The sequence below is a fragment of the Peromyscus maniculatus genome, chromosome X (assembly GCF_049852395.1).
Source record: "Peromyscus maniculatus bairdii isolate BWxNUB_F1_BW_parent chromosome X, HU_Pman_BW_mat_3.1, whole genome shotgun sequence".
Lineage (NCBI taxonomy): Eukaryota > Metazoa > Chordata > Mammalia > Rodentia > Cricetidae > Peromyscus > Peromyscus maniculatus.
This window is the reverse complement of record NC_134875.1, coordinates 135621454-135896587: the sequence shown is the minus strand read 5'-3', so window position 1 is coordinate 135896587 and position 275134 is coordinate 135621454. Positions and strand designations below refer to the sequence as shown.

General features: G+C 40.3%; 3 protein-coding genes across 5 annotated transcripts; 2 read left to right on the top strand and 1 right to left on the bottom strand.

Moving 5' to 3' along the window:
- The first annotated feature begins 28447 nt into the window (after nt 1-28447).
- On the top strand, nt 28448-28751 carry LOC102903683 (large ribosomal subunit protein eL37-like). The gene has a single exon (XM_042269218.2). It carries the CDS (start codon nt 28448-28450, stop codon nt 28739-28741), a length of 294 nt encoding a protein of 97 aa, XP_042125152.1. The 3' UTR covers nt 28742-28751.
- Nucleotides 28752-39039: 10288 nt separating this feature from the next.
- Nucleotides 39040-167186, top strand: Dgkk (diacylglycerol kinase kappa). The gene is made up of 28 exons (XM_006995409.4): nt 39040-39932; nt 88991-89101; nt 90753-90833; nt 92682-92786; nt 112152-112287; nt 112743-112849; nt 113142-113267; nt 114840-114942; nt 120598-120781; nt 121405-121513; nt 122184-122323; nt 123134-123215; nt 125333-125424; nt 141763-141862; nt 143347-143563; nt 144374-144481; nt 144907-145003; nt 146458-146565; nt 149895-149991; nt 150262-150369; nt 150979-151092; nt 151428-151562; nt 153115-153275; nt 154054-154195; nt 155775-155861; nt 159454-159564; nt 162148-162271; nt 163226-167186. The coding sequence occupies exons 1-28, from the start codon at nt 39222-39224 to the stop codon at nt 163315-163317; spliced, it is 3888 nt and encodes a 1295-aa protein (XP_006995471.1). The 5' UTR covers nt 39040-39221; the 3' UTR covers nt 163318-167186.
- A 32899-nt stretch (nt 167187-200085) lies between these two features.
- Ccnb3 (cyclin B3) lies at nt 200086-258197 on the bottom strand. 3 transcript variants are annotated; one of them, XM_015988837.3, is made up of 15 exons: nt 258117-258197; nt 255262-255302; nt 249284-249417; nt 238602-238685; nt 230696-230805; nt 223743-224061; nt 223461-223625; nt 221061-223376; nt 218658-218771; nt 214548-214640; nt 211013-211150; nt 207151-207306; nt 205918-206067; nt 200635-200765; nt 200086-200398 (listed from the first exon to the last, which is right to left on the bottom strand). In XM_015988837.3, exons 3-15 carry the CDS (start codon nt 249377-249379, stop codon nt 200317-200319), a joined length of 3954 nt encoding a protein of 1317 aa, XP_015844323.1. In that variant the 5' UTR covers nt 249380-249417; nt 255262-255302; nt 258117-258197; the 3' UTR covers nt 200086-200316. The 3 variants fall into 3 exon arrangements, with proteins under 3 accessions (XP_015844323.1, XP_015844322.1, XP_006995472.1); XM_015988836.3 differs by having other exon boundaries at nt 221061-223625; XM_006995410.4 differs by having other exon boundaries at nt 221061-223625; nt 255218-255302; nt 258117-258195.
- Between the last annotated feature and the right edge of the window lie 16937 nt (nt 258198-275134).

The window sequence follows — 275134 nt, the reverse complement described above, 5'->3', positions numbered from 1 at the left end:
GTCTACAATCTCCTGATCCTCAATACCACCAGCAAGAACATCTCGCCATACTCCCCTGATAAATCTTTTTAAAGCTCTTTCCTTTGGGCCCCTGTCCATGATAACTCTGAGCCAATCTGGCTTGTTCTTCTTAGCCACTAATCTTCATGCCAGGTCTGGACAGATGAACACGAGTCATTTACCCACTATAAACTCCATTCCATCTCCATGAGGCCATTCGAGAAAACTTTTTTTTTTTTGGTTTTTTCGAGACAGGGTTTCTCTGTGTACCTTTGTGCCTTTCCTGGGACTCACTTGGTAGTCCAGGCTGGTCTCGAACTCACAGAGATCCGCCTGGCTCTGCCTCCCGAGTGCTGGGATTAAAGGCGTGCGCCACCACCGCCCGGCGAGAAAACTTTTTAACAATCTATGCCTATTTATTTGTGCATTTTATTAAACTGTACTTTACAAATCCAACAAAGTTCTGGCCTGTAGTAAGGGTTTAGTGAATATCTCCTATTTGGCATTTCTGTCTGACTAAAACCTCCATCTAAGCTTTTCCTCCTCCATCCCTGCTGTATCAACTTCCGACTTACCTTGAGATTTAATTCAACTCTAATGGTCTTTGTTTAAACAGAGCCACCATCATTTCTTTGCACATTCCAATTTCATGGGTCTAGTTACTAAAATAATTCAGGTTATTTCTCTGCCTTAAAAGTAATATTACAGAGGAAAAATATACTTTCATATCTTCATATGACACACACTTATTGAGTCACTTATAAGCCACATACTCAGTGGGTATTCCAGACACAAAGGTGAGTACAATCTAAGACATTGCCTCTAGAAATTCATAAAGAAGTTCAGATGCATTAAAAATGTATTACTACACTATGGGATAAGGATTCTAATAGTTTACTCCTTTACAGTTCCCTTTGGCGACAGTGCTGCCCCTTAGAAGATGATATATGACAGGTCATAGCACTGTCTGGCACTGTCCTGGATTTCATAAAATAACTCATTCCCCCTATTATGAGCATGCTTACTTCATCTCCCCTATTCCCAGAGCCCCTAAGTCTACTTGTTCGTACTTTTTACCAGCATCATCACCCAGCTCATTTCTCTTCATTGAGAAGGTTTCCTTCCTGACTCTCTGGTTGTTTCATGCTTTGATTGTTGTTCTTCGTTCATCTCATCTGGCTTCTCATGACCGTATTGAATCTAGAAATCCCAAATTGTCCTTTTTTATCTATGACTTTCCTGGATTCTTTCATAGAATCTCATGCCTTCTGCTATCACATATTCATGAATGATACTGAAAATAAACATTTGGAGTAATAATCCTTACTTATAGGTGATTCTATTGTGAGAAGTAGAAAGAGATTGCTAAACATCTTACAATGTGCAGGTCTACTCCATATAACAAAAGAGTTCTATCTAAATGCCTACTTTACTACCAACCCTATTTATTTCCTACCGCAAATGGCAGTTTTACTGGAGCTGAGAAATCATGGTTTAAAGCAACTATAAGTACTCAACGTTCCCAAACAAATATTTTGCTTCATTCTCAAACAATTTTGAGCATAAGAAGTAGGATATGGTTGTACATGTCTGTAATCCTAGCACTAGGGAGGGTGAGGCAGGAGGAGCATTGAATTCAAAGTTAGCCTGGGATACATATTGAGACTAGTTTAAAAAGAAAAACAGAGTGAAAGAGGAAAAATAAACAAAGAAGAGGTGGGAAAGAAAGGGTCAGGAAGAAAAAAACCAACAAAAAAGAAAGCACAAACACACATACTTACATATGTGTACACATACATACAACCATACATGTCCCAAACTCATACTCTCAATGACTATTTGAAGAAATCAACAACAGTCAAAATATAATTTATTATCTATAGTATCTCATCTCTACTCTCTGTGGCCCCTATTCTGAAAACTGGAAATCAGTTTTTACTCTTTCTCATAGGCATTCTCCCCAGAGATCGCTACAAAGTCCTATATTTCTCTGTTTTTGACCAATATCCAAATTGTCCAGTTTTGTTCATTTTTGCTGCCCCAATCCAAGCTCAGCTTCCAATATCATCCTATGTCAGTTACTGAAAGAGCCCCCAACAGGTTTCATTGTAAATCCTCTAATCCATTCTTTATACTGAGTCCAAAGAAAACATTCTAAAGTATAAATCTGATCATAGCACTCCAACATTTCTCACCTTCCAGATCTTTTTCAATATTTTGAAATTAAAATATAATGTCATCTCCCCCTTCCCTTTTCTCTCTCCAGTTGCTCCTATACCTCCCCTGCCCCTTTGCCCCCTCTCAAATTTATGGCCTCCTTTTCTTTGTTATCATTACACATACATATGTGCATAAATGTGTTAAGTACAACTTGCTCAATCCATCTAGTGTTATTTGTTATGTATATGATTTCAGGGTTGATCAATTGATATTGGATAGCCAATTAAGGTTTTTTTTGGGGGGAGGGGAGGACTATTTCTCCAGCTCTGAGCAGTCATTAGTTGCCTGTTGTTTTTGTCTATGGATGAGGCCCATGAGATTTTGCCTTCCATGTTAGCATGTATAATAGCATTGCCATTGCTTGGGTCTTATTTAGGCAGGCATATTGCTAAAGTTTCATGGGTGGAGCTTCCCCGTCATTTCTAAGGGATACATTCTCACAGCAGACTTCTTGATCCTCTGGCTCTTCCACTCTTTTCGCCCCCTCTTCTGCAACATTCCCTGAGCCCTTAGGTATTAGAGTTGTGTTGTAGACATATCCTTTGGGCCTGGCACCTCACTGTTAGTTTTTCTCTGTATTTTGACCAATTGTGGCTTTTTGTAATGGTCTCTGTCTATTGAAAAGATAAGCTTTGTTGATTAGGAGTGAGAGTTACACTTTCCTGTGAGACTAAGGATAAAAATTTAGGATGTAGTTAAGAATTATTTTGGTTTAGTAAAGTGATGAGAGTAGGTTCCTTAAAATCTGGTATTTCACTAGCTCTAGGAAGTTTGGGTAAGTTTCTAGTACCAGACATGATTTCTATCCTGTTCAGTGGGTCTTATGTCCACATATACAGTAGTTGGCTACCACCAAGATATGAGTGCCATCATTGCACATTTGGGGATACCTTGTCTTGCTGGTCATTGTTGTGGATAATAGGCATTTTGTAGGACTGTTGAACTATTGAACTACGAAAGCTAATCTTCAGGGAAGAGGCCCCCACGTCCAGTGTCTGAAGTGTATGATATCTTCAGCAATAAGGATATACCTTCAACCTCTGAGAGGCAACCAACATGTCACTCAATGTTTGAAAGGACAGAAAGATCTTGACTCCTGATTTACCTTCGAAGGTTTCCCATACACACTTTTAACTCAGAATCATCAGGTTATTAAACAAACCTTGACATGATTCTGTGCAAGTTTTCTTTGCAGTGCTGAGAATGGAACCCAGGGCATTGGGAATGCTCGGCAAGCACTCTGCCACTGAGCTATGACCCCAATTTATGTAAATTTTCATGTCTACTCAAAAGCAGTGCCACTTAATTACAGTATAGATGTGGGCAAACACATGGAACAGGTATGGCCAATAAAATATACAAGATATTTTACCACATTTTTATCAAAGAAATGTATATTGGAATCATAGTAGTTTATCATTCCATAGTTTTCAGAATAGTTGTAATTAAAGAGACTGAGAATACAAATTGTTGATAAGTGTGTGGATCAACAAGAATGCTCATACACTAGTACTAGGAATGTTAATTGGTTCAACTCCTCTACAAAACTGATGTCATCTACTAAAGTTGAACATCTATTTACTTTTTAATTCAGTAGTATCATTTCCAGATATAGACCTAAAATAAAGGGTTCATACAAAATACAAATTATAAACATTAATGTAATCACATATATAATGATAAGTTTGGGGTTTTGAATTAGGTGGCAGAGCTATTGTGCAAATTGGTTATGAATATTTGTCTTTTAAAATCATTTATTTGAGAGTGATTGGTTAAAAAAATGATTGTTAAGGAGAAGTACACATCTTATAGTACACATCTCATGTTAGAGATTCAAGCTATGGTTTACCTGATAGAGTATCAGTAGATTACTATTTATCTTTACTCATCTTCTTCTAATTCTCCCTGTGCATTCCTCTAAACCTTGCTATATGTTACTTCCTCTTCCTAGACTGACCTTCATTCCTATCCCAGAACACAACCAAGTTGTATTCTTGTGTCTGAGCTGAGATGACACTCCTTTCAAGAAATATATCCTGTTAATCTTTTCAAAAAAACTAACACTTTGTTTCATTGATTCTTGGTATTGTTTGTTTGTTTCAATTTAATTAAATTCAGCTCTGATTTTGATTCTCTGTTCCTGTCTACTTTTTCCAGGGGGAGTGGTTTGTTTTCCAATGCTTTCAGCTGCATGATTAAGTTATTAATTTGTATCTCTCATGTTTCTGTTTTGATGTAGGCACTTAGTGCTGTAAACATTCCTCTCAGGATGCCTTCATTGTATCTTATGGTTTTAGGTATATTGTGTTTAGTCATTCAATTCTAGGATTTAAAAAATTTCCTTCTTGATTTTTTCCCCTTGATCCAATTATCATTCAGTAGTTTGTTGTGCATGAGTTTTTGTACGTTCTGTAGAAAGTTGCTGCTGATATCCAGTTTTATTCAGTTATGGTCAGAGAGAATGCAGGGTATGATTACAATTTTCCTATATTTGTTGAGACTTGTTTTGTTTCCTAATACGTGGTTTGTTTGGAGAAATTTCTACAGGCTGCTGGGAAGAATGTGAATTCTTTAGTGTTTAGATGCAATGCTCTGTAGACATCTGTGTGTGTAGCCAGCTTTCTTGTCAGATTATGTTTGGACCATCAGCCCCCAAATAATGACATGGAGACTTATTATTAATTATGAAAGCTTGGACTTTAGTTTAGGCTTGTTTCTAACTACCTCTTTAAAAAAATAAATAAGTAAACTTATTTAGTTTACATCCCAGCCTCAGTTTCCCTTCCCTCTTCTCCTCCCAGCACCTCGCGGCCCCCACCCCCCCCCCGTCCACCCTCAGTTCCCACCCCCAATCCACTCCTTCTCAGATTCCCTTTAGGAAAGGGCAGGTCTCCCATTAGTATCAACAAAACATGGCATATCAGGTTGCAGTAAGACTAAGCACCTCCCCATGTATTAAGACTGGGCAGGGCCACCCAGTACGAAGATTAGGGTCCCATAAGCCAGTAAAAGTGTCAGAGTCAGCCCCTGTTCCTGTTAGGAGTCCCCACAAGAAGACCAAGCTCCACAACTGTAACATATATGCAAAGTTCCCAGGTCAGTCCCATGCAGGCTTCCTGGTTGTCAGTTCAGTCTCTGTGAGCCCCTGTGAGCCCAGGTTAGTTGATAGAAAACCTGCAAAGTCATGGAAACTTAACAATGCTCATCTGAATCACCATGGGTAAGGACAAAATAGAAAGAAATTAAAGACTTCCTAGAATTCAATGAAAATGAAGGCACAACATACCCAAACTTATAGGGCACAATGAAAACAGTGCTAAGAGGAAAATTCATAGCACTAATGCCCACATAAAGAAGTTGGAGAAATCTCACACTAGTGACTTAACAGCACACTTGAAAGCTCTAGAACAAGAAGAAGCAAACTCACTTTGTACATGATAGGAAATAATCAAAGTGAGAGCTGAAATCAATAAAATAGAAACAAAGAGGACAATACAAAGAATTAATGAAACAAAGAGTTGGTTCTTTGAGAAAATTAACAAGATAGACAAGCCCTTATTCAAATTAACTGAAAGGCAGAGAGAGAATAGTCAAATCAACAAAATCAGAAACAAAAAGGGGGACATCCAGGGACTCAAGGAAATCCAGAGAATCATTAAGTCATACTTCAAAAATCTGTACTCCACAAAATTGAAAAATCTAAAATAAATGGACAAATTTCTTGATAGATATCACTTAACCAAAGTTAAGTCAAGATCAGATAAACAATTTAAATAGACCAATAACCCCTAAGGAAATAGAAGCAGTCATCAAAAGTCTCCCAACCAAAAAAAGTCCATGGCCAGACGGTTTTAATGCAGAATTCTGCCAGAATTTCAAAGCAAAGCTAATACCAACTTTTCAAATTTTTCCACAACATAGAAACAGAAGGAACATTGACAAATTCTTTCTGTGAATCCACAGTCACACTGATACCAAAACCATACAAAGATTTAACAAAGAAAGAGAATAACAGACCAATTTCACTCATGAACATTGATGCAAAATTACTCAATAAAATACTGGCAAACCAAATCCAAGAACACATTGAAAAATTATCCACCATGAGCAAATGGACTTCATCCTAGACATGCAGGGATCATTCAATATACAAAGAACTGTCAATGTAATCCATTCTATAAACAAACTGAAAGAAAAAAACACATGATCATCTCATTAGATGTTGAAAAAGCCTTTGACAAAATCCAACACCCCTTCAGAATAAAAGTCTTGGAGAGATCAAGGGTACAAGGACATAACCTAAACATAAAAAAAATACACAACAAGCTGATTGCCAATATCAAATTAAATGTAGAGAAACTCAAAGAAATTCTACTAAAATCAGGAACAAGACAAGTTTGTCCACTCTCTCCATACCTATTCAATGTAGTACTTGAAGTTCTAGCTAGAGCAGTAAGACACCTAAAGGAGCTCAAAGGGATTCAAACTGGAAAGAAAGAAGTCCAATTATCATTATTTGCAGATATGGTAGTATACATAAGCAACTCCAAAACCTCTACCAGGGAACTCCTACAGCTGATAAACACCTTTAGTCAAGTGGCTGGATACAAGATTAACTGAAAAAAATCTGTAGCCCTATTATATACAAATGATAAATAGGCTGAGAAAGAACTTAGAGAATCAACACCCATTACAGTAGCCTCAAATAATATAAAATGTCTTGGTGTAACTCTAATCAAGCAAGTGAAAATCCTGAATGACAACAACTTCAAGTCTTTAAAGAAAGAAATTGAAGAAGATACCAGAAAATGGAAAGATCTCCCATACTTATGGATTGGTAGGATTAACATAGTAAAAATGGCCATGTTACCAAAAGCAATCTGCAGATTCAATGCAATCCCCATTAAAATCCCAGCTAGCTCTAATAACTTAATTAATCCATATTTTTAATCTATGTTCTTTCATGTCACTCAGTTACCTCTCCTCAATATGGTGCATCTGACTTGCTCCAGTTGCTGGTGAAATCCACATGCCTAGATTTCTCCTCCTCTTTATCTCTCTCTCCCTAGAAATCTTGCCTATCCTATCCTGCCTAGCTATTGGCCATTCAACTCTTTATTAAACTAATCTGAAGGTGCTCTAGGCAGAGATATATCTTCACAGTGTACACAAATATTCTGTGACGTTCCCCCTTTTTGTCTAAATAAAAAGGAAAGGGTTTAACTCTAACATAGTAAAACTATATATAATAAGAATAATTATCAGGTGAGAATTACAATCTCAATGTCCAGTCCATTTGTATTTGGCAATTTCAGAGAAAATACTCTGTTATCTAGCCTATCTTGGTGTGTCCAAAGTTTTTTTTTTTTTTTTTTTTTGTTTTTTTGTTTTTTTTTTTTTGGTTTTTCGAGACAGGGTTTCTCTGTGTAGCTTTGCGCCTTTCCTAGAGCTCACTTGGTAGCCCAGGCTGGCCTCGAACTCACAGAGATCCACCTGCCTCTGCCTCCCGAGTGCTGGGATTAAAGGCGTGCGCCACCACGGCCCGGCTAAAGTTTTATATCTAAACCACTTTCTATCATAACTTGTATTACCATCCTAAAAATACCTTTTTAGATCTTAAAACTTTTTCTTAGATAAAGAACTGAGCTTTTGTGTCTCTCAAACTTTATAAACTTTACATGCTGTGAGATGGTCTGGATGTCAAATCTGTTGCTCTGATTGGTCAATAAATAAAACACTGATTGGCCAGTGGCCAGGCAGGAAGTATAGGCGGGACTAACAGAGAGGAGAATTGATAGAACAGGAAAGCGGAGGGAGTCACTGCCAGCCGCCGCCATGACAAGCAGCATGTGAAGATGCTGGTAGGCCACAAGCCACGTGGCAAGGTATAGATTTATGGAAATGGATTAATTTAAGCTATAAGAACAGTAAGCAAGAAGCCTGCCACGGCTTTTGTAAGCAATATAAGTCTCTGTGTTTACTTGGTTGGGTCTGAGCGGCTGTGGGACTGGCAGGTGACAGAGATTTGTCCTGACTGTGGGCAAGGCAGGAAAACTCTAGCTACAAATGGTGCCCAACATGTTGGCAAGAGTTCCCACCTAAAATCTGAGTAAAAAGATACTGAAACGGAGCTAAAAAACAGCTCCTAGTTGTCTCTTTCAAGTTAGTTGAGCTACTATGGCAGGTTCCTGGCGTGTGCACTCGACCTGCAGTATGGTGGGAATGAGGACTCTGCAAGTGGCACATTAAGCTGCATGGTGGATTTAGCCTTTGCTAGTACAAAACAAAAAGAGGTTTCTGGGCTACATGCTGCTTTGATAGAAGCATATACCCACTATTTTTGAGAGTTGATGGCTCCCAGAGCTGTTGAAAACATACCACCGCCATGTTGGGAAGCTGAAGTAGGCAGAGCCAGCAGCCACATTTCAGTCTTAGAATGCTGCAGTTTAAAGCAATGGGCTCAAGGTAATATAAAAAATAAGCCACGTAAAGATGGCTATCACACAGAGAACCTGGATTATGTTCTCTTTGATATTTGTAACTGAAGAAAAACATTTGATTGCAAAAGCTGTTGAGTTATACCAAAATGTATATTTTAAAGGTACCTTGACTTCAAAATTTGCATGTAAGGATACGTTGCTTTGGAAACGAGGCTCTGCTTTTGTTTCCACAGAAAGTCAGAGGCTATGGATTTGTTCCAGATTAAGATACATCAGGTTTGACCAGCCAAGACCCCCTGAAAGGTCTCCGATGACACCAAGGCCAATATGATCCAGCATCCAGAACCATTTCAAGGCAACTGGCTCAGACGATACACCCTCATAGCCTATTCCATAATCCTAAAATTTTCTTTGTGTCCCCATAAGATACAGCACCCCCCTCCAGCAGGAAGTAGTAAGAGAAGCAACGGCAAAATTCCCAAATATACCAAGCTGGCTTTGGAGATGTGTAAAAGTTAAAACCTTCCTTTTTGAAAAAAAAAATAGGGTAAGTGCTATGGGATGGTCTGTATGTCAAATCTGTTGCTCTGATTGGTCAATAAATAAAACACAAGCCACGTGGCAAGGTATAGATTTATGGAAAGGGATTAATTTAAGCTATAAGAACAGTTAGCAAGAAGCCTGCCACGGCCATACAGTTTGTAAGCAATATAAGTCTCTGTGTTTACTTGGTTGGGTCTGAGCCACTGTGGGACTGGCGGGTGAGAGAGATTTGCCCTGACAGTGAGCAAGGCAGGAAAACTCTAGCTACACTTTACATCTCTTCTTTAAGTTTCTTTTTTTAAATTTGGTGCTGGGATTAAAGGCATGCGCCACCACCGCCCAGCCAGAACTTTACATTTTTACATAAACTGCATAGGTACAAAACCTTAAACAAGAATAGAAACACATATACATATAACAAAAATAACTTTAAATTTGTATCAATATACAAAAGTATCTTAAACAACAGTAGAAACATATACAGTAAAACAAAAATAAACTTAGATTTGTATCCATATGCAAAAACCTATACTAATGCAAAATATTTGAGACTAGTATTTGCTTTTTTAGTTTAAAAGTAGAATCAGTAATCTACCCTTTTATCCTATCATTCCTATACCCCACCTTTTTCATTTTGGTATGAGATCCCTGAATCTAATCTCCTTTGCTTAGTTTCCTCCTTGACCATGGCCAATAACAAAGCACCATACAGGATCCAGACACCCTGTGTATTTCTTATCTTTATGTAGCTTATTCCTTTTATATTACTTAACTCTCTCTTTAAAGACTTCATTTTATTATTTTTAAACTATTTATTTTTCTATAACTGTCTATACCCATTTTCTTTTCCTTCTTCAGTATGTAAGCACATTATTTTATTTTATTTATTTATTTATTTATTTATTTATTTATTTATTTATTTATTTATTTATTTATTTATTTATGTTTTTTGAGACAGTTTCTCTTTGTAACAGTTTTGGCTGTTCTAGAACTCACTTTGTAGATCAGGCTGGCCTGGAACTCATTGAGATCGGCCTGCCTCTGTCTCCCAAGTGTTGGGGTTAAAGGTGTGTGCCACCACCTCCTGGTTCTAAGCACATTTGTAAGTATAGAATATATGAGTAGAGGCTGCTTTTTTTTTTTTTTGGTCTGGAACTGACTTTTTGAGCTTCTACAGCATTTTTCTGACTGCATGAGCCAAATGTTAACCTCCTATGCTCTCTGCCACACGGCAAGCTTAGCACATGGCCTGGTGGCTGGATCAGCCCCCTTTGGGTTAGTGAGAGAGGAACCTCATACCTGCAGACTCTGGCCTGGAGCTGTTCTATCTGCCACAGCTCTGGGAAGGTTTTGGGTCCATGCTGCAGTAGGCATTTCTACCTAGTCTCCTGCCACTTAGTAGCATGCTGCCCACTGCTCATAAACCCTATTCAAGTAGCAGGGTCTCTTAAAAGAGCCAGTATGCTCAAGCACCAAGCCTGCCCAAGAGACTACAGTCACCAGAAAGCCTCAGGGTTTTTTTTTCTGCTTTTCAGACCCTATGTGGATTTACATGTTGGACTTTGGGCACCAAATGTAGCAAGCTTTTTTGTCTATCTTTGGATTACTAGACCTCAAATAATGACACAGAGACTTACTATTAATTATAAAAGCTGACCTTAGTTTAGGCTTGTTTTCTACTAACTCTTATAATTTAATTAACCCATAGTTTTTAAATCTACCTTCTGTCACATGGCTTGGTTACCTCGCCTCAGTACTTGCTCCGAGTCTCTGGTGAAATCCACACACCTAGATTTCTCCTCCTCTTCCTCTCTTTCCCCAGAAATCCTGCCTACCCTCTCCTGCCTAGCTATTGGCCATTCAGCTCTTTATTAAAACCAATCAGAAGATGCCTTAGGTAGAGACACATCTTTACAGTGTACACAAATATTCCACAACACATCTGATAGGTTTATTTGATTTATGATATTATTTCAAGAAAGTCATATGGAAACCTACTTTAGGAGCACACACACACACACACACACACACACACACACACACAGGGGGGTGGGAGGGAGAACAAAGAGGGAAAGAGAGAGAGAAGAGTTAATTATAATGTAGTAGCTCTGTAATAGGACAACAATGTCCCTACTAGATCCCATAGAATAACAAATAGAAAGTGTCCCAGTGACAGAAAAGGCTTTCCCATTTTTGGAGTTGTTGGCTAGTGAAATCCCATAGATTCTCCAACATTTCGGGCTAATTCTAAACCTCCAGAACTTGATGGCAAGACTCTATTCCTGAAAACACCACATGCTTGAATCACTGAACATGGAGATACTACGCTGGTACTGACCTAGAAACTGCATTCCTATTGGCTAGCTTCCTTGGTGTTAGAAGGTGCTATGCATGCTATCAAAGGAGAAAAGTACTCATCAGTTTTATCCTGCTGTGAACTCTGTGGCCTAAAATAACGAGTGGCCTGGCAAGATATCCCCACTGGTACAATAGTGGCTTGAGCATCATGAGAGCAACCACACACTTTCCGATTGGCTTTAAGTACCACTCCACAAGCTGGAATCATTATCATGCCAAAAACCTGTGGGTAAGACAGGTCATGGGTCCCAGGAGAGAGGACCTACTGTTATTCTTTCTAAATGGACCTAGTTTTAAACTGACTCCTAATGACTTATTATTGTTATACCTATAGATTAGTGAATCTCTCAACCCTCATCAGAGAAGCTTCTATTTGCAGTATGTGATAAATTAACAATAAGACCCACAATTAGCCAAAGTGCAGAGAACAAGAGACTAAGGGATGTTCACCACTAAATAGAACATCTATACTGTACCACCTTCTCCCACAGCTCGGGAATCAATAAATGAAAGAGGGAGTAGAAAGACTAAAACTCAGAGGTGGTGAGTGAAGACAAGGATCAGTGTCATCTGCACACAATAGGACAGCTGCGCATAGGAACTCACGGTGTTTATGACAGCATGCACAAGCCCCATGCAACTTCAAGCCAGACCAAACCCTAGTTTGGAGAGAAGAGGTAGACATGAAGTCCTAACTCTAGCCCCTAGCTGAGGAGCTATTGGCAATTGATGGCTTCTGGAAGAGAGAGGGTCAGTTTAATTTAAGAGTGTTGCCACTGGCTGGGTGACCACACTCTAGTGAAAGACCACACATGCAGCAAAGATTAGATTTGATAGGGAGAGAGAGGGAGAGGGAGAGAAGACATGGATGTATAGGGAAGAGGAGTAGGATAGGGAGGCGGGGGGGGGGGGGGAGGTAAAAATGGTCAAAACTCGTGTGAATTTCTCCACAATCTAATTTTAAAAAAGAAACCTATTCACAGCTGATACTTAACATCATTCTTTTCTACCCACCAACATCCTGTACTATTCACCCTCACATAAACTCGGCACACTGGATAATAATTGCTTGTTTAGGGTATAATTTACCATGGTTGTCCTAGCATCTGTCACATGTTCTGGCACGTAATAGGCACTCAATGAAAGCTGCTAAATGAATAAATCAAAGAAAATTCATTTCTGTGAAGCCATTTCAGCCTTTCCCGGTAAGAACATATTGCTCTTTCCACATTCATAGCACCTTTCCAGAGTGCTCTTGTCTAGGCTGCCTGGTGTGATAACTAAACATATACTGGCTGCTTCCCTCACAATGTTCCAGGCTTTAGGGGCCAGGGTTGGTGGAGGCAAGGAATTAACCGAATTTATCTTTGTATTTTCTCTACGACTCACCTTCTTCCTTATTTGGATAAAGCAGACTTCAACAAATGTTTGCTTGGTTGAATTGAATTTCTCTGCTCTCTAGACCTATTGGCACAGAGTTCAAAGATTAGTAATGATTGGTTCACGATCTGGAAACAAAAAACAACTGCACTAGAAAAAATGGTATTATAAAAACAGGTTAGTGACTGGGAAAAGCAGAGAAAAATGAACATGTAATATGAATAATTATCTTCTAGTCTTCTAGTTCAAGATTTTGTAGATAGTTTAAGGAAGGTTATTCTGTAGATATAACCATACTTTTGTGATTATTTTAATTTATGTGATTCTTCTGCTTTTTTTCTTTGAGATGTGTATTAATTAGGTGAAACTAGAATTAATTTTAGAGAACTAAATGAGAGAATGCTGAGATACCATATGTATTCTCTCTCTGTCTCTCTCTGTCTCTCTTTCTCTCTCTCTCTCCTACATGGAAAAAGGTCATAAATTAGACTTCTTTAGTCTCATCTATAATCTGAAAGGTCCCAGCTAACCAAGATGAGAGGCAGCATAATGAATACAGCCTGACACTTTTGCAAGCCACTAATTTAAACTCAAGGCATGCATATTCAGTCTTTGTAATTTGTTGCTTACATTGCACTCTTGTCTAATCACAACTTTTAAATTAAATGGAGTGTTGCAAGCTACTCCGCTGCCCTCCCAGATTCTACTCTTTTCTTTGCACAGTACATCTTCTATACAGCTTCCAAAAGGGTTCTCGTAAAACATAAAGCACATAGTGCATGATCACTTCTTAGAATTCTCCAATGGCTTTGCATCATATGAGAACCAAATTTAAACTTTGTACTTCGGCTTGGCAGGACCTGGGTGACTCAGCCTCTACCTACTCCTTTGACTATTCAACTTTCTCAGGTCTTCTTTCCATCCCGTGAATAATTCACACTCTTGACATCTGTTGAGTTTCCCAGTCCTAAGTGAGTCATTTCCTTGACTTCATTTAGTCATTTTGGATGTGGCTATGCACACCTACAATCCTAGCGCGTGTGAGGTAGGTGCTGGAGGATCACAAGTTTGAGACTAGACTTGGCTACATAGTAAAATTCTGTTTCAAAATAAACCACAATAAAAGTAGCTCTGTATCCCAACATTAATCATTTTATAAATCATTACCTTCATAGCCCTTATCACTATATAATGCCATTATATACTTCCTTAAGGTGTCTTATTCTTTAAGAAAGCAAGTTCTAATCAAGAAAAGGCCTTATATAATACTATATCCCCAGCAGCCTGAATAGTGTGCTTCATTTATTGAAGATGCTTGATAAATGTTAGTGAAATAAGTTATCATGAAAAGCAGTTACGATTCTTTGCAGTATTGTTAGTTCAATAACTTGACCAGAGCTGATTAATTCAACCTGGTTTAAATTAATTGGCTGTGCATTTCTTTCTTTTATTTACCACCGATGATTCTCTAGAACCTAAACGTGTGGCACATAGTAGATGCTGAGCTAACAAAGGTTATATGGCTGAATACATTTCACTCCTTCTTTGTGCAACACTGAGATAGAAATAGGTGCTGGGAAAGGGGGTCACAGCAACAAGGAAAGCAGCCCAGGAGCCATTTGTTGACTGCCAACAGGCTAAGGCAAAGGCCAGGACTAGTCTCCATGGCAACCATTCAATAGAAAGCATAGGAAGGCATCTATATTAACCTCCTCCTTGGACCAATTAGAAGCTACAAAGATGATGAGAAAAGAGAGAGGCATGTTTTCCGAGGCGCATGTCACCTCTCCTTTTCACTAACAGGGTGTAGATCTCCATACTGCTTGCATGGTAGGTTTGGAGAAGGAAGCCTCTCCATCAATCTTGTTCCCACTAGAGTGTTTGATGGAGGAATGAGCAAAACACCAGTAACCACGGAAGGTGATCCCCTGGGGCCTGCCTGAATCACTGCGGGGGAGGAGTTTCCATGGAGAGGGCTGCTTCCTTTAACTCTGTTAGGCCTGGATAAAAGGTAGGCATGAGGAGGAGGAAGGGGCTGAGGCCAGATTAAAGCTGAAGCTTGTAAAGCAGGAGACAGGCTGTGTGGCACCAGCTGTTCTTTATCTAGGTAAGTATCTCCTGCTACCCTAGTCTGACATCCGCTGACATCTTTATGGGAAATCCTACAGTGCTATAAAATCTAGAGAAAGATTTTTGCTCCTAAAGCACCAACTCCAGATTGCTGTATTAGTTATTCTTCTCACTGTCGAAAATAACCGATGAAAGCAATTAAGAAATGAGGGTTTATTTCAGCTCCAATTTTAAGAAAATATACTATATGGCCCATCATGGTGGCGAAGACAAAAGAGCAGAAGCAAGGAGCCACACTGTATGTGCAGTCAGGAAGCAGAATACAAACAGGAAGTAGGGCCATGCTATAAAACTTCAATGCCCACCGGCAGTGACCCACTTCCTAAAGCAAAGCTGTACCTCCTAAACATCCTACAAACCCTCCAAATCAGCACCACTAGCTGGGGACCCAGGGTTTGAACATAATGGCCTGTGAAGAATGCTTCACTTTCAAACCACAACTGTCCACCGTCCACACTTAGGAATTCTGAACCACAGAACATTTCTATTGACCTCATTATCTTTAGACTAACTTCCACTAGGTGCTACTAATGCAACGTGTAAGGTTAACACTTAATAAAATGGGGCCATACCACTCCAAGGTATGGTTGAGGAGGTTTTTATTGTAGATATGAGGGAGAGTACAGCCAGAAGCATGTGGTAGAGTCCAGAACAGGGACAGAAAGTAGTGGACTCAATAGCATACTGAACCTGGCCATGGGAGGGTGGGGAGCTGGAGAGGAAGTGGGGGGTGGGCAAGGGGATCAAGAGAGCCAAGAGGGCAAAGAGAACCACGAGAGCACGTGGTCACGGAAATGGCAGGTTTACATAAGAATCAGAAGCTGGAGGAAGGGAAGCCCAGCCCAAGAAGGGAGACGTTTATGGTAGGGGGTGGGGTGAGAATTGTGGAGAGAAGCCACAGGTACTGAGTTAGCCCTGAGGTCAGCATGTGCTTTGGTATGTTAATAGACTCCACAGGTGGCCATTTGTCCTGGGTTTCCTTGGGACCTGACAAATACAAAGCACCCCTACTTTTTTTTTAAGCCCACCAACAACAGTTAAAGCTCAACACAGGCACCCACTTCCACCTTAGAGTGTCCACTATCGAGTCCCCTCTATACATACTCATAGGCTTAGCCGTATTTCAATTTCCCGGTAGGCAAACTTTCCCCAAATTTCTCCCATGAGTGGTGGCTAAAAATGCAGTCCTTTGGCATAAGTACCACAAAATGCAAATATCTCTGATAGAATAGCATATGAGACAAAGTAGGTCCTAATACCAAAATGCCAGTGTTTCTAGGAGTACCTGCAAAGTATCAGACAGCTGAGAAAAATAGGGTACAAAATCCAAACTTATTGAGGGCTGGGGCCATGACTGATTCTTTCGCTTCCGTAAGAAGACCCTACTTTACTGTGCCCTCATTCTTTTCATATTTTGTTATTTACTCAGAATGCCCATTTGCATTACATAGTAATGCTTCCAAATACATATGTACATTACCAATGTGGAAATTGTACATTACAGCCTCAGGTCCTCATTTTGAATTTTACAAACAATACATTGTCTCCTTTCCAAGGATAGGGAAGTGTGTACTTTCTCCCCCCCCCCCCCCCCCCCGGTCTTTGCCCTCCTTTTGACCATTGTCTTAAAGCAAAGGGGATAAGAAAGCAGAGTGGAATTCAAACCGCTCAAGGTCTTAGATGGGAATAAGAAACTGGCAATGTCTGAAATTTCTAGAACTCACTACTGGACAGAATCTGTACAGAAATGATTTGAGAGTCACACTGCAACCCTACTGGGAATTTTTATGATCCTTGTTCTCAGCGGCTGTCATCGCTGAGCTGCTATTAATCAGCAAGGCTCTATTCTTCACTCCTCCTTATAATGGCTTCAATTTTCCCTATCCACAGGAAGAGCCATGTGACAGTGTCCTGCTCATTGCACTTCACCCAATCATCTGTCTCTTTATATGTCAAACAGGCTTCCAGCCACCCATTTTGTATTAAAGCCACTTACGGAGAGGCAGAGACAATGATCCTGTGAACTGCTTCCCACAAGGTACTTTTCTCTTCTGATTTCTTGAGGGGAGGAGGCAGCTGGAAGCTTCCCACGCCCTTTCTGATAACTCATCAATGACATCCTTACCTAGAGAAGGGACTGCAGGCTGTCACAACTGTCTGTTTAAAATAAATCCCTGGCAGAAATCAAGCTATTGGAAGTTCAGGATCAAATAAAAGTAGTTTGAGGTTGGGAGCTCCGATTTATCCACTATCTTACCCTTTTGCCAATAGCACAAGCAACCCTTGCCTTCTACATTAGTGATTTCTGTCCTTTAAGCATATTTATTTTAGCGTCTGCATCACATTCCTCACAGCATATTATATATTTTCTCTTCTGATTCAATCCTGCTCTACCTAATCATGCCTCCACCTTATTGTAATTGAAATTATCCGGAGTAAGTTCCATTACACATACCTCTACTTTATACTTTACCATGATAGACACATCCTTCTTCCTATCTATTTTTCTCTGCAGCTGTTGGTTGTATCTGCCTATCCACACTTTCCTAAATCTCTAGCACTCTGTTGGCTATTCCTCACCACTCTTTTTTGTTTTGTTTTGTTTGAGACAGGGTTTCTCTGGGTAGCCCTGGCTGTCCTGGAACTCGCTCTGTAGACCAGGCTGGCCTCAAACTCACAGAGATCCACCTACCTCTGCCTCCTGAGTGCTGGGATTAAAGGCATGCACTGCCACCACCGCCGCCGCCGCCGCCGCCACCACCACCCTCCTTACCACCTTTATCCTTTTTAATTTAATCAACAAGCCCATGGAATGAAGTAATGCTTGTAGAGTACATGGTACAGTTCTGACATGGAATGATTGTTCAGTAATATTCAAGCTAGCATTCACACAAGCACTCACATGTGTAGACACACACACACACAGAGACAGAGACAGAGACAGACAGAGACAGGGACACAGAGACTGAGAACTCCATTGGCATTCGCTCAGAATTCTGAGTATTTACTTCTTCATGATAATTAACAGTCTAGCTCACTTTCCTTGCATCCCTGGAAGTTTTTGCTCCCTGTCTTTAGAGACGAGACATTAGTGCAGCATCTTCGAACTTCTTTTTCTTTTCATAACTACCCTACTCTCCCCCACAGCTGTGATCTTATCCCAGGGTCCACAACTGAAATCTCTTTTCTCTCTGTCTGCATCCTTTCACAGATCACTGATACTCAAATTATAGTCCATGTATCAGTGCCCATCAGTAAACTGTCAGTTATAATGGACCACAGAGCGATAAGCAGCATGTCTAGAATATAAATCACTCACATCACTAAGCACATAAGTTACTTCTCCTGGCATTTTGATAAAGATTTCTAATAAAAGAAGAAATGTGTTTAGTTGAAGCATTGTCTCTTCCATTACATGGTAATGTCACTTAAATTTCCTTTATATAGTTTAGGAAGCTTCTACGGTAGTAGATTTCCATATGGATCTTCGAAAAGGCTTTCATATTAGTCTTCTCTCCCCACATTCCCTCCTTTACCCTGCCCTCCCATTCCTTCCTCATGTAATCCTTGTATTCTAGTTTCCCTTTTATCCCTCCCAGTCCCTGATCCCTTATGAACTACCACACCTATGAGGGTATTCTAAATGAAGCAGACATGTATAAATCTTATAAGCTAATATCCACATATAAGAGAAAACATGCAATGTTTGTTTTTCTGGGTCTGGGTTACCTCTATCAGGATTTTTTTTAATAGTTCTATTCATTTTCTTGCAAATTTTATTCTTCTTAACAGCTGGATAATATTCCATTGTCTAAAAAATGGGCCATATTTTCGTTATTCAGTCATCAGTCAATGACCATCTAGGCTGTTTCCAATTTCGGCTATTATAAACACAGCAGCAATGAGCATGAATGAGCAAATATCTCTGTAGTAAGATACAGAGTCCTTTGGATACACATACAAGAATAGTATACCTGGATCTTTTGTTAGATTGATTTTCATCTTTTTCTGAGGAACTGCCACACAGATTTCCATAGTGGCTGTACCAGTTTGCACTCCCACTTGCAATGAATAAGTGTTCCCCTTTCCATGCACCCTCACAAGCATGTGCTGTTATTTGTTTTATTGATTTTGGCCATTCTGAATGGGGTAAGATGGACTCTCAAAGTAGTTTTCATTTCTAACTCCCCGCTGACAAAGGATAGTGAACATGTCTTTCTTTCATTGCCATTTGTGTTTCATCTTTTGAGAACGCTGTTTAGTTCTGTAAACTGTTTTTAGTTGGGTTATTTGTTTTCTTGGTATCCATTAAAATTTTTTTATATATTTTAGATATTAACCCTATATTGAATGTTTAGTTGGTAAAGATATTTTCTCATTCTGTAGCCCGATGCTTTGTCCTAATTACAGTGTCCTTTACCATACAGGAGCTTTTCGGTTTCATGAAGTCCCATTTATTAATTGTTTTTCTTAGTGCCTGTGCTGTAAGTGCCCAGTTCAGAAAGTCTTTTCTTGTACCAACGAGTTCGAGACTATCCCTCACCTTGTATTCTATCTGATTCAGGATATTTGGCATTATGTTGAGGTCCTTGATCCCTTTGACAGTTTGTTTTATGCAAGGCGATGGTTATGGATCTATTGACATTCTCTTACATGCCACTATTCAGTCTGACCAGCACCATTTGTTGAAGATGCTGTCTTCTTTTCCAGTGTGCAATTCTGGCTTCTTTGTCAAAATTAAGGTACCTATAGGTGTGTGGACTTATGTCCAGATCTTCAATTCAATTCCATTGATCCACATGTTAGTTTTCAAGGTCAATACCACGATGTTTTTGTTACTATAACTCTGTAGTATAGCTTGAAATTTGGGATGGTGATACCTACCAAGTAACTACCCGTCAATATCAGGAATGGTTTACACCTTGTTCAGTCATTTGCCAAAGGGGTTTCATAGACCTCCTCAAACATTATAAGTTATTTCCAATGCTATTAGTCACTTTCCACTGTCTCACAGTAAGTCCCCATTGCTGAAGAACCATTTATTTATTTTTATCAGCAAATATGAAGAAATCAAGCTGATACCCAATTAGAAGCTTCATCCCTACTGACTAGTATTCATAGTGTTGGACGGTACTTTGCACACTACCAGAGGAGAAAAGTGATCATAGATTTCACCCAACTACAAACCCTGCAACCTACGATAGAGACCTGTCTGCAAGGTATACTGGTGAAATAGTGGCACAAGTATTATGAGAGCAAATAACCATTTTTAAATTGGATTTAAGGCTCACACCATGAGAAGGAACACATCCATACCTAACACCGCTAAAGTTGCTAAGAACCTGAGGCTAGATAGGCCATGGGCCCTAGGGGAAATCCTATTACTATTATTATGTCAAATGAACATATCAACAAAATGACTCCTAATGACAATGTTGCTATGCCCATAGGTCAGAGCATCACTCAACCCTCATCAGAGAAGCTTCTTCTTGAAGTAGATGGTAATTCACACAGAGACTATTAACTTAACAATGTGAAGAGAATTTAGCTTTATTCTTCTAGACCTTTTCCAGTATGTGTTCATAAATACACAGATTATGTACTCATAGGAAACATAGGGCATAATTTTATTTTAAAAATATTTTACTGTAATTTTATATCATGTTATATGCATCATTATATTTAATGCACCATCCTCAAATTGTTTCTATCCAATGATTAAAATACTCTGTAGATATTTCTGTGCTAATCTCATAGAGGATTTTTAATCTTTTAAAAACACTGACAGTTTTTAAATCTTCATGGGAAAAACACATCTCTTACTTAGCCACTTCCTACTAAGAGATATTGGTGGAACAATATTGATATATATCCCACAAACTGCTTCATTGTCTTTTTGGATATGCAAGAAGTCACATGTGAATAAATGTGGAAGATGGTGATACCACAAAATAATAGAAACTGGATGTCTGAATGATTGCAAGGATCAGAGAATATTTTCCTCACTGACCACATTGACTGTCAGGTGAGCAGACAACATATCTTTATTCTGTCAAATCACTGAGATCCTAGGCTTGTTAATTATAGAAGCTATTATTGCTTCTCTTAGCTTGTATTGAGAAAATAGGTTGCATAGAAATTAAAGGCCAAGTGTTTGGGGGTTAAAAAGTGTCTACACTCTGTAGCCACAAATGTATAATTGTCTTAGCATTTTCTTCTTTATTGTATCCAGAGCAGTGCTGATACAACTAAATTAAATAATAAAGAACTGTGTGCTTCAAAGTGAGTATAATCATGATAAAGAACCTACGTATCAGTCTCTAAAGTCCTTGTAGGTGTCAAAAGCTCTATTCAGAATTTCCATAAAATGTTCATCTATTTTAATCACACTCCAATTTAAGCCACTTTCTCTTGAAGTATCAGCATTTAAAACCCATGTCTTACGAATGTCAACTTGATAGTTCATTTGGCTTAATTATTACAATAGCCTTATTTCATGCTTATTTTGTGACAAATATATATATCACTTCAGTTATGTAATGCATAAAATTGTGTTTATGGATCTAGCTATAAGGATACATATCTTTAGCAAGCTCCCCATATTAAATAAACTTCAGGTTCTAAGCTTTAGGACCCAGGCATTTATTAGTGCATTAAAAACTGCATTTATTCTTTGCTTTTCTGCATGTCTAGATAAATATTCCATAAGCACATAAAAATTAGGAACATGTCATTTTCATTTCCTATCCTGATGGCCCCCAACCTATGGCCAGACACATAGTGTATTTCCTTGGAGAGAAGACAGGCTTTAGGTAAGAATGAAATTGAAAAGAGCTGTATGTGTGCCTGTCGCTTTTACTTTCTCTCTTATTTTACCACCCCAATTCTTGAAAGAGTAGAAAGAATATCAAAGCAAGTGACTAAATGTGTTAGTCATCTTTCTGTCTCTGTAACAAATACCTGAGATAATTATCTTTAAAAAAGAGGATGTGAATTTGGAAGGAAGATGTGTTGCAGGGATCCAGGGGTATGGAGGAGAGGGAGTTGAGGTGGGTATAACTGAGACTGTATACATGTATGAAATTCTCCAAGAATAAAACAGAAAATAAATAAAATAGAGAAGATTTATTTTAACTCACCATTTGGAAGATTCAATCTGTGGTTGGTTGACCATAGTGCCTTGGAACTGTACTAAGGCAGTGCTATGATTTACTGGTTTTGTCAACAAGACACAAACACAGACATCCCCAGGAGAGGGAATCTCAACTAAGGAATTGCCTCTATCAGACTGGCCTGGAGCTGGGTCTGTGGGGGCATTTTCTGGATTGTTGTAGGCAGTGCCATCCTTGGTCAAGTAGTCTTGGGTTATATATGAAAGGTAGCAGAGGAAGCCATGGAGAGCAAGCCAGTAAGCAGCATTCCTCCAGGGTCTCTGCTTCAGTTCCTACCCTTAGCGCCTGCTCTAGATAATGGACTATAAAGTGTAAGTCAAAAACTTTCCACTCCAAGTTCTTTTGGCCAATGTTTTATCATGGAAATAGAAAGCAAATTAAGATAGGCAGTATTGTGGAAGGAGCATATGATAAAGCAAAACTGCTCTCCTCGTGGTCAAGGAACAAAGAGAAAAATGAATGGGCAGGATCGTATATTCCCCTTCAAGGGCATGCCTCCACCTACCCCAAAGACCCCTTCTAGGCCCTACCCCTGAAAGGATCTAGCACCTCCCAACCACAGTACCAAACTGGGAGACAAATACATATAGCAGAGGCCTTTTGGGGAACATCTGAAATCTGAAACATCCCTCTTACTCCTCTGACTCACTTTCTACCCCTGAATCCTGGAGGCAGAGTGATGAATCTGTTGAAGACAGTATCTGGCTATTTAATAAAAGTAGTCTTCATTATGATTTCCTGAGGTACTTGCAGTAAATTGGTTACTGACTGTACAAGTCAGACCTGTGTCCACAGGTCACAGTGGAAAAAACGTTGAGGACCACTGCCTGAGAGTTAGCCTGTGTAGATTTTGGATTTTAGTTTTCATACTTCCTTGAGGAATGAAGATGGGCTCAGGTGTGCTCCTTATCCTCATCCTTGACTTATAATCTCCTTACCAATGAAAGAACATGGGGTAAGTAATGTAGTGTGGGAAAATGCAAATGCTTCTATGAGAAATGAATGCCCTAAGTACTAGCATTCTTCTCAAACTGGGGAACAGGGCTACTTTGAGTCATGTATAAGCTTCTAGAACCAAAGATTTCAGTATGTATGCAAAACTTACTGTTCAGGAAGGATCTTCCAAACTGTAATCAACCATCACCCTCTCAAAAGTACATTTTCATATAGGTATGTTTACTCAGATATGCTATATAAACCAAACAATAATACATAGAGAGTTACTGTACATTAGGTACAAAAAAAATCAATCTAGGTATCTATATCAGTGTACATGAGGTACAAAGGTCAAAGTTCATTATTATTGGATTGTTTATGGATCTACACTTCAAAGTAAAAATAAGAGTAGTTTGAACTCACTGTTCCCACTTCTTTTCTCTAATTTGTTTCTCATCCAATTTGGAGTAGGATTCTCCTGCCATCATTCTACTGAATATTCTCTAGAGTCTCTAATACCCAGTATAAGAAATCTGGTGGACTCTGCTCATGTCATTTTTTGACAATGTGGTTCAGACCTTCCATCTCACTAAGGTTTCTTCCTAGCTTGCTGAATATTCATTCTTCTATTTTATTGATTTCTGTTGTTGTGCCTATCCCTTCAATGAACCTGTTTCCATAGGACATTTATAAGACTTTTTTCATGTCATTCTGCAAAATCTTATGAAAGTCTTCTTTACTACCATGGTTCCAGATACACAAACAAAATTTTATTCTGAAGTTGCCTAGAGAAATAATAGAAGGTTCTATAACTATAACCAGAACTACAACAACCAGAATCAAAGTTACTTAGCCACTTGTATATCCTCTTTTGTCCTTTATCATGTTCATTCTTGGCACTAAGAAGAAAAAATAGTAGCCCTTAAGATAACTTTAGAAGTAGGAGTCTAGGAGAGAGGAAAGAATAAGTTGATTTCTTCAGTTTCATTTACACGATTTTGTTTCCATGGACAAGAGTGAACACACATTCAATGTTGTCAAGACTATAAAATCTTCACTCATCATTCTTGTCTCTAGAGAAGGTGAATCACTTTTATTAACTCTGTTCTCTGATTTACCCTCACCCCCTTCACTAGTCAAACAAAAAAAGAATTTCTCAGGGGAGGAAAGTCAATGATGTTTTAGTATATAGTCAGTCAATCTTTTTTTTTTTAAATCATTGTATCAGAAGTATGTCTTAATGAAGCTTAATATAACACGAAAGAGATTTACAGAGGAGTGAAAATCTATTCAAGACTCATCAGAACAAAAGGGTTAGAAGCAAAGAATATCAGCTCTACAGGTGCTGCTATGGTTAATGGCACGGAGGAAACACAGCCCGTGGAAAGCTCTCCTCAATTTGCTGACTGATTTGGTTGTCAGTGTCCGCCTATGTTCTCAATTGAAGTATACTCAAGAGAATACTCAGTGAGGACCTGGAAACCCAGAGCTTAATTCACTCTCATAGGTATTGAATTGAATTTCACAAAATTCACATGCTGAAATTTAAACCCCATAACCCCAAACTAACATGATGCAACTTAGAGACTGGAGCCTCTGAGAGAGGTTATCAAGAAGGTGAAACTTTTACAATAGAGTTGATGGCCTTATCAAAAAAAAAAAAAAGACACTAGAGAGCTGGCTAATGCCACCCCCACCTACCTTGAAAGAACACAGGACGAAAAGAGAGAGAGCCATTTCTAGAACCTGAGCATCCTTCCATCCTTACTTCAAACTCCCATCCTTCAAGACTGTGAGGAATAACTGCCTGTTGTTTCAGCATCCTACTCTGTGGTGCTTTGTTATGACAGCCTCGGCTGACTAAGATATCCTTCTACACTTTCTCCTACACAATTTGTAATGAGTGAAGATAACACATACTATAATATCTACTCTCATTTCTGCTTCCTCTTCTGCTCTTCAAGGAAAAGTCTCAAATTGCATTGAGGTCTTTGCTTTTCTTGTTTGTCCTTTCTAGGCTGTATTCAAGTGAATAATCAAGCCATTTCTAGTCTCATACCCTCCATTCCTGAAATTCTACAGAAAGACTGCAGGTAGTGTCATATTTTTTGATTTCCACCTGGAACTTCCATTTCTCCTACAAGCAAGTTATAAGGCTGCAATGGGAAGAAAGATGAGCATTCTAGGAGATAATAAAGCACAGTAGAGGGCCTTTAGGATCTGGAGGCAAGAATAGGAAGAGATACTTTAAAGGATTGAGAGGTAGTGTGACCAAAGAGGTGATACATCTTTCCAAAAGTGTGGAAATAGCAACAAAAAATAGGAATAGGAGCAGCTGATGTACTGTACACACCTGGCTCTTCTAGAGCCCCATTTTGTACTGACATAATCTTCCTTACACCTTGATTGACTTGGAAAGAATCCACTTAAAGGATTCTATGGTAATGAATATATCTACTTCACAGGACTGTTAAGGAAATTAAACAAAAGAACATATAGATATCCCTTAATGTGAAACTAGTCTTGCAGTAAGGATTCCATAAATGAGACCTGTTGTAGCTGTTATTGTTGGGAGTGGCTATTGATTAAAGTTAGGGTGTCCCTATGGTAATAACATGATCCTAGCAGTATTATATTTGCTCTTTTGGTGACATCAATTGTAGCACAGAAAGTGTACAAGTGTGCTGAAAATGTTGATTGTTTGTGCTACAAACCCTATGGGTTGTGAGAGTTAGTCTCTAGAGCAGTGGTTCTTAACCTGTGGGTCATGACCCCTGGAGGTTAAACGACCCACAGGGGTCGCCTAAGATCATTGGAAGACACAGGTATTTACATTATGATTCATAACAGTAGCAAAATTAGAGTCATAACAGTAGCAAAATTACAGTTATGAAGTAACAACAAAAATAATTTTATGGTTGGAGGGGTTACCACAGCATGAGAAACTGGATTAAAGGGTTGCAACATAAGGAAGATTGAGAAGCACTGCTCCAGAGTGAGTAAAAGAAAAGGTCTGTGGACTGGGAAAAAACTGAGCACAATAAAGATATCTATCTCTACAACAGGAAAATTAAGTTTTCATATTTATTAATGAGGCTCTTAGTACTTTACTTGATTTGGATCTTAGAGAACTGCAAACTCTAAGCAGAGTGTTGGCAAATTCTTCTTTGGGAATGTGATAAACTCTAGACAAAACAAAGCATGTTGATTTCAGCAGGATGTGGTGACACACACCTGTAATCCCAACACTTGGGAAGCTGAAATACAGAGGACCATGAGTGTAAGGCCAGCCTGGGGTATATAACACAATTCTGTCTTAGAACTGAAAAAAAAATCAAATAAGTCCCTTTAATGCAGGTGGGATTATCTGCCTTGTTTCTAAGACAGCAGAAGAGACAGAATTGTTAACTTAACATTACAGAAGGATCTGCCTTAGCAGAATAAAGCCAGGATCTTAGTTTATGGATTTGGGAAAATTAGAGGACTGCCAAGAAGCCTTACGAAACATTGACTGGCCCAGTCAACAGGCAACACAATGTCAAGACCTCAGTCATAGGAAAATAAATTCTGGAGCAACCTGAATGACCTTGGAAGCAAATTCTTTCCCCATTCTAAACTCCAAATACGATTGCATCCTAGCACATACACTGAATTTTATGGAGCTGAGCAGAAGATTCAACTACATACACATGAATTCCTGACAGCAATTATGAATCTGTTGATGTGTATTGTTCAAGTCACTATGTCTGTGGTAACTTGCTACACAGCAATAGAAAGAGAACACACTCCCAGCCTCAAGTATTAAGTAGTTTGTCTTTCTAACTAGGTTTTTAGGAACCTATTCATAAACATAAAATATAAATGGTTGTAATTTATATGAAAGCAGTCCCTAAACTAACAAACCAACCAAACACTTAAAATGAAAAACACGGGAAAAAAGAATCAGATCAACATTAATGACCCCACCATTATCCTCAAAGAGATGAGTGAATATATTGCATCTATCAAACAAAAACAACGTGTTATTAAAAACCTCAGAAAACAAAATTGTTCTTAAAATTCCTGTTCCTGAAATCCCTACTATAATTTGTTGTATAATAAAAATAATTACGGTTTTGTCTCAGGTTCCTGGAACATTTTCTAAACCTTTGACATTTTTTATGACAGACAATTCTTTGTTCTTCATGTTAAGCCTCTAGAATGACCTTTGAACTTTTATCAAAGCGGTGACTTATGGTGAGCCCCTGGATTATTATTTCAGGATGAAACCTGGCCTCAAAATACCAAACAGCATGATTAAAGGGTTAAGGCTTCAAATTAGATGATATCAGTCCAAACTAACCCTTCTCAAGGTAAAAAGGGGGGTTGGAATTGGACACTGGGTTCAATCATATATTTTTATCAACCAGGCCGATGTAAACAAACCCCAATAAAAACTTTAGTTTGGGCAAGCCAACTAGTTGATGAACATTATTGTTTCAAAGGATGATGCATCCAGATTTTATGGGGAAAAAACACAAAAATTCCACAATAGACACTGTTCCAGACCTCATCCTATATAGGTCTTTTCATTTTGTTAGTTGTGATTGAATTGGTTTTATAGAACTCTTTTTTAATAAAATTGCTACTATATACCTACTACTCACATGAGTTATTCTAGAGAATTTTCAAGCCTGAGGGCATTGTTGAAAATCCCAAATGTGTAGCCAGTTGGTCCAAAGGTTGAATATCCTGCAGATGCTTAGGACCTTGTGACTGGCATCTGAAGTGAGGAAAACCTTGCTGGGTACCACGCCCTTAAACAATGGAGTCTGCACTTTGGATACTGTCAGAATTATACATCAGCATTGCAGAAAATTTGGAAGATAAAGCTGAGAAATATTGCCCGGCGGTGGTGGCGCACACCTTTAATCCCAGCACTCTGGAGGCAGAGGCAGGGAGATCTCTGTGAGTTTGAGGCCAGCCTGGGCTACAGAGTGAGTTCCAGGAAAGGCTCCAAAGCTACGCAAGGAAACCCCGTCTCAAAAAACAAACAAAAAAGCTGAGAAATATTTTCAGAAGTAGAGCAAACAGGCAGACTAATAAATGGGGGGGAAAGGACAAAAGTAGGCATGGCCTGGTGGCACACACCAGTCATCCTAGTGCTTGGAAAGGCTTAAAGCAGGAGGATTGTAATTTTGAGACCAGTCTGGACTATAAAATGAGACTCTGCCTCAAAAAAATATAGCCAGCGCTTCCGGTCTCTTTGGCCTCCGCGGCAGATGCAAGATGAGGAAAGGAAGGTCATCCTTTGGAAAGCGTCGCAATAAGATGCACACGCTCTGCTGCCGCTGTGGCTCTAAGGCCTACCACCTTAAGAAGTCAACCTGTGGCAAGTGTGGCTACGTGGCCAAGCGCAAGAGAAAGTATAACTGGAGGGCCAAGGCTAAGAGACGAAACACTACCAGGACTGGGCGGATGAGGCACCTGAAAATTGTCTATCGAAGATTCAGACGTGGATTCCGTGAAGGGACAACACCTAAACCCAAGAGGACAGCTGTTGCAGCATCCAGTTCATCTTGAGGAATTACAGTCAGTCATAAAATAAATCTTCTGGTTTCAAAAGCAAATAAATACATACATACATCTTACATACATACATACATACATACATACATACATACATACATACAAACAAAAAATATATAGCCAGCAAGTTACGGTATCAGTGAGAGAAGTTCCACATAAGAATTACATGAAGTCTAGAAAACAATAGAAAAATCAGAAAAAAAAACCTTAAGTAATTCAATAAAATTGCCAGAATTGACAGCAAGTTTTAAAATGCAAAGTGTCCACAGAGTTTTCAACATACCAAGAGGCACTAATTATGCACAAAGTAATATTAATGGGATGTTGTACACTAACAGCAAAACAAAGAAAATAATAGGTTCTAGAGAAAAACATTCTAAGAGCAATCGTGGCGTCAGGCATCTTAAAACTTTTCTAACTTCTCTAACAATATTTAGAAGATAATGGTGAAATACCTCTGTAATTAGTAGGGATATCTGAGAAGAAAGAAAGAGTTTTATGGATTTAGAGAATAATTGGAATAGATTGAAACAGTCTCAAAGGATGTTTCCAAGAAGATAAAATTGATAGGAGAGTCTAAGTATGCTTCTTCACATATTTGGTAAATGTTTAGTCAATTGAGGAATGGGTTGGAGATGAGCTACTACTATGTGCATAAAAGTAAACAAACAAACAAGACTGTTATCATCTCCATTAAAAACAAGCATGTAAGAAAACAAAAGCAATCATAATATGCTATGTAATTCAGCTATAGAATGTGCATATTCACAATAATATACACTCTAAGTAGTGATCTAATAAAATTTGAGATAATTGTGCTTGGACAGTGGTACAGTGGGAGGTTTCTCCCTTTGTGGAGGATGAAGGTAATATTGAACTAATCTCTTTTCATAAAGAAGCAATACTCTGAAAACTTCTGAATTAACTTAAAAAGTATATTATTTAGCTTAGCAAATCTGTTCTAATTAGTTTCTTCTGGAGAATAGATATGAGGAGGCGGGTTCTTACAGCCGTGACAAGTAACTTGCTTGTATCACAAAGAATTGAAAGTTTTATTAAAATTAAATGAAGTTTTGGAAAATAAAAATGAATTTTCCGTGAAAATTCATACCATAACATCAAATTGCTTGCACTCCTCAGTGGCTCAGCATTGTACCTTTCAAGCTGATGTGGTCCTTTCCACTCTGAATCGTGTCTAGTGAGCTTGCTGCATCTCATACCTACTGTTGCCCTTCACTTTGAGACTTTCCCACAAACAAGTTTGTTCCCATCTGAGGACCTTTATTATTTGCTGTTCCCTCTGCCTGGAATTATTTTCTCTAGCTCATTTTGTCACTGACTCCTTCTTTATTCAGGGCTCATCAGAAAGTACTTCTTCAGAAAAACACTCCATCAACATATCACCACAAACAACCTCAATCAAATACAAATTGAAGTTCAATCACTAAATCATTCGGTCTGTGCTTTTTCAACAATACCAATGCAATGAAGATAAAACAAAAGTTAGAATCTGTTCTAGATTAAAGGAGACTAAAGAGACAAAAACTAAGTGCAATCTATAATTTCATCCCATTTTTATAAAGAACTTTTATAGAGATCACTGTTTTGGCAAGTGGAGAAAACAGAATGTGTATTATATGTTAAACATTGTTTTTGTGAATTTGATTATTACCTGTCTCGAAAAACAAAAAAAAAAAAGAATTTGATTATTACATACTACATGAAATAGGGTGCCTTTTTCCCTTATGAGATACAAACTGAAATACTTCTAGAAGCAAAATTAAGATGTCTGCAACTTGGGGCTGGACAGATGGCTCAGCGGTTAAGAGCACTTGTTGCTCTTCCAGAGGACCCGGGTTCAATTCCCATCACCCACATGGCAGCTCATAACTGTCTGTAATTCAAGTTCCAGTGGATCCAACTCCCTCACAAAGATATGCAGGTCAAACATCAATGCATATAAAAATAAAATAATAATAATTAATATTTAAAAAAGACGTCTGCAACTAAATTTGAAACAAAGGGGTTGGGAGAAGGAGGGAGGGAGGGAGAGGGGGACAGAGTGGAGGGGGAGAAGGAGAGAGAGTGAGAAAGAGAGAAAGGGAGTACATATTAAGCAAATATGCCAATATGTTAATGCTTGGTGAGTAATAGTAAAAGTACATGAGTGTTCATTTTATTGTTATTAAACTTATCCAAAGGATTGAAAGCTTATCAAGTGAGTAGAAAACAATTTTGAACTTTACCTAGCAGCTTTGTTATTGATATTAGTATTGGTAAAGTTATTTTTAAACTATTTTATGTGCTATAAGAGTAAGTAAATGAATAGATAAATTGACCAGAGACGCCTTTTTGTGAACATCCTCTCCTATTGTCCTGTTTGGGTTTCTTTTGTTGTTGTTGTCTGCATTTCATTTATCCTTTTTCTGAAACAATTTCTGTATATGTACTTCCTTGACTGTCTAATGTGTGTATCACCCCAGCCCTATACTTAGATGTTATTTGAGCAAGAATGGTGGTGTGCCTTGTTTATTGGTGAATCCCCAGCATTCAAACAAGTATCTACCGTGTCGCTGATATTTAGTATTAACGGTGAAATGGATAAATGAGGAGATCCCAAGGAACTCTGGAGTCAGGCAGTGTTTTCTTGTTCCCAAGGCTAAGTTAATGTCTTGAGACCTAGCTGCGAAAGGGACTTTGTTATTGTAGAGTTCTGGAAAGCTGAAAGGGGACACTTGGTCTAGTTGTAACATGTGTAATGTGGCTGAAGGGAACAGGTACTACCAAAATTTTCAGTAATCCCAGGAGTTACAACCAGAGGAAGTAGACTTGAAACCAAAAGGTGACTAGTGATACAGTCCTGAAACTCTCTCTCTCCCCGTGTGTGTGTGTGCCCATGATATCTATATATCTATACCTATATCTATATATAATTTATATTACTTTATGTTATGATATTCATGTGTGTATATATATGTAAATATTTATATGTATGCATGCATGCCCTGGCACATGCATAGAAGTCAGAGAACAACTTTCAACTGTCAGTTCTCTCTTTCCACCTTGTTGAGGTAGAATCCCTCTTGTTTCTACCTTGTTTCTTACTGAAGGCTAGGTGGTCCACAAACTTCTGAGCAATCTCCTGTATCTTCCACCCATCTCACTTTAGGAGTTCTGGAATTACAAATGTATACCACATCTGGCTTCTTCAAGTGGGTTCTGGGGATTAACTTCGGGTTATCAGGCTTGAGTGACAAGCGTGTTTACACATGGAGTCATCTTTCTGGCCTGGAACTGGCTGTTTTAATGCGTCAATTTCAACTAAAACAGTTGAATTAAGTGGCATTTTGTACTTGTAAATCACATCAACTATGTAAATATTTTCACCATGATTCCTTTTAACACATAGCCAAGAAAGTGTGCACTTTGAGTTGTCTCAACAAAGAAGAACTACAGGGACAATTGTGTTACGTACAGAAGGAGAAGAAAACTATATTCCTCACAATTCCGCCTATAAGCACCTCTTTGTTTGTCTCAAGTTTCTTCCCCTATCTGTTTCCCTCTCCTTGGTTTGATGTCAAAAATGGGTGCTTATGAAGAATGGTAGGGTAACAGTGGTCTCTTGGGCCACTGTCCACTCTCACCCCTGGGGAGTATATTCTCCTCTACTCTGCAATAAAGTGTCTTCTATACCATGCTCTGAGGGGTTCATCTAAATTCTTTGAACAGAGAAAATGAGGACTAGGGTCCATGGGGATCCAAGAGCAAGATCCTAGTGATAACTTTCGGTATTTCTACTACGTTATTAGCATATTTTCCTCATCATCATTGTGCCATCAAAGTGCCAGGAATTGTCAGCTGGATTCTTCACTTCTGATTTAAAACTTGTAAAGGAGACCCTCTTAAGGAATAATTTCCTTTAGATATTTGGGAAAGTCATTAAATGGTATTGGTATTAAATCCTTGTTCAACTGAACAGTGATTAAAAGTTTTACTGTTTATTTCTTTCTGGTTAAAAAGCTAGTCATTTTTAAAATGTAAAAGTATTTATTAATGATACACTTATAACATATTATGCATTTCCATTTTCTTTACTTCATCTCTTCATGAAACCTTTCACAGCTTTACCTTGCTACAACAGAAATGATGATTTGACTTCTTAGAATTACACAATGACAAGCATCCATGTTGTATAGAAGTAAATCAAGATGTACAAGTTTCACCTGCTCTATAACTGAGAAGAATGACAAAATAACTTAAAATTTTCCTCTTATCTCCTCAGCTAGAAAGTAGCATTAGTATCCAAGATTTATAATGGCTTTGTATGGTTAATTTATGGTTATTCATCATTTAAAGGAGGATTGAAAGTTCTGCTTTAATCAACATTTAGTTTTATTGAAAAATGGAAATTTCTATCTTATTAAAACACTGTATAATAATTTGCACAAGATTTTGTTGACAGTAAGTTTACAGAAATAGTTCACGTTTGTTCTTAAACAATTTAGAAAAATACAAGGTATATATATATATATATATGTGTGTGTGTGTGTGTGTGTGTATATATAGTTAGTTAGTTAGTTAGTTAGTTAGTTTTATGTACATGGCTGTAATAATTCCTGGATCTAAAATATTTTGAGGGAAATGCATTTTTAATGAAGAGCTTAAGACTTTTTTCCTTGACAAAATTTCCTAAACAATACTGTACAACTGCAATGATCAGCCAGGCAAGACATCTCAAAAGGCACCAATGGCTGTCAAATTTGCCTTAAGGCTCTCTCAAAAGGAGGGAAGTCATGTCTGGTCCTGCAAAGAAAGTGACTTTGAGGTAGAGGAAGGAGAACAACATCTGGGGGTGGGGTGGGCTATGATAACCAGATTAGAGATGATTAAAATATATTACATACATGTATGAAATGTCATGATGAAACCCATTAGTTTGTACAAGTAATATATGCTAATAAAAAATTAAATCTATATATTAAATCAAACTTACATTTAAATCTAAATTACTTATCATACCAAATACAATCTAAACGTTAAGGAAAGTTATACCCTTTTAACAGGTGTCTTTGATTGTGGCCAGCATTCTTTTCTGTCCTCCTATAGCCAAAATGAAAATTCATTCCTTATATGGGTCCAAGACTACACCAAAGATATCAATTATGACAGCTACTGGGTCTTTGAGCTCTCATCCACTTCAAGTACTTCTGAATTTCCAGTTATCTCCTCTTTAAGAGGATGATTGTAATAATTTGAAACAGTACATTAACCATGTCAGAGCTAGTTCACTCATCTTAAAAAATGATTACCAGATGGGATGTTTTACAGTGGCCTTTTAATTCAACTCAAAGTGTATATTCCTTAAAATGTTACTAATGTCTCATCTGCTTTATATGATGTACAAAATCATATTTAAACCATGTTAAGCATCATCCTATTTGGAACTGAATCTCTAGATTTCCATGGTGCAACAGGTTTTGTCTGTTACAACCTTAGTAACAATACTATTAGTCTTCGTGTGCTTAGCAGCTGTTTTAATTTTTTTTATCTTCTACTCATTACAGTTGATCACCTTCAAATGGCCCAGCAACAATTCAACTCCAACTCTCTGGGTGCCTTGGCCATCTTCTGAGACCTGAAGAACTCTTTACATAGCCCAGGATAACTGTGAATTCACAACTCTTTTGCTTTAACCTCTAGTGTGCTATAATTATAGGCAAGATCCACACACACCCCCTCCCAACCTCCCTCCCAGCCTCCCTCCCTCCCTCCCTTCCTGCTTCCATCCTTCCCTCTAATCTCCTTCTTCCACTCTTGTCTTATGCTTATTGGAGTTACAACCCCGAACTTACCATTTTTTCCCTTTCTGCCATATCTAAGCCATAGTATGTCAAAGATGTTATAAAGACCTCCTTCAGACTGTCCTCAGATCCACAGCCATCTTACTACTGCCTGCCTACAAAGACCTTTTCACTCATCCTCTGATCATTCATCATTAGTTAGAATGTCATATTAGAAATTCCATTAGCGTGTTTTGTCCATGGATAAGCTACTGTGGAATGAATCCAAATGCATAGATAGGTGGTCACACTGATTGTCTGGAGCTGGAGCACAAGCTTTGGCAATACAGACCCATAACTACAGATTGCATCAAAAATGAAGAGTTGTGATTTTACAAATGAGTCCAAACGAACTGGATATGACTTCAAGGAACCAAAGCGGGTTAATAGATGCTTCCGGAATAAAATATACTGTCAAGAGTAATTTTTCTTGCCAGGCATGGTGGCTCATGTCTTTAATCCCAGCACCCAGTGAGTTCAAGGCCAGCCTGGTCTACAGAGAGAGTTCTAGGACAGCCAGGGCCGTTACACAAAGAAACCCGGTCTCAAAAAAAACAAGCAAGCAAACAAGCAAAGAATAATTTTTCTGAGTGGTTTTACCATATCACCCTTATACTGAAACAACTTCTACTGGACCTCAATTAGCTTTAAAACAAAAAAAGTGTAGTCTTCAAAGACTTTTAACACCCTCTACTTCTATTACTTACTTTGCCCTAACCTCTCTACTCAACCCCTGCCATGATCCCCTGTTCTCAGTCAGCCCGGCTCACTCTCACCATGGATTTCCATTGCTTCCTTTCTTTTCACCTAAAAATATTTCATACTTGCCCCGTGCTGATCTTTGTTAGCTGACTAATCAGGATCTACTTCAGGATAATATTTTTTTTCAGTAAGTCATCGCCACCTCACTCACAGCCTCACTTGATATTTTGTGACAGAATACACGGAGCTACAGAAAGAATTTGCACAGCCATTGTCTTACAGTTTCCAGATCACTGTGCTCTGGCTTTTCTCAGATGGGAGTTGAGAGACCTAAGTTCTAGATAGCTGTTCAACCAGCAATTATCTCTGTGACCTAAGACATGGTGTTTAATCTCACTGGGCTTGTGTTTTCTTGTCTATAAAAGTCAAAGGGTAAGAATGTGCAATGGAAGTCCAGACTTCCTTCCTCACACATTTGCTATGAGGCTCAAGAGAAATAGTGTCTTCAGATGCAGTTTAGAAGTCAAAATGCGTTGTATGAACACAACTTTTTAAATCTACAACCCTATATCTCTTAAACCCTAGGAAACCAAACTGAGTGAAGGATAACAGATTTGCATTCTAATCCCTTCTAAATTGTCATACTCGTCTACCTTCTCCATAAATGTTGTTCATCACCTATCTCTTTTGGCTTTGAATATTGCCAAGGTGGCAACATGGGGAAGGGTAGGCAGCTGCTATGACTCATTCAAAATTTCTGTGAAAACGAGGACTTAAAACTATTGATCCAAGGCCAAGGGGCCCCCCAGCACAGCATTATCACTCACATTCAATAATGAAAATGAAATGAGAAAAAGAAAGAAGAGCTTCAATGTTGTGATGGTTCTCTGGCCTCTTCTTAAATGATCCTTGGCTATCTGAAACACCAAATTCTGCGGAAAAGTACTGTAGAAAAAAGATACCTTACCCATTAACCTGTAATGCATGAGTTGATTAGCAATCAGCTTCCGAAATCTTACTCTGGCCTCGTTGCTGGAGTTTGAGGAAGATACACTAGCATCTATTCTAAGCAAAACTTTTTCTGGTTTTGTTTTTAGTAAAAACAGGTTATGGAGGAGAGGAAGTATACTTATATATATATATATATATATATTAATACTAGTATACTTGTTGTAGCCAAAGTGACTCCCTTATCAGGCACTAATCATCTGTTCTGATTCCCCGCTACCAAAAAAGACATATATAAAGCATTGTATTTAAAGCTAGTCAGCAGAAGAAAGACCAAAACAGACAAGTAAAATCAGCCTTTTCTCTTGAACTGTGACAGACATCTCTTGAAGCATTAAGAAATCATTTTAAAAGACTCAGAGCTAATCATGTTACCCTTCCCACAGTGTTAGGCCCAGCAACCTACCCTAGTTGAGCAAAAGCTGTATACGACACCCAGATCTTGGAGCAAGAGCTCACACCATAAATTTTAGACACGTCGTGACTGAGCACAGACAGAATTATAAACAAGAGTTCACTGACTATACTTAGCGATGACTCCACGTTGTCTCCTACTGCTATTGTGCTTGAGGACAAAATCATCTGTGTCAAAGCCTGAGAGGTCATGTCATTCTGTGACTGTACAGCCTTCAGCCTTTCTGACTCCATGTTGAAGCTTTGAAAAGGAAGCATTTAAATGTGGGACACAAGTTCCTTCAAAGGGTGTTTTTTGTTTGTTTCATTTTGTTCTGTTTTTATCAGGGTGTAAAACCCCGAAAAGTGACCCCAAACCTTGGTTAAAACTGGTTAGGTGTGACACCTGTGGGTTTCAGTGATGAACAGACAAGGTTAACCCAGCTTGTTGTTTTTGGTTTTTATTTTATTTTTGAGTGTGGGATCAGAGAGAGAAGAAAAATCCCAAAGAGGGGGAAGCAGGTGAGCACATAAGGTGGATTTATTAGAAAGAGGCCTGCTAAGTGAGAGAGTTGAGGGCTCTGCTCCCCTGGGTTTCTCCAAGCCTCGAGGTTGGAGATGGTCTCTGTGCTGGGCTTTGCAGCTGTCAAGCAGTGACATGTATTCAGAATGAGAGGTTTAAGTAAAGATGCTGCAGCAAGTGTCGGAGGAATGCTGGCTGCATCATACATTCTGGTCTTTGGAGGGGGATATACGAGACGGTCTTCAGTGGAATTCATTGCTAAGACTTGGTGTCGAGAACAGAACAGTACTGCAGAGTCTAGAAAATGACTGGTGACTATCAGCTAACAAAGGACTAGGGACCAGCCGATGTTGTACTCTGGAAAAAGATGGATGGAGGAGGGGCTGCAGATGGAGGGCTGCCATCCAAACTGCAGCATTCTCTGTGTGGGAGATAAATTCACTTGTCATATTTCAAATTAGGTTTATAGGTATCCCTCCCCCACCCGGCTGTGGCTTGATGGGAAGACTTCTCAAATTTGAATTCTATATGGCAGCATATTGGCGTCTAAGTTCTCGGTCTATGATGGTTTGTAGGTATATGTGCATGACTAACAAGGACAAAGCTTCTAAAGTCTCCTGATGTCGTTGGAGGGAAGAGTGCTGCAGCAGCAACCTGTCCTTTTTGCAACACATTTTTCCATCTCTAATGTCAGAGTGCTTCGAGAGGTTTAAAAAGAAGAGGTGTGGGTGTTGAAATTATTTTTTTCTCAGTCCAGGACACGATCGTTTTCAAACATACACACACACACACACACACACACACACACACACACACACGCACACGCACACGCACACGCACACGCGCGCACACACACGCACACAAGTTCGATTAGAAGTCCTGCAGATGCCTAGGAAGTCCAGCTAAAAGCAGAAGACAGTCTCTCCTATGGCAAAGCCCAGCTAGACAGATGCCAGATAGCTGCGGAGATCAGCATAGTCTCCGCTGCTGCCCGCAGCCTAGCCACCAACCACTGCCAGGGCACTCTCTCTAGCCTTGCTGTCTGGCGTGCTGGGCTGCATCTGCGGGCTGCGGAAAGCCAGGGCTCCAGTCCTCCCTCATCACACTCCTTTCCCAAAGCACCGCAAACCCGGTCGGGAATAGTAACCTCCTCAACTGTTCTGATTTAGAAGAGCGCAGACAAAATAAAATAATAAAATAAACCGGAGACTCGGGAGACTCTTGGTGGAGGGTCTCCCCACCCCCACTCCCGTCTCTCTTTTTCCAATCACTGCAGGTTAATTTCTTAATTTCTTTTCCTGGGTTAAATGAAAGGGATTACTTGTGCATCGTGACTTGGAGATTGGGAGGAAGTGGATAAGGAGGGCAAGAGGTTGGTCCCAGGCTAGATCCACCTGCTGCTGCAGTGAGAGGGCAACTACCTTATGGAAGCTGTTGAGACCAGTAGCGGCTCGGTAGAGTGTGGAAGGATTGCAAAGACCCTCAACTTCTCTCTCTCTCTCTCTCTCTCTCTCTCTCTCTCTCTCTCTCTCTCTCTCTCTCTCTCTCTCTCTCTCTCTCTCTCTCTCTCTCTCTCTCTCTCTCTCTGTCTGTCTGTCTCTCTCATCCGTGTCACTAAAGAGTTAACCCCGGCCCGGCTCCAAGTCCTCCCCACAAGCCACTCCACTCCCCCTCCTCTTTTTTGCCCCCCTCCCTTCCCGCGCACGTCGCTAAGAGGTCATCAAGCGCTCTGCCCAGTCGCGTTCTCAAGCTTTACTCTTTCCCGCCCATCAAACCCGTAGCTGCTTACGAAGAGGTGTGCGCTCACCAAGGGGCGTGTTCCAGCTCCGGGAGACGCTGCGCGCCCCTGGGTTAGACCTCAGAGCTGCGCTAGCCATGGAGCGAAGCGGGTGCAAAGTTTGGCACCCCGCAAAGGGATGTCAGATAAGAGTGGGCGGACCGCCCGAGGGCTTTTTAGCTTTCCAGTCTTAGGGGCGCCGGCTGCCGGGACCCCAGACGGTGCGCTGCAATGGACGGTGTAGATTCGGCGGCCCAGGGCACTGCCCAGCCTCAGGATGGAGAGCAGCCGGCCGAGTCCCCAGAGCCGCCGCCGCCGCCTCCCGCTCCGCCGCCGGCTCCACCGCCGCCGGCTCCTCCACCAGAACCAGAACCAGAACCACAACCAGAACCACAACCAGAACCAGAACCTGCTCTGGGACCCTGCCCAGAGGCGACTCCAGAACCAGACGCAAATCCAACTCCAGAGCCGGCCCCGGAGCCGGACCCAGGACCAGACTCAGAGCCGGACCCAGAGCCGGACCCAGAACTTGTCCCAGAGCCGGCCCAGGAGCCGGTCCCAGAATTTGCCCCAGAGCCGGCCCCAGAGCCGGTCCCAGAATTTGCCCCAGAGCCGGCCCCAGAGCCGGTCCCAGAATTTGCCCCAGAGCCGGCCCCAGAGCCAGCCCCAGAATCTACCCCAGGTCCAACCCTAGAGTTGGCCCCAGAACCGACTAGAGAACCTACCCCCGATCTTGACATAAGGCTGGTCCTAGAGTCAGCCCCAGAACCTGACGAGGAGAGGGCCCCAGAGTCGTGCCCTGAGCCGACTCCAGAGAGTCCAAAGATGAGTTCAGCACTACAACTGTTGCAGGTGGTCCTCGCAGAGAAAGATCAAAAGCTATCTCCATTGCCATCTCCATTACCATCGCCCAGAATTTCAGCAACGTGGTCCAGAATAAAGGTAAGAAAAGACCCCGGGGGGAGGGGGGTCGGCAAGGTGAGGTCGGATGGCTATGGAGTTTGCTGGACTCTGGGCATCCCTTGCATCCATTTGGCTGCCACTCACTGACCAGAAAGATGTGGGACTGGGAGAGCCTGGGGAAGCGGGAAGTGTCAAGGAAGCGGGAAGTGGTTGGGAGGCGGGAAGCAACATGTGGGAAAAAAAGAGTAGGCCATTTAGGGTTCGGAAAAGAGGCGACAGCAGAGGTGGGAGTCATAGCAGTTTCCCCCATGGGAGGAAGTGACAGTGCAGTGGGCATCTATATCTTGAAAAAGCAGTGAGAGGCACCCCCAGGGAACGCAAGATACCTGAAGTATTTGGGGATAGCTCAAGGTACTTAAGTGGAAGACACTGAGGGGGGGGAGGGCGATGGGACACACCTCTGGCACAGTCACTGCAGCAGAGGCCCAAGCCGCAGAGCCTCTGCCCGCTAGGCCCCCCCTGCCACTGAGGAGGAGGGGGCACATCAGCTGAGACGCAGCTGAAGACTCTCTAGGGAGGTTCCTGGTGCCTCTGTCCACTGCTAGGCACTGGTACTCCAGGCAGAGGTGAGGGGAAGGGCGGCGCCCACGCGCACTGCAGGGGAAGGGCAAGGTTCCCTGGGAGGAGTGGGGGAGCATGCGTGTGTTGAAGCCACCATTCTGTCTGCAGGATTTCCCAGCAGGTAGGTGCAAACACAGTGATACAGTGATGCGAGGCATCATACGCAGGCAACTGGCATCCCAAGCCAGGACCAGTTGGAATAGTACTGCAGTCCTTGTTTAGAGACGTGAAAACACGAGTTGGGTTTTGTGAGCAGAGCGTGTGAACCGCAACTTCATCTCTACGGCTCTACAGCAATTCCTTGTGAATGAAGGGTCCTCTGGCACCAGTCCACGCCAGAGGAGGGAGGAAGGTTTTTCAAAGTCTACCTCCCGTCTATCTGATTCTCTCTCTCTCTCTCTCTCTCTCTCTCTCTCTCTCTCTCTCTCTCTCTCTCTCTCTCTCTCGTCCCCATAGTCTAAAACTGTGAAAATTATGATAATGCATATGCCTCACTGTTCCCCCTAAGAAAAATACACAGGTGGGGGCACAAGCAAATAACACAACATGCCAACAACGCCAGCCTATCCTGCGCTTAGCAGAGCTAGGAACATGTCTTGGGAATCCTACTGCTGTGAACTGCACACTTGTAGAATGCAGAATGCAGGGGTTTGGGGGTAGAACTGGCATCATGAAATAGCTTGCCAAATATCTGCAGTGAAAGTTTCAAAGAAGACAAAAGGGTGGAAATTTAAATAAATAAAATGAGATGATAGTGACTTGGATAATTAAAAAATTGGGGATGGATCTTTCCCCTTTCCTGCAGATACCCTTCCTTGGGGAGATTTCAAGAAAGGGGGGTGGGCAGCTAAACAGGGAGGCCATCCTAACCCCGAGGCTAGCTGTTGTCTCTTTGGAAGGGTTTGCTCTAAGCTAGTGAGTGGGAGATGAGCAAGAATCACCTGACCTGTGGCCATCTTAAGTGAAATTTGAGGAACCAGGCTGAATAACTGGCCTAGCTCCTTGATTACCTGGATGGTCTTCGAGGGCATTTTCCCTTTGGCCTCAGGAAGGCATACTGGGGGCCAGGACCCCCTTTCCCAATCCCCAGTGAAAATCATTCCTTAGCTCTAAAAGCATATTTCTACCAGCTTGACTGGAAAATGTCGGTTGCCAGATATGAGGATCAAAGCAAGGGGAATCGGAGTATTTTCCTTTATATTGTACTGGTTCACATATAGTGGCTGGGTGGCTCACTGACCTGTGACAGCATTTATAGGAGGCAAAGACCCCAGGGGTTGACTTTGGCCTCAGAAGAGTCAGGCATTTGTTAACCCACCTATCTGTAGAACAGAGTTACGAACCCTAACTATCCATCCAGAAGGACCTGTAGATAAACTACTAGAGGGTCCTGGAGATTCCAAGGATGCAAAAGATGTAGGTAAATGCTCACAAAGTTAAGGAATTCAGTTCTCCAATATCTTCCATGCTGATATGCCATTGCCCTCTGGTGCAGTTGGCAACAGCTGATATTCAGTGATAGGGTCATTTTCTTCTTCATTATTTCAAGCAAGCAGCACTTAGAAACAGCTCACTTGTATCTTAACATTCAATACAAATAGATTGCCTTATTAGCTGGGGGTAAGTGTGTTCTCAGATACTGCCTCCTTGAGGAAAGCTTGGGAAAACAGACACACACACACATACACCGTCTCAAACAACACAAGTCTTGGTATTCAAAGAAATCCTTCATAGCAAGTATGAAATCTAGCTTGAAAATTTAAAAAAAGAAACAGGCAAAAGCAAGTGGCTGAGAATATGACTGCACGTTTTTTCCAGGTAATATTGTTGGCTGGTATTTTAATAAACAAACAAACAAACAAACAAACAAACAAATAAATAAATAATGAGCATCTTCCTGCCTGTACTTTGGAGCATTCAGTAAGTTTTCAGGACCTACTAGCTGCAGTCCTATGCAGACACTAGAGACTGCTAAAGGAGGCTCGTGTTTTCTTTCGCAATAGCTACCAGGGTCATTAGAGTTTGTGAACCAAACCTATCTGCTCCTTCCCTTCTACAATGCTTTGATTCCCAGGAAATGAGCTTTGGTCTCCCACCTGGTGGCAGTAAATGTAAGTAAGGATGTGTGAATTGGTTCTTTAACAACACTATGACTCTCTTGGGGGGCGTGGGACTTATATGAAGTGGATCATATTTGCTTCTCTCCCCTCAGTTGTGCCTGAAGAAAGACAGCTTGTATTTTTTATTTAATGGATTTTGAGCAGTTATAAAATTATAATCACACTGTATGAGTGACTGATGAAAATGTGGGGAGAAATACACATTTGTGACTGTGATTTGTGGGTGGAGGGGTTTGTGGATCCCTATTAATGACTATACAGTAATTACCATCACCCAAAATCTATAAAAGTACAGTGTTTGTCCACTGAGCTGATGTTTTGGGGCACATATTTTCTTATAAAACAGAATTTTTCCAAATATTATCATCATGTATGTTTATTACTATGAATTTTTTTTATTATTTCCTGAAAATAAAATAAAAATAAACTAAGGTTTGGTACATTACACAAATAGCAAACATTTATCATATATTATATTGGGTAAGTCTTACTTGATTATTTTATTAGCTTACCTGTTTCTGAGTTTCTCAAAAGTAGGGACTGTCTTTCTCAGTGATTGGTGCAATGCAGTACTCCTTGGGTTTGCTCAATAAGCTAAAGCTTGGAACCTATCAACTCCATTTCCAGCAACACAGAGATTGTTGCTCAGAATAAATGAAAATACATTCTCATCAGTTTCAACGTGAGAATTAAAAGCTTATTTAAATAGCCTGATATATATATATATATATATATATATATATATATATATATATATATATATGCGTGTGTGTGTGTTTGTATAATCCCTTAATGAAATGAAGTCAATTTAATAATATATATTAAATACCCCAATATATGTGATATGTATGTATACATGCATATGTATGTACACACATATATATCCCTCAAAGAAGTGAAGTCAATTTAATATGTATTAAATATCCCAATATATGTAATATGTATGTATACATGCATATACACACACAGAGAATTGGCATTGAAAATATAAATATAATTAAGAAAAATATTGCTAGCAATTTTCAATAGCTAAAAGTGTTCTTATCCCAGCAGCAGCAGCAGCAGCAGACTAATGATGTTGGTTTTTTCTTAAGTGTACAGAATATCTGCAGTAACCGTAAACAGCTTTAGGATTGCAGATTCAGATATTTAACCTGTTGAAGGTCAGGATGATACTGCTTTCTTGCCTCTTGGGTTATTTTTTAACCATTTATTTGGTATATTCTGAGAGCTCCTGAGTATTTGCTGCAGGATGTCCTCGAAAAAATAATGAGGTATTTGGTCAGTGCATCTTTTCTTTCTGAATGTACAATTCTTATGTATTTATAAAGATCTCCAGCTGGGGCTTCTGCAGGTCTGTAGTACAAAACGAAGGGCAGAACCTTTACCCATAATGCCTCCCAAGAAGAGGGGGAAAAATCTACAGAGGCCAAAGAGCATTGTAAGAAGGCTTACAAAATTTTTTCTGCTAGCATGGTTCTTTACAATTTATAGAACGCTTTCCTCTGTGTTTGTAACTTCTTCACTACTGTGAGGAAGGCAGTAGGGTAGCTAAGGACGAAGACAAAGCCAGATGGCTAATAGTATCTATTGATTAATTTCAATGCTGTGGTGCTTCTATGATATTAATATATTGCTTTGTGCAACACATAGGCTCCTCATTTATCTAAGGACAGCGCTGACGTAGTTCCAAAGCAATGATTCCTGTTCTACTTCTGGTGCTCCCAGAGGGGTCTGGCATAGAGCAAGACCCTGAAAAGAAAAGAGTAGCAGTGTAAGATCTTGAATCTATTATCACAGAGATATTTGGGGGTCGAGAGGGAAATAAATAGAAGTCATGCTAAGGATAGGGACAAAGTGATCAACTTTGCCAACACCTGCAAATTGTGACTGCCTCATTGAAAAAAAAGTGAGGATAAATGAAGAAGGCCATGTATTTCAGGGAGCTGTACTGTCCTCATCAAAGCAAATGAACTTTAGTCTCAAAATAGAAAAACTCAATGTATGAGTATATTTTTTTAAAAAAATATAGAGATACAAGCACCTTAGTTATTAAAATTTATCCCTAATCTAAAAATTATCAAAAGGAAGTCTAAGAAAGATTGTTTCTTAGCCGTCATCCAGGTCCTCAAAGCTACTATCTGTCAAAGAAAAGTTAGAAAGTAAAAAGGAGAAACCATCTTAAACAGTATTTGGACTCTTTAAAAGATCATGGAATTTATACATTTTGTGCATACTCTGTAGCCCATGCCTGTTCTCTGATGAAAATTATGGAGGCGAAAACCACTCCTCCAAAGGAAATCTCTGACAGTCTCTGGGTTGCTCCCCATCAAAGCTGCCAACACTGTTTCTTCCAGTTCCAGGAGATGTCCAAGACAAGCAAGAAAGGAGGTGAGTGGTTGTCAGGAGGAAGGATGGAGAGGAGCTTAAGGTATAGGACTTCATTTAGGAAGGACAAAGGTTTGAGACTTAGTTAATGCTGCTGCTTGGACACCCTTGTGAACAACACAATCTAGCCCACAAGATTGTGCACATTAAAACTATTAATCCCATGATCTGTGAACTACATCTGTTTTTAAATTGTTTTTTTTGGGGGGGGGGTGTTTTTGTTTTTCCAAGACAAGGTCTCTCTGTGCAGCTTTGGAGCCTCCCTGGAACTCACTCTGTAGATCAGGCTGGCCTCAAACTCACAGAGATCCGCCTGACTCTGCCTCCTGAGTGCCGGGATTAAAGGCCTGTGCCACCACTGCCCTGCACATCTGTAATTTTTAAAGACAAGGAAAAGTAAAATATCCTTCAGCCTCAAGATAATGAATTGCTATCCCCCACAAACACATAAAAGAAGCAAATTGCAAAATTATTTAAGAAGGGATTTTTTTTTTCAAAAGGAGATTCTCTTAACTTAAAAAAAAAGAAAGAAAGAAAGAAAAGAAAAACCCAAAGACAAACAAAAACCTCCTTATTCATTCCCATCCCCAACATTTAACTTTGTTTTAAATATGGAAGTATTTAAAGGGTAAATACTCTCAAAATCCCCCATCAATGGAATGTATTGTCTCTTCATATATACATTCTCTTCTCCCACTCCTGAGTCTCGCTATGTAGCCCTATATGGCCTGAACCTTGGTACCTATATCAAGCTAGCCTCAAATTCATGTCAGTCTCCTTGCCTTTGACTCCAGCATGTTAGAATTACATATGTGTACCTAGGCCCGTGCATTTTCACTTAAAAATAAATAAATATTAAAACAAAGATTCCCTGATCTTATAAACATTGAATTTCCAGGGAAAGGATAAGAAAAAGAAAAGAAATAGCAACTGCTTCCAGGTGACCAAAGCACAGGTGTGTGTGTGTGTGTGTGTGTGTGTGTGTGTGTGTGTGTGTGTGTGTACATGTGTGGGCGCACCCACTTGTGCAGCTGTATGTGCGTGTATGCACTTGCATGCATATAACTTCCCGTAAAGGCCAGAAGAGGACATCGGATTCCCTGGAGCTGGAGCTCCAGATGGTTGTGAGCCACTTGATATGAGTGCTGGAAATTAAACCCTGGTTCTCCGAAAGAACAGTGAGTGCTCTTAATATCTATGCCAGAGCTCGCCAGCCCCAAGAACCTATTCACAAAGTTTCTATTTCAAAATTTCTATGTGCTTATGGGGCTTCCATCTCTCACCGGACGATGAGGCTGGATAATTAGTCTCGGCTGTCTGGTCAGCGAACCCCAGAGATACACCCGAGAGCTAAGTCGCCCCAGCACTAAGATTATGAGCATATACTACCACTCGTGGCTTTCCATGCCTTCATTCTTGCGCTACAAGCACTTCACACCTTAAGTCACCTCCCCAAATGTAGCACGTGATGGTGGAGGGACTATTGTCCAAGCCTCACAAAGGGTCATGAACTTTTCTTCCAAAATACACTTTAAAAATACAATTTTAATTAATTTATGCATTTATTGAGTGCGTGTGTGCACACATTCACAAACCTGTCCCATGGCGTCTTTAGTGCTTGGGACAATTTCAGAGAGTCAGTTCTCCCCTCACATCATGTGAGTCCTGGGGATCGAACTCCGCTCATCATGCTTGTTGGTAAGCGCCTTTCCCCACTGAGCCATCTTACTGACCCAATTATTTTCAGAAGGAAAAATTAAAGAAACTATTTCTAGTGGGAACTGACCCACATTCACCCAAACCTAACAGCTTTATTATTAATATGTGATTTAAAAAAATGAGCGAAGAATAGAAAAAGTAGTAGGGAAGAAACAGAAACAAATACAAGAATGTCCATTTGAGGAAAAGCACCCCCAGCCTAACAAAGCCCCCCCCTCACTTTCTTTCTCAAAGTAAGTAAGTGTATTTAGACATGATCAGGTACACTGTGGGTGACATAGCCATTTGGGAAATGTATTAGAATTAGAGAAGGAAAAAAAGATAGAACATGAATAGGAATTTAAAAAAATCTTTCATTTTGGCCAACAACGATACCACCAATTCACCAAAGTTCCAGATAATTTTTTCCAGTGAGAGGGGGAAGAGATTAGGAAGAAGGAAGGGAAAGATGGGAAGGAAAAAATAAAATGAGAGTAAGGGCCCCTGGTCGACATAGTGAGCTCTAGGATAGCCAGGACTATGTAGAGAGACTGGAGAGAAAGGGAGAGGGAGAGACAGAGACAGAGAGAGACAGAGAGTTTGTTTCTGCTCTAGAGATGAACTCAGGACTTCATCTGCGCTAGGCAAGCGCCCTACCACTAAGCTACATCTATATTCCCATTAAATATATACTGCTTGAGACAATGTATATCGTTCCTGGTCAATTCACCCCAACCCACAATAAAGTGGAAAAAACACAAAATCATCTTATATGACCCTTTCAAGTGGTGGGGGTACACCCAAATCCCAGGGCTACTATTTATATTTTATCCTATTTGTTTTATTTTGTGCTTTGGATTATGATGAAGGGTCTCATGGAGTGTCAGCTTGTCTCCGGTACAGCTAAAGCTGTCTTTAAACTCCTTACCCTCCACTTTCACCTCCCAAATGCTGAAATTACAGGCACATGTGCCTTCCTCTTTTAAAATATTGTTTGTTTTGTTTTATTTTTTGTTTTTCCAAGACAGGGTCTCATTATGTAGCTCTGGTTGTCCTAGAACTCACTCTGTAGACCAGGCTGGCCTTGAACTTACAGAGATCCATCCGCCTCTGCTTCCTGAGGTCTGAGATTAAAGGCATGAACCTCTATACCCAGTGCTTAAATGTTCATTTTTTAAAAAGATTTATTGTATTTTATGTGTATGTGTCTTTTGCCTGAATGTACAACTGCATACCATGTGTGTACAGTGCCCTTGGAGGCCAGAAGAGGGCCTTAGATCCTCAGGAACTGTGGCTACAGATGGTTGAGAGCCATCATGTAGGTACAGGGAACCAAGTCTGTGTCCTTTGCAAAAGTATTTCACAGCCCATCTTTTTGTAAAAGGAAGGGAAGAAAGGAAAAGAATTTTTTTTAAAGAAAGGTGTTCCAAATCTAATTTTTTCAAACAAATTATTTCATTTAAAGAAAAGGAAAGGGCACAAGCATGATGACCTGAGTTTGATCCCTAGAACCTAAGGTGGAAGGTACATCTCTCTCACACACACCACCACCACCACCACCACCACCACCACCACCACCACCATCATGTAGGTTTTTTAAAAGAAAGGGAAAGAAAAGGGCTTTGCACTGAAGGCCTCCAGTGGTATTAAATTTTGTGTCCATGGTAGTGCTTCTCTATAAGTATATTTTGTTTTTGAGACAGTATCTTGCCCCGTTGTCCATGCTGATCTGGGCCTCACAGTACTCTTGCCTCAGAGTCTTGCAATTGTACATGTGTATCACCCTGTCTTTCTTCTATTTTTAAAATTTGTTTTTAATTTTTAGATTTATTTACCTTATGGATGTTTTGTCTGCACATATGTATGTATACCGTGTGATGGCTGCTTTCTACAGAGGTTGGAAGAGGGCATTGGATCCCCTGGAAATGGAGTTATGGATGGTTTTGAGACACAATGTGTGTGCTGGGAACTGAACCCAGGCCTTCTGCAAAAGTAGCAAGTGCTCTTAAACACTGAGCCATCTTTTATTTTATTTTTGTTTGTTTATTCAGAGCTGAGGACCGAACCCAGGGCCTTGCACTTGCTAGGCAAGCATTCTGCCACTGAGCTAAATCCCCAACTCCAACTCTTTTAATCCTCTATCCTCTAAAAATGTTTCTTCTTAAATTGCTATATGAGGTAATAGATTTCAATGTGGCATTTTTATCCATCCTTAATTTTGGCTAATCTTCCTTATCCACTTTTCTCCCTCATCCCCATGCCTGACTCCAGCAATCTTTTTTTTTACTTTCATGTCTCATGTTTTCTCTTAACCTCCTCAATACATTTCTTTAATAATTCTTTTTACCCACTAATGATTAGTCCTCTTTCTAGTTTCTTGACCTATACCCACACTCTCGCTCATAAATGCAAACACACACACACACACACACACACACACACACACACACACACACACACCTACCTAGGACCAGCATATGAGAGAGAATGTAAAGATCTAAGTCTGGGTTACACCACTTAATAACTTCCAAAGACATCCATTTTTCTCCAAATTTCATTTTTTCTTTAGTGCTAAACAGAATTCCATTGTGTATATGTACCATATTTTTGTTATTTCTTCATCAGATGATGGATATCTAGGCTGATTCCATGTCTTGCTACTGTGAATACAGCAGCAACAAACATAAATGTACAAGCACCTTTGTAATAGAATATAGCTAGCCTTTTTACTATACACCCAAGAGTGGTATAGCTAGGCTATCTGGCAATCCTGTTTTTAAGTTTTTGAAGGGTTCCCATAATTATTTCTATGTAGTTATAACAGTTTATTCTCCACCAACAGTCATCCCTTGTTATTTTCTTGATGATTGCTTTTCTGACTTGGGTGAGATGGGACCTCAAAGCATTTTTAATTTACATCTTCCTGATGACTGAGGACGTTGTGCATTTTAAAAAGTATTTACAATTTCCAGTTTTTCTTTTGAGAACTGAATGTTCAGTTCATTAGCCCATTTGTTGATTGCCAGGGATCTTTTTTGGTATTTAGGTTTTGAAGTTCTTTATATATTCTAGATATTAACCCCTTGGCTGTAACATAGCTGGAAAATATTTTCTCCTAGTTTATAGGGGTCTGTTTTTCAAAATGAAACAGGCTCTCCAGGTCTAAGTACTTCCTCAGCACCATGAAAGTAAGAAGAAATAAGAAGGAGGGAGAGACATACAGACAGAGCTAGAGCTAGCTAGCTAGATAGGTTAGATAGATTAGATAGAAACAGAGACAGAGAGAGAGGCAGAGACAGAGACAGAGAGACAGAGAGAGGCAGAGACAGAGTAGAAAAAAAACTTTTATCATAAGAGGAGATACTTAGAGCTTTGTAAAATCAATAGACCTTATTTCTCTCCACACTCAAGAAAGAAGACATTTTCAAAGAAAAAGATAAATTCTCCCAATCCAATACAAATTGGCCATAATCTCAATAACATCATTGATCTTTCTTGCCCCAAAGAGATTTTTCAAAACAAAGAGAAAAGTAAAACGTCTTTTTTTCAGGCCTGACATCTGAAAATAGAAAGTACCCTTTCCACCCAGTCCCTCCACAGACTCAGAAATATAAAGGAAAAGGTAATAAATATCCTTTTTGAACCATGACAGTGAACCTAAAATTTAGAATCAAAGGCTAAAGGGCAGTACATATTTAATCCCAACATGGCATTCTCCCTCCCCTAAATAATTTTGACTACATACCCCATCATCCAGGAAAGCTGAATGCTCAAGAAGGCAGATCCTATCTAAATGAACAACGATTAGTAAGGTAAACCTACTGAAAAAAAAAAAAAAACATAGACTTCCTTTCCAAATCAAACTAACATGACTTGGCTAATGGCTGCATCATTATTTCATGTAACACCACAGAGACTCTAGAGTTCAAAATAGAATTTAAGACAGTAACATTCTTCCTAGCAACTCCCAGTAAGACACATACCCAGCAGTCAGTGGCCCTTACCTAGTCTCATCATGGGACTGACATACCATCTTTGAGCAGTCCTCTCATTATGTTCTGGTTTAAATGTCTTTTCTTGTAGGCTTTGATTTTCATGGATTCATTAAATAGTATCTCCAAGATGAAAGAATTTTAAATTCACTTTTTTTTCTTTCTGTGCTATATGTGCTGAGCATTGTGCTAAAACCTGAAGGTTTCTTACGTGTTCAAGAGATCACATGGATGAGACTTACATTTATCAAAAGTGGCAAATGATAAATCCAGATACCGCATACTTTGACAAGGTATTCACTGTGAATAACCAGTTGTCTCAGCACACCTCACCTCAAGCAAGCAAACAAACAAAAAATCAGCACAATAAAAGTGTGCTAGTTTCTGAGAAAACAAGAAAGCTTCTAAAATTAAATGAAAGTTTTCTAGCACTCCATTGAGAAATAATTGTTAATTCCTTGCTACATTTTTCTGTTTATTTCACTGAATATATTCCTGCAGTCTACATAGTAAGACTTCAACGAATGTACAACTATGTCTCCCTTTTCGCCTTCTCAATCACCCCTTTCAAACACAGTTATTATATTGTGTTAATTGTTTTTAGGAAACACATAATAATTTTAACTTGAAGTTTATCTAGTTGAGCTCCTGTATGATTTGATTGATATGCATGTGTTTGAAATGCAGCTGAGGTAAGTATCTGCTCTTTAAAGTAATTTGAGTATCCATCCTGTAAAGAACAATTGTTATGGTTATTTCTGTATCAAATGGCAGTTTCATCTCATATTTACTTTTAACACTCTGGTAGATATTCAGATCTCATTTGTTCAGCTAGCTTTTGTAATTTTTCCTTGAAGAAAAGGAGCTGAACAAACCCCATTCTCTTCCTCATGTATGTTTGTAAAAGAAAAATTTAAATTTCTGCGACTCTATTAGACCACTTTTCACCATATGCGGAATAAAAACGAGACTTACTTTGAGTAAGCTGGCAAATGAGATACCTAGATGCCAAAACGAAACTGTGGATGGGGATTATTTGTTTTACCAAATGCTTTGCCAAAGTACTCACTGTGTTAATAGCTAATTCTCTCAGCATGCTTTTTCACAAACAAAAAGCAAACCAATGTAATGCAGGAAGGTATACTAATTTCAGAAAATATGACTGGTGGCTTTGTCTGTAATGCACAGTTATATGTCATTTTCAATTTGGTGCCACTGACTGGGAAAGAAAATATATATCCTACATGTGATGATATTATCAACAATTGTGAAGACATACCAGATCCATCCAGCTTTCCTTAACCAAATGTAGTAGGCAGTTCAGAATTAATAAACTCCATACAATCCAAACAAGGTCGAATTAGAAATGTAAAAGGCAACTGTAATGCATTATTAAGTAAGATGAGAATAGTCTTCAGCCTGTCTGACTTAGTAATTTTCATCTTCCAAAGCATTGTAACATTTACCATTTAAGCCTCTTGCTTTAACGAGCCTATAAGAGAGATTATTGGTCCCTGGGGATAAGGATTCCTACCTCATCTTCTTCAAGCACAGGACCAGGGACAGAGGCTCCCTATTAATACCTAACAGCTTTGCAGAATACCTCTGAATACAGAATACCTCTGAAATGAGGTGGTGGGCCTGGAGACTGATAGGCATTACCATTCATAGAGCACTGCTTAGCTGAATCAACTGACTACATTTCCAACCTTGAGCTGGGCATGGTGAGGTACGTTTGTCATCTCGGCTCTTGGGAGACAAAGGCAACAGGATTGCTGCAACTTCAAGGCCAGTCTGGGCTGCACAGGAAGTTTCAGGCCAGCCAGGACTACACAGTGAGATCATGATAATAACAATAACAACAAATTTGAGACTTTGCTCCTTATTTGCTTTCTCCTGCAGATAGTGGCTCTACCTATTCTCTTCTGGGATTTTGAAGTTTGAGGCAGGAAATAAAAACCACCTAGTGGCCGGGCTGTGGTGGCGCACGCCTTTAATCCCAGCACTCGGGAGGCAGAGGCAGGAGGATCTCTGTGAGTTCGAGGCCAGCCTGGGCTACAGAGTGAGTTCCAGGAAAGGTGCAAAGCTACACAGAGAAACCTTGTCTCGAAAAGCCAAAAAAAAAAAAACAAAACAAAAAAACAAAAAACAAAAAAAAACAAAATAAAAACCACCTGGTAAACAAAACTTGACTAGCAAAGCCTGAAAGTCAGAAAGGGTTTCCTTTAACCCTGTACTCTGTCAGTCTTCAGTCTCCTGAAGTTGGAGAAGTCTTCTCTCTCTAAACCGTGACTCTAACAGTAGTTTCTAAGTGCTAGTTTTTATAAGGAGCTTTCATGGTAATTTCCTCTGATAAGCATCATCTGCATTTATGATCAACATCTAATATACTGTTCCATTATTTACTTACCTCACTAAAAATATTCCTTGCAGAATGCTGGGATATAATTTTATTAAAACATCTAAACATAAACAGTAAAGAGATTCCTTTTTGCTGGTTTGGGTTTTTGAGACAGGTTCTCACTCTGTGCTTTGGATAGTTTTGAACTTAGGGTGATGGTGATCCTCCTGCTTTCCACTTCCCAAGTTCTGGAATGACAGGTATGAACCACGAATCCTAGCTAGAACAGACTTTTTGATTTTTGATTTCAAAATCTTATCAAGTTCTCCCCAACTTTCTATGACCGAAAATTTCTCTCCTATCAAGCTTGAGAAAAACACTAGCACATTTTTAGTTTCTGCCCTTCCTCTGCCTGACTGCTAGGACTAATGAAAATGACAATCTTGACAGGTATTTGGCCTCTTCTGTTTTAATATATTTATCCAGTGACGAGATCTCCAGGACCTTTGTGGGGGATGGGGTGGGAGGAGTGAGGTTCACTTCAGTCTCATGGAATAAAAGCCCACCAGTTAGTGGGTTCCTCATCAGCTCTCACCAGTGAGTCCTTTTTGTAGAACTTCCAAAAGAGCTTCACTTTCCCTTCCCAGCAGCACTAGACTTTTCCAGAAGTTCTTGACTTTTCTTCTAACAGGAGAAAATAAAGCTAGGAACACTGAAAAGTTGCTTGACAGAATGCCTTAGTCCTAATAGCACCACTCCCTTTGAGCCTATGGGGGCCATTTTCTTTGAAACCACCACATTCCACTACATTTCCAACCTCAAGATGAGCATGGTGAGGTACGTTTGTAATCCCAGCTCTTAGGAGACAAAGGCTTGTAGCCATCTCATAATGCAGAAATGCATTTAGTTCAACTTCAAAAGTCCCCAAAGTCTATTAGTCTCAAGCCTGTTTAAAAGTCAAAAGTCTCCTCTGAGACTGGCAATCTATTAACTATAATCACTTGTAAATCAAAATGGAAAAAAAGAAGATCTCATACTTACAACATACACCATTTCAACAGGGAGGAAAGGGAGCATAGTGAGGAAATACTGGACCAAAGCAAGACCAAAAACCAGCTGGGCAAACTTCAACCTCTGCATCTTCATATCTGATGTCAAAGAGCTCTGCAGATCTCCAGCTCCTTTCAGCTTTGTTGAGTGCAACACACTTCTCTCGGCAGGCATCTCATGGCTCTAGCATCTCTAACATCTTGGGGTTTCTAAGACAATCCAGGCCTCACCTTCACAGCTTACACAATGACCTCTCTAGGTCTCCATTCAGGGACACTGCTGACACATGCCTGGCCTCAGTGGCTTTCCTTAGTCATGAAGGGAAATTCTATAACCCCTTTCTTCTATCCTTGACTCTAAAGCCAGAACCATGTGGCTGAGGCTGCAAATTCTGCTGCTAGCTGGGGCTGGAACATGGCCCCCTAGTGCAAATACATTCATTTTCACCAGCTTTTTGTTTTTGATGGTTTCCTTCACTGCCTAAGCTTTGCTATCTTGGAACTCAATTTGTAGATCAGGCTGGCCTCAAACTCAGAGATCTGCTTGCCTCTGTCTCTTAAATTCTGTGATTAAAGGCATGGACCACCACACCTGGCTCTAAGCTTTTCTTTAATTCCTTTTCACAAATTGGAAGCTCAGCTGGGTGGGATCTTGCCCTGAGGTCACCAACCCTTTATTCCATTTAGCATCAGTTTTTTCTTTAAACTTTTTATTTCCTTGAGCATTGGACTTGACTCCATTCTACTGCCTGGTGCTCCTTTTTTCCTCAAACTGTACATCTTCGATTTTTCCTTGCTCAGTTTGCTCCTTTTCATTAGATCTGCATAAGCATGGCCACTAATAACCAAGTAACACAGTTAGTACTAGGCTGTCTGGAAATCTCATTTGCCAGAGCTGCTAATTCATAACTCTTCAATTTAGCATCAGGCAGATTTTTTCTGACAAGGGCAGGAAGCAGCCACATTCTTCACCAAAATATCATAAGAAGGGTCTCTAGGCCACATACTAATATTCTTCTCTGAAGCCTCTTGAACCAGGCCCCCACAGTTCAAATCACCCTCATCACTACTCTCTTCCATGCTTCTAGTTAACACTGCTTAAAGCGTTCCACTGCTTTCCTAATCCGAAGTCCTAAAGTCTACATTCTGTCAAGAAACAAGTTTAGGCATAACATAATACTTCAGTCCCTGTTACCAACTTCTGTCTTAGTCATTGTTCTGTTACTGTGAAAAGACACGGTATCCATTGCAATCTTATAAAAGAAAACATTTAATTGGGGCTGGCTTACAGTTCAGCTGTTTAGTATATTATTGTTATGGTGGGACATGGCATTTGTGCAAGCAGACATGGTGTTGGAGGAGTCGAGAGATCAATATCCTGATAGGCAGGCAGTAGGAAGATAGAGAGACTTCTGAAACCTCAAAGCTCATCCCCAGTGACATACTTCCTCTAACAAATCCACATCTACTCTAATAAGGCCACAACTTCTATTAGTGCCACTCTTTATGGGCCTATGGGGCCATTTTCATTCAAACTACCACAGCAGGGTCTTTTGTCCAATGTAGTACAACATCATTGGCTGATTGTGTATGACAATTAAACCACTTTAAGTACTGGATCATATTATATGACACATGGAGAATTATTCCATGGCTATTTAAGAGCACTTAATAATGCCTAAAAAATTTGACTGTGGTTTTTTTCCTGATGTACAGGTGTGCTATTACTCTTTCTTTGTAAATAAGAACAAAGACTTTTACTTTCCAAATTCACTATCTGCCTAGTTTTGAGGAATGAACTTCGTTCAGGTATAAAGGATTTCCTGATAACAAATTCACATTGATATAAAAGTTTTGGGAGGATAAAGTGATGAATTTTGTTTGCATTAAATAAGGACAATATAGCACTCGTGCATGCACGCGCGCGCGCACACACACACACACACACACACACAGACACACACACACCCCAATTAGGTGGTGACCATCAAAAGTATCTGTAGAAGTGACATTATATTTGATTTGAAGCAAGGTCATGGAGACAGAAGAGACTGAAATATTCTAAAAAGTAAAATTGGTGAGGCCAGGATTACTGAAATCAGGAAGGCAACTAACAAACATACATTTTATTGATATGTAGCCACCACAGGGCTATTGATTAATGTTACATGGTTGAAGTGTAAACTGAGTTCATGGAGCCACTGCCAATGTCTTTGCATGCCACTTGAACCTAGTAAAGCTAAAACAAAGAAGTTTTGTTTGTTTGTGTTTGTATGTTTACAGTTTCAGGCTATCTTTGACCCACATTCCAACATTCATAAGTCTGGTCTACTTTCTCTATGAAATCATTCACATTAAATTTCTTAATACTTATTTTACTTTTATTTGTGTGTGTGTGTGTGTGTGTGTGTGTGTGTGTGTGTGTGTGTGTGAAACATGTGAATGTGCACATGACTGCAGGTGTCCATGGAGACCAGAAGAGGGTATCATATCCCCTGGAGCTGGAGTTACAGGTGGTTGTAAGCTGCCTGACATGGGTGCTGAGAACAGAATGCTTGTCCTCTGGAAGAGCATCAAGTGCTCTGAACCTTTGGGCCATCTCTCCAGCCCCCGCATCACAATGTTTTATGTAGTGAAGATAAGAAACTGTGTTTAGAATCCAGTAAAACCTTCTATCATCTTCATTACTACAGACACATAGAATGTGTTAGAGAGTGACTGGGGATTATTTACAGCCATGTTTAAAAAAGCACTTCAGTAATAGAATCTTGTAGTTTTCTTAATGAAAACATAAAGGAAAGTCTGATATTAAGATAAAACAAATAATTATTCTTTACTTCTCAAATATTAAAATGAGTTTGTAACTGAATTGCCTTCCCAATTATTTATTTTAGGCTTATATGACTGTGAATTTCCACACATAATTTATTACTGGATCTTGAGCAAGGAACCTGGCAATACAACAACACATTAAATAGAAAAAAGGAGCAAGTTAGAGTTTAACATTTGGCTTACTACATTCTGAGATAGATAATACTCTCATGGCAATATGGCCATTTTTGAGAGACTCTCTCCATCTCCTCCACCCCAGAATATGTTACATGTATCTCATAGAGTGGGTTTTCATTGCACTGCTTTTGGTTATAGGAACATAATTACTGGAAGTTGTGTTCATGAGCAAGAGCACCACACCAGGTAAACTGTAGATATGACTACAAATACGTGGTAAATGACAATATAAAGCTGTAGGCCTCTGTAAATATTTAAGGCAGAATAGTTGTTCCAAGTCCTATAAAATGGGCCTAAGTGTAGAATACATATTGATTTTGTAAGAGGCCCCAGTGTACTATAAACTGTACACAAAGCATATAAAAGAGCCAATTGTACATAAATTGGATGTACTGTTTATTATTGATTCAGAATTTACACTCTGCCCACATCCAGAAAGAATATGAAATAGCTTACAAAATCAAATGCAATAAAAGAGGGCAATTCAGCACAAATAAAAACAGGGCAAAGCTAATTCAAAGCAGCTGTGTATGAGACCTAAACTCATACGTGCTAGGTATAACATGAACTACAAATTCAATTAGGAGTACTTTTATTCTGCTGCTTTTAGTGGTTGGGAGACTTTGGGGAATGATTTGAAAGATTTAGGTCTCTTTGAGTTGATATTTGAGGGAATTGAGCTGATGCCCCATTTTATGCTTTATATCTTCCTATAGCAAGCTGTAGCAACCACAAAATGAAGACACAAAGGCTGCTGCCAAGACTGTGGTATGGGTGTTAATTAGTTGTCCTGGATGGCTGTGGGCTTGGGTTACTTTGGTATGCCTGCATTTTTCTAATATTCTAGTGTATCCTACTGTGAAGCACATCGGTGACCTTTTCAAAGAAATCCTTGTTCCATGGTACCTTGTAGCCAGAGGTTCAAGAGTTTGAACTCTGTAAGAATAAGGCCTTTGGAGCCCAGCTACTGCTTGCCTTTCCACAATAACAGCTGGAGCAAAAAGTAGAGTTTAACCTTTTATCTTTAATTGGCATATGTTGATTATATATATTTATGGGATAGTTGGATTTCCAACAGCTATATAGAGTATGTAACAATCAGATGAGCAGAATTGGCATATCTGTCACCTCAAGCATTTTACTAGAGAATTAGACTTTAAGCACACACATAAAAATAGGAACATGCAAATGATCACTTATTACACTATCATTCATGTATGTGTTATGATATTCACCTATGACCACTTTTGATGCTTAGGTATGCAGGTAAGTTTTAATATATCTGACCCTGTAAAATAGACTTTGTAGTTCACATGCCTTGCCAATAGGTGATTGGATGGTGACTAGGTAGGACTGTCTTTTTAAAAACTTTATTCTTCTAAATTAGTATACAAAATAAGGAATTTCATTACAATATTTCATGAATATATCACTGAATCTTGCTCTTACTTGTCCCCTCTCCCTATCCCTCCTTCTTTCTTCTCACTAGTCCTGTTCCTTCCTCCAAAGACTCCTTATGCTTTCATATCATATGAATTCATATGTACATAGATTTCTAAATTCTGCATATAACAGAAAAATGTGATATGTTGTCTTCCCAGCATTATCTTCTCTTGCTACTACCTCTCCATCTGTATCTCTCCCCCTCTATGCTTCTTCCTTCCCATTCATAGATCACAAGGGTATTGTATCTCTCAAAAGGTTGTAGATTTTTCTAACTTCCTATAGAGGTACTTTATGTACTTGGAGTAGCCCCATATTGATCATGCCATCTTGAATTGCTAGCCCTTAGTTTTAAACATACTTATTTTTGAAAAACAAAAACAATAATCTATCCAAAAAGTCCCACTCCCCCCAAAAAAACAAAATAAACATTTATTAAAGTTTTCAAGCATAGCCAAACTAAAGAGTTTTTTCCTTTTTTCCTTTTTTTTTTTGGTTTTTCGAGACAGGGTTTCTCTGTGTAGCTTTGCGCCTTTCCTGGAGCTCACTTGGTAGCCCAGGCTGGCCTCGAACCCACAGAGATCCTCCTGGCTCTGCCTCCTGAGTGCTGGGATTAAAGGCGTGAGCCACCAATGCCCGGCTGAGTTTTTTTCCTTTTTTTACAGTATTGGGATGGACCCTAGGACATACAAGACAAGCAGTTTAGCACTGAGCTGTAGTCCCAGTCACAAACTAAAGTTTATTGTATTTATTTTTATATAAATGTTATTTTAATTATTTATATTTACAGTGTGAGTCACAAAGAGTAACATTAAGCAAATAGCGAGTGATGTATCATTTGGTAATTTGGTAATCTTGAGTAATCAAGTGTTAATCAGAATTTAAACTAGTTATTTTATTCTTTTTGTCTGAATTGAAAAGCTCTTGACTCAAAATTTTTTCTTGTAGGCCGTACTTGAATCTGGAGGTAGGTATCCAGGGTTATTTTTTCATGAGGATTGAAATATAGCAGCTAAGATGTGATGTTCCTTTGGTAGTCCAAGTTATATCCAAATAGCTTTCACTGATTACAGGAAAAGCCTTGATTTGTTATACCAATGCCTCTGATCAAATTAGCAGCCTCAGCTTGAAAGGGGCTTAGTCAGGGAAAACAATGTCAAGAACTCTAACTCTAACTCATATCCCATCAAAAGGAAGATCATTTCTCTTCAGTGAGATGGGTAATCTAGCTCAGTTGGTAGTGCATGAGACTCAATCTCAGGGTCGTGGGTTTGGGCCCCATATTGGGCACCAGATTAAGTGTGATCCTAATTAGTCTTAACAATAAAACCTAGAGGAAGATATTAGGGTAAAAGCTGAAAGATCAGAGAAACAGAGCAGCAGCCACTAGAAACTTCTTACCTCTATGAATCCTCAGACTGAATGGGGGCTGGAGATCCTGTCTCCACCTGCCTTATATTCCTATCTCCACCTCCCTAGTGCTGGGATTAAGGGCATGCACCTCCACTGCCCAGCTCTGTTTCTCTTTTAGACTGGTTCAATTTCATGTAGCCCAGAGTGGACTTGAACTCCTGATCTTCCTGCTTCCTCCTCCCAAGTGTTGGGATTAAAGTTGTGTTCCACCACTGCTTGGCCTCTATGGTTAACTAGTGGCTAGCTCATCCCTCTGATCCCCAAGACAAGCTTTATTTGTCAGAACACAAACAAAATACCATACAGCAGGGACTTCTACCATTTCTAGAATAGATGCAGGCATTATTACATTATAATTTTGTCTGTTGTATACTGTATCAAAGTGTCATGTCTAAGGTGATATCTTTCATGTTTTAGGTACCATAAGTATGTTTTTTATCTTAACAGTTGTCTGGTAAATGTCAGTCAAGTGCTCTAACACAATCAATATGACAGTTTCTGACAAGTGCAAATGAAGTATTTTTAGGAAAGGGTACATTTTCTCTAATGTTTATAATATTATTTTATGAGTTGACCTTATATATTTAAATAAAATGTATTCCTTAATAGCTTCCAAGAAGCCAGTCTTTTACCCTGCCTAAACATCAACTCCAAATGAATCAAAGACCCTAATATAAAACTTTGAAACTCCTAGAGGAAAAACACTTCAAGATACAGATATAGCCATGAATGTTCTGAAAAGGACTCCGATGGCATAGGAAATAATACCAATAATTGACAGATAAGATTGCTTGAAATTTAAAAGCTTTTTTTTTTTTTTTTTTTTTTTTGGGTTTTTCGAGACAGGGTTTCTCTGTGTAGCTTTGCGCCTTTCATGGGACTCACTTGGTAGCCCAGGCTGGCCTCGAACTCACAGAGATCCGCCTGGCTCTGCCTCCCGAGTGCTGGGATTAAAGGCGTGCGCCACCACCGCCCGGCCAAAATTTAAAAGCTTTTGCACAGCAAGAAAACTAACACTTGGGTAAAGAGACAACCTATTGAACAGGAGAAAATATTTACTACCTATACACCTAATAGAGGTTTAATACTCAGAATATATATAGCAAGAACAGAAAAAAACCTAAATATAAAAAGACAAATGATTAGTTTGTCTAATTAATTAAAGGACCTGTGAAATGGACAGACAGTTCTCCAAAAAGGAAGTACAGATGACCAATGCACATATGAAAACATGGTTAAATATTCTTAGCTACCAGTGAAATGCAGATTAAAACTACACTGAGGGCCCAGAGATGGCTCAGTGGGTAAAGACACTTGCTGCCAAGTCTGACAACCCAAGTTCAATTCCTGGAACCCACATAAAAGTAAAAGGAGATAACTGATTCAACAAAGTTATTCTCTGACAGATCTCCACATCCATACTGTAGCATGTGCACTAGAGATTCTTTTAGTCTGTTTTGTGTACTGTTATGTCTGCTTGGCATACCTTTGGAGGGCCTTGCCATGCATTTGTGGAATACTGCTACTGATCACCTTTCTATACACCTATGATATTGAAGTTGGAGTTCACGTCTTCAGAGCCACTTCCTAATCAGGCATATGATAGCCATGAAATGATATGGTAATCTTTTTATATTGCCATTTGACTTTTTATAGAGCCTTAATTCAAAGTCCTGTAGCCTTGCATTCTCACCTCAGTCCCATCAATATTACCTCCATTGTGCAGATGAGAAAACCTAAGCTAAAGGACTAAGGAAAAAGTCAAGGTTCAAGTTCAAGACACCCAATTTAGAATAAATCTCCAGTCCACCTACTTAGCCCAGGATAGCCCCTTTGATCACACAAATTATCCATAACTTTGTAAACAAACTAAGATAATGGAGGATACCTCCTCAGGCATTGCACACAGGTAGCACACAGATATGCAAGTAGGCAAACAACCATACACAGAAAATAAAAATAAATAAATTTTGTTTACAAACATACTAGTCTAGAGGTATTGTCCCAGAACTGAGATATAAGAAACTGATTCTATTCCACTATGCCTTTGTGATTTGAGGCAAACCTTTTAACCTTTCACTTCATATTTGTAAATAAGGATATTTCTAATCAAGATATCCAGAAAGCATTTTACAATTCTATGTTCAAAGATATTTTGAGTCTTACAAATTCTGTAGAGTACTTTGTGTACCTTCAAAATGAATATGACATCAATGCAAAGAGGAATTTTCATTAAAAACAAGTAGAGAGGACTGAGGTGCAGCTCATTGATAAAGCCCTAGGTTTGAACCCCAGCATGGCGATAAACAAATAAATGAATACATAAACAAGTATACAAAGACATGGTTAGAACAAAGACTATTGCTGTTTAATCAGCTCCGGACTATGTTTTACTTCCACCTCTGCCTGATGTGGTATTACCACAGCAGTCTGAATCATCTCATAGGGTATTGACTGTGCAGTGGAATAGCACTAAGATGGTTACCATCAATGAGAGGAAATTTTCTAAGGGAGTGAAGGAGACTTTCTTTATTGCATTCCCCCCTTCAATGTATGTACTACAGGAGGGGAAATGTCATAAGCTTTTTCTAATAGTATTTCTATGTCCAACATTTTAATGTCATTGTGAATAAAATGGACTTATTAAGATCTACTCTTACCAGAGTAATAATGCCTCTGCTTCATCAATAGGTATAAAGGTGTAGAATGTGGAGCTAAAGTAAAGGAGTTTCGGTATAGTTAGTGGACTTTAAAGTAAGACACATTGTGTTGAGATCCCAGCCTAGTATCTAGTATTTCTTATCTAGGTAACCCTAGGCAACCCCCCCCCATTTACCTGTGAGTCTTTTTTTCCCATTAACTTTATGAGATAAATAATTCCCACCTTGTAAGGTTCTAAGGATCAAATAAAATCAAGTAGTTAGGCTAGTGCTTTGTACCTAGTCAATTCCTAAAAACAAGGTAGCTTCTACAGTGTTTAAGACACTGATTTTGTTCAAAACAAATGCTCGACCTGCCCACTGCCACTGTTCTGCTTCCATTTCAGAGGTGTGACCCCGATGCAGAATAAAGAAAAAGCAGGAACAACAAGAGTGTCATTGCTTCTTGACAATGTAGAGTCACGTATCCTATACCATTTCCTTAGTTTTCTTCATTGTTGATGTTTTTCCATACTGGTGATTGAACGTAGAGGCTTGTATATTCTAGGCAAATATTATATCACTGAGTACATTTCAAGCCCCTTATTGTGGTTTTCTTCTGGTTAAAGAGAAGTGTCAGGAAAAAGATTTGTGTTTCAACTCGACAAGGACTTTTAAGAACTTAATATATGCCTTGTTATGAGTATGATGAACTTTTTAAATCATGGAATGAAGAGCTTTCAAAGTCTAGTATTAACTCGAAGGCATCTTTAGAAGAAACTTCTGCAGAAACTTAAATGATGTGCAGTTTTCAGGTAGTTAGTTGTAATGACTTTTTATGAAGTTATTTTCTCTTGGAGGCACACTTAGGGGTATTTGTCAAGTAAATAGAAGTACTAATTCAATATCTGTATAGTTTCCCTGTTAGAGGGGTGAAAGAATGGCATTGAATTCCAAAGTTACCTTTGTCACTTTCACTTTGACAAAAAAGGTTGTTCTGGGCTGTGTTTTTCCTTTTGGAGCAAGAGCTGTTCTGAATCTACTACCAAATCATACTGACACATGTGTTTTCCCAGGACTGCCTTGTAATTTGACATTATAACATAGCAAACATGCCAGACCCAATAGTTCCCATATGCTTTGATATCTAAGGGGAAAAGTGGGAAGGAGACAAGGGAGTCCTGTTTTTGCCGTGATAGTATTACATCTTTTACTCTTAATAGAGTAGATAGATTTTTGACATTATTTTTTTACAGCCTTAACAAGTTACCTATGATCCTGAGACTCTTCTCACTGGATGATACTTGTAGAATCAATTCTTCATTGGTAAGGGAAATAAACAAAAGTGTAGGTAGTTAGTCCATGGTATATTTGGGATGCCATAGAGGAAGCTCATGGCAGAGCATATCTCTGATCTTCTGGAAATTCTTAGACTCAGTAGCTTAACATTGGCATTTGTGTGGCTGAGGATGTATCGCAGTTGGTAAAGTGCTTGCCCAATACACACGAAATCCACAGTTTTAGCCACACCACCACATGAAACTAGGTGTGGTGGTGCACACCTGTAATTCCAGCATACCAGAAGTAGAGGCTGGAGGATCAGGAAGTTTAAAGCCAGATTTGACTGCATAGCATGTTCAAGGCTAGCCTGGGATACTTGAGACTCTGTCTTAAAAAAAATAAGGTGATGTTTAAATTCAAAGTATTTTTAAGTTAGGTTTATTTTTAAATTGTCATATATTTGTATTATATTTACATAACTTTCAGTACCCTCTTCTCCCTTTAACCCCTCAAATTCATGGCTTCTTTATCATTGTTTCACATACACACATTTATAAACAAATGAAGAAATATGTAAATACAACATTCTGTTTCCATTTGGTGTTGCGAACACACGTGTACGTGTGTGTGTGTGTGTGTGTGTGCGTGTGTGCGTGTGTGCATGTGTGTTTAAGGTTAAACACTTGGTATTGGATTATCTAATAAAGGGACTCATTCCTATGGAAGACTAATTCTCTCTGTCTCAATTTAATTGCCTATAGCTCTTCATGTAGGGGTGAGGCTCCATGAGATTTCCCTCACCCACAGTAGCATGCCAGTTAGTGTCATTGCTCAGGTCTTGTTTAAGAAACCATATTGTTGAGAGTTCATGGGTGTAGCTTCCCTGTTGTATATAGAAGACACAATCTTATAGCAGATGTCTTGGTCCTCTGGTTCTTAAAAATATTTTCCGTTCTCTTCTGTGAGGTTTCCTGAACCTTAGAAGTAGCACTTGCTCCTCATGTTGTACATGTGTTAGCTGTGGATGGGGGCACCCTGCAATCAGGTGTTCTGTATATGTTGACCAGTTCTGGATTTCTGTGATGGTCTCCATCTGGTGCAAAAGAAACTTCTTTGATGAGGAGTGAGAGCTACCCTTATCTGCGGATATAAGGATAAGTATTTAGAACACTCTTTCCTCGAGGCTCCATGACCTCACCAGCCATGGATATTGGGCTATATTTACCGTACAAGGCATGAATTCCCTCCTATTGAGGGGGCCTTAAGTCCAAGGAAACAGTCATTGGTTATTGCCCAGATGTAAGTGTCACTCTTGCACCTTTAGGGCTATCACACCAGTTGTATTGGTCATTATTGTGGTTGATAGGTGTTAGAGCTGTGTGGGGCTATTGACTGGTTTTCTCCCTTGGCAGCTTGCATATACCTTTTGGTACTTTGAAAGGTAGCCAGGTCAGACCCAGTTTGATTCCTCTGAGTAATGTGTCTGAAGTGTACGGTGTCTTCAGCAATAGACTTACCTTCCAATTTGGGGAAGCAACAAAGGACAAAAGCAATAGCCTATATTGTTTGGAGGGGTTTCTTGGACTCCCCCCAACCAGAAACTCAAAAGGTTTCTCATGCCTGGTACTGGGCTTTCTTTTAGATTGTCTATGGCTCTTGGGGTAGGAGGTATTGTCTCCCCAAATGGTATAACTTCACTATATATATATATATATATATATATATATATATATATATATATATATTCATATATAGTGTGTATGTATGTATATATATATATATAGTGTGTGTGTGTGTGTGTGTGTGTGTGTGTGTGTGAGAGAGAGAGAGAGAGAGAGAGAGAGAGAGAGAGAGAGAGAGAGAGAGAAACAGATAATATTTTAGGTAAACATAAAATAATCTAATTCTCTGTGGCTTTTCATACATCCTTAGTGTTATTTATCCCTCCTTCCTCTTTCTCTCTGTATTTTTATCCTCAACTCAGTGAAAGCCTCTGCCCTATTTTCCCTATTTCCTCCTTCATATCATCCAGGGTTATTATGGTAGACAATGCTGCTTTTCAATGCAGCATTATATTTTCTAAACACAGCTCGGAATTGAGGCAAGCGGTTATAAATAGCTGCATAGAGGCAGCAGAGTACTTGTGGAAAGTGTGAAGTAGACCCAGCTTATGTGTTACCCTACAGCAGGATCAGGTTCTCTCCCCAGATGACACACAATGGAAAGCTGCTCCTTCAAGCCCACGAGTGGAACAAGGTCAGCAAAACGGGCAGCAACATTCAAGTTCTCAGCAGCACTCTACCCACCAGAATTAGTGCCGTGTGGGTAAAAATGACTCCACACTGAACAGCTGCTCTGTGACGAGATGAGACGGATGAAAGCTTAGAGGATGAAGAAAGTATGTGTCATGAGCTTTCAGAAACAGGATGCTATCTTACACATTTAGTCAAGTCCAAATCTTTGTTGAAAAAAAAAGTAGGCGGCATGAATAATGGGCTAGAGAGGCTTCAAGGCTAAGATTTGTGTGTAGCATTGGTACTTATCTCATCTGGAGCACAGAAGGCTAGTGAGTACATTTTCCATGATCTGAGAGAAAAACAATAAAGCTCAACTCTAGGTCAAAGTCAATCCTACAAAGGGAACCTTGAGTTTCAGGGAGCTTTGTGGAGGAAGTTACAGCAGTGTAGTCTCAGAAGTCAGCCATGAAGACGTCAATTCAATTGTAGAGGTTATTGGATGACCCTTTGGATGTATGGCTGAGCAATAGCAGGGATCGTACCAGTTTTGTAAACTTCAGCATAGTATCAGAAGCATCCCAGTGTTTCTGCTCTCTGGCATATGGCCTTTTCTACTATCTCTGGACATGGAGAGGAAAAACAAATAAATGATCAAAGCATCTGGCCTTCTCTCTCATCAGTATCCTCTAGTTCCACAACGGAGCTCTTCCTTAGCAGTATTTGGTGGTTTCCATTACTGTTTGGTTATTGATGGAGCATTTGAGTATTTTGTCAACGTTGAGAGGGCCTTTCCAGTCTTCATTAGTGGAGGGGAACAGCAGAAGGTTTGACGAAGGACAGTAGCCTTCAAATGGGTAGTATCTCTGAGGCCTTCACTTCATCTATCTTCTCTCGGGGCCAAAGACTCACTAGATATGTATATATGCCACATAGTTCATTCTCATAATCTAACAATTAATTTGGCAGAATAAATACAGAGCCCATGTTCCAACCTTCGTCTCACAGGTCTCTGTAGTTCCTCTAGGGCAGCTAAGCCTATTATTCCTAGGGAATCCTGCAGGGGGAGTTCCAGGTCAGGGAGTAGGAACCTTTAGCTTTTGTGGAATCCAGCTTCACATAAAGCACCTGATCTACGTTACCACTAGAAAGGGGGGTTAGTCATCCAGTGCTCACTGTGGGCTCTTTATAGTTAAGATTTTTTACAGACCTTCAAAAGAGCAAAGTGAATCTGTTTGGAAGCAGCTTCTCTGTATATTTATGCACATCCAGATAGATTTACCTCGCTAGTGTGTTGCTCTTCTTTCCAGTATGAGTTAGTGCTTCTATGTAGGAGTTTAACATTGTATTTTTTAGTCAAATCCTGTGAGGCGCATTCTCAGGAGAATTAGTACAGCAATTTGTTTAGAAAGTACTTTCCACCTCCAGATGTCCCTAAGCATGCTGTGCTGATTACCCAAAAAAAAGGGGGCCAATTCAAATCAAAAACACTTTAGGGAGCTCCCAGAAGATTAAATAGCCTGATTTAAGATCAGCCATTTAGAATCTAGGAAAGAGTATTGGGGCCATAGATGGAGATCTTGGAGATGAGATGGAAAGAGACAAAGGAAATCTAGTAAAACCTTTCACAGATTGTCTTTCTGAAAAAGGATATCGTATTCCTTGCTACATACCTAATTAATCTCTCAGTGTTGAAAAACACACACATAGTTCTTGAATTTGAGCTATCCAGAGGCTAAAAACTATTTATTTTGCATTTAACAAAGGGCCAAAGCTCTCTCTTGATCCCAATAATAAGCTTCTTACAATATTTCCCTGGAAATAGACTTGATATACATAGTGTGTTGAGTATTTACCTTTAGGTCATTATGCCACTTCTTTGGAAAAAAAATATCATGTAAGCCCAGAAGTTTTTCAATAATGAATATAGAAAAGCTGGACCTCTGTCCCATCATTCCTGAGAGAATTTCCCACTGCAAATCCAAGCAAGTCACTTGGACTCTGTCCTGAATGCAAGTGATCATTGTGAAAATAACAGGAATTTGCAGTTGCGTTTTAGTAGAGAGCGAGGTATAGCATCAGAAAGCCAGTCTTGCTGGAGTTGAAGTTGAGCCTCAAGAGTTGACTCATACAGTAACTGGTCAATGCTTTGTAATACAACCTGGAATCTGATTTTCCCTGGAAAAACGCGTCAAACAAGTCTTCCCCTGTGAGATTCAGGTGGTGTTGACTCATGCTGGTGTCTTACCAGAGTAGGTGTGATAGGCATTTGTTAGGCTTTGATGCTCAACTGCTGTAAAGGGAAATACTGTTTCTTCTAGAAGAAAAGGGATTTTAGATTTTAGAAGATTTGCTGTTGTGTAGGCATATCCATTTCAAGGTGGAAATTCCAGATTTATATAACTTGTGCATATAGCAGTCATGCTTCCTTATTTAACCTACATAGAGGGCGCTATAATTTGAAGAGGATTCATAACTTTCTGAGTTATTCCTCTTCTGCTCACACCAGGTGTGATAAATAAACTAACTGGATTATGTATTTCCATCAATTGCATCACAGTGTATATGAATTAATAATTATGCACAAGTATAATCAGAGCAGCAAGCTCTAATTCTTCTAATTGGGCCAGGCAGTGAGTGCATGTACACATATATGTAAGCATGTGTGCGTACATACACAGAGAGAGAGAGAGAGAGAGAGAGAGAGAGAGAGAGAGACATTTGTACCCACAGAAATGCCTCAAAAGATATGAACAACTGGAAAAACTCCATAGGGACTGTTTCTTCAAAAGTATTATATAAATACTATACAACATTATGCTATGAAAAAGCATAATCCATGAAAATAAATTTGAGGGCTAGAGAGATGGCTCAGTGTTTAAGAGCACTGGATGCTCTTCCAGAGGACCTGATTTGAATTTCCAGCAACCACATGGTGGCTCACAACCATCTATAATGAGATCTAGTGCCCTCTTCTGGCCTGCAGGCATACATTCAGACAGAGGACTCAACCTAAAAAAATACATATACAAATAAAAATTTTTAAAAAATAAAATAAAAATTGAGAAAATAATCCTCATGAAAATATAAAGCCTCTTTCCCGTGAAAGGCTATTAAAATAATGAAAATATCAATTACAAACTAGGAGAAAATATCTTTAAATTACTTATCCAACACAGGACTTGTATCTAAAGTGGTTCTTTAACTCTAAAATTTCAACAATGAAAAAGCAAATTTTCAAATGAGAAAATGGACAAAAGATAGACACTTCTGTACAGACACTTCATCCAAAGGGATATATAGATAACAAACACAAAAGAGAATGTGGGACATCATTAACAATTAGGATAAGACTACAATAAGATACCACTACATACTTATTAGAATATCAAAACTAAAACATGGTGGCAGTATTACTTGCTGAGAAGTATATAGAGAATCTGTATTTCTCACATATAGCTGGAGGAAATCTAGACTAATACAGCTACTCTGAAAAATAGTTTTTCAAATTATTTTAAAAGTTAAAACTGAGCTTGGCGGTGGTGATGCACGCCTTTAATCCTAGCACTCAGGAGACAGAGGCAGGCAGATCTCTGTGAGTGAGTTCAAGGCCACCCTGGTCTACAGAGTGAGTTCCAGGACAGCCAGAGCTACACAGAGAAACCCTGTCTCCAAAACAAAAAGTTAAAACTTACTGTGTCATTCAGCAACTACATCATTGGACACATCCTCCAAAGATTTAAGAATTTATTTTCATGCATAAATGTGGATTGTTCACTGGAAATGGCCCACATGTCCACTGAAGTGGGTGAATAGTTAAATTGTGGTTCATCTGTACAATAGAGTACTCTGAACAGCATGGCGACTTTAATGAACCCAAGTGTTAAAAGCCAGTTTCCAGAGGATATGTACTGAATGACTCCATTTCTGTAATAATAAGAAACAAGTTCTAGAGGTGGTGGTAGCTGCTTAGGGATGGGGGGGGGGGCAGAAAGAGTGAGCATGGCTATAAGCAGACAGCTTAAGGGAGTCTTGTAGTGATATGGTTCAGTATCTTGATGGGGTAACAGTTACCCAAAACTACACACATGGTTAATTTTTTTTGGGGGGGGGTTCTGAGATAGGGTTTCTCTGTGTAACAGCCCTAGCTATCTTGGAACTTACTTTGTATACCAGGCTGGCCTTGAACTTACAGAGTTCTGCATGCCTCTGTCTCCCAACTGCTGGGATTAAAGGCAGGCATGCGCCACCACTGCCTGGCTCACATGGTTAAATTTTATAGAGCAACACACACACACACACACACACACACACACACACACACACACACACACACTAGTGTTCATGCAATGTGAAATCTGAATAAGTTGATGGACCCTATGGACTGTATCAATGTCAATCTCCTACTTTTGATATTGCATTGTAATTATACAAGATATTTGGGGGCACTGTGTGAAGGATGACTGGGATTTTCCTGCATATTTACTTTTTGTGAGTCTATAAATATTTCATTTTAAATTTTAAACCTAACAGTAACTTCTGAATGCTTTGTTTTGCTTTTTATGTAGGAAATAGTTTATTTGCTTTGTATTGAGAAATGAATTCCCATTTATTCACATCTGTGTAGTTTTGTGCCTAAAACTGTAAATATATAGTAGTGTATAAATAAAGATTAGTAGAGCCCGTGACATAAAGGTTTTTAACTTTCACATGCGGGGATATCAAATGCTCCAGGGTTTGGTTTGGAGTTTCTTGGGGGGTAGAATCATTGATAGAGTGCAGGAAATAGACCCTAAAGTGACCTCCAGTGATTTTTCCCTCCTAGTGTTTACTCCTTTTTATAATCCCTTCACCTCCAGAGTAATCTGAGTCTTATGACTCTGTTTTCTATTCAACAAAACATGGAATATCACTTCAATGATAATGTTGCTGACAAGTAAACTAGGCAGACTTTCTCCACTTAATTAGCTTTATAGATAAACTGCTATGAAATAAGTCATGTCCGGGGAAGCCATGTAGCAAGAAACTGTGGGTAACTTGTCCACTGTAAGCAGGCCTTCCAGCATGTAACTGAAGCCTGAATACTAAAACCACAAGAAACTGAATTCTCCCAACAACTTGAGAGAGCTTGCAAGTAAGTAGTCCTCTAGCCCCACCACGGATGGGACCTCAGTATTGCCAGGCATTTGGTTCACAGTCTGCTGAGACCCCGAAGCAGATGACTCATCCAAGCTGGACTTCTGACCTACAGAAACTGGGAGACAAGTGGAAGTTCCTGCTACATTTGCAGTAACATGATGCTCAGCAATGAAAACCTATACATCAGTCCTCTGTAGAGTCCTACCTAGAGCGGAGGCCATAATCCACACAGACCTACTGGGACCAGTCTCATCAGTTTGAGAAAGAAGAAAAGTCAAAAAGAGCAGCTCAACACTTTTTTAGTGATCATGTCCCAATATAATGTCCTTTCTTTTTCCATAGACATGACTGAGACCAGAGTTAAACAGTAATGGAGAAATAGGACTGTTTGTTCAGGATTTTGTGTTATCAGTTCTCAGTTGTGATACGACTAGTGATAATACATTTATACTTAACTTGTAAAATGTCTAATCCATTCACTGAAATATAGTTATGTCAGCTTGAATGACTTCATATTTAATTAAGAAAATAGGTAGCATTCAATCTTATATGGAAGTAAAATACCCCAACTTAAGCAGAAGGACTGTTGAAAATAACGTCCACTTAACACATATCTTAACCCTTAGCTGTTCTAAGTTGTTTATTTATGAAGGAATAGTCTTGTGGTTGTGAAAATAAATGAAGTATTTTCATTCAGAAGAGATTCAAAAAAGCCTCTTTGGGAGCTCTAGGAGGATTGGAATATAGAACTCAACTAATGATAGTGCTGCACCCATAGATGAGTGCATTGCTCAACTGGCATTAGAGAAGTTTCTTTCTGCAGTAGGTGGTAAATTAACACGGCGGCCCACAACTGGACAATATGCAGAGATAGCAGCTGTCTTTGCCTCATGCCATTCCTCGAGGCCCAGGGATCTGTGTAGAAGAGATGGCAGGAAGACTGTAAGAGCCAGAGGTGCTAGATGGCTTCAAGAAAACAGCCTTTTCCAGACACCACAAGGAAGATGCACATATGAACTCACAGAGACTATGGCAGCATGCACAAGACCTGCACCAGCTTGTCCAGACAAAAATCTCAGTACAGAAAAGAGGAAGTGAATACAGCCTGACCCCTAGACCAGGACCTATTGGCAAATGGATTGACAGGTTCTAGGAGAGGGAAACTGAGTTTCCTTCAATGGAGTGACATTGGCATATCAACCTCACTCCAGGGCAGGGCTGGAGCAGTCAGTCAATGCAAACTGGACTCCATAGTTTTAAGTTTTCATTTCTTTTAAGATAGAAAGAACATGAGTTTGGGTGACTAGGGAAGTCGGGAGGATCTGAGAGGAGTTGGGAGAGCGGAAAGAATGTGATCAAAATATATTGTATGAAATTCTCAAAGAATAAATAAAAACAACATTAAGAAAAACTAAAGAATGCTATCAATATATTTTTCTCAAGATCCTTGGTTGAATTGTATCCATGAGACTGTGGGAAAAAATCTGTGGAAAATGTCATGACTTTTTATATTTTTATTTCTTTCTATCAATTTGCTAAGATGCTTATGCCTATGTTGAATATATATCTACACACTTTCTGATGAAGGATACAGAAGATGCTACTACAAAATGAACATGGTCTACAGCCTACTTAGACATTCTTAGAGATAGATGCTATTGGAAAACAGGACATTTTTCTGCAGTTGAAAATTGGTAAAGGAAAGGCACTCTGAATGTATCCATCGAGTTAAGAAGATGACATTCTACTTGCTGTTGAAAGAACAAATCCAACAAAGTGTATTAAACATGTTGGCTTCAAGCAAATGTGTGCCTGATACTCTCTTTTTCTATTGGTAAAAGGCTTTGCACACTGACTTTGACCTTTACTGTCAGGCTTTCTTCAAAGGACAGCTTCTCTCTTTGAATATACCGTCTTCTCTCAACCAGCACAACGTTCTCCCATCCAAAATAGTTTTAGTTTCAAGACACCAACCAACATGCTCTCTCATCTCTGAATACACTATTTAGAAGAAATGTTTACGTGGCACTCAATTAGGAAATTGAAATAGATCAAAGGGACCCCAAGGTACCTCTGAGTCCTCGAATGAGAATATGGTATGTCTATGTACTGTACATGTTTTGAGGTCAGATGGACTGTCTCCATTCACACTTCCCTAAGGTTTATGAGATTTTCAGTTCCTCTTTCTCTTGGCATTTTTAAAAATTACATAAGTTGCCACTCTTCAGCAAAAAGCAGTTCAGTCCACCCGTGAGCCCGAACAAGAGTCTCACCATGTCACCAGATGAGAAACACCTGAAGAAAGAAGAAGGCCCATCAAGTTGTGGGTAACAAAGTAGTTCTGTCCTTCAAAGGGAGCCATGAAAGTTGTAGGCAGAGTTTCCTCGTAAGCATTCTTTCTGTAATAGCCAGAGAACATTCATTAGCATAGACTAGGCCTCTCCTCCCCGCACTAACTCTCTATATTAAAAATCATTTTGTTTCTGCACTGCCCTTGTGTTAATAAAGCAGAATTTTAGTTGTACCTGGCAGAGTTAAGAGCAAAGTAGAATGAACAGTTCCTTTATCTGCAGCAAATATAAAATGATGAAAATTTTAAGAAAAGAATAGGGTTGGAGATAGAGCTCAGCAGTAGAGCACTTGCTGCACATGCCTGAGATCCTGGGTTCGAATCCCAGTACTATAAAAAAGAGGAATTAGAAATTTAAAAGACAAAAAAAATTGTAAGGCATAGCTTCAGTGTGTTGTTATCCCACACTACTGTGAGCAAGGAGATGAATTTTTGAAGGCATAGTTCACTATAACTCTCTTAAGATTTCCAAATCCTCACAAATAAAATAAGAACATGCATTCGTCACTTCCTAGTGTAGAACTGTACATTTAGATTTCCCCAAAGCACGTGAGTGACAAAGAACGAGTACAAAAGAATTTAGGGCCTGGGCATAAGCTCAGGGCTAGAGCACCTGCCTATCAAGAACAAGGTCCTGGGTTCAATTCCTAGCACTGCAAATAGAACAGAGTAAAATTCCTGCCAAGAGTTCTATTTTGATTTAGTATAAATAGATGTCAGAAGTTGTTTTGTAGATGCAGGCTTCTGGGATCTGTCCAGCAACATCACAGATAAACCTTCCTCTTCAAACAGTTTTCTGTGCGATAAAATGGTCCTTGTGACATCTACCCTTACTGCATGGAACTAGTTTTAAGTTCTCAAGGTTAGGCTTTAAAAGGTACGGCTCTCTTCCTGTATAACTGGCCAGGAATCAGAATATACTTCGAGTATAATTCCTACTAGGTAAATGGTAGTGGTGCTTCACTCTGGTCAGATTTTATCAGTTCTTGAGTGTGTGTTTTCCCTAGCTATGGGTAAAGGAATACATTAGAGGAGGATGTTTCCAGATCAGTCAGCCTTTCAGGGCTTTGAAATTTATCTTCTTGTTTTAATACAAACACTAGGGAGCATTAGGTTTGAAATGTCTATGTTCTCAAGTTGAAGAGACACAAGCACTTGTGTTCAGGAACTGTTCTAACACAGCTTTCTCAAGACTAACATTCCTTTCAACTTACCTTAAATATTTGTACCTAAATAGATGGTCTCCTGATGTTTGAGGCTCTCCTTTTCCTCGAAACCTCACATCTCCTGGCAGATGAGGGTCTTTATGTAGACAGCAGCCACAAATTCCTTTATAGACTTCAATTTGGTTTTCTATTTGTAGTCTTGGTTTCCTTACCCAGTGATCCTTGTTCTTTGACTTGTGAAAAGTAAAAAGTCTTTGCTTCCATGGACTAAGTTCACACAACCCCAAAGTAGTACAGTCTCTGGTTTACTATAGACCCACTGATCCTCTGCTGTTCATATATAAATTACACTCCCAAATTTAGGACAAACTACTGATACCACATGGAACACAATACCCTGCTGAGGCCTCGTATACAGCTGTGCTTCTGTTCCAATCCTAGCTCCAGATGTGTTACCTTCACAATCACAGAGAGAAAGAAGCACATAGTGCATTTCTATTCTCACCGTCCACAATGTCATGTCTTATCTTCATCCTTATTAGCATTGAATGTTATTATCATTGTTTTTAGCAGGTAAAAATGCTGAGGCTTATAAGCTAGATGACTTTCTCAAGGACACACACCTAATACACCTAATACTGTAAGCGATGGATCAGAGTTTCAAATCCACACTTCTCTGAGTCCAAAATCTACATTCCTTTTTACTATACTAAATTTGTTTTGCCTAAATACGTGCTTGGCTATATAAAAATATTCAGGTGACTCCCGCAACAGTTATGGCTTTTAAGAGCCAGTTGATAAGAGCTGGATTCCTGGACACTTGAAAATACTTTTTTTTTTCATTGTCATTCCTGGATGAGATTTTTACCCACTCAATTTGACTTTACAAACATTCATCAAGTGTCTCCTCTGGGTAAGCTGTGATACTGAGGGCACTATTCCTGTCAGACATAACTCAGCCATACCCCATTGTGTGATTTGCCAAGAGAATTGCATGATGACTTTGCCTTCTGAACCTGCTCAGTTTTGACATAAATTGTGTCTTGGGATAAGGGGCCATGCATGAAGTCTTAAATTTGGTAGGAAGGCATTTTGTGTAGGGTTTTTCTGTTATATTTTGACTTCCCTTGATAAATCAAACGCCAAATTTCCATCACCTTATGCACAGTTCCTTTCAAGATGCTAGTCTGGCTACAACATTCCTCTTATTTACATGAATAAAGAGATAAATAGGACAATAAGGGCACAGCTGGATCTCTATGTTTCTCTGTGCTTCAGGTTTTTTCTGTGCACATTGCCATTAGTGAGTCTGTTTCAAACTGGACTCTCCCTTGCTTCCTCCCTTTCTCAAGCCCTGTTCCCAATTCAAGTCCCTCCCCCTCTGCCAGGTCAAAATTGCCAACTGTTTATTTTGTGTGTGCACAAGATTCAAGACTAATTGCTCTTCAGATTGCAGCTGATAACAATCCTCTTCCCATTTTCAGTGGCTGCTGCTTTGTCTCCAGCCACTCGGAACAGAGCTGCACACATTGATTAGGATATAATGTAAGAGCCAGCCAAACGGTGGTGTAGAGCTTGTTCCAGGACCAGTGGGAATCCTATGCATCATTGGTGGGGGAGTGAACATCCCTTATCTTCTACAAGTCTGTGAGTGTTTGCTGCCACCCCCAGCTAAGCGTCCCCTGTAATAGAAATGTCCTATTCGTGTTTCTTTGCTTTGCTTCTCCCTCCCTTTCCAGCTCTGTTAGTGATCTAGTTTCACTGGTTCCCCTCCCCTCTCCTCTTTCCTCTCTTACTACTTTTATTTTTGTTCTTTTCCAGTCACCGTTTCTTGGCTAGGCTATCACGAGTTGACTAGCACAAAATTCAGACAGTAGTCAGCCTTGCTTTAAGCCCTGACCAATAAGTATTTGACTACTGTAGGCAGTGGCCATTTAGGAATATTTTTAATCTCTTAAATATAGCCTGGCTAGAGAGGAGTCGGTTTTACAAGGTGTTGGCCCACAGGGAGACTTTTTTTATAAAGTTGCAGATCTGTGCAATGTTTCATAAACTGTGAAAAGGGTAGCAGCGAGCCTTAGAGTCAAGCATCAGAAGCAGCTGTGAGAAGTGGCTCCTGGAAGAGGAGGCAGGAGTAAGACAAGCACTCCAATATTTTTATTTATATCTATTTTTCAGTAAGATCCTTATGGGATGTTTTCATGCATCAGTTGCATGACCAAGTTACTTTTTAAAATGTTATGAGGAGTCATTGAAATCACAGAAGAGTTCCCCTTTGGGTCCAGCATGGCATTATGTTCATTAACCAAGAGGATATCTGCTGGTGGTCCATTTGAGTACCTCCCACTTCTGACCAGCAATGATAGCAGAGGATTATATTACAGAATGGTGAGAAAGTAGAAGTCAGCTTTTGATCTATAAATTGCTTGTTAAAATGATCAAACACAGAAAGTACACAAAAACCTGGAGATGGAGGAAAAAGGGGATTGTACCATTTTATTGAGTGACCCTGTGTACATCACTTCCATGAATCACATTCATCCCCAAATAAAAGCCAATAGGATTTATTGACTTGCTTATCCCTTAAAGTTGACTTCATAATTAAATAAGGGTCCTCAAGATCAGCCTACAAAATGTTACATAAATTAAATAATGATTACTTAATTACTTTAGCTTTTAATATTAAAAACAAAGGCAACACAAAGCCTACAAGCTTTGATTTATACCAACAACCCTTCTATCAATTGACTTCAAATATAGTATCATTTCCAATAAGAGTAGGTATTTAGATTTTTTCTTTCCCATTTATTAATCCTTTAGAAAATTACTTAATCTTTCCAAGACTCAGTGTTCCCATCTATAAAATAGGATTATCACGACATCTACCTTTTAGGATTGTTTTCAGGGTCACAAGAGATAACTCACAATATTATTAGCAAAAGCTTTCTTCATGGTAAGGGCTCAGCAAAAATGAGCAGTTCCTAGTATTGCCCTGTGGTTGTAGTTGGTACTCCAAGAGGCTTGAGACTGGCAGCTTCTTTTTCTAGAGATTTTTGCTTTTGTTACCTAGTCAGTAATTTATCTGGAACCAAGCCCATAACAGTGTTTTCTCTTATGCATTAATAATCATTGCTCTCCTCTCCCTTCCCTCCCCAGGTTTAGTGATCTGTAGAGTTGCTAAACTGTCTGTAAGGCAATTTTGTTCATGTAGGGACAGTCTTCTTAAAGACAACAAGACCATGCACAGCTTCAGGGGTCGAGTGGAGCATACTTTCATCTGTGTATCTTCATGTACCATGCCCCAAGACAGTCCCACCCTTGAGCTGCCCTTAAACTTGACTCTATTCTCACCCAAAGTGATAAGGTAGAACAAAGTATCCCCCTCATAATTCAGTCTCTCTCCCTCCCTCTCTCCTCCCCTCCTTCCTCCTCCACCTCCTACCATTTTAACCACTTACACGCAAACACTAGAGAATTCACCAATTTAACCTTTCCTAGACTACCAGTGCCACAAGAAGCAAGTAGACTCAAACTGGTTTAGCACCCGATTCTGCCTACCCTATTCATAATTATTCGTAGTTCCATACCTTAAGGCTAAGAAAATCTTCACAGATTTTTTTTTCATTTTTTTATTAAGAAATTTTTTTTTCATTTTACATGCCAATCAGAGATTCCCCCTCTTCCTTCCTCCTGGCCCCCAGCCTCCTTTCCCAACCAATCCTCCCTTCCCCCCACCCCCCAGGGGAGGCACATCCAGTAGAGGCAAGTCCAAGCACTTCCCCCTGCCTCAAGACTGCCCGAGGTGTCCCATCATAGGTAGTGGGCTCCAAAAAGCCCCCTCATGCACCAGGGATGGATCCTGATCCTACCGCCAGGGGGCCCCCCAAGCAGATCAAGCTACACAACTGTCTCCCTTATGCAGAGGACCTAGTCCAGTCCCATGTAGGCTCCACAGCCATTGATCCAGCTTTCATGAGTTCCCACTAGTTTGGTTTGGTCATCTCTGCAGGTTTCTCCATTATGATCCTGATGCACTTGCTCGTAGAATCCCTCTTCTCTCTCCAACTGGACTCCTGGAGCTCTGCCTTGAAATCCAAATATCCTCTCTTTATTATCTAACCACTCTATAAAGAACAGCTTTGTCAGTTGAGTAGCTGATGGGACCAGTTTAGCAATAACACAAACTTCCCAAATCAGAAGTAAGCATTTGCTTCCCAAGAACATGTGGCTAGGTGACACGGACTTAGCACCTCCACATTCTGAGAGACATTTAAAGCCACCATTGGATAAATCAAAGCACAGACAGAATAGAAGTTGAATCTTTGGTGTTCTGCTGTTTGACTTCGTTGTAACCAGATGAACCACATATTTGCAAGAGTTCCTTTTGGTCTTAGGTTGAGAGCGTATCTAAATACCTTTTGGATATTTATTCTACCTATTAGATAGAGGCAAAAGTCTCTAGATTTGGGAGTTCCTAATTGGTCTAGCATGTTATTACAAGGTGAAACTTGAAAACGTGAAAAATTGGGAATTATGGCACTTTAGTTACCCGACCAAAGGACTGTTTCTTTTTTTCATTCCCTGTTTGTGAAATCATTTGTACAACATGATCCTTTTCAGCTGGGCAGTGGTGGTGCACACCTTTAATCCCAGCATGTGGGAGGCAGAGGCAGATCGATCTCTGTGAGTTCGAGGCCAGCCTGGGCTACAAAGTGAGTTCCAGGAATGGAACCAAAACTACACAGAGAAACCCTGTCTCGAAAAACCAAAAATGAACAAACAAACAAAAATAAATAAATAAATAAATAAATAAATAAATAAATAAATAAATAAATAAATAAATAAAATAAAGGACACAATCCTTTTCAAGAAATTTAACTACACCCTTTGCAAGCATTGCTGGTCCATTCTTTTTCCTTTAGTTAGAAAAAGAAGTGAACTGAGGTGATCCTCAAGTTGGGCCTGACATCCAAATCCCATCATAGTGACTATAATACAGACGTTTGATGAGGGGCAGGCAAGTAGAGTCAAACAGGTCATGGTTCAAACTCCAGCTCTGATACCCAGTCTGACTTAGAACTAGTTGCTTAACTTAAGGCCCAGCTATCCATCCCCTTCATCAGATGCTTTCTCCTTTCACCTTAAGGAAATAATGCAAGCAAAGCAAGGGGGAAATGGGTGCTTGTCAGCTAGCAGTAACTCTTTTCCTGTGATGGGAGTGCTCGAACTGAAACCTAGAGAAGTTGTCATCTCTCCTGCTTCTGATGAGAGCCTCATGTGAGTCTCAATAGGATCCACTGGTCTCAGAAGACACAGTTGAGATAAAGAGGCCATATGGCTTGCTCGTGGCAGCCTACAGTTTGAAAAGTTGGGGCAGAGAATCCTGACGGAAGAAACATGCTAGAAACTTCGTCTGTGAGAGCTGATAATTAGGTGGAAGGGTGAAGGAAAAAGCAGTTAGGAGCAGATACTGCTTTGTCATCCTGTGTAAGTTCTTGGTACCAGACAAGTGAATTGGTATTCTGGCCTCTCTGATCCTGGACAAATTGAAGATCAAGGTCCAAAATATTCTGGTATTTTTTCCTTACAGACATTGTATGACCCCAGAACTCCCCTTTTAGCAAGCAAGCACTCTTGTAGCACCAGGGGCTCCTGCTAAACTCTCACATTATTGCTTTCCCGTCTTTCCTGATCATAAACTTTTAGCTTCCCCACAGCTTAAAAACAATCTTTCTCCTCCTACAGTGATCGTTCTTCTGTGCATTTGTAGAGCAACGGCAACCTTCTGCAGGAAGCTACCTTTCTACACAAACTTCCAGTTCTCGAACCCAGTTCCCCCTCCCAGGAACATTCTTGAAGTCAAGCCATTTTCCCGTTAATGCGGAGCGAATGCAATAACTATGATTACACGAAACCCTCATTCACCTTAGAGAAGTTGTTCAAGAGCCCCGATCCCACTGAACTAAGATGTCCTAAAGCCCAGCCCAGGTTCTCCCATCCATTTGCTATTTGATTTGGATTCATGCAGCCCTTCTTTGATCCCGATTTTCTCCAGCCCCAACAGAGTAGGCTGAGCTCTGAAACTTAAAAGGCAGTTCTGCGGTGAGAGCACAGACTTTGAACTCTGTAGACCAGCATTCCCATCCCAATCCTGTCAACAAAGCCACAGTAGAAAGATGGCTTAGTCAAGGGTGCAGGCTATTCTGCACAAAGCAATCATTAACACGGGTGTGCAGCTGGGGGCTTCTGCTGAGTTCTCCATTCTTCCCAGTTGATGTTAGATCCAAGCCAATTATCAAAAGCCAAGTTACCAATTTCTGGACTTTGTCAACCAGGGCCCACATTGTTTAGCTCCTCCCCACCCCTTAAGCAGTTAATTATTCTTACCCTTCTTAGAAAACTCCAGTAATTTAAAAAAAAAAAAAAAAGGAGAGAGGGATGTGCCGGAGATCTGAGAAGACATGGCCAAGCTCTCACTTAACACTGTTCCTGTTGCTGGACTTCCTGCTCCTGTTTTTAGTTATCCCCAAACTTCTAAGTTTTCAGCTTTAATATCCCAGTGGATTCATTTTATGTCACCAGTCCTTGATATTCATCTTACTGATGTTCCCATGTCAGGGAATGACACTTATATACAGAGAATTATTTCAAAGTTGTTTAATGGGAGAAGCTCTGAAACCACTATCCATCAATAGTAAACCATATAAATAAGTAACATTCTATCTATACAGTGAACTATTACACAGCTATAAAAAGAAATGAGGATGCAATGCATACACTGAGCTTGTAAGGGCTTCCTGATATATTAAATGCAGAAATCCAAGAAACGTTGTACTCAGAACACTATGAATTACATCAAGAATACGAATAGATGTTTATCATACATTTGTACATGTTTGTAAACTACCTTTTGAGTGGTGTGCAAAGGACTAGTTAAAGTTTTTACCTGCTTAGGAAAACTAAATAAATATAACATTGTCCTAGGCTTTTCTATAATTTACTGGCAAAGAAGAGAAACCTGGATGATTCTCAACATTTCTTCCTTAGCATAAAATGTAGTAGAAGTAGATTCACTATAGTCTGTACAGTCCCAGGTGGTAGAAAGGTCTGCCTTGTCAGTACTAGGGTGACCTATAGATCTTAGTTTGTCTGTAGCTATCCTGAATTTAGTGCTGCAACTCCTAGAAAAACCAGGCAGTACTTGTCCCTATTTCTCATTCCTCCACTATAGCAGTGAGCCAACCATGGACTAAAGATCTCAAAATTGGTATGAATAGAGCCTCAGCCTCACAATCCACAGGGCACAAGGGACCCTGAGTGGCAGATATATGCTCTGCAGGGGATCCTCATCTGACAAGAAAATTGAGGCTCAGAGAGGTTAAGTGATTTGCCCAAGGTCACACAGCGAGTAAGTGCTGGAGCCAGTCTGTCTGACTCCTGTCACGTCAACAAGACCCCGGGGAATGTAAAGCTTTCACAGAAACAGTGGGTCTGGCCTTTCTTAAAGCCTAAAGCACCCAGAGTTGCATTTTAACTAAATCAAACACTGTTGCTCTGAATCAACTCTGGCAGGCCCATGTTGAGAAACGGATTTCTTTCCATTGCCCCCACCCCCAAAGCAAAGAGAATAGATGTTCTGGGTTTGGAGACCGAAGGAGACAACAAGATAGCTCCAGAAGCTGTCCTCATAGCGGGAGTCCAGTTTTTACTTGGGGAGTGATCATTCCTCAATTCAACTCAGCCTGCTTCACAAGAGTAGTGCGAGCAAACAGAACAGAAGAGTAGCTACTAGCTACTAGCTACTAACAGGTACTGGTGCATGTCATGATGTCTGCCTGCTGTTTGATTGGGTGGGTGTGCAATTCAATTTGGCTATGTAATAGGGGCTCATTTTACGAAGAAAGTGTAAATAATTCCCCCCAGAGCCTCCCGAACCACAAAAAAAAAAAGAGCCACAGCAGTTAGCAGAAGCTTTGGGGACTTGGGAGGAAGATAAGAAAAGGTCATGGCCACAGCTGTGCTTGCACTTTCTCAATTAAGCAACAGGCAGAAGTTAATTGCCTGTAGGTAATCAGGATCCCATTGAGGTATTTTAGATGTTTTCTAAATATGGAGCAAAAGAAATGCTCTCCGTTGGTACTGACAATTAATTTATATGCGCTGAGTCTTTGAAGAATATGAGGAAGAAAAATTCCCTGTGCCTGGGTGTGGGAGTTTCTGGAAGTAATGGATTTAGGGGTTGGCTTATTAGACAGGATCCAAAATGAAATGAAGCTAAGTTTTCCAATACTCTAACCTTTTCCACGAGAGCGCTACAATTTTAACAGACAATTTGTATGAACATTGTACACGGGCCCTGCTTACCTGTGCTTCTGAATCCCGGACTCTTGGGATTTGAATGAAACCTAGTGCATATGTGGTGATTGAATTGTGTTACTATAGATGTATTAACAATCAAAATCATCCCCACTATGGGGCAGTCTTCCTTGAGTTATCTGAGTTTTAATGTTACAGCGGGCGGAAAGACTAGGAGGTCCGTCCATCTGCAGTGTGCTCAGGTTAAGAAGCATCACATGCTGAGTGGTGTGGCTTTTCAGTACGCGCAAGGACGTCTTTAACCCTAACTTCTGCCTACTTGCTACAACACAGCTGTCCCCAACAGTGTGACAGATTAGACAAGGAGAGTTATGACTGTGCTCCATTTTATGAAATCAATGTTGTTCCTGTAAATATGGCTACTTAGTACCCCTCCCCATTTCCTCAGTGCCTATTATAAGTACCTTACAAATGTGTTCTTCTGAGAAAAACTTCAGCCCCAGGATGCTGCAGCCTCCAAAGTTTTACAAAGTAGAGTATTATTTAAGAGGAAAATTGCCAAATTATTTGATGATGTCTTAAGATGAAAAATATCTGGGTAAATCACTTAAAGATACTGTTGAAGAATTATTTTCGATAAAAAAAATAAAAGTAACAAAGAAATTAAGTTCATGGATTTTTTCCCCCATAGGGCAAAATTAAGCTAAAAGATGCTACATAAATATAAATTCTAATTAGTCTTTCAGTCCCCCTGGGATTGTTACTTTTTTAAAAAAGCAGAACTTCCCTCATGCTCACCATGGAACATTATGTCTCTAGAATGATAAGCATGGCTAGGTGCCCCTTGCAGGGAAGCTCATTAGCTCAGTTCTGCTAATGACTGTTGAGGGCTGGTCACAGGACACAATCTAATTCTTAGCTATCTGTGGTCATGTCTTTTAGGACAAAGCTTAGTGGGGGCTGGGCGGGGTTCCTGTTCACTCTGTTGTCTACATACTAATTAACCAGGCATTCCTACTTTTCTTGTCAGAGGGAGAAAAAGCAGAGTCCACCAACATTCTATAATTGCAGGTTGAGAAAAGTAGTGGAGAATGTCCAAGCATTCAGACTTACTATCTGGAAATTATAGACAACACAGTACACGGCTGCCCAGAGAGGGCAGTGAGATGTGTGGTCTGCAAAAGGCCAGTGGCTGAGAAGCACCGGGAAGTTCTCCTGGGACGTAGGCAGAGCTCAGCCCTTGCCACATCTATCTGAAGAATAGCTTTGCCTCTCGGTGTGCTTCTTCTGATTTCCTCACCGACCTTCGTCCAGTTTGGTAGCTCCAAGCTAGTGCATGTATCTCATTGACTTGTAGCAGCCACTGAAATTTGCTTCTACCTGTTCAAACTATCATCCGGAGGCTGCCTTTAAAAAAAGAGCAACAATTTATTTTAAAACAGTGATTGGCCGGGCGGCAGTGGTGCATGCCTTTAATCCCAGCACTCAGGAGGCAGAGCCAAGGCAGATCTCTGTGAGTTCGAGGCCAGTCTGGTCTACAGAGCAAGATCCAGGACATGCACCAAAACTACACAGAGAAACCCTGTCTCGAAACAACCCCCCCCCCCAAAAAAAAAATGATTGGGTTAGTATGTTAAGGGACTGTGGCCACTTTTAGTTCTTAGATATCCAGGTTTGGGTATTCATATGTGTTCACTGGTTGATGATATAGAGCCTATAATTAGACAGTCACTAAGAAATCCTTATTGAGACACTATCTCTACTGTACATACATTACATCGACATTATCTGCCTCCAACTTCGTAATCTGTGTCTTACATAAATAGAATTCTTACAAATGAACTCTAAACTCACTGAAACCTCCTCTGAAGTGATAGCAGCTGTCATTCAGAAACTGCAAACTCTTTGCCTGGCAGCTAGCCATAGCTTGCCAACTGTTTTCTTTACATTAAAAAGTTGTTGGTTTTTTTCCCATTGGCTGTTAATATTGAAAAATCTCAAAACTTCATATAATAAACCAGGTTTGCAATTATGAATAAAGCTTCTATAAACATTTTATGTGAAAATTTTTGCAACAATTTCAGTTTTCAGCATACTAGGTATATTCTAAGGATTGCAATTGCTGGATCACACATTGATTTTACAAGAAACTGGCCAACTGTCTTCCAAATTGCCAATAGAATTTTACATTCCTAGCAAAAATGAAGGAAGAGTTCTTATTACCTGCACATCCTTAGTACTATTTGATGTTATTGGTATTTTGGATATGTACATATAAATTTTAAAGTTACTTTCTTCATGCTTGCTGAATAGGACTACACTATACATCTTAACTTATCAGAATCCATTTCTGATTTATAATTTATAGTGATATATATGATATTTAACTTATAGTGACATGCAGAAACTTTACTCCTACATAGACTTGCTAGCTCTAATGTCTCCTTATTACTGGAGTTTAGCTGGGGTCTCTAAAGTTGTGTTGCAAGTTGGGTTATTAAGAATGGGTCAAGCTGGAGAGATGGCCCACAGTTAAGAGTACTTTATGCTCTTCCAGAGGAGCCAAATCCAGTTTCCAGCACACATAGGCCCTGGAGTAACCACTGTATTTGGAATAGTGTGTAGAGGGAAAGGATGTGGTCCAGAGACAGATAAAATAGGAATTTGAGAAAGATAATTATTTTTCTTTTTGCTTATAGTAATATAATAAAACAGCTGACAAACGCCTGAACTAAAATATGAATCCTCTTGGGATATTATATGCCCAGGTTACAAAGTAAAAAAAAAAATCTTGGTTTACTAGCCCATTTTTTTAAGTGAAGGTACCTTTCAGAAGAGAAAGTAGATATTTAGATGTAGCATGAATTTCTAAAAGGTCTTATTAATAAAAACAAACCTGGGAGCCAGATATTGGGGTGAACGCTGAAAGATCAGAGAAACAGAACAAGCCACAGCTAACCTCGCCTCGCTAATTCCTCAGCTGATCCTGTTTCCTCAAATTGGAAGCCTCTGTGTCCTCATCTGAATGGATCTCAGCTGAATTGCTGCTAAAAGCCTAAAAACTTAAAAAGGCTCTAGTTCCTGGTCCTCACGTCTTATATACCTTTCTGCTTCCTGCCATTACTTTCTGGGATTAAAGGGGTGTGTCACCTGGCTGTTTCCAGTGTGGCCTTGAACTCACAAAGATCCAGATGGATCTCTGCCTCCAGAATGCTAAGATTAAAGGCGTGTGTGTCACCAATTTGTGGTCTCTATGTTTAATATAGTAGCTGTTCTGTTCTCTGACCCCAGATAAGTTTATTGGGGTGCACAATATATTGGGGGACACAATATCACCACATTTAGATACCCAGTAGTCTCAGTTACAGGTCTTTAAATTAAAAATAGGTGAAGGGAAAAATATCCAATAGATTTACAGTACCACGTGTGAATTCCCTCCTGTGGAACAGGCCTCAAGTCTAATCAGAAAATTATTGGATAGCTTTGTAATCTTAATGCCACTGCTATACTAGTGGACATATCTTGTCATGCATGTCAGTATTATAGTACGCAGAAGCTAGTGCTGGATTAGACTAGTGATGTCTTTTTTTCCCTCAGCAGCTTTCATAGTTCCTTCTACAACCATGGAAGCTTAACAGCAGTGAGAGAGAGAGCATATTTCCTGGCCACTTGAGGTTGATGTCTCTATCTCTTGCATCCAAAGTGAATGATGTCTTCAGCAATAGGGTCTTATCATCTAATCATGGTGGGCAACCAAGAATAAGGACAGTAGTTTATTCTGTTTAGAGTACCTTTGGGGTCTCCTTGACCAATGACATGGAGGGCAGTATTCAGTGCCTAACACTGAAGTTTTCATTTAATAACCCAGGCCTTCTGGGAGCACCGTTTTCCACCCATGCAGGTTACTGCTGCTTAACCTCCTTTTGTATATTATGTTTTCAATGAACTTACAAACTGGTGAATTTCTATAAAGTTTCCTCAGATATCCTTAGTTTGGATAACCCACCCTTTACCCTCTTCTATCACCAATGCCATTATCCACACTCAAACTTTTAACCTCACGAAATCTCCCCTTTCCTTTCATGTTGCCCATGTTCTACTAACTCCTAATTAAAACTTTCTCTTGGGTTTGAAGCTCTTGGATTTCCATAGAGCATTTCTATGCAGCCTTCATTTTAGTTTAGCCTTCTACAACCTCATCCTTTTCCTACCCTCCACCCACTTGGTGCGTGAACATCTTTTTCCCTCTATTTCCCCTCTCTACTTTTAATTTTTTTCTATATTTTGATATCCCCCCCACCCTTAATACATCTTCTCACAATGGCCTGTTTCCAGTTCCTGGATAATAATTGCTTTTTTATTAATATTTAAGTTAACATACAAAAGTACGGGTTTCATTATGATATTTTCACTCCTATGTCATTGTACTTTGTTCTTAGTCGTTCTCCCCCATTTTTGTTTTCTCTATTAATTAACTAATTAATTAATCATAATACTAGGGATTGAACATAGGGGCTTGCGCATGTGGCACAAGCACTCTACCACTGAGCAATATACCCTCCCAATACTTGTTGGAGTCTCAAATTCAAATGTTTGATGCTCCATCTGAAGGTGGCTGCTGCTCCCTGGTTCCAGCTAAGTGTTACCATGCAAGAACATAAGCCCACTTTGCCTAGATATTCTTCTTAAAAAACAAATAAATAAAAGAAATAGGTAACTTCATTTTTTTCTGGAAATGGCTTCTTTTTTTTTTTTTTTTTTTTTTTTTTTTTTTTTTTTGGTTTTTCGAGACAGGGTTTCTCTGCGTAGCTTTGCGCCTTTCCTGGAACTCACTTGGTAGCCCAGGCTGGCCTCGAACTCACAGAGATCCACCTGGCTCTGCCTCCCGAGTGCTGGGATTAAAGGCATGCGCCACCACCACCCGGCTGAAAATGTGTCTTTTAATCGTTACAAATTAATTAAAACATTTAAGATATACTAATAGGCTAAACAAAACACTTCTTTGGCCACTTATTAGTACATTCTGATTTAGATGATGGAGATTTCACAGGAAAAAAGAAAAAGAGCCTTGATTTGGCGAATTTCATTGTCTGACTCTGTCCAATAAGCATAGGTTTGGTTCCAGATTAGTGTGGGGGAGTACTTATTCAGTCTTTATGTTGGCTTGTTTTCTATAACATAACCAAGAATGTCTTCAGTGGTGAAAATGATAAGTAGTCCCTGTATCCGGTAGGATCAGTCAGTTGTGCAATAACTGGAAAAATCATTGGCCAGACCATGCGCTAAATAAAGAAAGTAATCAGAAGGTCATTGTCTTTTGGAGTCCTTTTTATGCTTGCTCCGTCATCAGTTCATGAATCCCCTGAAGGCCTTGATAAGGAATTTATATTTGGTTCTAAAAATATTAGGAAGCTATTGGACGCTTGTGAGCAGTGAAGAGACATAATCCAACTTAATATTCTAAGAATCCTCTAAAAGAGCTGATCGGAAGGTTATATCTAGGGCTACAAGCTTGCCAGTTTGGGAAAGCCTGCCTTCAGTGAACTCAGCCGTTTCCATTGCTCCTTGTACTGGCTCAGGATTGTCATTTTTATATTTATACATGCATGTTTCTCTCTCTACCCTTACCACAAATGGAGATGTTCTCCATTGCTTTTGAGCAATATGTCCTAAGAAACTTGAAGGATTTGTCACTGTGAGCATTTTATAGAAAGGAAACCAATGCCTTTTCTGGTGGAACTAATTTCCTTGTGTTCTTGCCTGGCCTACAGGCTATTATTCATCAGCCATGTAACAGAGATAGAGTTTTCCAGATAAGTAATTTTCCCATCTGAGAGCACAAATAAATGGTCTCAGAAGTTCATCTAACCTATCTACTGCTATGCTTGTGTCTTTCAGAGAATACTGAAGGAAGGACCCCTGCTAAAGAACTGTAACTCCTTCAAGAGATGGAAGCTTAGATATTGTCTGATTCAAGGACAGAAGCTCCACTTTGCACACCATCCTTCGGTAATTATAGAATCCTTTCATCTGAATTAATGGGTGGGTGCCAGGAAATGTGTGGATGTGGAGAAGGCCATCAGTAAAGTAGAAGTTGAAACCATCTATTCTTCCTTTGGGCCAAATGAATGGTAGTATTTTTCTTTCCCCTTTCCTATGTCTCTTCATTTTTGTGGATTCCCTAGTTAGTTTCTGTATCCAGAGCTGCCTACAGCATTTGTGGGGCCCAGTGCAAAATCAAAATGCAGTACTCTTTATTCAAAAACCAGGAAAAATACCACTTATGGTACTAACACAAAATGTTTCATATTTGTACTAAAATATAAAACATTGGCTTATGGTGTTTTAATTTGATATTTAATGTTATTCTAAAAAATTAAATGATTTGTATGAAGTTTGCTATTTAATTTTCTTTTGTACCATTCACTTTTAAATAGAAATATAAGATCATTTAACCTACATAAAGAATGACGATCATTATATAATTTGTGTTAGTAGCTCATACACGCGTGTATATTTTGTTTTCAGCAATATACAAAACTAGCTCTTGATTTTCCACTTCTTTCTATTTTCACATTCTGCCAACACTTCCTGAGTAAATGGAAAGGCACAGTATCTTGGCCTAGCTTTCCTTTTCTTTAAGTATCATCCTTTTCAGCATTGGTGGTTGCATAAGACGAGAACAGAACAGGAGTAAGAATGACTAGAATAGGGCTCTCTGGTTGCTTGTTTCTTTAAAAAAAACAAACAAACAAACCAAAAATCCACTGCCTTTACTTTGTGTTTGTAGTAATTCTGGCTCCACTAGAATGTGTGAACTGTCAGGATCCATGCCTCCTCGGTCTTAGACAACATACTGTGTACTTGCATTCCCATGATGATGGGATTCACTGGAATTCTAAGTCCAGGCATATGACAAATACTATTAGAATGACAAAGCATGGGTGGACATGCAGGTGATGTGTGTTTCCTGTATTCCTCTGCACAGCCCATGGTCTTACTGGGCTTTATTTACAAAACACAAGCCCAAAGATCAAATGATCAAGAATTTAAAGATGGCAGTAACAAAGAGTTAGGCCAAGTCCTAGGCCATTCTGAACATGGAGCCTTATATGACAACACAGGTTACGTAGTGATCAAATAACCTTGTCTATATTGATAGTACTGATTTCTTGCTGCTAGCTGGGTAGTATCGACCACATCAAATACACCAGGAGATACAGGCTCCAGTCTGGATGTGACAAGGAAGATAGTCAAAAGCTGCCACCCAATAAATTAGGACTTAATAATAATTTAAACTACAAGTTCCCCAGGTAGCCTCTATTTTGTCACCTTATCTAGCACTAAATTTATATTTGGATAAGTCTTCTGACCAGCCCAAGCCTTACTACAAATCTACAGAAAAGTTTTAGGAAAGTTGTGTTTCTATTTAGTTTGTTTTATACCACATGCTATATCTACAAATATCATGTTACTATATAAATCCCAGCCCTCAAGACAAATAAATGGTTGGATCATAACTGCCAAAAATGTTTGTCAGTGTGTGTGTGTGTGTGTGTGTGTGTGTGTGTGTGTGTGTGTGGTGTGTATGTGTAATTTAATGTTTATTTGTCTAATTAATCAGATGGCTTCTTATCATTCTTCTTCTATATCTTTCCAGTTTGCACACTTTGAAACAATTGATCTGTCTCAAGTCGCCTTGGCAGAAAGTAGCTGTAGGAATCTTTGCCACGGTTTCTGTGTAAGTAAGATTGAGAATAACTGAATGGGCATGGCTGGGGCTAGCTAAGAAGTAGGGTTGTTCTAACTGTTCCATTTTGGGAGGCATCGGGTTATCAAGTCTTCTTTGATTGCAAAGTGTTATTATTCATACACGTTTCCGCTAGCCTAATGACAGAGAGGACAGTGAGTACTAATCATGTTCTTTATTAACAAGCTGATATAAAGCCAAGCTGACTTCAAGGGACAAGGGGCCTTTGATTATTACAGCGTCCAGTTGGTCTTCCTGGTAAAGGTGGTTAGAAGTATCATTGGGAAGGGTTTCAAGAGACTGATAAGTCATAGGAAAAAATAGAATAACCAAGGTTCATGGCATTGTTTCCTTTGGCAAGGTAGGTAATCCTCAGTGCAATCTAGCCTATAGTGAGGCTGCAGATGAGAATACTTCTAAGAAAGCAGAGGGAGTGTTAAGAACCTAGTTTGCCTGGGATGTTGGACAGCTTTGGTCATTCATGTAAATCTAAAAACAGAATAATCACTGAAAAGTATCAAGTCTACTAGCCCTGAACACTCCTCCCTACCTTCTCCAAAAATTATTTTCCCCAGCCTCATCAGTTGGTTATATTAAGGCTCCTCTTGAGGCCCAGGCTTTCCCTTATCATAATGAAAGCACAAGGCCACTGCACATCAGATCAGCTAAGAATTGGATTTGAAACAAAGGAGTGAGTGACTGTAGCCATTATCCTAACCAGCTCCTATGCCTATCTACTGCAAAATCAAGGGCTACATGCAAAAGGAGACAGAAGCCTTGTGTTAGTATGGTTAGTACTAGCTTCAGTTTGAGAAAAGCAGAGCCATTGAAGCAACGGCTGACACTACAGCCAATCGTGCTCTCTCTTACTGTCTGGAGAAAGTTCAAATTCTGCCATGGTCTCCATCAGTAAAACCTTCAGTACTGAACCAATGAGATGGCCCATCAGGCAAAAGAGTTTGTCATGCAAATTCAGTGATCTGAACTCAATGCCTGGATCCCATCAAGGAAGGAGAGAACCAACTCCTAAAAACTGGCCTTCACTCATGGTCTTTGCCACAGATACACCTGCACTCACATACATACATGCATACACACACACACACACACACACACACACACACACACACACACACGACAAATAAAACAAACAAACAAATAGATAAATGAATAAATAAAAGAAGCCCTTCAGTGTGACTTTGATACTATTCCTAACTGGGTTTTTCCACTTATCCCTGCCCATAATAAAAAAGAAATTGATTTTTGACATCTTTTTTGCCCACAAACAGCAAGACAGGCACTCTGTTGAAGCAAATACACCTTCACCACTTCACACAGTGAAGCAAGTGAGTGAAGCAGTGAGCAAGTAAATATTTTAGGCAAGCTCATTATAGAAATGGATGGCACGTAGCTTAGCATTTGAGAGCATGCATTTAAGAGTCCAGGAATCTGCCTTCATTTTGTAACTTCCGGGTGACTCTAGCTAAGTCATTTAACTACCCTTGTCTTTGTTACCCTGGCAATGAAAGGGGAAGAACTATAGTGTCCATCTCATGGGACTGTAGTGAAGACTGATTGAAATAATATTCCTAAAAGTACATCACCATAGTTCTTGGCACACATGAATCAGCACTGAAGTCTTAGTTATTACTATTATAATTATTATTTCTTGAATAGCTATGAGAGAAGCTGAGGGTGGCTCTGGAAACTTATGTCTTACACTCAAGAAGTGGCTGGCAATATACTTGGTACTTATGTCTAATTCTGTAGAGAATTTGTGGACTCAGGGCAGGGGGCTTTGTTGGTGAAAATCAACTAACAATATGGTGTTTTGTTTAGGTTATCACACCACAGCGAAAAATCTCCCTGCTTGCACCCAGTCGGGAAGACATGGAAGAATGGATTAACATCATCAAAACTGTCCAACAGGGAGAAATCCGTGAGGTAAGATGAATGGTAGTGAATACACACAACTCTCGAGAAAATACTTAAGGGACTGCATTGGGGAAGTGGATTTTCAAACAAAGAACTAGTAAAATGCTCGCAGAGACTCTCCAGCCGGGAAGTGCATATAGATATCATCTGGAAACCTGTTTAGAATTACTCACACAAATAGGAAAGATTTACTTAGCCTCAGACCCTGGTAACCATGTAGCTTAGACTCCTCTGTACACAGTCTGGAAATGTGTCATGGTATATCTGGTAAATGAAATCCATGAGATATATTTATGCAGCTAACTTAGATGTCCATAATTGTTCAGAAAGTTGCAATTAGCAGTTTTAATTCCTGTCTTCAGAATAACAGTAATAACACTTCAGGAAACTGAGGCTGAGAAGGAGGAAGGAGTCAGATCAAGTTAAAATAAGCACTCTCTTGAGAAGGAAACCCAGGCTATGGAATCTTCTACCTCTGTTTTCTATCTGTCACAAAAGAAATGTAGAAGGAAAGACAAGAAGCATAGCTTATCGGGGTTCATTTTCTCTTTCACTGTCCCTGAAATAGTCAAGGCTACTATTCAGACAGTCCAATCTGGCGTCAGCTAGCTCTTCTGTAAATCTACCACAATTATAATCTATAGAAGTTGCAAGATGGGAAGGATCATGTCATTTATTTACTTAGAAAAATGTCTGTATCATAGTGAAGACAGATATATTTAAATATGTAAATCTAAGGGAAAATTGGAACTCAGAGTTTTGAGTGGGATTGATCCAAAGCCCATCTTAAAGCAAAATTCTTCTCTGAAAGTCTTGGCGATAAAGGAACAAAATGAATATAGCCTTTAAAGATCTTCAGTATAATAAAAAATTAATTCAGAAAAAAATTCTTAATGTCTTAAATAACTAACTAAGATAGAGGATTGTTTGGGGGGATTTAGGCTGGAGCAGTGTGTTCAGTGATAATGAGGCTCAGAAATTAAAAATAATGCCTTTAAAAAGAACCACCTTTCCTCAAACTCCTAAGATTTTGGGGATTTTGACCACTTGATGTTATAGTTATACATTCAGCTGTTCATGTCTGTGATGGGGGTAGCATGTCAACATGACTAAGCTGGAGCCTTCTACATATCATGAAGCCTTCTTATAGGCCTACCATGTATCATCCTTAATTGAGAGTCCTCCACATAGTATCTAATAACAGGCTTTCACGTGACTTAGTATTTAGTATTTAACTGCTTTGCTCTTTTCTTCTTCCTTTCCTGATGGGGTAGTACGTCCCCTCGGTGGCAATGAGGCACATTCGAGGCAGCAACAAAGAGTTGTTCATTCTTGACTACTCACTCTTCCTCATTCTCGGGGAACGATACCTTTCTCTTGGCTTACTTCTATTCAAACTGGAATGTTTCTGACATATGACATAGTGTTTTCAATTTCACAAAAAGTCATGTAAGATATTTTGAATTTTAATTATTAGTCTAGGAATGCAAAAGTCCTAGAGAAAACCATCAGAAAATAGATGTGTCATTATTGACTCCATTGAATTAAAACACCTGGCTATTGACAACCCAGCACACCCTGGAAAAGAAAAAAATAATATGCTTGTTCACTCTCTTGGAAGAATTGTATAAGGACATAATCCAAACCTCTGCGGAGTTGCCTCAGGGACTTCAATATAAGAAACAGTTTCGGCTGCTAGAACACTCTCACTACCAGGACCTTAGTATTTCACCTTGCTTGAAGCCTAAACAGGCAAATACTTCCCTTTCACATGCACCTTACCTTTAACAGTCTTTTCTATCTTCTGTCACCAACAGTGCCTGACATTTGTAGTGACAAAAGATTAATCATGGCTTTAGTGACCTATTAAAGTAGTGACAAAGTAATTGGATAATCTATTGGAAACTATTCAATATATTTATTACTAGATGTTCAGTTCTGGTGCTAAATGTGTTGAAAAAAGGGGGTAGAATTCTAGTTCCTGTCCCTAGTGAGCTTTTATGTAGTTAGGGAGACAAGATATACACAAACAGATGCTAGTGATGAAGTTAGTTCTCAGCTAAACTAGATACTAAAGCAGAAGAGGAAAGGATAAGAATCTAGTCTTCAGGGAAGAATTAGTAGAGAAGAAACTTGAGCCTGAGCCTGAAAGATATATGGGACTTGGTTAGTGGCAAGGGTTTGGGCCAGCAGGGAGTCCTGAACACAGAAACTGACAGAAGAAAAAGCTGAGTACCAGGAAAAGAGAGTCTTCTTGAAATACAATGAAACATGGCTGTAAAATGTTTAGGAATGTGGATACAAGAAGCAGAGCCAGAGAGGTGAACTAGGCATAATGGCCAATGGTTTTCAGTGCCAGGAGAAGGAGTGAAAACTTAGGTTTCAACTGAAAGATTAAAGAGAGAAGAGTGTGCACTTTAGAAATACAGAATAGAGCAGTGGGGGCGATGGCCTAGGGGTTAAAGCTTGCTAATGAGTGTGACAGCCTGAATTTGAATCCTAGCATCCACATAAAAAGCCTGGCATTGCAGTATGTTCCTGTAAATTTAGAGGTGCAGAGGCAACTGAGTCCCAGTGTACCTAAAATGGCAGTGTTTAGGCTGGGTGAGAGACTGTTTCACACAATACGTTAGGGAGCAATACATGTAGATACTTGATTGCCTCCTCCACACTTGCACACAGGTACACCTGCACATGTGTGTGTCTCATATGTACAAACTTGTGTACACCTGCCCCCTCCCCCCCAAAACACAGAAGGGATTAGACAAGGGGAAAACTAGAGGCTAGAACTTCAGGGAGGGAGTTATCTATCACCTCAAGAAAGACAAAACTGAGTCCCAGAAGGATGACAGAACATGGGACAAATAGTAAATGCTAATTAGTAGACAATGGAGTAAGAAGGGAAGCTAAATATAAGAAAAAGACAAAGTCAGATTGGGGATGGAAGTCACTGGTAGAACACATAGACTACCATGTGAGAGGCCTTTGCTTTCATCCAGCATGGAAGGAGTTTGTGACAGGAAAGTAAGGTTCTAACAACGGTCCTAAAGGCCTAATCTTAGAATGTTTCTTTTTTTCCCCTCCTTTGTGGTTTTGCATTTTTCCCTTTTATTGAAAATAGATTCATTTCTCATACAATATATCCTGGTCACAGTTTCCCCTCCCTCTACTCCTCCCAGTTTCTCCCTACCTACCCTCCCATCCAGATCCACTCCCTTTCTGTCTCTCATTAGATAAAAACAGAGAAAACAACAAACCGTAATAAAACAAACAAACAAAAATAACACCTAAGTTGGACAAGACAAACCAACAGAAGGAAAAGAGCCCAAGAGAAGGCGCAAGAATCAGAGACCCACAAGTTCACTCACTCAACAGTCCCATAAAAACACTAAACTGGAAAGCCACAATATATACACAGAGGGCATGGTACCGACCTATGCAGGCCTGTGCATGCTGCTTTGGTCTCTGTGAGTTCATGAGCTTTGCTCAGTTGATTTAGAGGGCCTTCTTATCCTTGTGTCCTCAATCTTCTCTGGCTCTTACACTCTTTCTACCTCCTCTTCCATGGTGGTCCTGAGCTCTGAGGGGAGGAATGTGATGGAGACATCCCATTTAGAGCTGAGTGATCCAATGTCTCTGTCTGCACAATGTCTGGCTGTGGATCTCTGTATTTATTCCCATCTGCTGCAGGAGGAAAGTTCTCTGATGATGGCTGAATAGTGCACTTATCTATGAGCATAGCAGAATATAATTAGGAGTCATTTTATCACTACTTTTGTTTTGTTTTTAAGACCAGTATTATTTAGGTCTCTGAGCTGTCTAGTCTGCTTCTTTGTCACCTAAGCAGTATTGTGTATGGGCCAAGTCAAATTAGACATTGATTGGTTACTCCCACAGCTTTGTGCCACCATTACCCCAGGATATTTTGCAGTCAGGACAGCATTGTAAATCAAAGGTTTGTGGCTGGGTTGGTGCTTATGTTTCTCTTTTGATAGTGTGTAGAGTACGTTCCTATACCAAAGATACTAGAATGTAGGGATGAAGGCTCTATGTAGGCACCTGCTTGATCTCTCTCTGTACAATGAGTTGTGTGGGTGTTGTCTTCAGCAGTGGGGCCTTGTCAGTTTGTGGAGAGAAACCTGTAGTCTTGGCAATAGCCTGGATTGTTTGAGATTTCCATGGGACTCCTTTAGCCAACAACTCAATTGTTTATAACCTGGTACTGGTACTGGAAGCTTCATTTGGTGACAAGAAATGGCCAGTTAGGTCTCCATCTCCCTTTATTTGAACACTTAACTAGGATTGCCTTCTTAAATTTAAGGAAGTTTCCATTGCACTGGGATTCCATGCTGTCTCTCAAATGTCCCACATTCCCTCCCTGTGCTGACCTTAGCCTCCCATTTCCAGTATCCCTACCCCCAGTCCACCCATAAAATCTATTCTATAGCCTCCTCCAAGAGAGATTCATGTGTCCCCCTAGTCCCTTTTCCTATTCCTACCCTCCCTGGGTCTCCAGATTGTAGATTGGTTATTAATTACTTAACAACTAATATCAACATATAAGTGAATATATATTGTATTTATCTTTCAGAGTCTGGGTTACCTCACTCAGGATGATTTTTTTCTAGTTTCATCTATTTGCCTGCAAAATTCATGGCATCATTTTTTAATTTTTATTTATTTTTTAAAACGTCTGAGTAATACTCCATTGTGTGAATGTACCTACCATATTTTCTTTATTCATTCTTCTGTTGAGGGACATCTAGGCTGTTCCAGTTCCTGGCTATTATGAATAAAGCTGCAATGAATGTGGCTGAGCCAAAGTCCTTGTGGTAGGGTGAAGTGTCCTTTAGGTATATGCTCAACAGTGGTATAGCTGGATATTGAGGTAAATTGATTCTCCACTTTCTGATGAACCACTGTATTGATTTCCATAGTGATTGTACAAGTTTGTATTACCATGAGCAAAGGATAAGTGTTCCCCTTATTCCACATCCTTGTCACATTTTAATTTTGACCTTAGTCATTCTGACAAGTATGAGATGGAATCTCAAAGTAGTTTTGATTTGCATTTCCCTGGTGGGTAAGGATGCTAAACATTTCTTTAAGTGATTCTCAGCCATTTGAGTTTCATCTATTAAGAATTCTGTTTAGATTGGTACTCGATTTTTTGTTGGATTATTTGGCTTTTTGATGTCTAGTTTCTTGAGTTTTTTATATATTTTGGAAATTAGTCCTATATTGGGCATGAAGATGGCAGAAACCTTTTCCCATTCTGTACGCTACCGCTTTGTCCATATGGTATTGAGCTTTGCCATGTAGAAGTTTTTTATTAGTTTCATGAGGTCCCATTTATTAATTGTCCATCTTAGAGCCTGCACTAATGCTGTTCTATTCAGAAAGTTGTCTCCTGTGCCAATGCATTCAAGGCTTTTCCCTACTTTCTCTTCTATCAGGTTTAGTGTATCTTGTTTTATGTTGAGGTCTTTGATCCATTTGAACTTGCGTTTTATGCAGGGTGATTAGTATGGATCTATTTGGATTCTTGTACATGCAGATATCCAGTTTGACCAGCACCATTTGTTGAAGATACTATCTTTTCTCCAATGTGGATTTCTGGCTTCTTCATCAAAAATCAGTTGTCCATGGGTGTTTGACTATATGTCTGGGTCTTCAGTTCCATTCCATGGATCAACGTGTCTGTTTTTGTGCCAATACCATGTTGTTTTTATTACTATAACTCTGTAGTACAACTTGAAATCAGAAATAGTGACACCACCAGAAGTTCTTTTATTGTTCAGGATTGTTTTAGCTATCCACGGGTTTTTTTGTGTTTCCATATAAAGTTGAGAATTGTCCTTTCAAGATCTGTGAAGAATTGTGTAGGAATTTTGATGGAGACTGCATTGAATCCGTAGATTGGTTATGATAGAAAAGCTATTTTTACTATGTTAATCCTGCCAATCAATGAGCATGAGAGACCTTTCCATCTCCTGATATTTTCTCCAAAGACTTGCAGTTTTTTATCATGCAAGTCTTTCACTTGCTTGGTTAGAGTTACTGCAATATATTTTATATTATTTGAAGCTATTGTTACAGGTGTTGCTTCCCTGATTTCTTTCTCAGCCCATTTGTCATTTGTATATAGGAGGGCTACTGATTTTGTGAATTAATTTTATATCCAGATACTTTGCTGAAAGTTATTAGCTGTAGAAATTCTCTGGTGGAATTTTTGAGTCACCTGTCTATACTATCATATCATTTATAAATAAATATACTTTGACTTCTTCCTTTCCAATTTGTGTCCACTTTATTTTCTTCAGTTCTCTTGTTACTCTAGCTAGGACTTCAAGTATTATATTGGCTAGGTATGGAGAGAGTGGACAACTTTGTCTTGTTTCTGATTTTAGTAGAATTGCTTTGAGTTTCTTTCCACTTAATTTGATGTTGGCTATGGGCTTACAATGAACTACTTTTATTATGTTGAGGTATGTCTCTAATCCCTTCAGAACTTTTATCATGATGGAATGTTAGATTTTTGTCAAAGACCTTTTCTGTATCTAATGAGATGATCATGTGTTTTTTGTCTTTCAATTTTTTTAATATGGTGGATTATATTTATTGATTTTGTTGTTGTTATTGTTGTTGTTTTTCTTATAGTTAGATCTCTGGCATGAAGCTTGTTCATGACTGATGATTGTTTTTATGTGTTCTTAGATTTTGTTTGATAGTATTTTATTGAGTATTTTTGCATCTATGCTCTTAAGGGATATTATTCTTTAATTCTCTTCCTTTGCTGAGTCTGTATATGGTTTATGTATCAGAGTAACTATGGCCTCAAAAATGAATTAGTCAATGTCCCTTATGTTTCTATTTTATTGAATACTTTGAGGAATATTGGCATTAACTCTTTTTTGAAAGCTTGGTAGAATTCAGTGTTAAAACTATCTGGTCCTGAGATTCTATTGGTTGAAAAAAATTTTAATGACTTTCTATTTAACTGATAATTACAGGTCTGTTTAAATTGCTTATCTGATCTTGATTTAACTTTGGTAAATGGTATCTATCAAAAAAATTATCCATTTCTTTTAGATTTTCCAATTTGGTAGAGCACAGGTTTTTAAAATATGTCCTTATAATTCTCTGGATTTCTTCAGTGTCTGTTGTAATGCCCTTCTTTTCATTTCTGATTTTGTTAATTTGGATATTCTCTCCCTGCCTTTTAGTTAGTTTGGATAAAGATTTGTCTATCTTATTGATTTTTCTCAAAGAAACAACTCTTTGTAACATTGATTCTTTATATTGTTCTCTTTGTTTCTATTTTATTTATTTCAGCCCTAAGTTTGATTATTTCCTTCATCTAGTCCTTCTGAGAGAGTGATTACTTCTTTTTGTTCTAGGGCTTTTGAGCAGGCTGTTAAGTTACTAGCATGAGAGTTCCTGTTGTTTGTTTTAACTCTTTTGGGGGCCTGCCACCCAGCTCCAAAATAAATCACATACAGAGGCTTATTCTTAATTATAAATGCTCAGTCTTAGCTTGGCTTGTTGCTAGCCAGCTTTTCTTAACTTAAATTATCCTGTCTTATCTTGGGTCTTGGGGCTTTTATCTTTCTCTGTTTCTGTATACCTTTTCTTTCCTTCCCACTCAGTGTCTGGCTGTGCAGCTGGGTGGATGGGTGGCTAGCCTCTGAAGTCCTCCTCTCATTCTCTCTTGTTCCTTCTACCTCTTCCCCAGATTTCTCCTTCTATTAATTCTCTCTGCCTGCCAGCCCCGTCTATCCTTTCTCCTGCCTTGCTATTGACTGTTCAGTTCTTTATTAGACCATCAGGTGTTTTAGACAGGTAGAGTAACACAGCTTCACAGAGTTGAAGAAATGCAATATAAACAAAAGTAACACACCTTAAAATAATATTCCCCAAACACGCTCCATTTTTTTTCTTTTTAATGTAGGCACTTAGTGCTGTGAACTTTCCTCTTAGTACTGCTTTCATTGTGTCCCATAAGTTTGGGTGTGTTGTTTGTTCATTTTCATTGAATTCTAGAAAGTCTCTAATTCCTTTTTTTGTCTTGACTCATTTTTTCATTAGTAGTGAATTGTTCAGTTTCCATGAGTGTGTAAGCTTTCTGTTGTTTCTATCCAACTTTCATCTGTGGTGGTATGATAAGACACAGGTTATTATTTCAGTTTTCTTTTATCTGATGAGACTTGCTTTGTGTCTGAGTATTTGATCAATTTGGAGAAAGTTTCATGAGGTGCTGAGAAAAAGGTATATTATTTTGTCTTTGAGTGAAATGTTTTATAAATATCTGTTAGGTCCATTTGGTTTATAATATCATTTATCTTCAGTTTAGTTTTTGGTTGGATAGCCTATCTGTTCAGAGTGAGATATTGAAGTCTCCCACTATTGGTATGGGAGGGTCAATATGTGATTTGAGCTGTAGTGGTGTTTTATTTACAAACTTGGATGCCCTTATGTTTTGGGCAGAGATGTTTAGAATTGCAGTGTCCTCTTAGGGGATTCTTCATTTGATGACTATGCAGTGTCCTTCTCTATCTCTTCTGATTAGTTTTCATTGGAAGTCGACTTTTTCATATTAAAATGGCTGCACCAGCTTTTTTCTTAGGTCCATTTGCCTGGAACCCCAAGTAGCCACACCTGCCAGGTCCACAAAAATTTCCTTAGAGGTAACATGGTGCCACCATACTCTTCTAAAAACCAGAGAGTAAACATAAACCAAGGAATAAAACACCCACTCAACAAAGACAAAACCAGAAATCAGCATCTAGAACTATAACCATCCCATCAAAAACACAGTAACAGCCAGGACAATATGTCTCCACTAGAGCCCAGCTATCCTACCACAGCAGGACTGAATATTCCAACGTAGCACAAGACAAAGACCTAAAAACAGTCCATATGGATATAATAGATGAACATAAAGAGAAAAATGAATAAATCCCTTAAAGAAATCCAGAAACACACACACACACACACACACACACACACACACACACACACACACACACGAAATAGAAAAAAAAAGAAGTGCACAGAAATGAATAACCCTGTTCAAGACCTAAAAATGGAAATAAAGTCAATAAGGAAAACCCAAACAGATGGAATTCTGGAAATGAAAAACTTAGGAATTCAAACAGGAACTATACAGATAAGCTTCACTAATAGAATACAAGAGATGGAAGAAAGAATCTCAGGTGTTGAAGATACGATAGAATTAATGGATACATCAGACAAAGAAAATGTTAAATCTAAAAGTACTCCTGACACAAAAGATCCAGGAAATCTGGGACACAATGAAAAGACAAAAATCTAAGAATAATAGAAATAGATGAATGAGAAGAAACACAGCTCAAAGGCACAGAAAATATTTTTGACAAAATCATAGAAGAAAATTTCCCTAACCTAAAGAAAGACATGCTTTAGGCACAAGAAGCATAGAGAACACCAAATAGATTGTACCAAAAAAGAAAGTCCCCTCAGCACATACTAATCCAAACACTAAACGTACAGAACAAAGAAATAATATTAAAAGCTGCAAAGAAAAAAGACCAAGCCAAATATAAATGCAGACCTATCAGAATTATACCTGACTCAATGGAGACTCTGAAAGACAGAAGGGCCTGGACAGTTGTGCTGCAGACTCTTAACAGGACCACAGATGCCAGCTCAGACTACTATACCCAGAAAAAAACTTTAATCACTATAGACGGAGAAAACAAGATACTCCATGATAAAAACCAAATTTAAGCAATATCTTGTCTACAAATCCAGCCCTACAGAAGGTGCTAGAAGGTAAACTCCAACCTACAGACATTACTACTTCCAAGAAAACACAGGGAATAAATAATTTCAGACCAAACCAGTAAATTCAAATGAGGAGAAACCACACACACAAACATACTCACATTCACACTCACACCACCACCACCAACAACAACAAAATAACAGGAGTCAACAATCATCGGTCATTGATCTCTCTCAATATCAATGGTCCCATTTCCCCAAAAACACAGACTAACAGAATGGATGCAAAAACAAAATCCATCCCTCTGCTGTATCCAGGAAACACACCTCAACATCAAGAATAGACATTACCTCAGGGTAAAGGGTTGGAAAAGATTTTCCATGCAAATGGACCTAAGAAGCAAGCTGGTATAACCATTTTAATATCTAACAAAATAGACTTCAAACCAAGAATATTTATTTCTTACACTTTTGCCTACAGAAGAAAGAACATTCATAAAGATACTGCATAGAAATTTTATTTTTCTTTTATTTTTACCTGACATGGATTGGGTCTAGGGCCTCAAACATGCTGTACAAATGCCTCAACATTGAGCTTTAGCCTTCCTCTGTTTTAAAAAGACTTTTGTCTGTGATCTTCCTTGGGGAAGACTATTTCTTCCTCTCTCTTAGCATTCTTTAGTTGCCTGTAGTTCTTTGTTTAGGGTTGAGGCCCCTTGGGCTTTCCGACTCTGTCCACATTACCATGTCTACCATTCAGCTCAGGGTTAGGCAGTCCTGGTGAGACTTTATGGGTATAGCTTCTTCCATTCCTTGGAAATATAATCTCACAGCTTTATTCCTATTCCTTTGGCCTTTACAATCTTTTCCCCACCTCTTCTGCAATGAAGATATGCATATATGTATGTAACAACAATTAATGAAAAGAGAAGCTATGTATTTGAAAAAGGAAGGAGGGGTATGTGGGAGGGTTTGGAAAGGGAACAGAGAAAGGGCAATTGATGTAATTATGTTATGATCTCAAAAAATAAAATGAATAATTATTTTAAGTTTTTTATTTTTAATCAGGAGCTTACCAAGTTGCCCAGGCTAGCTTTGAACTCATTCTGTAACCTAGACAGGTCTTGAACTTGTGATATTCCTGTCTCCATAGAAACTGATATTAGAGCCCCATACTACCAGTCTCAATAACTCTAACATCATGTGGTAGTTCTGCTTTTAATTTTTTGAGAAATCTCTATACTGTTTTTCATAATGGTTATGTTAATTTGCATTTTAATAAACAAGTTTTCAAAACTCCCTTTGTTCAATATCCTTTCCAACACTTTGCATCTCTTATTTCTTTTGATCATAGCATTCTAACAGGGATACGATGCTATCTTACCATGGTTTTGATTTGCATTTAGTGATTGGTGATACTGAGCATTTTCAATTGACCTTCACAAAAAAAAGTCTGTTCAGGCCTGTTGACCTTTTAAAGGACTGTGTTTTATTTTTTATTAGTTTCTTTTAAGAAACTACAATATAGTTACATCATTTTCTCCCCTTTTCTTTCCTCCCATCAATCCTCCCTTGTACCCCTACCTTGCTCCTCCTAGAAATAATAGTCTCTTTTTCTTTACACACACACACACACACACACACACACACACACACACACACACACACACACACACACACACACACGGTTGCTTGTATGTACATGATTTCAGAGCTGGGTAGTTGGTATTGGATAACCAATTAAGGGTTAATCCCTGGTAAGGATTATTTCTTCTGTTCTCAGCAGTTCTTAGTAGCCTGTGGGTCTTTATTTATGGGTGGGTCCCTGTGAGATTTCCCATTTCCATGTTAGCATTTCTCTTGGTGCTGTTATTGTTTAGGCAGCCATATTATTGAGGCATTATGGTTGAACTTCCCTGTCTTTTGTAGGAAATACAATCCCACAGTAGATTTCCAGGTCCTTTGGCTCTTAAAATCTGTCCACCTCCTCTTCCTGGATGTTCCCTGAGCCTTAGATGTAGAAGCTGTGCTGTAGATATATCAGTTAGAGTCAGGCCCCTTGTGGTCATTTGTTCTCTGCATTTTTGCCAGTTGTGGTTTTCTGTAATCACCTATGTCTGTTTGCAAAGAGAAGCTTCTTTGATGAGGGGTGATATGTACACTTCTCTGTGGGTATAAGGATAAGTATTTAGAATGCAGTTAGGAATTAGGCTGGTTTAGTAATGTGATGGTAGTAATTCTCCTCTAAGATCCATGACCTCCCTAGCCCCGTGTGGTTGGCATGGTTTCCCTCCTGTTGAGCAGGCCTTAAGTCCAGCTATAGGGTTTTTAGTTAGCACCAAATCGTGAGTGCCACTGTTACACTCTTAAGTTTTTCATGCCATGCTGGTCATTCTTCTGTTTCATAGGTTTTGCAGCTGGATAGGACTAGATAGGTTTCTTCCCTCCCTTGGAAGCTTACATAGCACTTTCCAGTACCATGAAAGCTGAGGAGCCTTTCATGTCCGATCCTACTTAGCAACTCCAGGTCCTGTGTCCAAAGTACATGGTGTCTTCTGCAATAGGGGCTTACCATCAATTTCTGGGAAGCAACCAAGGGCAACAGCAATGGCCTGTATTGTTTTAGGAATCTCTTGAATGCCCTTAAGCAACAACTCAAAAAAAAAAGAGTTTCTCATGCCCGGTAGTTGGAATTTTGTTAGTCTATAGCTCTTGCAGGGAATATTGTCTGCTTGAGCAGGATATCTTCATTTGAACTATGTATATACATAGGCTTACATGCATTGCGTGTCATTTAGGTTAAATTAGTAGTAATATGATTCCTTATGGCTTTTCGGACCTCCTTGATGTTATTTATCCTCCTTCCTCCCTCTCCTTTCGTATTGACCTCCTTCCCCCACTGCATTTAACACCCCCTTATTTTACCTACTTCCCCCTTCCAAATCACTTGTATCATTTTATATTCCTCTCTAGTGGCACACTTGCTTTCTTCATTTTTAATTGAATTTCTTACATATTTTAGGTATTATCTCCTCCTCAGACTTACAGATAGTTTCTCTCATTGTGTAGGCTCTCATTCACTTTGTTTTTTCTGCTATGATGAAGCTTTAGGTTAAAATCATCCCATTAGTCTATTTTTTCTTTGGTTACCTGAGCTTTCAAGGTCCTGTAAGGAAAAATGTTGTCCAAACTAACATTATGTCTTCTTGGTTTTAGTAATTTTACAGTTTGGAGGTTTTATTTCCATCTTCACTTGTTCTGACTTGATTGTTGTATATGATACAAATGTCATTTTTTTCCTTTGCATATTGATATATAGTTTTCCCTAGAGCATGTGTTGAAGAAAGATGTCCTTTCTCCATATTGTGGTCTAAAAACCTTTGCCAAGACTTAATTATAAGTGCATTGGTCTATTTTTGGGTTTCATTGGTTTATGTATTTTTTTTGATGCCAGTATCATGATGTTTTGGTTATAATCACTTTATGTTTTCAAATCAAGGAGTTTGATGCCTCTAGCTTTGTTCTTTGATTCAAGATTATTTTGGGTTCCATACAAGTTTAAAGTAGTTCATTCCATGTCTGTGGATATGACATTGGAATTTTCATAGGGACTGTGTTGAATCTATAGACAGCTTTGTATATTATGGACATTTTCATAGTATTAATTCCTCTAATCCAAAAACATCTATCTTTCAGTTTACTTGTGTCTCCTTGATTTATTTCACTATATAGATCTTTTGCATCCTTGATTCTATTTATACCTAAGAACTGACCATTAAAATCACTTTTATAAGTAGGATTATTTTCTTAATATTTTTTGGTAGATCATTATTTGCTTATATAAATACAAATGATTCTTGGATTCCGATTTTATACCCCACAACTTTATATAACTCACCATTTTTAATGTATTTTTCTAGTCCGTGGGCAATGGATATAGTAGGATCAGCAAATAGAGACAATTTTACATTTTCCTTTTCTATTAGAATGGTTCTTAGTTCTTTCTCTTTCCCAATTGCTCTGCTAGGACTTCCAGTACTATGCTGAAAAGGAGTGACATTTGGCATTCTATTTTGTCCTTGATCATAGAAGGAAAGCTTTCAGCTCTTCACTGTTGAGAACACTGTTATCTATGGATTAGTCATAAATGGCCTTTATTATGTTTAGGTACACTCCTCTTGTGTATAACCTATTGAGAGATATCTAGAAGGGATGTTGTATTTTGTCAAATGTTTTTCTGCATCTATTGAGATAGTCCTACTAATTTATACTTGACTTTGTTAATATGATATATATCACATTTATCAATTTTAATATGCTGAACTACTTTGAATCCCAGTGAGGAATCCCACTTGATTATCAAACTTGGTTTGCTGTATTTTGTTGAGGATCTTTGTATCTATAGTCATCAGAGACATTGGCCTATAAGTTTATTTATATTTTATAACAGTCTTTCTGTTACTTTAGCATCAAGAAAATGCAGGCCTTGTAAAATGAGTTTCTGAGTATCATTCATTCTTTGATTCTTTAGATGATTTTAAGAAAAAATTTTAGTATTTCTTCTTTACTATCTTGTGCTTCTGAGGCACAAACAGTGCCTCATGCACTCAAGGCAATAAATTTACCACTGAATTAAAACTCCATTCCTTCTTTCTTTTTTAAATGTTTGATAGAAATAAACAGTGAAGCTCTATGGGCCTGGAATTTTCTTTGGTGAAAGACTTTTTATTATTTATTCAATCTCATTACTTGTCATTGTTCCTCTCTGATTTTCTCTTATTCATGATTCAGTCCTAGTAGGTTGTGTGTGTCTTGGAATTTATTTATTAGGGATGAAGTTACTGACAAATTCAGTGTCTGACAAAGACCTACTTTCTATTTCATAGGCAGCTATCTTTGTGTTGTGTCTTCATATGACAGATTGAGAGAAAATCCTGAAGGTTCTTATATAGGAACTAATATCATTCATCATGGCTCCACCCTCAGAACATAATGGTTTCCCAAAGTTTCTCTGGTAATACAACCACATTAAGAGTGAGGATTTCAGTAGAGTGGGGGTGTTACACAAATATTCAATCCATTGCCAATAAGAGTCTGGTCAGATCAGAGCAATGGGGTGTGTATTTTTAAGATGATAAAAATCAAACACAAATACCCAACAAGGAGGCTCTGAAAAGTTCAAGCCAACTCACCTTTCTTAGCAATTTGTATGCCTGCTACAGTTTTGAATCTGTCTTCAAATTCGATTTTTAAAAATTTGTATCAGCAAATAGAAATGCCTGTAGAGACACACTATGCCAGTCCATGGCTGCTGTAACAAATTACCAAAATCTTTGGGACTTAAAACACACAAATTTACAAACTGGGTGTAATTTATAAATCCCTATATTCTTATCACGTAAGAGAAGTTTAAAGTCATCCTCAGCTAACTAGCAAATTTGGGGACAGCCTGGTCTACGTGAAACCCTGCTTTATAGAAAAACAAATCCCAATAAAAACAAAAAGCCCCAAATGTATTCTCTTACATGGGAGAAATGTAAAAAACAAAAGCAGCAATGTCTTCTCCGAGTTTGTAGGCCAGAAGTCTGACATCAGAGTCTGTCGTGTCTCTCCGAGAGCCTTAGGGATGAATCCTTTGCTATTCCTACGCTGTGGCAGTACTGGGCATCCTTAGTGTCCTTGGACTTGCAGCATACTGTTCTGGTCTCTGCCTCAGCCATCACCCCGTGCTTTCCCGTGTGTCTCTTTGTTTTGTATCTTCCCAAGTTCTTCTCTCTGTATGAGTCTGCATTCAAATTTCTCTCTTTTGATAAGAATACCAGTAAGGCACCAGCAAGACTCCTTGTATGTTCCTTTCTGTACTCTGTGTATGTTCGTTTTGGGGGCAGTATTTCTCCTCTACCTGTGGACATGTGACACCTCAAAAACAATGTATCTGCTTCTGAAATCCCATATGGGAAGTAGTGGAGGATAGACATTCCCACTCTGAAAGGGGAAACATAGAAGAACTAGAAGGGCTGCTGCTCTATAGGAAGCTGGCAACCCAGCAAAGCAAGTCCCACTAGGTTTAGAGGCCTGCAGCTAATTATCTGTGGCTCAGTGTTGTCTCCTGGCTTCACTCTCTCAGCCCACCTGTAGCTAAAAATGGGGCCCCACCTTCTGAACTCTAGGAGGCAACCCCACCCTCTGGAATGAAAGAGGCAATGACTTCCTCCAGAAGGCCCATACTCCTATATTGGCAAGAATAACAAATTTGAGCATTGCTAGCCTCCAAGTCATTATTGGAACCCATTTTTCTATTTTCCGGAAGGAATACCTCGAACTCCCAGCTGAACAGCTTTTTTCGTCACTTTGATGCTGTCGAGTCTCAGAAGTCTCACAACCTCCTTTTGTTGAGTCTTGTGTCTGAACCTTTCAGTTCATGGTGACAGTATTCTGCTGAGATACCCGATTTCAACCTCATGTCCCATGATGAATCTCTCCAGAAAACCTTTTTCTACCCATACCCTGCATGTTCACTCCAGAGTGCACTGTTTTGTGCTTGAGGTATGGATAGGTTGAGAAGTTGCCAAATCTTCAAGTTCTGGCAACTGTTTACTTAATAGATCTTTTGTGAGATGAACTGTAACCCTACCTCAAAGTCATATGTTGAAGCTTAAGCCCTAATTGTGACTGTGCTTAGAAATAAGACGTGAAGGGGATGATTGAGGTCAAATGGAACCATAAGGCCAAGGACTGATGGCCTCATGAGAAAAAAACAAAACAAAGATCTCTTTCTTTCTTCATATGCCTTTATTAAGTAAAAGCCATGTGAGCAGATAGTGAGAAGGTGACCACATCCATGCCATGAAGGAGGCCCTTGGGAACTACATTGGTTGACTGTTTGCTTTTGAACTTCCCCATCTCTTAACAGTGAGAAGACAGCTTTCTGCTCTTTAAGCCACCCAGTCTGTGGATTTTGCTATGGAAAGCCAAGTAGAAGAAAGGTTCCCGCCACAATGTATCTCTTTGCTGTTGCATTTTGCACAAGCAGTGGAGAGAAACCAGACTGTACTTTCATATTTTTCTTGGAAGTTTTGTCAGCTCAAGGTTCAAGCTCATCATTTGAACACTTTTTGTTTTTCATTCAACAGTATGATGAAATGGTTCTCTTCCATTCTAGACTGTATCACCTCCCTGCCACTCTCCGATAATGCTTCTTGTTTTCATCAGAGACTGTACCAGAAGCAGTTCATATTTTTAACAATATTCTCAAAGCAGTATGGTCTTTTCAATACCATCTGTCTCAAAAATCATAGTATTTATATACTAGACAAAACTGTAAAACCAGTTCCATATTTTTAATATCTGATGCAGAAACAGGTACATCTCAATTTGAAAATCTGTATTCATTTTCCAGGGCTGCTGTAACAAACAAAAACTGAGTGGACTGACACAGCAGTTATTCTCTCCTATTTCTAGTAGGTAGAGATCTGGATTTTAGTTAATGAAAGGGTCAGGGTCTCTTGAAGGCGCTAGGAAGAGGATCTTTCTTTGCCTCTTTCTACTGACTTGCAGGTACATTATTGAATCTCTGCCCCCACTGTCACATGATGCTTTCTCCTGTGTGTCTGTGTACTCTATATTACCTCAAGGTGTTCTCTCTTACATCTCTTTCCATATTTTTTTATTCTTATAACGACAGCAGTCCTTGAAGTAAGTCCCACTTGGTTACATATGCTAAGATAGTGTTTCCCAATAAAGTAACATTCACAGGTACCAAAGGTTAGAACTTGAACATATTTGGAAGGACATACAATTCAAACTACCACACATACTCATCCAGGTCTGGATGCATCAAACTTTACTTACAGAATAAGATGAACATGATGGATATAAAGTCCATTTCCTTAACAACTGAACCCAAGCAATACCCATTAAATATGTATTCCTTTATAGTTAATCCATAATCAAGATACCCAGGTAGAGTTCCTCATTTCTTCTACTTGGTCCCGTAGAGCCTTGTACAGTCTTTAAAAACTTATCTTCTCCATGCTCTGACTATCATTTTGAGAATTTGTTTCCTCCAGTAGACTGAGTTCCTTGATATGTGTGACTTAGTGATCTCTGTAGCTCTGGTGCTTATTATGTTACACAGTATATAGTCATAGGTTCTGAGTAATGTGGAGGGAAGAGAAGGAAAATGGAAGGAAGAAAGATGTTTGTTTAGTTATAGACAGCAGCCTTGGGAATAGAAAGGAACTGCGAGCTCAGAGTGCCAATGTCAAGACTCTCTGCCTTCTATTCCAGTGTTACTAGACCTAGGTGTCAGTATACAATAAAATTCCAATCACAAAGCAATTCCAAACTGTTAGCTTGTCAGAGTAGCTTTTTCTACCAAAGAAAAGTTCTGTTTCAGTTCAACAGTAGTTTGACACATAACCAGCATGCCCATGGGGAATAGAGATCAGAGAGTACTGTGTGCAAGCTATGTCTTGGATGGGTAATTCCAATAAATGGACTAAGTTTGAACTTAAGTTTGAGCCCTCAGCAGCAACCCCTAAATAGACTGTTGTCAACTTACATCTGGGAGAATGTATTATTCTTTCAAAATCTTACCATGCCTTTATATGCACAACCCATGATGCGTTGATAAGAATAAAGAACCTTTATGAGTCTTTGTCTAAACTCTTTTTTAAAAATGGCAGAGAAGAAAGTGAGACATTCATGAGAACTAGAGAGAAAATACAGGGAAAGTCCTATGAAAATATACACAGAACAAAGTCAGGGGGGATTCAGTGCCTGTACATCCATACAACTAAAGCATTCCTGATACATGACTATGCCTTTCCTGTAGAGGTGAAAATAAAGCTGTGATATGCAAATGCTGTGTTCACAGGCAGGATAACAAAAATGTCAAAGCAATTAGTATGAAAGAAGACACTAAACAGAATGCTACCATTAGGGGAGGGACTGTGTCTTATTACTGATTATATCTCAAATGCCTTGAAAAGGTATAAGCATAGAGTAGCGATTCAGTAAACATTTGTTTAATAACTTAGTTAATGAATTAAAATGATTAACCAAGAAACTGCTGTAGGCAGTCAAAGCGTGGTTTTCAAAAACAGGAAAAGCTTGTGAGAGAAGGGTTTAATGGTCTTTCAAGTGTTGCCCAAGTAAAGCAACGTTCTGCTCACTTGGCAGCTGTATTAGGAGGAAGAGCTAAAGCCTCGCAGGTATTCCTCCGTTCTGGGTGGGAGCCCTGCCACTGGCTTTTCTCTGTCACTCCTTTCTGTTGCTTTCTATTTAGAGAGCCAAGACCAATCTGAATACATTTTGCTTGGACTAAACTAATATAGTGGTTGAGCAAGGAATAGAAAGATCTTTGCTCTGTCTTCAGATCCTATTTGAGAGTATTCCCATCTATGTCTTTTTCCCTTATGAAGCCAGTAACAAAATGAAATGAAAACAAAAGGTGAGGCCTGTACCTGCCAGCCCTCTCCTTCACACGCTTTGACACCTACATTGCAGGCTCTTTTAGTCCTAACAGCCGCTTTTCTGGTCTTCCTGACTCCATGGCTGTGATTAACCCTCCATTCTTTCTTCTCTCTCTCTTTTTCTCTGCTTTAGATCCCTGCAGCCGAAAACAACCCTTTCCTTATTGGAATGCACTGCTGGTATTCCAGCAGTAGTCCTTGGACTCAATTCTGCAATGTTTGTCACGGGAACATCTCTGCCTTCTCTCGAGATGTCATCATCTGTGAAGGTACCTTTCTGACTACTTTAGAAAGCAGAGCTCACTGGATAGAGCTAGGCACCAAGGGGCTCCTATGGCGTTAGCATGACAGGTCCAGTCTAAGCCTTTGGTTCTTGGGTGAAGTTAATCCCAAGGGAGGGAAAGAGAAACTAGCATGAAGGGGTGTTTTCGTGAATAAAAATGGAGGGTTGGATATAGGAAGGTGGGACTATATGGTCAGAAAGATTGAAAAGTCAGAAGTTACTTCTTTCCTACTATTAATTTTAATGTAAAATGAATAATAGGAAACTTAGCTCACAAAGAATCAAAAGGAACTGGTTCATATTAGAAGTAGGCCTTTGGAAGTGGGTCAAAACTATTTAGAAAGTGCTTGAATTCTAACCTCCAGAGAAGCTTAGGGAAGGGAATTAGAAGTTTTATTGCCACTAGACTCACACCTATTTTTTTTCTTTCTCCTTTCACAGTCTGCAATGTGAAATCACACAAAATGTGTGCGTTGAGAGCAGGCAAAGACTGCAAGTGGAATACTTTGTCTTTAACTGATGACCTCCTTCTACCCGCTGATGAAATAGTAAGTACCAGCCATATCCTCCCACAGACACCTTCCCCGACTCTTTGAAAGTCATGACACACAGGGACAGGAAGAATTCTCCCTGAAATTAGACAAGCAAAGTAGTTTCTTGCACAGAATCCAATGACCTAAAGAATATCATGAGTTAAATCCCAACCCCCACCTTTCATTAGCCAGTGGCATTGAGGGCAGGTCCACGAGACTTATCTAATGTTTTCCATGGGTAGTATAATTATCCCAGCTGTTCCTTCTTTTATCTCTAATTTCTGTCTTTTGCTTTTTGCCACTTCAGCAAACAATGCCTCATCAATGGGTAGAAGGAAATATACCTGCCAGCTCTCAGTGTGCAGTATGTCATGGGAGCTGCAGGAGTCATCAAAGACTTCAAGCTTTCCGCTGCCTCTGGTGTGATTCTACGGTGGGTGTCTTTTCATATCTTTGATACTTAAAGACATTTATTTCTAGGGAAGAGGTAGATTGGAGATTGTAACTATACAAGGATAGATAGGTAAATAGATATGTATCTCAGAGGCCCTTACACCAAAATGCATTATATAGATTCCATTGTACAGAGCCCAGTAACTTCCCTGTCATATATGGCTTATGGAATCTATTAAAGTGTTTGTAATCTGATGCTCCTTAATTGATGAAGCCATCTTGGCAATGAGAAAAGCTGAATTCTCAAATGACAATATGAACAATTAGAAATAAATTCTGGAGTCTCTCCTTAAGGAAGGATTCCTCCATCATTCATTACTTGCTAGGAATTTATAACCTTAATTAATGGTTAGTAATAATGATAACAAATTATCATCGTCACTATGTACTGATTATCTTCTATTCATGATCTCAGTCTTTAGAACAACGTTGAACTAAGTCTCATTGCCCCCATTTTACAGATGAGTATTATGTGGCTCAGAAAGGTGAAATCAAGGTCATATAGCCAGCAAAAATATAGTCTTGATTAACATATAATTCTGATAAGACTATATTCCTAACTACAACAATACCATGTCTTTGAACTTCAACTGAGGATAATTTTAGCTCCAGGAGACCTTTTGCAAGATCCCGGAGACATTTTTGATGGCCAAAAACTAGACTGGACAGGAAGGATGAAACTGATATCTAGTGGATTCTTCAAAACTTACAGTGCATGAGATAGTATCCTATAACAAGGAACTATCTGGGCCAAAAACATCATTATCACAGAGATTGGAAGACTCTGATCTTGACTTTCTAAACTTAGATGCTTCTCTCAAACTGAGTTTTCCAAGACAAGAAGAAATTGAAGTAAGCTTCCTCACTGAAGAGTCTGTCCACTGGCTTTGAATATCCATGCCAGGCTCATGTCCCTAGAAAGTGTAGTTGTTTAGAATGTGGAACTGACGAGGTCTGAAATCTAGGAAGCACAGCAACTTGTGGGGAAGTCTGCTTTGACACTGCCCAGCTATGTGACCCTCGGTAAGACCGTGTACCTCTGTGGGCTTTCATATATGCTCATCTAAAATGAGCTCAGTGATGCTTCTCCTGCCACACACCGTTTTTCTAAAGATTGAAGTATAAACGTCTTATCAGGACTAGGACTTTTGAAATGCAACTAAATTTCCCATTGCCACATACCGTTGTTCTAAAGATTGAAGTATAAACGTCTTATCAAGACTAGGACTTTTGAAATGCAACTAAATTTCCCACTCTGCAGGCTACTAAGATTGTGTCCTAAGGCTGGTGACATCTCAGTACCTGTAGTTGGGAATCTTCAGAAAGACTCCCTTGAAAGGGCCAGAGTTCTGCACACTCAGGGATATTGCAGTTTCACAGTAGAATGGGGTGGGGCAGTGGTACGTAGATTAAGGTTTATGTAGATAGTACTAAATTTCAGAAAAGGAGACTTGAAATTTAAAAGGTCTAATTCTTGAGATGGAACCAAAGACTAACCAATGTTCTTCTTTTCTCTCCCCCTCCTTTTTCTCTTGTGCTCTTATCGTTTCAGGTGCACGGGGCCTGCCAGAAGCGGTTTTCCAAGGAATGTTCCTTTGGAAGTCGTCGCTCAGCCATCGTGCCGCCAACCGCGCTGAGCGACCCCAGAGGCGATGGTGAGTAGATTGACTTTTACTTCAGAAACACACTGGGGAGGGAGGAAGAGAGGGAGGGGGAGGGAGGGAGGGAGGGAGGGAGGGAGGGAGGGAGGTTGGTTGGTTGGTTGGGAGGGAGGTTGGTTGGGAGAGAGGGGGAGGGAGGTAGGGAGGTTGGGAGGGAGGGAGGTTGGGAGGCAGGGAGGGAGGGAGGCAGGGAGGGAGGGAGGCTGGGAGGGAGGGAGGTTGGGAGGGAGGGAGGCAGGGAGGGAGGGAGGGAGGGAGGGAGGGAGGGAGGGAGGGAGGGAGGGAGGGAGGGAGGGGTGGATAAGGGCTGGGAAGAAGGGCAGGAATTATTCTCCACAAGTAGTAAAATATGTGGGGGGAATAGGAATTTGTATGTGTGCATCAAAAAGCTAACAGTTAATCCTTGAAACTTTTAGTGGCAAATGTTGTGTTTTGGTGTATGTGTACTGTGTATTGGCATGTTATCTGTAGACTGTCAAAATTGTTTCTGACTGTTCAAAGTTAATTTCAGCTTTCTTAACTTTTTTTATATTTTCAAATACTACCTAATCTAGGCAATAAGATTCATAGATTTTTTGAACCTGTTTAAAAAACTATTGAAAGCTTAGGTTGTATTATTTTTAAAATGGAAACTAAAACCAAAATTGTTACCAGATATGAAACTAGCATGGTTATTGCCCAGCACTCTTCACTGATATTTCATCACTTCCTGGACAATAGTGATTTATTGAAAGTTCTTTTTTTACAAGGTTCTGGAATCCTACAAAGTGAGATCTAAAATAGACACTGTACAGCAAGTAATCATGATGAATTCAGGGTCTTGGTATAACACCACAATTAACAATTGAATGGAGCATATATTAAGTATCAAAGAAATAATAGAGACACTTGTATATCAACCAAGTGTTAGAAATATTGACAAAAATACAGGTGGGGACAAACCTCAGGCTACTGAATAAGCCATTTCCAGAGGTTTCTGAAGGCAAGTGTAAGCATGTGCCTCATAGTGCCATATAAAGACACAAAGCTAAAGACATCACTCAGAGATGCATGAACACACCATTCTCAGATTTATCAAATATTTATCTTCATAACATCACCCACTAGACAACTGACTAAAGAGGAAAAGCAATTGGTAACTTGATCAATGACAGATAGTTGGCTAGATAGAAGAAAGAAGAGGCTTGGGGAAGATAGAATGGACACATGGGGGAAAGTAAGAAGCTAATCATCTAAGCAACTTCAGGCCACGCATGAAGCCAACCTACTGTTTTTCTTGCATCATTACCATTCATCTATTTCCCCCCTCTTATCAAAAATAGACTCTTTCCTCATACAGTATATCCTGATTACAGTTTCTCCTCCCTCCTCTCCTCCAGTTCCTCCTCTCCTCCCTACTATCTGTAACCACTCCCTTTCTGTCTCTCATTAGAAAAAGAGCAGGCTTCTAAGAGATAACAATAAAACATAACAAAATAAAATATAATAAGATAAAAAAAATCACATAGAATTAGAACAAGACAAACTAACAAAGAAGGCACAAGAGTCAGAGACCCAATCATTCACACACTCAGGACTCCCATAAAACACTACACTGAAAGCTGTAATATATACAAAAAGGACCTGGTGCAGACCCATGCAGGCCCTGTGCATGCTGCTTCAGTCTCTGTGAGTTCATGTGAGCTTTGCTCAGTTGATTCAGAGGGTCTTGTTCTCCTGGGGTCCTCCATCACCTCTGGCTCTTGCACTCTTTTTTCTCTCCTCTTTTGTGTGGGTTCCCTGAGCTCTGAGGGGAGGAATTTGATGGAGACATCCCATTTAGACCTGTGTGTTCCAAGATATCTCTCTGCATAATGTCTGGCTCTGGCTTTCTGTATTTATTCCCATCTGCTGCAGGAGGAAGCATCTCTGAGGATAGAAGTCAACCTACAAGCTTAGTTTTGTGCTCCTGTTTCCTTCAGTGGTATCTGGAGATAGTTAGCATCCCACAAAATCATCCCAACTGTACATTAATGGAGATAGAAGTATTGTTTGTGCCCAAGTCAAATATGCTCTGTGGTTTCTGTCCTTTCAGACATTGGTTATATCCAATATAAGGTTATTTTGTCCGACACCACTTCTGATTCTTTTTATGGATCAACTAATGGCATTGTTTTCTTTTACATAGAATTGCTGGACTAGGCTGTTACTTTGTGTCATCTAGTGTGCTATGAAGCATCTTTTAATTTTGGCTTCTATGTAGCAGCAATCTTGGTCCACTTGGATATCACACCAACAATCTCTTTTTCTACCATGCATTATTTAGCCTAGACTTCCTCAAAAATGTCTTTAAAGAACTCCCTTTCTTCTGGACTATTCCTGGGCTTTTTAGCCTTCACAAATAAGCCTTTCAAGAGTAGGTTTCCTTTTGAGCTGTTCCATTCTAGGGGAATCTTCTGCATTTCTCAGTCACAGATTCTTAATGGTGGTATTGTTAATCTGCCCCAACCTCTCAGCCAAGCTGGAAAGCCTTTCTCCAGCAACCAGATGACGACCTTCTGAGGCAGCCTTTGACAATGCTGTTGTGGCATCCATTCCTGCGTTCATTGAGTCAGTCAATGGGCTCCAGTTGATTGGCAAGGCCTCTAATTACCCAATTACCCACTTTTCTCTACACAGCCTATTTAGTAAATTCCTTTAGGGTCCAGCTCAAATCAAGTATTATCTTCTGTTGCTTCTATAATGGTCTCCTCACTTCAGCAAGTTAATTACTTCCTATGCAATAAAGTAAGACTCACACAGTGGTTGTTACACATAAGCATGCATCAGATTCATCGAGAAGGATTTATTAAAACACAGGTTTGGGGCCCCACCCTCAGAGATTTTGATTCAGTACACCTAGGTGAGGCCCAATCATTTGCATTATTAAAGTTCTCCAATGCTTTCTATGCTACTAGTCCTATGAACATGCTCCATCATTTACTGTCTGATCTTAGACAAGTTACCTAACATGTTTCCTCCTCATGTCTCAATTTTTCATTATTACTAAAGTGTATTTAGCAAAACATTTAATACAGAAATATACGGAACTCAGTTTTGATGTCCTAGTAAAACAGGCCCTAACAAGGCTTCTGCCATGTTACTATTTCCTCATAAGATGATTCTAAAACAATCATTTCCACTCTACTCTCATGGTTATTTAACTTATAGGTACCATTAACATAATTTTCACTTTCTTGTTTGTTTTTTTTTCTATTTCTATTTTTTCTTTTTTTCTTTCTTTCTTTTTTTTTTTTTTTTTTTGAGCTGAGGACTGAACCCAGGGCCGTGCACTTGCTAGGCAAACACTCTACCACTGAGCTAAATCCCCACTTTCTTGTTTCTTAATTCTTGACTGGCAAATATATTCACATAGGCTAGTAGTTTTCTCTAAAAAAAAAAAATACAAATTCTTTATAAGAAAATCTTGCATCTATCTGTTCTCTGATCTCAATTTCTTATATCCCTCATCTCAGTTGGTGTATTAGTTACTTTTCTCATTGCTGTGAACATATACATCACAAGAGGCAACTTAAAGTCAGAATGATGTATTTTGGCTCACAGTTTGGAGGAATAAAGTCCAGTCCATCATGGTGGGAAAAGTATGGCAGTGGGTGATTCCATGTGAGCAGCAACTCACATCAGTGTAGGCCAAGAATCAGAGAGATGGGGGCTTGAACGACAGCTGGACTATAACCCTCAAAAGGCCTGCTAACCTAGTGGCCCACTTTCTCCATGTCTACCTTCTAAAGATTACACGATTTCCAAAACTAGCACCTCCAGCTAAGGACACGTGATTCTGTGGGAGATATTTCATATTCAAACCATATATCTTGGGGTCTGCATTATTTGTTGGGACACAGCAAGAACATCTTGTGACCTGACTTATAATGTTTTACTTTGTAGTCTCAATCTCACATTTCTATCTCATTGCTTCCTCTAAAGCATCTTGATATCATATTATCTGGCCCCTGTCATCTCTCTGACGTCATCCTCTTCAACTTTCCCCCTCATTCACTCTTTAACAATTACACTATTCCCAGACAACCTAGCATACCCTCTCAGGTTTTAGTGCTTTTTCTTGTCCTCTCAAACACACACACACACACACACACACACACACACACACACACACCCTCTTCCTCCAAATGTCTGCATTACACACTCCTTCCATTTATTTGAATATCATCTTAAATATAACCTTCCCAGAGAATTATCCTTGGCCACATTGTTTAAAAGAACAATCCCCACTCCCTTTCTATGTTTTTTCTTCATAACACATTACCTTTTATATTTACCTTGCCTTCATTAAAATAAGAATTGTATTTTGTCCACCAACATAAACAAGAATGGGCACAGATAACATCCTCAATACATATTTGTTGAATGAATGAATGCATGCATGAATGAATTAATTAATGTGACAGAACTACTATTTTGATAGCATTTTACCTTTCATTAAGAATTACTGATAAGGGTATATTGCATTTGTTCATGGAAAGTAATTACATCCAAGCTATGCTGCTAAGGAAAGATAGTAGATCCCTCTTGTAGTTGCAAGTTCTGCCAGGCCCTGATAATGTGGTGCATAACTGCTTAGGATGCCTTCCAAAACCAGCAGCCAGTTAGTGGGAGCCAGCCCACAGAGGAAGCTACCTTTGATTTTGCTAGGCACAACAGATTTTTTTTTTAATGCTCAGCATACCCATCCTACATAGGAGTGAGTAACATGAGTTTTGCCCTATATGTTTATTTTTTTTCGGGAGTACTCCCAACAAGCCATGAGCTCAGATGTTTGAGGACCTGGTATTTGTTGATAATCCCTCTCCCAGAAGATTATCACTGCCTAGCTCCTTGCCAATAGGCTTTAAGACTTACCACACGCTGGCTGGAGTTGACTATTTAGACTACTATTTGGCTAGCATAACCCCACTTCTTTGTGGGTAACTTCAATGTTGGAGATTATTAAATACCCCTCTCTCATTCATACAATTTATCTGTAGGCTCATTCTGCCATGGAATTGGTGCGATAATGTAGACCACTCTTTGTTACCCTTAGAGATGCGATTAAAGTTCCTGGCTTTACCTTCTATTGATCTATCATTCTGCTGGGAACTGTGTTGTTAGGTAGCTCCTGGTTTAATGGCTGTTTTTCTTTCCCTTCTCTCTTGGCCTGCTCCATTCTCACTGTGAGAACTGAGGTGGACCAGACAGAGAGGCCTAGCTTGAGGGCTGCTCCTCCTCTTGGGCTCTCAATATTTTCTTCATTTTTTCCCACAAAGTTTTAAAAATCTTTGGCTGGTGTAGCAATTTCTTCATTAATTGTCTTCCAGCATGCTCACTTGTATATGTGTCCATCTCCTTGGCTTCAGGTCAAGGGTTACATTCCTAGTAATATCTAATATGATATCTGGTATATAATAATTTCTCAGAAAATGATAGGGGAATGCCCAGAAATAGTAGAGCAAACATGTTTACTCCACTTTTAATGATGTTCTAGCTTTTCCTCTACTCCTTTATAGCAAAGGATTGGGGATGGTACTCAGAAAGTCTCTGTAAAATATGTGATGCTAGATCATATCTTATCTCGTCTCAATTGCCCTTTTTCTTTTTCTCTTGTGTGTTTATCAGGCCAATTAGTGGTATCGCCTGACTTCTGGAATCTTGATTGGCCATTGACGTGTTCCTGTCCCTTGCTCATCTTCATCAACTCCAAAAGTGGAGATCATCAAGGGATTGTCTTTCTCCGAAAATTCAAGCAGTATCTTAATCCGTCTCAAGTATTTGACCTGGCGAAGGGTGGACCTGAAGCAGGGTAAGCATGGGCTAAGGTGGTATGGTTGGGTATACAGAACAGTCTACTACCCCTTTACATTCTAGGCTAGAATTGTTTTCTGGGATTAGTGCTTGTACCCAGGCAGATACGCAAATATATGACTCTGGAATATTTTACCTTTTTGCCCCTCCCAGAAATCTCTTCAGTCCCTTTTCCTGCTCCCAAACTTGCTTCACTTTTTCCAACTGGCAAGACAGAAAACTATGCCCTTTGACATCAGAGGAAGACACAAAGGGGCTGTCACTACAGACTTGTTTTCTTATGGAATCATTAGACAATCCAGTGCTGGTCCCTGTGAGCCACTGACAGCTATGCAAAGTGTTCTTCCCGGGACTCAGCAGATGTCTAGATCCTTAGTGGCTTCCAGAGGAAGGCTAAGCACACAATCCTATGAGTTGAGGCAAGGTCTGATTGCTGAGGTTACCTTGTGAAGCTGGGGTCACAAATATACACAGAGTCAGAGGCTAATGCAAAGAGAAGGCAGAGTGGCCTTGTTAGAAGGGTGCTAAAGCAGGAGTCTTTAGGTCCTGACATGCTATAAGAAATACTTATAAATTCCAATTACTCATGAAATTGTTTCATTTTTTTCTTCTTCCTTGCAGCATCTGTATGTTCAAGAACTTTGCTCGTTTTCGTGTTCTGGTTTGTGGTGGAGATGGCAGCGTAAGCTGGGTCTTATCTACAATTGATGCCTTTGGATTGCATGATAGGGTAAGTTCCTGGCTGAGTCAGTTAACTATTGCTGGAAAGAGTGGGGGGTGTGGAGCTATCTATTCCAAGAAGTCCCAAGTCTGCACTTATCCTATCTACAAACATATCTTCTACAAGCTTAATAGTTAACCTGACCAATCTAAACATGCTCACTTAAGACAATTCTCTGTATCTGGGTGAAGGAGAAATAAAGGAATGGGTGTAAAGAATGAGCCTTCTCTAGGCTTCAAAGTAAAGAGGTGAAAAAGAAGAATGTTCCAATTTTCTTCTTGTGAGGGCAATGATTTTCTTCTCTGAGTCTCTAGAGGGGCATAAACTTTCCTCTAATTTTCCCCATCTCTAGGCAGCCCTTTGCTCTTCTGAATCCAGAATCCAGCATCTCTCTTGCTGGACTCCCAACTCAAACAGCTATAGCTATGACTTTTGCAATAACCCAGAAACTGAGTAGATTATCATTATCATTATTATTATTATTATTAGGAATGGGGTCCAATTCATTTGAGAAAATACCATTTAACTCCAAATCCCCTCCTGCTATACTTATTATAAAGAGATCCTTTAAAGTCCCTGGCTGTAAGGCCTATGCCTTTCTAATCCTTCTCAAAGTCGTTCAGTGAGGGAAACATGGCAGAAGGACTGTTTGAACGAGTGTCTCTCTTTGTTCTTGCAGTGTCAGCTGGCAATCATCCCACTTGGAACTGGTAATGACCTCTCTCGTGTCCTTGGCTGGGGAGCATTCTGGAATAAAAGCGACTCACCACTGGATATTTTCAGCAGAGTAGAGCAGGCTCACGTGAGGGTTTTAGACAGGTGAGTGACCAAAAGGCCGTATACTTATGCCTCTTCTATTTCTATCATCTTAGTCCACAACCCAGCCCCCTTTGAAGTGCCATTTCCCTTGGGAAAGTACAGGCTCATTTGGAAGGTCTTGTCTATTGAGAAACCAGAGAGCCATATATCCCTCAAATATTGTAGAAGCCCCTCTTCCCCCTCTTAAAGATCATAGAGTAGGAGCTTCATGGATACACTTCAAGAGTTTGCTGAGTGTCCTCCAAAATGCATAATCACTTGTCCAGTGGAAGTGTACTTACTCTTGAGAAAGACTCTAGTATTATCAGGCTCTCAGAGAAACTTTTTTAAAGAAAGGGTCGGGGAGGAGATTCAGCACCAGTTGGCTGATATTTTCTCTGCTCCAGAGAATAGAGAGAATATTGTCATCCTATATCCTGAGAAATAGGACTTTTATAGTGAGGTGTGGGTTTTCAAGATACAAATCTAGGATCATGACAAAGATTCTTATTCTGTAGATCTTGAGCAAGGATCTGGCATAAGTATTTCATAAACATATTTCTGGTGCTCATGGTGCTACCTCTGGTTGAAAAAACACTGATTTCTGAGAGTCCTGAGAAAAATTCCTTCCATCACACTAACCTAGGGATGTCATGAAGCAGAATCCTCTCTTATGTATACTTTGAGATTAGGTATACTGCTTGAGTACACTCTCTAGCCCTCTTCCCCAAACACATAAGTAGTTTGAACTCTTTCTTGTACTATGAAGCACTGATTTCATTTGTAATTAGCAGGCACCTAAATAATATTTGTGTTTAAACTTTATTTTAGATGGAGTGTGATGGTCCGTGAATACCCCAGACAATTCCCACTGCTAAAAGGACGGGAGACAATGGATATACCACAATTTGAGGTAATTATTGGTGAGCTATAATTCAGAGCAATCATTTTATCACAAGTGAAACATGAAGAAAAGCCTAAAAAGAATATGTAGTATTTCTATGGACTCAATGATGATGAGATCTCTGAGGACAGGAGACATTAATCAGCAGCTATTTACTACAGATATGTTAGGCATTAGGGATGTAAAGTAATTTTAGTTATTTATTCATTCATTCACTCAAAATTGTTTGTGGAATAACTACTGTATTAGTAAACGTTCTTACACATTGGGAGATAAAGAAGGATAATATAGCCCTTGTTGTGGAGCTCAGAGTCTACTTAGAGGTAGAAAAGGTAAAGTTTTGATAAAGTGCTACGTGTATGTCTGTATGTCCCTCTGTGATGTGTCATGGAAAACATCCAGAATGAGTGCCATTTCAGGTTAGACCCAAGAAACAGCAATAACTAGGAGAAAAGAACAAAGGAGGCCTGTCTTAGTTAGGGTTTCTATTGCTGAAGAGATGCCATGACCACAGCAACTCTTATCAAAGAAAGCATTTAATTGGGGCTGGCTTACAGTTTCAGAGGTTTAGTCCATTATTGTCTGAAACCTCAAAGCCCACCTCCCCCTGCCCCACTTTCTCCAACAAGACCACACCTTCTAATTCTTCCAAACAGTGCTACTCCCTAAGCATTTAAATATATGAACCTATGGGGGCCATTCTTATTCAAACTATCACAGGCCTGTTTTTATACTGTTCCAAAGACAAGAAAGGCTGTATTATATTAACAGGACTGAAAAGCATTCATAATGTCCAGGGCAGAGTGGCCAGGAATGGAACATACAAAATGAGAGACTAGAGAAGTAATCAGGGACCAACCCAGAAAAGGCTAATAAAGCACTGTAAGAAATTTCGATTTTTCTCCTAAGAGCAATGAGAATTCTAGAAGAGTTGGGGGGGATTTTGTTCGCATAGATGTGGGATAGGTGTACGTGTGCATAGCATAGAAGTGTGCTCAGAGATCAGAGACGAGCTCTGGTTCGGGTCCTTAGGCACCTTCCACCCTGTTGTTAGAGTCTCTCATTGGCCTGAAATATCACAGTGTGGGCAAGGCCAGCTAGCTGACTAGATTCCAGGGCTCTGCCTGTCTCTGACTCCTATCTCACTATCACTAGAACTGCAGGTTTTTTATGTGGGTTCGGGGGATTCAAACTCAGCTCCTCATTCTTTCAATGCAAGTGCTCTTACCAACTGGGCCATCTCCCCAGCCTGTTTTTTTTTCACCTTACTTATTATACAAACTTCCAAATATATTGGGAAGTTGAAATGGGAATGCCCACCATTGAAATCTCATTATATTTGCTTTATCACACACCCAAACAACTACCCATCACTGAGTAGTAGTCCATGGTGTGTGAGGAGGCAACTCAAGGACTAAAGATCAGAGGCAAGGAGAACAGTTGGGAAGTGCTGACTTTATTCAAACTAGAGATGATGGTGACTGAGGTTTGTGACTTGGTAACAGAGGTGAGGAGAATTGGACAAAATGGAAACATACTGAGAAAGTATGATTGTAAGGAGTTGGCAGATGCTTGGACCTGGAAGTGATAGGAAGGATTATAACTTGTAATTGGGAATACAGCTCAAGAGTCAGACTACCTGGAATCAAATCTAACAGCTGCTACCCAATAATTCCTTTCTTGTGCCTCAATTTTCTCTTCTGTGAAATGGGCATACAAGTAATCTTGACCTCTCAGGGTAGATATTGAGAGCACATAAAATGATGTGTACATATAACTTAGAACACAGTCAGTTACATACTCAGTACTATATGAGTGGAAACTGTATTGTTAGCAATCTTATTCAAAAAGTAAACTTCTGGTATTGGAAAGTTATAAATCAGAATCACAGATCTATTATTTATTATCTGTATAATATGAGATTTTTTCATTGAGTTCCTCTCTCATTTTTGGAATGATTTTAGATCCCAGATTATCATTAGGTACTTTTGACAAGAATTATTTGGGTTTATTTCCAGAAAGGCAATTGAGTTTCTGGTAAAGATGGTCAGGGGTGGGTTGAAGAGATGCAGTATGGTAAGTCACAGCGCTAAGCTTCTGAGATTGAACACTCTGTTTCTCCCTAGGTTGCTGCCATCAAGCACTTGGATTCTGCAACCACTGAGTTGAACAAAGTCCTGAAGGCCAAGAACCCCACCGAGGTGATCATCGCCACTAGGTCAGTCTTTCTTTGCTTCTCATCCTTTGGGGGATCACAGGCTGTTCAGAGGTCATGATATATGAGGCTCACTTTGATAGCTTGGGGGCTTAAGGCCAAGGAAAGAATGTATTTGTCTTTTCTAATCATTTTCACTCAGCTCAGATTTTCTGAGTGGAAAATTTAAGGTAAAAAAGATAAGATTGGAGTGAGGAGTCATGCAGCTGAAAACAGAGACAACATTGCAAGCAGGTATTTGGAAAGAAGGCCACAAAGGGACACAAAACCTTCTAGATAATCCGACAGTGCAGACCCCTTATTTTCTAATTTGGCACGGGAAAAGAGCTCTTCAGTGCCTGCTGGTACCTGCTTGCTTGCTTTTTATTTTAAATTTGTATTATTTGTCAACTTAAGCTCTATTTATTTTTATAGTTTACCTATCCACACAGTCCAAAATCAAAAGCACAAGTGTCTCCCATGCATTCCATTGACAAAGTCAAAACTCTTCTTGGTAGCCCTGTAGTTTAATTATTCCCAAATTTTAGCAATCATTTTAAATGGGCAGTAGCATATAATGTGCATTGTTTTATAAAATGTTTGACTCATTTAACACTGTATCCTGGGACTCATTCCTTGTCTACACATCAGGATTTTTCTTATTAAAATATTATTTTTGAACATTTCATACATGTATGCATACAATGAAATGTAATTCTATTTACCCTCATTTCACCCCATCATAGACTCTCACATCCTCCTCCCAATACTACCCTAAATATATGTCTTCATTTTTTGATAACCCACTAATCCAGTTAATGCTACCCATATATGCATGGGTATGTGGCCAACCACTAGAGTATGGGAAACCTATCAGTGGCCACATCCTCAAAAGCAGTGATTCTCCCTCCTTCAGCAACTGTTCACTACCAATAGCTTCTCAGTAAGGGGTGGGCCATGGTCATCATCTCCTTGCTCTATGCTGGGATTTTGGCTGGCTTGATGTTCTGAAGCTACTGTGAGCTCCTAAGTACAATAGTCATGTCCTGCCCAAAAGATAGATAGCACTTCACTGCACCCTTTCCATCCTTTCCACTCTTCTGCCATATCCCTAAGCTTTAGTGGTAGTAGGATCAATCTTTTGCGATCAATCTTTTCTTCTCATCACATTGACTTTTGTTAGAAGATGCTGCATTAACTGCTGCCCACTACAAAAGGAAGCTTCCCAAATGACCAAGGTTGAGAGCAGTCCAGATCTGTAAGATTTAAACATGTATTTAGAAGGCAGTTTGACAAGATGACCATTTAGCAAAACCATATCAGCAGGTTATACCCTAGAGCCTACGACCTTCCAACCTGTGGCCTTTTGAGAGGGCTACAATAACGGGTATGAAATGACTTCCTGTGATTCTGGCCTCAAATTCAATCATAAAACAGTTAGTTACCCCATAACAGTCATGTCGCTTTCACATCTGTGGGCACATCTTGCCTCACAGGATGATATTGTAGCATGCAGGACCCAGCCCTAGTAGATGAGGTCATTGATGTCTTTCCTTTCCCAGCAGCCTGCATAGCTTATGACACTGTGAGAGGTAACCAGCCAGCAGGAGAAAGTTTCCCAGGTGTTTTGGAATTGATTCCTCTATGTCATGCAGCCAAAGTATGTGGTGTTTTCCCCCATAGAATCTTACCGTGTAGTTATGGTGGATAACCAAGGGCAATGGCAATATCTTGTACTGCTTTGGAGACTGCTGGTGCTCCCTGACCAATAACTCATAGGAAGGTATCTCATGCCTTGCAATGAGATTTTAAATAATGAGCCATGTCTTTTGGGAAAGACATTGTTCATCCATGTAGTGTAATTCCATTCTAACTGTTTCTTCTTGAAAATTGTAGTTTTAAATTATCTTAACAAGTGGGTTTCCATAGTTTGTCATACATCGTTAGTTTTCTTTAACCTACTCACTACCCTCTTCCTCTGTCCCATCTTTCAACCCTGTTCCATTTAAGTCCTTTAACCCTGTATTCCCCATATTTAACCATTTTCATATTTATTTTTGTATCTTCTATTTCTATTTTTATTTAATTATAAAATTTAAAAGTTTTTCTAATTGATTTCATTCCTATTTTTAAAATTTATTTATTTATTTTACATCCCAATCAAAGTTTCCCCTCCTTTCTCTCCTTCCCGTCTCTCCCATCACCTCCCCTCTGCACCCTCCATCTACTCCTCCTCCATTTATGTTCAGAAAAGGGCAGGCCTTCCATAAATGCCAATCAAGCATGGCATGTCAAGTTGTGGCAGGACTAAACACCTCTCCTGTATTAAGGTTGGACAAGGCAACTCAGTATGAGGAATAGGTTCCCCCCACCAAAAAAAAAAAAAAACAGCAAAAGAGTCAGAGACAGCTCCTGCTCCCACTGTTAGGAGTCCCACAAGAAGACCAAGGTACACAACTGTAACATATATGCAGAGGGCCTAGATCAGTCCCATCCAGGATCCCTGGTTGTTGGTTCAGTCTCTGTGAGCTCCTATGAGCAGATTAGTTGATTCTATGGGTTTTCTTGTGATGTCCTTGTACCCTCTGGTACCTACAATCCTTCTTCCCTCTCTTCAGCAGAATTCCCTAGTGTTAGGCTGTGGGTCTGCATCTGTTTCTATCAATTTCTGGATGAAGCCTCTCTGATGACTATTAGGCTAGGCACCAATCTTTGAGTATAGCAGAATATCATTAGGCATCATTATTGTGACATTTGTTCTTCAGTCATGTTTGGTTCTATCCTAGCTGTCAGGGTCATACAGCCTCTGGGTCCTGGTGCTCCAGGCAGTGTCAGGGGTGGGTTCACTCTTGTGGCATGGGTCTCAGGCTGGACCAATGATTGGTTGGCCACTCCCACAATCTCTATGCCACTCTTACCCCAGCATATATGCCATAGGCAGGAAAGACTGTTTCTTTCCTGTCAAAGGTTATGTGGCTGAGGTTTTGTGACTAGGTTGGTGTCCTAATTCCTGCACTGGTAGTCTTTCTGGGTTAAAGGAGATGGCCAGTTCCAGCTACATACCACTTATTGCTAGGAGTCTTAGCTGGGGTCATCCTTGTAGATTCCTGAGAGTTTCCCTTGCATCAGGTTTCTACCTGACCCTAAAATGCACCCCCTTTCTAGTTGTCTCTTTCAGTACTCTTCCCACCTCCCCACCCCACCTGATCTCTCATGTTCCCATCCCCACCATCCCCCAGTTCACCCATGAGATCTCTTCTATTTCCCCTTCCCAGGAAGATTCATGTGTCCCCACTTGGGCCCTCATTGTTACCTAGCCTCTCTGAGTCTGTGGATTTTTAGGTGGTATGGTTATCCCTTAATTTATACTAATATCCATTTATGACTGAGTAAGTGTTCATCTTTCTGGGTCTGGGTTACTTCACTCAGGACGTTTTTCTTCTAGTTCCCTCCATTTGTCTGCAAATTTCATGATGTCATGGTTTTTAACAGCTGAGTAATACTCCATTGTGTAAATGTACCACATTTTCTTTATCCATTCTTCAGTTGAGGGACATCTAGGTTGTTTCCAGGTTCTGGCTATTACACATAACACTGCTATGAACATAGTTGAGCAAGTGTCCTTGTTGTATGATTGAGCATTCTTTGAGTATATGCCCAAGAGTGGTATAGCTGGGTTTTGAGGTAGCTGAATTCCCAATTTTCTGAGAAATTGCCATATTGTTTTCCAAAGTGGCTGTACAAGTTTGACTCCCACTAGCAATGGAGGAGTGTTCCCCTTACTCTACATCCTCTCCAGCATGAGCTGTCATTTCTGTTTTTGATCTTAGTCGTTCTGACAGGGGTAAGATAGAATCTCAGTGTCATTTTGATTTGCATTTCACTGATAGCTGAGGATGTTGAACATCTCCTTAAGTGTTTTTTGACCATTTGAGATTCTTTTGTTGAGAATTCTGTTTAGATATGTACCCCATTTTTAATTGGGTTATTTGGTTTGTTGATAACTAATTTCTTGAGTTCTTTATATATTTTGGAAATCATCCCTCTGGATGTAGGGTTGGTGAAGATCTTTTTCCATTCTGTAGGCTGCCATTTGTTCTGTGGACCATGTCCTTTGCCTTACAGAAACTTTTCAATTTCATGAGGTCCCATTTATTAATTGTCAATCTTAGTGCCTGTGTTATTGGTGTCTGGCCCTGGACTTTTTTGGATTGGGAGACTTTTGATGATTACTTCTATTTTCTTAGGGATTATAGGTCTGTTTAAATTGTTTGTCTGATTTTGATTTAATTTTGGTAAGTGGTAACTATCAAGTAATTTGCCCATTTCTTTTAGATTTTCCAATTTCGTGGAGTACAGGTTTTTGAAGCATGATGCAATGATTCTTTGGATTTCCTCGGTGTCTGTTGTTATGTCCCCCTTTTCCTTTCTTATTTTCTTAATTTGGATATTCTCTGTCTGCCTTTTAGTTAGTTTGGAATAAGGACTTGTCTATCTTGTTTATTTTCTCAAATAACTAACTCTTTGTTTCATTGAGTCTTTGTATTGTTTTCTTTGTTTCTATTTTATTGATTTCAGCTCTCAGTTTGATTATTTCCTGTTGTCTATTCCTCCTGGATGAGTTTGCTTCTTATTGTTCTAGAGCTTTCAGGTGTGCTGTTAAGTTGCTAATATGAGATTTCTCCAAATTCTTTATGCAGGCACTTAGTGCTATGAACTTTCCTCTTAGCACCACTTTTATTGTGTCCCTAAGTTGGGTATGTTGTGCATTGGTTTTCATTGAATTCTAGGAAGTCTTTAATTTCTTTATTTCTTTCTTGATCCAGTGGTAATTCAGTAGGGAGTTGTTCAGTTTGCATGAGTTCGCAGGCTTTCTGCAGTTTATGTTGTAGAAATCTAGCTTTAATCCATGGTGGTCTGACAGGGTGCTGGAGGTTATTTCAATTTTCTTGTATCTGTTGAGACTTGCTTTGTGACTGGGTGATATATATAGTCAATTTTGGAGAAGGTTTAATGAGGTGTTGAGAAGAAAGTACATTCTTTTGTGTTTGGGTGAAATGTTCTGTAGATATCTGATAGGTCCATTTTAGTCATAACATCTGTTAGCGCCAGTATTTCTTTGTTCAGTTCTTGTCTGGATAACCTGTCCATTGGTGAGAGTCGTGTGTTGAAGTCTCCCACTATCAGTGTGTGAGGGTCACTGTGTGATTTAAGCTTTAGTAGTGTTTCCTTTACAAAAGTGGGTACCCGTTTGTTTGGAGCACAGATGTTGAGATGTTATCTTGGTGGATTTTTCCTTTGATGAGTATGAAGTGTCCTTCCCTATCTCTTTTGATTAATCTTGGTTAATGTCTATTTTGTTAGATATTAGAATAGCTACACCAGCAGGCTTCTTGGAGCCATTTGCTTGGAAAATCTTTTTCCAAACCTTTACTCTGAGGTAATGTCTATCTTTGATATTGAGGTGTGTTTCTTGTATGCAGCAGGATGGATCCTTTTTTCATGTCCATTCTGTGAGTCCATGTCATATTATTGGGGAATTGAATCCATTGATATTGAGAGATCAGGGACCAATGACTGTTAATTCCTGTTATTTTCTTGTAGTTGTTGATGGTGGTAGTGTGTGTGTGTGTGTGTGTGTGTGTGTGTGTGTGTGTGTGTTTTCTTTAGGTTATGCTGGTGTGAGATTATTAATCACCTGTGTTTTTGTGGATGTAGTTAACCTCCTTGGGTTGGAGTTTTCCTTCTAGTACCTTATGTAGGGCTGGATTTGTGGACAGATATTATTTAAATTTGACTTTGTCATGAAATATCTTGTTTTCTTTATCTATGGTGATTGAAAGTTTTCCTGGGTATAGTAGTCTGGGCTGGCATCTATGGTCTCTGAAGAGTCTGCAGTGTGGGAGCCCGTTCTGGGGTTCCTCGTGGCTTTACCCAGCAGGTCCGAATAGAGGATGATCAGGACCACGGGCCTGAGTGCAGGTGTCTGAGATGGCCTGCACTTGGCTGTGCTGGGGGAGGAGGTCTTTTGCTCCACCCCTTGGCTTCTCTATAAAAACCCTGGACCAGAGACAGTCCGGGCCCGTTGGAATAGGTTCCAGGCCCTCTCGAGGCTATCCTTTATTTTCTATCTGTTTATCTCCACGAGATTCTCGGCTATAAATCCTTCTATCTAATATTTCCTGCTGCTCGCACTCAAGAAAACTCTGGGAAGCTGTGGGGGTGGTGGGTAAACGCCCCACACTGCAGGAAATCTATTCAGACCCTTTTGGCCTCTAGAGTCTCCATTGAGAAGTCAGGTGTAATTCTAATAGGTCTGCCTTTATATGTTATTTGGCCTTTTTCTCTCACAGCTTTTAATATTCTTTCTTTTTTCTCTGTGTTTAATATTTTGATTATTATGTGCTGAGGAGTCTTTCTTTTCTGGTTCAATCTATTTGGTGTTCTGTAAGCTTCTTTTACCTTTATAGGCATGTCCTTCTTTAGGTTAGGAAAATTTTCTTCTATGATTTTCGATATATTTTCTGGGACTTGGAGCTGGGAATCTTCTTCTTCTGTTCCTATTATTCTTAAGCTTGATCTTTTCATAGTGTCCCAGATTTCTTGGATGTTTTGTGTTAGGAATATTTTAGATTTAACATTTTCTTTGACCGATGTATCTATTTCTTCTATTGTGTCTTCAATGCCTGAGATTCTCTTTTCCATCTCTTGTATTCTGTTGGTGATGCTTGCATCTGTAGTTCCTATTCACTTACCTAGATTTTCCATCTCCAGAATTCCAGTTTGTGTTTTCTTTATTGCTTCTATTTCCATTTTCAGGTCCTGAAAGTATTACTTATCTCTGTCAACTGTTTGTGTTTTTTTTCTTGGTTTTGTTGACATTGTTTAAGAGATTTATTGATTTCTTCCAATTTTTGATTGTCTTTTCTATTTCTTTAAGTGGTATTTTCATCTCTTCTTTAAGAACCTCTGTCATCATCATAAAATTGGTTTTAAGGTAGTTTTCTTGTGCTTTTGGCTGTGTTGGAATTTTCAGGCCTTGCTGTAGTGGGATGGCTTGCTCTGGTGGTGACATATTGCTCTAGCTGTTGTATTGTTACACTTGGATTTAGGCATCTGGGTTTGGAATGATTATAGATCCAGGTACCAAAATCTGAATGTGGCTTTGCTGGATGGATATTTTCTTCCTTAGTTTCTGTTTCCTCTCTAGTCTTCTGGATCCCATGGCCTGTGGTTGGGTAGAGGTTCTCTATCTGTGTTGGGGGTTGGACTTCTGATGGCCTGGGTAGCCTCTGGTCTGGCAGGGGTTTGCTGCCCAAGCTTGGGGCTGAAGTTCTGGCTATGTATGTACGTGGCCTCCTATCTGGATGGGGATCCTCTGGGGTTCAGATGCTGGCCTGGCTTCTGGTGGAGTAGGAAGCTTCTGCCTGGTTTTCAGGGAGTTGACCTGTTTTCTGGGGTTCAGGATGCTGGTTTGGCCTCTGGGGATCTGGATTCTGGCCTGGTCTGTGATGGGGTGGAATGTTTCTGCCAGAGGTATGAGCTGGGATATGGTGATGAGATGAGAAACCAGTTGGAACTATGCTGGGAGAGCATGGTGAGGGTTGGGGGGCACAGTATTACCTGGGGTTAAGGATGCTGGTCTTGCCTCGGCAAGGGGGAAGAGGAGGCTTCCACCATAGGTGTGGGGCAGGACAAGGAGAGGAGGGGCAGTTGGGAAGGCATGGGTGGGACAATGAGGGGGTGGCTTACCTGGTTTTCAGGGAGCTGGCCTGGCCTCTGATGGGGTGGAAAGCTTCAGCCAGAGGTGTAGGCCTGGTTATGGTGATGAGGAGAAGGAGGTGAAGGGGACTCCCTCACAGCAGGGGCTCCCTTCTGGACCCTGGATTAGGCACAAACCACACCCAAATACCTGTTTTCACAGAGAGATCCTTTATCAAGCTGGGAAGAAAAGTTAGTAGCTGCTTTCTGACTCAGGCAGCAAACAGCAGCAAATGACCTTGCAGGTGTCATTCTTAAGAAGAGAAAAAGGGGAAGTCTATGTTACAATGGGCTAGGATGCATTGGTAAAGAGATAGAGGATGAGGGACAAAGGGAATGGAACAGAGGAAAGGGGGCAGGGGTGTTTGTCCCAGAGGGACAAAGGACTACCTCTGGATAGACAGGAGACAGACTTGGCACATAGGGAAATAGCAGTTTATAAAGGTAAAGGGGAAACCCCTGTTAGGATGAGGTGTTTAATTTTAATTGGGCTTGTTAATTAGATGAGCCAAAGGGGACTTTTGATTGCTGGACTTTGCTACTCAGCCTCAGGAGGAGGAAGTGGCCAAATAAGGGATTAGACCTTGGTGGCCAGCTTTAGGAATGTAGTCTAATGGTTTTTAGCAAGGCAGAGGGAATGGGGGAGAAGGGCAAGGCCAGCCAGAGCCACATGCTCAAGTGGGCTGGTGTCCCTTCAGGAGGGGCAGTTGGGGTTACATTGGGCAGGCATAGGCAGGGTGGGGAGCAGTCTTACCTGGGGTTCAGGAAGCTGGACTGGCCTCTGGTGGAAGAGGTGGCTTCGGCTAGAGGTGTGGGCAGGACATGTTGACAAGGAGAGAAGAGGCAGTTGGGCTTATGTTAGGCAGGCACTGGTGGGGTGGGGGTGGGGCAGTCTTACCTGGGGAGTGGCTGTGATTTCATTTTCGACTCAGTTATCATTCAATGTTCTGTTATTTAGTCTCCATTACTTTGAGTTCTTTCTGTAGTTTTTGTTGTTGTTGATATATAGCTTTATTCAGTTGTGGTAAGATAGAATACAAGATATTTCGTTTTCCCTATATTTTTGAGGCTTTGTGTCCTGATATGTGACCTATTTTAGCATATAAGTCCTATGGACTGCTAGAACAGTGTGCATTCTTTAGTGTTTGGGCATAATGTTCTGTAGATATCCCTTAGGTCCACTTGATTTATGATGTCATTTAGCTCCGATGTTTCTCTATTTAGTTTTGTTCAGATAATCTGCAATTGGTGAGGGTGAGGTATTGCAGTCACCCACTATCACCATGTTGTAATTAATCTGTTGTGGTTTTACATCTAATGGTATTTCTTTTATGAAACTTGGTGTACCTGTGTTTGGTGCGTATGTTTAGAACTGTGATATCTTATTGGTTTATTGTTCCTTTGATGAGTCTAAAGTGACCCTCCTTATCTCTTTTGACTACTTTTGGTTTGAAATCTATTTTTTCAGATATTAGAATGGCTAGGCCTATTTGTTTCCTAGTTCAATTTGCTTGGAATAACTTTTCCATTCTCTTACCCTAAAGTGGTATCTGTTGTTGATGGTAAGGTATGTTTCTTGGATGCATAAAGAGAAGGATACTATTTTTTAATCCAATCAGTTAATCTGCTGTCTTTTTACTGGGTAATTGAGAAAATTAATATGCAGAATATTATTGAAATATATATTAACTACTACCTTTTGTTGATTTTGTGATATTTTCTTAGACTTCATTTGTTTATTCCCTATGAACTCTTGAGTATGTTTATTCTTTCTTTACACTAAATTATTCCTTCCAATATCCTCTGTTAAGCTGGCTTGGTTACTGGAAATTTCTTTAGTCTGTTTTTATCATGGAAGCTTTTCATTTCTCCCTCAATTTTAATAGATCGTTTTGTTGGTTATAGTAGTGAGGGTTGACAGTTTTGATCTTTCTGAATTTGGAATACATGTTGCTAGGCCCTTCTGGCTTTAAATGTCAAGTAATCAGGTGCTATTCTGATGACCCTGCCTTTATGAGTGACTTGACCTTTCTCTCTTGCAGGTGCCCTTTCAATAGCCTTATTCTGGTTTTAATGTTCTAGCTATAAAATGTCATGGAGAGTTTCTTTTCTGTCCTGTCTATTTGTACCTGCATATGCATTTTTTGAATTCTGGAAATTTTTCTTCTATAATTTTATGAAAATATATTTTATGTGTTAGTATAGTATTCTCATTCTTTAATTCATAATTTGAAGTTTAGGTGTTATGAAAGTGATATGAAAGGGACAGAGAGAATAAGAGGTAGGAAGATTTAGGTGAGGAGTGTTGTCCTATTTTTAACTATTACTGCCTTTTAAGCCATGACTGCAACTCCAGCTGCAATGCCCAGAATCCCCCCAGATTCTGTTCCCTCAGGCACCAACTCTTTCAAAGCTACAAAGAGAACTTATCTAAATTTCTGTCCTTCCAAAGAACTCAAGATTCAAAGGTTGAGGTGGAATTCTGCTCCTCAGAGAGGCTGAATAGCAAGTCGCTCACTCCCTCTCCTTGCTAGAGTCTCCCCAAAAGCCCCCATCCTTCTCCTAACCCCCACTTAAAAACCCTTCTCCACATGGCTCCTCCCTACTACTTCCTGTCAGCTAGTTGCTGACTCAGCCTCCTGACTGCAGGTGAATTTTATGCAATCAAACAATGTAACACATCTTTGTATCATTAAACAAATGTTCTAGAGCATAAACAAAAGTAACACACCTTAAAATAATATTCTACAACAGGGGAGAATCTATATGAATCTAATTACAGTTACATACATAGGGGATAATACTTCTCCCAGAAGCCATAGGCAGCTAAAATAAAAGCCTTTTGTCAGGTGTGAGTCTGAGATAATTCCTCTCTAGTTGTTGGTCATGGTTCCCAGTTAACCCCCCCCCCACCTCCAAAAAATGTACAGGTACTGCTATTGACAGTCATTAGCTTCTGCAGGAGGATGATTCAGGTTTCTTGAATATTGTGGTCCCTGGTAGGTGACCATGTTCCAGTGGCTAACCCTACATCCATTATATATACTCAGCAGTACATGTTATACAGACTCAGAGGTCATGACGTTTAAAAGTGGAGGGGGTAGATCTGGGGGAAGTTAGAGCAAGGAGTGGGGGGGGGCGGGATGAATATGATCAAAATACATTTTATGAAATTCTCAAATAATTATATTTATAAAATTAATAAGCCAAATGAAAACTAAGTGGATATATCATATGATTTCTATGATAAAAACAGATTAAAGAAATTTCCTCCCTGAGATCTTTCTTCCCATTCCCCACTAATGTTCCCTTTCTATGTTTTTTGCTTCCACAAGTATTCCACATCAAACACACAAATCTAAAGCTTTTATGTTAAGATCCAAATATGAAATATTTGATTCTCTGGGTCTTTGTTACCTCACTCAATGTACTTCCTTTCTTGCTAAATGAAATTCCATTGTGCCTAACGTGCCAAATTGTCATTATCCATTCATCGATTGGACACCTAGGTTAATTCCATTTCTTAGCCATTGTGATTTGAATAAGAAATGTTCCCCCATAGAGTCATGCATTTAAACACTTGGTCCCAACTGGTGTTTCTGGGGATGTTAAGGAACATTTAGAAGGAACAGTATTACTGGATGAAGTACGTCACTGTGGGCAGGCTTTGAGTGTTTATAGTATTGCCCTATTTCCTGCTCACCTTCTCTGCTTCTTGTGCGTGACTGAGATGTGTTCTTTCAGCTCCCTGCTCCTGCTATCATGGTTTCCCGACCGTTATGGACATCTAGCTCTCTCAAACTTTAATCCAAAATAAATTCTTTATTGTTGCTTTCGGTCATGGTATTTCATCACAGTAACAGAAAAGTAACTAATGTACTCGCTACTGTATTGAGCACACTAGATATGCAAGTGTCTCTGTAGTAGAAAATAGAGTCCTTAGGGTATACACCCAGAAGTTGTATAACTAGGTCATTTTGTTCATCTATTTTTAGTTCTTTGAGGAACTGCTACACTGATTTCCATAGTAGCTGTACCAACTGGAACTCCCATTAACAGTGCATGGGGGTTTCCAATTCCTTCATTTTTTTAAAAAGCATTTGTTGTCTTTTGTTTTAATGTGACTTAGGTCAAAGGACATCACAAAATGGTTTTATTTTGCATTTCCCTGATGGCTAATGGCGGCAAACACTTAAATCTTTTTCTGAGAAAACTTTCTTATGTCCATAGCCCACTTTTTAATTGTGTTGTTATCTTGGTATCTAGGCTTTTTAAAAAGATTGTATATTCTAGACACTTCTCCCACCGTCAAATGTATAGCTGGCAAAGGTCTTTTTTCCATTCTGTAGACGGCCTCTTCAGTTGATAAGTCCCCTTTGCAGTACAGAAACTCTTTCGATTCATGAACTTATACTTTTGATTGTTGGTCTGATTTCCTGAGTTACTGGGAGTACTATTCAGAAAGTCCTTATCCCAACTTATAGCCTTAAGTGTATCCCTACTCTTTTTTCTAGAAGTTTCAGAGTTTGGGGTCCAACATCAATATTTTGCCCCATTTGCAACTGATTTTTGTGCAGCATGAGAGAGAAGGATCAAGTTTCATTCTTCTACATCTATATATCCAGTTTTCCCAACATAGTTTATTGAAGAGGCTGTCTTTTTTTCCATGTGTATTTTTGATATCCTTATATCAAAAATCAAGTGTGAGCCAAACATGCTGGCATGCACCTTTAATTCCAGCACACAGGAGGCAGAGGCAGGTGAATATTTGTGGGTTAGAGGCCAGCCTGGTCTACAAATTGAGTTCCAGGACAGCCAGGGCTATTATACAGAGAAACCCTGTCTCAAAAAACAAACTAACAAAAAAAGTCCTGGAGAAAACAAGGACATAAAGAACATATCTTTACATGATAAAAGCAGTATAAAGGAATCCCATAGCCAACATCATTCTAGCTGAAGAAAAACTCGAAGCATTTCCACTAAAATCAAGAAAGACATAAGGTTGTCCACTCTCCCCTCTCTATGAACATAATACTGAAGTCTTAGCTAGAGCAATAAGACAAGTGAAAGCCATAAAGGATCAACGTCTCCCTACTTGCAGATGAAATGATTCTATACATGAGTTAACTTGGAAAGTCAGCAGTTATCCTGACAGGCCTACCTTTGTGACTTGGCATTTCTCATTTTCAGCTTTCAATATACTTTTTTTTGTTCTGTCCATTTAGTATTTCAGCTATAGAAATGTTTCTTTTCTGGTCCTGTTTGGTGCTTTGTGTATGTCTTATACCTGAATGAGTGTCTATCCCTCTCAATTTGGGAAATTTTCTTCTGTGGTCTTACTAAAATTATTTTTATGCCTTTTGTATGAAATTCTTTTCCTTCTTGCTTGATAAGAAAACATAGGTTTCGCCTTTTCGTGGAGTCCCAGAGGTCATGAATGCTCTGTTCATACATTGTTTTAAATGTATCATTGACTCGGAGTGAATGATCCAATTCCTTTACGCCGGAGGTTCTCACCCTTCCTAGCGCTGCGACCCTTTAATCCAGTTCCTCAGGTTGCGTTGACCCCAACCATAAAATTATTTCATTGCTACTTCATAACTGTCATTTTGCCACTGTTGTGAATCATAATGTAAATAACTGTGTTTCCCTGTGGTCTTAGGCAACCTCTGTGAAAGGTCATTTGACCCCCAAAGGGGTTGTGACGCACAAGATGAAATTGAATGCTCTATTCTCTCTTCATACATGTCTATCTTCTGCATGATTCATCCTATTGGGGAGGGTTCTCACTGAAGATTTAATTTGATCTAGTGTGTTTTCCATTTCCATCATTACTTTCATTTGAGTTTTCTTAGGTACGTCTCTTTATTAAATTCTGTCTTCATATCCTGTATTGACTGCCTTGTTTTATTCAGCTCTCTGTGTTCCCTTTGAAAGTAGTGGAGTCCTCTTTGAGATATTTTTACATATGTATGATTGTTATTTTGAATTCTGCACCTGGAATTTTGTCCAAGTCATTTCCAGTAGGGGTCATTAGTATGGGGTGGTAATTTTTGGAGCAGATAAGCTGTCTGGGGTTTTCACGTTACTTGGATTTTTGCACTAGGATCAGCCTTTTGGGGGTTACATTGTTGGTTAGATTTGTTGTTGTTTTACTTCTGGTTGCCTCTCTTCTTCCAGTGGGTATGTTTGTAATGCTCAGGAGAAACGAGACTGTAGCTGTTATACCGGTTAGACTAGTGTTCCAGACACCAGGCTCTAGCCCCAGTCTGAGGGTTGACTACTGTCTGAAGCAGCAGTCACTGTCCCAGTAGATAAATCACTCTGTAACAGAGTCGACAGTGACTAAAAACAGACACTTACTAAGTACTGATTACTTTAGGGCCTAAAGGAACCCCGATGCTACTGTGTATGCTGATATGTGAGTGTGAGCAGAGTAGAGAAGGAAAGGAGGAGAGGAGACAATCACACTGAGTCTAGTGATGCGTGTTAGGTTGTCACACTGGAAGGAGAGGAAGGAAGGGGGTATTCATAGGAGTGGGAATACTTGAGGCAAAGAAAAAAGACGTGACTATGTGGGAGTTTTGATTAATGGTAGCCTACAAAGAGGAGGTAAAGACGGGTATACCAATGTCATAAACCATGTCAGCCTCTGGGCTTTAGGAGATGTAATACTAAGGAGTGGATATGGGGAAAGAGGAAGAAAGAAAGGAAAGAGAGAGAGAAAAAGACAGTGCAAAGCAGCAAAAGGCATGAACAGTAGGGGACAGTGTTGGCCTGCTACAATGCCCTGCTTTACATTGTAAATAAGAAAGCTGTAGCGAGGGAGGAGAGGTGGATGGAGGTTCTCTTTGTCAGGCCACTCCTTTTTCTCCCTGGTCCTGGTCCTGGTCAGAGGCTGTGCTGATTTTTACCAGTCCAATTCTTCCCTTCTGGGCTCCCAGATCCTCTTGTATGGAGAGTTTTCTTGCCTCTGTTCTGTGGGCTGTGGGTAGCTAAGGCAAACTCCATCTAGCCACACTCGCTGCATCCACACGTCCAAAGTCGGAAGCAGCTGGTGGCTGTGTGGTGCCTACAGCACTGTTTAGAGCTTTGCCTAGCTCCCTCATCTTCACCTTTTCCCGCTGGGGCACTGATGGGGGCCCTGGCAGCAGTCACTGGGAAGCCCTTTTGTGACATGCCTACCAAGACCACTTTTGTGGCTAACTTGTTAGGTTTCTTTTAGACTATTTTACATGGAGTAAAATGTCCACATGGGGGTGGTGGCTGCACTGGTTGTTATAGCAGGAACAAGCCCAGGTCACTAGTGGAAATATTCTGTGGGTCCAATGGTATCTGAGGTTTGCTGGGGTGTTGATCAAGTAGACTGTAGGACTGGAGAAGAGGCTGACTGATGGATGATAACATATTTAGATTCCTTTGAATTCCTTAACTGTGATAAGCCTCACATGCTCCGGCATGGCTTCTCATCCATCAGCTTACCCAGAAGCCCTGCTTACTGTTTTCATTTCCAGCATGATTTCAGTTTGCCTTGTCTTCAGTAATTTTATGTTTTTATTGAATTCTATTTCCATATCTTGTATTGACTTCGTTATTTATTTCTCCTGTTCTCTTAGAGAATATCCTTGTTTTCTTTGAGTTGTTTGGACATACTTATAATCATTCTTTCAAATTCTTTCTCTGGAAATTCTCCAAAGTCATTTTCATTCGGGTCCATTAGTGTGGGATCAGTCATTTTTTGTGGAGATGTGTTTTCTTGGACTGTCATGTTATTTTTTGTTTCTGCACTAAAACTTGATCATCTGAAGTTAGTCCATTGAGTTAGAAGTTTGGGCTGGGGGCTGATACTCCAGAGAGTGCTTATATTTCAGGCCCAGGAGCTAGGGGATCCACAGGAGTGTGGCCAGGGCTCTCTGGGGACTCAGGAACTAATGGATGATAGAAGTTTGTTCTGGGGGCTCAGGGTCCTGTTAGACCAGAGGTTAAGGGAATGATGGAAATTTGAGCCAAATGCTCAGAGCCCAGGGACTGATACCTTACGTGTCAGTTCCTGGGAAGGCAGAAGGTTGGACCTGATGTCTACTGTCTTATAACCCAAGCAACACACTCACCTCCAAAATATTTGGTCATTTGTTCTTCTCAGCACTCTTGAGAGCAAAGATTCTTTGCTTATCCACTACACTCTCATCTGAGAAGCACCAATCACAAAAAGACATTTCCTTGTGTCATTACATTTATATTTTATCAGGTAGCCTTTGAACTAGAGCTGATTGGCCCAATGTGAAAATGTTAACCAAATAAATTCTCTTTTTTTTCTGGTAATTTATAACCATCACTAAGAAATGCTGTAGACCTGTCTCAAGTACATCACTTGGGAATTGGGGTAAAACTGGGCTCAAGTAGGAAAGGAGCACATTTCATCATACGTACAGGAATATAAAACAAAGAAAGAAGGATGGGAAGGTGGAGACAGGACAGAGAAGGCAGGATATATTGAGACAGGAGGAGGAGGAGGAAGATAGATATTGATGCTGTTGTAAAAGATGAGGGCTCTGGGTCTCATGCTCTCTATCACATATGCCGTCTACCTCATTTTTGCAGATTCCTGTGCTTAGCAGTGAAAGACTTTGTGGCTGATATTGTAAAGGCCTGGAGCCAAATAAAGCAGAAGAATACAGCAGTGGAGTCTGTGATTTTGAAAGTAAGCTCCCTTTCCTAGTGTCTTCTCTCTCTCTCTGTGAGCCAGGACTCACCTTTCAAGTAAAACAATGGGGGATCATAAAGGAATGGCAAACTTGAGGAGCTGGCAAACCTTCTTGAAGAGAAAAGCCCAATCTCATCACCCTCATCTTTGCCAAATGAAGAATGGTACTTTGTATGCCACACACCTAGGTAGAAGCCACAAATCTGCCCATGAAAAAACACAAGTATACAGTAAGCATCAGTGAATGGAGTTAAGACACCAAAGCCTGCATGTGAATATCTGCATGTAAGTGGAGATGTGACTCAGATAGCAGAATGCTTGTTAGGCATGCGTAAGGTCACAGATTCTAGCTCCAGCACTACAAACACATGCATATGATAGAAATATGCCAGGGTTGGGATATGGCCCAACAGTTAAAGTGCTTCCTGTGCAAATGTGAAGACTGGGCTTTGGGTCCCCAGAAACTCACATAAGGGTGAGCATTGTAATTCCAGCTCTAGAAAGTGGAGACAGGGGCCCCAAGAACCATCTGGCTAGAGACTATGCATATCAAGGAGTTGTGGGTTTGATTCAGACCTTGCACAATGAATAGAGTGGAAGAGTGATTGAGGATAATCCTGACACTAACCTCAGGTCTCCACCAACACACACACACACACACACACACACACACACACACACACACACACACACACATTAAAAAATAGGAAAAAGAAATAGACACACACTCACCTCCTATAACAGTACCTAACAGGTGGCACACACTTTGTGTCAGAGCTTGTTCTAAGTGCTTTAATGTAATGTATCAATTCTCACAGCTGTCCTAAGATATAGAGGGACAAGGATGTTAAGTAACTTGTCTCACACCATAAACAACTAAAGCAATGTTGTCAACCTATGGGTCACCACCCCTTGGGGGGTTAAACAACCCTTTTGCAGGGGTCACATATCAGATATTTGAATTACAGTTCATAACAGTAACAAAACTACAGTTATGATGTAGCAACAAAAATAATTTTATGGTTGGGGGTCACCACAACATGAGGAGCTGTATTAAAGGATCTCAGCATTAGGAAGGTCAAGAACCACCGTACTAAGTAAAGTTTAAATCATGAAGCAGATGTATATCCTTGAAATACCAATGTGTGAAGACAGACACCAACCCCATGCAGAGGCACACCAGGAACATGCTTATGAATGTACTAGCATGAAAATGTTTCTATTTCTCCATTTTTCCATGTTCCACACAAATTTAAGGGCCAGCTTGACATGGGGAAGGCTATGTGAAACATGCATATTTCCCTGAAGCTACTTAGAAACAAAGACTTTATGTTTAATCCCCTAATAGCCTTTGGGTGTCAGCACATCACCTCACATATGAATTTCTATATCCAGTGTTTCTGGCATATTACTATCCCATACCATCACTACTTCTCATTCTGTCCTTCATAACAATATGAGTTTCCTTCTTCCCTCTACAGAGTGACTTGATGTATGATAAACTCAGTGTCATTATTGATATCCTGACTGAGGATGCAGATGTTATCTCTGCTGAGGAAAATGCTGCCCGTGCCAAAGCTGATGGAAAACCCTTCGCCTCAGAAATAGACCACACCACAAGATCCAAAATTGAGTTGGTCACAAGGGCTCAGAACCTCCAGCAATCCTTGAAGCTCGTCATATTCCAGGTTGAACAAGGTACGGTGCTTAGAGTTATTGTGACTAGGATGGGGGGGGGGGAAGTAAGGCTTCCTCCTATGAATGGTTTAATGACATCCTTTAGTCTGGGTTTGCTATCTGGCCTCACTGACAACACTTGGCTGGATGCTATGTTCAGGTTGCCTTCCAAATCAGTCCTCTGACTGCTGATTTGAAAAGCCCCAGAAGAAGCTGTCCTTTTGACTTCTCCTTTCCTGGCCCACAGTTCCTATACTTACCTATTTTGGGAACTGACACTCATCCTAAACAACTACTTGTAACTTAAGTAACACCGCTGAAGCTCTGTCAGCCTTACTTCTTGTCATGGAAATGTTTCTATCTTCTGTCATTTCAACAACCAAGGCTAATCAGCAGCCTGTGGTCATTTGGAAAGAAAATGGTGTTCATCTTTGCATGCCTTACACATGAGTAGTCAGGCTTAGGGATTCTGAGAATATATACTAACAAAATGGAGATAGAAAGGAATAGTGATTTCCTCCCAGGTATTCATATCACCCCTCCCAAGCATCTAGTCACAGCTGTGTGTGCTGTGTGGGTGACAGAAAAAGAGTAACAAAGAAAACAGAATGTTCACGCATGGATCTAAAAAGACTCGAAAATGACACTAGAAAGAGTGTGGGAGCAGAAGAGGCATTATGAGGGAAAACAGGAGAAGAGTCTTACTGGCTACCTACATATAAATGCTCAGAAACTGTTTGCTAAATGTGACCAATCTTCCACCCTTCTCTACTTCCTTTATACCTTCCCTTCTTCCTTCCCTCCCTCTCTTCCTCCACTTTTTCTCTATAGTTCTGGATGAAGAAAGCAGACAGTCCTTATCAGTTAAGAACTTCACATCATCCCTCTTCCTGGGAGAAGATGACTCAGAGGACTTTAATCAGATGAGCCCAAGACACCGTAAGCATCTTTATTCTCCCATTCTGGTCTCCATCACTGCCACCTAGTTTCCAGGGACTATGTATGTCGTCATGCATGACCGCACTCTATCCTGGGAAGTCCTCACTCTTCCAGAAGCTCCACACTATGTCACCCCAGTATCCACAGCAAAGATTATGTTAGACACTCAGAAAATAGCGCTCTGGAGAGAGTCATTGTCTTCGCTGCAGGTCAGCAAGCACCTCAGCATTCCCCTCTCCTCAGTGAGCATTCCGGTCTGTTAAAAGGATCTAAGGGAGCCGCTGTGGTATGAGAACCCTGACATTTATTCAGATGAAAGCCTTTGAGCTTGACCCTAACCCATTGGGGAATGGGGGGCTAATTACAAGTGAGGAGAAAGGTTTTTTGTTTGCATCTGTCTCCAAGGTAATGTTTTTCCTGTTTAGGTTTTCAGTGTGGCCCCTTGTCTTCTATATCGTCTCTCAAAAGTGAAGACCTCCATTACCTTGACTTAGAACACTTATATTCTACACCTGAAATGATGTAAGTATGCAACCATATGACCTTTTAATGTCTTTTCTCTCTCTCTGGTTGGTAGCACAGTCTAGAAAATCCAGAGTCAAAATCTGATTCTACTTAACTAATTGTGTGACCTACCCAGTTACTTAACCGATGTAAGCCCTGATTTTTCCCAAATGGAATGAAGCTAATGACTGGACTTTGCACATAAGCTTGTTCTATTTGTTGAGTTTAGATGTGAAAAGTACTTGCACTGAGCTGGGTACTTGATACTCGTAGTTAAGTGTCATGTGCATTAGCAGTTACTATCATTATAAACACATAATAAACACTGGTTATTATTTCAGAGGACCTATTTTCTCAGTGGTGCTTTTAACTATAAATGGTTAAAGATACCCAAAAAACAAATGGTCATGTAAGGGACTGGATAGGAACTCCAAGGACACTTATTCTGCTAGTCCTGCTTCTCTAGCATATCCCAGCAGCCAAATTCTACCACACTAAGTTATTTTGAGTTAGTTAGAGAAACTCCAGTTTCTCACTGTGGTCAAGGGAGGTGAAACTCTTGTAAGTTTAGTAATTAATTTAAATCTCCCTATGCTTAAACAACTGAACTATATATACCCTTTCCAGATTCTCAGAAGAAGGACACACCCAGCAAATGTTTCTTTAAGAAAACAATTCTACTCAGGCTTCTGACAGCCTCCCAAATCCTGCACTTCACCATTCATGTTTGAGGTCTCATGGGTCTGCCTTCTGAGTTGTGATAAGCAGCTGCACAGGCAAATGTTAAACACCAACTGTGCAAAAGGATTGCCTGGTTTATTCCTGGTATCAACCCTCCCACTGGAGCCTATTCCAAGCAACTGAGATATCTTTAAATGCTAAGTTGGGAATGAGTATGCACAGTTGACATGAGATGGTGTGAAGTGGTTCTAGAATACTCCGGTGTTGATGTTGATACCCTAGATGAATACAGGCAACTAAAAACTGCTTGTTTGCTGTTGTTGTTGTACCCTCTTTTACCAGACTTTCCTCTCAAATGTGGAAATAAGTACACCTTTGTTTTCTGGTGTGAAAGTGCCACAAAGGAGTCAGTTATCGCTGAGATTAGTAATGTAGATGTAATAGTCAAAATACATTTGCAACCAAGATACTCAAAAATTGGATATGGGAATAGCCTATGGCTATTTCACTCAATGTGGAAAAACAGGACTCATATCTAATGCCTACAAATATAACTAAGATTGCAAATTTTGCTTCTTTAATATGAGCCATAATTCCTCTAAAGCTTCCAGACTGACTAGACATTCTCTCTTAGAACTAACACGTTAGTCTTGGGCATGAAAGACATCTCTCTATACCTTTAAGAGCCATATGGCTTGTACCCAGGGGAAGAGGCCTTCCCTTGATGATTTTTTATCATGCAGATGAAGTCTGATGCTTTAGTGTTTACCTTCTTCCCTGTCTAATTCCAGACGCTTCAAAGAGAAGTGTGTCATGAACAACTACTTTGGAATTGGACTAGATGCAAAAATTTCTCTGGAGTTCAATACCAGAAGAGAAGAACACCCAGGACAATACAAGTAAGGGGAAGAGGCTCAGCTCTCTGTACAAATACACACAACAATGATACACATATGTATTCCTACATCAGACAAGCAATGGAAAGACCGAGGTCCTTGGGAAATATAACGCATTGGTCTCAGGACTAGCCCAGTGGGGACAGCATATCCTGAAAGTTGGGCTGCTCTATGATAATTACCCTGTCATCACACATCGGTAGTCCCATTCCATAGCCCGCCCATGTGGATTTCTGTATAAAGAGCTACCTCTGTTACTGCTGTTGAGAACAGATTGCATTGAAACTTTGTTGTTTCTAAGAGATTAACTGGGTCCTTAGTAGGGGCTCCAAATCTGTTTTTGCTTGACAGAGCTACAAAGTATCCAAGATGCTTCTATTGTTTCTTGGTGTTCCAGATTGGGTTCTCTGGACCTATTGATTAGTATTGACCTACCTGGCACCTTCTGGTAGTTTTATCCTACAAATATACCTTAAGACAACTTCAGAGTTCTTATAAATTAAAAGTATAAGTAAAAAGGATCACCCTAAGCCTACCTGGGACTGACCTGGGTCCTCTGCATATATGGGACAGTTGTGAGCTTGGTCTTCTTGTGGGACTCCTAACAGTGGGTGCAGGGGCTGTCTCTCTGGCTCTTTTGCTGGCTTTTGGGAACCTATTCCTCATCCTGGGTTGCCTTGCCCAGCCTTAATACATGGGGAGGTGCCTAGTCTGATTGATATACCATGGCTGGCTGATCTCCATGGCATGCCTGCCAGTTTCTGAATAGAAACAGAGGAGGAGTGGATGAGGGGCCAGTGGATGAGAGAAGTGGGGCATTGGGGAGAGAGGAGGGAGGGCAGACTGGTTGGGATAAAATAACTGAATGAATATTTTCCAAAAGGATCATCCCACCCCTGTCACTGCCACTAGAGTCTGTTTCTCAGAAAAGTCCTGGGATGAGGAGGAAGCATGGTACCAGATAGGTGCTTTACAAAGTATCTTTCAGTTGATCAGTGTCCTTTCATTTTCTTAGGGGTATCCTTTTAAGTTCAACAATTTTGAGTTTACAGGGCCTAGTAATTTTTTTTCTTTGTGTACCATGTCTCTGGTATCATACTAATCTAACTCAAGCTCTGAAAATATTGTTTTCTTCTAAAATTTTATTGTTTTGGCTCTTACATTTAAGCCTGTGATGTACTTTTGAATTATTATTGTTTTGGGTGTGTGTGTACGGGGTGAGCTAATGCTCTAAACTCGTCTTTCTGCAACTTTAGTCTATTGCTGTGAAAAGAGACCATGAGCAAGGCAATTCTTACAACAGAAAGCATCTAACTGGGGACTTGTTTACAGTTTCAGAATTTTAGTCCACTGTCATATGGCAGGGAGCATGGCAGCATGCATGGTGCTAGAGCAGTAGCTGAGAGCTCTATATCCTGATCCACAGGCCAAGGGAAAGTAGAAACACTGGGCCAGGTGTGGGCTTTGGAAAACCTCAAAGCCCACCCCCAGGGACACACTTCCTCCAACAAGGCCACACCTCCTAATCTTTCTAAACCCATCAAAGAGTTCCATCCCCTGATCACTAAACATTCAAATATATGAGCCTATGGGTGGCATTCTTACTCAAACCCCTGTAGATATCTCATTTATCTCTGCACCATATCTTTTCAAAAAGTCAACATTTTCCCAATTAATTGTGTTAGCATCTTCGTCAAAAGTCAATTGACCATAAATGTAATGGTTTGTTTCTAGACTCTTCTGTCTCACAGATCTTTTTGTCTATCCTGTGCAAGTACCACACTACTTTAGAAATTGTAGCTTGGTAGTAACTTTAGAGATAAGTAGATAAAAGTCTCCCAACCTTGTGCTTATTTTAATTAATTTATTTACAGAATTGTTTTGCTTTTTTCTAGGTATATTTGCTTTTCTATATAATTAAGCTTCTGTTTTTATAAATGATAAAACTAAAGTGCCCAGAAAGTTTTTGTTTCAAACAGAGTACAAATTTTGTGCTAGCCTTCTTATATTTCAAAACATTCCCTGTGAAAGCTTATTTCTGTGACTTTAAAAGTTCATAAATGATATTCAACCCTTTTAGGGAGTATCAGCTCTTTGTTTTTATAATCAACAAGATCTTATTATTCTTAAGTCCACCCAGTATCTCCTGTTATTCTTGCCTGTCCCATATTTTCTCCATCCCAGACACACAAAGACTAACATGTAAACATGTTCATATTTATGGGATAAAGTGAACTATTTCAATACTTTTATACAATGTGTGTTGTTCAAAACAGCATCATTAATATTTCTCTCCCCTTACTAGTTAATGTTGTGATCTGTACAGATCTTCTTTTCTTGTTATTGGTAAAATATGTATTAAGCTTTTCTGACTTCTTATACATACAATTTAGGTGAGCAATATCCTCTTGTCTATGGCATTTATCACTACATCAAAAATTCACTCCTCACATTTGCACCAATAACTAAAAAACAATTTAATTTTCAAGTTCTGGTGAGAAATGAGAAATCTAGTTCCTTCCCATCTCAACAGAATTTTAATTTTTGATAATTTGCTTAGTTATTTACTCATACAGAAAAAAATTGAAAACAAATCACAATTCTTTTACATCTCATAAAAATTCTTTTGAAGTGTTTCTGTAAATTACCACATAGCCTAGAAATATGGTAATTCTTGTCATATTAAAATGCCATTTTTCTTTCTTTGATTTGAATGAATTATTACCCATAAATCTATTTTTCATCCAGGGTGCAGTCACAAACTAATTAAATAAAATAGATGTTGATATATCATTGAAAATAAAAATAGTTATATATATTTATTTGATTATTTTCAGTTGTTTGTTTTTGTTTTTCGAGACAGGGTTTCTCTGTGTAACATACCTAGTTATCCTGGAACACTCTTTGTAGACTAGGCTGGCTTCGAACTCACAGAGATCCACCTGCCTCTGCCTCCTGGGTACTGGGATTAAAGGCACGTGTCACCACACCTGTCTAATTTTTAATAATTCACTGAATCCAAATAGTGTTGCCTATACATACATTGGAACATGGGCAACCTACCAGAAAGGATAAGAAAATCTAAGTGTATCCCAGAAGAATTGGTTGGGTGGGTGAATAAGGGATGAATACAATTGAAATACATTGTATGCATGTATAATTTCTCAAAGAATAAATTTAACGTATAATAGTGAAAACAAATTTAAAGTACAATATTAAAAACAAAAAAAGCACTTGAAAAATAAGATGTTTCCTCCTTCCTGTCTTCCCCCACCCACTTCCCTGTATATCATTCACCTTCTGACTGGCTTTTTCTCCTCCTCTCTCTGCAGTAGCCGCCTTAAGAACAAAATATGGTATGGCCTCCTGGGAAGCAAGCAGCTACTGCGGAGCTCTTACAGGAAGCTGGAAGAGCGCATACACCTGGAGGTGAGTAGAAAGGGCCATGTTTCCTGGGCACAGAAAAGGGAAACCTCAGAAATCGCCATTCCACTGTATCTTTGGTTCTTTTCAAATGAAACTCTGGGATCCTCCCTCACAGCCATGGGGACAAGGCCCAAGGTTTTCTTTCTGTTTCCTAGATAAGAAAATGATATGAAATGGTATGAAAGAAAGACCAAGCCCCTCCCCATCTATGTGAAGGATCTTTGTGCTGGTATGAGAAAAGCCAGGCACTAAGAGCTCCTCTTTTTCTTTCAGTGTGATGGAAAAGCCATTTCCTTGCCAAACCTTCAAGGCATTGTAGTGCTCAACATTACCAGCTATGCCGGAGGTGTCAACTTCTGGGGACGCAACAGGGCAACCGCAGTGAGTATGGAGCGAGGAATGGGGTGGGCAAGAGGCCTGACTCTCAGCAGACCGGAAGGGAAAGCAGACATTGGGGAAGATGAGATAGGCTTGGAGTCCTTATTGGCAGTATCTGTAGGTTTAGCTTTTTAAAACAGTTGTCATTCCAGAGCACAAGAACCAAGTAAGAACCTCAGAACTATGTCATGTGACCCCTGGGTTTTGACTTTCCTGTTACTAAGGCCTGAAAGACACTCAGAAGATGATTACCTAGGAGGCCATGTTCTTCATCCCAATCTAGTATGTCAGTAAAGACATCTGGAAAACCAGCTATGAGTTCATCTAAGAAGTCCATGAAACTAATAGAACTGGCCTTGGGAATTCACGATGCTGCACTGGACAGGGAAGAAATTGGCTGATTTGTGATCTCTAAAGGAGCTCAAATGGATTACAAGCACAAGTCCCTTTTCTAAGCCTGGCTTCCTTACCTGACTTTTCCCCTTTAGTATAGTTTTCTCATTTCTTCATAGACTAGGAAAAAATGTTACCGGTAGTCCTCAAAGCACATTTATTTATTATGGACAAAGTATGGATTCTTGTGAGAATTATGACATGGTTCCTATTCCCTAGGAATATGACGCCCCTGCAATGGATGATGGGAAGCTAGAGGTAGTGGCAATTTTTGGTTCTATACAGATGGCCATGTCTCGTCTCGTCAACTTGCAGCATCATCGAATTGCCCAGGTAAGCAAGGGTTGGGTTAAAGATGGGATAAAATTTCTAGCTTCAACCCAAGGATGTGAGGTAATCCTAGCAATTACCTGGTTGTAAAAGTTCCTGGGTAGTGGAAGTAGGCAATCTGTTAGGCAGTAGGGTGGTGACTGATGTTGAAGACAGAAGTGTCAGGGACCAAAAACCCAAACAAACTTATAGGTAATACATGCTTGTACTTGGGATGATCTGATTCATATCTGCTGCCGGTGTCTCTTCAAATATACATTCACACTGTGACCCAACACCAGAGTAGGCCACAGTATTTTCTTCATTTTTCCTTTTTTTCCTCTCTCCTTTTGTGATAGTGCCATGAGGTGATGATAACGATTGATGGTGAAGAAGGTATCCCTGTGCAGGTGGATGGGGAAGCATGGATTCAGAGACCAGGCCTTATCAAGATTAAATACAAGAATACTGCCCAGATGTTGATGAGAGATCAGGTAAGAGAAAAGTTCTCCTTGAGCTCCTACATTGCCTCATTCATAGCTATCACATTTCTTTTTTCTTTCTTTTTTTTAATGTTTGCACATTTTTAATGATCAGTGTTTCTTATATACAGTTGACTTAAAACAGTATTTCTTAGTACTTGAAACTTATATAAGCATGCAAATATTTTCAACAGATACCTTTAATAGTATATATTTTTATTATTTTATTTTAAAATATGATTTAATTCTACATATCAGCCATGGATTCCCTTGTTCTCCCCCCTCCCATTCCCCTCCTGTTCCCCTCCCCTTCCCCAAAGCACACCCTCCATCCCCATCTCCTCCAGGGCAAAGACTCCCCCGAGGACTGAGATCGACCTGGTAGACTCAGTCAAGGCAGGCCCAGTCCCCTCCTCCCAGACTGAGCCAAGCGTCCCTGCATAAGCCCCAGGTTTCAAACAGCCAACTCATGCATTGAGCACAGGACCCGGTCCCACTGCCTGGATGCCTCCCAAACAGATCAACATTTCTAGTCAAGAAGAATTCCCCAAAGAGAGCTCTGCATGCCTCTTATATCAGGCACCTTGAATGATGGTTAGAAGTGCATACTCCTAGATCCTACACCAAATTCACTGAACTGAATGGAAAGTGATGGCTCCTTAGAGCTTGCATTTGTAAACAAGCTCCTCAAGACATTTTTATATGTAAAAAGACAGTGTCCAAAAGACACTGTCTCTCTTTCAACAAGGTTGTCCTCTACACTACACTGCATAGAAAACTAAGGACCCTTAGTGGTGGAGAAATAAACTCTTTCAATGACAGTTCTTGCATTGAATATGTTCTCTTTGGACCCTGTGAGATTCCTTAATATATTGCAGATGTCATTTACAGATGTCACCCATTTCTGCTAAATAAAAAGCTACAATTATTATTGATCATTTGTTCAGGACTTGGAGGCTATCTTTTGAAGTGTGAATATAAAAATATCAATAGAGAGGGAAGGAATGCCCACCTAATAAAATGCCAACATTGTGCTGGGTACATTGCATATATTGCCTGACATAGGTCCTCCCAAGAACCCTATAAGGAAGATAAACTTATTTCCATGTTGGGAGCTTAAATAACTTATTAATAGTCACACAACTAGTAGATGAAAAAAGCAGGATTGAAAAATAAATTTTGTGTGTCTGAATCTAAATCCCATTACAACATAATATATACATTTGGAAAGAATAGAGAACAAAAGGCATTCCTATGTCTTATCCATCACCATGTCCTCATACCTGAGCTTCTAGAAGACAGATTTTGCCTCATTCAAGACTGGTGTCCCACAAGCCAATGCACTAACAATAAAAACTAAACTATCTTATACAGAAGATACATTGACTAAAAAGACAGGACGATGTATAAATAGGTACATAAAAGGAATGGATAGGAAAGTCTTCACTCCCCTTTACCACGTATACCCCATATTACCTACAAAATGCCATACCCATAGAAAAATCTGTCACATGTCCTCATAGCTGCAACAATTATTACAATTTGCCACTATATTCATCTCTAGGAGTTTGAGAACTCAATGAAAACATGGGAAAGTAAGCATACTGAAATCCAAGCGGCCCTACCACCCCAGCTGGATTACCAGGAATCTCAAGATAGCCTCTCTGATAGGGAATATGCCCAGATGCAGCACTTGGCTCGGCTTGCAGAAGACCTCATTAGCAGGTAAGAGGACTGACCTTAAAACGGGGCCGGGAAACCCAAAAATGGATAGGGAGAGATAGTCAGTTGATATCCGTTGATGACTGGGGATCTTAGCCTCAGAAAGGAATCTGACTAAGTGCTTACAATTAGGGCCCTGACAGTCCATGCAGGAAGTATTCTTTGTGACTGACAATAGGCCAGTTTTCACACTCCCCATTAGAGCCCGAGGTGAATTTTTATTTCCCTCTGCTTTCCAAGACCCAGTAGGAATAAGAATGTTTTTTCTGGGCCAGCACAATGGTTTAAGAAGTGAAGGTGCTTGTCATCAAGGCTGGCCATCTAAGTTTGATCTTTAGGGTTCCACGTGGTAGAAGGAGAGAACCAACTTTTGCAGCTTGTCCTCTGATCTGCATGTGTACACACACACATATATACACACGTATGTGCAAATACAAACAAATAAAGAAATGAAGAAATAGTTTATCCTTGCCCTTAACTGTTAGAAAGACCTTGAAGTTTCAGCAAGAGCCAGTTATCTCCTCAATTTTAGTTTCTCACCCTATTCAATCTCCCAGTATCTAAATCCAACATAAACAAACATGAACAAAGGTGAATGCTTAAAGAAGACTATTCTAGCATTTTCTTCATTGGATACCTAGTGAAGAACAGAAATAGCAAGAGGGAATAAAGAGTTCAAATTCAGGACCTAGGGTTTTTGTTTTGATTCTTACCCCAATCTACCAGCTCCTCACACCATAGATCCATAGCAACAAACTCATCGGGTTTTGCTTTATTACAGACTTAATGACCTGAGTAAGGTCCACCAGCATGTGTCTGTCCTCATGGATTCTGTGAATGCCAGTGCTAACATACTGAATGAGGTGTTCTATAGCCAAGACAGTGGCAATGAGGCGGGTGCAGCTTCCTGTATTCCCATTGAGGTAAGGGGAGAAAATTAGCAAATGAAATAAAGGAGCCAAACTTTAAAGGAAAAGGGGGTTTAAGGGAAAGGGAAACAAAAATGAAATGGGGAACATCTGCAAGTGGTAGGGTAGAAAAGTGATGGGTAGAGTAGACAGGAGGTGGGGCCATGGATTCCTAGGTAAAGTGCCTGCTGTGCAAGCTTGAGTAACTGAACTTACACATAACCCAAGCACTCACCTTGTCAGGCATGGCAGCATGCATTGTAATCCCAATACTTGAAGGCAGAGACAGAGGATCTCACAGGCTCTCTAGCTAGCCAGTCTAGACAAATCAGTGAGTTCCAGGTCCAGTGACAGACGCTGTCTCAAAACTGTAAGGTGGACAGCAATTGAAAAAGACACCTCACATCCATCTCTAGCCTCTACAGGAACACACACACACACACACACACACACACACACACACACATACACACACACACACACACATGCATCCTTATACATGGGCATATACACATGTGAATATTTACACAATATAAACAAACTAAAATTGAAAAATAAAGTAATAGAGTTGATAGGAATGCAGAATTCCTTAGATTGTTATAAGGCCAAGGTGGCTGCTGAGGAAATGCCATGACTGATTTCATCATCCTGAGAAGCAGTGTTTGTTTCTGGCAGCTAGCCACCACATCAGCCTCAGAGTGAAATAGTTAATAAATGGAAAGAAACATAGTCTTGGGCCTTCCTCATTCCATCTGACTCCCTGTGTAACAGTATAAGGTTATACCTGTCATTGGAACCAGAGATCCAAGAGGCTTTGATTTCCCTCCTGACAGGTCCAGATCAGACATTTAATATTAAATGTGCCATCCCATGCCAATACTCACTGCCATAAGATTTGAGTGTTGCTTTAAAAATGTGCTTTAGATTTGGAGATGTAGCTTGGTGACAGAATGGCCTTGGATATGATCCCTGGCATACATAACTATATACATGCACACACAGACACACAGGCACACACACATGCACATATGCACTCATGCATGCCTACACAGGAAGGTAAGGGAGGGAGGGAGGAGAAGAAGAAAGAGAGAGGGAGGGAGGGATATGAAGGGACAGGATGGAGTTGGAGAGGAGCACAAACTTCATTAATAGGTAAAAATACAATAGGATCAGGATGTGTTCAAATGTGAGTTAACTCTATTTTAGACCAGATCCTAGTGAGGTCCAAAGGCCACAAGTTTCAAGAAGAAATATGTATGGTTAGACTTATTTCTACCTGCCAATGGAAAAGTAGTTTTAACTTAGATTTGCAAATTTCCCTCTGGTTTGCAAATTTTCTATTGCCCACTGTACTGAATCAATGATGCCAAAAGCTAAGCTGTATTGCTCCACTTTGTGGGGCACACCAATAGACAGCTGGTGTTGATTCTGACTGGTTGGTGCTCATGCCGTGCCAGCGTGCTGTATTTGTAATATTACTTTTCCAGCTACAGCCATGCCCTGCTAGTCTGTTCCTCCCTTCCTGTGGAGAAGCCAGCTGCATGCTTACTAACCAGCTACTCTATCTTGTCCTTTCCTTTCTTCTCCCCCTCAGACTCTGAGCAGAACTGATGCAGTAGAAGTCACATTTACTCTTAAAGGGCTCTATGATGACACCAAAGCTTTCCTGGATGAAAACTTGGTGAGTGTGTGGGGTTGGAGGACGGGAGCATCTCTTTTGAATATGGACACTTTCTGTATTTGGTTCCAGGGTACTAGAGATGTGTGATTGTAAGTAAGTGCTTGCCTGATGATTCCAGTCATTCCAGTCACGATTGCCATTATGCTGTATTGGTCACCTGAATATGCTACTGTGTGTGTTTATAACAATCCATAGGGACTACCATATTTTGGATGAAAGTATTTCTATCTTTGGTCAATGTCTCCTGGGTCAAGACTAGGCCCATCAGATGCATAGTGTTCTCATTACAACTGATTCAGCTACAAGTGAAAAGAGTGAGCTCCTCAGAGATGCTCTTCCATCAAGATGGAAATTTCACCTTCTCCATGGAGAAAGTAACAGGAAATAGGGGGAAATTTTGAGGGCTCTGAGCTCAAATACAAATTAGCTACCTACCATTTGTATTAACTCCCTAAGGCTGCCATGAGTAAGTACCAAGGATTTATATGAGTTTAAATAACAGAATCTTACTAGCTTATCATTTTGAAAACTCCAACACTAAAGCCCAAATTGTCAGTAGGTCCATCCCTCTAAAAATCCCTAGGGGAAGCTTTCTTTGCCTTTTCCCAGCTTCTGGTCATTTTTCTGGCAATCTTTGTTGATCCTTATCTTATCTTCAATGTCTCTGTCTTCATACGGCCATATTCTGCCAGGGCGATTGATTATAATGGATTAAGGCCTGCCCTATCTATATGAGCTCAAGTTAACAGTGAATTACAAAGGGAATGACTATAATTTCTCATAATGGTGCATTCTGAAATACTGGGGATTAGGACTTTTAACATATCTTTTGAAAGGAACACAATACAACTCACAACACTAACTGTGTAAGTTCACCTCTTTGCATTTATTTCCCCTACCTCCAGGACAGGAATTGTAACCTTACCTCTACAGCGTATTTAGAGGATTTACAAAAATAACAAAGTATTGGACATTCAGTGCCCAGCAGTACCTGGTACATAGTTGTGGCTCAAAAGATGGGCTTTAAAAGTACTAAGGAGGATGAACTATGACTCTGAACACTACACTAATTGCATGTTTCTCCTCATGTAATGTCCATGCATGAGAAGACAACTGCTCATAACTATCCAACTTTGATGTTGTCCCTGAGCAGATGTTGTGTTTGCTTTTGGTCTAATTAAAGTTGAATTTGAAGAAGGGCTTCTGAGTTGAAATTGTAAGAATACCCTCTTTCATTTACATATCTCATTGTCATACTGCCTCAGAAGCAGAATGACTAAAGTTCTCAGACCACACCATTCCATCATCTGGGCCCCAAGCTAGGGTGTTTTAGCTTTGGACAATTTCAACTGGAATTCTGAACTCAATGTCATTCTCAGTTCAGCCATCAGTAAATATGGAAAGTTGGCCTTGTGCTAATTTAGGCTTTCTTGAAGCTCATAGCTTGAAAATTAGGCCATGCTAGGCAACAGCCCAGCTTGAACATACCCTACAATGAACTGAGGCTTTCAGAAGGCTTCCTTCAGATAGGACCTGTGAGGCTCCATCCATGTGTACACATCAAAATGAGGCGAGCAGGCACAAAGCACATAAGAATGACCATGTATCTCCAGAAAGGCTGTCACCAACATGAGATGGGTACAGTCATGTTTCATTTGGGGATTTTTCATAGTGGGAAAGTATGACAGTGAAAAAGGGCAGTTTTGGCAGAGGGGCTGTATTATCTTTCCATTGCTGAAATGAACACCCAAGATAATCAACTCACAGAGAGAAAGCTTTGTTTTAGCTCACAGCTTTGGAGGGTTCGTTCCATGAATGGTTTGATCCTTTGCTTTCAGCATCTGGCAAGGCAGCACACTGTGCTGAAAATCATGTGGGAGACTAAAGTTGCTCACCTCATGGCTAGAAATGAGAAGGAGTATGGCCAAGGAACTACTGTTCCTCTCAAAGCCATGGTCACAATGACCAGAATACTTCTGATTGGGCTACATCTCTTAAATGTTCCACTACCTCTCAATAGCACCAGTCTGAGACTTAAGCCTATATAACAACACATGGGCCTTTGTGGGACATTGCAGGTAAACTGTAATAGGGATATAGCTTTTTTGAAAAATGAAGTGAATCTCATTCAGTAATTCCCACTTCCCTTCTTTGGCATATGTTTGGCATGTGCATCTAAGCCATGCTGTATTGTCTTAAGTTGCAAAGGAGGACAAATTATTTGTTAGCATTGATTCATTTCTTTCTTTTAGCATGTTCTGACTGGCCATAACCTCCCATCCCACTCACTGTCCATTCAGTCAGCACACATTTCTTGCACTAGCTATTGCTACAGCAGCAAGTGTCCCATAAATAGGAAGAGACCACAGAGATGCCAAACTGAAAGGAGAGTGCATGTAGAGATGAGAGCTGGGTCCAGCTTTGATTGCTGTATGCTTTCAAGGGCTGTGTCCATCAGTGTGTTGCCATGTGCCCCAATTATTACCTGTTAGAATATGAATGCTCTCCCTGTACTGCTGATTTGGAACTTGGAGATGGTCTCAAAAGAATCTTTAAGTCTCCCATGTACCACGCAGAGTTTATCTTGTGTGTACTGGGAGGTTAGCAGTAACCACTTAGACAGGACAAGCCACCTGCACACATGTTTCTTAATCATGGAGAACAAATAACTAGAAGCTACAGCACAGTCTAGAGAGGCAGAGCCTCTACCAGGAAGGGAAAAGTTGAGGCAGTCCTTCCCTAAGCTCACCTTGATTTACAAACTATCTTTTAAATTATAATGTATAATAACTATTATAACCTCTAGCATCTGGATGCCTTTGTGTATTGTATAAATGGTAGGCTACTAAGTTGGACAGATTCTGTCTGGCCCTGTAATCTTCTTTTAAATAAATTTATTCTCTCAAATATTACATCCCAACTGTAGTTTCCCCTCCTTCCTCCCAGTCCTTCCCCATCCACTCCTCCTTCATTTCCCTTGAGAAAAGAGCAGGCCTTCCACAGATAACAACCAAACATTAGCCATGTAACCTTCAACACTAAACTTCTTTGATTATACTTTCTCACCTATGAAATGAGAATAATCATACCTTGCAAGGTATTGTGAGGGTATTGGGGAGAGTACATGAAATTATGTATTCACGGTACCTGATATACACAATATGCTCAGAATTTAGTGATAGCTCTTACTTAGGTGGGTAGTGATATGGCTTCAGAAACTGGAAGCCAAGAATGAGACCCTTGTAGACATTAAGCTAAAGCTGAAAATCGTGGTGCTAATTCATGCTGGAGAAAAGACCTTCGCTTGTGAAACTGAGCATGCCCAGCTTCAAAGAGACCTCATCCATCTGATGATTTCCTGGATCTTCTTGGTGAAAAGAGAGCTATCTAAAGCTAGTATTACGTTTGATAAATGAATAATCTGATTGTAGGCCAAATGAGCTACAATTTGTCACCATTATAATCTCTTGGCCAAACTGAGCTACAGTATGTTGATAGCTGTATGATCTCTTGGTCCTAGCATGGACGCAGAGTGGAGTCTAAGGCAAAGTGCTAGGAAATGTACACTTACTATTCTCCTTGTCTATGCCAGTTGAGAGATGCTGAGGATGAGGCCATACTACAAACTGCCCTGGATGCCATGAATACGGAGTTGAGAAGGATCCTGGCAATTGACTGGTTGAATCAAATCCTTTTTCCAGAGGTTCGTAACCTGGGGAGTGGGAATTTTCTTTTGGTGTCATAGTATGGGGTCAGTACATGGATAGGTATAACAGAGGCCCAAATGCAAACTTTTAACTTCAGCATTAATGAAGCACCCTCCTCCCCATATCCTCATCATAAATGGACAGAACAAAGCAGCAAAAATGAACAAGTAGGTGACCGTGGACAAATAACCAGAAAGAAGACCATTCTAAAGCTAGAAAGACTAAGGAAGATCACATTGTTCTCTAGGCTACAAGCTCTCCCCGCTCAGTGTCTGCTGCCAGAACTAAAGCGTATGTGGTACATACTAGCATAGCCCCACCAGTTGTTTGCAGACAGCTGTTGTAACTGCTTGATACCTAGGACATATTGGTAGGTCAGTCTTCCAAACACCTCCTCTTCCTGCTGCTACCTGCCCCTCCATTGCCTCTTCCAGCCAATATGCGGCCTAAAAGGAAAACCAAACATTACAACAGATAGAATATAGTTGCAGAGATGCTGCCAATTTTGGACTACTCTGAGTACTTTTCTAAGACTGCAAACTTTCATATTCATTCATAAACCAATTATCCCAAAGATGGCCACCTATAACAAAGTAAAGCATTCCCATTGTGATCTGACAGAGATTGTCTCAAAATTTTTCCAACCATAAAAACATTCATTTCAAATTTTAGAATCCCTGCCTGCCTCCTCATAGCTATTTTATGACACTAAATGCCAGTTGTATGCATATGAGCACTCATATAGACATGTTTGGAATAGTGCAGGGATAAGGCTACTATTTCAGAAGGAAAATCATATGCAAAGTCTCAAAACAATGGTTCTCAACCTGTGGGTTGCAAACCCAAAGCCCATCAGAAAACACCGGTATTTACATTACAATTCATAACAGTAGCAAAATTACAGTTATGAAGTAGCAATGAGATAATTTCATGGTTGGAGGTCACCAGAATGTGAGGAAACTGTATTAAAGGGTCGCAGAATTAGGAAGGTTGAGAACCACTCATTATCTTAAAAGATTTACTAATCTTTGGTGATTACATTACAAGGTCTGGTGTACTGCATGTTTTTATCAGTAGCCTTCTAGGGAAGGAAGACATCCTATTAGACAATAAGAAAAGCAAATTCTCACTCTTTCTCCATTATCACCTGCCTCAGCTATCTCCCATTAAGCTCCTGAGCGAGCAAACTAGCTGGATATTTATCATCCTATACCTTGGGGTCCCAATTTGCATGTGAGTCATCCTCACCTGGGACAAAAATCTCTTTTCTGAGTTCCAGCATTTCCAGAGAGGTGTAAAGCCCTGAAGAAAGGAAGTCAATTGAAAATAAGGCAAGGAGAGGTTGCTCACACTAAGCGCCCTTATCTTGAGATTACAGAAGACTCAGACCCACTTTGCTGGGGAGAGCAGGACAAGGGTCAATTCTTTATTGGACTTGTCAGGACTCTGAGGGGAAGGGTCCTGTGCTCTTTCTTGAAGTGGTTTATAAAAGGCAGTTCTGAAGGTCGGGGATACAGCCAGGAGCAGCACTAGAGAAGAAAGGGTGCCGTGGGGGTCTGTGCAGAAAGAGGAGGAAGATACACATTTGGACTCTTCCCCCAAGGGAAGGGACTGGAGGCATAGCTAATCCTGAAAGGAAGATTACCCCGAAACCTCTTGTAATGTGTTTGGCTAGATTTCCTGGCAATAAATCAACTGTTTTGCTAGGAGCAGGAGGAAAATAAGAATGCTGTTACAGAAACAAGATGTGAGTTGCAGAATGAACTGGAATAACAGAGCCCGTGTTGTCTGCCCAGCAAAGAACTTACATTCAAAATTAGTAAATTTGTTTAGAGAATCCTCTGCATTCCAGACAGAAAAACAGGCAGCCTGTGAGGCAGAGTCTTCCCTATATGAGGATGCTTGACTGAGGGGGCAGATAGGGGCTCTCAACTGGAGGTGTGAAGGATGAAATACATTGTTCTATTTATAAAGAACGGCCACGTGAGCAACAGTGACCCCAACAATCCACGTGACCTCACATGAAATGTTTAACCTCTGAGCCTTTGCTTTTTTGGTGTTTTTTTTTCAACAAACTTTAAAAAATGAACAGTTATTTGTTTCTGCTTCCTCCTCCCCTAGCCCTGCTTACACAGCCTTCCCCTCGCTCTGAGCCTTTGCTTCATTTCTAATACAGGAATGATAGTAGCCATTCTTCCAGGTTGTTCCGAGGCTTGTGTAAGGAGCATGTATTGATATATCCAGAAAGGCACATGGCACAAGAGTGGGCCCTTTCTAAAGCTCAATTTCTTTTAGTTTTAACCACCACCCCCGTCATATGGGTGCTGGGAATTGAACCCAGGTCCTCTGCAAGAGCAGCAAGTGCTCTTAACCACTGAGCCCCCTCTCCAACCCCTACAGCTCAATTTCTTTATTAAGATATATGGCTAGTGAGTAGGAAGGACTCTACTACCTGAGCTGAGAGTAGGTCCACCTGCTTTCTGTAGCCATCCTTGTCCATCACTTTAAAAGCCCGTAGAAATTATTGCAGAATGTAAACTAACTAGCATTTTGACCTGACTCTTGCTGTGGTTTCCCAGGAGCAGTCTTCTGACACTCACAGTTTACGTCACAGACTGAGGATTCGATTCCCCAAGTTTAGGAAGAAGAAGCGAGAAGAGGAAGAAAAGCCAAAATCAAGCCACAGATTCCCTCGTTTTCTTGGTAAGTCAATTCCACAGAAACAGAGGGTATGAACAGAAGGAAAATAAGAATGGGCTCCTCCATGAGACCTGAAAGTACCCTCAGAAGTGTTCATGGGTATGTTGGAAAGGGTCTCCAGGAGGAAGCCAGTATTAGGTAATGCCAAGTAAGTTAGAGAATGATATGAGTACTGGCTGGTAAGTGGCAAGCCTGAGAAGGAATTGGTGCTATGTGGACTGGATGACCAAAAGGAAAACTGCAATTGGACCAGTATCTTACTGCTTGACCCATCCCTAAGATGCTAGGGACAGGTTTATCGCCCTGTCAAAAACCCCTTCTCTCTGTTAATGAGAGTTCCTGGATATACAAATCTCATACTATATAAATTTTGTTTTCTGTACCATTCTTCCTCATAACTGAAGTATTGTTGAAATGTGAATGGGATACAAAAGAAGACTCTCCTAGAATTTTTAGTTGTCTCAATTCTGATGCTCATGGTCTCTCCTAAATTTGAGGCTTAGGTAACATGGAAGCTTCAAAGATACAGCATTAGCAGATATGTGAAAACAGGACAAGAGGACGGTAGTTTGTTTTAGTTTGAATGAATAAGGATTTTTCAGATGCCAAGAGAAAATCTTTTGGATCTAAGTATATTTTTCTTGGGTATGGTCCAACTGGTTTGATTCCTTAAGAATCTGACATTTGGAAATCTCCAGTGTTTGAAAGGATTTTTGTAGACTCAGATTAAGTCCATAGTACTTGCATAGATGATCGGTTTCTAAGACTTAATCCTATTTGCATTTAGTTTATATGGTCCCCAGTAGCTTCCTCTTTGATTCAAAGATGGTTGCTACAGTAGGAACAAACTAGTCTGTCTCCTGCTACCCTGCCCCCTCTGAGGCTCACACATTGAAGCATCTGGCAAAGTACTAACTTCATTTTTTCTATACCCTTTTTTTGCGGGGGGCTCTGAAGGCAGGTTCTGGCATCGCAGAAACCGTGGCAATGAGGAAAAAGGTGACAACGACGACGACGACCCTCCAACACCTGCAAGTTCTCAGCTGTAGTCCTTGAAAGCTGGAAGGAGAGCTCTCAACACAGAATTCCACTACAAACTCAAAACCTCAGTAAAGATGGAACTCAATTATATCAGAACAAACCTGAGCACCACCAAGAAAGACCCTCCAAATCCTTAGAGTAACATATTTCCCTGGACTTAATCAGATCTCCTTAGAGGGTTACATTTTTCTCGTTGGCCAAAGATTCTTGTTCCGAGTTGTCTTGTTCAGTTCTCCTTCTCTTTGTGTACCTTGAGCAACTACAGTGTTTATTGGGGATAGACTCTTTATGAATAGCCTGGGATCTATAAGAATTGATGGGAGCGCATTTCTTTAGGAAGTGTTGGAATGGGTTTCCTTCACTAGTAGAGAAACTGTTGACACCAAGGAATGAATGAGTAACTGACTCTCAGAAAGATGAAGAGGGGGCAGGGCATTTGGGCTTGGCTGTGTTTCTCCTCCAATCCCTGCCAATTGCAACTTGATATTTCAAAGGATATAGTTAGTTCAAGATGAGAACAAGGTCCTGGAGGCTTATCCACTTGTCTGTTACAATGATCATGTGAATCTTTCCTTGTAGATATGAGTCTCTCCTCCACTCCTCTCCTCTCTCCTCTCCTCCCCTCCCCTCCTCTCTCTCCTCTCCTTTCTCACCTCTCCTCTCGCCTCTCATTATCTCTCCTTTCTTCTTCTCTTCCTCACTAGCCATCCTTCTCATCCCATTTACCCTCTCTCCCCTTCTCCTCCTCTACTTCTCCTTCCTCCACTCTCCCCATACACTCTTTGTGTTTTCTCATGTGTCCATGTATGTCTTTGCACATGTCCAGGTGGTGCTCTCGTGGCTGGGTGGGCCCACTGTTTGGAACTCACCCCTCATGGCAACCATACAGGCTCTTGTCCTTTTGCCTTGATCCTAGCCTGCATGTCTTCATGGAGTGCTTGCCTGCATTCTCGCTGGATTTTTTAACTAAATGTTTTGCCGCTGTGCTGCAGTATAGATTATATACAGAGACATAAAGATGTACATAGATATACATATATATTTTTAAGAACTGAAAATACAACTCGACCTCTAAGTGACCCTCTAATATATTGTGATAACCCAGGAATCCCTCCCCTTCCCTATTACCCTACACACATATATAACTCTACCAACTGCCCTAGTTCTTGGTGGAGCTCCTAATCTTTTGGTGCATTTTTAGGGTCTTAGAAGTAGCTGGAGTCTACTTATAGCCCAGCTAATTCTGACATCCACTTAAAATACTGAGCCAGGCCACAGAAGGGAACAAAAACACCAATGCCCTGCAGAAGGGCCAAGCTGGCATGCTGCCATTTGCTCTGTTTCTCCTGGCTCTGTATCAGCAACTGCCCAAGCTTTATTGTCCCCTTCCCCAGTCCAAAAGATGTGAAAGAGCTCTACCCTTTGGATGTCTAAGTTAGGGCCTACCAACCACCACAGCCTGTGCTCTTCCCCATAAACTTAACCTGGGCCTGCAGCTATTGGACAGGCTGTTGGGGCACTCTTCAAATTAACTTCAAATCTCATATCTTGCCCCCTTTTCCCCTGAGTATAAGAGGGGCAGTCAGGGTGACCAGAAGGAACATGGATCAGGGAAAATAAAGGCTAAAAGCCTTAGGCTTCTCTGCTGTTCTGCTTCCAAGTTTTTCATGAAAACATAGTAGGCCTAAATTGCTCCAAATCTCAATTTGAATCTTTTGTTTTTCTAAGTGTACAATCTTGGTCAGGCAAATCTAATGAAAGTCCAATGCTCAGAGAGAATGTCTCTGGTCTGCCTCTCATCTCCACCCTCGGTCATAAATCCAGAAAACTGCCCTTTTCTCACTGCTCAGCCAAACTTAGCGTGCTCAATTTACCTGACTCAGTCCAACGGCTGGTTCACTGAGGTGCACAATCCAGACTCCTATCACTGGTTCTCAACTTTCTAGAACTCCACCAGCCTAACCCACTTAAACCAGCTGCCTGTGTTCCACCTCTTCAGGGGTGAGAAAAAGAGACTTAACAATGGGGTAGCCCCCAATGTCTGATAGCTGTGCCAAACAAAACTGTCCTAGCTCTACAACCAGAGGAGAAACTCAATGGGAAGAGATGGCAGAAAACACTTAAGACGTCAACATCAGGATGTGTATTGCTGACAGGGTGTGTATTTAAGTGGACCGTGCTGTTGCAGCGTCTTTGGTTTCCTCTTGTCACTCTTTCTTCAAAGGAAGAGGTAGCAGACCAATCCACCAATGCCACTGTTCCTCCTTGGCTGCAGGAACTAATACCTGCACATGCACATTCACATAGTTGGGAACCATGTTGAATTTTCTCCGAAGAGTCTTTTCCAAAACTGGATCATTTCTAAATAAGCAAATTTAAGGAAACAGAAGGAAATCCTAAGAAACAGTAGCCTTACCTTGGTAATGACTAAGCAGGGCTATGTCTTGTAATTATTTCATTGCAAATGATAGTCAACTGTAATAGGAATCCATCCCTGCTTATTTTGCTGGAGTGCTGTAGGTCTTTGTGTACTGTAATGCTGCTGTTGCTCTGTTGTACCATCTGAAGTCCCACTCATTCCCCACCTTGTCCTCCTATCTGAGTCAGAATGCTATTGAACGACACCTAGAGGATGGGGACTAGAACCGAATGTGGGGCAAAACTGATAAGCTAAGGGGCCAGTGTGGCTTGTTAAAATGGTCCAGATACCATCTGCATTGTTTAGTTACCAATGGTTCTCTGCAAAGGGAAGCTGGCATGCTAAGAACTTGTTCACACATCTTTGGAAACAAAGCAAGAAGGGATCTCTCTCTCTTCTCTCTTCTCTCTCTCTCTCTCTCTCTCTCTCTCTCTCTCTCTCTCCTCTCCCTCTCCCTCTCTCCCTCTCTCTCCCCCTCTCTCTCTCCCTCCCTCCCTCTCTTTCTCTCCCTCTCTCTCCCTCTCTCCCCCTCTCTCTCCCCCTCTCTCCCTCTCCCTCCCTCCCTCTCCCTCTCTCCCTCCCTCCCTCTCCCCCTCTCCCCTCTCTTCCTCTCTCCCTCTGTCCATCCCTCTCTCTCTCCCTCCCTCTCTCTCTCTCTCTCTGGAGTTTCCTTAGCCCTGAGAACATGGGCTCCTTTCGGGATTTCATTGTTAACGATTTGAAGTAATACAGTTGCTCAGGTGGTGGGACCAGACACTAAGTATCCACCACAGTTCTGTACAGAAGTAATTAAGAATCAAAGTTTTGGGGTTTGGTTGTATCTTTGGTAGCACTGTCTGTAGAATTGATTGTCTAATTCTTGGCCAGAAGGACAGCAGGGAAGGAAAAATCCAAATAGAGTTAAGTTGCCACCAACCACTTCTGGCATTGATAGTATAAGAGGCCAACAGCTGTCCATTAAGGCCCTCTATTACACCCAAAAGGGCAAGGGAAGAATAAAGAGGATATTTTCAATGTACTAAAAGATGACCAGAAGAAACAATTGGGGGTCAACATCATCTTCCCTTAGGACACAGTAGAGTTTTAGTTGTATAACAGACAGAAACCAATACCAGAGAAATCAGACCCCATCCACACCTTTCCACTGAATAAGGGACCTTGATTGGCTATATGGTTTGTGGAGTTGCATTTGTTTGCTAATCTGTAATACATTGTTGCTTACTATTATATGTTCTGTGTTTTCTCAGAGGCCCTGCAAATAAGTAGCAGGGCCAGGGCCTGGTCAGGGGAGGAAGCTGGAATAGTGATGGAATAACAGTAAATAAAAACGGAGAAGGAAAAGATCCACAAAGTGTGCCTATTCTTCTTAGCCCTTCCCACAAAATGGAACACCGGTCCTCAAAATTCATACAGTGATTGCTTCTTAAAATATTTTAATAAATGGATAAATATCACCAATACCTACATCTCATCATTTCTTTCAACAGGGTAGAGGAGCAGTTGCATGGGGCTTGATGAGCATTACTGGATTGGGGTGGTCCTTCAAGCTCTCAATAGGCCACCTACAGGCACCACTGGAAGGAAGGACTAGGCAGCAAAACACAAACCAAGACAGGCCCTTCAGGTTGATTATAATGCAAATCAGGACATTTCTGTGGGGAAATACCTGCCGCAGTAATTGCTCTAGAAGTCAGTTCTCTGCAGTATACAGACAAATCTCAGTAAAACCAGATGGTTGGTGGAGGGGTAGATAGAGTAGGATGAAGGAGTATACCCCAGGCTGCTAAAAAGAAGTAGAAGACATCTTGAAAACATTGTAAAATGCAATATGCTCTCCTAACACAAACAATAAAAGCTCCTCTCCCTTCCAAACGAGTTTGAGGTTGGAAGGGCTCTGTTCAGGTCCAACATTAGTTAGCCACACCACTGGAAATGGTTTAGGGCCATTGAGATGGTACAACAGATAAAGGTGCTTGCTGCCAAGCCTGATGACCTGAGTTCAGTCCCTAACACACATCACACTTATAGGTTGTCCTCTGACAACAGACATGTGCTATGGCATGTAAACACACACACACACACACACACACACACACACACACACACACACACACTATTATAAAAAAGAAAATGCTTTAATTTCTGCCACATACATGCAGTCACATTAGGAATCCAGATGTTAATTACATTTGCTGCACAGGCAACTAGGGATATAGCAGACCAGGATGCCACATAAAGTTCTATAAGAGTAAGAATTCAAGTCATAAATCCTTAACTTGCCAAATACTGAAAATTATTTCTTATTTGGAGACAATGCATTTGTGACAGTCAGGACCACATTTCAGACTATCCTTATGAAAACTATATTCCTGGGCTTTGGGGGAAGGTAGATAAACAGTTCTGCTGTGGAGGACATAGCAGGCTAGGCCCTGTGATCCATATTAAGACTTGTTTTGCATACACCAGGCTATTGAAACACTATCAGGATTGGACATCTCATTCCAGTCAGAATAGCCAAGATCAACAAAGCAACTGACAACAAATGTTGGCAAGGATGAGGGGCAGGAACCCTTATTCACTGTTGGTAGGATAGAAAACTAGTCAAGGCACTCTGAAATCACTGTGGAGAACTCTTCAAAAGCTAAATGTAGATGTACCATATGACTAAGCTATTCCACTCCTTGGCCTATGCCCAAAGGATCTGACATCCTACTCCACAGTTACTTGTTCAGCCATGCTCATAGCTGCGCTATTCACAATAGCTAGGAAATGGAAACAGGCTGAATGTCCCTCAAGTGATGAATAGATATGGAAAATGTGGTACATATACACAATGGAATACTATCCAGCCATAAAGAAAAATGAAATCATGAACTTTCCAGGTAAATAGGTGAAACTGGAATAAATTAGGAGGGAGGCAACCACGCCCCAGAAAGACAAATACTGCATTTGTCTTTTTCATGTGTGATTCCTAGCTCCAAGTCTTTAGCAAGAATATAAACTGGAGTAACCACATAAACCATGAAAGTAAAAAGGAATTATGGGTAGGGGAAAGAGCTCTAGAGAGTGGGATGAAGCATACAGGTGATATATAGAGGAAAATGGACAGAATGGGTGTGGGGTTTAATTGGGGATGACAGAGGGAGATAATATGGCAGGAAAAGGGGAAAGGGGGATAAACAACACTATGGATGTCTAAAATAGCAATAGAGAGTTATATTTGTGTTTAGCTAAAATTACATACAACATAGGAATGTGTGGGTATACATACAGAGTTTAAATAAAGGTAAGCCACTTGGGATGATAATGTTCTCCCCAAGAGCCATAAACTATGTGACAAAAAGCCAAGTGCCAGGCACAAGGAACTTCCTTTTAAGTTTTTGGTCAGGGATGTCCAAGAGCAAACAATTTTGGCTATTGCTCTTGCCTTTGCTTACCTCCCAGTAGTCGAATTTAAGTCCTTATTGCTAAAAATACCATGCACTTCAGACACAGGACTCAGGATGCAAGCTAGTTTGACCTGAAACCCTCTTCCTTGAGGACTAGCTTTTATAATACCAGAAAGTAATATGCAAACTGCAGTTAATGCTCCTCCACAACTGTAATGCCTATGACCCCCAGCAATGGCCTGCACAGCAAACTATCCCTAAAGGTGTACCTTAGCTTCTGTTGTATTGCTGTGAAGGGACACCATGACTAAGGCAACTATTATAAAAGAAAGCATTTAAATGGGGAATTCTTATAGTTCAGAGGATTAGCCCATGATCATAGTAGGAAATAGGCATGGCACTGGAGAAGTAGCTCAGACCTTCACATCCCGATCAGCAGGCAAAGAGAGACACTGTGCCTAGCTTGGGCTTTTGAAATCTCAAAGCCCACGCTCAGTGACACACCTCCTCCAACAAAGACACACCTCCTAATCCTTCCCAACACCAACTGGGAACCAAGCATTCAATATATGAGCCTATGGGGGCCATGCTCATTCAAACCACCATAATGTACAATGAGGGCTAATTGTACTTAATAACTATTCAACAGAAGGGAATTCATGCCTGATATTATTAACCTAGGCCACTACTCATGGCCATGGACCCTAGAATATAACCTAAACCAGTATAATTCCTAACTACAGTCTAAATGTATACCCTTATACATACAGAAAAGTACAGTTCTCAGCTCTCATCAAAGAAGCTTGTCTTTGAAGCAGACAGAGACCATTATAGAAAGCCACAATGGGTCAAAATTCAGAGAACGGACTACCATGTGCCCTAATTGAAACATTTACAACACAACCTCTATACCTAAGGCTCAGGAAACAGCTGTCTAATTGGAAACTACTTACTTGTGCAGTTTTGCCAGCTCTTAAGATGAGTGATTGACAGCTAAGCAATGGGTAGAGTTTCCAGAGTCTAGTCGAAGAGAGGGAGGAGGGATTGTATGAGCAAAGGGGTCAAGATCATGATGGGGAAACCCACAGAGACAGTTGACTTGAGCTAGTTGGAGCTCAGTGACTCTGGGCTGACAGTTGGGGAACCTGCATGGGACTGAACTAGGCCTTTTGAATGTGGGTGACAGTTGTGTGGCTTGGGCAGTTTGTGGGGCCACTGGCAGTGGGACCAGGATTTATCCCTGATACATGAGCTAGCTGCCTTTTTGGAGCCTATTCTTTATGGAGGGATGCCTCCCTTAACCTTGATGCAGGGGGGAGGGGCTGGTTCCTGCCTCAACTTGATATGCCCTATGCCATGCTTTGTTGATTCCCCATGGGAGGCCTTACCCTCTCTGAGGAGTGGATGAGGGTTGGAGAGGGGAAGGTGGGGGTGAGTGAGAGGAGGGGAGGGAGGGGGAACTGTGGTTGGTGTGTGAAATGAAAAAAAACTTTTAAATATAAAAAAGATGAGTGGTGGAAGAGCAGAGAGATTTAAAAGCAATGGTATGTGGCTCTCCTCTGTTGTGGCAGCAGGTTAATCAAATAAAATTATGGAGTCTATCCCTGAGAGTATTCACTCCTAAAGGATTCTACTGCTACTGCTGTTGTTGCCAATGAATGATTATCTAGAGGGTGGGATATAGAAGAGAATAACCTGGTTTCCCCCTCTTCTTCTAATCTTGAGGAATTATCTCTATCAACTCTCAAGCCAGAACTAGATTTCTACTGGAAGTATTTGTCTGTAACATAGTGCTCACTTTCTGTTTCCTAACTGGATTAATTTCAGATCAGAGAACTCATGAATCAAAAATATAGGAATGCCGTAACTAGTTTGTTGCTTATTCAAATTCTGATTCTTCTTTAATAGGCTGGATGTTGTCAACTTTGAGATCCTCTGATAGCTAGCTACATCATGTGTTCTTTCTAGGTCTTATTGAATTCAGCAGAAGACAAAAGATAGGAGATACTTAGTAATCTCTCGCAGAATTATAAGTTCAAAATTAAATTTATGATAGCCTAAAAGTACAAACAACCCAGTATCCAACAATGAATGAAAAATAAACAAAATGTGATATATTCATACCATGGAATATTTGATAATAAGAGGAAATGTACTAATATGTGCTACAACACAGTTGAACTTTGACAATATCATGCTCAGTAAAAAAAAAAAAAAAAAACTAGATGCAAAAGGCCACACATTGTATGATTCAATTTATATGAAATTTCCAGACAGGAAAACTTCCAGACAGAGACAGAAAGTAAATTGATTACCTAAAGCTCACTGAAAGTGGGAGTGGGAGATGAAGACTGACTGCTAATCAATTTTGAGTTTCTTTGGAGGGTGATAAAAATGTTTCAGAATTACATAGTGATAATGGGTGCACAAGTATGTGACTACACCAGAAATCACATACCCACACTTTATATAGATGTATTACAGGATATTTCAAATATATCTTAATATAACTGTTCCGTGGGCTTACACAGAAAATTAGTGACTAGAGTCATCAAAATATGAAAGATAGTCTTTGATAAAGGAATGGCTGTGTTTTTTAATAAGGTCCAAAATAACAAGATCCAATTACAAAAGCTATCCTAATTTTGAAGTAATAATTAAGCATAAAATGAACTATAAACATTTGCAACAACAAAAAAAAAGATAAATAATGGTTTAGTTAGCAGCTCTGAAGAACAGAGATGGAAAAATAGAGGAAATAATTCAATTAATGGTTCCCCTTATGTGAAACTTGGGATTTAAAAAAGCAGTAGATAATAGATTGGGGTAATATATATGATAGAAAGGAGATAATTAAGTAAAGCTCCATTTCAAACCTTTTCTTTCCATCCTGTCATTTACAAAGACACAAGTGGTTGATTATTGAGAGCAGTCATTGCAAAGCAAGTTGCTTTAAATAAAGGGACAGTAAAAAGTTACATTAAAACCTGGTTTGTGAGTTTATCTCTTTCAGTATGAAGTCTGCTAGCAAGGTAAACAGCGTCTGCCTTTCTCAGCCGGAGACCCAGGAGCTTTAAAATGAGGCCTGATTTTTACATATGAAACGAATTGACCAAGCAGCTATAGCCTTGGGGTTAGGAGCTAGGTGCCTGCTGCAGCCAAACTGACAAAACTACAGTTAGTCATCAATACCTTCAGAGTTCTGAGAAGGATTAATTATAGCAGGAAGTATAAACCAAATGACCTATGTATCAATTAAAATGACAGAGACTTACTGCTACCTGGATGGTTCCTGTGGACTCAATGGCTTCATGGGGGCTGGGGGTAGAGGTCATAAATCTTTGGCTGTCACACAGTCACACAAAACAGCATTACATCTTCAGCTGCTGCATAGGACAGCATTGGCCTTCAGCTGGCAGGCAAAGAAGGTTTGAGAGATTTTCCTCTGGTGGAGGAATTTGGGGAAACTTATATACCTTGGTAAGGCAGAGTAGAGCAGTCAAGTCAGTGGTATCCACAGTTTGGCCAGGGTTCTGGCAGCAGGTGAAGCATGGGGCAGTTCTTTGCCCAGCAGTTAGCATCACCAAATCCAGGTGAAGTTGTCTGTGCCCCATCATCTTCTTTGGAGACCTTAGGCTGGCATTTCTGTCTATTCCAGGAAGTTTTCTCATTAAATGCTTTAAATGCCATATTCATCAGATCTCTGAAGAGTTTGAGAACTATTATCTATTAAGTATTCCTGAGACAAACAAACATTACTTGTTTTTAGTTACTTGCTTTAGTCTTAACCTTGAAGACATATACAGGATGCTAAATGTGATGGTTGAAAAGAAAATGGACCCTGCAGGTACATAGGGAGTGGCACTATTAGGAGGTGTGGCCTTGTTGGAGGAAGTGTGTCACTGTGGGAGCAAGTTTTGAGGTCTCATATACGCTCAAGCCACACTCAGTGAGGCAGATCACTTTGTGTTGTCTGTTGCAAGATGTAGAACTCTCAGCTCCAGCACCATGTCTGCCTGCATGCTGCCAGTGCTGCATCATGATGATAATGGACTGAACCTCTGAACTGTAAGCAAGTCCCAGTTAAATGCTTTTCTTTCTAAGAGTTGCCATGGTCATGGTGTTTCTTCACAGCAACAGAAACTTTACCAAAGACACTAAATAGAGCTTGTCCCTATAAATGAACTACATTTGGAATTCTGAGCACATTAAAAATTTGGTCATTTATAATATGACTGACCAGTAACTTTCAAACTTTCATGTCTTAATTATCTTTAACAATTAACAAGTCAGTAGCATTTAGATTATGAATTTATAATTTTATCCCTGTTAAGCTTGAGCCTTAAAATTTAGAGGTGAAGGTTTAATTGGAAGTCCTTTAGCATCAAAATAAAACTTTAAACCATAAATAAAGTCCATAGCAAGACTGGGAAATTTACAAAACTATAAATACTGTCCAAAGAGAGACTTTTTGATCCTTTCATAATGAACCATTACAGAATATCAGTTTCTTATAAGAATCAGTGTCTTAGGGTTTCTATTGCTGTGAAAAGACACCATGACCACAGCAACTCTTATAAAAGAAAATACTTAATTAAAGTGGCTTGCTTACTGTTTCTGATATATGGTCCATTATCATAATGACAGGGAGCATGGCAGCACGCAGGTAGCTATGGTGCTGGAGTAGTAGCTGAGAGTCCTACATCTTGCAGGCAACAAGAAGTTGACTGAGACACTAGGTGGTATCCTGAACATAGGAAATCTCAAAGCCCACCCTCACAGTGGCACACTTCCTCCAACAAGACCATACCCACTCCAACAAAGCCACACCTCCTAATAGTGCCACTCCACGAGATTATGAGGGCTGATTTCATTGAAACTACCACATTTGATTTATCCAAATAGCTAAACCTTAATAAAGTTAGCAAAGACAAAGAGGCTGGACATACATCTTCAAGTCAGTTATTGTTAACCCAAGCAGACCTTAGAAATTTATAAAATTTATTTATTGAAAATATCTTATGTTGTTCCTTATTTGAATTTTTTCTAGTAGCCTGATTTTGAGCAGTTAGCAGAGACATAAGTAGTTAGACATACTCCTCTGAGTCAGTTTCTGTCAATCTCAGTATATCTTTATAACATTAGGAATTTTTCATCACGCAAAAATCCATCCTATTTCAAAATATTTGAGCCCACCAGTTGTCTCCTTAGTCTAAAAAGGAGATATAATGATAAAGAAGTTTTATGATTGTTAGATTGTTACCTTAATTGATTTATGCCCTGTGGTCATCTTACTAAAGATGGTAGTGAAGTTATATTTTATGTTCTCTTTTTTAACCTTAGTAAATATAGCTTCCGGCCACATAGTTGCTTCCACCCTGATGAGATCATCAGCCAAGATGGAGGCAAGTCACATGGTTGCTATTTAAAAACATCTATTTTCCTAAACAAGAGTTGAGTTCAAGTTATATATACAGTAAGTAGATCGACTTTTCTAAATAAGAATTGAATAACATATAGCAAATTAAGTTTCAACCTTTTGTTACAAATTTTAAGCTAATTTTTGTTACACATTTTACAGATTCTTTAACCACACCCAATGAACTTACAAATCCTGAGATAAAGAGTATTTACACAATAGTCTTAAAAGATGTCTTGAGAGTAGAGCACGGAGAAATTGTAGAGATAAAAGATTTTTTCCTTATTTTTATTTTACAATACTATTCAGTTCTACATAATAGCCACAGATTCCCTTGTTCTCTCCCTTCCTGCCCCCCTCCCCTTCCCCCCAGCCCACCCCCCATTCCCACCTCCTCCAGATCAAGGTCTCCCCCAAGGACTGGGATCGACCTGATAGACTCAGTCCAGGCAGGTCCAGTCCCCTCCTCCCAGATTGAGCCAAGCGTCCTTGCATAAGTCCCAGGTTTCAAACAGCTAACTCATGCAACGAGCCCAGGACTTGGTACCACTGCCTAGATTCCACAGAAATCCACAAAGATACCCCCACAAAAGACTGCTGGCAATGGTCGAGAGACAGCCAGGACTGACCTACTCTGGTGGTGGGATGGCCAAACACCCTAATAGTTGGGCCAGAAACCCCATCCAAGGACTGAGGAATCTGGATGCAGACATCCATGGCTAGGCCCCAGGTGGAGCGCTGGGAGTCTAATTAGCAAGAAAGAGGAGGGTTTATATGAGCGAGAATTGTTGAAACCAAGGTTGGATAAAGCACAGGGACAAATAACGAAACGAATGGAAACACATGAACTATGAACCAAAGGCTGAGGGGCCCCCAACTGGATCAGGTCCTCTGAATAGGCGAGACAGTCGATTGGCTTGATCTGTTTGAGATAAAAGATTTTAAAGAGTGGAAATTTTAAAAAAAAAATAGAGATAAGAGACATTGAGAAGAAATGAAGCAGAGGGGGCAGCATCTTAGTGGATAATTGCCCATGCAGTGGGGCTCTGGAGGGTGTAGGACACTCCAGGAGCCAGAGAGAAGATACCCAGTAGTCGAGTAGAGACAGATGGTTGGAGCAGGTGAGGGGAGGAAGTGGCTGAAGAGGTGGACTCTAGAATTTGCAGTAAAATACAGTGTATGACAGAGACCAATGATCCATACAGACCTTAGGAGAGTCAAATCAGCTTTGGTTCAGGGAGGCTGAGACCCTTGGAAGGAAGCCCTTATACGCTACTCCTGGGTTTCAGCACCAGATGAATGAAAATGAAGATATGCCCATTCCTGGGTATGGTCGAGGAGAAGAGTTTTATTTTAGATATGAGGGAGAGAACAGTCAGAGGCATCTGGAAGAGTCCATGCTGAACTTGGTCAGCAGAATAGAAAAGAGGGAGAGAGAGGAAGAGACTGAGAGGTTGGGAAGAAAGAGGGATGAATAGGCCAAGAGGACCAATAGAACACATGGGAATCAAGAGAGCACACAGCCAAAATGGCAGAGTTATATAGGAATTAGAAGCTCGGGGAAGAGGAACAAAGCCTAGACTCTGGAGTGAAGAGGTTTAGGGTAGGGTTTGGGTGAGAAATGTTAAGAGGGACAACAGGTACTGAGTGAGATTAGTCAGGTTTCTTTGGGACCCAACAGAGTCATTTTATCACTTTTGTGTGTGTGTGTGTGTGTGTGTGTGTGTGTGTGTGTGTGTGTGTGTGTGTGTGTTTGTTTTAGGCCAGTAGTATTTGTTTTAACCCTAGGTCCCTGGGCTATCTAGTCTCTGGTTCTTTGTCACCCAAGCAGTGTCAAGTACGGGTTCCATCTCATGGAGTGGGCCTTAAGTCAAATCAGGACTTGGTTGGTTACTCCCACAAGCTTTGTGCCACCATTGCCCTAGCACTTTAGACTTTTAAACAGTGTTGAGACTGTGAAAGAGTATAAGGACTCTTACGGTAGACTAAATGTATTTTGTATTATGATATGGTCATGAGCCTATGGGGGCCAGTAAACCGAATATGATTGTTTGACTGAGAATGCCTCTCTCAGGCTCAGGTATTTGAACCCTTGATCCCCCGATGGTGGCATTGCTTGGGGACATGGTATAGCCTTGCTAGAGGAAGCAAGTTTTGAGAGTGCATAGCTTCATCCCAATATGAGTTTTCTCTCTCTGCTTTCTTTGTATGGATGAAGATGTGATCACTCTGCTTCCAATGCTCCTGCCACCTACAATTTGCTGCTATGCTTTCACTCCTGTTCTTTCTTCTCTAAGTTGCTTTTGGTCATGGTGTTTAACATAGCAACAGAAAAACTAACTAATGCATAATACTTACCCACACTACTTACTTTCTAATACTATTAACTAAAACATGAGTTTGCTACGTACTATAGTTCATTATTTATACTCCAACGGTTATTGAATTCAAAGGGGCCACTGTATTATTTGGCTAGTACAATATCTGCATAGTGGTAATATGAAGCAGTTCTGGTTTCTCAAGTAGACAATATCCTAATCAGGGAATAATATTTAGTTTATATCAGGCACCCTGAGTTCTATGTCTAAGGAACCATTTTCCAAACTACACACTACACATTCAACTTCACCATATCCAAGGGTTGTAGGATACTTGATCACACTATGAACCCTGAGATTGTGTTATTTACTGGAAAACCCTGTTTCTATCTGTGGTATGGCTCAGCCCTAGCACAGATCTTTAGTGCAAGAGCTTTCTGTTTGAATATTGTAAACAGGATTAAATAAAATCAACCAGTCGACAAGAAAAAGCCATAGAGAGTAGGAGGAAGTCAGGAGGATGGCGAGGGGTTAGAGACACACAGTAGAAGGGAGGAACATGCAGTTTGAGGAGTTTTGTTTGTGAAGGCATAGGAATTGGAAGGTATGGGGTGACAGCAGAAGAGGAAGCAGCTGGGTGCTTTCTCTGCCTCTCTGCAATAGCATGTTTTCACCCTAGCATCTGGCTCCTGAGTATTGATAAAATAGAATAAGACAGAGAGAGACTTAGATAAATAGATAGAGACTATGATAGAGACTTAGGTAAAAACAATACCCAAGTCCCATTTGAACATTGCAAATACTTCAAGTGAAACACACACAAACACACACACACACACACACACACACACACACACACACACACACACACACATAGATACACACAGACCTGGTTTAAAAAAAAACAAGCAAATAGCACAAGAAGCATAAATCCCAATGTATTAATATAAGAAAAATGAAAAAGTCAAGGCAACATAACTCCTCTGAAACTTACTAATCCTACAGTAATGGTATATTGTGATTGATGGTCAGATGAAATCCTAGTAAAAGAATTCAAAAGAATGTTAATCCCAAGGGGTGAGAATAAAACCAGTACCACAATTTTTGAGTCAAATTTGAATCAAACTTTATTAAACACTGACCAGGATGACAGACATTGGTCAGTTCCATACCAGGGATTCCCAGAGAATAGCTGAGAATTATGTCAGTCAGGTGCTTATAAAGGCAAAACCCATTAGGCTTTTTTTTTTCGAGACAGGGTTTCTCTGCATAGCTTTGCGCCTTTCCTGGAGCTCACTTGGTAGCCCAGGCTGGCCTCGAACTCACAGAGATCCGCCTGCCTCTGCCTCCGGAGTGCTGGGATTAAAGGCGTGCGCCGCCACCACCGCCCGGCCCCATTAGGCTTTGTACTTCCCACCTTCCTACCTCCTGCCTGTGTGCGATCAAGCACATCTTGTGCAGTTGGGGCAACGAACCTTGTTTACAAAAGTGAAAACATGTGGCTTGTTATCTTACCTGAACAACAGCCCCTAGTATCCCAGGACATTACCTGTCGTTAGGCAAGTGGGGCTTAGAGGTTAGAGGCATTTTTGTTTTAGAGATCTTTTAAGCACAGGAATTTAAACTTAAACCAAAACTTTAGCTCTCACAAATCATTATAAGTATGTTCAAAGGAATAAAAGAAAATCAGCTCTTGGTAGAGAACACAATCATAGCTGAATGAAATAAGAAAGGTGATGAGAGATGTGAAAGAGGAATTCAACAAAGAAAAACACTAATGAAAATCCAAACTGAAATGCTAAAAATGAAAATCATAATGATAGAGTGCTTAGTTGTAAAACAGGATTCACAAGATTTCTACAAGATTATAGATGACCTTGCTTGGTCAGCTCAGAAAGGAATGTTTGCAGACATAATTTATCTTCCAAGATAATCTGTTTTGATGGGAGCATGCAATTCCAGGAAAGAGAAACTACAGAACTGCATATAGTCCACATGGCTGCAACAACTTCCCCATTCTCAAGTCCCTCACCTGGCCCTATAAAGGGTTGCACCCAGCTTTTTCCCCTTACAGGTATTCCTTTTCCCACAGGAAAGTGTCTGTCCCCTTCTCTGTTTCAAATAAACAGTCCTGTCTGTTGAAATCAGAAACCTGTCTCTTTTCTGCCTTCTGTCTCTTTACATTGTCTCAGAAAGCTAACATTTGGTGCTGAAACAAGAGAGCATCTGGGGTCCCAACACCCATCTGGGGTGGCTTCACATCCTCTTTCTGGGCTCTTTTGACTTTCTTATCATCCATGTCTACTCTTGGGACCTGTTCTTTCAGAAGTACATGCCAAGCTCACTATATAGGCTAAATAGGCACCATTCTACCTGAGACCTCTGGTCTTTATGGCCTTTGCCTCTGTGAGTGGTGCAGGTCCTGTGCATGAGACTTCTGGCTCTTGGAGCTTTATCGGAGTTTCTCTTTTTCCTTTTACTGAAAATAGATTTTCTCATACAGTATATCCTGATCACAGTTTCCTCATTCCTCTATTCCTTTCAATTCCTCTCCACCTTCCCTCCCATCTGGATCTACTCCCTGTCTCTTTAGAAAAGAACAGGCTTCTAAGAGATGACAAAGTACAACAAAATAAAATATAAAACAAAAACTATCATGTCAATGATGGACAAGGCAAACCAACAGAAGGAAGAGAGCCCCAAGGTAAGGCACAAGAATCAGAGATCCACTCATTCTCACAGTCATGAGTCCCATAATAATACTAAGCTGAAAGCTACAGTATATATCCTGAGGACCTGGTACAGACCCATGTAGGCCCTGTGCTTGCTGCTTCAGTCTCTGTGAGTTCAAATGGGCTTTGCTCAGTTGATCCAGAGGGCCTTGTTATCCTGGTGTCTTCTATCCCCTCTGGCTCTCACACTCTTTCTGCCTCCTCCTCCTCCTCCATTGGGTTCCCTGAGCTCTGAGGGGGGGATTTGATGGAGGAATCCCATTGAGAGCTATGTATCCCAATACCTGTGTGTGTGTGTGTGTGTGTGTGTGTGTGTGTGTGTGTGTGTGTGTAAAATGTCTGGCTGTGGCTGTGGGTCTCTGCATCTGCTCTCATTTGCTACAGGAGGAAGCTTCTATGATGATGAATCTATGAGTATAGTAGAATATCAGTAGGAGTTATTTTATTGATGTTTTTTAGGCCAGTCGTGTTTGGTTTTAACCTACGTCTCTGGGCTTCTAGTCTCTGGTTCTTGGTCACTCAAGCAGTGTTAGGTATGGGTTCCATCTCATAGAGTGGGCCTTAAGTCAAATCAGATATTGGTTGGCTATCCCAAGAGTTTTGTGCCACCATTGACCTAGCATATTTTGCAGGCAGGACATGTTGTAGGTTAAAGGCTTGTGGCTGGGTTGATGTTTACATTTCTCTTTTGGCAGCCTGCAGAGTACCTTCTCCCACCAAAGACACTAGAACATAGGGGTGAAGTCTCCATGTAGGCACCTGCTTGACTTGTTCATGTTCAGCAAGTTGTGTGGGTGTTGTCCACAGTAATGAGGACCCACTGTCAATTTGTGGAGGGCAACCCATTGTCATGACAATAGCCTGGGTTGTTTGGGGATTTCCATTAGAGTCCTTTGAGGAACAACACAATTGAATGCAACCCACTCTTGGTACTAGAAACGTCATTTGGTGATGAGATGGCAGTTGGAACTGTCTCCCCCATCATTAGAAGATCTTATTAGGATTGTCTTCATATATTTCAGGAAGTTTCCACTGCACTAGGTTTCCACACCATCCCTCAACTGCCCCTCAAATCCAACTGTTTCCCCCCACATTCCCTCTCTCAATTTTATCTTCCCCCTCCCCAACTGATCCTCCCATAAAATCCATTCTATTTCCCCTTCTGGGGGAGATCCATATGCCCCCTAGTCCCTTTCTCTAAACCTGACCTCTCTGGGTCTATGGATTGTAGGTAGGTTATCATATATTTAATGGCTAATATCCACACATAAATGAATAGACACCATATTTATCTTCCTGGGTCTGGGTTACCTCAAACAAGCAGGATGATTGTTTTCCTTTTTTCCCCAAGCCAAACTGTATCCAGATTTATTAAAAATACTTTCTATAAACAATCATGGTTTTTCAGGCAGGACATGGGCAGACAGTCATTAACAGTATATGGTGGTATTCTATTTGTACTGAAATGTGATTTTAATTGTATGTTAATAAATAAAGTTGCCTGGGGGTCAGAGCTATTAGAGCCATAGAAAGAGTGTGGCGGTGGTGGCACACGCCTTTAATCCCATAGATCTCTGTGTGTTCAGGGATACAACCAGCATTGGAGACATACGCCTTTAAGACCTAGAGGGCTGTACTTACAGGCAGTGACGAGGCAGTCATGTGTTTGGGTTTACAACCAATGAGAAGGCAGAACAGAAAGACTATTTAAAGACATACACACAGGAAATAGCTCTCTTTTGGGAAGCTAGGAGCACTGTAGGAGGAAGGGTAAGATTTTAGCTCTGAGCTCTGACCTTTCGGCTTTCTCTTTTTTTTTTTTTTTTTTTTTTTTTTTTTGCTTTTTTCGAGACAGGGTTTCTCTGTGTAGCTTTGCGCCTTTCCTGGAACTCGCTTTGGAGACCAGGCTGGCCTCGAACTCACAGAGATCCGCCTGCCTCTGCCTCCCGAGTGCTGGGATTAAAGGCGTGCGCCACCACCGCCCGGCCTCGGCTTTCTCTTTTATATTGGTTCTGTGTTTCTTATTTAATAAGACAGTTGGTTACATCTACAACAGTATACAAGAACTTCCAAACTCCCTTCTTGTATAGACTACCAAAATCAGAAAGCCACTATAAAACCTGATGAGTCTTCATTCGATGCTTTGAAAAGGGGGAGAGCTTAGAGTGAGGGCTGACAGTTCACATTGAGGATGTTGTTTATCAACTTTTCACAAGCCAACCCTGACTTTCAGGAAACCAAACGAACACGGCAGAATTATCAATCTGAAGATCCACAATCTTTTATAAAAGGAACCGCTGCTCTTTTGAGGACACAATGATACCACTGCAAAGTCCAGATTGCCTGATAGACTGGCAAAACCAATTTTGGGGGTCAGGTTCCAACAGGTCTCTGGTTTGAAGGGAGTTAAGTCTATGTTGATGGTACAGGGGAGGAAGACACAGAAATGAATTTAGAGTTTCCCACACTAGGTGGTCACATATGTCAACACCAGGATGTTTCTCCTGAGAGCCAAGAGGAGTCTTTCAATATTAGCAGGGAAAGATGTTTTCCAACATCAGCCATCACCATCAGCCAGCTTGGGAGACATTTTGTTAGTGACACATGTTCCTTCCCCCCCAAAAAGAATGAAGTGTTCTGTGTGCTAACAACACAGCTTAAAGAAAAAAGAGAAAAACAAAATTCTGCATTTTTATAAAACTTGATAAAAATAGTATTTCAAACTGTACAGTCACCAAAAGTACACAGTTATCAAAAATGCACACATTTTACTTGGCATCTCCAGCATGTTCAGCTTTTTGTGCCTGGTCTGTTTTGGCATCTCCGTTCTCTGCAGGATTATTCGCATCCTTCCCTTTGGGGACCTTCTCTCCCTTCTTTGCAGGGGCCTTTTTAGGCTTGGGCTCTGGCTTTGGAGGAGCAGGTTTAGCAGACAACCTTGCAGATCTTCTCTGTGGCTTGTCCTTCACCTTGGCTTTATCTCCTTTCTTTTGGGCATGGCGGCGGCGGGGACGGCGGGGATGGCGGGGACGGCGGGGATGCGGCGGTGCGTGGGTTTGGTCCATCCCGGGGTTGTTCTCGCTGCTTCTCCACGCTGCTCCGGATGATTGTTTTCTCATCCCATCCATTTGCCTGCGAATTTCACAATGTTATTTTTTAATAACTGATTAATACTCCATTGAATAAATGTACCACATTTTTCTTTATCCATTCTTTTGTTGAGGGACATCTAGGTTGTTTCCAGTTTCTGGCTATTATGAATAGAGCAGCAAGTTTAAGCAAGTTTTTTTTTTTTTATAAGCCCAGTTTGGGGCCTATTTAAATGGGCTTGTCAGGGGTATCCATCTCTCCCAGGCAGTTATTCCTTTACCTTTACCTTCCTCTCTCCTTGCACCTTTCTGTTTTGTTTAGACTTTGGGGCCCATCCCAGCAGCCAAGTCCCTGAAAGGCACTGATGGTTCTGGCTCTGGCAACCATGATCATCCAGTACCTTGGCTGAATCCCTTCAAGTCCACCTGACTGATATTCCTGCCCGTCCATCACTCTCATGAATGTCTATCCTCCATCACCTCTCCTTTTCTTATAAAATATTTACATTTCTCTTCTCCCACATCTTTCTCTTTTATGCTGAGATAGTCTGACCTTCAGAGAAGAGGCCAATTCTCCATCAGATCAGACCACTCATCCAACACAGGCAAATGTCAGGACAAAGTAATTCGTGGGAAGTCCCCTGGTTAGGTCTCAGGGGTGGGGGAGCTCCTCTCTGTATTGTCTTGAGACTCATTCAGGTCAGAGACTCCAGGAATCCCGCCCCCCCCCCCATCTCACCTTCAGACTTGCTCAATCAAGAGTTCCAGGAACTTTCCAAGGTCCCAGGGTCTCTTGGCTTCTGGAAAGTATGAGATTGGAGATGCCCCTCCTACTCTCCAGGCCTATTTGGTCAATCCCAAATTCAGGGAACACCCCAGGAGTTTGGATGTTGGCCCCTCTCTTTATCTTGATCCCATACTTTCTATGGGTTCCAAACTGTCTGCGCTAAGACACTCCTTAACCTATTTGTGGGATAACTTAAAGGAGCTCCAATCAGGAGAGTTGAGACCAGCAACTTTCCTTCACCTTTCAATGTAAATCTGGCCCCAGTATATGCTGGACAACGACAATTATTGCCCAGAAGTCAGAACTTTTATTTTAGTATCTTAATTGATATAGATAGCTTCACAAAACTGGATAGAAAATAGCCTGAAGCCCCTTATGTACATGGCTCTTTTTCCTCTGGACTGACTCTCTCTCTGTAACTCTTGCTCTGCTCATCAACTTTTCCCCTGCCACTGTCTTAGTCGGGGTATCTATTGCTGTGAAGAGATACCATGACCACGACAACTCTTAAAAAGGAAAAAACATTTAGCCAGGTGGTGGTGGCACATGCCTTTAATCCCAGCCCTCAGCAGGCAGAGCCAGGCTCTCTGTGAGTTCAAGGCCAGCCTGGGCTACAGAGTGAGTTCCAGGACAGGCTCCAAAGCTACACAGAGAAACCCTGTCTTGGAAAAAAAAAAAACAACCCACAAACAAACAAACAAAAACCCAAACATTTAATTGGGTGGCTTATAGTTTCAGAGGTTTTGTCCATTATCATTATGGTGGGACATAGCAGCATGCAGGTAGACATGGTGTTGAAGCTGAGAGTTCTACTTCCTAATTGACAGACAATAGGAAGTGGTCTGTCTCACTGGGCATGACTTGAGCATATATGAGACCTCAAAGCCCACGTCCACAGTGACACACTTCCTTCAACAAGACCACACCTACTCCAACAAGGCCACACCTCCTAATACTACTACTCCCTTTGGGGCTATTTTCTTTCAAACTACCACAGCCACTGAAATCTTGATTATAACCCCCACCTCCAAAAAGACCCCCATCCCTCCAGTTTCAACCCTGCAGATGACCCTACACTATATAAACACCCTAGAGATCTTCCACCGGCTCCTGTACCAGCTCCTTTGTTCCTCCCCAGTGCCCCTTCCATATCCCCTCTATCCACTCCCTCTACTACTTCAGGAGTGTTCCTTCTCCATCCCCATCCTTGACTCTCCCTATGACCCCAGAGAGCCTGATCCTTTCTCCTTATATACACTTGTTCAGGACATATGCTTCCTTCCCTTGAGGGAAGTAATAGAGAGGGATGGCTGCTCTGCCTATTTCCACATTCTATTCATCATAGCTGAGATGGACCACATAGATGAAAAACCGTGGTCCTTCTCAGAAAACCCTTTGCATTCCAAAAGAAGATTCATCAGACGCTGACAGGTTTACTCACTCACATGGCAGGATATTATTATATACTCACATCCACCTTAACAACAGATCAAGAAAACCCATATCTGGAAGACTGTGTAGATAGGCTATTCCAGGTAAATGAACAATCCCCAGGAGGAGTAAATGCAATCTCCACAGCCAGCCCCAACTGGAACTACCTGGAGAATGGCATGGTGACTCAACAATTTTAATTATGATTATTTGCCTAGCAGAAGGCATGCAACAAAATATTCATTGAAGGGTAAACCTTGAAAAGTTAAAAGAAAGAACTCAGGGCCCATCAGAGAACCCCACCTTGTTTTTAAAGTGACTTCTGGATACTGTCACTGAATTTACCAATGTATAACCAGACTATCCAGAAGGAACGTTCCTTCATATCCACTTCATGGGACAAACAGCCCCTGACATTAGACATGAACTCTAACAACTGAAAGTGTCCGTGACACCCCAGAATGAATTCCTCAAAACCATGTTTGAGGTCTTTAAAAACAGAGATGAGGAGACACAAAAGAGAAGGAACAGGAATGTGACTGGAATTAAAAAGCCCAATTTCCATTTTTGGTCTTGGCCCTCCAGGGGCACCACCTCCTCCCTCCCCTGACAGCTGTCAGGTGCAAGTTTCTGCTAGGCTCCTGTTTCACCAGATTCAAAGTCTCTGTTCATATACCCTCGCCTTAGAAACAACTTCGATCCTTCTCTTAGCAATGGAACCAGACTCAGGTGATAGGACCTTATCTCCTAAAACCCCATTCTCATCCTATGTCACTCTCTATTCACCCTATAGCATGGGGCACTGCTAATCCTTCCATAGCCTATCATCACTCCCCTGTCCTTGTCTCTCTGAAAAACCCCTTCCCACTACATAAGACAAGTATAATACTCCCTATCCACAAAAACATGGAGAGGCCTGCCTCCTGCCCCAATTCACCAACTCCTTCAGGCAGGACTTCTGCCCACACACTCCCCACATAACACACCTATTTTGGGGGCATAAAACAAAACCAATGGCAGCAACAAAACAAAACACAAACAACAACAAAAACTAATGAGCTCTTCTGCTGCTCCAAGACTTTAGAAAAATCAACAAAGGCTGGGTGGTGGTGGCATACACCTTTAATCCCATCGGTCCAGTTGGGAGGCAGAGGCAGGTGGATCTCTGTGAGTTCGAGGTTAGCCTGGTCTACAGAGAGAGAACCAGGACAGGCACCAAAACTACACAGAGAAATCCTGTCTTGAAAAACCAAAGAAAGGAAGAAAGAAAAGCAAAGAAAGAAAGAAAGAAAAATCAACAAAGGTATAGTCCCTACCTTCCCAGGACTCTCTAACCCCTGTACTCTCCTTTCATCCATCCCTCCCAGCATGGCCCAGTTTTCAATTTTTTACTTAAGAGACACAGTTTTACTATACTCCTATACCCATCTCCACTCCTCTGTTCACTTTCACCTGCAAAGACCTCAATATTCTAAATTCCCAACCACCTACTTAGACAGTCCTACCCCAGGGCTTCCAGGACATCCCCTGCTTCTTTGGTCAAGGCCTGCAAAACAACCTGGCTTCCCTAGACCTCGATCCTAGTTTCCCCCTGCAATATGTGATGACCTTATCCTCTGCAGCTCAACCCACCAGGACAAACTCTGCCAGACCACAGCGCTCCCCAGTGCTCTGAGTTCCTGGGGCTATCAGGTGTCCAGAGAGAAGGCGCAGGTCTGTGCCCTGACTCTTCACTACCTAGGCCGCTTTCTCCCCTCTAGGAACCATTCTATCCCCACTTCTTGGACTCAGGGGCTGGTAGTATACCCTTTACCCAAGACAAAGAGAGACCTTGTGGCTTCGATGAGCCTTTTAAACTTTTTCCATATCTGGATGCCTAATTTCTCATGCATAGCAAGTCCCTCTATGAGGCCACTAAGGGTCCTATAGAGGAATCTCTCTTGTCTCCAGTCTCACCAGAGCTCCACAGATCAGCTTTGATCCTCCCTTTCCTGGGCCTCTATCCTAAGCTCCTGGACACCCTCTGACCCTCTTTCTTTTCCTTCAATCCAATCAGGGACAAGAGCTAACAGTTCTTTGTCAAAAGGCAGAAGATACTTATTCTTCTGTACCTTATTTGCCAAAGCAGCTGGATATGGTCACAAAAGGCTGGCCCCCATGCTTACAAAGCTTGGCTGCCACTGCACTCCTGATTCCACAAGCTAACAAAATTTTGCTCTACAGCCCATTCATGTATTCAGTTCACACTCACTCAGGGATCTCCTATATCATCTCTGTACCCTGATCCTCCACACCTTTCTTCTGACCCCAACCTCACCTTGGAATCTTCCCCTACACTCAGCCCAGTAACCCTTTTACCTGTTATCTCTTCAGCCACTGACACATATAACCCCTCTCAGCCCTCCCCTAAGATCCTCTATCTCACCATGAATCCCTTCTCACATACTCTCGATTATCCTTCCCCACCGACTATGGACTGGTTCATAGATGGCAGATTCAACAACAACAACAAAATCCCCCTACGCAGGTGCATATGCCAATGACACCCCCACTCCCCATGTCACACAACTCTCATTAAGGCCAAGTCCCTTCCTCCCCATACCACTTCTCCACAGGCAGAACTGACAGCTCTAACAAGGGCCCTCACCCTAGCCAAAAAATAAACAGGCTAACATTTATGCTGACTCCAAGTATGCCTATAACATTATCCACTCCAACATCCTAATCTGAAGACGGGGGATGACTAACACAAAGAGGAACGGCCATTGCCAATGCCATTCAGAAACTCCTAGAGGCAGCATTGCTACCCACTACAGTCTCAATAGTACACTCTAGGGGACACTAAAAGGATAGACAATACACCTCTCTGGATACTAATATGGTGGCCATGGAAGCTGGATCTCAAGAGGTAGAAAAGACCAGAAACCCAGCCCCCAAACCTGTATAACAAGAACACATATATTAAGCTCCAAACTCATTCCCCTTCTTCACACACTAAGTTTTTACCTACTGATGCTCCCTATTCCACCCAGACTCTGCTCACACTCCTCAAACAATACTTCCCAGTCCTGCAACAGCTAAGGCTGCAGTAGCTCCCCCAGATCTGTCATATCTGCATGTGTACTAACCTCCAGTCTAATGTCAGGCCACCATCCTTCCTCACTCACCAGATGATAGGGCTTCTACTGCCCCAGACGGGCAAACTGACGTCACACATAGTAAGGCCCCAGTATAGATGTACAAAATCTCCTGGTTCTGGCACTGTCTCAAATTGGGTAGAGAGAGGCTGTTCCTACCTCCAACAAAAGAGCATCCACTATCACCCAACTCCTCTTGGGAATTATTCCCCACTTTGGCCCCCCAGCTTCCATCCAGTCTGACAACTGTCCAAAATTCACTTCACTACCACCCAACACCTCACTTCTTTTCTTATCACACCCTGGAAGTTTCACCTGCCTTACTACCCACAGTCTTCTGGAAAGGTGGAATGAACCATCTTAAGAAAACGCTGACCAAACTCTCTAGGGAGTTTGGGTAAATCTTTGTCTTCTAGTTCTTTTGAGATTATGCCCCCTTGGCCCCAAGTCTACATACCTCAGCCCCTTTGGGGTCACATATCATAGACCAATTCTCCCTCTGTGCAAATATCCAGCAGACTCTCCTTTGCCCCTGCAGATACCATCTCATCTCCAGCCCTGTTTTCAGACAGCAGCTATGGGAAATAACTCACCCCCTCTCCCCTGCCCCTTTCTCCGCTGAGGAAGGAGACACAAACCTCCAGATAAGAGATATGGTTTAACTGGCAGAGGCCCAGTGCCCCACCCTGAGCCCCAAATATGCAGAACCCCACAAAATTATTCTCCTGAACCCCACAGCTGCTAACCTCAAAAAGTTGCCACCCTAGCTATCTTCAAAGATCTGCCTACTTACACAGGGCAGGCCTAACAGGACCCATGACACTAAACTTCATGTAAGCTCCCTCCCAGCCCAGAACAGCCAGATGGCATTGATGCCAATGCTTACTTTCTTCCCCTCCTTCCTGAAGGACTTCCAGAGTGATGTTTGGTTGATGTCAGGGCCTCAGGCACCCTTGAGGAGTCCTAGGGAACTTTATTCAGTACACCCCAGACTGAATCCAGCTTTTCCCCTCTCTGCCTCTACCACCCCCACCCACAGTGAATGTACTGAAACACCTAGATCAGATCTTATTTAGCAATTTTACTGCCTTTCTTCTCTTGGTGGGCTTGCTGTCTAAGCCCCTGAGGACTGGGGTCGGGAAGAGAAGCTCCTCCTGGCTCCCTTTTACCTGACTTATAACATCAGGAGTTGTCGGGTGCCATCCCTTCTTCAGAACCCCTTCTCAATTAATTTTTCAGAAATTTGTTAGTGGGGAGAGGAAAAGGGGGTGTTAGGGTATTTTGACTTCAAAGTTATCTCAGTTCCTCAAGAATTTTTCAGAATCCCCTCTTGGTTAAAATGCTTCTTCCCTTATTTTCAGTCCCAACTCTGATCCTACCCCCCCCCCCCAAAAAAAATCATGGCTCAAACTTTCATGGGAAGTTACCTTGTTCTGGAATCCCAGGCAGCAAAACTCCTGGGATTGGGGAGGAAACTATGACTTTTCTATAGTCCTTCATAAGACAACGTGTATGGAGGAAGGCCCCATTTAGTGTATTTTGCATGGAACTGTGACTTCTTGGCAACTACATAGAACCTAATTGTGCCGATCTCAGGATCTTGTCATGATTCCTCATCAATAGAAAAGCAACATTGTAGCTATGGAAAGTGGGCTTCTGGGTCCTGCCACTGGCATTTGTGGACACTTGCCTACCACAGCCCTTTCTGCAGCACCAATCTTGTGACAATTTTGCCTCCCACTGGTATATGGTTAGGACCCCTACCTCCAATGATTATATCGAATTGGTAGCCAGAATCCCCTGGATATCCATCAAGACACAGACCAGAATAAAGCAAGGAATAGTATAGATAGTCAAATTTTAAAACAATACAAACTGGGGAAAGTAAAATTCTGGCCTCAAATGGTTGGCTAATGGCAAGGGCCTCCCTCCAAAAGCCACTCTCTATCTGTAGGTGAAGGCTGTAGACATTTCTGTTCCTATCCACACCTTAGACCCATGGGGAGTTTTGATCCCTCTCCTCAATGATAAAAATCCTCCCTCAGGGATCTGGATGCAGAGATCCACGGCTAGGCCCCAGGTGGAGCTCCGGGAGGCTAATTAGTGAGAAAGAGGAGGGTTTATATGAGCGAGAATTGTTGAAACCAAGGTTGGATAAAGCACAGGGACAAACAGCCAAACGAATGGAAACACATGAACTATGAACCAAAGGCTGAGGGGCCCCCAACTGGATCAGGCCCTCTGAATAGGTGAGACAGTCGATTGGCTTGATCTGTTTGGGAGGCATCTAGGCAGTGATACCAGGTCCTGGGCTCATTGCATGAGCTGGCTGTTTGAAACCAGGGGCTTATGCAGGGACGCTTGGCTCAGTCTGGGAGGAGGGGACTGGACCTGCCTGGACTGAGTCTCCCAGGTCGATCTCAGTCCTCAGGGGAGGCTTTGCCCTGGAGGAGGTGGGAATGGGGGGCTTGGGAAAAGGGGAGTGGAGCAGGAGAGGGGAGAATAAGGGAATCTGTGGCTGATATGTAGAACTAAATGGTATTGTAAAATAAAAAAAGAAAAAAGAAAAAAAAAATCCTCCCTCAGAAAAACCAAGCCAGCCAGAATGGGAGAAAATTTATGCCAACTATATATCTTATAGAGGATTAACATCCAGAATATACAAAAAAACCTAAAAAACATGAAAACAAACAATATAATAAAAATGGGTTGCACAATTGAACAGTTTTCAAAAGAAGAAATATAAATGGCTAGTAAAATTTAAAAAAATAGTCACCACAATTAGCCATCAGGAAAATGTAGATTTAAACTACTTGATATTCCATCTAACCCATCTCAGAAGGGCTATCACCAAGAAAACAAGTAACAACAAATGTAGGCATGGATGTGGGCAAGGAGAGCACTAGGTATAACCATTATGCAAATCAAGTAGAGGTTTCGCAAAAAGATAAAAATATAATTACCACACGATCCTTCTATATCAATCCTGGGCACATTCCCAAGTACTCCATATCTTCCTGCACACATTGCTTCCCTATTCATAGTAGCCAGAAAATGGAATCAGCCTGGATGCCTATTAACTGATGAATGGATAATGAATATGTAGTATTTATATATAATGGAATTTTATTCAGCTGTAAAGAAGTATAAAATTATGAAATTTACAGGAAATGGATAGAATTGCAAGGCTTACTAGTGAGTTCATCCAGGCCCAGAAAGATAAATGTTCCGTGTTATCCTTCATATGTGAACCCTAGCTTTAATTTATTTTAGATTTGTGTGTTTAATTTGGAGTGTCTGTAGAGGTCAAAAGGCTAGAAAAGGTCCATGAGATGGCGTGTTATTAGAGGTTACATGATACCCCCACCCCTGGGCTCCATATTCCTGACTACAACTTCGGAAGAAGACTTAGGCTTTACTGGACGCCAGGTTAGATCTAGGCCTCAAGGTAAGATGCCACCCACCACTTGCCTACACTCCTTTAAGCCTGCCTAAGAATCTCAGACTGCACCCCCTACCCTGGGCTCCATACCCCAGCCCACAGCCCCAGAAGCTTTACTGGAGGCCAGGCTGGTCCTAGCGACCCCAGGTAAGATGCCCCCCACTACCCACTAACACTCCTTAAAGCCTGCCCAACAACCTCTGACTGCAACTCCTCCCCTGTGGTCCATAATCCTGTCTACAACTTTGGAAGAAGATTTCAACTTTACCAGAGGCCAAGCTGAATCTAGGGACCCATGGCCCCCAAAATCCCAGAGGAGACACACTACTGGACCTGAAGACTTGCTAGTCATCAGAACCCTTGGCCACTTAGGCCAGAAGACCAGAGAGGAAACAGAAACCAAGGAACAAAACACCCATCCAGCAAAGTCAAACACAGGAATCAACACCTAGATCTATAAGCATCCCAAATCTACATGCCTAAATGCCAGTGTGAGAACACAACCAATAACAGAAAAGGCAGCTATATTACAGCTATCCTACAATAGCAAGACCTGAACAATCCAATGCAGCTGAAGCACAAGAAAACAACCTTTAAAATAACTTTATGAAGATGATAAAGGACCTTAAAGAAGAAATGAAAAAAAAAAACTGTGGGAGCCCGTTCTCAGGTTCCTTGTGGCTTTACCCAGCAGGTCAGCATAGAGGATGATTAGGACCACGGGCCTGAGTGCAGGTGTCTGAGATGGTCTGCACTTGGCTGTGCTGGGGGAGAAGGTCTTTTGCTCCACCCCTTGGCGTCTCTATAAAAACCCTGGGGCAGAGACAGTCAGGGCCCTCTCGAGGCTATCCTTTATTTTCTATCTGTTTATCTCTGCATGCAATAAATCCTTCTATCTAATATTTCCTGCTGCTCACACTCAAGAAAACTCTGGGGAACTGTGGGGGTGGTGGGTAAATGCCCCACAAAAACCCTTAAAGAAATTAAGGAAAAGAACAACAAAAATGGGAAGAAATCAATAAATCCCTTAAAATAATGCCAAGAGATAAGAAAAAACAAACAGGTGAAGAAAATGGTTCAATACCTGAAAACAGAAATAGAAGCAATAATGAAAACACAAACTGAGGGAATTCTGGAATTAGAAAATCTGGGTAAGTGAAAAGGAACTACAGATGCAAGCATTACTGACAGAATATAAGATATGGAAGAGAGAATCTCAGGCATTGAAGACATTATAGGGGAAACAGTCATCAGTCAAAAAAAAATGTTAAAACCAAAAATTCCTAACACAAAACATCCAGGAAATCTGGGACACTATGAGAAAAAACAAACTAAGAATAACTGAACTAGAAGAAAGAGAATCCCAGCTCAAAGGCCCAGAAAATACACTCAACAAAATCATAGAAGAAAAATTTCCAAACCTAAAGAAGGAGATGCCTATAAAGGTACAAGAAGCTTACAGAACACCAAAAAGACTGGATCAGAAAAAAAGTCCCCTCACCACATAATAATAAAAACACTAAACATACAGAATAAAGAAAGAATATTAGAATATTAAGAGCTGCAAAGGAAAAGGGCCATGTAACATATAAAGGTAGACCCATCAGAAAAACACCTGACTTCTCAATGGAGACTCTAAAAGCCACAAAAATCCTGGACAGATATATTGCAGACCCTAAAAGACTATGGATACCAGCCCAGACTAGTATACCCAGCAAACTTTCAATCACCATAGATGGAGAAAAGAAGCTATTTCACAACAAAGTCAAATTTAAGCAATATCTATCCACAAATCCAGCCCTACATAGATACTAGAAGGAAAAATCCAACCAAAGAAGTTAGCTACATTCATGAAAACAAAGGCAATAGAAAATCTCACACCACCAATACCCAAAGAAAAGAAACACACACACACACACACACACACACACACACACACACACACACACACACACAAAACCACCACCACCACCACCATCAAAATAACAGGAATTAGCAATAACTGGTCATTAATATCTCTCAATATCAATGGACTCAATTTGACAATAAAAAGACACAAGCTAAGATAATTGATTAAAAAAACAACAACAACAACAGGATCCATCCTGCTGCATACAAGAAACACACTTCAACTTCAAAGACATATATTACCTCAGAGTAAAGGGTTGGAAAAAGAGTTCCCAATCAAACAGACCTAAGAAACAAGATAGTGTAGCTATTCTAATATCTAACAAAATAGACTTCAAACCAAAATTAATCAAAAGAGATAGAAAGGGACTCATCAAAGGAAAAATTCACCAAGATGATGTCTCAATTCTGAACTTCTATGCCTCAAATGCATGAGAACACACATTTGTAAAAGAAACATTACTAAAGCTTAAATCACACATAGAATCCCACACAATAATAGTTGGAAACTTTAACACCCCACTCTCACCACTGGACAGGCTATCTAGACAGAAACTCAACAGAGAAATAATGGAACAAACAGATGTTATAAATCAAATGAACCTAACAGATATTTACAGAACATTTCATCCAAACACAACAGAATATACTTTCTTCTCAGCACCTCATTCAACCTTTTCCAAATTGACTATATATATATATATACTCAGTCACAAAGCAAGTCTTAACAGATACAAAAAAAATGGAAGTAACAAACTATATCTTATCAGATCACCATGGATTGACACTGGAGTTCAACAACAGAAACTACAGAAAGCATGGAAACTGAACAACTCTCAAAACTGAATTACCATTGCATCAAGGAAGAAATAAAGAAATTGAAGACTTCCTAGAATTCAATGAAAACCAGCGCACAACATACCCAAAGTTACAGGACACTATGAAAGTGGTACTAAGTGGAAAGTTCAAAGCACTAAGTGCCTACATAAAGAATGTGGAGAAATCTCACACTAGCTACTTAACAGCACATCTGAAAGCTCTAGAACAACAAGAATCAAACACACCCAAGAGGAGTAGATAGCAGGAAATAATCAAAGTGAGGGCTGAAATCAATAAAATAGAAACAAAGAGAACAATGCAAAGGATTAATGAAACAAAGAGTTGGTTCTTTGAGAAAATCAACAAGATAGATAAACGCTTATCAGAACTAACTAACAGGCAGAGAGAGAATATTCAAATCAACAAAATCAGAAACCACAGAAACTGAGGAAAACCATAGGTCATACTTCAATAACTTGTACTCCACAAAATTGGAAAATCTAAAAGAAATGGACAAATTTCTTGATATACACCACTTACTAAAATTAAATCAAAATCAAATAAACAATTTAAATAGACCTATAACCCCTAAGGAAATAAAAGCAGTCATTAAAAGTCTCCCAACCAAAAAAACTCAGGACCAGACAGTTTTAATGCAGAATTCTACCAGACTTTCAAAGAAGAAGAATACACTTCAAATTATTCCACAAAATAGAAACAGAAGAAACATTGTCAAATTCATTTTATGAGGCCACAATCACCCTGATACTCAAACCAAGCAATGACTCAAAAAGGAAAAAGAATTACAGACCCATTTCCCTCATAAACATTGATGCAAAAATACTCAATAAAATACTGGCAAACTGAATCTAAGAACACATAAAAAATTATCCATCATGACCAAGTATGCTTCATAGGCTTCATCCTAGAGATGCAGGGATGGTTCAACATATGAAAATCTGCCAATGCAATCCACCATATAAACAAACTGAAAGAAAAAACCAACATGATCATCTCATTAGATGCTGACAAAGCATTTGACAAAATCCAATACTCCTTCACAATAAGAGTCTTGGAGAGATCAGGGATATAAGGGACATACTTAAACATTATAAAGGCAATATACAGCAAGCCAACAGTCAACATGAAATTAAATGGAGTGAAACTCAAAGCAATTCTACTAAAATCAGGAACAAGACAAGGTTGTCCATTCTCTCCATATCTATTCAACATAGTACTTGAAGTTCTAATTAGAACAATAAGACAACTAAAGGATATCAAAGTGATACAAATTAGAAAGGAAGAAGTTAAAGTATTGCTATTTGCTGATGACATGATAGTATTCCTAAGCGACCCCAAAAACTCTTCCAGGGAACACCTACAGCTGATAGACACCTTTAGTGAACTGGCTGGATACAAGATTAAGTTAAAAAATAAATAAATAGCCCTCTTATATACAAACAATAAACAGACTGAGAAAAAAATCACGGAAATAACACCTTTACATTAGCAACAAAAAATATAAAATATCTTGGTGTAACTCTAACCAAGTAAGTGAAAGACCTGTAGGACAAGAATTTCAAGTCTTTGAGGAAAGAAACTGAAAAAGATATAAATAGATGGAAAGGTCTCCTATACTCATGAATTGCTAGGATTAACATAGTAAAAATGGCAATCTTACCAAAAACAATCTACAGATTAAATGCAATGCCCAAAAAAATTGCAACACAATTCTTTACAGACTTTGAAAGAACAATATTCAACTTCACATAGAAAAACAAAAAACCTAGGACAGCTAAAACAATCTTGTACAATAAAAGAACTTCTGGAGGTACCATCATCCCTGATTTCAAGCTCTACTTCAGAGCTATTGTAATAAAAACAACATTGTATTAGCATAAAAACAGAGAGGTGGATCAATGGAATTGAATCAAAGACACAGACATAAATTCACACACCTATGGACATCTGATTTTTGAAAGAAGCCAACATTATACAACAAAAAAAGAAAGCATCTTCAACAAATGGTGCTGGTCTAATGGGATGTTGGCATGTAGAAGAATGCAAATAGACCCATATCTATCACCCTGCTCAAGTTCAAGTGGATCAAAGGTGTCAATACAAATCCAATTACACTGAATCTGATAGAAGAGAAAGTGGGAAATATCCTTGAACAAATTGGTTCATGAGACAACTTCCTGAATATAATGCCAATAGCACAGACATTAAGATCAACAATTAATAAATGGGACCTTATGAAACTGAAAAGCTTCTGTAAGGCAAAGGACACAATCAATAGGACAAAACAACAGGCTACAGATGAGAAAATATCTTCACCAACCCCACATCCAACAGAAGGCTGATTTCAAAAATGTATAAAGAACTCAAGAAAGTAGACATTAACAAACCAAATAATTGAATTAAAAAATGGGATACAGATATAAACAGAGAATTCTCAACAGAGGAATCTCCAACGGCCTAGAAACACTTAAAGAAACGCTCAACATCCTTAGCCACCAGGGAAATGCAAATCCAAACAACTCTGAGATTCCATCTTACACCTAACAGAATGGCTAAGATCAAAATCACAAATGACAGCTTATGCTCATGAGGATGTGGAGCAAGGGGAACACTCCCTCTGTTGCATGTGGGGAGTGCCTACTTGCACAGCCACTTTGGAAATCAATATGGCAGTTTTTTCAGAAACCTGGGAAGAAGAGTACTGTAAGAGATGACTAGAAAGGAGGGCATTTCAGGGTCAAGTAGAAACCTGGTGCAAGGAAAACTCCCAGGAATCTACAAGGATGACCCCAGCTAAGCCTCCTAGCAATAATAGATATGTAGCCTGAATTGGCCATCTCCTGTGACCAGGTAAGACTTCCAGTGGAGGGATTGTGACACCAGCCCAGCCACAAAACCTTCAACCTGCAGTCTGTCCTGCCTATGGGATGTGCTGGAGTTAGGATGGTGCAGATTGTGGGAGTGGCCAACCAGTGAGTGGTCCAGCCTGAGACCCATGCCACAAGAGGGACCCCACTCCTGACACTGCCTGGAATGGCAGGACCCAGAGGCTGGATAGCCCACAGACCTAGGAAAGAACCATACATGATTGGAGAAAAAATATGAATATAACAATGCCTAATGATATTCTGCTATACTCATAGATTGGTGCCTAGCCCAGTTGTCATCAGAGAGACTTCATCCAGCTACTGATGGAAAAAGATGCAGAAACTCACAACGAACCATTATGCTGAGCTCAAGGAATCCTGGTGAAGAGAGGAAGGAAGGACTGTATGAGCTAGAGATGTCAAGGACATCATAAGAAAACCCACAGAATCAACTAACCTGAGCTCATAGGTGCTTACAGAGTCTGAACTAACATCCAAGGAGCCTGCATAGGACTGACCTAGGCCCTCCACATATATGTGACAGCTGTGTAGCTTGGTCTACTTGTGGGACTCCCAGCAGTGGGGGCAGGAGCTGTCCCTAATGCTTTGGCTGGCTTTTGGGACCCTATTCCCCATACTGGGTCGCCTTGCCCAACATTAATACGAGAGGAGCTTAGTCCTACTGCAACTTGATATGCCATGCTTTGTTGATATCCTTTGGAGGTCTGCCCCTTTCTGATCAGAAATAGAGGAGGAGTGGATTGGGAGGGTGTAAAAGGGAGGTGATTGGAAAAACTGGGAGAGGAGGGAGGGGAAACTTTGGTTGGGGTAAAATAAATGAAGTAAATTTAATTAGTAAAAATAAAATAAATCATTTAAATGTCAAAAAAGAAGTGACATGATAGTAGAACACACATGATATGAAAGTTGAGGGGAGTAATATTGAAGAGTTAAAGGTTTAAATGGAGATTGGGATGGCAGGATAAGGGAGATTTAGGAAGTAGGGCTGGGTTAACTAAACTAAGGATATATGAAAGCCTCTTATGAAAATACACTACTGTGAAAACTAATTAAAAATATAATGAAATGAAGGAATTTGGAACACATGTACCCTGTATTGATGGATAGTGCTTGCCCCAGAAGTCATAAATTATTAAATTAAAATCCCAGTGCCAGCTAAGGGATGCACATCTATGAGTTATTGTTCAGAGAGACTCCAGAGCTATCCATACCAATATAGGTTTTGCCTTGTTCTTGGTTACCTACCATAAAGAGATGTTGAGACCTTATTGCTTAAGATACAGCATATTTCAGTTATAGGGCATAGAGAAATAATACTGAATTGATCTGAAAACTTCCTCTCTGCTACTTAACTTTCATAGTGCTAGAAGATGATATGCAGACCACCTGGACAATGCTATGCATACTAGAAAAGTCATCAATGCTATTACTCACTGGTAAACCCTGAGTACTGCATTATCAACCTTCCAGTTAATATGTTCCCATTAGTGCAATAGTGGCATGACTGTTATCAGAATAACCAACTACTTTCTGATTGAATTTGAGGTCTGAGATATAGGTGAGAACTCATACTTACTACTATAAACCTAGTCAAATAGTCATGGGTGAGGAAGTCATAGCCCCTAAGGGAGAACCTAATACTGTTGATTTGCTAAATGGATATGTTGTCAAAATGACTTCTAAAAATTTATGGTTATAACAATAGATTAGTGTTGTTCTTTACCTTAGTCAGAGAAGCTTCTTTCTGCCATGGATAGCAGTTTATGCAGTGACTCACAACTGGTCAAAGTTCTAAGAATAAGTGACTGCAAAATGCTCAGCGCTAATGGGGACATCTATTTAAAACCTCTTAAGGCTCAGGGAATATTGCAGAAGAGAATGTGAAACAAATAGAAGAGCCAGAGGATGGAGAGGAGTGCTTTGAAATGTCATCTTCTGGACATGACACGGCCAGTACACCCAGGGACTTATGGCAGCTGCACACAACCTGCACGAAGTGGAGCTGCCACAGTCAAAATTGCAATAGGCAAGACTAACTGGACTAATTGGGTTACAACAGAGAGAGGACATGAAGTTGGGAGGGGATATGCTGGGAAATGTCTAGTGGGACTAGGAGAGGAAAGTAGAAAAACCTATGTATGAAATCAACAAAGATTAAATAAAGGACAACCAAGCCATAAAAATAAGGGCTGGAAATGTAGTTCAATGGTGGCATATTTACCTACCTTATATGAAACTTTAGGTCCAATCGCAGTACCACCAAAAAAGAAAAAAAAAGATGAGAGTTTGGGAGTTCAAGTACTCTTCTGCTATGGCAGATATTACTTGATACACTGTGGGAAAGCTGTAGAGATGGGACTGAGAAAACGGCTCTTGGTATAAAAGATGTTGAATTCCTTTCCTAGCAAATGACATAACTATTTCAATACACATCACCTCAGAATAAGGCAAGAGAAAAAACAACGTCCTGCAGTTTCATGAAAAAAAATATATAGTATAACTGGTTGGTGCTTGCATTTACGGAAAATATTGATATTATGACTTGAAATGTCTTCTTTTGGTAGACAATAAGGTTCAGAAAAGATTTCAATGTGTTCTGCAAGTTGTTTTTGTTTTCAAATTTAGACTGTAAAAAGCTGCCTTTCACCATTAAAGCAAAAGGGAATAATCTGAGATTGGAACTAATAAGTATTTCCTCTATCTTCCTATTAGTTGCTCTGGCTCTGAGTTGTTGAGGCCTGCCTGGGAAGGAGAATCAGGGGCCCTTCTTGAACTGGGTGCCACTCTCCAGGATCATCCTTTTATAGACTCACTCACCAGTTCACACCAAGCTCAATCCCTCTTCCTCTAAGGAGAAAAACTCTAAAGACAGACCGGCATGGGGTAAGTTAGATCCTGAAACAGACTTTACTGGGTTGGAAGACAACCTTCTTGACTATACATAGGGTGCCTCAGCAATAAGAGGGGAAATAAGCCATTCTAGTAACCATTGCCTTTTTATTAAATTTTTTAAACAAATACGACAGTTTCTTTTCTTTCATAAAAACAATTTAAAACATTTAAGTATTCACAACACTATCAGTTTAGGAAAATACAAACAGGAAAACTATTAACTGACGAGTTATAAAAGGAAAACTTCGAGCATAAGATAAATGCATTAAGTGCAGCCTATGTGTATATGTGTCCTGACAGCTGCCGTCAGAGGTCCTCAGCTCAATAACGCGCCCTTGAAAATCTCCTCTAAACGGTCCTTGTCCAAAGGAGGTATGTTGGAGACTTCAAAGAAGACCCTGCAAAAGGAAATGTAGTCTGCTTAGAGAAAAATAAGCCAAAGCAAAGCAGGTTCCACAGAGGAAATAGCACACCAGAGCCCCCTGGGTTCCTATCTGGCTCTAACTGGAGAGTAGCAAGGAAGGTGTAAAGTTTCTGAATCCTCCTTTTTTAAGTGAGGCTTTTCTAGGCCCGCTATTTTAAAGATTTTCATGAATGGGCATAAATTAAACTTGAACTGTAGTGTGGTGCTTACTCTTCAGAATACTTCTCATATACATTCTTGAGGCAACTACGGGGTCTGAAAAGCAGCGATTCGTTTAGCTTCCTGACCAAGGTGTGAAGCTCAGCAGCTTTATAATCAGTGTAGTGTTCCAGTAAAGGAATCTGAAAACAGAAGAATGAACAGTAACTTCTATCATTTAAAGTATACCCTTACCTCCAACTACGCTACTCAAGTCCAAACATCAGTGTATACGTAATAAATAAATCAATCTTTAAAATGAAAGAATAAATTTGAAATGCAAACTTCTAAGATGATTATGGCCAAGTATTATTATTTATATGTTAGCCCTAGTTATAGGTGTTCATGTAAGCTAAAATCCACCAAAGACCTAAGGAATAGTTTTCGAATTTTACTCCCAACACACCATACTCATTTCTTTAGTACCATCACATGTTTTCAGTTACTACTTTGCCCACATTCAATATCTCCTCTCACAAATTCTATGTGTCTTTCAAGACTGAGCTTTAAAATGGCCTCTTCTGGGGTATGGGTGGGATACTGAAACACATGATATGAAAGTAGCTAGGAGGATACTGATGGTAGAAAGCTTTAACTGAGGACAGAGTGAGGGTTGCAGAAAAGCAAATGTGAATGAGTTAACCAAAACAAATAATCTATGAAAGAGCCATATAGAAATCCACTATTTTGTGAGCTAACTTTAAAATAATAAAAATGTTTGAACAGGGATATCCTGCATGAATGGATAATGCTGCTTCCAGAAGCCATAGGCTAGTGAGCAAAAAATGCCAGTGCTGGGTGTGGGAAATCCTCCCTATGAATTGTTGGTCAGGGAGGCCTCATATGCTTCCAAATCAACACAGGCTATTGCCATTGCTTTTGCTTTGCCCACAAAAATTAGACGGTAAGAGCCTACTGCTGAATAAAGAAATTGAGTTGCAACTGAACTACTAGCTTCCTTCCTGTCGGCTAGCTTTCCTAGTGCCATCAGGTGTACAGGTCAATCAGGAAGAAAAGTTATCAATAGACTCACCCAGTATAGGACCCTGAATGCTACAATGATGATCTACCAGTCAAGATGTACCTACTGTCATATTAGTGCATGATTGTTATAGAGGTAAACAACTAGTTTCCTACTAAATTCGAGGCTCCACAAGCCTCCACTATAACCCTGGTCAAAAGTCCATGGCTGGGGAGGTTAAAGGCCCTAGTGGGAAACTTACTACTATTGTTTGCTAAATAAATGCAATGTCAAAATGCCTTCTAAACATTTATGTTTTGGCTTTCAACCTCTCCACCTAGACAGATCCTGCATATACTTCTCCAGGGTCTAATATACTGAATCTGCTTGACCTGCCCCTCCACACAACCTACCCAACCTTCCAGATCTAGCCTGGATCCAACATCCAGTGCCCCTGCTTAGTTTGTCCACTCCTGTCTGCTCCAAAACCAACCTCTAAGCTTTTACCAGGACCTGCCCTGACTGCCCTCCAAACCACAGGCTCCTCGCATATTCATCCAACCTTTCCACCCAGCCAGATATACCCCTATCCTCCAGGCTTGAACCAGGATGCACATCCAACAAAACAGCTCAGTCCCCTCTGTCCATCTAACTTCATTCCACCTAAGCCATTTCCAATCTCTAGGCCAAACCCACCCCCATATCTTCCATTCTTCCCTAACCTGCTGTGTCTGTATCAGACATAGAACTAGCAAAAGAAATCCACATGACCATATCTCATAGCAAAAAAAAAATGCAAACAATATAAAAGACAAAGCCATTATTTCCCTCCAAAACTTACCAATCATGTAGAAATGTTTGCTATTGAGAATTATGTGGAAGAACTCCAGGACACAGAGTTTAAGAGAACAAACCAGAGTTTAAAGATACTGATTTCATTGAGATGTTTCACCAAGTGATTGCCAAGAGAACAAAAACATAAAGAAATGACAAAGACAGTCCAAGATTTGAAAGTGGACTTCAACAAAGACATAGAAATACTGAAGAAGGCTCAAGCTGAAATGAAGATGGAATTAAAAAAACCTAATAAACCAACTAGAAAACTCAAAGGAAAGCCTCAGAAATACAATGAACAAAGCAGAAAATAAAATATTAGGACTCTGAGATAAAGTTGAACATATAGACCAAATAAGCAAGGAATGTGAAAAAATATTTTGAACACAGGAAAGGAAGATACAGTTAATGTGAAACAACATGAAAAATCAAACCTTTGAATTACAGGTATAGATAAAGGAGAATATCAAATCAATAGCATAGAACAGGTCTTCAACAATATCATAGTAGAAAACACGCCCAAACTGAGGAAATATATTCTCATAGAGATACAAGAAGCATACATAACACCAAAAAGACAACACCAGAAAAGAAAATCCTTACAGTATATCATAGCTAAACACTAAGTATAAAATACAAAGAAAGAATATTAAAAGCCGCAAAGAAAATAAAAACAAAATCTGAAGTTACATATAAAGGAAAACCCATAAGAATAACAGCTGACTTCTCAAAGGAAATTTGTAAACCAGAAGAGCCTGGAGTAATACATTCCAATTCCAGAAAGACCATGACCAACCTTACTGATATACCCAGCAAAAATATCTGCTATAGTTGAAGGAAAAAGACAGACTTTCCAAGATATAAATACCTTAAAATTTTTATTTTCAACAAATCAAATGTAAAGAAAACATAGGAAGCAATACTTTGGGCTGAAGAGGGTAATTAGCATAGTCAAGAAACTAAGGAAACAAAGACAAACCCATAATCAGTAAGATACAAAGTACCATTTAGAACACAAACAATATCAAAATTCAGCAGCACAATGACCACAATTAACTCACACACATTTAAAAAATAACTGTAAATATTAATGGCCTCGATTTTCCAATCAAAAGACACTGGCTTGCTGAATAGAACAAGAAACCAAAACCACTCATCTGTTGTTTTCAAGAAACACATCTTATCTTTAAAGATAATCACCACCTTAAAGATGGACAAAAGTAATCTACTCAACTTGGACCTTAAATCAAAGAAACATCAGTATCCTAACAGCTGAAAAAACAGACTCCATACTAAAAGCAATCAGAAGAGATAAAGAGGGATAATTCATTCTAATCAAGGGAACAGTTAACCATGAAGATATTACTATCCTAAAAATATATGCACCAAATTCTGAGGTGCACAATTTCATTTAAAACATTACTATTGGATTTAAAAATTCAGGTTAACTTCAACCTAATAATAATATGTGGCTTCAATATTCCACCTTCTTCAATAGAGTAGTCATCTGGACAAAAATTAAACAGAAAATCATTAGAAATAAATGACATCATACATCAAATACAGATATCTACAGAATATTCCACCCAAGCACAAAAGAATATCCATTCTACTTAGCAGCACACAGAAGCTCCTCTTTATGAAATAGGCCACAAAACAAGTCTTTAAAACTTCAAAAAGACAGAAATCACTTCTTGTATCTTATCTGACCACAATGGAATAAAACTGAAAATTTGCACAGCCCCAGCAGATTTACCAGAGGCCAGAGTGGTCCTAAGGACTCCAGTAAGACACTGCCTACCACTCACTAAACCCCTTTAAGCCTGTCCAACAATCCCAGACTGCACCGCCACCCAGGGCTCCATATCTTGGCTTTACCAAAGATCAGACAGGATCTAGGAACCCCAGGAAAAACACCACCCACCACCTTGACCAAAAGCTATCTCCAAATGGATCAAAGATCTAAATGTGGATCCTAGAACACAGAAACTTCTAGAAGAATACATAGGCAGCACCCTACATGATATAAGTGTGTAGGAAAGGACTTCCTGAATAGGACTCCATTTGCCCAAGAATTAAGGCCAACAATCGACAAGTGGGACTTCAAAAACCTAAAAAGCTCTGCACAGCTGAAGAAATAATCACCTGGAAGAAGAGGAAGCCCACAGAATGGGAGAGAATATTTGCCAGCTATACATTTAATGGAAGATTAATATCCAGAATATGTAAAGAAGTGAAAAAAACAGTCAAAAACAAATTACCCATTCAAAAAAATGCACTTAGGACCTGAATAGAGAGTTCTTAAAAGAAGAAAACATGGCTAAGACACACCTCAAAAAATGTTCAGCATCCCTAGTAATTAGGAAAATGCAAATAACACAACTCTGAGATTTCATCTTATCCCAGTTAGAATGCAAAAGATCAACAGAAAGCTGAAATACTGAAACTGCTAGGAAAAAATAAATACAATTGGTCCAGGCTTGTACAACTCTGTGTGCTATTTTCTCAGGATTCAGAGATTTGCTCATCAAAAGTGGCTCAGAATTTCCAGATATAGAGGGCTTAGAAATGGCAATGGTGTTGTTACTACAATGTCTCTAGGTTGATTATGTATTACACATCAGTAAGAATTCAAAGTTCTCTAAAGTTGCTTCTCTCTACAATATTTTATAAAATTGAGGAAAGTATCAAATATGAATTTTAATTATAGAAGGCTTTCTACTTCAGATGATAGTACTACACACATGCCCTGTTAAACACACCGACAGATCCTTTCACTATTCTATAGTCTCTGGGTCAGTGTTTCTCAAACTCTAGTCCAACAAGATCCTTAAGAGGCCAGTACTGCTAAGGAGACTGCAAGGGACAGGAATGGAATGGGGTAAAGGATAGGAAATGAGCCCACCATAGCCCCTATGACAACCAGAGTGACTTCACATTGGTCTGTTTTGCAATTTTGGCTTTTTTGGGAGGCTTTCTTTAAAACAAAAAGTGTTACAGTTTGTGTCTAAGAAAAACTAAATATTTGAAAGCAATCACTGTAGAAAACCTTGTCCACACAATTGTTAAAGAAGCTATAACTGCAGGAACAGCAGTTTTGCTACAAGAACTTCCCACAGTCCTAAATTTCACCCCATCTCTACCCATCATGAGTATTTACTCCAAGTAGTTTTGAGGAGTGTGTGTGCATTCGTGTGTGCGCATGTATGTATGCATGTCTGTACCTGTGTATATACATACACAGGCCAGAGGAACATGTCAGGTTGTCTTGCTCTATCACTGTCCACCTTATTCTTTGAGACAGAGTTTCTCACTGAATCTAGAGCCAGGCTGACAGCCAGCAAGTTCTCAATGATTCTCTTGTGTTGATACCCACCCCACCACCACCCACAGACTAGGGGCACAATCAAAAATGGCCATGTGTAGCTTTTTACATGAGTGCTGGTGATTTGAACTTATAATATCATGCTCTTAGTGACTGAGCCACCCCATCCATTTACGCAATTGTTGAGATTCCTCATGTAGATGGCCAAGAGAAAGCAGGCTGCAGCTAGTTTTGAAGGCCTCTCTTGGACATATTCATATTCCTGCAGGGTCATCTCACAGATGAAGCGGGACAAGGTTAGTGTCTTCATGCTAGCATGGATACACTAAAGGAAATGAGAAGACTGGTTAACAATCAATTCAGAAAAGCAGTACCAGGCAGAAGAATCCCTTTCAAGTTATCTCATCCCTAGTCCACATGGTACTCTGCTTGAACAAAGTACTTCTGCTACCATGACCTCTTTTACAGACTCCTGCCTGTAAGCCCCTTGAGGCATGCAAATAGCCAGGCCCCTCCCTTAAGGACCTCCAACTGCCAGGTTCTACCCACAGAACACTCTTAACTGCCCCAGCCCCTACACTGGAGTAAAAAGCCTAAGCTCTGGACGTGAAAACCCACCAATACCCACCCTGGAAAGCTCTGCCTCCAAGAAACACTCTATAAATCATGTGTTCTGTTCAGTTCTCTGCTGCTTCTAGCCTGATTAGAGGCAGCTACCCTCCTGGATTTTTCCCTCCCAATAAATCTCTTGTGTGAGGTTTGTTGTGTGGCCCCTGACTTTCCCTTCAGAGCTGTAACACTTTCACTGGGGAAGCCTTCCCCTCAGAGCTGTAACACTTACGCTGCCTTCAAAAACGTAGGCCCTCTAGAAGATTATGATACTGGCATTGGGATTTGCCATCTTTAGGATTCCTAATTACCAAGCATGTGCCCTTTGACTCTCTTTGCTGTAGTAATCATCCTTTGAAGGGTCAAAGTCTCCCAACTGTGATTCTGCACATAGTCCTACTCTAGGAGATGTTTCATGTTCCAAAACATTCTCTTCCTTCTTATGTTTGAAAATAAATTTTAACTTATACCACACATAAAATATATATATATAAAACAATTGTAGGGTACAATGAATAATTGAAAGTGATCTCCCCCATAACCAATATTCAACTAAGGAAAAGAATATTGTGAACATTTCCCCAAAATCTATGCAGCCTCTCCTGATCAAAGACTATTTTACTTTTTCCCCTACTTTGCTCTTATCCTAAAATCTTACAGGTATACCACAGAAATTTATAACTTTCCCCACCCCAGTATCTGATAAATAATCTTTAACCAAGAAGTCTGTCAGCCACTCTGGATATAGAAAAATTAATCCAGAAATCAAAATAACTAAGGCATATCTCCTCCCCGTTACCGAAGCATATCTACGCAGAAAATTATATGGAGTAGGAATATTGATGTCAAAGTTGAGGGTTTTCAGGATGTTCATTTCCAAGGAAACCATATCACGCAGCTGATAAAGATCTTCACAAATATAGAGGAACTCTGGCAGAGAAGGTGGATAGGATTCCTGTGGATAAAAAGGAGACACAGTCATTCATGTAGGCATCCTTTTTTTCTCTAATTATGATAAAAGAAGAAGGGGAGAGAAGTGAAAGAAGGTTGAATAGGAGTCCACCACATTTCCTGACATAGACTTTCAGGGCAGATCTGAGAGTCAGTTTTAGTTCATTTGAATTGATCAACAGAAAGAAAAAACAAAGTGAGAATAGTTGCCTGTCCCTAAACTGTATCAACATCAGGCATAGGATGGGGCTAAATGTTATGGTCCTTTACAATGCCAAAAGCAGCCTAACAGGACACAGCATCTGAGAGCAGGAGTGTGCCCTCCTGATGGGTAAAATCAGAAATCAGAATAGAGATATCTAAAGCCTGCTATGGGAAAGGAACAGAAGGAGGCCAAAGAAAAATGGGCAAGAAATAGAGAAAATATGCATGGTAGGATGCAGAGGAGCTGAGAGTGCGAGTGTGCTGTGCTGGGAGTGTCTTCCCATCCTCTGTTCTCTGGAAGTTGAACACTGGTTTTGGAAAATCATGAGGCTATAGAATGATGCTTTGTTTTTACTTGACCTAGAGTTCACCATCCACTCCAACCGTATTTCCTCTTTACCTCCTTACTGTTCTTCCCTCTTCTTTGTCTCCCCCTCCCTTTCTTCCTCCTCCCCTATGGCTTATCAGGCTCACAGATCCCTAGATCACTCGTTCCTTTCTTCCACAATCACCCCATTCCCACAGCTCCCTGTATCACGATATTCCCCACTCTAGCTCCCTCCTCCCACGGTCCGTTTTTACTTTCCTGTCTTTTGCAGTCACTCCAGGACATACTCACAGTTGAAGATTCGGAGCTAAAACTTGCAAAGCCGAGAACATGTGCCATTTATCTTTCTTGCTCTGGGTTACCTGACTCAATATACTATTTTCTAGTCCCATCCATTTACCTGCAAATTTCATGATTTCATTTTTCTTTACAGCTGAAAAGTCTTCCATTGTGTATACATACCATATTTTCATTATCCATTCATCTATTGAAAGACGTTTAGATTGTTTCCATTTCCTAACTATTTTTAACAGAGACACAATATATGTTGCTGATCACATTATTTGTAAAGTAAGAATGTCAAGTACTTTGGATATATGCCAAGGAGTGGTATAGATGGGTCATATGGTTCACTTATTTTTAGATTTTTGAGGATGTTCCAAGCTGAATTCCAGAATGGCTCTTCCAGTTTGCATTCTCACTAATAGTGAGTGAGGGTTCCCCTTTCTCCACATCCTCACTAGCATTCATTCTCAGTTGTTTTGTAATGCTCCCCCAAAAGTCACAGGCTACCTAGCAAACCTCTCAGAACCAGGCGTGAGCAACCTCCTTTCAAGCTGTTGGTCCAGGTAATCCAAGAGACTCCCAGGACAACATAAGCTACTGCTGTTAACCTTGGCTGTCTCCCAGAGGTTGAAAGAAAGTTGCTGAAGACACCACACAGTTTGGACACACACAACTCTGGAGGAAGAATATGTGCTGTATTTGACCTGAAAGTTTCCTCCCTGAGGTCTAGCTTTCATAGTATCAGGAGGTACTACGCAAGCTGCCAAAGGAGGGAAGCAACCAACAGTCTTACCCACCTATGACATCTGTAAACCACAATAATGACCAGCATGGCAAGATATCCTTCAAAGTCCAATAGTGACACTCCTATCGTGGTGGTAACCAACAGCTGTCTAATTAGACTTAAGGTCACCTCAACAGGAAGAAAATAATGTCTGCTACTGGAAACCTCGCCACCTTCCCAGAGCTACTGAGCTTATGGATTTAGAGATGAACCTACTGCTGCTGCTTCACTAGATCAGCACAACTCCTAACTGCATTCTAAAACAGCCTTATACCCACAGAGAAGGGTAATCATCGCCTTTCATCTAAGAAGCTTCTCTTTGCAGCAGGTGGAGGGAGGGCACTAGAGAAAACCATAAACGGTCAAGATGCAGAAATCAAATGATCATGAGGTGCCCACCCCCAGTTGATATATCTATAAGGCAAGTCCTGCACATTAGGTTCGGGGAATATTGAGGAAGGAGGGGTGGAAAGATTGTAAGAGACAGAGGACCAGGAAAGTTGCTGTGGGATGTGTCTCCTAGAAATGACAGGAAAGCTACGCCCATGAAATCTCAACAAAGTGGCTGCCTCAACAAAACCTGAACACTGACAACACCGACAGACATGGTAATGTGCAAGGGGGAACTATCACAAGCTCTACTCCTATGCAAAGGACTACAGGTAATTAATAACTGCTGAGAGAGGGAGAATTAGTCTTTCTCAGAGATGAGCTCCTTATTTGGTTATCCTATACCAAGTGGTCAGCCCTCAAATCATGGACATACAAGCAATATTAAATGGACTCAGCAGGCTGTATTTCTGTGTATATGTATATAAAAAATAATAATCAAAGAAAAAAGGGCCATGAATTTGAAATGGAGTAAGGGTGTTTGAGGGAATCAAGGAAGTAAAAGAAGTAGGTAAGTAATGGAATTACATTTGAATTCAATTTTTATAATTAAAAAAATTCTTTAGGGGCTAGAAAAAATAGCCCAGTAATTAAGAGTGCCTACTTCTATTGCAGAAGACCAAAGTTTGGTTCTTAGTTTCCATGCCAACTGGTGCACAGATGCCTGTGAATTCAGCTCTGGAGACATAGGACACCACGGATCCCAGGGACATCTGCATTCACAAGTGCAGACTCCCACACAAACATATACACATTATTAGGAAATAAAAATAAATCCTTTTTAAAAGTCTTCCAGTGTTTCTAAGTCCTATAAGGGGAAGGCATCTTTCTTCCACAGGCCTTAGTGTATGCCTTCTGTTCTGACCACAGGAAGAGGAGCACTTCTGCTTCCAAAGCTCACTAAAAGTACCTATCGCCCTCTGTGCCTTTCTTCTTACTCTGCCTGGGCCCAGCCTTTGAAAGTAGGGTATAGGACAGTATCTCTAATGATAAATACAAAGGGCACTTGAGCAGGGAAGGAATGAGATAGAGAGGGAGGGACTGAGAAAGCAGAAAAAGAAAAAAATAGTTCCAAAGATTTTTGAACCTTTTAATAGAAATTGCTACCTCCTGAATAAAGGAAAGAATTAGAGAGGTTAACTAGATGGATTATGGTCATGGAGAAAAGGCCAGTTGTCTTCATATTGTTTGTATTTATACAGTTACTTCAAAAAATAACTATTCCACCTAAACCAGTTTAGACTCACTATCATTTATACCTAACCATTTTCTATGATTGTCTCCAGCACTTTGTTTTATTATAGGTGCAGATAGATTCCCCTAGACGAGGATACAGCTGGTGGAACAAGAAAAGCTTGGGGAGAGGGCAGAAAATCATGAATGAGCAGGAAGTTTTTAACAGAGCTACCTATCAAATAAGGCACCTGTGCCCATAAAGTATCTTTGAAAACTAAACAAGCGAACCTTGCTGTTCCCAGGACAAATATACCTCCAGTGCCAAGTAAGAACTTTCCATAGCTAAGGAAATAGACAAAAATTTTGTAAGAAAAGTATCTGTGTACATATATATATATGATTTATATATACATATAGATAAATTTCTAGAGACGCATATACACAATTTCACTTATGTATGTCTGTACCCATACACTGTACTCCTTCTCTGTTTAGAATGGATATTTGGTTAGTTCCACTCAGATATTAAGGATCCAGACTCACCTCCAGTTTGGCTGCAATCATGTAGGCAGTGGAGCCCAGGAGCTGTAGATGATCCTTCTTGCACTGTGCCTTCATCAGGTAGTGATCCACTAGCTTCACCGTCAAATACAGCGACTCATTATTCATCTGAAAGGACGTCTGAAGGAACAAATCAGATATGAGTCGGCATAGTTTCCAAATAAACAGCCATCTCCAAACAAATCTACAAACCTTGACTGTCTGGAGCATCAAGGACAGTTCTAGCCACTTTGTACTCTGCTAGGAACGTGGAAACTACTCCAGAAAGGTACTGACATATAGCACTAACCCCTTTAAGGACCCTGCAATTCTCTGTAATTATCCTGCAGAAAGATACCCAGCCTTACAAGCTAGACAGTGTCTGCGAGTGCCTTGGTCTCTGATACTCAGATTCCTGCTTGCTTTCTTCATTTGTTAGGAACCATAATCTCCAAGGAGATAGTATTTCTTTATATCCAAAACAGAGACAGGGTGAAAAGTCAAGTTTATAACAGGTCCAGCTTCCTTTCTAGAAATTCTAGTGAATTCTCTACTTTGTAGAGGCAACTAACAATTATTGGTCTGTTGCCCCTTTTATCTCCCAAATCTATGTATAAAAAGACAAATCTATCTCATATTATATCATCCCATCTCCGTGTTCCATATTTAAGGATACCTGTAAAGACTTTAGGATCACTCTGATAATCTGGGATCATTGGCCTATCTTAAATTCAGCTAATTAGCAACATTAACATTTTCACAGGTACTGGGGATTCTGACATGGGCATTTTATTTTGCTTTACACAGTATCCAAATGAATGTCCTAATATAGAAATTGGAGGAGCTCATATAGGTGAAAAGTAATGGCTATCATCTTAAGTAGCAAAATGAAGCCAGATAATCACAAATAAATAAATAAACAGATAGATAGATAGACAGACAGACAGATAGATAGATAAATGATGGCAGAAATGGGAAGCAGTGTCTAAGAATAATGTCTCTGTGAGAAAATGGCACAGCCAATACTTACATTGCTTCCTTCTTGTACACACATATTCCTGCATGCTAGTATTAAATGGTAACATATAAATATGAGAGTAATATATGAATGAAAATCCTGTGTGTTTTCATGTATATGAATGAGTACACATGTAGGGAGTGAATGTGCGTGAACATGTAGAGGCCAGAAGTCAACTTAGGGTATTGTCCTCAGGTGCCATCTACCTAAGTTTTTGAGACAATCTCTCAATGGGACTTGAAGCTCACTGATTCTGCTAGGCCAGGTGACCGGTGAGCTCTAGAGATCTGTCTTCCCTCATCTTTCCAGTGCTGGGGTTACAGATGCATGCTCAGCCTTTTGTGTACAGGCTGGGGCTCCACTCATGTCCTCATGCTTGGCTGGCAGAGAGCCTTCTATCCTAGTAAATGGGATGTAACAGAAGATGAAACTGAGTTCTTTCCTCCTATATTCTTGCTGGCTACAGCTTACAGTCCTGTAAAACCTGGTGCTAAGCCATTTGTAGACAATCTGCCTCTGTGAGAATTTAATAGGTAGCAGAGCTGATTGTTTTCTTCAGCCTATTGAAAGTCAGCCCTTAATGCAAGGGGTTTAAAACAAGAAATAAAAAGAAAAAAGGTAGGGGGCTGGAGAGATGGCTCAGAGGTTAAAAGCACTGCTTGTTCTTCCAAAGGTCCTGAGTTCAAGTCCCAGCAACCACATGGTGGCTCACAACCATCTGTAATGAGATCTGGTGCCCTCTTCTGGCTTGCAGGGATATGTGCAGACAGAACACTGTATACATAATAAATAAATAAATCTTTAAAAAAAAAAGAAAAAAGAAAAAAGGTAGAGAAAAGGTAGAATGGTATATAGGAAAAATGATAAAAATTCTTGCAGCCAAAGACTAAACATTTAAAGGCCTCACAATATTACAACATAATTATAGAAATCAGAGTCACACTGAGATTTTTCTAAATTCAAAAATAATATAAAATACTATGTAAGACTAATATAGACCTAAAACTTAGATTTTTAAAATTAGAAGCAGAAAAAGAAATGAATTGAAACATGCAAACCATTTAATCTTACCTTAGGGCAAGTTATTAGACTAGTTCTATCAAAATGGCTAGTTATCTAAATGAATATTTATACATATAAGAGAATCACAGAGCCACTAAAAAGAACATGATAGATCTATACTTATAGGCAAAGATTACTTGAATTATTTTTGTGTGTGCAGTTGTTTGTTTTGAGATGGGGTCTCATGTAGCCCACACTGACTTCAAACTTGCTGTGAAGCTGAGGATGGCTTTGATCTTTTGATCTCTTGATCTCCTGCCTCCCCTTCCCAAGTATAGGGATTATGGGCTTGTACCACAACATTCATCTTGGGAACTGTGTGTTCTTAAGAAATGCAGGTATATGAATAGTAGCACAGGTCTGTGATCTCAGTACTCAGAAAGCTGAGGCAGAAGGGTTTAAGGTTTAATGCGGTGATATATTGTGTACCCCAATATATTGTATATGCTAATATACTTATCTGGGGATCAGAGGACAGAGCCAGCCACTAGATTAGACATAGAGGCCAGACAGTGGTGGTACACACCTTTAATCCTATCACTAGGGAGGCAGAGATCCATCTGGATCTCTGTGAGTTCAAGGCCACACTGGGAACAGAACCAAACATGGTAGCACACACCTTTAATCCCAGCACTTGAGATCTCATGCCTTTGCTTGAAAAGCATGAATGCCTTTAATCCCAGGGAGTGACATGACTGGGTGGAGAATGAAATATAAGGCGTGAAGAGACAGGAACTAAGCAGCAGTTCAACTGAGACCCTCAGGGGTGAGAACTCAAGCTTTCAGTCTGAGGATTTGTGGAAACAAAATCGGCGGAGGAGTTGGCAAGATGAGGTTGGCTTGTTCTGTTTCTCTGATCTTTCAGCTTTCACTCCAATATCTGGCTCCAGGGTTTTTCTTTATTAATAAGACCTTTTCAGATTCATGTTACAGTTTAAGGTTGCATGTGTATTATTGACATAGGCAAGAGATAGCAGAACCTTAACAACAAAAGGGACAGAAAATGATCTGAAAGGATACACTTCAAATGTTTAGTTGTCACCCCTAGAGAATAAGGAGTATTGAGACAAAAGTCATTTGCCTTAATCCAGCCTCTGTACTTGAGCAAGTTTGGCTAAAGTAGATTCTCTCTATAGTGAATGACAACCTGTAAAAGTTGTAACCTCACCTTGTAATCAAACAACTAAGTATCAGTCAACCAAAGAAGCTGAATTTACAGCCAATCAGAAGCTGAAATCCACCAAATCATGAACATATAAGCCAAATGCCAGTAGCAGCCATCAGGTTTTACATTGTATTTACTTGTCTTCAGGTCTTCTTTTGCCATCCAAATAATAAATTCCTAGAAATCAGGACTATAGTTTCTTCAGCTCTATAGATGCAGTATGTTTTTAGCATGTTTGATTTGAAATGAAAAAGACAACAACAGTTTCTCAAGGCAGCAATTTCCAGTCTTACCTGAACTTCCACCAACCAGTCCACAAGAATGGCTCTCATATCACTGGTGAGTTCCATCTGTCCGTCCATGTAATTCGTGACTATGAACTTTTCCTGGCATTGTTGAAAAAGAAATGTTAATAAACTATTCTTGTACTTCAAAATTTTAACACTTACCTTCTTTTTCATGGTTCTAACACACTACTTTCAACTTGTATCAGATGTCAACATATCAGAGTATCCTTTTCAGAACAAGTTCTGTTAGGGTCCAAGACGATGGGGCCTGCTGAGCCAGCAGAAGGGGCTTGGGGGGCCTGCTGAGCTGACAGAAGGGACTTGGGGGGCCTGTTGAGCTGGCATGAGGCTGGGGGTGGCACCTGTTGACTGGTTGTCTCTAAGCTGTGGTTTTCCTGAGAATTGATTGCTCAGCTCTAGCCTCTTCTAGTTAAGGCCTGGCCCATGTCAGGGCTGCCAGGGAAGCCTGTTATGGCCCTGGTTTGGCCACCTGGTACTTTCAGTTCAAGCTATCTTTGGGAAATGGACATATAAAATATTTAAGTGTCAGAAGAGATATTGGGGAACCCACCCATGGCTGTCAATGAATACTAGAAGAGTTGCAATACTTCTTTGCAATTCAGTATAAAACAGAATACCATGCTGTGCAAACCAATGCTTTTTCAAATTTGACATACATATGTAGTACTCAAATGTCTTGTAAAGCTTTATACTTTGATTTAGAAAACTAAGCTTAATTTCTACATTTATATCAAGATTTCCAATGAGACCCACCAGAGCCAATCTACTCCCCTGCCAGACCCCTCAGCCACTCCACTGGCCATTCTGTGGACCATGTGGACTATGAGCTCAAACTCAGGCATGGACCCCAGAGCTTGTCTATGATCCACCCCACCCACTGTGTTACCCAAAGATCCCATGGCACCTATGAGTACAACTCCAGATATAGACCTTTAGCCCAGGTACATCCCACCCACATCCACTCAAATATGGTGTAACATTCTGTGCCCTACCTTCAGGGAGCACCTTCCACTCCCACTGAGATCTCTGCCCCTGCTACCCAAGGGCTACCTGTAGAACTGGATGAGTGAGCCCTCACAGACTTCTAAAGATCAGTCATAAGAATCTTCTAGTTAAAGATGGTCTGCCCCTGAGCTCAGAAGTTGCACCTATTCCTAGCTTAAATGGGACTGCTTATGACATTCCATTTAAACATCAACAGAGTTGCTCCAATACTGAGCTCCAAGCACCATTCAGCTGGACCACAATCTGATAAGTTGGAGCAGCAGCAAACAAAGATCCAAACACCCATGCAATGAAGGTGAGAGCCTATATCTATACCAAGGAAAACAACCAACCCTTTAACTCCAGATGCCTAAGTCACATCACAAAAACAAACAAACAAAAAATCCACACTGGAATCATAGACTATGAAAAAATCATGACCTTAAAGCTTCATCCCTACTCGCTAGCTTTCCTAGTTCTGAAAAGTGCTATGCATGTTACCAGCGAAGAAAATTAATCATCAGTCTTACCCAGCTTTGAGCCCTGCAAGCTATAATAACCAACAGCAAGATATTTCCCCTGGTACAATAGTGGAGTTAATGTTATTGAAGTAACTAAATACATTCTGATTGGTTTGAAGGCCTGTTCCACAAGACGGAAGCCATACCTGGCACCATTACTGGGCCAAAGCCCAGGGGGATAGACCGACTTAAAGGAGACCCTAACCACTCTTCTGCTGAAAGTACATAATGTTAAATCAGCTCCTAATGACTTAATGCTACATCCATATATTACATACATCTCTCAACCCTCAACAGAGAAGCTTCTTCTTTTAGTATAAGGCAGTTAACTGAGACCCACAACTGGTCAATGTGCCAAAAATATGACATCATGGAATGCTCAGCCCCAAATGGCTCAGGGAGGCTTGTAGAAGAGGGGGTAGAAAGACTGTAAGAGTCAGAGATGATGGATGATTACATTGAAACAGTATTTTCCAGGCATAATCCATATGAATTTATAATGGTTGTGATGGCATGCACAAAGACCCGCACAAGCTCTACCCAGACAAAATCACAACATGGAGGCAGGAAGTGGGCATGAAATTCCACCTCTAGCCAAGGAGCTATTGGCAATTGATAGCTTCTGGGGGAAGGAAATCCAATTTTCTTTAAGAATGTGATTCTTGGTATATCAACCACACTCCAGGGGTGGCCACAAAATATTAAGGCAACACATATTTGACTTGATGGGCTTAGAAAAAGAAGATACAAATTTGGGTGCTTATGAAAGTAGGGATGGATCTAAGAGGAGCTGGGAAGGAGTGTGGATATGATCAAAACACATTGATTGAAATTCTCAAAGAATTAATAAAATATCTTAACATTTAAAAAAAAGATTTCAGGGAAGAGAAAGAAGGCATGGAGTTGGATGGACAGGGAGGTGGGAAGATCTGAGAGGAGATGAGGGAGTGCAAACCATGACCAGAATATACTGTATGAAGTTCACATGGTAAAGTATTACATGATGCCAAGGATATATAGCAGCCAGGAAACACAGAGACCAAAGGGGCTATGGTCCCCAAATACCCTCTACAAGCATTCATGTGATAATTGAATCTCCTCTTACAAAACCCACCTCCTAAAGGTTATGCTACCTCCTAGTATCACCTCAAGCTAGGGACCAAGCCCTTGTGGAACATTCTAGATCCAAATAATAGCGTCAGAAATCCTGGAAAAGCTGAAATTTGTTATCAAATGGGTAGAAATATGGGCATCCCAATACCTTGTCTATGTTTGACATATGGAGTTGGTGCATTATTCTGTAAGTGAGCCCTTTATCTGAGGGATCTGATGTGAAATTTGGGAGCTCAGTGTCAGAATCTAGTCAAGCTACTGAACAGTTAATTGTGTTAGAGAAATGGGCAATTCCTACTTTACAAAATGGTGTATTAGCTTTGGATGAAAAACATCAACTCTAATCCCTAAAGAAATAAAAATTACAACTTACGTTACCTTAAAAAAGAACATATTGTATGAAAGAAATCTATTTTCAAAAAAAATAAAATAAAAACTAGGAAACAGGAAAAAAGTTCAGGTTTCATCTGAAACTGCTAAGGCAAGATTCAATTAAAAACAACAGAGAAGTTTCTTCGTTTCTCTAAGGTACAGATGGTCCTGAATTATTTCAACTTAATTTTTGTACTTTATGATAGATGAAAAGCAATACACATTTAGTAGAAATATAATTTCTGGCTTTTAATTCTGATCTGTTTCAGGGCTAAAAATACGTGGTACAATCAATCCTATTCCAACAACTGGATAGTTTCATTAATCTACACTTTACAGTGAACATTGTGGCTGAGACTGGATATTTCAATTTATAGTGAGTTTATTTAGATATTATCTTCTTTCAATGTCTAATGTATATTAGAAAAGGCATGGCCTCAAAAATCAGGAAATCAATTCTCTCTAGAGAGAGTGTGAAATATTCATTCATCATATAGAGAGTCTTCTAAAACTTCTGTTTGGTAGATGATTTGTTCTTACATGTTTCATTGAAAACAAGAAGAAAATTTGGAACTAATGAATGTTTAAAACAGACTTTAATTTTCAAAGGCAAAGACTATTGCATCAAATTGGAAAGTTGAAACAATGGATGTGATTATTACATACAAAGCCAGAAACATGGGGAAACAAAGAAAAAGATCTCTAACAGAAGTTATTTAGAGACAAGCTACTAATGATGTTTCTATCTTAGACTGTCTGATCAGCAGTTAGATGTTGTAAGGTCATGGCCTTCATGGTAATCAGACTTTTGTTTCTATTTCAATTCTACCATGTACTATGGATGACTCTGGGTAGTTTCCCCTAAAATGTAAAAAGGAGATAATAATCTCCACCATCAAGAAATTTTTGGAAGAATTAAGATAATGTATACAAATCCTTTAACATAATGACCAGTTCACAATAAGCTACCAATAGATGTCATTCACAGATACTGTTATTTTCAACATCATTTTCAGCCCTCCTTCAATTTTTAAGCTGAAGGAGAGAATGAGAAGGAAATGGGAACTAGAAATGACTGTCCACCTCCAGCAACCTATATACCCACCTCTCTCTGCCTCAAGTAAGTGAAGATTTCCTTGGTATATATAGTGTTGCGTGTTAGATCCTCATCTTCCTTTTCAATACTTTCCACTGTGTCGCTGTCTTCCAGTATGATTATCTGTTTAGAACAAAAGACGAAAATTTTGAGTACATGTTCCATGACATTTCCATATACCTAGCATTCAACAGTGATTACTTTGGCAGGAGACTAGTTAGAAAGGGACAAGAGAGAGCCGGGCAGTGGTGGTGCACTCCTTTAATCCCAGCACTTGAGAGGCAAAGCCAGGCGGATCTCTGTGAGTTCGAGGCCAGCCTGGTCTACAGAGTGAGATCCAGGAGAGGCACCAAAACTACACAGAGAACCCCTGTCTCGAAAAAACCAAACCAAACCAAAACAAAACAAAAGGGACAAGAGAAACTTTCTAGAGGTAGTGGAAATGTTTTGTACACGCTAATGTATTCGCTTGTATTGATCTGTGCATTTTTACCATGTATAAATTTTAGCTTTAAAAAGTCTCTCCTATGCCAGGCGGCAGTGGCACATGCCTTTAATCCCAGCACTTGGGAGGCCGAGGCAAGTGGATCTCTGTGAGTTTGAGGCCAGCCTGGTTTACAAAGAGAGATCTAGGACATGCACCAAAACTACACAGAGAAACCCTGTCTCGAAAAATCAAAAATGAATTCTCTCCTTCATTTCTGCCTATAAAATGCACTGGGGTAAAGGTGGAACAGAAGTTGTAGGAATGGCCAACCAATGACTGGTCCAGCCTGAGACCCAGCCATGAAAGGGAGCCCAACCCTGACACTGCCTGGAGTGCCAGGACACAGAGGCTGGATAGCCCAGAGACTTAGGATAGAACCAAATATGACTGGGAAAAAATGTCAATGTAATGACAACTAATGATATTCTGTTATACTCATAGATTTGTGCCTGGCCCAATTGTCATTAGAGAGCCTTCATCCAGCAACTGATGGAAACAGATGCATAGAACCACATCCAAACATTAGGCAGAACTTGGGGAATCCTGCCAACAAAGGGGAGTAAGGATTGTGGGAGCCAGAGGGATCAAGGACATCAGAAGAAAATCCACAGAATCAACTAACCTGGACTCATAGGACCCACAGAAACTGAACTGAGCTCCAGGGTCTGACCTAGACACTCTGCATATATGTTACAGTTGTGTAATTATCTTCTTGTGGGACTCCTAAGAGTGGGAGCAGGGGCTGTCTCTGACTCTTTTGCCTGCTTTTGGGACGCTTTTCCTCCTTCTTGCCTTCTCCAGCCTTAATATGAAAGAAGGTGCCTAGTCTTACTGCAACTTGGTATGTCATGTTTCGTTGATACTCTTGGGAGGCCTGCCCTTTTCTGAATAGAAATGGACTGGATGAGGAGGCATAGGGGAGGTGGTAGCAGGAACTTGGAGGAGAAAAGGGAGGGGAAAAAGTGGTTGGGGCATTAATAATAATAATAATAATAATAATAATAATAATAATAATCATTAAAGAAGAAGAAAAAAGGAATCATCAAAAGGACATTAGGAAAAGAAGAGTTAAAAGAAAGCTTAGTTCATAATACTCATTTCACTTCACTGTCTTCTACTATTGTTCCTCAAGTTTCAAGTATTTTAGAATATCACAGATCATGTCTTGGCCCTGCAATTTGCATACTGTCCAGCAATCACTATTTGCTTAGCATATGCATGTTCTGCCCCAGGAACAAGGTACCTTCTTTACATAAAACTTTAAGCCTCTCTTTTCATTTTATGTGTGTGTGTGTGTGTGTGTGTGTGTGTGTGTGTGTGTGTGTGTGCGCGCGCGTGTATGAGTGTCTATCTGTCTATGCATGTGAGTTCAGGTGCCTGTATAAGCTAGAGGCATTGAAAACTACTGGAGCTGTAGTTATAGTCAGTTGTGAGCTGCCTAGAATGGGTGCTGGGAACTGAACTCAGGTTCTTTGAAAGAGCAGTGGGTGCTCTTAGCCACTGAGCCATCATTCTAATACCTTAAAAGTGTTTTTTTTAATGTGCTGCTTAAGCAACTAAGCAATGTGTACTGTGTTGTGGAAGGAGTCTCCACTCAGTGAGAAATGATAATTCTTTGGTTACCTTCTGATTTTATTTACTGAGAGGTAATACATAATGTCCTCTTTCTCATCTTTCATACTGTGAGTGAGTGTGTGTGTGTGTGTGTGTGTGTGTGTGTGTGTGTGTGTGTGTGTGTGAACGTGCATACTTTATTAAAATATTTCTTAAATAATCTCTTTGGGGGTTAGGGTTGTCAACTTATGGCAGGGCATGTGCTTTGTCCTGGTTTCAATATCCAAAACCAAATAAAAATTAGATGAAGTACCTTACCTAAATTAGATAAAATACCTTATCTAATTTAAGAAAAAAAGAGAAATCAATACCTCAGGCTGTCTTCCGCCCACAGCTGACTGAAGGTCATTAGAATCAGATTCATATGGACTGGAGTTCATGACAGGACTGAACCTCTCTATACCGGGCACGATAGCACTGGAATTGTCTGTTTGGGATTCTAAAGCACTGCTGGACACACAAGGGTTATTCTCATGGTGAGAGACAAGGAATGATTTGAAAAAAGCGTCTTCATCAATAACAGTAGTGTCTTCCAAAGCTGGCATATCTGTAAAGAACAACTGGTCTGCAGCAGTGAGTCCCTCGTTCAGTGCCAATGTCTCTGTAGACTCCTTCTCAACAGTTAATGTCTTTCTGGTTCCATCATCCTTCTCAATGTCAGGCTTATGATCAAAGGTCCAAGACTCCAGGAGGCTTGCCTTCTCAATGCTGGGATTCTCTTTCGAGGCCAATGGCTCCATCAGGCTGGCCTCTGTTTTAGTGCTAGGGTTCTCCTGCAAGACCAAGGGCTTCTCCAGAGTAGACTCTGTCCCAATTTTAGGTTTCTCCACCAATTCTAATACTTCATTTAAGAAAACCTCTGCATTACTGGGTGCTTTCTCCTGAGAGGTCAAGACTACATTTTCCACATTGGGCTTCTTCACTATGACCAGCAGCTCCTTCAGAACAGTCACCAACTCAGCTCCAGGCTTCTCCTGTGAAGCCAAGGGCCCTTTCAGGGTTGCCTCCTCCTCCTTGATGCTGGTTGTCTCCTGCAAGGTCAAGCATTTCTTGTGGTGAGCTTCTGTGTCAGTGGACTGCTTGAGGAAAGCCTCCTTCATAGAATTATCTTGTGTGTTCAATGGCTCCAGGAGCGCAGCCATCTTCTCTATGCTGAGTTCCTCCTGAATATTTAAAGGTTCCTCAGAGGCCTCCTCCTTAGTGCTGAAATACTTTTGAAGATGTAGTGAATGATGAATAGATTCATCAACATCACCACTGCTATTCTCTTCCAATACCTTCTTAAAGACAAATTCCTGCTCTAGAGCAATGGACCTCTCTTGGCTAGATTCCTCAGAACTAGGATATCTGTCCTTATAAAAGGACTCTTCTTCAGAAACACTGTCCTGTGAGTTGAGCAGTTTTTTGTGAGAGTCATTTTCTCTATCAGTGTTCTCTTGCAAGTTCAAAGACTTCTGGAATTTAAATGGATCTTCATCAGCAGAACTACCAGGAAAAAATAAGTCTGGACAGAAAAGTAGCTTGTTGTCTTTTAAAATCCCCGACTCTTGACTGGTGGTTTTCTCCTCTGAGGCCAATGGCATTGGGGTGGGTAGTTTCTGTGGAATGGAGTACTTTTCATTCAGTGAAGCTGGATTCTCTTGGAACCTAGTTATAGTTTCATTCCTAAGTGATCCAGGCTTTTTACAGAACAAATTCTTAGGGTCATTAAACTTTTCTAGCCACTCTGACTGTGCTGGCCAGAGGGGGATTATGTGAGGAGCATACTTTTTTTTCAGTAAATCTGTATTTTCTTTCTTAAAGGGCAGTGGCTCCTTAGTCAGTGGCTCTGCTCCTGAAGTGGCTGTCTGTAATACTAGCGGATTTTTGAAATGGAACATTGTCCCTTGAGTAACAGTCTGCTGCATCTCTAAAGTTAAAGGCTTCTGGGTGGAGGCTGGCTCCTCCATGATGCGCCTTTTCTTAAAAGCTGATGCAAATGGAAAATTTGGCTCCTCCTCAATTGGACGCTTTTGTGGGGCATGGAGCTTCTTCAACTTGGACAATACCCCAGGACTAGTGCGCCTCTTTTGTAATGCAGATGGCCCCTGGAAAGGGGGCTCTTTCTTCGTGGTAGACTTCTTAAAGGTCAATGGCTGGCTAATGACTGGCTCTTGTGCTGCAGGGTTATTGAGGAGATGTCTCTTTTTAGTGAGACCCTGCTGCTTCTTTAAAGGCAAATGCTTCTTCATGCGAGGGGCCTCTTCTCTGCTATGACACTTCTTCAAAGCTGGAGCAATGTGAAAATGCAACACCTCCTCCTCAGTGGTGGGCTTTTGCAGGGCCAAGGACTTCTCCACAGTGGACACCTCCACGTGTGCAATGTGCTTATCTGGTAATGCTGATGATGGCCCTTGGAAATGGGCATCTTTCTTGGTGGTAGACTTCTTAAAGGACAATGGCTCATGTTCATGGGTGACTGGCTTTTTTGTGTGGGTTGCTTCCTTGGTAGTCTGTTTCCCCTTAAATCCAACCGGTTCTGTTGAAGTGTCACCTTCATTATTTGTATTTTCTTGTAACGCCCATGGCTTCTTAAAGATGCTTGCCTCCTCTTGAGCATTATAGTTCTCTTGCAGTAAAGAGGGCTCCTGTAACAAAGATTTCATGTCAGTGGTAGAGTTCTTTTTCTTGAAAAATGGTTTTCTAATTACTGACTTCTCTCTACTTGTTACCATCTTTAATGCTAATAATTTCTTCTTGAATGAACTCTTTCCCCGAATAGTATGCTTCTCTACTGGAATAGCAGGTTTATTCTTTAAAGATAATGGACTTGAGGTGAGAGTCGCCTTCAAGGTGAGAGTTGCCTTCCTGGTGACAGGCTTCTTTAAATCAACCACCTGTAGATGGAAATAATAAGTAGAGTTTTAGTCTTTCCTAAACAATAGCTTCTGGTGAAGCTGCATCTCTGAAAATACATATCTCTGAAGAAAAATATGATTCCCTAAGGATACTACCTTCTCAGTGATGCCTGCTTCTTTAGGCTTATCCTCCCTTTCCGAAGTCATCGGCTCTATGTCAAACTCATTGTTATCTTCAGTCTTCTCCAGCGAGGATAGTGGTTCCCCCACTAGAAATGTCTCCTGATGACATGCACAACTCTGTAATGTCTTCTTCATCAGGCTTGTCTCTTCAGTAGCAGATTCCTCATTGAAAACTAATGTCTTTTGAAAGACAGATGGTTCCTTAGTAGTTAGTGTTTTAGGCTTGGTGGGTATCTCCAGAATAAACTGTCTCTCCATGTTTGACAGTGAGGTGACAAGTCCAGACTTAGAACTATAAATGAAAGAAAGTGTGGTAAGAAAAATGTAACTCCTGGTCCTCACCCACTATTCCATTCTGTTGCTACATTAACTAAAAGAAAGAGAAAGATCTTCAATCCCAAGATAGTACAGAGTGTTAAAAAAAAAAAAAGATGTAAACCATACCGAATCAAGTTAGTTGCACACGCCTACATCCTTATACTTTTCTACTTTTCCCATGAGATCCATGTTATACCATCACATATGGTTTGCTACCATTATTTATATACAAAGTTTCTATTATAATAATTTAGATGAGTCACCTGCATATGTATTAATCACTTTCATTAGAAACAGTTATTTATCTTTGTCTATCAGCACCATGTCTCTGATAAAATGCGGGTTGAAAATATTGTTGTTTGAAGACTAATGAGAGATGAAGGCTGGTAATTAACATTGATGGTATCTAACGTTCTCTGTACCAAGGAGGATTCAGAACATGCTTTCTCAAAGAAGGGGACAGAGAGGTCAAAATAGAGATGTGTCACATATATCACCTAAAGCTCTGCTCTGAATAGGATTTCATGATTAATGAGAGTGATTAACTTAGCATAGTCAAATGATTTGAAGAATACAAGTCAAAATAAGAACAAAAGGGAAGTAGAACCACCATCCTGAACACCAGGTACAAATGCCTCCAAAGATTACATATCACATGATTCAATTCACATGAAATTTATAGGAGTCTAGGGTGTAGGGCAGTGGTTCTCAACCTGTGGGTCAACCCCTTTGGGTGTTGAACAACCCTTTCACAGGGGTCACCAAAGTCCATCAGAAATCATGGATATTTACATTATGATTCATAACCAGCAAAATTACAGTTATGAAGTAGCAACAAAAATAATTTTGTGGTTGGGGTCCCTACAACATGAACTGTACTAAAGGGTCGCAGCTTTAAGAAGGTTGAGAACCACTGGGGTAGGGAAAGTTGGAAAGTAAACTCCTAGATATAGTTTTGTTTTGAAGATGTTGACACCTTTTAACCACACACACTGGTAAGATCTCTAGAACTATTTTTAAAGCACTGTATTATAAAAGATAACAATTAATTAAAGGAAATGCCTTATTAAGATTCTGCTTGACAAAACAGGCTTTTCCTGATGAGGACATTAAGAAGTCATCTCCAGTTCTTCAGATAATGTAGGTACAATAAGAGTATACATTGTCAGGAGCTAGTCTGTCAAGATTCAAATCCTGTATCCTCATATAGAACCTAGGTAACCTTGGGCAAATTAATTCAGCGTTTCAGGTTTCCTACCTATAAAATGAGGATAAAAGTAGTATCTATTTAATAAGCTTGATTTGAAAAAATAATATGCTTAATGACACTTAAAGGAACGTTAAGAACAGTTCGTTGGAATTATATAATTTAGAGAAAATGAACAAATTTTAGAAGTAACAAACTACCAAAGCTCATTAAAGAAGAAAATAAAAATTTAATTAGACTTGTATCACGTAAAGGAATTGAATTAGCAACTGAATAAACTAACCACAAAGAAGAGTTCAGGCTCAGATGGCTTCACTGGTGAATTCTATCAAAAATTTAAAGAGACATTAAAACCAGTTCCTCAGAAACTCTCTTAAGAAATAAGAAAGGTGGAAACAGTTTCTAACTCACACTTTAAGGGCAGTAGTATTATGATACCAAAAGAAAAACAGTATCACAGGACAAGAAAAGTATGAAGCACTACCTCTTATGAATATAGATGCAAAATTCCCCAACAAAATACTAAAATAACAAATCCAGAAATGCATTTTAAAGGATGATCCACCATAATCAAGTAGAGACCCTAGTAGTGCCAAGTTAAACATCCAAAATTCAAATGTTATACCATCCTAACAGAACGAAAACAATGTGATTATTATCAATAGATCAATAAAAATCGTTTGACAAAATTCAATACTTTTTCATAATAAAAACCATTCAGCAAACTATAAATAGAAGTGATACTCTTAGGCTGGTAAGACGGCTCAGCAGGTAAAGGTGCTTGCTGCTCAGCCAGATGAACAGAATTTAATCCCTGGGATGAACATACACACACACACACACACACACACACACACACACACACACACACACACACACATACTTACATGCGCAAATGTGAAAAAATAAAGGAAAGAACAAACACTAATTGGAATCAATAGGTTGCTTGTGTATGGTTGTGTGTGTGTGTGTGTGTGTGTGTGTGTGTGTGTGTGTACTTATCTAGACAAACAGAGGGAGAGACAGACTGACCAGTGGACATACAAACAGATGGACAGACAATAGACAGACAGACTGACAAAGATAGATGGACAGATGGATGAAACTAGGCTATGGATGCAAACAAAGGGTTCTAAATTGAAGAAAGAAAAGTATCTAAGCAATATCTGCAAGAGTGTTCATCATCTGTATCCATTAAGGGAATACAAACTACACAACTTGGAGATTTCATCTCACCCTAGTCAGAAAGGCTAAGGCAAATGAACATAAACGCTGGCTAAGATATGGAGAAAGAGGAACCCTCGTTCATTATTGGTAGAAGTGCAAACTAGGGAAGCCAATCTAGACGTCAGTATGGAGAATCCTTACACAGCTAAGAACAAGTGCACCATATGAGCCAGTCCTAGCACTCTTTGCCCAGAGGACTCAACATCCTACTGTCCAGATCTTCCTTGGTTATGTTTGCTGTTCCTCTATTCACAGTAAGTAGGAAATACAAACAACCTAAATGCCTTTTGACAGATTAATGAATAATAAAAATGTGGTACATGTACATGATGGTACACGGAATTTACAGATAAATGGACGAAACTGGAAAATATGCTGTTGAGGTAACTCAGACCCATAAAGAAAAATTCTTCATGTTTTCTATCATCTGTGCTTCATACTTCCAAATCATCAGATGTGAATATATAACCTACAATAATCACAGAAACCAGAAAAGACCATTGGTGGTGAGGCTAGAGAGGGAAATATCAGGGCACAGGTGATAAGAAAGAGATAAAAGAAACATGGGGAGAGGCCTTGAGTTTGGGAATGGGGAAGGAGATGAATACAGAAGGAAAGGGAGGAGAGACAAATGCCACTAAGGATATTTACAAAAGCCTTGAAAAGTCATATTATTTTATATCTATTTACCTAAAGTTATGCCACTTGGGCTGATGATATTCCTTGCTCCCTTAAAGAGCCATAGATCATTTAACAACAACAACAAAAACACACAGAACCAGGCATGAGAAACCTTTCAAGGTACTGTTCAGGGTAGTCTAAGAGACTCCCAAAACAATATAGCTACTGCTGTTAACCTTGGCTGCATCCCAGAGGCTGAAGGTAAGTCCCACATCCCTTGGACACCAGACCTGAAGGATTTCAGCTGGCTCTGACTTGAAAGCCTCCTCCCCGAAGTATAGAAGGTGTCATGAAAGCTGCCAACGGAGGGAAGCAACCAACAGTCTTACCCAGTTATGACACCTGTAAACCACAATAATGACCAGCATGGCAAGATATCCTTCAAAGTCCAATGGGGACACTCCTATCGTGGTGGTAACCAACAGCTGTCTAATTAGACTTAAGGTCACATTAACAGGAAGGAAATAATGTCTGCTACTGGAAACCTCGCCACCTTCCCAGAGCTACTGAGCTTATGGATTTAGAGATGAACCTACTGCTGCTGCTTCACTAGATCAGCACAACTCCTAACTGCATTCTAAAACAGCCTTATACCCACAGAGAAGGGTAATCATCGCCTTTCATCTCAGAGGCTTCTCTTTGCAGCAGGTGGAGGGAGGGCACTAGAGAAAACCATAAATGGTCAAGATGCAGAAATCAAATGATCATGAGGTGCCCACCCCCAGTTGATATATCTATAAGGCAAGTCCTGCACATTAGGTTCGGGGAATATTGAGGGAGGAGGGATGGAAAGATTGTAAGAGACAGAGGACCAGGAAAGTTGCTGTGGGATGTGTCTCCTAGAAATGACAGGAAAGCTACGCCCATGAAATCTCAACAAAGTGGCTGCCTCAACAAAACCTGAACACTGACAACACCGACAGACATAGTAATGTGGAAGGGGGAACTATCACAAGCCCCACTCATATGCAAAGAACTACAGGTAATTAATAACTGCTGAGAGAGGGAGAATTAGTCTTTCTCAGAGATGAGCCCTCCCGTGGTTATCCAAAATCCAAGAGACCAGCCCTCAAATCCTACACACATAAGCAACACTAAATGGACTCAGAATATATGTAACAATACTAATCAAAGAAAAATAGGATATGAATTTGAGAAGGGATGGGGGCATAGAAAGGGTTGATGGGGAGAAGGAGGGAATGATGTAATTATATTTTACTTAAAATAAAAAATTAAAAGACATAAAATGGTATGTGCTTCATACCATGTGAGTTTGTGGTATGAGTAATACCTCAACAAATTGTAGGTATTACTCATTCTAGTATCATTATTAGGTCCATTCCACTAAACTCTGAGTAAAAAGAATGTTTGTTTCCTGCTAAAGTCAGAATAATAAAAGATATTAAAGAGAAAATACCATAGTGAATTAAGGCCAAATATGTATGCACACCCCAGGAATTCCATTTAAGCCACAAACTAAGTAAGAACAAATGTGAATCTTCTACTTTTATTTCTCTCTACTGGTTAAATGGCACTGTGCCCTGTGGGTCACGCTGGTTAATTTCTGGAATTCCCAACTTTTTACTTTATTCATTAGAAGCTATGCTTAGCTCTGTTACGGTCAGCTGTCTAATTTATTTACGTACATATTGGTCAGTACCTAAAGAAGTAATTAGAATAAAGAGAACCCCTTAAAGGAGAGGGGAGGAAAGAAAGGGTAGTGGAATACATGTGACATGGAAGCAGAAGGGGAGACCATTTTGGCTAGAGGAAGAAGGGAAGCAACCCAAAAGATACATGGGGCACAAAGGAGGGTCATGGGTAAGGCTGATGAATTAGAACAAAATGCAGCCACATAGGCACGAATAAACCATAGTAAATCTCATTACTTTATATGTTTACTTAAAAAATAAAATTTAAAAACAGTGAAATGGTAACTAGAAATGTCCAACCACATCTGAAGACTTAGGAGAGAGCAAGAACAAATAACTCTGATGGGAAGAAGTCAACACATTTTCTGAAAAGTAACATACAATAAATATATGTCAGGCATGGTAGCCCAAACTTGCAATCTCAACATATGGGGGGCTGAGGCAGAAGGATCATGAGTTCAACATAATAAAACCCGAGTCTCAAAGAAAAGTTGATAATTAACTCTATGCTGGCAGTGTAAACCCAGCAACATACATTGGGTAAAGTCAGGAGTGGAGCTGTATATGTTTAATCAATTTTCATTAGTAGCCAAAATAAGAAAGACTAAGAACAGAACGCAGAAAGGCCTCACAGTAGCTTTTAAGTCTTTTTTGAGTAAAAGCTTTCGTAAGGGTAAATTATTGTTTCTAATTTACTTGTAGAACCTCTAGTAGCTGCAAGGCACATGTTTGGGGTGCAAGGAGAGAGTAATTTCCCTCCAATAGCAAGAGGAATCTCCCAAAATTTCTAATCAGATAAGCAAACTTGTGTGCTATTAGCTAGCTGCTGAGAGTTCATGAAAAGTTAGGTTGACTCCATGTTCCCCCACATAGACTTTCTCAAACAGGGGCTAAATCAAATATATGATCTTGTCCAATTCTGCAACGTTGATAGCATTTTCAATTTATGCGCTAACACCCACAATCCAAGAAAAAAGAAAGACAGAAGAAATCTATAACTCCATCAACCACAGATGGTCTTCCATTAGCACTCAGAGGAAATGTGGCAGTCACCACTGTGCCCCACTAAAAATATTATTTTATTTATTTATTTATTTTTAAGAAAAAATTTTCATTCATTTTGCACACCAATCAAATATCCCCTTCTTCTATCCACCCACCCCCCTAGCCTCCCCCTTCCATCCACCCTCCACTCCCCCTACAAGAAGGTAAGGCCTCCCAATACTTATCCACAAATCCAGCCCTACAGAAAGCACTAGAAGGAAAATTCCAACCTAAGGAAGTCAAATACACCCACTAAAACACAAGCAATAGATAACCCCACAGCAGTAAATCCGAAAGAAGAGAAATACACACATACTACCACCAAAAGATAACAGAAATTAACAATTACTGGTCATTAATATCGCTTAATATCAATGGTCTTAATTCACCTATAAAAAGACACAGGCTAACAGAATGGATACAAAATCAGGACCCATCCTTCTGCTGCATATAAGAAACACACCTCAACTTCAAAGACAGACATTACCTCAAAGTAAAGGGCTGGGAAAAGACTTTCCAGTCAAAGGGACTTAAGAAGCAAGCTGGTGTAGCTATCCTAATATCTAACAAAACAGACTTCAAACTGAAATCAATCAAAAGAGATCGAGAAGAGCATTACATACTCAACACAGGAAGATCCACCAAGATGAAGTCTCAATTCTGAACATTTATGCCCCAAATGCAAGGGCACCCACATATGTAAAAGAAACATTACTAAAAATATTCTTAATGGAGAGAAAACGACGTCACAGTCTCTCTTTATCATATGAGACAACACCAGTTGAGTCTTTTCTTACCTTTTTGTATGAGTAATTTCACTCATTTCCTTGCTTGTTCTCTTGGAAACATGGCTCCTAAGCTCTGTATTGTCTTCCTTCTTCGACTGGACAATATGACTTTGAGAACCCTACAAAAAAGACAGCAAATTAAGGGAATCACATATCATCCAATAAATGGTTCTTATAAGAAAGTCATGACAGCTCCTCTATCCTAGACAGCTTATTTGGATGTTCCTAGGAGTTACCAGAAACCCCATCCAAGGACTGAGGAATCTGGATGCAGAGATCCACGGCTAAGCCCCGGGTGGAGTGCCAGGAGTCTAATTATCGAAAAAGAAGAGGGTTTATATGAGCAAAAATTGTTGAAACCAAGGTTAGATAAAGCACAGGGACAAATAGCCAAATGAATGGAAACACATGAACTATGAACCAAAGGCTGAGGGGCCCCAACTGGATCAGGCCCTCTGAATAGGTGAGACAGTTGATTGGCTTGATCTGTTTGGGAGGCATCTAGGCAGTGGTACCGGGTCCTGGGCTCGTTGCATGAGTTGGCTGTTTGAAACCTGGGGCTTATTCAGGGACGCTTGGCTCAGTCTGGGAGGAGGGGACTGGACCTGCCTGGACTGAGTCTACCAGGTCGATCTCAGTCCTCTGGGGAGGCTTTGCCCTGGAGAAGGTGGGAATAGGGGGTGGGCTGGGGGGAAGGGGAGGGGAGCAGGAAGGGAGAGAACAAGGGAATCCATGGCTGATATGTAGAACTGAATGGTATTATAAAATAAAGTAAAAGGAAAAAAATAATAATTAATAAAAGCCCTTCCTACCAACCCTGGCAGGAAGTTCAGGAAAAAACAAAAAACAAAAAACACACAATCTAAAAATTTCATAACGGATATATGGCACTGGGCCAACCATCCACAGAAGGAGCTAAATTGATTACTAAACAATCAGTACAATAATACTGGTACATATAAAAAAATGGCAGCCATAAGTATTCCCAAGAGATATAGGATACAATTCTGATTTCCATGTCAGGTATACTGACTCATGAATAAATAACAAGATAGTTTGTTTTAACTTAAAATGTACAGAGGACACTGGAAATATGACTAATTTCACTGTCTAGTTCTGCCAAGAACAATTAGCTACTCAGGGTAGACCTCTAACACAAATCTACTTATGATACCACCATCCTACTTTGTCAAGTGGAATTTATTTAATATTTATCTCTCAAGAATATACCCTACACTAATCCTGACTACTCTATTAAACAGTAGGAGAAATCATGAATCTGAATGATATCAGTAAAAAGTCAATTTAAAAGTTATACCTTTCAAATGAGCCTAATTATATTTCAAATAAATACTATTATTACAATCATATTAAAGGAAAAACAAAAAACAATACAAGATATAACTAATCTAAGTAATTTATAAGTACATTACTAGACTATATATCCTCAGTCAGGATGGGTTTCCATGGAGTGGATATAACAAATAAATATGAAACACTGTTCATTAGATTGTTTTGTGACATAAATATGGAAGAGTTGTTTTGAAACTGCTGCATTATAGTGCTGAGTAAATGTCCTGATAATCTCACCTCATGACTGGGATTAGTGCCCTTATATGCAATGCGTTAGGGAATTTTCTTGCCTTTCTGCTATATGAGGACATAGAAAATAGCATTTTTGAGGAATGGTTCCCAAGCCAATACCAAATCCACTGGCATCTTCATTTTGGATTTCCTGGCTTCGAAAAATGTAAGTAAAGAATTTGTTATGTTGGGGCTGGAGAGAGATGGATTAGTGAGTAAAAACATGTGCTGCTCTTCCAGAGCACCTGGGGTAGATTCTCAGCACCTATATGGCAGCTCATAACTGTTTGTAACTCCAATTCCAGGGTATGTGACAACCTCTTCTGGCCTCTGCAGGCACCACATAAGCATGGGAGTGAAACACCTATACACACAAAAATAAATAAAAATTTTAAAATTATATTGTTTGTATAAGTTATTCATAGTTTCTTATAGCAGTCCAAATGCACAAAAATACCTTGTCCTGCTGTGGAATATTAGTTGAAGTGTTACATTTATTTATGCTGTGGAATGTTTGTTTAATGATGCAAAGATAGGTTGCATTCTTTTGTGTTGCATTTGTTTAACTCTGTGAAGCTGTGTTACTGTGCCTGTCTAAAACACCTGATTGGTCTAATAAAGAACTGAAGGACCAGTAGCTAGACAGGAGAAAGGATAGGCAGGGCTGCCAGGCAAAGAGAATAAATAGAAGGAGGGAGAAGAAGGGGAAGGAGTGAAAAGGGGAGAAGGAGACAGGACGCCAGGGGCCAGCCACCTACCCACACAGCCAGCCATGGGATAAGAAGTAAGTAAGTTATATAGAATAGGGAAAAGTAAAAGCCCAGAGGCAAAAGGTAGATGGGATAAGTTAAGAAAAGCTGGCTAGAAACAAGCCAACCTAAGACTGGGTATTCATAAATAAAAATAAGTCTCTGTGTATTTATTTAAAAGCTGGGTGGTGGGCCCCCAAAGAGAAAAGAGTAAGAAAAACCAACTACATTGTCCCATTCTACACATTCCTGTTAGGGATTCTGCATGTGAAGGACCAAAGGAAGTTACACTAAGACACACTTTTTTTCTAATTTGTGTATCTACCTTATTTCAGCCAAATTCCTAGAACAGGATAGGAAATTAACATAAAATTGCAGGCATATATACATATATACACACATATATGCATGTGTGTGCATACTGTAAAGCTGAAATATACAAAAATTAACATATATGTTACAATCTGCACAAAAAAGAGATTGTATTAACAGGGATCCAAAGTAGAGAACTTTTTTCATACAATCATTCCTCGGGAGTCAAACACTGTCTAATAGAAGTATTTTGACAGACACAAAAATCCTTTACAGTAGAGGGCAAGAACAATTTAGTAAGCTTTGCTGTAGTCTAAGTGAAATAGACTTAAAAACCAACACTGGTTCTCATCTGTCAAGTAGAGATGATTTTAGTATCTATTATATGGGGTTATATCAAGAGGAAGTGGCTTGATAAAAGGAAAACTAATAGACTAATACTCACGACATAAGCACTCATTAGGCATCAATTATGATTTTCTAAGAAAAATTACTACCTTCATCCTGCTCTTACATTAACTTACCAACACTCTACTATTTCTGAGTTTTCCCAACACCTTAACCTTATTCAAAGTTAGTGATTGTTTTTGGCATACCTAGACAGTGAACTCATGAATTCTAAGTTAGGTCCAAAGCATGTCACTAAAATGGCAGTGTCACTGATAAGGTCCAAAACGACAGCCTGGGCTCAACTCAGGCTGAACTGCCTGGGTATGAATCATTTGCCTTGGCTGGCTTCTGCTGCCACCACATTCAACTCCAAAATCTCCAGTCAGTCTCTTCAGCTGTTTTTAATCCTCCACCTGTTCGACCTACTTGTCCCTCCACACCTGCTCAGTATTGTCTCCGAGCGGCCTGTTCTGTCTCTCTCTCGTTTGCTCAACAAGAGTCTTACTGGTGTGCCACAGAAGGGTTGCTATTGGGTAAACAAAAACTTAAACTCAGCATTCCTCAGAAATCTTGTGAAGTGAGTTTCTGTTGGTCAGGAAAAGCCATTACTTCCCTTATCCTCCCTCAATGGTCAACTATTGAGGGCAAAGGGTATCTCGTTTCTGATTAACACCGCAGTCTACAACAGATCAAATTCCCATGTTAAATCCCAGGCTTTTCTGGCCTACACCCCTCCTTCCACAAAACTGACAAGGTTTTCCCTGCTGCCTCCTGTTTTCTGCCCTCAAGAGACAGCCTGGAAGTGTGGTTCCCCAAATAAATTGCCTTTCTGCCCATGGAGCAGTCTAGTTCAGTAGTTTTACTCTGCCTTCACTTACACACGGTGCCAGACTCTGGAAAGAGACACTTGGGGCCTAAAAGCCTGTTCCCTCCTGCAACCAAACTAAACTGCCAACTTGGCACTTGTGGGTACAGACCAATTGCCTCTGCTGACTTCTGCCACCCGCCACATTTGACTCCAAAATTCAGTCTCTTCATATGTTTTTCTCCTCTACCTGATCCATCTATGTATCCCTCCTCACCCTCTAGTATCCTCTAGTAACTTTCTGCTCTCTCCCCGCTGCCTCTCTCTTGCTCACTCAACAAGCCTTACTGGTATGCCACACAGCTTCCCTATACCCTTTTGCATGTCCCATCACATGAACTAGGGATGCCTGTCTACATGATCATGGACATGTCTCAGATGAGTTTCAGTCCCCGGGGACTGTCCTACGGCACTTATCCCTTACCATATCACCCTCCCTATGTCTCCACTCCTACTATATTGGGGTTCTCTTCGGGTAGAACTCCTATTTACAGGCCCTTTCCTAAGTCTCTCCTACCTCTTCTTTACCCTGCTTCTGAGATTTTACTGACACCCTTTCTTCAAGGCTGTCTCCCTTCCTCCCTCTACCAACCATGGCATCTTCCCATTCAGAATCTGACTCGTCAACTCTTCTTGCCTGCCTTTTCAATTTTTTCCCCCTTTCAGACTTATTTTACTGCAAATACAGCTTGGCCTCAACACAAGCTTGACAATCAGTCTCAATGGCAAGAAAATGGCACATTGGATTTCTAAATTCTCACAGATTGTGACCATTTCTGTCATGGAACAAGCAGAGGGTCTGAAAGACCTTACCACTAAGTCGTCTTTGCTTCCCCCTCCTCTCTCCTTCTGATCACTGGGTTCAGACTTACAGATTCAAATGCCTTTGGGGTATGGATAATATTGAAATATTTTCACACGCTGTTTTCCTCCACTGAAAAGCTGGCTCTGGGAATGGGATTTGGCCTGAAACTTTAGACCAAGCATGTTTGTCCCCAAGGCCTCTGTCCTGGGTCAGGCTGCCCTCTGAATCTGTGACAGGGAAAAGGACAACGGGACAGCCCAGGAAAAAGGCACTATATGCTTGAGAATAGCTAAAAAATAAACTATTTCCGACAGAGGTTACTCTTGTTTATCTCATGGTATTTCAATTTTTTAATCAAGTGAAATTTATGTATAAAATTAATATAACTAAATGTAATCACATATGTTTAGCTCTCTAAATACCACTCCCCTTTTCTTGGTTTTGTTTAAAATGTTCTGCCATTCAAAGTCACAGATATCTTTGAAGGTTCTGCAGAAATGTAAGCTTTCTTTGTTTTGGGATTTGTAAGACCACTGGGAATGTGGTTCAAAGAAAAATCTGTAAAATCTGAAGCAGAGCAAAGGGTAGCTTAAAACTTATAACAAAAAAATGGTTGATAGTTAACAATCTATGTATAGGTAATCTTAATTTGCTACACCATATCACAGATGTTACTTGGACTCCACTCTTATTTAGGAAAATAGATTTTTGTATTAGACTAAGGAGGCAATGCCAGATCCCCAAGATGGTTTGTTTGGGTTTATTTTCCTTAGATTAAGATATTTTGCATAAGGATGATTTTTTTAAAGACAGGGATTCTCTGTGTGGCCCTGGCTGTCCTGGAACTCACTCTGTTGACCAGGCTGGCCTTGAACTCACAGAGATTCATCTGCCTCTGCCTCCCAAGTGCTGGGTTAAAGGCATGCGCCACCCACCACCCAGCTAAGGATGAATTTTTATATGATGATTTTTGTCCTAAAAGTGGAAAACAACACATGAGGACAAAACCATGAACAGGGTTTATTAAAAATAAGATTTAGGAATAACATATGTTTGATGATTACGATTTATAAATTCCTAAGATTATAATGGTCTATTCAGTTTAACAGAAATTGATTTAAAGACATACTACTAACCATTTATATCTTTGCTAACTTTGTTAGGCTTTAGCTATTTGAAAAAAACTATGTCATAAAAATTGCAATATTTTGTAAAATTACACTATGAAAGGGCCAGGAAAATGAGGTTCCTAGTCTCTCTATGTACTGCATTTATGGTTTAAAGTTTATTTTCATACTAATGGATCTTCAATTTAAAACGTTATAAATTTTAAGGCTCGAACTTTACAGAGATAATCTTATAAAAGTTACTAACTTGCCGGGCAGTGGTGGCACACGCCTTTAATCCCAGCACTCGGGAGGCAGAGCCAGGCGGATCTCTGTGAGTTCGAGGCCAGCCTGGGCTACCAAGTGAGTTCCAGGAAAGGCGCAAAGCTACACAGAGAAACCCTGTCTCGAAAAAACCAAAAAAAAAAAAAAAAGTTACTAACTTATTGTAAACTGTTAAAGATAATTAAGGCATACAAATTAATGGTCAATCACCTTATAAATGACCAAATTCTTTAGTGTTCTCAAAACCATGGTTGTGGTCATGCTAAATACAAATGTAATTCGTTTACAGGTACAAGCTTGGAAGTAGAAACCGATTGTTATCTCCCATTACATAGTCTTCTGTATATATTGTCAAAGTTAAGCCTGAAGAAAGGAACTTAAAACAAGTTTAAAGTAAATTTAAAGTTTGTTTAATGTAGATAATACCCCTCAAACCCCTCAGAGATCTGTTGAACATGGCATTCAACGTGTTTAATGAAAGGGAGGAACAAGAAAGGCCTGTAGTGGGTAGCCATTCCAGCTTTGATCTGGAAATTCCAACCCCCATTGAGGCTTCAGCAACTGTCACACCTACAAGGCCCCGGGGGCCAAGGGAGGCACAGGGAGACCCAAGATCTGAATGGGCCAGTGCGCTCTCTCTGTTCCTGGACTCTAGATGGTGGAGGTTGACTGAGCAGAGCTCCAGAGAACACCGCTGGACTGCAATACACCTTCCCCAGACCCCACAACCTACCTTTCCCTTTTTGTAAGTTACCCACTAAATAAATCTTCCTTTTAACTATGTGGAGTGGCCATAATAATTCACCAATAAAGGCCCCCAAAGCTTCTCATGATAGACAGAAATAACTGCTTCTGGCAGCAGCACTGAGGCCACTTCCAAAGAAAATGGGGCACCAACAGACTTCACCCAAGACCTGGTTCAAATGTGGCAACACCAGTCACTAGATGAAGAACTGCACGTCACCTCACCCAACACCAGAACCCTCCTCAAACTGTGGACAGGCAGGACACTGGCAGGTCAACTGTCTCTCTTTGTCTCATCAAAGTAGGTGAGTCTCCCAATTTTCTCCTGCACAGGAAAATCTCAGGTTTTCTGGACCTAGTGGCTGAAAACTGATGATGCCCTAGGACCTTAGCCCCCAACAAAATCATCAAAATTACCATGGAGGAGCCTAGGGTAACTGTTCAGATAATTGGCAAGACTCATTTTTAATTGATATGGAGGCCACTTGGTTCATACTTCCCAATTACTCCAGTAAGTTATCCTCCTCAGATCTCTGTGATCTGCCCCCAGCAGTCAATGGCTACAGGTCCTCTCCTCTAGTTTGATAAGACATGAGAGGTAGTTTTGATTGTCCCTATGACTAAGCTAATTATAGAATTTAAATCCTGGGATACAGAGGTGATGGGTGAGGTCAATCCTACAGAAAAGAAAAAATGGTCTTGCCCAAAACTCTCATAGTGCTTGAACTGATAAAGCTACTCTGGGCTAAAATTACTCTAACTCATTTCCAAAGCCTAGGGAGCCATCTCTGGATTTTAGGTAAATATAATCTCCCATAGTTTTTGTTATTTACAATTCCATGCACTAGTCACTGTTTACTGTCTCCAGAGAACATATAATTGACCCAAATGGTATGTTCCAGTCAAAGGAGCCTCTATAGCTTGTGAAATTGTGTCACTATGACTCTAAATAAATTCTGCTGTCAACATTCCCCGAGAGTCAAGGTCAGCTGGTAAACAGGAAAGATCTCTTCAAGGCAAAGACTATCTAAGGCTTATGTAAAACTACAGAAAAGAATGAGATTAGCACACTCACATTCGTGAGATCTTCAAAAGCTGATCTCTTTTTTACTGTGTCTTGAGATGAAGGTGAAGATGTTGTATGGTTATCCTCTCCACTCTGTAAAAACAAGAGGCAAATGAGCAGGACCAACTGTAAAGAGTCCCTTTGGAACTATAGGTCATATTCAGGGCTTGAATAAACTCCACAATATGTACAATAAATCATATGAACTCCAATAAAAGCTTATTTTGGTACCTCGAGATGTTTAAATAGTCACTGAAGAATATAGTTGTTAATGATAGGGACAAGACTATGAAGAGACTGGATTATCATCAGTAAAAATTTCAAAATGAGTAAAACAACTTGGTGAAGCTAATTTATTCTCTTTCTCTTCCCATAGTTCTGGCTATACTATCCACATTTAACTATCAGCACTACTAAGTGATTCTTTCAAAGGGGATACCACCAAGTAAGTTAGTTAAATAACAAGTAATTAAGTGTCTCTTATACTAAATGCACTTTTTAAATACTTATTCAATAAGGACAATAGTGTACAAACCTAGGTACTGGTCCAAAATCAGCTCTCTACTAAATATTGACCCTGAAAGAATCACTCAATCTATGAGACTCAATTTTCTTTATCAGTAAAATTGGAATGATAACCTACCTTACAGAGTCTTTCTGGATTACAAAAGACAACATACTTTTGAAGGTGTTTTGTTGTAACTGTGATAAAGATGGAACCCACAGTCTTGTACACCCAAAGAAATTTTTCTACTATAGAATATATTTTTCAGTCTCTATAAATTGTAAATGGGAAGAAATGGTACTTTAGAACTATGTAGCCCTGAATGCTTGTAAACATCACAAGAGAATTTTTATTTGAAGAAAAGAGTTTGTTAATATAGATTATCTCTAACTGTTATTTGATATGTGGGACTTATGGGAGAGAAGAGACGAGATAGAGAGGAGGAAGTTGCATACTTTAAACAACAAGGATTTTCTTTCTAGATACTGTCTATCTATACATGCCTTACCTGACTCCCAAATGACTAAGACTATATGTGAAGGGACACCAGCCCACTTGAACATGTGGCTCTGGCAGGCCTCGCCCTTCTCCCCATTCCCTCTGCCTTGCTAAATAAAAACCATTAGACTACATTCCTAAAGCTAGTCACCGAGGTCTATTTCCTTATTTGGCCACTTCCTCCTCCTGAGGCTGACTACCAATGTCCAGCAATCAGAAGCCCCCTTTGGCTCATCTAATTAACATGTCCAATTAAAACTGAACATCTCATCCTAAGACAGGGGTTTCCCTTACCTCTATAAACCGCTATTTGCCTATTGCCACATCTGTCTTCTCTCTATCCAGAGCCAGTCCTTTGTCCTTCTTTCCCCTATCCCCTTTCCCCTTATTCTCTTCCTCTTCCTCATCCCTGTCTCCTTTACCACCTCATCCTAGCACATTCTAACACAGACCTCCCCTTCTCCTCTACTTAAAATTTGCACCCGCAAGGTCATTTGCTCCTGTTTTCTGCCTGAGTCAGAAAGCAGCCACTTTAATTTTTCTTCCCCACTTAATAAAGGATCTCTCTGTGATAACAGGTGTTTGGGTGTGGTTTGTGCCTAATCCAGGGTCCAGGAGGAAGCCCCTGTTGTGTGGGGGTCCCACTCATTGGTGCCGTGACTCTGATAAGCCAGTAACCCCCCAACCCTTTTTTACATGTTCCAGTCCTCCTGGAGCCTGATTCCTCATCCAACAATAGCTGATTGGTAATTCCCCTACCCTGGCTGTCTTAAACAGTCTGCAGGTTATCGGGTGACAGCCATCAAGTGTCTGGTCTGTACACTCTGTCCTCTGGAATTGGGAGAGTGCACCCCACCATGACCTTCGCTGGTTTTGGTGGACTCCCACAGACTGGCTGCTAGTTAGGCACATTCCATATGGTCTGATTTGGTAGGAAACTTGCCCTTTCACTCTTGGTGTTCACACTACTGGAATCTGGTGCCCTTTCCGCCTCTGAAAAGTCCTGTTGACGGGTCCCAAATTCCCAGACCCACTGGTCTCTGGACCTACTGGGGTTACTCTCTTAGTGACTGGAGCCTGGGTGACAACCCCCTCCCTCCCAGAGATCATTCCTCAGCCTTTTGAGATACACAGGGACGCCTGTTATTTGGCCCACTAGCACCAAGAGTGATGGGTTCCACCTCCTCCATTCCAGCTGACTCCCTCTTTGATGTCACTTCCAGAATCTCAATCAGCTACAATACTCAGACATCAAATCTCCTAAGCTATATAAGTATATATTATAGTACACAGGCTTGGCCTCTATATCCACTAGACAATCAATCTAAGTGACCACAGACACACATACACACACACACACACACACACACACACACACACACACACACACACACACACAAAGCTCTCTGGATCCTAACATTATTCAGGATCTTTACAACTTTTGTGAATGCACAAGGAAATGGAAAGAGATCCTTTACATCTCTGCTTTCTTTCCTGTCTGTTCCAAGCCCTGTGTGTGGCTCCTCCACTTTCTGAATTTTTCCAAACTGCATTGTAAACCTTAAACGTCCTATTTAGCCCTCTGTGAACTACCAGGATACTGACTGCCAGGCACGCTGTGCCCACTAGCTGCTGTGCTGCCCATGCAGCCAGTCTCCCCACCCTCCATTGTCAGTTGCCTTCCCAACAATCTCCATCTGCCACCCTCCCCACTCCTCCATCCACACAGACTTCACCAAGGCCAGACAGACCAGCCTCCATGTCCTTGGCTCCCACTTCCCCTCCCCCCACTTCCTCTGCTCAATCCAGCCCAAAGTGCTGCGGAGCCTGGCCCAAGCCCACAGCTTCACAGGTCAAGCCCCTCACGCCAGAACTTCAGCAGTTGTTATAGTCCCCTCTGCCCGCAGGTGCTGATGTCCCCACTTCCTTCCATCCTGCCTGGGCCACAGAGACTCCCTTAGGGCCTCTGGGCCTCTGCAATGTCCCTCTGATCCCTCAGCTTCCTACTGAAAGAACTAGCGGTCTCCTAGGCCTGTATAGGGATACTGTAACCCCCAACAAACCTCCTCCCGCTGCCTCTTCCACCACTCGTTCCAGCTGCACTGCTCCAATAGCCTCTCCCTTACTCCTCACTCTGCCCTCACCTTTCAGCCACAACCCCCCGCCCTTCCTAAAGCCAAGTTCTCCACTGTTCATAACCAAGCTACAATACAATTTATGGCCTTGTGATAATACCTGCTTACTCCTGCCACTTTCTCATATTAACCCTTTCCTGACCTGACATTTCCGATGGTATAAATTGTTAGAGATAATTAAAACATATAGGTTAATGATCAGTTACCTCATGATCATATTCTTTAATATGTTTATAACTATACTTATAGCCATGATTAATTATGTAAATAAGCTTCATTTAATATATAGTTTTCAAAGTTAAGCCTTTGAAACAAGTAACTACAGAGTTTGTCTAGTCCAGGTACACTTAATGATAATGGTCCTCAAACTCTTCAGAGATTTGGTAAATATAGCATTTAAAATGTTTAATTTTTTTTTTTTAAAAAAAAAAAGCCTTTTGTAATAGAGACAGACATGCCAGCTACTGGCAGCACCCCTAACCTCCTCCAAAGAAGATGGATGAGCACAGAAGAACTCCACTTGGAGCTTGCTTTAAATGTGGCAAAACCAGCCACTGGGGGAAAAATTGCCCTTCACCTCAACTGTAGCCATGATCCTGTCCAAACTGTGAATAAACTGGACACTGGGGAGTTGATTGCCTCACTTTGCCTATACATGGTAGGTCAGCCCCCCAAAGTTCCTACTTCACAGGAAAGTCTGTTGATCTTCTGAGCCTGGCAACTTGATGCTGCCCTGCGACCTTTGTCCCCAATGACCACAGAGGAACCTAAGGTGACTGTTCAGGTAGCCAGTAAGTCTTTCTCATTTTAATTGGCACAGAAACCATTTAAATTATACTTCCTACTCAAATTATCCTTCTCTGAGGGCACTGATGACTAATTGTAGCTTTAAGAGCAAACATCCAGCTGCCTAGTCAGTCCATTTCATATTTACATTTTGCCTTGCTGACAGGCTTCACACTAACAAAGACTTAGTTTCTAAAGGTTATGAAAAAACAGATAAGTAAGTTGTATAAGTCGAATAAAATAAGTGACATAAGTTATGATAATTCAAAAATGTGTTAAGGTCTGAAGACAGGAAAGTTTAAGTAAGTCATGAGGGTTTAAATAAGTCATTTTTGGACCTATAAGTCTGAAAAAATAATTTAAGCTATATAAAAACTTGTTTCAGATTTCTTTCCTTCTCTCTATGCTAACTCCCCTCCTTCACTCATAAGGCTCCTTCCTTAACTTGCTTCTTTCAAGGTTTTTTTTTTTTTCTCCTCATTCCCTCATGTCCTATTCCCTTACTAGGAAAGGATGTCCTCTCCAGAGCTGACATAAATTTTCCCTTTTACCCTGACAGCAGATCCCAGGACACTTCTGCATCCATCCTCTTCCTTTCCTCAAAAATCCCCAAACCTCTCTTGCCTTCTGCCTCCTCTTCTAATCCATGTCGCTGCATGGCATACCACCTCTCCTTCCCTTGCTGCACATTGTAAACCCCTCTCTAGCATACTCAAAGACCCTTCTTCCTACATCTCAGAACCAAATACTCCCTACTCTGCCTAGACCCAAACCCAATCATCTCTATGCCCTACTTCCTCACCCTATAATACCCCCTTACTAATAGTAAAAAAAAAAAAAAACCCTAAAGAAACCTTCCACCTAGTCAAGGACCTTAGTTCCATTAACTCTTGTCCCTTTACACCCTTAAGTCTCGAACCCTTAGGCTATCCTCTCTATTATCCCTGACTACACCACTCACTTTTCAGTCCTAAATCTTAAAAACACTTTCTTCTCAGTACTCCTGGATGTGCACTCCCAAACCTTTTTGCCTTTGTATAGACAGATTCTGATACTCAACAGTCCTGACAACTGACCTGGACTGTTCTTCCCCAGGGATTCAGAGATAGCCCCCACTGTTTTGGGCAAACACTTGCTTGAGACCTGGCCTGCCTCCTTCTCTTTTCTCCTGCGTCCTTCAGTGTGAAGATAACCTCCTTCTTTACAGTCCTTCCCTCTCTGATAGCCAATTTAACACTGCTTCACTCCTCAATTTCCTGAGTTCCAGAAGTTACCAGCTCTCACCTTCCAAATCTCAACTCTCCTTTCCCAAGTCACCTATCTTAAATTCTCTGTCACCTCAACCCATAGACACACCATTTTAGACAACCTTGCCCATTTCCACTCCTTATCTCTGCCCTCATGGCCAATTTCCTCTGCTGATGGATCCCTGAATACTCAATCTTAGTACATCCTCTATACCAAGCTGCTTCTGCCCCCACCAGCCTCTCCCTCCCATTAAAGAACAATTCTTTAAACTCAAAAACATTCCCTTTTCAGCTCCAGCCCTCTGGCTCCCAGATCTATACAAACTTTTCCATCCTTACACTTCCAAAATGCAATAAAAACTTTCTAAGATCAACATTTGCCCGTCACCTACCTCTCCAAAACTTTCAAAGACTTCCTACCCCATCCCTCTCATACACAAGAGAGTCCTCTAGCTACTTCTGCCTACACTTTTTATATGGATGACAACTCCTTCCTGTCAGATGGCCACATCAGATTGACCGATTCATTATCAATATTCATCCTCATCCTCTGGTTCCTATTCCCTACAGATCACCTATTTTTCTTCTGTCCAAGTGATTGCCAAACATCCACCACCAACTAACTCCCCTAAAAATTCACTAACTGTCCAGATGTCCTCAGACATCAAACACTCTGAACAAATCCTACACTCCCGATTATAAAACATAGCCAAATCCAAGCCATCTCCTCTCCAACTCTCTCTGTGTGTCTCTCTTTCTCTGTGTCTCTATCTCTGTCTCTCTGTTTCTATCTGTCTCTGTCTGTCTCTCTCTCTCTCTCTCTCTAATGGCCAAACCCTCACTTAGGTCAAACTCTCTTCTCAACTTCATTGATACCTCCTTCAGTGTCTCCCACTATTTTCTTGGTGCCTCCCTTCAATGCGCTCCCCTGGACACAGTTCCTCTCACAGGTGATTGCTGTGGGTATTGTTCTATATAAATAAAACACTGATGGCCAGTGACCAGACAGGACGTATAGGCGGGACAAGAAGAGAGGAGAATTGGGGAAACAGGAAGAAGGAAGGAGAGACACTGCAGCCACCGCCAGGAGAAGAGCATGTAAAGACGCCAGTAAGCCACCAGCCACATGGCAAGGTATAGATTTATAAAAATGGGTTAATTTGAGATATAAGAACAGTTAGCAAGAAGCCTGCCATGGCCATACAGTTTATAAATAATATAAGCGTCTGAGTGATTATTTTATGTGGATTGTGGGACTGTGGGGTTTGGTGGAGCCTGGAGAGAAGCCCTCCAGCAACAGGTGATGCTCCAGTCACCAAGGCCCAACCTCCCAACTAATGATCACTTGTCTCAGGTAGGCCATCTGAACTCCTTTTGGGGACCCAAACAAAGATATATCCTCTCAACCTTTCTACCCATTTCCAAAATTCTGCTACTACCATCCCTTCTCACCATTTGACAAGCATCTCAAATTTTATTCTCTCCTATAAAACCAGACCCTGCATCAGATAACAGTTGTTCCCCAATTAACCTTATACAGCTGATCTAAATTTTCCTGGCTCCTGTCAAGAACTCTCAGAGTCTAGATAACTACTCCTTGACAACCAACAGCCTAAGTTTTTCTGCCTATTGCCTATTCCTAAGGGTGGGATCTCTCCCCATTTCCCTAGTCCTCTCCTCCTTTCCCTTGTCTTGGGATTCCTCTTCCAGACTACTAGGACCATGAATCTAACAGTTTCAAATGTACACCCAAGATAAAGAAAAAACTCCCCTGAACTCATTAACTTCGTCTCTGTCCCTAGTCTATCTACCCAACAGATTTCAAATCTGCTACAGAGCACTCCAGCAACCCCAGTACCAGTCCCAGCTGTTTCCTCAGAATCTACATCTTGGTCCAGCCAACAGTCTACACTTCCCTAGCCTCAGATAGTCCCATAGAACCTGGACATCGACTGACATAGCCTGAACTTCCTGACCTTGACCAAAAACCCAGCTTCCTTGGGTTCCCTAAGAATAAGACCCCAATGCCAGCAGGAAGCAGCCAGAGAGAACAATGTCCACTTAGCCAACACCCAGCCACCCAATAATAAAACAAAAAGATGGGAATGAAGGGACACCAGCTCACTTGAACATGTGGCTCTGGCAGGCCTCGCCCTTCTCCCCCATTCCCTCTGCCTCGCTAACAACCATTAGATTACATTCCTAAAGCTAGCCAGCAAGGTCGATTCCCTTATTTGACCACTTCCTCCTCCTCCTGAGGCTGACTACCAAAATTCAGCATTCAAAAGTCCCCTTTGGCTCATCTAATTAACAAGCCCAATTAAAATTAAACACCTCATCCTAACACGGGGTTTCCCCCTTTACCTTTATAAACCACCATTTGCCTATTGCCATGTCTGTCTCCTCTCTATGCAGAGGCAGCCCTTTGTCCCTCTAGGATAAATAACCTTCCCCCTTTCCCTCATCCCCTATCTCCTACCACCGCATCCTAGCCCATTCTAACACCGACCTCTCCTTTTTCTCTTCTTATAAATGACACCTGCAAGGTCATTTGCTCCTGTTTTTCTGCCTGAGTCAGAAAGCAGCCACTTTAACTTTTCTTCTCTGCTTAATAAAGGATCTCTCTATGAAAACACATGTTTGGGTGTGGCTTGTGCCTAATCCGGGGTCCAGGAGGAAGGCCCTTCAATATGGAATTAGAAGTTAGGAGAAATTACTCTTGTAGCATTTTTTTTATCCTTCAACAGTTTCTATTTGGCGAATATTTATTAAATCTCAAATTTCTCTCTTAAGATTCTAAGAACAAACTCTATCTTACCCATATAAGAAAGCTCTTACAATTATTAAGCAGAACGCTGGGATATGACCACTTGCTTGGTGCTAGCTACATCATTATATGACACGGTAAGTGCTCAAAAACTTGGAGAATTGTATTCATGACACAACAGGTTATTCCAGCAAAGACAGCAATCTTAGGAGAGCTAGGAATTACTTTGCTTTCTACTTCAGCTAAGAAAATCAACTATTCATCTCTACCTTATTTGTGATAAATAATCCTATAGTAATCATTAGCAAATAATAAAATATTATTTTTCTTTCAAACTGGCAAAATTAAACTGTCAGTCTGTCTTCTAATTCTTACTTAGTATCACTGTTAGAAATAATCTCTTCAATATAAAATTAACAGTGGAAACTGAACTCAATAAAACTTATACTTACAAAATGTGACCAAAGAAAGTTGGGGTTGGAAAAATAATGGCCATAAAAGAAAACATACAATGTCATAGCTACAATCAGAACATTTGATACAAACAAAAGTTCAATTCAGGTATTAAATCTTTCCTGATAAATTTACATGGGTAGAAAATTCCTGATTCCCTCCTTGAAAATCATTTTACTAAGACAAAGTAAAAATTGATAGAAAATATTTATCTGCACATATAAAAAAACAAATTCTGTAGTGCTGCAGATTGAACACAGAGCCTTGGACCTGATAGGCATGTGTTCTGCCACTGGGCTACATGCCCAGCACAATCAAAAAAATTATACAGCCTAATGCTCTCTGCTTCAGGAAACTCTCTCTCGATGATAATGCACAACTGTTAATATAACTCTTGTTAAAATATACATAGTGAAGAATATAGCACATATCAGAAAGTCAGATCTTAAACTATCCCAAAGTCAAATCAGGAAAGTTTAAGTGTACCAATACATTCTAGAAATTTAATACTGGTTGAGTATCCTATAGCTAACATGTTTGGGACTAGAAGTTTCTTGGATTTCAGCTTCTTCACATATGCATAATTAAATATCTTCAGGATGGGACTCAGGAATCTTTCTTTTAAATTCTTCTTTTACGAGATTTTGTTTACTATTTTTAATTATGTATATGTATTGTCTATGTTTTGGTACGTGCACATACTGCAGGTGCCCCTGGAGACCAGAGGCATGAGATCCCTCCCTGGAGCTGGAGTTATAAGTAGTTGTATGGGTGCTAGAAACTGAACTTGGATCCTCTGGAAAAGCAAAATACACTCTAAAAACCCAAGTAATCTTTCCAGCATCAAAATTTAATTATGTGCATGTATATGTGCTTCTGCATGTGGGTATGTGTAGGTAAATGTGGGTACTCACAGAAGCCAGAAGAGGGCTTCAGATACCCTGGAGCTGGAGCTGGAACTACAAGGTGTTATAAGCCAGCAGATATGGGTACTGGGAACTGAACTTCAATCCTCTTTAAGAGCAGCAAAGGTCTCATCCACAGAGCCACTTCTCCAGCCTTTCTTTTTAAAGAATTTCACTAGTGTATATTCACTGGTCAAAGCAACTAGTTTCATATTGATATTTTGTTCAAGTATATAATGCACTTGAATATATTTACTCCTCCATTACCCTACCCTCCCCCTACCCCTATTGCCCAAATTTCATATTTGTATTGTATATAATATACCTTACAAAAGTGTAGCTTAAAGGCAATTTTATACAACATTTTAGTGGACCTGTATTTTTGTATGTATGCTGTATGCATGTATATATATGTATATATATATATATATATATATATGTTTGCATATGTGTGGGTACACATATACATGCAAGAGTGTACATGTGCAAATGTGTGCCTGTGTATGTGGAAGCTCAAGGCTGATATCAGAGATCCCCTTCTATTGCTCTCATGTTATTCACAGAGGCAGTGTTCCTCAGTTGAATCTAGAGTTTGCCTATACAGCTTGTGGGACTAGCCAGCTTGCTCCGGGGATCCCCTGTTTTTGCTTTCTGAGCACTAGAATTACAGGCAAGCTGTCATGTCCACTCAGCATTCCCATGGATTCTAGGAATTCAAGCTGGTCCTCATGCTTGCAACCGCTTTAAACACTGAACAATCTCCTTGGCCACTAATATGCCTGCAGTCTGACTATAAACTCCATCACTTGAGGTTAAATATGGAATTTTCCACTTGCAGAATTAGGTCAGCACTCAAAGGGTTTCAGACTTTGAAACATTTAAATATTGGATTTTCAAATTAGGGATACTCAATCTGAATATTTAAAAAGCACAACAATATTCTTACTGACGAAATGTACTACCAAGAATGTACTATAGCCTCCTGGTGGGACACTTGGATCTTCTAGATGAATATAAAGCATAGACATGATCATTAATGAGAACTCAATATTGTTTGGCTTTGAAAGGTGTGGAAAATGCCCTTTATTTCATCCATACATATTGAAGTATGAGTAGGATTTATACCTTTTGTGCAAGTTCCTTTGGGGGAATGACTGGGATAGAACCTAAGGCCTTGCACATATTAGGCAAGAGCTCAGCCCTGAACCAAATCTTTAATGCCTAGCCCCCCATGTTCCAACCTGCTGCTAGTCTTCAACTGCAAGGATTGCTAGCAATACCCACTTTCTCAGACTAATACAAACATCATAAAAGATTAAGAGGTAAGGATAAGCACCAAAGCAATGCATGAAGAGACCACATGAGACACTACTGGAAGGAATAATTTGCTTTAACCTTTGCAGATTGGTCCTCCTCACTGGACACGATCTTGCTACACTGAACTTTCTCAGTCTCCACTTTGGAGCTTTGGGAGAATAGTGGTGGTGGCATCTTAATGCAGATTCAGCAGTGTTTCATCCAAGGCAGAGCTGCAATCAGAAAGAAATGCTTTAAAGTATCGTTCACCAGAAGTATCACAAAATTTTGTAGACACTCTTGAGAAAACTTAGTTTTTCTATAGCACTTGTAGGAAAATGTATGCCTTAAGACTGAGTAGATCCGGGTACAAAGCCTGCTTCTATCACAATTAACCCCAAGAAAATAACTTAAACAACATGGGCTTCAGCTGCCCCACCTATAAAATAGAAGTAATTATACCTAACTCTAACTACAGCTTCTTTTAATTGAGACATGCCACCCTCTATAGGTGCCGTGGCTGTGGCTTAGGCCCTAGTTTAGACTCAGGAATACTAGGCACAAATTTACATAAGAGTTGTGCACTGAGACAATCAAATACATGACAGTTCATATAGCATGGTTACTCCCTTGTGGACTTGATGGTAATTTTTAAGTCCTGGTCACAGAAATTATAGCACTACACAAAAATACAGGAGGATGACTACATACAGCAACGTATGCATAACAGGCAAGATGGTACCCTAAACTGGCATCCAATTAGAAGATACTATGATCTAATTCTATATCTAGTATCTTATCTAGATACCTAGGTAAGAAAATAAATAGCGCGCCTTTAATCCCAGCACTTGGGAGGCAGAGCCAGGCGGATCTCTGTGAGTTTGAGGCCAGCCAGGGTTTCACAGAGAAACCCTGTCTAGAATAAAAACCAAGTGAGTTCCAGGTTCCAGGAAAGGCACAAAGCCACACACCCTGTCTCGAAAAACCAAAAAAAAAAAAAAAAAAGAAAGAAAGAAAAACAGAAAGACAAGAAATAGAAAAGAGCAGAAGGAAACAAATTATTGAAAATAATTTATGATAAGAATTTAAGTCACTACATCCCTTAGGGGAGTTCTAGCTTTGCCAATCTCAGTATGGGATTTTAGTTTATTCACAAATGTTTTTTTAGTTTGTGAATCCTCAGTAGTTACGATACACATAAGTACTGGGTAGTAGTGGCGAACGCCTTTAATCCCAGCACTCAGGAGGCAGAGGCAGGTGGATCTCTGAGTTTGAGACCAGCCTGGGCTACAGAATGAGTTCAGCCAGGGCTACACAGAGAAACCCTGTCTCAAAAAAAAGATATACATATGCACCTTACAGGCAGCTACATTATTATTAAAAGTAATTGTTGTTTTGCTACACAAGAGATCCTTTCAACTCTGACAGAGCTTCCCTTCCAAACCCATTCACATTCAATTTCCATTTTATAGTACCAAATGAGTTAAGTGAATGACTACCCCCAAAGAAAATATTAAGCAACACAGATTACTAAGCACTTTCTAAAGTACTATAAAGTCTTTCTGATCATGTTCAAAAATACTTCAAAAATGTAAAGGTTGCAGTATTAAAGAGCTGGAATGGACACAGGTTTTAGAGTTCCAGTATTCAGACTTTTAATCAGCTAACTTACCATCTCTGAGTCTCAGGGACCTCGTTTGCAAAACAACTATAATATGCCACTTACATAAAGAGGAGTTGTGCAGCTCAAATATAAATCTGTATGTATAAAGCATACATGGTAGGTGCTCAATAAATGTGACATTCTACTCTCCTCTCAAATCTAAACCAGTTTGTTTTATCTCAACCCCCCAAAACTCGGCCAAGCAGCAATAAAGTTAGATTGCATGCACCTATAACTTAGTACACTGTCTGAAATCACTTACACCACTATCATCATTCTTGTTTCAAACACATTATTTATGACTTACCAGAGACCTATGTTATGAAACCTTTACCTTTACCCTTCAAAAGGAAGGAAGATATATGGAGTCAAGAGGCTAGAAAACTCTCAGCTGATGGCTACAGACTACACCCCAGAGAAAATGAAACTCTGCAGATGATGGCTATACTCATTATCCGCAATACTAAGCATCTGCTTTGAGGGATACATACAGGAACTTAGGTAAAGTAATATCCCAGCCACCAGAGACAGACAGAGGAGAAGGGGGGACCAACATGCTCTAAAACATTATTTTATAATGGAGGCTTTGGGGCTGGGGAGCTGGTTCAGTGGGTAAAGGGCCTGCTCTGCAAGATTGAGGACCTGAGGTGGGCTCCAGATCACTCATGGAAAAGCCTGGCATAATGGTACATGACCATAACCCCAGAACTGGAGCAGAAAGAGTGGAGACAGGGGGATCCCTGGCACTCCTTGGCCATCGAGTCTAAGCAGTCTGAGTTTCAAGTTCAGTGAGATAGCTTGTTATAAAAAAAATAAAGTGGTGAGCCGGGCGGTGGTGGCGCACGCCTTTAATCCCAGCACTCGGGAGGCAGAGCCAGGCGAGTCTCTGTGAGTTCGAGGCCAGCCTGGACTACCAAGTGAGATCCAGGAGAGGCGCAAAGCTACACAGAGAAACCCTGTCTCGAAAAACCAAAAAAATAAAATAAAATAAAATAAAAATAAAGTGGAGATCACTTAAGGAAGGCACTTGGGCTTAAAAACCATGAAAGGGCACTCTTGATTTCTACCACCTCCAAAACCTCAAACCTTCCTTAGAGGAAAAAAAAATCGAATACTTTCCCCTTTCCAGATTTTCCATCTCCCCAATTTTAGGCTGATAATTGTTGGGTGTTCTACTGTACATTGTAACCCACACAAGGGTAGCAGAGAGAATCTGATCAAAACAGACTACAGGAATGACTATGCACATCACTTCACATTAAAGGTGATTGAATGCAGCAAGGCACTGGAAAGAGGGCACAGCACAGTGTCGGTGAAAGCAGCACTCGGGGAGAAAAATGCCTAATGTAGCTCTGACCCTGTCGGCAATTGTTTTGATGATGCTGGGCAATCTCAATGGTGAGTTTCCAACTAAGAGAATGAGGCAACATGACCACAGCTGTCTCCTATTCAAAATGTGACCAATGACACGCAGCATTAGAAATACCTGGGAGATTTACAAAATCCCGGCATGTAACTAAACAACAGCTCCAGGTGTTGTGTGTGCATTTTAAAGTTTAAGAGGCATGCTGCTCTGCAGTCCCTTAGACCCCTTACCTTCAAAGACTCTAAGTGAATCTTAGCAGAAGACATCCCTAGGAAAACCAGAGTTGAAGGGGGAGCTGAAGAAGAGTCAGTAGAAATAAAAGGGATAACGAGAGAAGACAAGTTTTCACCCTGTAATTGATAGTTCAAAACACATTTTCAAGTAGCATTCTGTCTTAAAAATCCAGCTGATCTCACATCTCCTGTGCATGAAATCAATCATGTATACTTTCACTTGTGAAAGACCCTTTTAAAAGTACTCTGATTGCGGCCATGTGTACTGGATCATCCATCTGAGTTGGAACCCACTCTCATTAACTTTTCTGTTTCATCTCCCAGTAAACACTCCTTGCCCAACTTTGAGCAGGATTCACTCCAAAGAGTTTTGTCTGGCAGAAGGAGACCGATATTTCTTTACAGGTATACTGTGCATTCCAACAAGAGAAGACAGGGTGCGACAAGTAGCTGGAGTGACCCAAGGACCAACTAGCGGGTGACAGTGCCAAACACTTGAGCTGACAATATAAACTAAAGTTGTCTACCTCACACAGAGATTAAGGATACAGCAAGAAAGACCAGGGAAAGAACAAAGTATGTGTCCTTACCTACCCAGTCTGTCTCAACCAGTCCTGGGCTCTCTCTAACAGGGCCCACTAGAGTTTGCTCCAGGAGAAAGCAAACTGCTGATGGGTTAACAGGTCCCAATCAGCACATGCAGCTACTATGATCCCCTGAAATCAAGAGGGAATGGGTATTTTTGAACTGAACTCCGGGGCTAACGGACCTGTCATTGGACTGTGGGTTTGAGTTGGACCAGGCATGGGGAGTAATGTGTCTCTGCAAAGATACATTTTAATCCTCCTGGAGGATGGGGAAAGAACTACTGAATAATGTAGTGCCATTTCAATTAAAACAATTAACAAGCCTTCCAGAGTCCAGTATTAAGTCCTGGAGGCTTTACAAATGTAGGAGAAACAGGACATAAAGTTTGGCCCCTACTTTATGAGCGAGCACCTGAAGTGCACAAAGCTAGTAGACGTTAAAATTAATTCAGCCCTAGCTCTATGCTAACCATAGCAAAATTTTAATTGCTTTAAATACTGGCCAAAAAGATAGGTACCTTAATTATTCCCACTTTAGAAATAATAAAATGCAGCTTGCTAAGTGCCTGATATCACAAAGCTACACTGAGGCAGGGCAATTCTATAATACAGATATTCTCATTTATTTCATTTCTATATTATTAATTCAGTTGTACAACAAATTACTTAAAGAGCAGGAGCTCTGTTCCCAAAACTAGAAAATATAGAGAAGGAATTGGCAGAAATTTTACAGAATTTATAATCTGCCTAACCCAGAGATGCCAGGGTTAAATCTTGGACTTCGACTGCATATAGCAAGTACTCTATCCACAAAAGCACATCCCTACCTTCATTATTAGCCCACCCTCCTGACAGTCTATCACAGTGTCTAAACTGAAGGCATTAATATGATCCCAGGCCCTCTCCTCTTATAATCTCCCATCTATATAATTTCCTGTAAGTACCATCACTGTGCATAACTGTGTCCCACAAGGACTAAAAATTAATATGAGTCACTATTCTTTAGTCAACAGAAGAAAAGGTTCATCAATCAAAAGCAACATAAAAATCACAAAAGAAGTAATTTAGGCTTGCCTATTGCTTTCTATGTCATCGAAAAACAAAACAAAAAGTTACTTAGTAAAGAAAGTTTTTAAAATCATTTTGGTTTTGACATAAGAATTCACTATAAAGCCTGAGTTGGCTTTGAATTCAGGATTGTCATGCCTCATTTTCCAAGTGCTGGGAATATGGGCAGGAAGCACATGACTGGCTCTTTCTGAAACTCAAAAATTTATTTTTCCATTTGCCTTCATGCCTCAAGTTCATTTAACCTTCTCTCAGGGGAGTAACCAAAAGGAACATGGAGGAAAGAGGAAATAGCCCTTAACTCCAATATAACAATATACCACCTCCAGGCATGCAATGTGAGCTTTCTTTTCCTCCCTCCACGGTACATTAAAGCCCTGCAGAAAGTTATTATCTATCTCACATTAAAATATATTTTAGGGCTGCAGAGATGGCTCAGTGGTTAAGAGCACTGACTTCTCTTCCAGAGGATCCAGGTTCAAAGCCTGCATCCACATGGCAGCTCACAGCTCTCTCTGTAACTCTAGTTTCAGGGGACCTGACACCCATGGCAAAACACCAATGCACGTAAAACAATAATAAAATATATTCTAGACGGATCCATGATTTAAATGTGAAAATGAATCCATAGAAATATAGATAAAAATGAAAAAATATTTTTATAACTTTAGGGAAAAAATTTTAATTGACAACGAAGAATCCCCTTGATAGCTGCAAAGGAGGAATGGCACCTTTCAATGGGAGTCAAATTTGTGAATGACAATGGTTTTCTCATCAGGAACCATGAGGCCAGAAGGAGTAATACAGTATTTTCCAAGAACTAAAAGTAGAAATCTACCAACTCAGAAATATATATACAGAGACAATACACTTTAGGAGTAAAGGGGGAAAATCAAATGTTTCATGGAATATGGGGAAATAAGAGAACATGTCACCAATAATCTATAAACAGAATGTCCATAGAAGAGCAAAATAAATAAGCAAACAAACAGTTTGTTTTAAAACAAAATAAAAAGATAATAGGGGGAGTACTGGAACACCAAGAAGAAAAACAATGAAAAGAGTGAAAAATAATGGAGTGGCTAGAGAGACAGCTTGGTGCTTAAGAGTGCTTACTATTCCGGTAGAGGACCCGGGTTCAATTCTTAGCGCACACTCACATGACAGTTCACAGCTGCCTGCAACTCCAGTTCCAGGGCATCTGCCAATGAAAAGGCAAAAACAAATTAGTGAAAATATAAAACAAAAAGCTGGTGCTTTCACAGATGAAACACTTGACAAGCTCTAGTAAGACACACAAGGAAGAGAGAGAACTTAATATAAGAAAGACCCAGAGGGAAGCTAGAGAGAAGACCCAGTAGTTAGGAGCACCTGTTGCTCTCACAGAGGAATCAAGTTCAGTTTCCAGCACCTCTGTTGGGTGGCTCACAACTGTCTGTAACTCCGGTTTCAGGGGATCCATGCCCTCTTCTGGACTCCAGGAGTATTCACATGGCATGCATCACACACACACACACACACACACACACACACACACACACACACACACACACGTGAATGCACACTCTCACACTTAATAAAAATAAATCGTAAAATACAAGAATAAAGGGGTATTCTATACAATAGTTACTGTAATCAATAATGTGGTAGATACTGCTAACTTCCAAATTTAAAATTTAAGAAAGTAGATCTTAGTGGCCCAGGGTATGGTGGCATACACCTATAATGGATAGTTATTTTAAAATCAGTGTGGGCTACATATGTAGCCCCTGTCTCAAAAAATAAAGGAGGAGTTGGGGGAGAGAAACAGAGAGAGAGAGAGAGAGAGAGAGAGAGAGAGACAGACAGACAGACAGACAGACAGACAGACAGAGAGAGAGAGAGAGAGAGAATAAATAAAAACACCAGAATAAAAAGAATACCTCAACTGCAGTGACGTTATCATATATATTATGACAAAATTCATCAAATATACATATTAAATATTTGCATGTCTTATATTTCAATTATATTTTAATAAAACTATTTAAAATGGGATACCAAACAGAGCATATAACTACAGACCCTATTGACATCAAAAGAATTAGTGAATATTTATATGCAAACACTCTTGTCAACTTAAATAAAATTATAGCGATTCCTTGGAAATCACAAATATTCATAGCACACCTAATATGAAACAATTTGAATAGACAGTTTTTAAAATATTTTGCTTTTTAAAAATTCCATACATTTATACAGTGTTTATTGATCAGATCTACCTATCACTCCCTCCCGCCAACTCCCCCTAGTGTTCCTCTACCCCATTTCCATCCAAGTTCCACATCCTGGTCTTATATTTTATTATTAATAACTCCTTGAGTCCATTACTGCTATATCCATGTTAACATTAGTTCTATGTCTATGTCCAAAAAACACCATCCTCAGGAGGTAACATGCCAACTCCATGACACCGAAACCATCCAAAGACCAGCACAAAGTAAGAAAACTTCAGGCCAATGTCACTCATACTAGAAAAGCAAATCCTTAATGTGTTGCACAAGGCTATAAGCCCACAGTCAAAAAATAAAATTTTAATTTATAATTCCTCTAAAAATTAATCTCCAGGCCTAAGCACTTCAAATGGAGAGATAAACCACACACTTAAAGAATATTTAACATTAGTTCTATGCCTGTCTTAAAAAACAAAACTTCAGGAGGTAACATGCCAACTCAGTGAAGTGAAACCATTCAAAGCCAGCACAAACAAGAAAAACCACAGGCCAATATCACTCACAATAAAAAAGCAAAATCTTTAGAAAGATACTACCCAACATATTTTAGCAATATATTAAAAAATACCACTAACAAATGAGCTTATTACAAGGACATGAGACTTATCCTCAAAATTAAATATATGTAAACCACTACATATACAGATAGGCTAAAAAGAAACCTAAAAAAACATTATTAGAGCTAGAAAACAAGCTCAAGGTTTGGGGATACAAGATCAATGAACAAATCAATTAAATGTCTATACCCAACCAGGCAGTGGTGGTCTGTGCCTTTAATCCCAGAACTCAGGAGGCAGAGCCACGTGGATCTCTGTGAGTTCGAGGCCAGCCTGGTCTACAAAGCGAGTTCCAGGACAGGAACCAAAACTACACAGAGAAAGCCTGTCTTGAAACACCAAAAAAGAAAAATCTTTACCCTTACAAGGAATAATCTGAAAATGAAATTAAGAAAAAAAAATATATTTACAATGGAATCGTTAAGAATCAACTTAGTAAAAGAAGTACATTCAAAGATCACCGTGAGTAACTGCTGAGTGACTAAGGGTGTGCTAAATCCTGTTACAAAGCTGGATAATTTGTGCTTTCACTGAACCCATCTTTATTTAAAAAAAAAAAAAACTAAGAAAATTTATCAAATACAATGTATATGGGTTTCAGGATAGGGAATACTATATACTAGTAACCACACAAGTCCACTGCCTCTACCCAGGATCCTGTTTTGTTGGCACCCAACACTGGCAGTCTAAGGCTGACAGCTAACCTTGGAGCGGGACTGGTACCAGTCAAGGCCTGAGACCTAGTTGGTGAACATCTTCAGGGCTCATGTTACTGGGAGCCTGCACCAAAGTACTAAGGGGACCCAAAAGGCTTTATGCTTACAGATCTCCTTTACAGCTAACAAAGACTATATATGACTGAAAAATAAAGCTTTTAACACAAATAGTACATCTAAGTACTTTTTAAAACTTTTTCCCGCCATCAGGTGTTCAAATTTTGACAGAAAAACATCCAGATTAAATCGCTAGTTTGGTCAGCCAAATTTCTTCCAGCAAATATAAATATGTGAAGCAAAAGGGTTTTAACAGACAATAAAACAAGTACTTTTACTAAGCTAAAGAACCATAGACAATTGCTAGAACACCGGAAATGTTCCAATCTATGGAGAAAAAAAAGTTTTCTACAAATTCGAAGTGTGGGGGTGGACACCAACCGAAATTAAATAAAAATAAGGTGGGGGCTACCTGGAGATGGAACACTGACCAACTGCTTCAGTATAAGCGTCTGGGCCACCTTCCGGTTACCAACTGCCTGCCGGTACCAACCAGGGGCTAGTAGGCGCTAAGAAAAAGGGCCAAAGACCCCACCATTTTCACCGCCAGGGGGAGACACAGAATCTGCTTCCCTCAGTGGGACTTGAAATCAAGTGATGGGATCAAAAGATCATAGTAGGGAGTTTCTTCAGTTTTGTGAAATTATTTCTTGCCTGAATCACCAGAGTCTAGAAGAAATAAAAGACTTACGAATCTCTGAGCGCGCCACTGCACCCCTGCCACCTCAAAACAATGGAAGTGACCAGAAACAGATTTCGCGCCCCCCAAACCGTCAGTGGGCTAGCCCCAGTTTATAAAATGGAGGGTAAGCCTCTGATGACGTAACTCCAGTGGAGAAGTGGGTTCGAATCCCAACACTACCAAAAGACAGACTATATTTCGGAATAAAATAATACTTGTTTTTACCAACTTACAATTAGGAAGAATAAATCATAGCATGATATTAGCTAATAGGGTGACTAGAAGAGATAGTTTGCTGGCACAATAGCGTGACTAGATGAGACAGCTTGCCTGCCTGCCGAGCTAGGTCGGGAGCGGGGGTTGTTTTAAAATGAGATTTATATTTTTCAAGGCAAAGGATTTTTAAACATCTCAGGCTGGTCTGCAACTAGCCCATAACCTTAGCTTAGGCCAGAAGACTTTTTTTTTCTTATAACGAGTTTATTACCTTATTGATGGTCTAAGCCTCAATTTATTTGAGATTAAAATATAATTACAACATTTCTCCCTTCCCTTTCCTCCCTCCAAACCTTCCTATTACTCCTTGCCACTCTCAAATTCTATTGCCAAACCAAACCTGCCTCTCCAAAACAGTCTGCAAGGAAATAGAACAGTTTTAGCTCTCTAATTAAGCCTCTGACTGCAGAGAATTTTTATTTCCCTTTAACAGTTCCCCTATAAAATGTAAAATATAAAGTTTAGAGATATTGAAATGACCCATGATAAATAGTTACTGGCAAGCATACTAATTAAGCCAATTAAGAGTATAAGTGTCCTTTAATAATGACCAGACCAAGAGTAGGCTAATGCCCCGAGCATTTGAAATGACAAAAACAAACAAAACAACAACAACAAAAAACCCTTAAAAGTACAATCACATTAGTGTTCAAGGGGACTGGAGCAACCCTGTGACATCTGTCCTTTTGTAGAAATTAGCAATATTTTTCAGACACAACTTGACAATTATTTTTTATTTACATTTCCTCTAATTATTTTTGTTTTATGTTTTAGCTTACACAAGCATTAATTATTTTGGTTAATACACATGGACCGTGGCCAGGGTCCTAGACAGTCTCAAAAGCATTGCCAAGGCAGATGTGGTTACCGAGGGATGGGAGGCTGAGAAGCGTCTAAGCAGACACAAAATAAAGCCAGAACAAGATGTCAACACCTTAGTCACTTCAATATTTAAGTCCTTTATTTTTTCCCTCTACTCTCTATCATGAAAAAGGACAGATGTATATGACACCTAACATAATTACATTCATTTTCACTAATTGTTATTGCATGCATATGTATCTGTATATACATACACATATATACATACATACACACACATATTCCTAAATGTAGCCTGCTTAGTCATATAATGCTACCTCTATGTATGTATTCAGGGATGGCTGTTTGGCCCCAGACAACCGATTGGTGTGCTCTTCCCTGGGGAAGGCCACCTCTCCCAGTTTTCCTCAGTTGCCTGTAGTTCTTAGTGTAGAGTTGAGGCCTTAAGGGCATTTCCCCATCCAGTTTGGTGTGTTTGTTGGTATTCCTGTTCACCTCACATTTTGGCAGTCATATTGGGGAGACTTCATGGGTATAGCTTCTGTTGTTACTGGGAGAAACACTCTCATAGCAAAGTCCCTGATCCTCTGTTTCTTACACTCTTTCTGTTCCCTCTTCTACCACGTTCCCTGAGCCTTAGATGCAGGACTGTTTTGTAGATGTGAGAAGACTATTTTTAACCAGAAAAAATAAATGTTTGAGAAAATGGATACTCCATTCACCTTGATTTAATCACTATACAGTGTATAGGTCCATCACAACATCACTATGTATCAAAACTAAAATTAAGCCCAGCATGGTAACTCTCCCTGCCTACATAATTCCATACAGGTAGCATACAGGAAATTACGAGACAATTTGGGCAATCACATTGTAAGTTCTAAGCCAACCTCCAGGACATAGTGAGATCCTGCCTCAAAAAGGTGAAATAAATAAGTAAAAAATAAATAGGGCTGGCATGCTAGCATGTGCCTTTAATCCCGACCCTCGAGGAGGCAGAGGCAGGCAGATCTCTGTGAGTTCAAGGCCTGTCTGGCCTACATAGTACATTACAGGTCAGCCATGGCTTCACAATGAATCCTTGTCTCCAAAACAGATGAAGACTACCCATCTCATAAGAGATTATATGTGAAGCCCAATAAGCAGGCCAATTCTCAAGTACTACTCCAGTTCTGAAAAATTAGAAAGCCAGGGATGGAACTCAAATACCTTGTTCTAAGTGGCTGCCAGAAGACTGATATGCCCTAAAGTATGACATTCATTGTTCTAGGAACAATCTTTCCTACTTGGGTAAATGAACAAGCTTTATTTTATTATTTTTTACAGATCCCATGACTCTCTGGCTTCTTGATTATGTTTCCTGCCTAAATTTCAAAACTGGTGTTTATTTCTTGAACCCCCAATTGTATACCTATTATTGTGGTGAACACAATGAAGACAACACAAATAATTTGATTTCCAGACTTGCAATATAGATGACCCAGGCATAGGAAACAGGAGTTTGTTTTAAAAGACCAGATCCAGTTAATGTCACATGAGTTAACATTGACAATAAATAAGCATTCTGGGAAATAAGAGGAAAATCTCACAGTTATAAGAGGGAGAGCCTAATCAGAAATAGCCACAGTCAAGTCAAACCTAAAAAATAGTTGTAAGTCATTGTGCTGCATAGTTTTATGTCACTTTGACACATGTTAAAGTCATCTTTGAGGAAGGAGCCTTAAAAAAAAACTTTTAAAAAATGCCTCCATAAAATTTGCTATAGGCAAGCTGCAGGGCATTTTCTTAGTTAGTGATCAATGAGGGAGGGCCCAGCCCATTGTGGGTGGTACCATCCCTGGGCTGGTGGTCCTGGGTTCTATGGTTCTATAAGAAAGCAGGCTGTGCAAGCCAGGGGAAGCAAGCCCTTAAGTTCTACCCTTCCATATCCTCTGCATCAGCTCCTGCCTCCAGGTTCCTGTCCTGTTTGAGTTCCTGTCCTGACTTCCTTTGTTGATGAACAGCAATATGGAAGTGTAAGCCAAATAAACCTTTTCCTCCCCAACTTGCTTTGGGTCATGGTGTTTCATCACAGCAATAGAAACCCTAATCAAGACAGTCATTTTCTACCAAAAGGCAATAGTACAGTTCTTACCTGTCTAATTAAGCCTCTGACTGCAGAGAAACCTTCATTGACCTTTAACAGTTCCCCTGTAAAATGAAAAATATAAATGAGAATGTTTAGAGATATTTAAGTCCTTTATGTTTTCCCTCTACTCCTCTCATTCATAGGAAAGGACAGAGGTACACAATGCATAATATAATAATATAAAAATATAAATACTTGACAGAACTGACTATGCCTCACCGTTGCAGAGATGTTTAAAATAGTCATCTAAGTTTACTTTAGTATACTTACACGAAGTTACTCTAACTAGCACTGTGTGTTCTCCTGCCTAGAAGACAAGTAAAAAGAAAAATAAGCACCTTTTCCAATTTTATTGGCCCACAATAAACTATGTGTAAGAATTTTGGGCATCACTGCCCAACTTTTAAATAGTCACAGTATCATCATCTAAACTAAATTGGGTAGGTTATATCTAAGGCTGGAAGATACTTGGCAGGACAAATAGGCAGACTATGATTTTATGGATGCCAATACTTCCTTTTTTCATTATTAAGAACATTTGCATTAGAAATACAGGTCTCATTGGTATTATCTTAATGGCTTTTTCAAATCAAATGCAAACTAAAAATTGTTGATTTATACTATTGTTCACAAGCCTATGTGGAAGAGATACTGCTTTGGTAGAAAAAAATACACTGGTTGTGGTGACACACACCTGTAATCAAAGCATTATAGGAAGCAGAGTGGCAATAGTATTACAGGTTCAAGGTTACCCTACACAACATAATGATTTCTAGGCCAGCTTGGACTTCATGAGATTATGTCTTCCATAAAAATTAAAAGAGGGTGAGTGTAGAAGGCAGGAATATGAATAGGTGATGATATGAGAAATGATGCGTAAAGATTAAATTTTGTTATCATTGTTGTTACTTTCTGTGGTTGTTTTTTGAGACATGGGCTCAATATGTAGCCAAGGCTGGACTGGAACTAACTGCATAGCACAGCTAGCCTTGAACTAGCCATCTTCCGGCACCAGCCTCCCAGAGGCTGATCATACAGGTATGTGCTACCATGCCCAGCTAGGATTTGGATTGAACACCTCTTTGTCTATGTATTATTTAAGTATATATTATCCACATGTATTTATTAATTAACACACCATATTTTTTATTTCTAGTCTTTGAGTAGCTCTCCTCTCCTTCTGCACCTGTCCCCCATAGTCAGTGCAAGCCATTTTGAGAACTTCAGTAACTTCAGACAAAGAAAGAGTGGTGGTTGCATTGATTTTTTTCCATACTCTTTCATTATTGGTTGCACACTCAAATACTGTTCTTGTCTGTTTCTAGCTAGCCTCCAGGATGACAGAATTGGGATGCCATTGGACAGTGCTCTGTCATCTACAGTTCTCTTTGTCACTTGGGGATTTGATAAGACATTTCCCAGACAAAGATACTGGTGGTTCTCTTCTGGTCCAAGTGACACCAAACTTTTCTCTTAGGGATATGTGCTGTGTGTGGAGAGCATATAAATATTTTCTTCCTTTGCTTCTTATCCCACAAAGAAGAGTAAGACATAGGAGACCCAATTTTGTGTTTAATAACCAAAAGCTCTCTGTTTGGAGTCACCTGTATATTTGCATATTAAACTTGTGTTAGATACGTAATTTGAAAATATTTTCTCCTTTTATGTAGCTTGTATCTTCTGTCGCATTAAAGCTTTTAAGTCTGATGCTTGCTTTTCTGTGCTGGTTAGAGCTTTCTCTAAGAAAATTCCTACCCACTCCAATATCGTGATACAATTATATTATATATTCTTCTAACTGCATTTATTCAGACTTACATTTAATTATTTAATCCACTTAGAATTGATTCTTCTAATTGGTGAGAGATAATATTCTTATTTCATTCTTCTGCATAAAATAGGCAATTTTACCAGCACCGTTGATTGAAATAGACATTTCTCAAAAACAAGATATATAAATGGCCAATGAGCATATAAAAAAGTTGAACATCACTGTTCATCAAAGAAATACAAATCAAAACTACAATGAGATAGCACCTAATTCTAATAGAAATAGCTATTATAATAAATACAAAAATCTTAAGCACTAGTGAAGAGCACACTGCTGATAGGAATGTAAAATAATTTAGTCATTACAGAAACTCATATGAGGGCCCTTCAAACCTAAAAAACTGAACTACTCTATGGTCCAGCTCTTCCACTGCTGGGTGTATATCCACAGGAATGAATTCATTATGTTGAAGAGGTGTCTGTACTCTGCTCTTAGTTGCAACATTAATCGCAGTAGCCAAGATAGGGAAAAAATCTCAGTGTCTAGCAGATAATGAATGGATAAAGAAATGAGAAGTACATATATAGCATGAGATACTACTTAGGCATAAAAGAATAAAATCCTGTCATTTGGTATGATATAGATGGGACTGTGGAATATTAATCTGAGTGAACTAATCCAAGCATAGAAATACAAGTCCCATATAATCTTGCTAATGTGGAATATGAACAATTGTTCTCATGGAAACTCATGGTAGAGGCCATGGAGGCTAGAGGAGCTAAAGATAAATAAAGATTGACTAATGGGGAATAAGTTAGGGTTAAATAGGAGCAAAACATTTTGATATGCCACTATACAACAGGGTGGCTGTGGATAACAACAATGGATCATATAGTTCAATAAACTGGAATAAGATATTTAAAAACTTTTAGCATAAAGAAATGGTGAGTGAGAAAATAATCCCTCTGAGAAAAGGATGCCATGGGGTGGGGCAGTCCTGTTTGTGAATGTTAGCTGACCAACACTGATTCTCTTCATGACCAAATTTTAGTCAGGCTCCTTTGAGGCCTCTCCTCAACTAGGCCTCAACATTGATATATTAGAACTGCAACTTTCAGGACAAATTATTTCACTACCACACCACACACACAAATGTGTGAACAAATTGTTTATATAAGCTATGTTCCTAATTTAATGAAAACCAAAGTCCCTCTAAAATCCCTGCCTAAGAAAGCTCAATACTGCCAGAGGAATTTACTATTTCTTCCTGTCAGATCTTATTACAGACACTAATTCCCTTTCCCAAGAATATATACTTTAGAAAACTTATAAAATATTTTTCTATTTCATTGAGATGTTATCTTCTGCAACAAACAATCTTTTCCAAAGACCTGAGAGTCGTGCCTTTGAACTGCCATCATCAAAAAAGCTAAAGCCAATGTGTGCCAGACTTCTTGAGAGGGTGTGGTGGTTTAAAAGAAAATTGCCCCAAAGGGAGTGGCACTATTAGGAGGTGTGGCCTTGTTGGAGGAAGTGTGTCACTTGGGGGTGGGCTTTTAGGCCTCCTTTGTTCAAGCTTCCCTTAGTGTGACAGTCAGTTGACTTCCTGTTGCCTCTCAGTCAAAATGGAGGACTCTCATCTCCACACCATGTCTGCCTACACACATGCCGCCATACTCCCTGCCATGATGATAACAAACTGAACCTTTGAACTGTAAGCAAGTCACCCCAATTAAATGTTTTCCTTTACCAGAGTATCCATGGTCATGGTGTCTCTTCACAGCAAGAGAAACCCAAACTAGCTGGGCACACACGCCTTTAATCCTAGCACTTGGGAGGCAGAGACAGGTCTGCAAAGCGAGTTCCAGGAAAGGCGCAAAGCTACACAGAGAAACCCTGTCTCTGGAAAACCAAAAGAAAGAAAGAAAGAAAGAAAGAAAGAAAGAAAGAAAGAAAGAAAGAAAGAAAGAAAGAAAGAAAGAAAGAAAGAAAGAAAGAAAGAAAGAAAGAAGAAAAAAGAAAAAAAAGAAACCCAAACTAAGACAGGTGGGAAAAGCCAAACTGATTATCATCTATCTCCAAAGTTACTTAGTACTTTGAAGATAGGCTGGCTTTTGTCTTGGTGATGTTGTGCTCTGTTCATATGAAATTTCTCTCCTCTACTGTGGTGGTAGCCTGAATAAAATCTTTCTACCTTGGAGCAAACATCTGACTATAATTCTCTTTGACACTGTGAAGAAACAAGACAAAAACTAGTTAAGACATGGATTCTGAGAGGGTAACCAGAATATTACATAGTTCCTTCTTCTAAATCGAAGCATCCACCCCAGCATCGAGGAAAGAGGTTTAAAAGAGGAGGTAATTCAAGAAGCAAACAAACCTTTCAAGGCTCAGGAAGCTAATGAAGTTTACAAGAATTAAAAAGCTCATGGGGTGAGAATTTGAAGATTCACAAGGTAATATAAGCAGTATTCATAGCTGGCTACAGGGACTTTCTGGCTAGCCAAGCTGTCTCATGCCCTTCAGGGAGCACCAGGGTCACAGAGTGATGCAGATGCCTTTGTGTCATCAGTGCTTCTGTAAGTCACCTAAGCACTCCCCTACACTCCTGTAAGTAACCCAAATAAACATACCACTCCCCACGCCATACTTGGGTGGAATTGTTTCTTTGGTCTATCATTGCTACCCTGTCTTGGGTGAAAAGGTAGTTGTTCCACATCTCTTTAGAAAATCACACATGATTGTCCCTTGAACAGGAACTAACCGAGCTAAAGAAGAACTGAAGAGGAGGGGCAGCAAGGCCTCTGCATCGAAGCTAACGTGTCTCAGGGTGAGGGGTCTGGAGGAGCAGTCCTGATATAGCTACCTCTCTCCTCGGGAGTGTTGAGTGATAGCCCTCCTTGATGCAGTGGCAGCTGTTTGCTCCCTCAATGAACGGAAAAACATACGACTGTTAGGTTGGCCCAAAGTGAGCCCCTAAAATGGCAGTACTGGTGGCAAATACCCTAAGCAGTACTCTGACCAGGGAAATGGAGAGATTGTTCCTGGGGAAACAGTAGCCTAAATACAACATTCCTGAAGAATCCCAGAAGTCGGGGTTCTGTCTACCAGGACCTCCTTTAATCCACTCCCAAAGTTTTTCAACTACCTTGGGCAAGAGCATCTAGTTGCTGGTTAATGTAAGCAGCCTGCATCTGCTCAAAGACTCCAACCCTGCTAATTATCATAAAAATCTGCCCGCTTTTCCATCATTTTGCACCCCCCAGGAGATAGCCTTGGCAGTTTGATCTCCATTAAACCTTTCTTTTTAGTCAGTGGTCCAGTTTGGTGGGTTTCAATGGGCCTTCATTTATAGTTGGTGCTGAAACTCAGATCAGGACACTAGGACCCCTTCCAAAGGACTCTGCTGCTCCTAACCAAACTGCTGATTTGGCCTTCCCAGGTGCAGATCATTTACCTATGCTGGCTCCTGCTATAACATGGTCTCAGACTTAGTAGGCCCTGAGACCTTAGCACAACTGACTCCATGATAGAAGTACCATTCAGGCTGTAAAACTCAGCATGTAGACAGAACCACCCCCATAATGAAAACAAAGACCTAATCCAAAGTCCATAGTTCTGGGAAAGTCTCTAAATGTACTAACCTTGCTTATGGCTTCTATAATTCTGCTTCTGGCTAACTGTTCTTGTTAACTGGAGTAGGTCAACCCAGGGCATGGATTTGTGTGTGTGTGTGTGTGTGTGTGTGTGTGTGTGTGTGTGTGTGTGTGTGTGTGTATGTGTGTGTGCTTAAAAGCTCACCCTGAGAAAGATTTGGGGCTACCCTGAGATCCCAAACACCCAGTGTAGTTGCTGGCCTAATAAAGACTTTCTGTTGGCTTAAACTTGCATCTGAGCAGTCTTCTCTGGTGAATACCCCACAACATTTCTGGAGGTCCCACCGAGACTCCAGAGACCAGACTTAAAACACTGGGGTCTCAGAGCCCCTTGGAATGAGGAAGAGTGTGGTGGTCAGAGGACTCCCAGGGGGTGAACAACCTGAGATGTTCCAGGTCCCCAGAGCTCCCTTTGATCAATCACTGCCTAACACTTCAGAGGGGTCTGATGCCTCCACCTCCAAAGGAAACAAATTAGAAAGTCTCCTGGTCTGTCATCTCCAGAGTCTGGTTAAGGCGCCTTCTGTTTGGACACATAGGAGAGAGGTTGGACGTGGCTGCTGATCCAGTGTCTGAGGATCCATGTAAGACGTCACTGGATCCCTCTGTCTGTTTAAGTGTATGAATGTGTGGTGGCCACCCATGGTGTTTTTACTCTGTGTGTGTGTGTGTGTGTCTGTCTGTCTGTCTGTCTGCCTGTGTGTTTCTGTCAGTTTTGTTTCCCTGTATTGACCAGTGGCTTTCTCTGGTATGAAACCGTCTTCAGACCCAGCTTCCTTTTGGCTCTGTCAGGTCACTTAGAGAAACTTAGAAAACCTCTACCTGCCCTACTCTGGGAGGAGGAGCGCTTGCTCATTTTGTTGCTAGACTCCTGCTCATGGTCAGGGTTGGTGGGGAGAGACCAGGCTTCTCATCCAGGGCCCCTGCCATCTAAGTGGAGTGCACACAGGAAGAGGGAAATAGTTCCCCTAGGTGAGCATTCCCCCAGCTTAGTGCCTGCTCTAAGCAGACTTGGGAAAGAGGAAGTTCCCCTGAGCTGACCCTGAAGGAAAGGAGAAAATGCTACTCCTTTTTCTTTCATGATTTATGTCTCCTTTTTAACCAGTGGTCCATGAAACCCACCATTCTCTGAAAAAAGTAAATAAAAAAAAAGAAAAAAGAAAAGAAAAGAAAGAAAAGAAAAAAAAGAGAAAAGCCCCCTGGGTTGGGCAGGGGGATTGCTGCCAGGAAAGGCAGCCTGGACAGAATAGATTTTCCCTTCTGTTGAACACTGACCAAGGAGACTTTAAACATCTTTTTTCTTGGTCCTTTTTAAGGAATTAAAGACAACTACTAAAAAGATCTCTTTTGGCACCCAGTTAGCCATAGATACTAGAAAAAAGTTTAAAAAATTTAAAGGAATAAAGTCCCAGTTGCCTGAGGTAGCTCAAAGGTGTTTAACAGCAGAGAACTGATTGAGACAAGGCGTTTTGCCTAAACTGAAACTCACCATCACCTTCTCTGATGATGAGATGCAGTTGAACTTACAGATAGCCAGCAAAAATTTTGGTGTTCCACCCTCTGTCAGAGGAATATCTCCTAACTGATAGTTGTGCCTCCAATCAAAAGATACAGTTGGGCTGTCTCTCAGACTGACAACAAAGATTCCTGGGGTATGGGCAGAAACCAACCCCAGGACTCTCCAACACCAAGTTCCTACCAGTCCAGCTACCCCGTCCAGATTACACAATACCCAATGACCCTGGACACAAAAGGGAAATTGCAGTCCATGTTGCCTGGCTTGAAGAGACAGGCATCCTGGTGCCCTGTCAGTCACCCTGGAATACAGCTCTCCCACCTGTGAAGAAACCTGGGACCTCTGATTCTCATGAGTCTGATTCTTCCAGAGAAACAGGTGTACACTGTCTTGGACCTGAAAGATGCATTCTTCAGCCTCCCATTGGCAGAGGTGAGTCAACCCATCTTTGTTTCTAAATAGACAGACCCAGAGGGAGGTTACAGTGGACAACATACCTAGATGTCCCAGGATTTAAAGACACTAAATGCAGACTTCCTGCCCTTCTGTCAGAGGTTTCCTGGAAAAAATAGATGATATGTGGGAACTCACAGAAGCTAGGGACCCAAATTACTCAGGGTCAGAGACTCTGAGCTTGCTTTACCCAGCAGGGCTTCATAAGGAGATGATTTGGCCATGGGCATGTTTACCAGGTGTTTGGAAGGGTCTACATTTAGCTGTACCGTGTGCTTTGATCTTGCAAGGGGGAGGGAGGTCTTTTGCCTCTCACCGTGGCATATTATAAAAAGCTCTTTTGCATAAACAAAGAGGCTGGTGGGTATTGAGCCAGGCCCTTCTGAAGCTATCCTGTGTTTCTGTCTTTCTTCTCATCGGGTAGGTCTCTCTTTCTAATATTTTCTTATCCTTCTCTCCTCATAAGAACCCTTCAAAAAGGTGGGAGCTGGACTCCCACAATTATAAAAGGGCCACTTAGGGACTGCTGCAAGAGTTACAGACCTTGGGCTACAGAACATCGGCTAAATAAAGCCCAACTTTGTAGATGACTACCTATCGTGGCTACCAGCTGAAGGGAGACAAAAGGAGCCTGTCTCAGAGTAGGGTTGCTGCCATCCTCAGATCCCAACTCCAAAGACTAAGAGACAGGTTCCAGAGATCCTAGGTGCAGCTGGATATTGCTGCCTCTGGGTACCAGAGTTTGTGGAAACAGCAAGGCCTCTATACGCCAGCACAAAGTGTGGGGGGCAATGGGTCCCTAATCTAGATTGAGACTAAACAAAAGACATTTGAGGTTTTAAAAACAGTTGACTTCGGCTCTCGCCCTAACACTTCCAAATGTCTTAAAAGCTTTTCATCTGTTTGTCCATGAAAGGAAAGATAAGGGGGGTGTTAATCCAAACTTTGGGGCCATGGAAACACCCTGGGACATACCTGTCCAAACAACTGGACCCTGGAGCCACAGGATGGTCTACCTATCTAAGAGCTATGGTGGCTACAGCTAGTTTAATAAAAGAAAGCAAGCGAGTTAGCTCAAGGTCAAGATCTTATACTTACAGCACCCCAAGACAAGGTTGAGGCCCTTCTCCAGAGAGCACCAGAACACTGGCGGTCTACTGACTGAGCGACCTAGTTCCGGGCTCACCCTCAAATCTGATTTGAGAAATCCACTACCACTGCCATCAATTTGGCTGCTCCCTTGTCTGATGACAAAGAGGCTCATCCGTGACTGTCACGAGATGAAGGATGAAGGATGAAACCAGGTATGTGGGAGCTGCAGCAGTTAGCTTGACTGAAGTGATTTGGGCCCAGGCCAGGTACCTCAACCCAGGAAGCAAAACTGATTGATATGGCACAGGCTCTCAGATGGGGAAAACGAAGGTCCACCACCATCTACACAGACTGTTAGTCAATATTCTTTTACTACTAAGGATGTCTATAGAAAAAGAAGGCTTTTCACTGCAGGGAAAAAGGACATTTAAAAAAACCTTGCCCTTCCTAGAGGCTACTTGGCTTCTCCTATGAATTTCTGTCCTTATCTACTGGGCTGCTGACTGGATTGTCCATCAGATGGCCCTAGGATCACCGGGGTCTGTTGATATTCTGATGACATACCATGACCTGCCTGAGACTCCATGGTAAAGAAGAAATGAACAGTTCAAACCCACAGGATGATGGAGGACACCAGAGGGAAAGATCATCCTCCCAGAAACAAGTGGCAGGACTCTGGAAATGAACCTTCACCAGGCTACTCATCTGGGGCCCACAAAACTTTCTGAGTTGCTCAGACCAAAGTAAGTTATACCCAGACTGGACAGTCTAGTGTAGGATGTCTCAGCCAGATGCCAGGTTTGTGCTCAAGTGAATCCAAAACAAAGAGCCCTAATCAAGTAAGGGGTCCTAATGAGAGACCAACACCCTGGTGAACTCTAGGAAAACTGACTTACTTCACTGAGATCTGACCTGCCTGGCAAGGATACAAGTACTTTCTAGTTTTAATAGATAGGTTTTCTGGGTGGGCATAACTGTTACTCATCTGAGGTGAAACTGCTCAAACAGGAGCTAAAATCTCCTCCAGGACCTGGTCCCTGATTTGGCCTTCCCCTAGCAATAGGGTCCAACGATGGCCTGGCTTTCATAGCCAAAACCTCTCAATTAATAGCTAAAGCTTTAGACATAGATTGAAAACATCATTGTGTATATAGATTTCACAGTTCTGGGCAGGTGGAAAAAATAAACAGGACATTAAAAGCAACTTGAACAAATCTCTCATTGGAGTCCAACAAAGGATGGATAGGCCTCCTTCCTTTGCTTTGGTAGGCCTGCTGCACCCCATATAGGGAGAAACTTACCTCCCATGAGGTTATGTTTGGAAGCCCTCCCCCACTGCTTCCCAGACTCAGAGACCAGCAGCGGGCAGAACTCTCTAATCATTCCTTCCTCTAGTAACTATAGGACCTCCAGTCTTCCACAAAAGCCATTCAGTGGACTATCTGAGACACCTAGCAAACCTCAGAGTCTACTCCCAGTTTCCTCTTGATTGAGTCTGGTGATACTGCCTGGGTCAAAAAGGTAGCCAAAAGTGCACTGGAACCAAATTGGAAAGGACTCTATATGGTCCACTCCTAAGGCTGTGAAGGTAGCTGGCATCACACCATGGATCTAACACACCCAGGTCAAGAAAGCAGAAGCCATGGACCACTATGCCAAATGGACTGTCTCCAGACTATGGACCCATTGAAATTAAGGTTTCATGAGGCCCAGGCCCTTCCACTACCTGTCCCTCTAGCCCTTCCTGAGTCTTGTATTTTGCACTCTGGGTATGAATACAGAGGGTCATGGGGCAATCACCACCATTCTCAGGCCTGGACCTACAAACTGAGGAAGACAGATACAGAGAAGGTGTTAGCTAATATATCTACAGACCAGCAACACATATTCTATCTTGACCTTTGTTTACTGGTGCCCACTCTAAGTGTCTGGATATGTTGGAGAAATGAATGATGTTGGAGATTATCTTTTGAGATAGGAATACAGAGTTTACAGTTATATGCACGCCCTGCATCTGGGTCCCCTAGTTGCCAGGAACAAGGGAGTTTCCATTGTAAAACCTGGGGTAGTAAAACTGAGGCTTTCTGAAAAATTCCCTTAAAAAGATTCTGGCCTTTGGGAAGCAGGAAAAACCTGGGGAAACAGACTCCATGCCACAGGAAGGGACCCTGGGGACAGAGTTAATATAGCCAGAAATCAGCCAGGACTGCTGGTTATGCTTAGACATCTGGCCCCCATACTACATAGAGAGAGGAACTAACCAGACTGTCAGCCCACAACTGACAAAACTTATCGTGACTGGGGGCAGCCCAAATTAATGTGAGAGGACTAAAAAGGAGGTAAAACTTGTCTAATATCCAAAACCTTTAACCTGGGCACTTCCCCTTATTCTGATGCCTGCTATTCTGACTTATGGGTTAACTCATCTGGATAACAGCAATATCACTAAGCCCCTAAGATTACTTGGTGAGCATATACCAATGGTTTGACTAAGTGTGCCTGTTCTGATGCTTTCCAAACTAAGTAGACAGGTTGGTCAGCACCTGGAGGTATTAAAACAACAGTTAGATTCCCTTGCAGAAATGATTCTTCAAAATTGGAGAGCCTTAGATTCACTTCTCAAGAGATAAAGGAAGCCAGCTGGCTTTAGGAGAAACCTGTTGTTTCTATGCTAATTGATCAGGGGTAATAAGGAAGAACTTATAGTTAGGGAAAACCTAAAAAAAAAAAAAAAAGAAAAGAAAAGAAACAAAGGCATAAATCAAATAATTGATACCAACCTCTGTTCTCTTGGTCCCCCTGGCTCCTCTGTCAGCAGAGGAGTGCCTTTAATTCCATTCTGAATGGATTAATGGAGAGGTACTTCATCTTAAACTATATGGTCAATTATGTATCAGTTAAGTAAAACTAACAGTCCTTATGACTAACTCCATCCCTTTAGAGCAGGATGAGTCCACAATTTGACCCATTCACTAGGACCAGTGGGAAATGTAACAGGGCCTTGGTAGGCCTTGAGACCTTAACATAACTGACTCCATGATGGTAGTGCCATTCAGGCCATAAAACTCAGCGTGTAGACAGTACCACCTGTCAAAATGAAAACCAAGACCTAATCCACCAAAGGCCATATAGTTCTGGGAAAGTCTCTAAATGTACTAACTAGCCTTGCCTTTTGGCTTCTGCAATTCTGCTTCTGGCTAACTGTTCTTGTTAACTGAAGTATGTTATCCCAGAACATGGATTTTGTGCTTAAAAGCTCACCCTGAGAAAAGCTCAGGATACACCAGGATTCTTGAACATCCAGTGTAGTTGCCAGCTGGCTAATAACGACTTTCTGTTGGCTTAAATCTATGTCTGAGCAGTCTTCTCTGGTGAATACCTGACAACATTTCCACCTCAGGAATGATATTTTCCTCAGATCTGGACTTCCTAAATCAATACAATCAGATAATGGCCTAGCATTCATCTCTATTTAAAGTAATTCAGTTTGTTTCAAGGGCCATAGTGGTACAATGGCACCTCCACATCCCCTACCACTCCCAGTCCTCAGGAAAGGTAGGAAGAGTTAGTGGACTTACTAAGACACAGCTATCTAAACTGTCATCTGAACCTTACCTTCCTTGGACTTAACTCTACATCTAGCCCTAATTTGTATTCAGACCACAAACTGAACACCCTCCTTCCTGAGCCCATTTGAGTTAATGTATAGCCATCCTTTTCTTTGGGGGAGAAGTTCCCTCCTCTGGAAGCAAACCCATTCCAAGACAAAAATCCTCCTAAGATCCTTCATTTTATCTTCTTTCCATAGCCTATATCTATCTCAACAGATTTTCACCAAGCTGGCAGACACCATCCAGGAATCAACCTCTGGCCCTGCAACTGCTAATGATGTTGCTACTATGTGAATCAATCGGTCAAGTCGAAGAAAGGATTAAAAACTTACATGAACTGGCTTACAAACTACAGCCTCCAAGGGCCAACTGCAATGCAAGGATTCTTGCTAAGGTCCTCTCTGGGGCCTTGGATTCTACCTCTCCTCAGCCCACTTTTCTTTATCTTCTTATAATGATTGCTCCTTGTCTCTTCTGGTTCCTTTAGGAGAGAATTAGTGAAATAACCCAACAGTCAGTAAACCAGATGCTTCTGATGATGGTATTTCATTTGGGTCTCCTATCATCACCTGACAGCTTGAGCTTCTTGGACCAGCATTCCAGAAACCCTTTTTTTAAGACCCCAATAGTCAGGAAGTAGCCAGAGGACTATCATCACTCCTTATCATCAACAAAAGGCTGGAATGTTAGGTCCAAAGTAGGCCACCAAAATGGCAGTTAAACAGAAGGATTGCTATTGGGTAAACAGAAGCCTAAATTAAACACTCTCAGGGATCTCATAAGATGGGTTTCTGCTTACCATGAAAACAGATCTGCTAAGACTGGTTTCTGTTTACAAGGGCCTCCCTTAATAAACCCCCCAAATTCAATTTCCTCAGGCAAGGACATCTAGTTCCTGGTAAATCCAAACAGTTCAAAGACTCCCACCTTACTGACTGTCATACACAATCTGCTTACTTTTCCAACATTTTGTTTTTCCCTGCCCTCCTGAGAGATAACTTTGGCATTTTGATCTCCAATAATCATTTATTTCTACCCATGGAGTACAATATAGTTGTCTCACAGCACCTTCACAACAACCAAGGTCAATCCATTAGAGAGTGGAGATGAAAGATGGAAAGGCAAGCCTCCCTGATGAATGAGGGCTCCCTTGTGAGCATCATGATGCCCCCAAAGAACTGATGGGCTCAGTAATACATCCCAACCCCTAAAATTTGCATACATAAGGTGGGTTCATAAACAGGCTGTGGCTTCTGTTTACCCAATAGCAATCCTGTTTAACTGCCATTTTGGTGGCCCACTTTGGATCCAAGGAGGGCTCTAACAAATATCCAACTTATCTTCTCTTTCTTTTGTATCCTGTCTGTGATAAGAAATGGCATGTCATCACCTCCATCTTATGTTCTATTCCCCTCAACTGTCT

Excerpts from the sequence above, each read along its gene's own strand:
- Ccnb3 (XM_015988836.3), bottom strand. The coding sequence starts at position 249,379 with ATGCCACCACCACTATTCTCCCAAAGCTCCAAAGTGGAGACTGAGAAA. Across the intron at positions 223,626-223,742 it reads AAGCAGGCATCACTGAGAAG|GTGGTTGATTTAAAGAAGCC; the intron begins GTAGTATCCTTA and ends TTCCATCTACAG. Across the intron at positions 218,772-221,060 it reads TGGGCGGAAGACAGCCTGAG|ATAATCATACTGGAAGACAG; the intron begins GTATTGATTTCT and ends TGTTCTAAACAG.
- LOC102903683 (XM_042269218.2), top strand. The coding sequence starts at position 28,448 with ATGAGGAAAGGAAGGTCATCCTTTGGAAAGCGTCGCAATAAGATGCAC.
- Dgkk (XM_006995409.4), top strand. The coding sequence starts at position 39,222 with ATGGACGGTGTAGATTCGGCGGCCCAGGGCACTGCCCAGCCTCAGGAT. Across the intron at positions 89,102-90,752 it reads ACTTTGCACACCATCCTTCG|TTTGCACACTTTGAAACAAT; the intron begins GTAATTATAGAA and ends ATATCTTTCCAG. Across the intron at positions 145,004-146,457 it reads TATTCTACACCTGAAATGAT|ACGCTTCAAAGAGAAGTGTG; the intron begins GTAAGTATGCAA and ends GTCTAATTCCAG.